The sequence below is a fragment of the Arvicanthis niloticus genome, chromosome 19, assembly GCF_011762505.2.
Source record: "Arvicanthis niloticus isolate mArvNil1 chromosome 19, mArvNil1.pat.X, whole genome shotgun sequence".
Taxonomy (NCBI): domain Eukaryota; kingdom Metazoa; phylum Chordata; class Mammalia; order Rodentia; family Muridae; genus Arvicanthis; species Arvicanthis niloticus.
In genome coordinates this window covers 52,760,946-53,049,303 of record NC_047676.1, presented here as the reverse complement: position 1 = coordinate 53,049,303, position 288,358 = coordinate 52,760,946, and the positions used below count along the sequence as shown (strand labels likewise).

The window sequence follows — 288,358 nt, the reverse complement described above, 5'->3', positions numbered from 1 at the left end:
GGTGGACAGTGAGGAGGTCGTCCCTATGGTGTACAGTGGGTGGACTTCCCTGTGGTAAACAGTGGGGAGGACGTCCCTGTGGTGGACTGTGAAAGGAGGTCCCTATGGTGGACAGTGGGGAGAACTTTGCTGTGGTTGACAGTGAGGAGGACATCCCTGTTGTGGACAGTGGGAAGACCAACCCTGTGGTGAACAGTAAGGAGAACATATCTATAGTAGACAGTGGGGAGGATTTCACTGAGGTGTTCTGTGGGGGGGACGTCCTTGTTGTAGACAGTGGGGAGGATCTCACTGTGGTGGTCCGTGGGGAGGATGTCCCTTTGGTGGACAGTGGGGAGGACATCTCTGTGCTAGACAGTGGAGAAGAAATCTCTGTTGTGGACAGTGTGGAGGATGTGCCTGTGGTGGACAGTGGGAAGGATGTACCTGTGGTGGACAGTGGGAAGGACATCTCTGTGGTGGACAGTGTGGAGGACGTACCTGTGGTGGTCAGTGGGAAGGATGCTCCTGTGGTAGACAGTGGAAAGGATGTCTCTGTGGTACACAGGAGGATGTCCCTGTGGTGGACATTGGGGAGGACATCTCTGTGGTGGATAATGTGGATGCATCTCTGTGGTGGTCATTGGGTAAGACACCCCTGTGGTGAACAGTGGGGAGGACATCCCTGTGGTTGACAGTGGGGAGGACGACTCTTTGGTGCACAGGAGGACGTCCCTGTGGTGAACAGTAAGGAGGACATTTCTGTGGTGGACAGTGGGAAGGATTTTGTTGTGGTGGACAGTGGGGAGGAAATCTCTGTGGTAGACAGTGTGGAGGACTTACCTGTGGTGGTCAGTGGGGAGGACGTCCTTGTGGTGGACAGTGGGGAGGATGTCCCTGTTGTGCACAGGAGGAAGTCCCTGTGTTGGACAGTGTAGAGTTCATCCCTGTGGTGGTCAATGGGGAGGATGCCCTTGTGGTGGACAGTGGGGAGGACGTCTATGTGGTACACAGGAGGACGTTTTTGTGGTAGACAGTGGGGAGGATGTCCCTGTGGTAGACAATGTGGAGGATATTTCTGTGGTGGACAGTGGAGAGGCCATCTGTGGGGGACAGTAGGGAGGACTTTGCTGTGGTGCACAGGAGGATGTTCCTCTGGTGGACAGTGGGGAGGATGTCAGTGTGGTGGACAGTGAGGAGGGCATCCCTGTGGTAGACTGTGGGGAGGACGTCTTTGTGGTGGACAGTGGGGAGGACGTCCATGTGGTGGACAGTGAGGAGGATGTTCCTGTGGTGCACAGGAGGACATCCCCGTGGTGGAGAGTGGGGAGGACTTCCCTGTGGTGAACATTGAGAAGGATGTCCCGGTGTTGAAGAGTGGGGAGGACATCCCTTTGGTGGACAGTTGGGAGGATGTCCCTGTGGTGGACAGTAGGGAGGACATCCCTGTGGTGGACAGTGGGGAGGATGTTCCTGTGGTGCACAGGAGGACATCCCTGTGCAGGACAATAAGGAGAATGTTCCTGTGGTGGATCGTGCAGAGGACATCTTTGTGTTGGACAGTGAGGAGGTCGTCCCTTTGGTGGACAGTGAGGAAAACTTCCCTGTGGTGGACAGTAAAGAGGACATCCCTATGGTGGACAATGGGGAGGACTTCCTGGTTGTGTACAGTGGGGAAAATTTCACTGTGGTGGACAGTGGGGAGGACTTTCCTGTTGTGGACAGTCAGGAGGACATCCCTGTGGTGCACGGGAGGACATTCCTGTGGTGGACAGTGGGGAGAACTTCTCTGTGGTGGACAGTTGGGAGGATATCCCTGTGGTGCACAGGAGGACATCCCTGTGGTAGAGAGTGTGGAGGATGTCCCTGTGATGGACATTGTTTAGGAAGTTTCTGTGGTACTCAATGTTGAGGACGCCCTTGTGGTGGACACTTGGGAAACATCCCTGTGCTGGGCTTTGGGGAGGACATCTCTGTGTGGCTCAGCATGGCAGAAGCAGAAGAGTAGGATCTTTGAGTTGGTTCCATGCTGTACCAGGAGGCGTTATGGGCACTGAACAGTGGGGAGAGTTCTCACTCAATCTAAAGTTTTGTGGGGTACAGAGTTCTTGGAAGGTGATTCCCTGGAGGTGACCAGAGACTGACTGGTCTCAAGCCCTCAGCCTCTCAGACCGCCAAGAGTTCACAGAAGGACCAAGACAAGGGGGCATGTGGGACCAGCTAGCCCACAGCTGAGAGAAATGAAAGGGAGGGGAGAAGAAAGAGGCTCTGGCAGCACTCCACAAAAGAAAGGTTACTGTACTTGCATGGGTGATCGAGTCCCATGTTGGTCGAGCCGTCTTTTGTCAGGGGTGGATGTCTCAAGGTAGCAGAGGCAGGCACAGGGCTCTCAGTGAGAATCTCTGTTCTGGGCCCCAGCTGTAGCGAGGTTGGGCGTGCAGCAGGACAAAGACTGTGGGGGCGTATGGCTATAGGTCCATGTGCCAAGATTGGCCATCATCTTGGGGTCTTTGGACACACAGCAGGATGGAGGCGGGGAGCACGCAGTGCGTGCTGTGAAAGGAGAGCTCTGGTACCAAGCCTCTCAGGAAGTATACCTGCTTAGCAGACTCAACCAGGACAATTCTTGTAGACTCGTGGGTGTTCATGCCCCACGTTAGGCACCAGCTGTAGGTAAAAAAGGCTGGGGAACCCAGGGTTTCTCACACCTCGATATGGGTAGTGGGCTGGGAACACTCTGGGTTCCTCCAGGCTGGAAGTTAGGCCTGGCTGCTCACTAAAGGCCTCTCCACGGTTCCTCATGGCAGGGTCCCAACACACAAGAAAGTCTTTGGATTTCCAAAACCTGTTTATTGGCATGACGGATGGTGGATGGATCTGGATGCACCCCCCCCCAAACTCAGGGAAGTCCTGAGTTAAATACGGAGGGTGAGAGGGGAGGGGCTGTGGAGAAATGCTTAATTGTCTCCACCCTATGGCCTTCAGGTACCTTATTAGTATGTAAATCTCTCTAGGGCCTGAGGCCTGTTTATCACACCCTCCACCTGTGACTGAAGAGTGCAGGTTAAACAGAGATTAGACCTCATGTCAGGAGACTGGGTTCTGGGGGCATGGCCAAACCCACAAACCAAAAACCAGGGTACCCTTCCATGGCCCAACACTAACCCTAATCCTAACATAACCCTAAATATAGCCCTAACCCTAACCTAACCCTAAATCTAACACTAAACTTAACTCTACCTTAATGTTGACCCTAAAACTAACCCTAACACTACTATAACCTTAACCCTAACACTTACCCTAACCCTAAACCTAACCTTCAAACTACCTTAACCCTAAAACTAACTCTAACACTACATTAACCTTAACCCAAACACTAACACGAACCTTAACCTTAATGCCTATCCCTAACACTAGCCCTAACACTAACAATCACACTAATTCTACCATAACCCTAACAATAAGCCTAACCCCAAACCTAACCCAAACCATAACACTAACAGTAACCGTAATGCTACAATTAACCTAATCCTAACCCTAACCCTAGACCTAAAACTAATCTTAACCTGAACCTAACAGTAACACTAACCCTAAACCTACCCTAACCCTACACCTAAGGCTAACCCTAATCTTAACCCTAACCCTAACCCAAACCTACACTAAACATAACACTAACCATAACCCTACAAAAACTCTAACATTAACACTAACACTAACCTAACCTCTGCTCCTAAACCTAAACCTAACCTTAACCCTAATGATAACCATAACCTTAACCATACCCCTGAGACTAAGCTTGAGCCTAATCATAACCCTAATACCAACACTAATCCCTAAACCCTAACTTAACTCAAACCCTATACCTAACCCTAACACCTATTCCTAACCCTAACACCTATTCCTAACCCTAACCTTAACCCTAACAGTAACCATAACCTAACCCTAACACTAACCCTAAACTTAACGCTACCTTTACCATGACCCTAAAAGTTACCCTAACACTACTATAACCTTAACTCTAACACTAACACTAACCTTAACCATGACCTATGCTAACCCTAACCTTAGCCATAACCTTCACCTTACCTTAAACATAATATTAAAACTAACCCTAACATTATATTAATCTTAACCGTAACATTAACACTAACACTAACCCTAATGACTATCCCTAACTCTAACCCTAACTCTAAATCTAACCCTAAACCTAACCCTACCCTAACACTAAACTACACCCTAACAGTAACTGTAACCATAACAATAACGATAACACTAACCCTAAAAGTAACCCTAACAATAACCATAACAGTACAATAAGCCTAACCCTATCCCTAACCCTAACCCTAACCAGAACTCTAACCTTAAACCTACACTTAAAACTAGCCCTAACACTAAAAGAAACACTAACCATAAACCCACCCTAACCCTACACCTAACACTAAACATAATGCTAACCCTAACCCTAACAGTATCACTAACCCTAAACCTACCCTAACACTACCCATAACGCTAACACAAATCTTAACCCTAACACTAATTTTAATTTTTTTAATCCTAACCCTACCCCTAACCATAACCCTAACACTAAACCTAAACCTAACCTTACCCTAACCCTAACTTAACCCTAACCCTAACACAAATCTTAACCATACCTTTACTCTAACCCTAACCCTAATCCTCCAATAACTCTAAACCGAAAACTAACCCTAACCCTAACCTAACCCTATCCCTAACCCTAATCCTAAACCTACCCTAACCATAACTCTTACCCTAAAGCTAACCCCACCACTAACCCTACCCCAAATCCTAAATCTAACCCTAATTATAAACCTAATCTCTAACCCTAAGAAGAACCCTAACCCTAAACCTAAACCTAAACCTAACCCTAACTCTAACACAAAACCATACACTAACCCTAACCCTAACCTCAATCCTATCACTAACCCTAACCCTGACCACCAGTCTAACACTACCATAACCTGAACCCCTAACCCTAAGCAGGACCCTAACCCTAAACCTATTATTGCCATAACCCTAACACTAAGCCTAACTCTAATTTTAATGCTAACTCTTTCCTAACACTAAACCTAGCAGTAAGTAACTCTACAATAACCCTAACCAAAATCCCAAAAACTAACCCTAAACCTAATCCTAACATTAACACTAAACCTAGCCCTAAGCATACCCCTAACCCTAACCCTAACCCTAACACTAACCCTAACCCCAACACTAACCTAACCCTAACACTGACCCTAACCCTTCAATAAACCTAACCCTAACAATTACCCTAATGCTAACCCCTATTGCTAACCCTAACCTTAAACCTAAACCTAATGCTACCCTAACCCTAATTTAACCCTAACGCTAACCGTAGTCCTAATTTAACTCTAACCCAACACCCTAATATTAACCCTAACCCTACCTTAACTCTAACCTTAATTCTAACACTAACCCTAACCCTATCCCTAACCCTAACCCTAATCCTAAACCTAAACCAAACACATACCCTAACCATAACTCTAATCCTAACCTTATTAACACTTACCCTATCCCTAAACATAAGGCTAACAATAACACTAACCCTAACAATAACCCTAACCTTATCCTAACCTAACCCTAAACCTAACCCTAAGCTTAATTCTAACCCTAAAACTATCTCTACACTAACCCTAACTCTAACCTTAACCATCACCCTATCCCTAAACATAAGCCTAACACTAACACTAACCCTAAAACTTAACCTAACTTGAACCCTAACCATAACCCTAACACTGTACCTAACACTAGCTGTACAATAACCCTAAACCTAACACTAACCCTAACATTAACCATAACCATAATCATAACTATAACCATACCCTAACCCTGACCATAACCTTAACCATATATGTAACCCTAACACTAGCCCTACCCAAATAGTCTCCCTAACCCTAAACCTAACCCTAAACCAAACACTAACACTAAATCCTACTTAACCTGAACTCTAACCCTAAAAGTTACCCTAAACCAAAACCTAACCATAACCCTAAACATAAACCTAACTCGAATGCTACACCACCCTTAAGCCTAAGTTCAAACCTAACACTAAACCTAAACCAAACTCAAAACCAAAACCTACCCTAACCCTAACACTACCTTTATCATAACCCTAACACTAAGCCTAACCCTAACCTTAACACTAACACTACCCCCACGCTAAAGCTAATCCTAATGCTAACTCTAACAATAACCCTATAATAAATCTAACCCAAAGCCCTAACCATAACCCTAAACCTAACTCTAACCCTATACCTAAACCTAATCCTAACCCAAACACTAATCCTAACCCTAACCCTAACCCAAACCCCTAACCATAACTCTAAACCTAACTCTAACCCTATACCTAAACCTAATCCTAACCCAAACACTAATCCTAACCCTAACCCTAATGCTAACCCTAACCCTATACCTACCCTAACTTTAACCCTAGGTTAAACATAACCCTAACAGTACCCCTAACACTTCAATAAACCTAAACATAACTCAAACCCTAACCCTGATCTTTATTTTTAACCCTAACCCTAAACCTAACCCTAACCTTAAACCTAACCCTAACCCAACACTAACCATAACTCTTCAATAAACCTAACCCTAACCCTAACCCTTATTCCTAACCATAATCCTAAACCTAACCATAACCATAACACTAAGCCTAACCGTAACCCTCACCTAAACCTAAGCCTAAGCCTAACCCTAAACCTAAATCTATTCCTAACACTAACCCTATACCTAACCTATCCCTAATTCTAATCCTAACATCTATCCTAACTATAACCCTAACCCTAACCCTTCAATAAACCTAACCTTACTCATAACCCTAACATTAAACTTTCGTTAACCCTGACCCTAAAACTAGCCTCAAACCTACAATAACCTTAACTCTAACAATAACACTAACACTGAATCTAAGACCTAACCCTAATATTAACTCTAACCCTAACCCTAACCCTAAACCTAATCCTAATGCTAAACCTAAAATTAACCTTATAATAACTCTAACCAAAACCCCTAATACTATTCCTAAACCTAACCCTAACCCTAAATCTAACACTAACCCTAATTTAACCATAACACTAACTCTAATCTTTCAATAAACCTAGCCCTAATCCTAACTTTAAACATACCCAAACCTAGGACAAACACTATACCCTAATCTTAACCCTAACCCTATTCGAAACACTAACTTTACCCTAACCTTAACCTATCCCTAATTTTAACCCTAACCCTAACACTAACACTAACCATAACCTAACCTAACACTAACCCTAAAACTTCAATAAACCTAACCCTAACCCAAACCATAACCCTTATTCCTAAACAAAACCTTAAAACTAACCCTAACTCTAACCATAAACCTCCACTATCGATAACCCTAACAAAACCCTATCCCTAACTCTAAACCTACCCTAACCCTAACTCTAACCCTAATCCTCACCCTAACCTTACCCTAACCCTAAGTGTAACCCTAGCTGTACACTAACCTAACCCTAACCCTAAACCTAACCCTACACCTAACCCTATCCCTAACCCTAAGCCTAAACCTAACCCTAAATATAACATTAACACTAAATCCTAACTTAACCTGAATCCTAACCCTAACCCTAAACTATCCCTAATTCTAACTCTAACCCTAACCCTATCTCTAACCCAAAGCCTAACCCTAAACATAACCCTAACACAAACACTAAATCCTGACTTAACCTAAACTCTAAATCTAATGCTAAATCAACCCCTAACGCTAACCCTACGCCTAAGCCTAACCCTAAACATAACACTAAAACTAAATCTAAATTAACCTGAACCCTAACCCTAACCTATCTCTAATTCTAACCCTAACACTAACCCTAAAACTAACACTAAATACTATCTAACCTGAATCCTAACACTAACCCTAAAACTGTTAGGAGCCGCGGTGAGCGTGACAGCATTCGCCATTACAAGATGGCGCGGGCATCCTGTGCTCCCACACGTAAACAACTAACTGCGCAGGTGCAAAAGGCAAAATCGCGCCAAAGTCACTGCCCATCCCAGGGCGTAATAGGGGGTGATGAGTGAACAGCCAATCAGAAGTGAACACACCACTCTAGGGTACATATAGCAGTGCCTTTCCCGGGCTTGGGGTCTTCCACTTCTGCTGATACAAGAATAAAGCCTCGTTGTAGTAACCACCCGAACACTGCCTCACATGTCTCTTTCGCGGGCGAAGGGGACTCGGAGGGGCGCGGAACAATCTGGTGCCGAAACCCAGGAATTTCAAGGCACGGCAGAGACCCCCCAAGATTCGGGGCGGGTTAAAAGACTACAGGATCAAGGTACGTCTCTGAGAGATATGTTTGGGGTGGAAGCCTTCGTTGCGAGCTGATTGTCACCCATTGTCACTGCTGCACTAGTTGGCCTCTTGCTTGTGTTGCTTTTGCCTTTAGCTTATTTGTGTTGTGGGGATCCAGCTCGCAGCACAGCTAGTAGTGCAGGTCAAGAGGTTTCAAGAGAGGTCCACTCCAGGGTATCAGAAACAGAGCGTGTTAGCCGGCATCAGGCCAAGGAGCCTGGGGAAAAAGATCAGGCCAAGGAGCCTGGGGGAAAAGATAAGGCCAAAGAGCCTGGAAAGGAGAAGCAGGCAAAAAAGCCTGGGCAACAGAGACAGGCCAAGGAGCCTGGTCAAAGAAAAGAGTACTCAAAAGGAACAGGGGCCACTGCAGGGCCTATTAAGGTTAAGGACCCTTCGCCGGCTGATGAAGAGAGAATGGAGGTCAAAAGGACCCCCCCTTATATCCCATTAAGGAGCTTGCCTCCATAGACCTTAGCAGCTCCGAAGAAGGAAGCCTAGAGGAAGAAGCAGCCGCCTATGCAAAAAATAACCATTCTGAGATAAGACTAAGAAAGACCTTGAGCCCCTCGGCCCCACCCTTGCCTCCGGCCTATGCCCCGGGCAGCATCTCGAATTCATGTCTCAGCCCAGGAGATTGGAGACAGCTACAGCTGGCATTTCCGGTCTTTGAAGGGGCAGAAGGCATCCATGTTCATGCCCCAGTAGAGTATAGGCATGTCAAAGAATTAGCTGAGGCAGTACACGCATAAGGAATTGGGGCTAATTTTACTGTATCCCAAGTGGAGAGATTAAGTACAGCTGCTATGACGCCAGGAGACTGGCAGGACACGGTGAAGGCGGTACTTAACAATATGGGCCAATACCTAGAGTGGAAGGCCTTGTGGCACGAGGCACTGCAAGCACAAGCCAGGATTAATGCAAACACTGAGGGACAACAATTATGGACTTTTGACATGCTGGCTGGAGTTGGTGTACACGTGAACGACCAGACCACTCATCCCGGGCAGGTCTACGCACAGATAGCATCAGCTGCAATAAAGGCATGGAAGTCTCTCCCTAGGAAGGAAGGCAGTAACCTTTATTTGTCCAAAATAACTCAGGGGACCAGTGAGTTATTCTCTGACTTTGTGGCCCACATGACTGAGGCAGCTGGCAGAATCTTTGGGGAACCAGAGCAGGCAATGCCATTGATAGAACAAATGGTCTTTTAAAATGCTACAGTGGAATGCTGCACAGTCATTGCCCCTCGTAGGAACAGAGGGTTACAAGACTGGTTAAGAATCTGTCACGGCTTGGGAGGTCCCCTCACTAATGCAGGACTTGCGGCAGCAAATTTAGAGATGGCTGCTGTCCTTCTCCAAGGTCAGGGATGCAATAGACCCCCACCATGGCCGGGGAGGGGAGCTGTCTGTGTTTTTCCACAGGGTGAAGACAATCCAATTTGGGTCCCCACGTGGCTGGTGTAGATCGTGAAGAATGAAGCTAGATTGCAAGATAATGGCTCTGATTCTCCTGATGCGGATGTTCGATTTGGGGATAAGTGTACCACTATGGGCCATAGTTAGATCTTGGCCTGTTCCCATGCCAGTACATTCAAATTCTGCAGTGCTGCCATTGTTTACAGCTACTGAGTGTTACATGGATGCCCCGTGCTCTCGGCACACCCACCAGCAGCCTGAGTTATATAATGCTACAAGTTTTCCATTAAATTTTACACTTTGTTTTGTGGCAGCAAGCAAGGATAATAGGACAAGTAAACTACATACACCTTATGTGATTCTTAAGAAAGCTACTCTTGCTAATTGGGTGGATCCTGTGACTTACAGTAAGGTGGAGACAGGAGTGCTAGGGGCTGTCTTGAATCAGATTAGTTCAGGACAGATGGAAGGACCGGGAAATATCGGTCTGAATTAATCAGCACCTATAAACATTACCATCACCATGATTAGAAGTAATGTTACTATAATTAAGAGGTCCAATTGGCATACCAATACTGCCACTTCGCAACAGATGATACCGTGGTGCTATCCAGATTTATCCTTTCCATTGGTGTTTTCATCTTGCCAGTCTAAGATTAAACCCAAAAAACAAATTGCCAGAGGATTTAATTTATCCCCTCCTCTCGATTTGGCTATAATGAATAATATAGGTAAGAGCACTGGCATAGAAAATATTTGGCCCTTTTATCATTGGGTGTTGAGTAATGAGGCTGGAGCTAGTGCCAGTGTATCTGCCTTTGCCTTGTTGAACGGTATATTTCATGAAGTATCTAATATCTCTAGCCATTTGAATAACATTAAAATTAATAAGGTGTTTAGGAATGCATCTGCACAACCGGTGTTGGTGTGTATGGACCCCCCATTTTTCTTTATGTTATCCAACTTTTAAAATAATTCTGATATCTTGGATTGTCAGAATGTTACATGCTTTTTAGCACAATGCTGGAATAGATCACTAGACCTAGCCTTGGTTGTGCACGTGCCTACCTTTGTGACCATCCCAGTAAAAGCCGATCCTGAAACTGTTCCTATTACATCATTAATAAGACATAAAAGAGACTTTGGCATTACTGCAGCCATTATCACTGCTACTATCATCTCTGCAGCTGCAGCTGTGACAGCCGGCATAGCCATGGCTAATCAAGTTACAGCAGCTACTGTTGTTAATCAAATTTCAGAAAAGACCTCTGAGGCTTTGACCACTCTACAGAAAGTGGATGCACACTTGGCATCAGACATTCTGTTGGTCAATCAGAGAGTTGATTTGCTCCAAGCCCATGTAGAACAACTCACAGATGTGGTTCAAATGAGCTGCATGTCAGCAACCCCACATCTATGTATTACACCTCTGAGATTTATGAATGATACATTTATTCAAAGCCATAATCTTTCTGCTTATTTACAAGGGAATTGGACTAGGCAGCTGGACCAGATGCAGCAGCAGTTGCAGATCCGGCTCTTGAGCCTTGATGGAACACGAGTGGACCCTGTTACCCCTGGCGATTTTACTTCTTGGCTTAGCTCTGCCTTTTCTTTCTTTCTTAAAGGGTGGGGATAGGCCTGTTTGGTGCAGCCCTATGTTGTGGATTAGTGTTCATGTTATGGTTAGTCTGCAAGCTCAGAGCCCAACAAAAACCTGACAAGGTCACTATCGCCCAAGCACTCGTAGCCTGGAGCAAGGATCTTCCCCTGAAATTTGGCTATCTATGCTAAGAAAGTAATTGATGACTGAGACCCTCAGTTGATGCACCCCAAGGGTTCAGCCCATTGCACTGGGTCAATGAGAGGTCTAAGTCTAGCCAGCCCTTGCCTGAATAACTGTGGTACCTGAATATTTAGAGGTGTTTGCGAGTGGGTACTTGACAGGGAATGTTCCACGAGTGTGGATAGATTTCCCGAAAGTATGCCTGATTGCACAAAGGTTTGATGTCAAAAACCTCCTCTCCTGGTGGTGCCCCAGGGAGGAGGCTCCCTTTCCCTGCCAAAAGGCATCGAGATGGGTATGGGAAGTATTACTCATTGCACGATGACAAGAGAAGAAACCCATTACAATATCTCATTTTGCACAGGGGATCAGGCCTCTGCTTTCCCTCACTGAGTTGGTGCTGCACTTGATAGGCAAAAGGCTGTTCCATTTTAATAAAATTGATAGGGGGAGATGTTAGGAGCCGCGGTGAGCATGACAGCATTCGACATTACAAGATGGCGCGGGCATCCTGTGCTCCCACACATAAACAACTAACTGTGCAGGTGCAAAAGGCAAAAGTGCGCCAAAGTCACTGCCCATCCTGGGGCGTAATAGGAGGTGATGAGTGAACAGCCAATCAGAAGTGAACACACCACTCTAGGATATATATAGCAGTGCCTTTCCTGGGCTTGGTGTCTTCCACTTCTGCTGATACAAGAATAAAGCCTCGCTGTAGTAACCACCCGAACACTGCCTCATGTGTCTCTTTCGCGGACGAAGGGGACTCGGAGGGGCGCAGAACATAAAACTAACCTATCTCTAATTCTAATCCTAACCCTAACCCTAACCTGTGCCCTTCCTCCAGGCCTGAACAGGCATGTGAGCCATTTACCACAATAGACCAAACAACAGTAGGACCTAGGAGGAGGCATTGCATTGCTGGCCTTGGCGCCCTGCAGTCTGCTACTGGAGCTAGAAGAATGGACCACCTGCTGAGCTTGCCTTGACACCTTCTAGCTACTATCTCCTAGCCCAGCCTCTGGGCTGAACCAAGAAGAGACTCTGGAGGATGGGGCTTACCCTTTATATGTGAAAGCAAAAATATTAAACTTTGGGCCTTGATTAGAATACATTGTCTTGGCTCCATGTTTTTCTCACCCTCCTCTCAGGTGAACCCAGTTCCTGTAGCCGCTGGCGGCTACAGAATGGCGCCCACCCATGGAGCCTGAGAATGGAAGACCAGCTGAGGAACACTGTCTTGGTGGAGCTCCATGGAAAATGGAAGAAAAAGCAGAATATCCAGAGCACTTGGTAAACAATGAACAGCACTGATGCTAGCTAAGTTATGGCTGTGTTTGCAGGAAGTGTGTTTAAGGTGGATACGGTTCTAGATTGAGTGAGCACTGGCCCAATGCAAGCTCATCTAGGAGATGACAGTGATTTGGGAATAGGAGAATATTTGGCATTCACCCGCAGCCCAAGAGCTGCCTCAGGCGAGAGGAGCAGGGTTAGAAAGAATTGGAAAATTAAAAAAGGCAGAGCAGTGAGTAGTATCCATAATTTTGTCTTCTTTGTTTGTCCTTGTCACACCAATGTCCATGTGTCTCAATTGTCTGTTTCTTGTTTCATTATCTGAATGACTGGTGTTCTATGTTTGATATTCAAAAGATTGTTAAAATTGCTTGATCCAACCCTTGGTCTAGTTTAACTTGGTTTTCAAAGGCAGTCTTAATATGCAGAGCAGAAGCTGATAAGTTTTCTTAACACCTGTAGCTAAGAGAGCTGAGCAGGAAAAGCCTTTCTAAAAGTCAATTGTCGGTATAAGCTGCTTTTAAAGGGACCAGCAGTTTTTCAGATTCTATAAGGAAGTTAAGAGTTGTTTTTCCTAGAAAAATCTCTGTGATAAGGTGCTTTTATCTTAAAATTACAGCTAGAAAAAGCAAGAAATTTTGTTTGGTCTAAATATATAAGATGTGTTGTCACTTCATTTTTATTTCTAATTGGCTTTAAAGGTATAAATATGTTTTACATGTCTTGATATAAGTTATTGGATATGATTTTAAAAATTACAACCTTGGTAACAAAAGGTTGACATAAGATTGGTAACTCAGGGTTAGAGTCATTCAGAAACCAGATGTATAAAGATAACATTTAAAAAACAATGTCTCTTTAGTGAGATATAAAAAGCTTACACTATCATACATTCATATATAAGAATTGACAGTAAAACTTTGTAACATAAAGCTAATCTACTTGGTATTGATTTTAGAAAAAATAGATTGCAGATTGCTTACATCGTTAAAAATTGGTTTTGTTTCTCAAAATTATGGTTATATTCTAATGTTACAAAAGAAGCTTAAAAACATTGTTAAACTGCCAATATTCCATTGGCTACAGTTGGCAGTTCAATCAAGAGTTTGAGATTTTTTGATTTGCCCATTTTTATAAAAAAAAAAAAAAGATACAGCACATAGAGTTAAAGTTTAAAAATATTAAAAAAAATAAAAACCTTGCAGCACAGTACAGACCTAGTCAGGCCTCAGAAAACAGGTGAGATTAAGAACATTTACATTTGGCTGAGTGGTAGTGGAGCATGCCTTTAATCCCAGCACTTGGGAGGCAGAGGCAGGTGGATTTCTAAGTTTGAGGCCAGCCTGGTCTACAGAGTGAGTTCCAGGACAGCCAGGGCTACACAGAGAAACCCTGTCTCAAAAAAAAAAGAACATTTACATTTGAATTAAGACATTGCAGACTGAGCTCAGCAGAAGCTTACATGCCAAATGTTCCTTTTGTCCTGGGTCTTCACTACCAGCTCCTAGAAAAGGTGTTTTCCGAAGTTTGTCTTTTGCCTTGCTTGTTTCTTGCAGGAGGAGGCGTAGACCCAAGGACATTCACAACAAAGAGTTTATGAGCCAGGAGTTATAACTGTACCAGCTGACAAAAAAAAAATTATTCAATTGTTTTGGTTCCTTTGCATCTATTCCTTCCAAGTTTGTTAAGAATGAGATGGCTTTGGTTCCTCTAATATATATTGGATTCAATCTATTGCTAGCAAGAGACCTAATCTTAAGTTATACAACAATTATTAAAGGACAAGATTGCCTTCAGCTTGGCTTTTATCCTATATTCTCACTCAGCTAAAAAAAAAAAAAAAGATTGGTTATTAAATTAATCCAAAAGAAAGTTAAAACTTAAGATTTATAAAACTAATGGGGCATTACAGCCTAACATGCCTACTCCAGCTGCCATTCCAGTAAATACATATAGAATTATTATAGATATAGAAGCTGTTTTATACCATTCCTTTACATTTCTGGTAAAGGTGAGAGGTTTGCATTCAGTAAATTTATTTGTAATTTTTGAGAACCCAAGGAGCGATATCATTACAAGTTTGTCTCAAAAATGGTTAATTGCTTTACATTATGTGTGTGTGTGGTGTGTGTGTGTGTGTGTGTGTGTGTGTGTATAATATTGTTACTTTGATACTAGAAATTAAGAGTTTGAATCTTTTAGTGTATATTATTCATTGTATGATATTTTATTAGCTGATTTCTCTGAAGGAGTTTTCTGCAAGCCTTTGCTCCAATATAATGAGCTTTAAAATTTTTGGAGTACTTGTTGCTCCAAAAAAGATTCAAAGGCAGTATCTTTTCAATATTTGAGACCTCAGTTATATCCTAAGCTGATTGTGACACAGAAAATTCTAATAAAAATAGATAGTTGGGGCTGGAGAGATGGCTCAGCTGTTAAAGGCTAGACTCATAACTAAAAGTATAAAAATTGAATTCCCAGCAACCACATGGTGGCTCACAACCATTTGTGGTGGGATCTAGTGCCCTCTTCTAGCTTGCAAGTGTACATGCAAAAAATGGTTTGCTTTTAATTTTGATTTGCATTTAATGATTTTCAAAAGTTGTTAAGCGATATTAATTGGCTAAAACCTCATTTTAAGCTTACCATAGGAAAATTTGAACCTCTGTTTGGTATTCCCAAGGGGATACAAGTCCTAATTCCCCTTGACAATTAACTATAAAGAAGAGATAGCTTTGCTAAAAATAGAGTAAGCTGTTAGTTATCATCAGATAAATTATATAGACTATAAAAAATTGTTGGCTGTTTGTGTTATTACTACTCATGTGCTCACAGCAGCCCTTTGACTAAAGAAACCATTAAGGTGGATTTGTCTTTCTTCATCTACAAGTAAGTTTAAACATCCTATTATAAAAAAAAATTATTATGTTAATACAAGATTATAAGATAGAATCGTAAAAGCATTTTGGATAAAAGATTTATTCCTTATTCCAGATAGCAATTAAATTGGTTATTAAAAATAATGACCTGTCTGCTCCGGACAGCTTCCTATATTGAATTCTAAGAAGAAATTGAGCATCCTTGGAGTTACTCCAGTTGTGGTGAGACAGCCACTAGGCAAGAATTGCCACTTTCCTTCTACAGACAAATTACTGTCCAGAAAAGGACACACTTACAGAATAGTCGACTGATTATATCTGCCTAGACAGAGTAATCAGCCCTTAATAATTCTGCAGCACTAAGGTCTGTCAGATGATCCTGGGCCAGAATGCAGAAGAACAGATGCTCCAACGTTTTGAAGTAAGCGAGTGTCCAGGTGTTCAGAGGTCTCTATAAATTGGCTAAGTTTTAGAAGCTATGCTTTGTGCTTCCCATAATTATAGTTAACTCAGTCATTCTGAATTTCTGACAGGGTTGAAAACTTATAGCTATTTACCTTGAGAGAAAAGACTTGAGTGGATGGTCGTCAGCTGACATTCATCCTAAAGCCAGGTTCAGAACTAAATGTTTTAGTTAGGATAGATGACAGAGGTGCTGGTTAGTCAACAAAAGGATGGACTGGGTAGTAGGACTATCTTGTACCTCACTGGTACAAATTGGCATAATTATGCTCTAATTGTATTTTGAGAGAAAAGTTTCATTTTAACAGGAAGGGTGATATGTAGGAGGAGCTAAGGTGGGAGGAATACTGAGAGGAAGAGAATGAGTAAGAAGAGGAGGAGAAGAAGGAGAGGAGAAGCTAGGTGATGTAAGAGAGAAAGAGGGGGAAGACAGGGAGGCAGATGTTCATGTATCTCCACCAGTCAAAGATAGTTGATATATCTAGGTTGGTCAGTGGGTTACACCTCTGATTGAACAATTCCAAACTTATAAAGCCCATGATTAACATTTTTTTAAAAATGTATATGTGCAAAAAGAAAGAGTGGGCAGGGGATAGGGATTTTCTAAGAGGGGGGATGGGGAAAGGGGATGGCATCTGAAGTGTAAATAAAATATCTAATAAAAAAAAATAATGATATTTGGCCTATTACATGACAAACTTTTTAGACAAATTTGATGATCATTATCCAAAAGACAAATTGTTACAGTTTTTCTCTATGCATGCTTTTATATTTCCTAAAATTTACTATGCATGCAGCCCATAGAAAAGATGTTCGCTATATTTACTATATTTACAGATACCTCATCTATTAAGAAGGTAATATATGTAATTAGACCACATGTTTATTTTCTTGAGTTTCCCCTGCTTCAACAAAAATAATTAAATTATGTGTTGTAGCCACTGTTTGAAATGCTAAAAAAATCAAACTTTCAATTTATATACTCATGGCCAGTATATGGCTCATGATTTATAATTGCTTAAAATTGTTCTTTACTTTAGATATAGCTAATTATCAAATTTTATTTATAAAAATACAGTTTAATTTAAGAAACATGTACTGTTTCTTAACTTTATAAAACATTTAAAAGCTCATTGGATTGCCTGAACCCCAGGGCAATGCCAGAGCAGATTTATATACTAGACATGTTATAGGCCTTTCAAAAATAATTGGCCATACAATCTTATTCTTTACAACATCAAAAGAATAATAGCTTAAGACAACAATTTGACATTTCTAAAAAGTGTGCAAGTTAAATTGCAAAAACTTGTTCTCAATATTTTCAATTTTTTCATAATGGTGTTAAGCCTTAAGGACTTATACATAATCAACTTTGACAAATAGATGTTACTCATTTTTTATTTTAAAAATTAAAATATGTACATGTGACTTGATGCCTTTTAGGCTTTCTAGTTGCAACTACTTTAACAAGAGAAGCAACTAAAAATATAATTAGTTATTGCCGATATTGTTTTCCTGTGCTTGGTGTTCCATATCAGACTAAGATAGGTAATGGAACTGGCTATTACAGTTATTTGACTACAGTCAAACATTTGAGATATTTCCTTATTATCCTCAAGGACAAGAAATTGTAAAAGGGAGATTATGAAAATTTAAAATAATATTTTCATAACTCTCTAAATATGGGGAAAGCAGCTAATGGTGCTTCTTCCCTAGTTTTACAATTCTAAAAAACTGGCTTTTTAGAAAGGGGGAATTATACCCCACAAGGTTACCAAAAGCACACCTTGCTTTTGTCTTATTTGTTTTAAATTTTCTGCAAACTGATGCTAAAGGTCAGTCTGCAGCCTATCACCACTGGCATGCAGTTACTTCCAACTCATTTGCCAAGGTCTTGTGGAAAGACGCCTTAACTAATACTTAGTGTGGTCCCGATCCTGTTTTAATTAGGGGTCGTGGGTCAGTCTACATTTTTCAGAAAAAGAGAATAGAGCCTGATGGCTACCTAAAAGACTGGTCCATCAAGTGGACACAGATCTTGAGAGCCTAATAATTATTATTCTAATGATAAAGATGGCTCAAAATCTTTATCAACCAGCTGATTTAACTTGGCATATAATCTCCACTCTTACTGGAGAGTGTTTTGTATCATTACTTAAAGCCACCAACTATATACCTGGTGGCTAGACTTGTGTCTGATCCCTGCTAATTAGCAGCTAGATTAGATACTGAAATACTTCCACTTCCAACCTTATTTTCTATATTCCTTGGATAATCATGTTGCTTTTAACCTTTGAACCTTGTATTTTAAACAGATTGATTGCCCTCACACAGGATCGCTCTCAGCAAGCTCAGCTATTCATCATGGCAGTTACACATCACTGTGAAAAATTACATCTAGTGCATGCCCACAGGTCCTTTGGTCTGAATGTGGTCTTGGTCTAAAGAGTGTGCCAATGATGGCTGGTTAGTCAATGACGGGTAAGAGTGTTTTGAGCTCCTATAAACCTAAGACAGAGGAATACAACAATATGCTATGTATGTTTTCCTCAATGATGGGTAATATAGGAGTAATATAAATGCCAACTTAAGCTAGGCACGGTTGTCCGGCCACTCTAGACCCTAGATGGGACGAAATATTGTGCCCCGTCCAGATATTGGCACTGTCATCTTAAAAAATTAAGGGAGGAACTGTGCCCTTCCTCCAGGCCTGAGCAGGCATTCAATCCATTTACTACAATAGACCAAACAACAGTAGGACCTAGGAGGAGGCATTGCATTGCTGGCCTTGGCGCCCTGCAGTCTGCTACTGGAGCTAGAAGAATGGACCACCTGCTGAGCTAGCCTTGACACCTTCTGGCTACTATCTCCTTGCCCAGCCCCTGGGCTGAACCAAGAAGAGACTCTGGAGGGTGGGGCTTGCCCTTTATATGTGAAAGCAAAATATTAAACTTTGGGCTTTGATCAGAATACGTTGTCTTGGCCCCATGTTTCTCTTGCCCTCTTTTCCCCTTTTATTCCCAGTCTTCCTCTCAGGTAAACCCGGTTGCCATAGCCGCTGGTGACTACACTAACCTAACCCTAACAATAACCCTAACACTTCAATAAACCTAACCCTAACCCTAACCCCTAACCTAACCTGAACCCTAACTCAAACCCTAACACTAAGCTTAACGGTAACCCTACAATAATCATAAACCTAACCCTAACACTAACACTAACCCTCACCCTAACCCTAACGTTAACGCTAACCCTAAACATAACACTAACACTAAATCCTAACTTAAACTGAATCATAACCCTAAACCTAACCCTAATCTATCCCTAATTCTAACCCAAAACCTAACCCTAAACCTAAATGGTATCTGTAAACATACCATTAACACTAAATCCTAATTTAACCTGAATCCTAACCTATCCCTAATTCTAACCCTAACCCTAACCTAACCCTAACACTAACCCTAACACTTCAGTAAACCTAATCCTAACCTTAAACCCTAAACCATAACCTAACCTGAACCCTAACTCTAACCCAAACCCTAACACTAAACCTAACCTTAACCCTATAATAAACCTAACCCTAATCCTAACCCTACCCTAAACCTAACCTTAAACTTAACCCTAAACCTAACACTAATACTAAATCCTAATATAACCAGAACCCCCCCTAAACCTAAACCAAACTCTAGCCCTAACCCTAAACATTAACCTAACTCTAACACTACCCCAAACCTAATCCTAACCTCAAAGCTAAAACTAACCATAAACCTTATTCAAAGCCAAACACTACCCTAACACTAACTCCTAACACTAAAGCAGAACCATAACCCTAATCCTAACCCAAACCCTATCCCTAACCCTAACACTACCATTATCATAACCCTAACATGAAGCTTAACCCTACCATTAATGCTAACTCTACCCCAAAACTAAACCTAATGCTAATGCTAACCCTAACAGTAACCCTATAATAACCCTAACACAACCCCCTAACCATAACCATAAACCTAATCCTAACACTAACTTTAACCCTAAACCTGACCCTACACTAAACTAACCCTAATCTATCCATAATTCTAACCCTAATCCTAACTATAACCTTAACCCTGACCCTTCAATAAACCTAACCATAATCCTAACCCTAACCTTAAACCTACCTTAACCCTGACCCTAAAACTAACCATAACATTACAATAAACTTAACACTAACACTAAGCCTAACCCTATCCATTTATCCTAATCTTAATAACCTTACCCTAACCCTAAACCTACTCCTAACACTAACCCTAAAAGTAACACTATAATAACCCTAACCAAAACCCCTATACCTATTCCTAAAACTAACACTAACCCTACACTAACCCTAACCCTAACCCTAACCCTAAACCCAATCCTAACCTAAACCTAACCCTAACCTATAACTAATTCTAACCATAACCATAACCTAACCCTAATTTTAACCTGTAACCTACCCACCCCTATCTATAACCCTAAACCCTAATTTTAACCCTAACCATAACCCTTATTTTTAACCCTAACCTTAAATCTAACCCTAAACCTAAACTTAACCATTGTCAGGCCTAACATGAGGTCTAATCTCCAGTCCATCTTCACCCTTCAGTCACTTACACAGGTGGAGGGCGTGATGAACAGGCCCTAGAGAGATTTACATACTAATGAGGTACCTGAAGGCCAGAGGTGGAGCCAATTAAACATTCCTCCCCAGCCCCTCCCCCCTCTTCCCCTCCCTATTTAACTCAGGTCTGCCCTGGGTTTTGTGGGGTGTGCATCCAGATCCATCCACCATGTCAATAAACCAGTTTTGGAAACCCAAGGACTTCCTCATGCGTTGGGGCTGTGCCGTGAGGAACCATGAGGAACCATGAGGAACCATGAGGAACCATGAGGAACCATGAGGAACCATGAGGAACCGTGAGGAACCGTGAGGAACCGTGAGGAACCGTGAGGAACCGTGAGGAACCATGAGGAACCGTGGAGAGGCCTTTAGTTAATGAGCAGCGGGGCCTAACTTCCAGCTAGAGGAACCCAGAGCGCTCCCAGCCGACTGACTACCCACAGCATGGTGGGAGGAACCCTGGGTTCCCCAGTCTATTTTTACCTACAAACCATCACCACAGATTGCCCACTGCTTCATTCCCCAGAACCAACAGCAAACTATGCTTCTGTTACAGATGTAATAGGTGCCCACATTTGTTTACTACATTAATTAAGCTTTCAGTGTTACCTGATCAATAATAAAAACTAAGTAAATTGAAGGGTTTTTTCAAAGTTTATTTATTTATATTCTATGTTTATTGCCTGAATGTATGTTGTGTATCATGTGCATGTAGTGCCCACAGAGGCCAGAAAGGGCATGAGATCCCCTGGAACTGAAGTTACAGACAAAATTTCAGATGGTGTGTGTGTGCTGGGAATTAAATTTGGGTTATCTGCTAAAGTAGCAAGTGCTTTTAACCACTGATCCAGCTCCTTGAATGGTTTATTACCACAGGTTTTACAGTGGCCCCTCCCATGATGGAAAGAAGTACATACTCCTGTTTGAAGAATTAAGTTTTTCAAACTTAGGAATTAAGTTTTTCAAAGGCAACTAGAGAGGAAGACAAGACTCAGTATCTGCCTCAACAGCAACAGCAGCAGCAACAAAAAGCCTCAAAAACAAGACTATTGCTCTGCTAATTAAGGACAAAACCTACCATTGTTTGGATAGCCTTCTGGGAATGGCCCAATATAGAGGACAATCTTTTCTAGCTGAGTACCTTTTCTAACCTTACACACACACACACACACAGAGAGAGAGAGAGAGAGAGGGAGGGAGAGGGAGAGGGAGGGGGAGGGGGAGGGGGAGGGGGAGGGGGGAGGGGGAGGGGGGGAGGGGGAGGGGGAGGGGGAGGGGGAGGGAGAGGGAGAGAGAGAGAGAGAGAGAGAGAGAGAGAGAGAGAGAGAGAGAGAGAGAGAGAAACACTTCTACATGCAGAATGTCATGTAGCCCTAGTTATTACAGGTTCAACTTCTTCCCCACACCCCTTCCCCATACCTCTGTAAAAACCCATTCAACTACCACCTGAGATTCCTGGCACAGCTTCTCCATGCTAATGAGGAATCTCGGTGCCTGAAGCCTTGAGTTAATGACTTTTGCCAACTCTGGATATATCTACCTCCCACCTCATTTCTAAAACTATATAATTCTTGAATCAACCCAAGTAAAGTTGATCTGTCTCCCAGCAGCTGGTCCTGCTGTCCTCATTAATGTAAGTACTCACAGGGCTTCTGAACGCCTAGTCCATCACTCTGCTCCATTTATCCTTGAGGACCAATAGTGGCCAAACAGTCCCTGGGAGCAGGGAGGGCCACCCAAGAACTCAGCTGGGTAGGTTACATTCATTCGGCTATAATCTCTGAAATACAGTTATGGTTTAGAATACCAAATTACAATGATACTAGGCAATATAGTAACTGACTACCACACAAAGCTATTTAAGTTTAAGCTAATTTGATGTAAATTTAACATCCAGTTCCTGCCTGCACTAGCATCACTCTAGGTGCTTGGCAACCACACAAGCATGTCAGCTGCCTCTTTAAAGGAGGAATAGGTAGACATCCCTGTGCTTGTAGAACCTTCTCCTATACAGTACTGAAGTCCATCAGACTGGGGCTAGCCTGGCAGAGTGGCTCCACCAATGGCCCCAGAAGCAGAATTCATGCATTGACTCCTGGAAGCCTCCCCTATCTCAGGACTTCCTAGAGATTCTCCCACCCCAACTCCCCATGCCCAGCAGCTGCAGATTCCCATTCTTCCTCCTGGTACTCTCGGCATCTCTCCTGTCTCTCTCCATAACTGGTCCTGCCTCTCCACCCAGTTTCCTCTCTTCCTCTGCCTCCTATGACTATTTTGTTCCCCCTCCTAAGTGTGACTCAAGCATTCTTGCTTGGGCCTTTCTTCTTATCTAACCTCTCTGGTTTACATACCTCTCCTTCAGTACCAGCTATGGCTTCTTTCATGTCTCCTCCATGTCTCCTTGCTGGTTTATGTCCATCATCATGGTCTGTCTCCCTACCAGTCTTCTCTTATTCTTGTGCTATTTACCAGAATCCTCACAGTGTCCTACCTCCTACTTCCTGCCCATTGGCCATCGGCTTTCTTATTGACAGGTGGTGCTTATTGGAGATTCACTCTACACCTACTTTGTTTCTAGGTTCTAACCTGATAAAGTCATAAGCATCTTTGTAAAAGGAAAGGAGAAAAAATAGAAGCTGTTATATGTTTCCAAAGATGAGATGTTTCAACAAAATAATTTTAAAGAGTAATAAAACAGATATTACACTTCTTTGCCTCTCAAAATCTATTTGAGGACGAGGGCTCCAGAATCAACCCAGCCCTTGTTAAGGACACTGATTGCCAGCTTTCACTCCAGATCAATTCTATGGGAGCCTGCACTTGAGCAAGTCTGCAGGTGCTTGCAGTGAAAGCAGCAGTAAAGAACCTCCAGGGAAATGCACATCACTGTGAAACTTGGTCATATAAATTGCAACTCCATCCAGTGCAGGATGCTGCAAATGTGAACTGCTTACAGGAACTATTATGATAGTAGCTGAGGAGTGATCAAATCTGAGTGTTTAGTACAAATCACATAGATGAGTGAAATTATGTGTAGGTGAAAATGTAATTTCTATGGTTAAACCAAGTTTCCTAGTGTCTAGGATTAGGAAATTGAAAGGTGATCAGTAATAGTTGCTAGGGGACAGTGTTAGCTTATGAAATTTGATGGAATCCTTTGCCAAGTGGCAAGTGAGCAGATAGCTACAATTTGGTACCAAGCTGAGATTCCTGTTGCTTTTTCAATGATGGCGATAAAGTGCTTGCTATCATTTTTGAAACTGCTGTGTCATGATAAAATATAAAAGGTAATCTCAATGTCTGGGTGAAAAATGGTGTTCTAAATGTCCATCTTTGTAACAGAATACTAACACTCTTCTGATACTTAGCTGATTTATGATAATATGAAATTTCCAGTTATGATGTACAATGTGAACACAACAAAACAATATTCTGCATAGAAAAAAATCATATAAAAATAACATGATTTTTAAAAGACTACTTACTGCTTAAAGTTCATATAAGTCTAATATCTATCTTTAATCTATTGTCTATCCAGTTATCTATGTACCTGTCTGTCTTCTATCAATCATCTATCTCTATGTCATCTATCTATCTATATAACTATCCATCTTCTATCTATCTATCTGTCCATATATCCATGTACTTATCTGTTTTCTATTTTTATCTGTCTATATGTCTGTCTATCTACATAATTATCACCTATCTGCTATTCTCTCATCTGTCATCAATTTAGCTGTCTGTCAGTATGTCTGTCATTTGTCATCTATCTCTGTATCATCTATCTATCTAATCATGGATGTCAACTTGATAATATTTAAAATCAACATGAAGACCTCTGAACAGTTTGTGAGAGTGTACCCAAAAGGGTTTAAGGAAGAATGTGCTTCCTGATTGTGGACAAAATGTTATCTATGAGCATTGAAATGAGTATCTTCTCTGCTATAAATGACTACTCCATCCAACTGTGACCCAGGAAAAAGATGTCCTTCCTTAAGCTGGGTTTGTGAGGTATTTTGCCAAGTCAAGGAGAGAGGTAACTGACACACTGTCTAGCACTGGAAGTCAAGATCTAACTCTAAGTAAAATGGATCCCCAATAGATCACAACTGTTGTACAAACAGTGTGTGACTAGTGGTTAAACGTAAGCAAGACAAAGGCTAGCAAACCCCTGAGTGCACTCAAATGAAAGAAATAGGAAAAGGGCTGAGTGCTTTTTTTCATTATGTTGAAGGTGTTATTCTTTAAAACACACACGTTTGTCCCAACAGTCTTTGGTGCTACTGCTGACAGTGTCCAATGAAGCAAAGTTTTTAATGCGGTTTTTGAGTATCCACACATTTTCGGATCTCTGAAGAATTATCTTGTCTGGCTTTCCTGAGATCTGGTGTGTGCTGTGTTCTAAAGGGAGATGACTGATTCCTGGATACAGTACTATCCCTCCAAAGCAGGAATCCATGTTTTGCTGTGACATCTCTTCATTCCTAATTTGTGTTTAAGCAGGAATCCATGTTTTGCTGTGACATCTCTTCATTCCTAATTTGTGTTTAAGAATTCCTACTTAAGTCAGACATGTTGCAAGAAGTTTTGCAATATGAATTCTTAAAAACATAAATTCTGTCCTTAAATTTTAGCTTGACATGTCTTTAGATCTCAATCTACCCTTATAAAATGCAATTCATAAACCTGAATGTCTATCAAAAATTACTTATTCTCTATATTTTATTGCCTTTTAGATATATTCATACATTTTGTCATATACTCTGCTATATATGTGTATATACACATATATATATGTATATATACACACACATATATATATCAGACACATTTTATGAAACTGAAAATTAAAACATACTCTATATCAAGGGCCACAGTGTTAATGGACTTTGAAACATGGTTTGTAGGGAGCCATGGGGTGCTGTGTCCTCATCAGCATGAGCTCATCTGGGGGTCCGCAGTCCTGCAGTATGGAAGACAAAACTTGTCCCTTAAAGCTTTGTGTGGAAGGAAGCCAGCAGTGAGTGCTCTGTTGGATTTGCTCTTTGTCAGACAGGTGACAAGGTAGCATTGGTCTCATGAACACCTCCATGCTGATGTCAGTGACCCCAGCAGAAGTCGGGATCTGCTGCTCCTCAGAAGCAAGTGTGGGTTCTCATAAGCTAAGCAATGCAGTTAGCAGTGGAAATGTTGGCACACTTTGCTGTCCTTCAGCTTTATTTAACAAGCCATGATTGATCTGCCCTGGTATTCTTTTGGCTTCGTTGTGTAGCACTTGCTTCTGCTTTCTGGGGCAGTTGTGATAGCGCACATACCATTGGGAGTCAGGAAATGAAAGCCATGAAAAAGTTACTGAGATGGTGACTACATCCATACTAAGGCTGGACCTTGCCTCATGCATGCTAGGCAAGTGCTCTACCACGGAGCCACCTCAGTCCTGTAAACCTGGCATGTGGTTTTTACCACTAGAATGTTTTTAGTGCTGGAATCTAAGCCAAAGCCTTAAATACTGTAAGCAAGTGCTCTACCAGTGCTCAACGAGGACTGAGGACAAACCTCTGGACAGTTTCTATGTCTGGTGTTCTAGGAACACACCAAGCCAGAAATCCTTTATCAATTCCAGCAATGAGAAGCCTTGTTCTAAGAAATATTTACTGCAGGCATGTTATGTGTTTGGAATTGCCATGGGTAGGTACTGTAGTGACTGAAGAGACAAGGTTCTTGCTCTTTACATCATCAAATATGGAAAGACAGTCAACAGCATCAGTACCACTTGTGATAAATGTTTTGTAGGAATGGCAGAGAACAAGGGTGAAGAGTGACTGCCCAAGGGCCAGGGGTGACAATTTTCATACAATAAACAGAAATTACTCTGGAAGATAACCCAGGATATGAACTTCAGAGGATGAATAGAAGGCCAATGGGTGTAGATCTGGACGAAGGCTGGGGAAACTAGAAACCTGAAGGGCAGGAAAGTATTCATCCTAAGCCCTTGCAGAAGCTTAATGAGACCACAGAAGCAGAGATCTGCGGAGACAGGGCTGAGAGGAGACAGGAGGAGGCATGGTGACCTGAAGATGCAGGTCCTCAGAGGCCAAGAAAAGATACTTTGTTTATCCTGCACAGAAGGGGTTCTGCCCGTATTACTACATTACTTTAATACCTTATCAAAAGCAGAGTAGTGAAAAAATTTAGTTTTTTGTTATTTTTAATTTGATGTTAGAGCACCTCCTTGTGGCTGGATGTGAACAAACAAAATGGATAACCCCCTCCCCCAAACACACACACAAAAAAAACCAAATGATTCCAACATTTGCAGAAAAATGATGGGCTAAGAATGTATACTATTGAGTTCGAGGCTAGCCTGGTCTACAGCATGAATTCCAGGACAGCCAGGACTACACAGAGAAACCCTGTCTCGAAAAACCAAAAAAAAAAAAAAACAAAAAAAAAAAGGAAGAAAGAAAGAAAAAGAACTAGAACATAGTACTGTTGATGATGTGATGGCTAAAATCACTGCGAAAGGCAATGAACCCTGGTACCTGACAGTGTAAAGAAGGAACTCCTACAAAGAATAAGAACATTCCTTGCTAAGCAAACCAGGTAATATAAGGGTGAATTAGAATGTGTTGTTCTGTGGATTTATTTCTGAAAGTAAAACTTGTCATAATTAGAAATTTATTTACTAAAATAAAGTCCATTTTTTGTATGATAGCATACAGTTTTCAGTTTAAAAGAAAAAAAAAAGAGAGAGAACATTTTGGAGCTGGGCAGATAGCTCAATGATCAAGAGCATTTGCTGCTCTTACCCAGGTCCTGGGTTCAGTCCCCGGCACTCACAACTGTGTTTAAACTCCACTCCCAGAAAATCTGATGTCCTCTTCTGACCCCTGTGGGTACCTACACTTAGGGTAAACATAAACTCATGTAGACACACAGGCATGTAAATAAAAATCTAAAATGAAAAAACTGAGATTATGACATCAGTTTAATCATTATAAGTAATTTATATATATACTAATGAGTTAGAATAAAAATGACTCAAAATAATAGAAAACAAAATTAAATCTTAATGCATATCAGTGATAGAATCCAAATTAAAATACTGTATTTTCATAGTTAAGTTCCTTAAATCAGATCTTCTTTCAAAGTGTTTTCATGTTTTAATTAGAGAATCAGTTTATTCAAAGAATCATTTTATTTACAGTTACAAGTTTTGTTTTGTTTTTAAACCCATTCAATATATTTGTTCTTCATGTTGGAATCAAATACCTGAAGGAGTTGGGATCTTATGAATACAGCCAGGACAACAGTGGAGAGAGTCATGAACAAAGACATCGCAGTCCACACAGAAAACATTTTGGCACACTGTGCAAACATAGACCTGCAATGGAAAGGAGAATGGCAAATAAACAAGAGTAGTTTCCAAAAAGTAAGAACAGCACAGCCAAAAGACTTGCCTTGCTCATTTGCCTTGCTCTCTATATTCTTCAATGTTTCCCTATCCTACACACCATATTAACCCCAACGTATTATTAAATCTAACACAATTTCCTCAAACCTCACACACTTTTCCCTCTTAAGTCAGACCTTAGGAGTAAGAAGTGGTTCTCAGAGAATGCCCTTTCAATTGCAATACATGGCAAACAGAGCTGAGAGAGTAAGCACACACCTATAATTCTAGCACTTGGGAAGTGGAGGCAGGAGGATCATAAATTCAAAGTCATCCTAGGCCACATATCAAGTTCCAGACCAGCTTGGGATACAAGACTATGGGGGTGGGGGTGGGAGGGTGGCAGAGAGTGGTTAAAAAAAAAAAACAAATACAATAATACGTCAAATGACACACATAAGGCATGCAAGAATTAAGAAAATATATCTTTCATTCCTACTCCTCTTTTGTGACTAGCTCTAATCATAGAGCTAGATTTTAGTATCATCATAATTTTCTTGGCTTGGTAAAGTTTGATATGGGTGGCGTAGCGTTGAGATCTGAACAGCACTTATCTTTTCTCTAACAAAAGTCACTAATCTATTTAATATACAAGGGCCTATAGTCAAGAGCAAAAGCAGGATTAAAAGGGGTCTAGGGAGGGAAGATATTAGAGTAGTTATCTACGGGGATCTGTCAAACCAATTTTCAAACCAATTGTGTTGAGTTTCTGTCCCTCCGTCATTGATCTAATCTCTTTAAATTTATTAACAGAGTCTCCAATCACCCCTGAATGGTCTATATAAAAACAACATTCTTCTCTAAGGGCAGTGTATAAACCACCTCCTTTAAAAAACAATAAATAGGTCAACATCTATGTCCGCTCGTAATTCATGGAAACAATGAGGAGTCTGTATTAGGGCCGCAGTGGCCGTTCTCACACCTGCAGACACTCCTAGTCTCAGTATGACAGCCAAGGTCAAGGAGATGGGCTCTCTGTGGAAGCCTCTTAGGCGCATCTCAAACTCATTTTCAAGGGTATCAGCGGGGTGATAATAAACCCGTGGGACCAGCTATATAAGTATACATTAATCTTTGGCCTCATCAAAGACAGAAGTAGATATATAAAGGGTTACTCATGAATGCAAGCTCACCATTTGTCAATCTCAGGCACTAAGCATCTGTTAGCGGGGTCCTCAGGCTCTATGTTATTGACTAGGGGCCTCAAAAAGTTTCTATTTCTTTCAAACACACTTCTAAAGTTGCCCTCTGACTTTTACATACATCTTGTGGCACACAGTTGTTTACATACACATACATTTACATACATAATAAAGTGAAATTGCAAAAGGAACAAATCTATATAACTCTAAATTCACATTTAGTTCTTATCCTTTTGTGGGTGATTTCAATCTTGGAATCACAAGCTGTCATCTAACTTTGGGTGTATGTACCCTAAGCCCCACCCTCTAAGGCTTCGTTAACACTGTGCCTCTAGGGTGGAGATATCTCAGGAGTCAAGGCCTGCTGCTCTTTGGCCTTGTAGAGCAGCAGGTGACCTTGAGCTTGAGGGGGTTGTTCAGGTGTCTGGCTGGTCTCCAGTGGGCATCAGGCACAGGTGTTGGTGAACGTCAACGGAGGTCAGATGGTCAACAATACCAGGAAGTCTCTTAGTAGCCTGAAAAGTCATTTCTCACACAAGAGGGGCATTCAGGGTTTGGAACAGGGACAAGGGACACCCTCCAGCCAGTGCCAGTTCCTGAGGGCAATTTAGTTAAGGTCTCTTTTTAGGGTTCTGTTTATTCTCTCTACCTGTCCTGAGTTCTGGAGACAGTACAATTGAGCTTCTAATTAGTCTCTAATAACTCTGACAATTTCTGACTTACTCTAGAAACAAAAGTAAGACTGTTATCTGATCTAATTATCTCAGACACTTGAAACCTCGGGAAGATCTCTATTAATATTTTCTTGGTTGTCTCTCTATATATACTCTAGGCTATTCTCGCCTAGGTATTTTCTTATTTACTCTAAGTCTCATAAGCCTTTGCTTGCTGGCATACCTTACACTGTCTTATTATTTCTCTGGCCCCAAACCTGAGGTCCATTATACACTTTAGATCTCTTGACTGCTTGGATGCACTTATATCTCAAGAGTCTGTCTGTGCATTTAGCCTAGTAAGTCTTTTGTTTTCTGGGGAGTATAGTTCTCCCTTTTTGTGTGCACCATTGCCTCTTTCTCTAGATAGTTGGCAGGATGGCTAGAAAGTTTTTATGACCCTTAGACCTGAGCAAAAGAATGCAGGTTCACTAGTTCCAAGAAAGCGGAAACTGAATGTAGGATTTTAGGCACTGCCCCAATACATTCTATATTCCGAGAGGGGTACATTATCCCTGAGTCAGAGGACACTTGCTGGATTAACATTCAAGAGAGAAAGGAAAGAGAACCCACCTGTGGGTGGGGAAGGCCCAAAGCAGGAAGACACATTCCTAACCACAAAGAAAGATGCAAGTCATCTGGGTGGTTCCAGGAACTAGCTGACTTTCCACTGTTTTTATATTATGTTTTGTTGGTTACCCCTTCACCCCCCTCCCTGTTTGTGGGTTCCTATATAAGACCGCCCCTGACCAGGCAGTCTTGTCAATTCCTCTGCCCCTTCGTGGGTTACAAATTGACCATCAGTCGACTGATCCCGAAATATACCTCTTGCTGTTGCATTAAAAAAAAAAAAAAAAGAATTAAAAAATACATTATTTAATCAGATGGGTCCTTGTGCTTTGGGCTAATATTCTAGAGCAATAACATACAGATTAAAAAGTGACTGCATTTCAAAAGTGTAAAAATGTACTCTTTACAGCTGACAAATGGAGCCTGCTCCTAACATCAAAGCTAGCACTCAGCAAACTACCTGAAAGCTTCCTCCCTATAGACGAGCGCTGATGGTACCAGAAGTATCCAGTCATGCTTCCAAGAAGGGAAGCACCCAACAGGCCTACCCAGCTATAACACCACAACAACGGCCAGCACGGCAGGACTCTGAGGCTGTACTAGTGGCACATATACTTTAGTGGTGATCAACAGCTCTCTGATTGGACTCAAGGGTCAGTGAACAGGAAGGAGTTCAAAACACTCGAAACCGAGCCAACTAGTTCACTAAAGTTTGTGAAGCCCTGGATCTTGGAGGAGAAACTATCTCCACCACTTTACTAAACCAGAAACACCAATAACTTCATTCTAAATATTGGTTCTTATACTCACAGAAAAGTATAATCCTCACCTTATCTAGGAAACTTCTCTTTGCAAAAGATAGAGACCATTACAGAAAACCACAATCAATCAAAATGCAGTTATGAATCCTAGTCCCAACTGATACATCTATAATTAAACTCCTGTACCTGAGGCTCAGGGATCATTGCAAAAGAGGGGAAGAAAGATTGTAAAAGCCAGAGAAACAGGGAGTATGTTGTGAGGCTGTGTCTCCTAGGAATGTTAGAGACACCCATCAAGTCTGATTTTGTGACTGCCTAAACATGAGCAAGGACATCAAACATACTAACATGGATATGGGGAAACCCTTGGGCCTCAGTCATACAGAGATCCACAAGCAACCATGGGACACTGACAGTGGGAGAAATAGTCTTCCCAATATCAATGGTCAGAGCTGAAAACATGGACACATAGCAATGCGCAGACAGAGCAGGTTTTGCTTATTTATTTATGGATAAAGGAAGGGGAAGAGGGGGAAGGGAGGTAAGAAGGGATAGATGGCTGAAGAGAGCTCAAAGGATAAAGTACTTTACCATGCAAACATGAAGTTTTATCCCCAAAATTCATATAAAAGTTGAAGGAGAAAACTAGCTTCCAAACCTTGTCCTCTGACATCCATGGGCTCTCACTCTGACATACACATCATACTCTCAAATACACTAATAATAATAAATTTTAATACTGCCAAATGATTTTCTAAAGTGGTTTGGTGAGGCTGAAGCTACTAATGACAAAAAAATGTAAAGTCCTTTTTTCAGCACAGCGACCCATACCCAGGGCTTCATGAACGTTAGGTAGGTGAGATACCTCACCAGTGCCAAGGCATATAAAATTTAATGAAAAGAAAAAAATTTTCTCTATTTACTTTATTGTTTGTTTGTTTGTTTGTTTGTTTGGAGAGATAGGACTACATTGTACAGACTGGTCCTGAATTTAAGATCCTCCTGCCTCAGTCTCCTTTACACCTGCTACTATACCTACCTTAATAAAAACAACTTTATTTGTAAGAACAAGCAGGGCACGGTAGCTCTAGCCTGTGATCTCATCACTGAACCCATGCTCAGCTCTGAAGTCTTGTCTTAAGATGAGAGCTCACTATGCTGTCCAGGATGGCCTTAAATTCCTAGGTTCACGTGTCTTCTTTGCCTATCATCCCAGTAGCTGAGATTATAGACGCAAGCCTCTACACCTGGCTCTGTCTTCAAAAAAAGTTTAAAATATTTTACTATTGACACAACTTTTCATTTGTGAAACCATGGCTAATTTCAAAATAAGTTATAATAGACTCTAAAGTATAATACTATGTTTTTAATATTTCTAAACTAATGCAATTTAACTTGAAAAACTGAAAAGTATTTAAAATCTCTCTATAGTAAAATAAGAATGAGAATGACAAAACTATTTAAATTATCTTGTTGCCATTTTACCTCTATCTCCTTACTGTCTTTATAGGGAACAAGCCTTTAACAATCAACTTACAACTTCTTCTGGTGTCACTGTTTCAATATTTCTTGTGTATTAATATTGAAAAAGCCAATAAACTTACATGTTGGTCTTTCAATTCTCCCTGACATCCATAACAAAACCTAAAAAAGAAAGTTCAGAATCATTTTTCTAGTTTTCACTCATTAAAATAATTCAGCAAAATCTTAGTACCTGGAATCGTTTAATAAATAATTGTATTTACATGTGACTTTTTGGGAGTTTTAGGAACTAATTAGGTTTTTTTAGTCTTTCAATATGAGTTACAGTACTCTTGTTATTGCCTAGTCTGTTGTCCTTTGCAGTATACACAATAACCCTGTTTATAACTCCTAAGAACAAGAAAAATTATACATTATGTCCCAGGTCATCACATAGCCCAAAATCTAGTTCTTATTTTCATTATATACATTCTTCCTAAACTAGAACTCTATGAGAATTTGATGCCTACAGAAAACTATCTGAAAACTACTTTTCAGTCATCCCCAATATGAAGCGTGTCCTCTATGAGTGCACCAAGGAAGCTGTTACACAGAAGGATACCTGCCGCCTTGTTTTTCAGGACTGGGGTGGGCATATACCATAGTAGTAGAATACAAGCTTGGCATGGATAAAGCCCTAAAATCAGGAACATCATCCCTGTCTACGAATTCTTACAACTTATTACAACAACAATCTTAGCCAAGTGGTGGTGAGCTCACACCTTTACTCCTGGCGGAGGCAGGCAGACCACTGAGTTTAAAGCCAGTTTGATCTACATAGTAAGTTCTAGGACAGCCAGGGCTACACAGAAAAACAACAAAAACCAAAACAAAAAATCCCCAGCAATCTTTTATTTTATTCTCTTCACTTCATTTCTACCTCCCCTGAAGTACCTTTAACATTATTTTATAGAGGGCAAAAAAAATGGCTCAGCAGTGACAAGCACATGATGCTATCCCCAGTACTCACATCAGATAGGGTTCCATGCCTCTAGCCTCTACCAGCACCTGGACTCACATCCATATGTCAATGCATACCCATAAGTGAAGATAACAAAATTGTTTTTTTTAAATTTAGCTGACACACTTATGAATGTGTAGTTTTATTTTTAAGTACTAGCTATGAACCATCAATTATGCAAGAATTTCTCTTTTAACCCTCTTGATCCAATAATGTATAGATTTTTTGTTGTTGTTTTGTTTTTTGGTTTTTTGAGACAGGGTTTTTCCGTGTAGCACTGGCTATCCTGGAACTTGCTCAATAGATCAGGGTAGATTTGAATTCATAGAGTGCCTGCCATGTGCCACCATTACCCAACTTTGGTATTTCTATATAATTAAATCATCAACTTATACAAAACAATATTCACTAATTTATTCCACATATAAATATTTCAGCTCTGACAAGAAATATAACTTTTTCTCTTTTTTTTTTTTATTTTGAGTATTTTCTTAGAACTTTTTTATTTATTTTATGTGTATGTGTACACTGTAGCTGTCTTCAGACACACCAGAAGGCGGCACTAGATCCCATTACAGATGGTTGTAAGCCACCATGTGGTTGCTGGGAATTGAATTCGGAACCTCTGGAAGAGCAGTCAGTGCTCTTAACGGCTGAGCCATCTCTCCAGCCCCACTTTTCCTCTTTCTTTGTATATATGTATGCAGGTTCATGTGTGTGATACAGATACGTGATGGTGCATGTGCAGGTACATGTGGAGGTCACAGGTCATTATCATGATGTCGTTATCACTCTCCATTTTATTTTTGTTTTACCCAATTCAGAGTTGTTTTTAAGATAATGTCTCTAATAGACCCTGGAGCTCACTGATTGGCTCCACTAGTTGGCCAACAAGCCCCAGTGTTCCCACCCCTGTGCTAAGGTACACTCTTATAAACTCAGCTTTTTCCCTGAGAGCTGGGGATCTAAACTCCAGACCTACTGTTTACACAGCAATATTGAACACCTGAACAAGCAGGCCCATTTCCTCAACCCCTAATTTTCTATTGATGATAATTAATTCCAAGCTTACTTTCCTACATAACTGGCACAATTTAGCTCTCGTCTTTCCCTGAACAGCCTGAACAATCTCTGAATAGATTTAACTCTCAGGAAATATATTGTTTTCATCCTCTCAAGCCACCTTTCTTGGAGAATTCTAACTTTCCAAGACAAGATTGACTATTCTCCCTGAAACAGACATTCTTATCTCCTCTTACCTAACACTTCCTTCGGCCCGTTCGCAGTTAGAGGCAGATCCTCAGATCCCATGTCCTCCTTCTCCATCCTACTTCCTCTAGAACTTCCCATAAAGTATCACTTTTTTGCTAAGCAATTTTTATTATAACATTTTATTTATTTATCTGTGTGTGTATGTGTAGCATATAGCACTTGGGTGCTATGGTGTACGTTGGGAACACAGAACAACTTGTGGATTCAATTCCTTCCTATCATGTGGGTCCTTGGGCTTGAACTCAGTTCATCAGGCTTGGTGGCAGGTGCCTTTATGTACTGGGCTAGCCCTCCCCAAGAAAGGTCTTTTTGAGACCTAGCAAGTCTGAAAGCATCTTTATGTTTTCATAGACACAAAGCGGACAACTTACCTGAAGATATAATTTAAGTCAGTTATACTTTTCCCTTGAAAATCTGAGGGTGGTGCCGGGCGGTGGTGGTGCATGCCTTTAATCCCAGCACTTGGGAGGCAGAGGCAGGCGGATTTCTGAGTTCGAGGCCAGCCTGCTCTACAGAGTGAGTTCCAGGACAACCAGGGCTACACAGAGAAACCCTGTCTCGAAAAACCAAAAAAAAAAAAAAAGAAAAAGAAAAAAAAAAAAGAAAATATGAGGGTGAATGCTCTGGATAGCACCTAGTGTGGCTAACAGTGTTAATGTTTTGCTTTGTATTTTGAACTTTCATAATTATGTTTTTTAAAAGTACTTCCTTGAACTATTGAATGATTTCCTACCCATTTATAATGTATCTTTATTTTTCACTGTTGACAATGGGCCTTCTATATAAATTCATCTGTTATGTCTTTAATTCTTTTATTTACACCTCATTAACACCTTTTTATCCTGCCATATTTCTTCAACTCTAAGTCCAACTAGTAGGCTTTTCATTAAGTTCACACTTACATGAAACCTGAAACAATGCAACTTTGGTTTTGAGTTGCCAGTTTGAACCAGTATTAAAAAAAAAAAAAATCATACTATCTAGTATCAGTGAAGTATAGATAAATAATAAATAAAGCCTCTTTAAAGGACAAATTTACAACATCTACCAAAACTCATAACTTTTGACTCAACAATTCTGACAATTTGTTCTATATATTCTTATACAAATATTTGGAGATAGAGACATGGGCATTACTTGTTAGAGGCAAAGAGATAATCTTAAATATTTAATACAAGGCAATTGGTTATATAAGTTACATAATACATCCATGAAAAATGATGCAAGACTGATCTAAACATGTTTATTTGAAATTACCTCTTTTACATATGTAGTGTAGGTGTGTGCATACATGTATAGGCCAGAGGTTGGCATAGGGTGTCTTCCTCAATCATTGTCTCCCTTGTTTTAAGAAACAAGGTCTTTCATTGATCCTGAAGCTCACTGAATGGCTAGGCTAGCTGGCCTAGTAAATCCCTGGAATCCTCCTGTCTCTGCTGAAATTACAAGAATGCGAGGCCACATCAAGCATTATTTCTGTGGCTGCTATAGGAATCCACACTCAAATCTTCATTCGTGCATAGTAAGTATCCTTAGCCACTGAGCCATCTCTTCATCTACATATTAAATTCCTTCCCCCCATCCTTAAGTGTGGAAATTGATGGATTATTATATATGAAAAATATAATTATTTTGTGATCAAAAGTTCCCAAATGCTGATGCTTTTAGAAAGAGTAAAGATTCATTTCCTAAAAATCTACAATCATCTGACCACTTCCACTTCAGCTTTTACTACTGAAAATGTCAGTAAGAAAACAATCACAGGTTCTTGATTATGCCCAGCTAGCTTCCTCTCTTCAGTAATGCTCAAGAAGGCCGGCTGTTAGGTGTTCATAAAGTTTGGAGGTAGTTGTTAAACTACTGAGATCTGAAAACTGGCCACTGGCAGGACCACTTTTAGGGCTCAGAAAATACAGGCATAGAATCTTCTAGGGCTGAAAGTGCAGGCAGCTGCACAGGTGCTAGGAACCCAACCTGGGTCATCTCTAAGAGCAGCGCATACTCCTAACCACTGAGCCATCTTTCTAACCCCCAATCCAGCTTCTACTCCCCACCAAACCAATATATCATTACTCTTAACTATAAATATGTGAGTTTAGGAAAATAAACAGATTGCTAGGCATACAGAGATATTAGAAATTTTATAAGTTAATGTGACCTTAAAGTGTTAACTGTTTCAATCATTACCATTGTGACATACAAATTAATCAAAATTCATATACCTTTCTCCTTTATATTCTTCTAGGGGAATTTCTTGAAAAGCATCCAAAGGAAATAAATGATGGTAAGATCTTGCCAAATGAGGTGCAGACACCAAAGTAAGACCTAATGCATAAAGACAGAAACACTAATAAATCTATCTTCATAAAAACAAAGGCTAAAAAGTCAAATGATATACTTAAGAAAAATACTTTTCAGTGTTTTCATTTCTATTTTTCTAGCTATGGGGATCAATTCCAGGGCCTCACACACACTAGAAAAGCTGCCACTAGACTAAATAGCTAGCACTCAAGGACTTTTATTTTTTAGCTGTGGCCATAAAAAGAGATTTCAGGATAGAACTCAATCTGTCACTAAATACATGACCCAAAGAGCCAAAAAATGCCCATTAAAATTATCATAGTGTGCTGGGCAGTGGTGGCGCACGCCTTTAATCCCAGGCAGAGGCAGGCGGATTTCTAAGTTCAGGCCAGCCGGGTCTACAGAGTGAGCTCCAGGACAGCCAGGGCTACACAGAAAAACCCTGTCTCAAAAAACAAAACAAAACAAAACAAAACAAATTATCATAGTGCTTTTAAAGAAAACATTTATCAGAAAGAGAATCAGGAAACTTCTGTAATGCTGTTTATTCTTAGAAATGAATTGCTGGGGCTTGAATGAAAAAAGCGATCTATTTTTCTTTGTACAAATTAAATACATAATAAGCAAGACTCAACAGTTATGTTTATTTCAGCAGTTATACAATTACAAATTTATTAAATGCTAATTTACTTCATAAGGAATAATAGGGCTCTTACCACATATTTTACATTCAACAGGAAGCTCACAGTACTTTGCTCGACACTGTGGGCAGAAATAGCCTCCCAATGTAAGCCCCGGCTCAGTGCTATTATTATCCAAATGCCTGTGGGTAGAAAAAGTTATTTTTAAAAGATGAAAAGAGTATGTTACTCAATCCCAGCAGTCAGGACACAGAGGCAGGTGGATTTCTGTAAGTTCAAGCCCAGCCTGATCTAATAGTAAGTTCCAGGCCAGCCAGGGCTACATAGTAATACTGTGTCTCAAAAGATAAAATAAAATAGATAAAATTGTATTGGAAAACATGTATGTCTTGTCAATCACTAATGCTGTTCTTTTTTTCTGTCTTCACTTTTATTTTAAAGGTTCTCTCACAGTTTTTGAGTTAGTTTTTCTTTCTTGATGACTGATCTGTTAGTTCTATCCAGTATGCTTTTTCTTTTCTAAGATTTAGTTTTAATTCTGTGTACGTGTATGTGTGTGTGTGTGTGTGTGTGACTGGGTATGTGTGCACGAGTACAGATGGTCTTAGAGACCAGAGCTGTTAGATCCCCTAAACCTGGAGTTCCAGGCAGTTGTGAGTTGCCCAGTGTAGGTGCTAGAAACCACACTTTAGTCCCATGGAGGAACATTATATGATCTTAACCACTGAACTATTTCTTCAGTCCCTCCAGTGCACTTTTCATCTCAGACATTATATTCTTCATTTTTAGAAGCTTGATTTGAGTTCTTTTTAAATATTTTCAGGTTCTCCTTCACTTAGAGACTAGAGAGTATACTTACACTGGCTATTTTAATACTGTCTTCTATGAACGTTAGCAAGTGTTTTCTGGCTATTTCTATTCTGTAATTTTTCTGTTATTCTCATTCTCTCATTTTCTCTCTACCCCCCATCTCCCATCCTCCTTCCCCCCCCCCATCTCCTTTCTTCCTCCCCTCTCCTTCCAGAGTTTCTATATAACCCAAGCCAGCCTTAACTCTGCCACGACCCTCCTTTCCTATGCCCAAGTGCTGGCATGCGATGATGTGCACCAGCAACACAGCTGGCAGCCTAACCACTTCTGCGTCCTGTGAGAGATTGTCATTTGTGTTGTTCTGGGTGCTAATTTTTTTCTCCATAAATATTTAGAGCTTTATTTTAGAATAAAGTAACTTAGGTACTTATTGATCTATTCAAAAAAAATTTAAGTACCATTAGTCTGGTCTAGTAGCTAGTAACTTAATCTAGTCTCATTATTATGGGCTCTCTCAAATGTCTTTTGTGCAACTGAGAATTGAACCTCAGCCTTACACAGAACGGTTAAGTAATTTGCCACTTAGCTCTACCCCAGCCCTTCTTTCCCTTTTTACTCTGAGAAGACTCTTACTAAGTTACTCAAGCACCCACCAGGGTAAACGTTTTGCTTTTTTGAACTTTCAATTCCATTATATTTTTTAGTCATTAGAATAAACAACTACTATGATACATATATATGTATTATATGTAAACATGTATATATAATATGTATTAGATACATATATATGTATCTTATACATATACATCTACTCATATCTATATTTTAAATGCAGATCTAAATATATACATCTACTCATATCTGCATTTTCATTTCATTTATTTATGGCTTTTACAAATATATTCTATACTTCAGAGTGACTCAACTATCACCTTGCCTTATTCTCCAGAATCCTAGAAATACAGATGATGTCAGCCAGCACCCACCTTTAATTTAGATGATTGGTAATATACTATACATGTGTACCTTGCCATTTTATTTAGTAATATACCCTGACGATCACAGCATATGTATACACAAAGAGGGCATTTCTTTTAATGGCTATATAGATGGTACTAGTTTATAAAAATCATTATAAATCAAGACCTTCTAACTTAAGAGAAATGAATTTTAAATGTTAAAGTGTTATCACTGTCTATAACTCCTGTTCCAGGTATCTGACACCCTCACACAGACATACATACACTTAGTATGTATATATGTAAGTATGTATGTATGTCAAATCACTAATATACATAAAATAAAAGTAAAATAAATTTAAAAAAGTTATCACTGACAACTGCTCTTTACTTACGCCATGCTGAAAGATGGTTTTGCATCCTGATCAGACAAAGAAGCAATGGTATGCTGAGGGAATCCTTAATAGGTTAAAAAAAAAATTAAAGCATTAATTTCTTTTATAGGCAAAAACCAGAATTTTATGAATATGAATCTAAAGATATTCTTACCAGAAAGTCAACAAAGTTGTATAGAAGTTCTTTCCTGCCTAAGAGATGGCTACATGCCTATCATAGTACAATGAAACTCTAATTCCAAGGTATAAGAAAAAGTAGAGGGAACGGAGGAACAATCTCTGTACATATGACCTAACATTCTAAATTTATATCTGTATCTTTAATTTAATAATACCACATTTAAAAAGAAATAGTTCATGTTTTATATAGTGCCTAATATAACTGAATATGCATTAAATGATAGTTTCTCTTTAAGCACATATAAAGGAGAACCAAAATCCTTTTAAATGCTAGGCATAATGACTCACACCTTTAACTGCAGCACTGAAAAGGCTGAAGGAGGTGGATCTCAGTGAGTTCGAGGCCAGGCTGGTCTGCAAGGTGAGTTCCAGGACAGCCAAAGCTACGTAATGAGACCTTGTCTCAAAAAAAGAAGATTATTTTCAATGACCATTTTTATGACCAGTCATTTCCTACTGCTTGAAAAATAATCACTGAGTAATTTGGCATGCTTTGCTGTAACTTTCTGTCTTTGCAGTTTGTATGACATACTTTGGTTATACAATAAAGATTTTGTACCTTATTTAAGAAATTTCTATCACAAAGATTTTTCATTAAATATTTTTTTATCTTTCTAGCTTAACAAGAAGACCAAAGTGTTGTCATACAACAAACAAGATGATGGGTAGCTTTAATTTCCCTTTTTATAAACATGTTTCAACAAGTATATTTTTTATTATAATGGATTCAAATAGGAAAACAATTCTTTTTGTTTGTTTTTCGAGACAATTCTTAAATGTGAAAATGATAACCTGCACAAATGAGAGCAAAGTGCCTAACTTGAAACAAAGGCACACATTAAAAGCAACACAGGAGAGACACATACCCATGCGAATGAGTGAGCACTCGGAGCTTGAGCTGGCAGGAGGAGGGCTCACATGGTGTGCTAACAGCTCCTTGTAATGGCTTTCATCTAAGATAACATGGTATGTTCCTGACCGGCAAAGGCAAGCACAACAGGTTAAAGACAAGTGCTTCTGTGTGAAATCTACCAAAGTTTCATTAAATGAAAATACATAGTTTCATAACCATTTTAAGTAAATTATCACTTAAAAGTAACTCTAGACATAACAGTTACTAAAATTAAAGCCAAGCTACACAATTTTTACAAAGTATGACATACAGTGAGGCTGCTAACTTTTTGAAAGTTATAACTCTAAAACACTGACCTACTGAGAATTCCTTGCATTTTCAATGGTTGCTTAAAAACTCAATTATATGTTTAAGATTACAGCTATATTTTGGACTACAGACATAAAATGGTTTAAGTTTAATGGTATAAAACATCCTACTTGATTAATAAATTATTTCTTACACAGTAATTTATAATTATTGAAGATAGCAGATACATACCACCGGTTTCACGAGCAAGCACAGTACAAACTCGAACCTCCGCAGATAATCCAATAACAGACACTCTAATTTTAGCTGTCTTCAGGGTCTTCATAAGATCCAAAAAACATGAAAGATTTCAGGAGGAAAAAAATATTAATGAGTAACTTAATGTTCTGAAAACTAGTGTGAAATTTACAACAGAATTTTCTTTAGAGTCTAATTTCAGTATGGATCCTACCTTGATGAGATCGTAAATATTAGATGGATCACAAGTTGTAAGGCTGCTGAAGACGATTAGCACTTCTCTACTTGTATGTCCAGGCATGTGTCTGTAAAGGTAAAGATACATTCCAATAGCTCAAGTTAATTACACTAGCTAAGCATTTATCAAAAAGGGATAGTAGACACGGTTTACTCATTTAAGCTACAAAGCGAGGTAATAAATGTTTTTACAAAGTTATAGCCAACTCATGATTATTAAATTCTAAATTTCAATCTCTCTCTCAACAAGATAGATGATTGATAGATGATTGATAGATAGATGAATGAATGAATGAATGAATGGGGCCTGGAGAGATGGCTCAGCACCCATTGTTGGGCAGTTCATAACTGTCTGTATAGCTCCAAGGGATCTGAGACTCTCTGGCTTGATGAATCCATTTACATTTACACATATACACACACAGAGACACATAACTAAAAAAAATAAATAAATACATTTTACAATACTAACTTTAGGGTTTGCATAGCCATGCTTAAAGAATTATAAAGCGATGGTTCTCCATGGCAGGTCATATCTACAGCTTTCTTCAAAGATGTTATGTGTTTCCTTGGGTTTCCTAAAGTAAAATGAAATAACTTTTAATAAAACACTATACATAAATATGGAAAAGCACATTGTTTCCAAACTGTGAAAATCTATGATTTTAAAGAACAGAATGCCTTCAATTTCTAATTTTTAATCAATTTGCATGTTTAGTAGAAAGTCTTATTTCCTTCTGTTTTGTTCATTGGTTTTGTTGGGACAGGATCTCCCTATATAGCTCTGGCTGTTCTGGAACTCACTATGTAGACTAGGCTGACCTCAAACTCACAGAGATCTGCCTGCCTCTGCCTCCTGAGTGCAGGGATTAAAGGTATGCATCACTACTGAGGCTCAAAACTCTCATTTCGTACTGGAAATCACAATTTTTTTTTTTTGCTAGATATAAAATCTGTATCCATTAATATACATTTAAAATGAATGTTAATCTAAAGTGAACAATTTTTATGCTTATAAAGTAAGATCAGTATTTTCATATTTTAACTTCTCTGAAATGGGAAGATACAGGTTCTAAGCCAACCTGAACTACATAGTGTCAAAACCCAAAAATAACAGTACAAAAAGTTCCTAGAAAGATTATTGATATAAAAAATTAATTTTATGTAGCTGAACAAAGATAAAAAGCAGTGAGGTTTACATTTCTATTAGTAAAGTAAATATTCATTAAAAATGTCATAATTCCCTATTTTTCTTGGGGGAAAAGACAAGGACTCACAAAGACCTAAAAAAGGAGGATTCCAACAAAGCAGCAGCTGTATCACTTTCATTAACATCTGAGAAGATTGGAAGACGATCTGAAGGGACTGCCTATGCCTGCTGATGCTTCTAGAACAGTTAACAGACATCACTACAACACTGCTATAAACAAGTCATAGGTAACTTCTAGGCTTTGCCACCTTCTATTTTGCTTTGCTGTGTTTGCGGGTCTAATAGACTGGATATTCCTGTACAGCTCAGGACAACCTCAAACTTAAGAGACCAGGGTGGCCTGGAACTTTCAATTCTCCTGCCTCAATAGTGCCAAAAATACAGATTTGCATAGCACCTGGTTTATTTGTTAAATAGTTTCTGGTCTTTTCTGGTATGAATTGTCTATTCCCATTTTCTAACAAATCCAAACAAGTGAAAGACACAGATCTAATGGTGGGAGGCTTACAGAATCTCTAAGAAACAGTTCATCTTTTCAACATATGAATTCACTAGCATCTATACAAAACTGCTTTGAATTTGAGGACAGGAGGGAAAGAGAACAGAGTTAATCACATGCTAGGCCTAGTCAATCTGTAGTACTGACTTTCCTCCATTCTGCTACTAGTCTGCTATGGGCACAGCATGTAATCCAAGCCAAAAAACAAAACAATTCATCTCCCTAGCCTCTCCAACAGCTGTTGGATTCACAGACCATGAGTATGTTCAACAGGAATCCTACTGAATTTATGATGAAGCTATGGACTATGGTAGCCATATAAACTTGGGGCTATTAAAAACGTTTTTCTTAAAAGAATGAAGTTAGATAAAAACCAAGATCCCTAGAAACAGCTACCTAAAAAAAATCAGTCCATCTCTAAACATATGCCAATTCCTTTTTGCAGTGAAATTATTTTGAGAGGTTTTGTATTTATGACTTTTGGTTTTTTTCACGTATACGGCTGTTAAGGCTGCATGTTGAACTGTGCACCATGTGTGTGCCTGGTGTCCCTAGAGACCAAAAGTCAGCATCACATCTGCTGGAAATGGGGTTAAAGATGGCTATGGGCTGATGTATGGACGCTAGCAAATGAACTCAGAGCCAGTGCTCTGAACTGCTAAGCCACCTCTCCAGCCCCAGGAGAGTTTAAGTACTGGTGATCAAACCCACGGCTTAATTAAGCTATATCCCTAACCTTCCCTAAGACTATTTGGGGGTTGTGGTAATTTGAATGTAATTGGCCCCCACAGGCCCACAGGGAGTGGCACTATTAGGAGGTATGGCCTTGTTGGAGTGAGTGTGGTCTTGTAGAAGAAAGTGTGCCACTGGGGAAGCAGGCTTTGAGGTCTTACATATGCTTAAGCCACACTCAGTGGGAAAGTCTCCTGCTGCCTGCAGTTCAAGATATAGAACTCTTGACTCCATCTCTAGCAACATACCAGCCTGTATGCTGCCATGCTTCCTGCCATGATGATACTGAAACTAAGCCAGCACTAATTAAATGTTGTCCTTTAGAAGAGTTGTTATGGTCATGGTGTCTCTTCACAACAAGAAATCCTGACTAGTGTTGACTAATTTCTTAGTATACTTTTTACAAATGTATATTTGATTCCTTATGGCCAGAGTCAAGAACTATTAGTGAACAAAGTATGTCATCTCCCTTATGTATATTAACAAAACAGTTTGAGAACCTAATTTAAGGAATAGTATATTTTACAAAAAAAGTGATAAAATTTTTAACAGCATATATATAATATATTTATTATAAAGGCAAAAAAATAATTTAATTAATTTATTTATTTACTTTATATGTATAACTCTTTTCCCTGCATGTATGTGGTCACAAAACAGGGTTAGATCCTCTGAAACTGGAGTAACACTCAGGAGCCCTGTGTGAGTGCTGAGAACCAAACTCAGGTCTTCTGCAAGAACAAATGCTCTAAATAATTCATAAATAGCCCAATTCAACTTTTATACTTTTTGCCTTTTAAATTAGACATTTTTAATTTGAATATTAAATTTTTTAAATAGTTACCAATTAGGCTAGCTTAATATTTTCAGGATAAGAATGTATATTTAAATAAACATATTTACTTCCAGTACAATATATTTAATACTTCAGACCTCAATTTGAAACAATAATAGCAGGTCCCAAGAATTCAACAGGGAGACAGTACTTGTTTCACCTACAAAGCACAGAGGAAAGTTTACAGAGTTAGGTAAGAAAAGTCCTTGACGCTGGGCAGTGGTGGCGCACGCCTTTAGTCCCAGCACTTAGGAGGCAGAGGCAGGCGGATTTCTGAGTTCAAGACCAACCTGGTCTACAGAGTGAGTTCCAGGACAGCCCGGGCTATACAGAGAAACCTGTCTTGAGAAACAAACAAACAAACAAACGAAGTCCTTGAGTCCTGTAAAGATACTTTTATGCATACCTGAGAGTTCCGTCAGTTTTTCAGCTCTTTTACTCTTAGTTACAATTATTCCAATCTCAAAATAAAAACAAACAAAAAGTATTTTAATATAAGAAATTATTTCCTCTTGATAAAAATACACGAACTATCAATTAGTAACTGCAAAAAAAAAGAACATAAATGAAACTTTTTCTCATGGTGTTTTTGACAAATCTTGCTATGAACTGTCTATACATTATTAAGATACAGTACATGTTTAACATTTAAGAGCTACTTTGCTCTTCATTATTAAGTATACCAAAAATAGGTACGTAATCTGGTTCCCTGAATATGCCCCACTTTAAAGAAATAAACTATATTTGGCAGCAAAATAGAGATCTAGTTCTGAATTCTATCATTCATCTACATACCTGACTGATAGGGTTTTGATCAAAATATTCTTCTACAAAGTATTCCAACAACTGTTGAAATAAAATGAAAAGGGAGCATTATATAAAGGCAAAGCGGCAACAGTAAGCACCACAGCACCACGTCAGTGCTCTGCAGAACCTATTTACCAAGCAGCACCTCTCAAGACTTTCTGGAGGAGACAAGGGTGTGAGCTGAGACAGTGTCTCACTATGCATTTCTGGCTAGCCTCACCTCACTCCCAGACCAAACTGACAATGAACTTTGCATAATGCTCCTCTCACTGCCTCCTCCTGGGCACTGGACTTTAAGTACATAACTCCACCACTCTCAGCTTGTCATAAACTGCAAACACATTGTGAAAATGTTGAATGATAGACGCAGCCCCATTTATGATGAGCTACATCAAGCACAGCACCAGGCACCTGCTATCCTGGCTACATGGGAATCTGAAACAGGAGAATCTCCTGAGGCAAGGAGTTTGAAGTCAGCTGGTTTCCCCAGCAAGATCTGATCTTGAAATTCAAAACAAAACAAACAAACAAACAAACAAAAAAGGTGGATCCAGCCGGGTGGTGGTGGCGCACGCTTTTAGTCCCAGCACTTGGGAGGCAGAGGCAGGTGGATTTCTGAGTTCGAGGCCAGCCTGGTCTACAGAGTGAGTTCCAGGACAGCCCCAGCTATACAGAGAAACCCTGTCTCAAGAAAACAAAACAAAACAAACAAACAAACAAAAAAGAAAGAAATGATCTGGTGTAAAGCATGTGAGCAGTGCCTCCAGACCAGCATAAGAACACAGGTGAGGAGTGTTCAAACCCCTGGAATCTCAGAGGACTGGGGCTGCTCCCTCCCTGCCTCTGATACCTGCTCTGGAACATGTAACCACGACCCTGAACTGAGGTGACCACAGGCACTCAGTCACACAACACAGCACCTAGAATGCCTCTCCATGCTAAAGAGGCATCTCAGCACCCTTCACCTTCAGCCAATGAGCTTCTTTTACTGAACACTCTTACTCCCTTCCCCCAAATTATACAATCCCTGGTTCACCCAGAATAAAGCATATGAATCCAAATCCACCCCCAATAAAGCAGTATGAACAAGCAAAGATCATCTCAGAGAGCAGCTTCACCACAGGAAAGACCTTCACCTAAAACAGCCACAAAACTAAGACTCCCGAAGACAGTCTCCTCTTTTCTCCCACCCCTTTGCACTCAGTACTCTGCACTAGCTCCCAACCAACCAGACCACTCCCAACCAGACTGGAATCTTGCTTGTCCCAGACCCTGATTTCCCCTTCCAGCCTGGCTCTGATGCCCCAAAGGGAGACCCAGACTTAGGACCTGCCAACCTGGACTTTGCCCAGCCCTCCTTGAGCTGATTTATCTGTGTTATCTATCAGCTGTGTCCAGATACAACCAGCAGAGAGGCAGAACACAGGACCACAGTCTGGCAGCATTTCTACTCAGTTAACATTTGTTACTAATTAGAAAAACAAAGCAAAACAAAATTTCTTGCATTCTTAAACTGTTACATAATATATATTTTTACTTATACATATGTATACAATCTTTCCCTACATTTGGCACAAACTTAGTGAGTCTACTGTACCTTTAAAGTACATGTCAGTCTATTGGGCTTCAAATCCTGATCTTCCATTGTTCTCGACCCATCCACCACCACATACAGGTGACGCATCTACCAAACACAAGGAGAGACATACAAGTACATTTTTGAGTAAGAAACAAAAATATTACTTACTATTCAAATATTCTAGACATAAATTTTAAATATATTCTTTTAAAAGGTGGTTGTTTTACTGTTTATTCTGTCAAGTCAGAATATTTCTCCGATCCAAACTAGTTCTGCACAACTAAAAAAAAAAATTCCTAACATACCATTCCAAGTCGAACTTGTCCATGGTGCTCAAACACTCTGTTAAAAATTATAAAAAACAGTTTAATTGAACATCATAGTTACAAAAACCTCAATAAAACAATCTGCATTTTTTAGTTAATTATTGAACTATAGGCATCATGGGTAGTCCCTGAAAACCACTTTTCTTGGGGGCCAGAGCTAGTTGCTAGCTCTTTACCCACAGTCAGAAATTTACGGCAAGCTTCTCTACGGACAAAGTTGAAAAGAAATGCTAAGGACAGCTGCAGAGGGACAGCGAGGCTTCCTCCTGTAACTCCTCCTCAAAAGCAGCTCATACCTCTTCCTCTTTGCCTTGAAGAGAATGTCTTCTATTGTAGCTTTAAGTGAGCCAGTTTCATCTTCTTTAAGAATTTCCCTGCAAGCAATATTTATTTGTTTGAAATAAGCTAAAAATACTAATCCAATAAAAATAAAATATACAAAGATCTGTAGATGTATGTTTGCAGCAGCACAATCCATAATAGCAAAAAAACTGGAAACTGATGAAAATATGTCAGATGCTGAACGGATACACAGAACGTAGCATCAGAGTCTAGAGATGCTCTCCAGCCACCACAAAGAAGCACATACAACATGAAGGAGCTTTGACATTTACATAAAATGAGCAAAAAGGGGAATCGACAGGTCATGACTGTGTTCGGGTGGTGGAAATGGATTCAGTACAAAGCAACAAACCGTCCTGGTTAAATGTTCAAAAAGTAGTTTATGGCAAGAGCTATACAAAACTGTACATATTATTCAAAATAATTCACTGGATTGTCAATTGAGATATATGAATTTTAACACATATAAAACACACTTTAATAAAGCTGAAGTTAAAAAGAAAGAGACAGTATCTACAGCATGGGCCGACTACAGCCTACTTACCAGGTTCTCTCATAGCCTCCTTCCCACCGCTTAGTTCTCTCAGGTTCTTCGTCCATGGTTTTTATAGTGATGTATATGCTTACTCAACACTGTAAAAAAACATTAAATCACCAACTAACCCAATCACTTGATAGTTAGGGACAAAGTTGAAAATATCAGGATGCAAGGTCATTTTATTCTTGCAGTTTATTCAGTAACTGTTCTATGAAAATACAAACTTCTCAGTTGGGCAGTGGTGGCACATACCAGCCTGGTCTACAGAGCGAGTTCCAGGACAACCATGGCTACACACAAAGTAAACTTCTCTCAGAAAAAAGAATTATTTTTCAAAAGATTTGAGACTAGTCCTAAGGGGCTTTTTATAAAACCTGTGACAATCTAATGTTAGTAATTAAATTCTGTATATTTCCCACTGAGTAAGAAGTCCCTATCATTTGTCTCAGAAAACTTGATAATATGTCTTTAAAAGGTAAAAATATCTCAGACTGGCAAATGCTTGCCAGAAACCTCCATGTCCAAGAATAACTGATAGCCCAGACAGTTCCTATCTGAAACCGAAGACAGAGAATTAAAACCAGAAAATTATGCACTGAGCCTCGCACCCTTGTGTATCCTTCCCTCTTCAAGCCCAAACTGGGTTACAAAATGAGACTCAAGCCCCTCAAGTCCCACGTGCCACAGTACCACAGTCTCCACTTCCGACACAGAGACTATGGCCCTCCTGTTTCTGAGTAAAAAAGCCAATCCTGCTTCTGGAGTCTTTTATCTTTTATTTCCACATCACCTCCATCAATTCCAATCTAACAGCCTAGCCATCTTGAAAAATAGTAATAATTTTACAACATGAGCTATTTCAACACTGTAACGATCTTGGTGCCATCTAGTAAGTGTACTAGGGTATTCAAGTCACAAAACTGAACATCCGACAAGTTGTTTTCTGCATTTACTGTGAACATAAAAATAAAATTCTGCCTGGACCTGGTGGAACTGATGGAGGTAACATGGAAATAAAAGATAAAAGACAGATATCTCCAGAAGCAGGATTGGCTTTTTTACTCAAAAACGGGAGCACAAAGGCAGGCGAATCTCTGAACTTGAGGCCAGCCTGGTCTACTGAGTCTAGGACAGCCAGGGCTCTGTTACACAGAGAAACTCTGTCTTGAAAAAAACAAAAAAGTAAAAAATTAAAAACTGCCAGGCGGTGGTGGCGCACGCCTTTAGTCCCAGCACTTGGGAGGCAGAGGCAGGCGGATTTCTGAGTTCGAGGCCAGCCTGGTCTACAGAGTGAGTTCCAGGACAGCCAGGGCTACAGAGAAACCCTGTCTCGAAAACCATAAATAAATAAATAAATAAATAAATAAATAAATAAATAAATAAATAAAAATAAAAACTATGAGCCTGTCTGGGGTGGAGCGCGTCTTTAATCCCAGCACTTCAGTGGCAGAGGCAGGCAGATCTCTTGAGTTCAAGGCCACCCTGGTCTACAGACTAAATTCCAGGGCAGACAACGCTAAATAAATAAGTTCAAGATGGGCATAGTGGAATACACCTGTGATCCCAGCACAAGTGTGTACGTGTGCAAATACAGTTCGCATACTAGTTTTAAACTTTTCAAATGTTGCTCCACCACATCAATATTTGCTTTATATTTTACTCTTCTATTACTGTCTTAAATTCAGAGAAAATGACAAGCAATGAGTACAATTTTTGGCTGAGTACTCGGGGCATCTTTATTTAAAAAGCTTACCATGGAGAATCCGACAGGGAAGAAGTTAAAACTCCCCAAGCTGCAGATAGACTATCCGATTCTTAGAATTTCGGTCCTCACACTCATCCATCCCCGAGAAGCTCAAAGTAAAGTCCTAGCCAGCTTCCCGTCAGACCTGGGAACGCAATCCGCAAACCCGAGAGCCGCAGCGCGCATGGCAACTGGGAGGCTCTGCCTCACCTTACCCTGCCGGGCACGAGGACGACTGACAAGGGTGATTGACTGTCCCTGTTTTTCAGAAATGGACAGCTCAGGTGCTGGAAACTTCGCTTCAGGTCACACAGCCAGAGAGTCAAGACAAACAGGAGTCCGGGTAGCGCGAACTAACTTTCCTCATCCTGCAGCGGGACTCGCAGGCGGAAGCTGCTGGGCTCCCTGCATACGCCCCTCCCTCCGTCTTCCAGGTCCCCCTCTGCTCCCCGAGGCCAACCCCGCCTCTGCACCTCGGTCCTCAGCTCCAGGCCCCTCCTGTCCTCGCCCCAGCCTCCACAGCCTCAGGATCACGCAGGTCTCCACCCATAGACCCACCGGCCACGAGTGGACGACCCTCACCGGAAGTGTTGTCGGGGCCCGCCGCCAGAATTCCTCCGCTGCGCACTGGAGCCACGCAAAAAATGTTCCGGGGGTAAGAGGGCAGTTGCTGCCAGAAGGGGGTGCTAGGGAGCAAATGGTGCCCTAGAGCGTTAACTGCCTTCCAGTTTATCAACTCTGAGAGAAAAATAAGATTAATCATGCTGGCAGATGCGGGAAAGCTCTCGCCGTAAAGAAAACCGCAAGTGCAGTCTCTAAGGCATACTGGTGTGGTTGAGGTAAGACCAAAGTGAGCATGGGGGCAGCTGAACTTGTGTAGACTGGGTCTGTGTATAAACAAATTAACGATGACTCCAATATTTCTACTGTGGAGTGCATTTCTGTAGGCCAAACAGCTAAAACTGCAAGTTCTGGTTATGTTATACATGAGTTTAGGGAGTATTTTTGTGTGGGGGGGGGGGGTTGTTTTGTTGGGTTTTTTTGTTTTTGTTTAGCATCTGGATGTTTTTGCCTGCATGCATGTCTGTGCACCATGTTCGTGCCTAGTTGGGGCGGGGGACGAAAGATGGCATCTGATCCCCTGGAGCTGAAGTTATAGAAGTTTGCTATCTGCCGTGTGGATGGTGGAAATCAAATCCGAACCCTCTGGAATAGCAACAAGTGCTCTTAACTGCTTAGCCAGAGCTCCAGCCGCTGCCCCACCACCCCACCCCTCGGCGCACCCCACACGCTCTTTAAAGCAAGAATGAAAGAGGATTCCTCCAATAGAATCAAATACATTTAAAGCATATTTATGAAGAAATATTCAAACTTTTCCCAGTCATAATTTTGGCTCTGTATAAATAATCTTAGAAATTAAGACTAAGCTAGGAAGATGAAGGGCACCAGACTCTGGCTTTTTTTTTTTTTTTTTTTTTAAACAATTTTCCTGCTAAGTCTGTAAGTTCTCTTGGAGTCAAGAAATGGCAAGACTGATCTGTAAACATCTTTATGACAAGGAACCAAGACTACTCCCAAGCAAAGAGCAAGCCTGGCAGCACACCTCGGTTACCTATGGTGGCGGCTGAAAGCTGGCACTGGAGTAACCACCTCACTGTAAACGGGCTGCCTCAGAGTGATGACATCATTAACAGGTTCTCCAGAAGCCCTTGCAAAACCAGGCCTTTACTGGCATAAGTGATCAGATCCATGCCTTGACCAGATCACCTGACCAGATCACAGGCTCTGTCATCTATGCAAACCACAAGCCCCTCCCATTCCCCTTTTCTATAAAATCTCAAAGTTCATCTCAGGCCCTGGAAGACAGACTTGGTATAAGCAAAGCCCTTTATCTGTTTTCTCATCATGGCTGCCTTAATAACTTCCCTCTGTCATTCATCATTACTTGTCTCTTGGGCAAACGGAGCTGGGTGGCCAGACAGAAGTCTGCTGGGACTCCTGGAACAGGGGCTTTTTACTCAAACTTCATTAACAAGGGTACTAATGTGCATGGAAATCATGGCAATCCCAGAATAATTATGACTAATATCCCAATCATGTATAAAGTAACAATAAAATTATCTTACCTAATGAAATAATGTTTCAGTCTGAAACAGAAGAACAACTGTTAAGAAAGAATTGAACAAAACCTGGATGTGGTGGTACATATCTCTTATCCTAGAACTAGGGAGGTGGCAGCAGGATTACAAGCCCAAGATTGGCCTGGGCTGTATCCTAAGTCTTCATCCCTCTATGTCCCTCTCCCTCTTTCTGAGTGTGTTTGTGTGTGTATATGTGTTTGCCCATGGCTGGATGGCACAATGCAGTTAGAAAATCTGTGATCAGCTTGGGTAGTGTAACTGAAATACAAAAAGCATTTAATTTGAAAGGCTGTGAGAAGTGAGCCCTTCCAACCCAACACCTTTTGTTTTGTTTTGTTTTGTTCTGTTGTTTGTTGTTTGGTTTACACAGGGTTTCTTTGCGTAGTCCTGGCTGTCCTAGAACTAGCTCTATAGACAAGGCTGGCCTTGAACTCAAGAGATTTGCCAACCCCTGCCTCTGCTACAATTAAAAAGATTTATTTAGCCAGGCGGTGGTGGCGCACGCCTTCAATCCCAGCACTTGGGAGGCAGAGGCAGGCGGATTTCTGAGTTCGAGGCCAGCCTGGTCTACAGAGTGAGTTCCAGGACAGCCAAGACTACACAGAGAAACCCTGTCTCGAAAAACCAAAAAAAAAAAAAAGATTTATTTATGCATACTCTAACTCTATATGCATGTACATCTGCATACAAGAAGAGAGCATTAGATTCCATTATAGATGTTCATGAGCCACCATGTGGGTGCTGGGAATTAAACTCAGGACATCTAGAAGAGCAGCCAGAGTTCTTAACCACTGAGTCATCTCTTCAGACCTCATCCCAACACCTCTAAGTTGAAACCAAATAATATAGCAAAATACTCATTTTAAATTTCTATGGCTAGGGTATATACAAGTATGAGACCTGGGTTTCATCCCCAGACCGCACCACACACACATGAAATGGAAACCTAAGGATTCTTTGGAAAATCAGTTGTGTTGGATGGCGTTTTGCTGGAGCAAACACATGAAGAAGTGTTTTCCTAAAGCAGACATATGAAGGAACGTTTCACTGATGAGAACACGAGTGAAAGGCTAAGGCAGACTCATAAAGGAACATTTCACTGAAGCAGACACAGGAGAGAGGATGTTCTACTAAAGCAAGCACGTGAAAGGACACGTGATAAAGGATTCTTTGCTAATGACACCCATGTATTAGTCTGCCTTACACTGCATAGTTGAGCTCCTTTTGTTGGGACTTCATAGAGAGACACCACAAAGAAACTTCTGGTGGTGTACTATGGCTTCTTACTGCTTCTGCAGACTCAGGCAGATTGGCAGAGTGATGTCAGCTAAGATTCACATGGAGTTTTGCTAAGTCAGACTCACATGCTGAGGCAAGACCATGGAGAACGTGTGATGTTTGGAGGGAATATAGGACTCAACGGACAGTGACAGAAGTGGGGCTTGGCTTGCTGGTACAGCTAGCTGTGCGATGCTTGTTCATCTTGAAGCTTCCCTGAGAGAGGCACAGCCAAGAACGTCTCCTGGTTTTTCCTGCTGATTTGTGCCAATTCAGCTGAGATCTGGCTGTTCCTGCTAGGTCATGCCACCACTGCTGCTACTTCAACACTACTGGACTGAACTGCTGGTATATCCATGAAGTGTTGGCAAGTGAAGAATTCCCATACACCAAGGGAAAGCAGCCTTCTGCCCTGGCCATTCTTGACCCTTTCGGGTCTTTACATATTCTTCAGATAAAGCATTTCACATTAATATAAAGTACTTCAAATGCATTCAAAACTAAAATAAGATACACTAGACAGAGCAGTCCTACATTACAGTATATCACTCAGCAGTCAGTACCCTACATTACACAATGTATCACTTAGCAGTCAGTACCCTACATTACACAGTATATCACTTAGCAATCAGTACCCCACATTACACAATGTATCACTTAGCAGTCAGTACCCTACATTACACAGTATATCACTTAGCAATCAGTACCCTACATTACACAATGCTTCTCTTAACAGTCAGTACCCCACATTACACAATGTATCACTTAGCAGTCAGTACCCCACATTACACAATGCATTATTTAGCAGTCAGTCTAGGATGGAAGAATAGATTTGCCAGTCCAAACGATCAAGATCCCACCTCTAGCTAAACTCAGTAGTATGTGATGGAGCCAGCTAACATACCAAAGCATTACTTTCCTTATCCATAAAATGAGAATGAGGAACAGCCACATGCCAAGAGGCTGTTATGAGAATTAAACGAGGTATCCTGTATGTCTGTATATGCAGTGTTAACTGCAAATAGTGGACTAGTATTTACTGTAAATGCTAGTCTTTATTTAAAAAATATAAAGCACATACAACTAAACAACATTGCCTTTCTGGGGGTAGGGGTTAGTTCATGTATGTTGATTATGTTTTCATTGAGTCTTACCTACTTATAATAAAACACACACACACTCAGCATCATTTAACACAGGGAGCTTCACAAGAAGGGTTATGTTTTCACGTAACTATTTCCCAGAATAGTTTTATTAGCAGAGAGAAGGTATGAAAACCGAAAACCATGGGTCAGAATGTAAAATGCCTCTAAAGTTTAATCTAGCCCTTATTTTACATGAAGAAACTTCCTGAACAGACTCTCTAGATTAGATCAGCTAGTTAATTTCTGCACCAATGGACACACCCTGGTACTGGCTTCAGGCCTGCAGTGTTAGCACCACATTGGAAAAGAATTATTTCTTTTATTCTTCCAATATCTAATTTTATGGCACAGTTTTATAATTCCCACCACTTCATTTTCTCCATCTAACAAAACAGACCTGTTTTGTGAGGACACTAGCAAGTTGGCTTCACTAAGTAGGAGCCAGGCATGGAGGAGAACCTCTCATCTCCCTGCCACCTAGGGAGTGGAGGCAGGATTGCAAATTTGAAGCCAGCCTGAAGTAATTCATTAGTTCAAGGCCAGCTTTAGCCACCTTGTAAAACCCTGTCTAAATCAAAACAAAACAACACAAAAGAACAAAGATTTCCAAGAGTGAAAAGTTAATTAACTAAAGACCAGTGAGCGATCTCCAAAACAGTCCTTTCTACTTGGTGTCAATCCAAAAGGTATGAAAATACTTTTTTGCGCTATGTTCAGCATATAGAAAATAAAATTTTTCTTCAATTTGGAAAAAACTGAACCAGTGTTACATAAAAACATTCTTTAAATTTTTACCATTGGAAAATAATTCAAAATTGTATAGACAAAAACATGTTCTTTGATGTCTGAATGGTATATAAAACATTTTCAGCTAAAACAGACCAAACTGGGCTGGATGGCAATTTAGATTATAAAGTACTATCAACTAATTTTATGCTACTAACAAGAATTTTAATTCTTAAAGAACATCATGGATTTACAGACACCGTTTAAGTCTTGTGCTGTCCTATGAACATTATCCGATTTCTAGACATATTTTGTCCACTGCCCAAGAACTGGGAAATCACCTGCTAGCACAGCACCCAAGATAGTTCACACACTGAAACTCTAGTATAGCTTTGCACAACTGAATATAGAAGTACTCATGACATCAAATAAGCACATTATAGAAAGAGAACATCAGGTTTAATACCTTATAAAATATGTACAAAACTTGAGCATTCCTGTGAAATACAATTCAAGTCATAATTATAAATGTAATTGGATACTCTGATACAATGGAAAGGTCTAGTGGGTTATCAACAAAAAAGCATGTAAACTATAAAAGAGTAAAAGCACTTTAACCCCAGATTTAAAATCATCTTTCAAATGTAAATATATATTTTTTACAATTCTTAAATTTCACATATTTGTTAATTTTACATGATCTTAAGTGTTAGGAAAAATGTAAAGCCAAAAATAATCCTATTCATTTGTTAAAGTCAATATAAGAAAAACAGCAGTAGGGAATGTATTATATTTCCCCTGAAATACAAAAGGCAGGAATGCTATAATTTGCAGAGTCATAAAACAGACTTAGCCAAAACTGCCTTTGTGAAGCAAGCAGTTTCAGTTTAGAGATGTCACCGCAGGGACCCAGTTTCCTTACAGAAAAAGTGATGATAATGGTACACGCCTTTAATCCCTGTACCCAGCACTCAGAGGAACTTTGTGAGTTCAAGGACAACCTGGTCTACAGAAGAAGTTGTAGGTCAGCCAGGGCTACACAGAGAAACCCCTTCTCAAAAACCACCTGATTATAAATAACAGTCACCTGAGGGCTGCTGCAAAGATTAATTAATGGTCCACCTGGAAGAACACACTTGGGATTAAGACATATCTCACTGTGTGGTGTGTGAATGTTCATATCACAGTTCACACCAGGACCTTTTTTTACATTTAAAAACTCAAACAACATTTCATTCTTAATACAAGAATCAATGTTGCAACTGTTAAATTCTTAATTGTCCAGTCAATTATCAAAAGCCATTTATAAAACGCTTTAATACTGGAGATATGAAACTGATGGTATTAAAGCTATAGAAACTTTGCAATGGTCACAAAGTTTTAACTTCCCAGATTAGAGTCCAAAGTCAGTGTGCCTCAGAGAGCAATGCAGAGACATCAGGCAGGCAGATGCACCTCTCGCTCCTCCAGCAATGGGCATCTGTCTAAGGTTTCCGTCTGTCGTAGTCTCCCACCATCCTCTTGATGTGTGATAATTTGCTCTTCAACTGCTTGCAGTAATTCCTCTTACTCTTATAATCTGCAGACTAAGGCAGAGAAAGTGAATCACATAAATGCAACAAACTAAAGAATAAGACTCCAGAAGTGTCACTGGATATATCAGCTACTCTCAGGACAGACTCGGTGCAAAACGCCATGGTTTTTTGTTTTGTTTGAGGTTTTTTGTTTGTTTTCTCTCTCTCTCTCTTTCTCTTTTTCTCTCTCTCTCTCTCTTTCTTTCTCTCTCTTGGTCTTACTGGTTTTTTGTTTGGTTCTGATTTTCCACTTTTTTAAAGAATTATTTATTTATTTTATGTATATGAGTACACTGCAGCTGTCTTCAGACACACTAGAAGAGGGCATTGGATTCCATCACAGATGGTTGTGAGCCACCATGTGGTTGCTGGGAATTGAACTCTGGACCTCTGGTAGAGCAGTCAGTGCTCTTAACCTCTGAGCTATTTCTCCAGCTCCTTCCTTTTTTCTAATGTTTGTTTTAGAGAGAGAGAGAGAGCACACCAAGTTGGGTAGGCAGATACAGGGGTAGGGAGGATCTAGGAGAAGTTGGAGAAAGGGTTAAACATCAAAATTATATGAGAAAAATTTAAATTAAAAAGATAGGTCTCCTGAGAAAGCAAGGATAAACAAAAAAAAGAAAAGAAAAAGAAAGAAAGACTGGCCATAAAGAACTAATGAGTATTAAATGAGTATGTTTAAGGTACTGAGCACTATCACTGACCACACAGGCAGATGTTGTAAGGTACTGAGCACTATCACTGACCACACAGGCCGATGGTGTAAGGTACTGAGCACTATCACTGACCACACAGGCCGATGGTGTAAGGTACTGAGCACTATCACTGACCACACAGGCAGACGGTGTAAGGTACTGAGCACTATCACTGACCACACAGGCAGACGGTGTAAGGTACTGAGCACTATCACTGACCACACAGGCAGACGGTGTAAGGTACTGAGCACTATCACTGACCACACAGGCAGATGGTGTAAGGTACTGAGCACTATCACTGACCACACAGGCAGACGGTGTAAGGTACTGAGCACTATCACTGACCACACAGGCAGACGGTGTAAGGTACTGAGCACTATCACTGACCACACAGGCAGACGGTGTAAGGTACTGAGCACTATCACTGACCACACAGGCAGACGGTGTAAGGTACTGAGCACTATCACTGACCACACAGGCAGACGGTGTAAGGTACTGAGCACTATCACTGACCACACAGGCAGACGGTGTAAGGTACTGAGCACTATCACTGACCACACAGGCAGATGGTGTAAGGTACTGAGCACTACCACTGACCACACAGGCCGATGGTGTAAGGTACTGAGCACTATCACTGACCACACAGGCAGATGTTGTAAGGTACTGAGCACTATCACTGACCACACAGGCAGATGGTTTAAGGTACTGAGCACTATCACTGACCACACAGGCAGATGGTTTAAGGTACTGAGCACTATCACTGACCACACAGGCAGATGGTTTAAGGTACTGAGCACTATCACTGACCACACAGGCAGATGGTGTAAGGTACTGAGCACTATCACTGACCACACAGGCCGATGGTGTAAGGTACTGAGCACTATCACTGACCACACAGGCCGATGGTGTAAGGTACTGAGCACTATCACTGACCACACAGGCAGATGGTTTAAGGTACTGAGCACTATCACTGACCACACAGGCAGATGGTGTAAGGTACTGAGCACTATCACTGACCACACAGGCAGATGGTTTAAGGTACTGAGCACTATCACTGACCACACAGGCAGATGGTGTAAGGTACTGAGCACTATCACTGACCACACAGGCAGATAGTTCTTTTTCTTCAATAATATATTTTAAACTAATTTTTACAAAGTATATGTTCATTTCTTTCTTTCTTTCTTTTTTTTTTTTTTTTTTTTTTTTTTTTTTTTTTGGTTTTTCAAGACAGGGCTTCTCTGTGTAGCCCTGGCTGTCCTGGAACTCACTCTGTAGACCAGGCTGGCCTCGAACTCAGAAATCCACCTGCCTCTGCCTCCCGAGGGCTGGGACTAAAGGCGTGAGCCACCACCGCCTGGCGTTCATTTCTAATAATATGTTAAGTCACCATGAAAATTCACTGACTGTTGTGTTTATAAATTATCTTTAAAAACAAATTCAGGGGCCAGTAAGATGTCTCAGATACATGCACTTGCTGCAGAGCTCTGTGATCTGGGTTCCATCCCCAGAATCCACATGGTGGAAAGGGAACTGACTCCTGCAAGTATCCTCTGAACTGCACCCATGTGCCATGGCACACACGCACTTCCACACGTACATACACATATGTAAACTGCATACATACACACAGTAAGTAAGTAGAGGGTACTGGCTCCCCTAGAGCCATTCCATATGGATCCTAGACAACAAACTCAGGGCCTCTGCCTTTATATACACTTTTAAATTCATTTAAGGGGTTGGGGAGGTGCTTTGAAGCTAAGTGCCTATTACTGAAAGCAAGAAGACTAAGTTTGCTATCTAGCACACACATAAGAAGCCAGGTGTGGAGCCTGGTACCTTTAATCCCAGCAGTGTGGGGAGAACTACTGGGGGGTGGGGGAGGTACAGGGGGAAGAAGCACGGGGGGAGGAGACAGGAGGATCCTGGGCCAGTCAATCTAACAAAAATAGTAAAGTAAGCTCCAAGTTCAACAGAAGACCCTATCTCAAAAAATAAGGTAGGGAAATACACACACACACACATACACACGCGCACACACACACACCTCATTATTCTCTTTAATTACAATAAAAACTTTTAGCATTAAGTCTTTTGCAAACAAACAAAAAAAAAGTGTTGCAAGTCAACAGTGCCTGGTAATATCAAGTGTAAGCAAGGACAAAGCAAGATGCTCACTGCAGAAGTGAACTAGTGTAAGCTCTTGGGAAGGCTGCATGACAGAATCTACTGAAGCTGCACGCACACAAGCCCAACGATCTTATAATTTACTAATTGCAGACCTCCCAGATGTGTGCAGTGCACACTGATGCTGTGAAAGCCTATTTGTGAAAGCCTAAAACTAAGGAATCAAATAATTGTTAAAAATAAGACAGATAGGCAGACGTAGCCACACATTCCTTTAATCACAGCACTTAGGAGGCAGAGGCAGACAGATCTCTGAGTTCGAGGCCAGCCTGGTCTACAAAGAGAGTTTCAGGACAGCCAGGGCTACACAGAGAAACCCTGTCTTGAAAATATAAAACAAAATAAAATAGATGATTAAATTCTATTGTAGTAAAAACATAACACTACATAATGATAAAAATAAATGAATAACAGTACATAAAAGCACAAATAAATCTTTGTTTTTCTTTCTCTCTCCAGGCCCATGATTTCTTTTTGTTCAAGTTATTTCAAGACAGGCAAGACTAATCTATAATTTTGAGAGAGGGTATAAGAACAGGAGAGGAGTAAAATTGAGGAATTACTAAGGTTACTAAAATGTATTTCTTTTTCTGGGTGCCAGGAATATAGGCGTGAGGTCACTTTGTGAAAACTTACCAACCACCCACAGTGACTTACACAGTTATTTACCGATAGACTTCAACTTTAAAGAAAGATTTTATGGCTGGTTATGGTAAAGCATTCATTTGGCCCCAGCACTTAAAAGACAAAGGCAGGTGGATCTCTGTGAGTTCAAGGCAAGCTTGATCTACAATGCTGAACTGTAGACTAGTCAGGGATAGCCGGTGAAACCCTGTCTCAAAAAAAGCATTTAGAAAACCAGTATAAACAAATAAATTAAAGTTCTGACTTCTCAGTTATAATGCTCATAGGTAAATTACAGGAACTTTGTCTATAAACAGTGTACATACATATGAAAGGTACAGTCATTATAAACATTAAATAAGAGTCTCAAAGTTGGATACTTACTCCCTTAACTTCCTTTAGTCTATTATATTCATCAGCAGCAGCCTAAGGATAAGAAACAAAAAGAAAGAAAATGGTTATGGAAGCATTTTCTCCCTCAAGAATAGTATTCTTTGGAGTGGGGAGAAGGCTTGCTTGTTGAGATTGGAGCCTTCCAAGTGCCTGAAAGGGCAAGTGTAAGCCACACACCCACTCTATACGATTCTAACAGTCACGGCTCAGTGACACCTCCCCTAAACTGTCGAGGCCTCTGACTGCCTTAATTCCCTCTCAGACAGTCCTTTCTACAGATAATGTGAACACTGCGTCAGTCATACTGTCTAAGCCATTCAGATGACAGGTTAGAATCTGAGTTCTCTGCAGATAAGGACATAAAGTTTTATCTTTCTAACCTTAGCATTTCTAAATAAAAAAAAATGATTAATAAATGTTGAATGAATTGAAAAATGTTTACCGAAATATCAGGTAGAGGCTATAAAACAATAGATAAATCAAGGTACAGTAGCAGCATATATTTCAGCCAAGAAGCAGATTGCCTCAACTGAAAACTGGTAAGTATTCAATGAGTATGAAGCTCCAGTGAGCATGTGAGGTGACAGGGAAAGTTTATTCACAGTCAAATGAGCCACCTAGCACATTACTGGGAAATATAGTTGGTATAATCCTGACGGGCAATTGAAATGTTTTAAACACATGCCCTCTGGATCAACAGTTTCATATTCTGGCATTTGTTCTACCTGCATAAAAACACACGAATGCAAAACTGAAAGGTTTGCTAGTGTCTTTTTTGTACTACAATATTTACAAAGATATATCCTTCAGTAAATTATGGCACAGTCATAAAATTAAAAAGTCTACAACAACAAACTTAAAAGCCCAGCACTAGTAGACAGAGGCTGGAGGACAAAGGGTTCAAGGTCAGCCTATGCCACAGAGCCAGGTCTTGAGTCACTAAAAATAGACTTTTATTATTGATACCATTTAGACTTTTATCATTGATACCAAACAATAACCACAAACCACTTCTGTGTAAAAGAGAAGGAAGTAAAGCTATGCCAGAGCACTGTGTTTAAGCAACAAGGGGGGGGGGGGGGGGGCTGGGGCGGGGGCGGGGGGGGGAGCTTGCCTAGCGTGTTGTCTATCTCTGCAAAAGAAGAAGGAAAAAAAATAAAGAAAAGCCAGGTGAGACAGCACATGCTACCAACTATGCAAGAGGACTTCAAGTCCACCTGTGCCACAGCAACATATGAGACCTTGTCTCATGGCTTTCAAAAAGAAAAGCAAACCCACAGGATGAAGGTAGCGGTACACAGAAAGTAACCAAAGGCATTCCTGTGGTCAAACTAGAACAATTTGAACCACTGTAATATGCATTATATTGGTAAATTGTCACATGCTGTTTGAGCTCACTGCGATGCTGGCTCTGGAAGCAGGGATGCCCATCCCCTTCACTCAAGCATGTTTGTGTCAAGGGTCCTCCAAAACCCCTTATCTGAGAATGGACTCACCCACCTCGTACTCTATGGCAGGGAGAGAACAGAAGAGCCCGAGTAACAAAGCTGTGTCCTTGCTAACTGCTAGAGATGAATCCAACAGAGGCTACCATTGTTTACCCCAAGACAGAAAAGTGTCAGCAGTGAGACCAGTTCAGCCATGGGAAGCTCCTGAGTGGAAAGAAAGCTCAGCTGGGAACAACAGCCTGAAAGAGGCTTCCCCAGTCAGTTTCTGCTGGACGTTTGCAAGCCCCTAACTTGATGATGTTACCTTCCTGCTGTTATTTCTTCTTACACTTGAAAACCGAACTCAAGAGGACACTCCGCTTCTTCAGGAACTCCAGCTTCCTGCCGTTAAAGGGACTTGCGCAGGCAAGTCAATCTTTGGTGACTAGTTTAAGTGCCAGTTTAATGATGCTTTCTCTCTCTCTTCCTTTCTTTTTTTCTTCCTTTCTTTTTATTTGTTTGTTCTTTGGTTTTTTTTTTTTTTTCAAAATTGGGTTTCCCTCTGTAACAGCCCTGGTTGTCCTGGAACTCTCTTTGTAGACCAGAATGAGCTCCAATTCAGAGATTCTCCTGCCTTGGCCTTCCAAGTGACAGGATTAAAAGCAAGGACTACTGTGCCCCAGCTTAATTTGAATTTTAATTCTACGAGTATGCCTGCAGGTAAGTCTTCACATCACTTGTGCCTGGTCTTTAAGAAGGGCAGAAGAGGGCATCATAGACCCTGGAACTGGGGTTGCGGACGATTGATTGGGTAGTGGCTCTTAGGAACTGAACTCCAGTCTGCTGGAAGACAAGCCAGTGTTCTTAATGTTCAAAACATGTCCTTATTGAAGACCGTGTCTGCCTACCTACACTTCTGGCATTCATGGTAACAAAGTTTTTCTGGGGCATGTGGTAGAAATTTAAGGAAGGAAATACCATGCACACACCCCTTCATATAACCCTGGTTATCTGTGGACTCAGTATGTAAACTAGAATGACTTCAAACTCACTTCATCCCTCCCAAGTGCTGAGTCCCACCCAAGAGATATACTTTTATGTGTCCGATTTTGAGTAGAAGTTTTTACAATAAAAATGAATTCTATTTTTATATATATATAAAATTAATGTGGTCATTTTCTTTTAAATAGGAATTGATACATTTATGTATTTAGATTATTGCTTTGTAACTTCTAAATTTTAGTGTGTTTGGGGGGGGGGGGGTGAAGGGTGGTACCTGCCTGTATTCCCAATATTTGGAAGTTTGGAAGCCAGACAAGGTGGCCCATGTCTGAAATGCCAGTACTTGGGAGATGGTGGCAAAAGTATCAGGAATTCAGTCATCCTTGGGTACTTTGTGAGTGCAAAGTCAGTAGGAGGCATGTGAGAACTGTCTTGAAAAACCAAGCACAAAATGGAAGAGACAGAGAAAGCAATCAGGTTTGAGCTCACCATGTACTCTTCACTCTCCTCTCTGTAGTCATCCAGTTCTCTGTCTAGACGAGAGAGCTCTTTATTGACCTCATCCAGTTCTGCCTGTAAACTCTTATACTCCTGTAATCCTGCATCAAAATTTTTCTTGTAGAGTTGACGTTGTTGATCTGAAGTGATAGGTGGATATTCCCTGAGAATCAGAAGAGAAAATGATTACATAAGTACCCTCTGCACATATTAAAAGCCAGTGGTTTCCCTCAAAGACAGCACACTGGTAAGGAATATAAATTTATATCCTCTTGTTTTCTGTTGTATCCTTGGAGGCAGGCGGGATGCCATTAATTTCTACTAAGAACTATTGCAGAAAACATAAGAGCACTCTGCCTATAACACGTCACCTACTAACTGTAGAGGGGCTCAGTCTGAAGTGGTTAAGTAGATATTCCCTTCCTCCCTCACCTCCAAACACAGCCCCACCAAAGCCAAATGCCTGTCAAAAAGGGTGTCCTGTGCTCCCTTACTAAAGCCTCTGGACAAGCTCTCTGGAATGATGTTAGACCTGAAAACATAGCTCAGTAGCAGACCATTTTCCCACAGTGTACAATCACGGTTCTGGGTTTAAACCATAGTAACTAACACACACACACACAGATACACACACACTCACACTGATGCTTTCTATATTACCATTCATATTACATAAATACTCCTCATATATTTACAAATAAAGGCAAACGTCAGGAAATTTAAAGGTTTTAATTAATGAGAATATATTGATTCTCACTACTGATACTACTGTGTGATAAAACACTTACGTTTAAAGTCCTAAAACAATGCTGAACACAAAGCCTGTTTTGATTACCTCAGAACAGCCGGCTGGGAGTGGCTGTTTCCTGTTACCACCTACTATCTTCAGAGGAGCTTATTTATTTATTTTTGGTCTTATTATTCCCAAGTGGAAAGAGCTTATCTTGTTCTTTCATTATGAAAGTATGCATTAAAAATGCACACACAGAGGCTGGAGGCGTAGCTCAGCACTGAAGTGCATATCTCGTGTGTGTAACACCCTAGGTTCAATATCCAGCATTAACACACACACACACACACACACACACACACACACACCCCTATAAAAACGAGTTCATTGCATAAATAAACTGGCAACTCATTAAAGTATGACAAACTAGCACTGGAATTCTGAGGCCATTATGATGAGCGGGCAAAAGAACTCTACTCCAAGCCTGAAGATGAGTTTGAATGACAGACTCCACAAGATACAAGGAGAGGAGTGACTCCATCAAATTGTCCCCTGACACCTCCCTCCCCCACACTCACACACAGATGCACACAAGCATTCGAACTCATACACATATGCAGTGCCCCCCCCTAAAGAAAATGTAATAAACAATCTGTGCTGGCTTCTGTATGTCTTAACGTGCCAGCTATTCCCTGAATATGAAGCTGACACATCAAAATGTCCACTGGGAAAAATTCTTGAAGCTATTTCACAGGACGATGAAGCTCCACAGAACATGGAACTTAAATTTTAACTCGTCAATAAAATGTCTTCATTTTACAGAGAGAAAAATTATATTTTTGTATTGAAAAGAAAACAAAAACTTAAGATTTCTCAGTATTCAGTTAAATGTTCCATTACACAAGTTAGACACATATCTCACAGATAGATGAGTTAGCCAGGCCAAAAAGATTCTTGTGGGTAAGGAAAACAAGGTATAAGAATCATAGGGGCTGAAGAGATAGTTCAGTGATTAAGAGCACTGACTACCCTTCCTAAGGTCCTAAGTTCAATTCCCAGCAACCACATGGTGGCTCACAACCATCTGTAATGGGATCTGATGCCCTCTTCTGGTGTGTCTGAAGACAGCTACAGTGTACTCATATATATATATATATATATATATATATATATATATATATATATAATAAGTAAATAAAATCTTAAAGAATCATATGTGGGATGCCAGTGGTGATGGTGCATGCCTTCAATCAAGGCCAGCCTGGTCTACAGAGCTAGTTCCAAGACAGCCAGGGCTACATAGAGAAACACTCTCTCAAAAAAAAAAATCATAAGTAAGGTATGTCGAGCTACTTATCCATGCCCCACCCACATCTTCTATCAACTTGAGAAAACAAGGTTTATAAACCACCATTCATGCTGCAAAAAAAGTTGATGAGCTGGGTGGTAGTGGTATATGCCTTTAGTCCCAGCACTTGGGAGGCAGAGGCAGGGGCATCCCCTCAGTTCAAGGCCATCCTGGTCTAGAGCTTGTTCCAGGATAGCCAGGACTACACAGAGAAACCTAGTCTCAAAAAGAAAAGAGAGAAGGAAGGAAGGAAAGAAAGGGAGGAAGGGAGGGAGGAAGGAAGGGAGGAAAGGGGAAAAGGAAAAGGGAAGGAAAAAAAGGAGAAATCTGGTGTGACGTGGTACCTGGCATGACAAGGCTACCCATCACACCCTGTATAGCTGGTGCTGGTAGACTCAGCCTTCAACACAAAGACCTTAACCATAACCTTGGCTGCAGCATTAAACCATTACCTCAACTGCTGACAAGACTGCTGCTTTAAGAGAATCTCTGGACTTACTATGAAAGTGGAACTTGAAGTATCTGCCACAGGAAAGTCTGTGTGCTTGGAAATTTTATAATCAGTCCAACACAATTCCCCTAAACTCATGTTTTATTTCTTAGAAAGCCTTTCTTGAGTGTCTATTGGTAGAAGAGCCACTTCAGGGAGAAGAGTGTGAGAGAGACACATGGTTACATCTAAACAGAGTCTTGCACTTGTGTTTTATAAAAGGGTACCAAAGGGCTCAACCCTCAAAACTGTCTCCAGGCATAGAGGGGGGGGGGGAAATGAGATGACAACATGACCCGTTTCCAAGGCAACAACCCCAAACCTGGCCTGTCACCAGGATGCTTAAGAGAAAAGCCTTACCGGACCCAGTCCTCCTCCAGCTCGTCGCAGGACTCGCCACCTGTTGTGTAGTCTGTTTCATAGTGGTCTGGGTCTGCCCTCTTCGTCTTTCCTGCTTTTGCCTTCGTGGGAGCCCTTTTCGAAGGTGTCTCTAGGTTACCATTGCTGCTGTACCGAGGCTGCCTGAAGTCATCCACAGACAAGGTCAGAGGAAGCTCCTGGGTCACTTCAGGCGCCCTAGTGAAAACACAGGCCACTGCTCAGAGACCGAGTACACTTTGAGTCTGCCACTACCTGCAACCAAAGGGCAGCAAGAACAGCGCTGACACCCCCAGTCAAGGCACTCATCTGAGGAGTTCATCTCCCACCCTGAGCATGTGCGTCATTCCTGCTTTCCATTTGGCACCAATTCAGACCCTTCTAACACACAAGTAGCTTTAAAGTTCTGATTCGGGGAGAGGGGGCTCATGTTTAAACTTCTAAGTAAAATGGATCTCACACTTCCTCTTAGGAAGTTCAGACTAAGCTATAAGAGGTGTTTATCTGCCCTGTGCCAGAGACTTACTCAACAAGACTTGTCAGGAAAATGATGAGGACAATTCTTTTCTACAGGTTCTTCCAGTCCCCCAGGAATGCTGGTCTGTGTGTGTGTGTGTGTGTGTGTGTGTGTGTGTGTGTGTGTCTGTCTGTCTGTCTGTCTGTCTGTCTGTCTTTCTGTCTGTCTCTCTGTGTGTATGTGTCTGTGTGTGTGTGCATACATTCGTGTGTGTGTGTGTGTGTGTGTGTGTGAAGATAGGCTCTTTGCAACAGTATTTTTATGTTACCTATATAGATTATCCATTCAAGATGAAAGTTTGAAAAATTATAAATTCAAGCTAAAAGGCTTCATGGTTTTGAGTAGAGTAACAAATGCCTGTCTTCCCAGCATTCAAGAGGTTAAAGCAAGAGACTCATTGTGCCATCTTGGGTGGGCTACACAGAGGGACCCTTTCTAAACACCACCCCTCAAAGGAGGGAGTTTATTAAGTGTTCTTTTAGCTCCTTCTGTGTTGAATTTAAGTCATGTAAAATCAACAAGAGGTTTAGCAGAATACTTGTTATGTTTCTAATATAATTATTTCACATTGCATCAGACGTTAAATTGCAGATAATGTTCCTGCCAGTGAGCATGAAAACAAAACCCAACACAGCAATCAAAAGGGTTGAGGTAGGCACACGCTCTTTCTGAGCAACAGAAACAGTTTTATTTTTGCTCTGTAAACAGTAAAGAACAGAAACGAACAAAAAAGAGTTGGAGACATTCTAAGTTATCAGTCTTTCTGTTCAGACCAACTATTAAAAGTAACTGAAGCTTTCCTCCCCTTTCTACTGCTTCCCACTTACAGAATCCAGAAGCTAAGTTTTAAGTCCGGATTTACTGTTTCCTCATCCTCACTATTGTCAGACCTTTAGCATCCTAACCACACTTAAGCTGAGAGAGAGAGAGAGAGAGAGAGAGAGAGAGAGAGAGAGAGAGAGAGAGAGTGAGTTTAAATTTTTAAAGAGATTAAATCTTTTAAAGAGTTATTTATTTTATGTATATGAGGACACTACTGCTCTCTTCAGACACACCAGAAGAGGGCATCAGATCCCATTACAGATGGTTGTGAGCCACCATGTGGTTGCTGGGAATTGAACTCAGGACCTCTGGAAGAGCAGTCAGTGCTGTTAACTGATGAGCCAAAGAGATTAAATCTTTTTTGTTGTTGTTTTGGTTTGGTTTTTGTTGTTGTTGTTGTTGCTTTGTTGTTGTTTTGTTTTTCAAGACAGGGTTTCTCTGTATAGCTCTGGCTGTCCTGGAACTCACTCTGTAGACCAGGCTGGCCTTGAACTCAGAAATCCACCTGCCTTTGCCTCCCAAGTGCTGGGATTAAAGGCGTGCACCACCTCTGCCTGGCGATTAAATCTTAAAGAACATTGGCACTGTCACTTCTCAGCCTTCTGACTAACAAGGATAAGGGAGAATAGTACAAAACAATAGGCCAATATTCATATTTAGACAAATGTTATCAAATTAAAGTGCTACTTACAGAGGCGTTGACTTATAGAAAGACTCTGGGTATGATCGCTTGCCATTCACTTTGCCATTGGAGGAGTAGGCCATCGGACTATCAACTCTTTCCACATAGTCAGATGGGGGTGGAGGCATGTCCTGTGTGCCTGCAGACACATTTTTAACCTTAAAAAAAAAAAAGAAGAAGAAGAAAAATCAATCCAGGAGACACTATCATTCCTTAATCATAATTGAAAAGGATAAATGTTACATTTCAAACCTGAGAGAAGTGAACCTGTCCTCCAGGTTCTCCCAGCATCCCTCAGTCCCTACCTATTACAGGGTATGGTCTTCATACCCCACCCTCTACCCTGAGCTATGCAGCCCCAAAGGCTCTTCCCCATGTAATGCAGACATCATGGTTACCTGCCCCTCCTTCTGTACCTTTGGCCTCCTGGGTGATCTACTTGGCTCCCCTCTGTCCCTTCCACTTCTCCTCTCTATACATGGTTTAGGGTCACAGCCACTCCAGATTCTTCCAGATTTGTCTGCCACTGGCTATGCTCTCCAATATAACAAACTTTCTCCTCCACCACACCTAGGAGCAGTCATATCTTTTCCTTTCTTACTTGTTTTTTATTCAGTAAAGAAGTGGGGGGAACGTTATCATATATAAAATATATAATAGTTATTTAGCTTAGAATATAAAATAATGTGAAATAATTAGCTACAGTAATTTTCTTACACTCACCCCTTCCTTATCAGAAGACTCAGCTCACTTTCTGATATGGATGAGGGGAACCAAGTGCGATGCCCAACACCCATGTCAAGCAGCTCACAACCATCTTTAACTCCAAAGGCTCGAACACTATCTTCTGTCGTCTGTGGGCATTTGCACGCATGTGTGCACACTTACACATACACACACACACTTACACACACGCACACAAATTAATCTTTAAAAAGAATAATGGCATCAGGCTCCTTAGATTTCTGCAGATTTCAGTGTCCCTGTCTGCATAAATTGAGGGCAATTACTTCATAAGAATGTTTGGATGATTAAAGGAAATGAAGTACCCTATGTACTACAACATCTTCTGAACACAGTAAAAAGCAAAACAAAACAAAAACCTCCTTCTATCCTGGATACAAGTAAATCCTTTAGATCCAATTGAGCTTCTTTTCCCCCTACAGAACTTGCAAGCTTGTAACTGGATGATTCTGCTATTTTATACTCTTAACAATTACTTTCTGCATCCATACATGGTGTGTCCTTACTATGGTGTGCCCTTATGATATGTGAGCCTTCCATCTTAGGTTCTCTGCTATGGGAGCATGCAGTGGTTTTGATTGTTTCACATTCAGGGTAGAATCATTTCCCTCTAAAAGTGGAATTCAGGGCCACTGCCAAACCAGCAGGTGGGTTTCCAGGGAGTGTACTTAGATTCCACCACAGGGGGCCCGGGTGGGAGCCATTCTTGGCTCCCACTGAATACTTTACAACAGAACACAACACCCTCTCAGCCAGATCCCTTGCCAAGTCTAAGGTCTGTTGGTATTCTAGAGCTCTCATCGGAACGATAAAAGGCTTCCTTTCCTTAAAAGCCTGTTTTACTTTTCTCCTGGATCCACTCCCCTTCCTTTTCCCTCCAGCAAGAACTTTAAGGGAGCCTAACTCTTTCTGGCTCTTTACTGCCTGGGATGCCCTTCCCCCTTTCCTTGTCTGCTAATCCTAGTTCAAGTGCACCCACCTTCTAGGGGCCTCTCACTCATCCCTGCAGGATAAGATACAAGCCTCTCTTATCTCCCCACAGCTATCCCTACACACCTCCAGCCAGACCTCCCACTCACTTACTCACAGCTATGGCTCACTCACTAACCTGTAACTTCTGGAGACAACGGACTGTTCACAAGCTACCAACCCAGACTGGGCTGCTAACAGTGCTCAACTGACAGAACATTTCCTAAGCACAATTTTACAGCCATGACACCTTTCTCAGAAATAAGGAAGCTATGGCTCAGGGCACTGGATAACCTTCCCAAGGTCCTAGACCTAATAAAAACTGGTGATGTGGAAAATCAGGTCAAAACCAGGTCAGTGTCTGCATAAGTCAGAAGCCCAGAGCTTGACCTTCAGGATGGCTCAACTTGCAAAAGGAATCTGACAACCTGAGCTCAATCTCTGGAACTTACATGGTAGAAGGAGAAAACCAAGTCCCACAGGTGTCCTCGGAGTCACACACATGTTATGGCACAAGTGCACCACCAACACACATATGCACGAATTCATAAATGTAATAAAAGAAGCCCAGATGGCTGGAGGGATGGCTCAGTGGTTAAGAGCACTGACTGCTCTTCCAGAGGTCCTAAGTTCAATTCCCAGCAACCACATGGTGGTTCATAACCATCTGTAATGGGATCTGATGCCCTCTTCTGGTGTGTCTGAAGATAGCTACAGTGTACTCATATATATAAAATAAATAAATATTTAAGAAGCAGCAGCAGCAGCCCAGAGCTTGCTGTAAAAAGATTTCCTGAGAAACTAGAGGCAAAAGAATATAAAGCAAAAACACAAATTAAGATCTGTCTTGGGGGAGCAGAGCAGTGGTGGTACACGCCTTTAATCCCAGCACTTGGGAGGCAGAGGCCAGCCTGGTCTACAGAGTGAGTTCCAGGACAGCCTGGGTTACACAGAGAAACCCTGAGGGGTGGGGGGGTGGGGGGATCTGTCTTGGGAGAAAAGCTCCACAGCCATCACTCCCAGGGCCACATGCTAGGCTAGCCACATGCTAGGCGGCCTCCAGTAAGACTTTGGCTGACTGAATCTCTACTCTGGTGTCTTCAAGCATGGAAAAAGAACTGATAGAAAAGGAAATGGAAATCCACACAGTGGAGTCCAGCCAAGAAATGCCTCAGACTTTTTTTTTTTTTTTTTTTTGAGATTAAATTCAAAACTTTATCTCAAAAACATACCTCACTCAAACAAGTTTAAAGAATAGAATAGTTAATTTTGGGGGGTACACAGGATACATGGATACTAAGGTACACATTCCAATTTAAAAAAAAAAAAAAAAAAAAAAAAGGTGGCGAGCAGCACAGAGGCAGGAGGATCTGTGAGTTCCAGGCCAGCCTGGTCTACACAGAGAAACCCTGTCTCAAAAAAAAAAAAAAAAAAAGCTTTGATGACAGCACTCTCCACTTCCTCTCTGCTCTGCCTTCATTACAAGTTCACATGCCCACAGTCAGGCCAGACCCACAAGCAGCCAGGCTAGCAATGTGACAGAAGTCACCAACGCTGAGAAGGGAGGGAAATGTCTACCGTCACGTGCCAAGCAGTCTACTGTTTATTTTAGCCCCACCCAGGTAGATAGGATTATCAGTATTTTCTGGTGAGGAAATTAATCTGCTCAAAGTAAAATAGAAGAAGAAATGGTTGGTGTGGAAGCTGGGCCTTGTCCCTCTCTCAACATGTTGTTCCTTCCCAATTCCACCCCAGCTTCCTGAGGTGTGCACTGTGTGTAGGTACATCATGTATCCCTGAAACAAAGAAAAGCATTCTTCTTGCCTTAAACTCACCACACTCTAAGATACAACATGCAATCTCTACTTGTCTAACTTCATATGAGCAGCAATTAACACAAAATTCAGTCACTAGCGATGCTTAGAATTCCGCATCGCCAGAAGGGCTTCTGCCTGCTCCATAAGCAAAGCAGAGAAACAGCCCTGCACAGAGAAAAGCAGCTAATCTCAAAGTGCATCTCTGTTTTACAGCCTGCCCAACCCACCTTCAGGAGCAAGTTCTCTACACTGAGAGGTCCAACTTGTTTTTCCTGTTTCCTGGTATTTTTATACCTGCAGATAGTCAACCCTGACAAAAGCTACAAATACCTTCTCAAAAGTTCTTTTTTTGGTTTTTGGTTTTGGTTTTGGTTTTTCAAGACAGGGTCTCTGTATAGCCCTGGCTGTCCTGGAACTCACTCTGTAGACCAGGCTGCCCTGGAACTCAGAGAGATCCGCCTGCCTCTGCTTCCCAAGTGCTGGGATTAAAGGCGATCGCCACCATTACCCCAATCCTTTTTTTTTTTTTTTTTTTTTTTTTTTTTTTTTTTTTTTTTTTTACACATGTGGACCAATCCTACAAACGAAGAGGCCATAGACTAAGTTGGAACAAGTGACTAGTTAAGCTGCTCAATGGCACTACGGCCTTTTAAGGCCTTTGTGTTCAGTTCAGCTGCATGCTCCCCTAAGAAACTGTGTATCAACAAAGACAAATTCTGTCAGAGATTTGGAAGCCAGTCAGGAGCTATTAAGAGGTCTGGGAGCAAGAGAGGTGGAGGACCTCACTCTCACTAAGTGAACCTTATCGGTTATCTAATCTTCAGCTTCTCGAAGAAACAGAAACCCCAGGGAAGGCTGTTCTTCAGTACACAGGTATTTCTGGCTACTGCTCCTCTAAAAGGCCAGAAATATCCCTGAGCCACCACCAGCTGTCCCAAACACCCCTCAGTTTACTAGCACCCTTCAGTGCCCTTCGGCTTACTAGGGTATGGTATGTCATGGAACAGAAAGGACTTTTACCTACAATTACTCAAAGGCTAAACAGGTCTGCCGTATAAAGCTGTGGCTAGACTTCAGGGAACAGGGGCTCTCAAACCATGTTCCCCAGAAGAGCACATACAAACCATCAGCTCCAAACCCACTAAATCAGAAACCAGGGGCAGAGCAGAGTAAACTGCTCTAAAGCTGCCTCCAGGGGATCCTGGTGGCAGCAATGGAGGAGAGCACTGATGTGGGCAGAATGCCCTGGGCTGCAGACAGCCATGCCCGGCTGAGATCATTACGCCTATCCACATGGCTGACTTCAGAAACATTAACTCTTGGTGCTAGAAATCTAGGAATTGCAGCTTTCAGAGAACCACAAAAAGCACCCTCCAGTTCTAACACAAACTCTTTCTCTTCCCACAGACCTCTCTAAAATACGCTCTGTTTGTTTGTCTGTCTGTCTGTTTCTTTCTGTCCTTCAGCCTCTCTCCACTCACAGTGGACCTGAAACAGTCAGGGCCTACTTACTGTACTCCTCTTCCTGGGTGGTACAGACAGTCAGTTAAGCAGCTGTTACTTCTACTACATTCTGTTCCATCAGAGACCACAGACAACCATGACATCTTCCCGATGGTGACAGTCCAGTGAACCAATGGTACAAACAAGAATGCTTACACTTGGGGAGAGTGGAGGGCTAACCGAGTCTCATCAGTTGTCTAAGGCTAGTAATCAAGATTGCCTGGTCACTCCAGCGGAGATGACACAGAAAGCCTTGAGGAAAACATGTTTTCACTGTAAGGCTGAAGCTCCGTAGACAGGAGTCAGTCACACTGTGATGGTACATTTACGTCCTTACATCTTGCATACTCTTACCCAAGCTGCAGACACTATCAGTTACCATTCTAACTGAACTGTATTGGGTGTAGATGTGCTCAATATATTTCTTTCTAACTTATCATGATCTCAATGAACAGCGATTTTATCAAGACATAATCCCCATATAAAGTCTAGGAGCATTGGTGCCTATGCACAGTTTATTGGCTACCAAATATATTTCTATAAAGCTTTTTTTTTTTAAATCATTGGGTCAGATTATACTGGTTGACCTTAAATTTTGACAGCCTAACTATGGACAAAATATTTTTCCTGTTTACAGACATTATTATTAACCTATTATATTAAAAACTTCATCAGAAGTCAAGGACACCAAACTCTATCCTGGAATGGTCACAAGTAACAAGGTCTGAGCTGCACAAATTCTGCTCTGACTCTATACTTTCATGGTTTGTTTGTTTGTAAATTTTTCTGTCAAAATTATGTTAGAAAGTTCAAACCCAAGTCATGGAATGCCCTGCACTGGAAAGAGTCTGAGTGACAGGGCCCAAGCCATGTCACTACAAACCACCATCTCATCTCTGAAGCCTGTCTGCCCCTCAGATCTTCATCCTCCTTCAAGAGAATAACAATCCCATCTCAGATTCTCTAACTACATCAGGAGAACCTGAAACTCGAGCTCTGAATTTTAATTGCCAATTGACCAGATAATGTAGTAATAAAAACTTGATCTCAAGGCCAGGCACAGTAGCACACACCTCAAAAAGTTTAAAAAAAAAAAAGAAAGTCTCAAGCACATGTTCACAATCAACTTTTAAATATTTACCATAGAGGTATAAACTTTCCCAAAGCCAGTCTTAGATTTATCTTAGAAAGTGAATATGCATTTTTCTATAGTTACATAGAAACTGCACACTTGGTAAAAGGATTCTGACCGAAAAGTTATTAGCATGAATAACTTTGTCTTTGTAGAATCAAGGTTGTTAGTCCTTCTCAACTCAGCCCTAACACTCATAGACGAATGGTTCCTGCTCTGTCATTCTCAGCTCCTTAGAGCATAGCGCTTGCTCTGTTCCAGGTCCTGTTCTATCAGGCAGAAAGGGATAGGAGTAACAGGGCAGCCTCGGTAAGAGAAGGCAGCAAATACATTCAAAACTACTCAGAAACTTACTGTAAGCTATTCAGATTATACCCTGAACTTATACCTAGTCAGATGACTCCATACATATAAACAACAGGGAAATTGCAATTGATTCAAGTAGCATATTATTTATAATGCATCCTGTCAGCATCTTTTCCCTAGACGCCCTCTCCTCACTCCACACAAATGCTACACCAAGTGGCCAGTCAGTGAGTGCAGGGAGGCCATCAGACCCAATTCAGGGCCCCTTTCTAGCCAGTTTGAGAAGCATTAGTATGAAATATTCAAGCTAAATTGGTAATACATATATCCCATTACTTGGGAAGTAGAAGCAGGAAGGTCAGAAGTTCAAGGTCATCCTCAGCTACCTGGGCTACATACAACCAAGAGGAAAAACAAAATCTCAAAAACTCCAAGTGTCTGCTTTCTGCCCTTGTTCTCAAGATGAAGTGAAGCTTGCCCAACCAGGAAGAACAAGGTTAGCATGCAAGTCCTAAGGACCTTTAGAAAGTCTCCGATTTTAGTTGTCACTGATAACATAACCTCACCACTATTCTCTGAAGCTAAGTTGTTTTAACCCTTTCTAAGGTTTCATGTGTTGCCACCCAATAGTCTTCTTTTTACCTAAGCAAATACATGTCATTTCTGTCATACCTTAACTAGGACATCAAAATTCTTCCCTGTGTAGTCAGCTGTTTTCCTTCCCTAAGGTTAGACACATATTTTAATCAGCTACATCTCACATTAGTCTTTAGAGTCAGACAAAATAACTGCACAAAGTGAGCACTGGAACCAGAGATGTTCACATGTATCCAGGTACTCTCTCCAACCAAATGTGGGTTAAAATATCAGAGTTCAGCCAGTGGTGGTACACACCTTTAATCCCAGCACTCTGAAGACACAGACGGGGATCTCTGTTTGAGTTTCAGGCTAGCCTGGTCTACATAGTGAGTTCCAGGACAACCAACAGCCAGGGCTATATAGAGAAACCCTGTGTCAAGAAACAAACAAACAGCCAGGCAGTGGTGGCGCTTGTCTTTAATTTCAATACTTGGGAGGCAGAGGCAGGCGGATTTCTGAGTTCGAGGCCAACCTGGTCTACAGAGTGAGTGAGTTCCAGGACAGCCAGGGCTACAAGGAGAACCCCTGTCTTGAAAAAAGAAACAAACAAACAAAAAGTAGGAAAGACAACATTACACATAAAGAATGGAGAAATGGGGGCCTAGGAGTCACGCCAGTCCATCTATCTAAGAACTGAAGCCCACAAGAAAGGGTTTGTTTGCCTCTTGATAATACAGACTCGCTAGAGCCTGGTTTTCTAGCTGGTAGGCCTGTGTGTGGCAAAATATTCACAGGTAATTGTGAAAAAATGCATTCAATACACAAGAACACTTGAGGGTTCCTTGCAGTTGTTGTCTTTGAGACAGGTCTCTCCATGTTGCTCAGATGGCCTTTATCTCCTAGATTCAAGCATTCTTCCCTCCTCGACTTCCACATTGACTTCCCAAACCCTGAAAAGCACCTCCATCATACAATCAAGACATTGGAACATAGAGAGGAAGCATATCCTCATGCTGACTGGACAATGGCACTTTTGATATCCACATTGCTTAGTCACTTATGCATGACACAAACACCAAGCAGGGCTTAGTCTATCTCATGCTTCATAAAGGTTGCCCTTTGCCCCCTATCAAAACTCACAAAAATCAAGATATCAGAGACACTGCTTGGGTTTTGCTACCTCAACAATCGGTGCAAAGTAGAAAGAACTACATTAAGCCAATGACCAAAACAATCTATATAGACAAGGGTTAACAGTGATGCACTTCTACTGTTGATAGACAGACAGTATAAAGTCTAACAGTACCAAGAGCCGTGGCTCAGATAATAAGTGGGCAAGCTTTGGAAAACAATTTGGCATTATTTTATAAAGAGGTATGCTCACGAACTCTTCACCCCAGGAGTTCCACACTTGGGTGTGGGTTGAAGAGAAATTTGCTCAAGTGTAGCTGAGTCAAAGAGGTTCATATTCCCCCTGGCACTGGACAAAGAGACACCTTGTTGGTGATGTTGGTTTTTTTATCAGTCAGAGGCAGAGAGGGTGGCAGACCTTTGTTCATCCTAGCTTGAGGCCTGGCTTGGTGGCCAAAGCTGTCTTATGTCTAGGACTCATAAAAATCAAATCAAATCCAGGCAATGCAGCATGGGAGGAGGAAGACAGACACAGACCTAAGGACTGCCATGCCACCCACAGATCTCCCCGTCAGCGCACAGCACAGGCAGGCTACAGACACCTGCTTGGGCTAGGTCACTCATGCCCTCAGGGTCAACTCTCCCCACTGCTGCAGGAGGGGAGGGAGGGCGGGGGGTGTTTCCCCTGCACCCACGCCATACCACCCAGCATGGATGGAGGATTCTGTCACCCAGGGGCCCACCAGGAACCATCACAGTGTGTGAGTATGTGGTGGTCAGGTGGGAGAGAAAGAGAAGCAGAGCGGCTTGAGCATTCTGAAGAGAGATGGGACTAGAGACTCAGGAGAGGAGTACCCTGTTGTGAGTGGCCAGCCAGCTCTAGGACCACAGTGAGGTCCCAACCCCAAGCTGCTGCTAAGGGCCATGACTGAGTCTATGGCTACACAGCAGCAGGAGTTGGTATAGATATCCATGGGGATGTCTCTGATTGGGGCAGTCACTGGGACCATTTGGATGTCCAGGGGCTGTGCAGAACTGCCCCCACCGCTCACTGAATGTGGCACTCTAGCAAGCTGGCTCCACCTCTCACCTATGGCAGCACTCAGGGAGCAGGCCCTGGCCTCAACCAGGCAGCAGCGCAATGAAGCTGCCCAGGTGGTAGGATGTGGGTAAGCATTCTCTGAGAATGTGAGTGTGGGAGAGCTGACCGGGCCTTATTTGTCATGGGGTGGCACCGGTGCAGAAGTACTACCTCAACCCTTGCCACATGCAGCAGTCAGGAGAACTGGTCGTGGGGTCATGAGGAGAAGTGAGCTGGCCCCACCCTCTGTAGGCTGGAGCACTTGGGAGAGCAGGTCTTGCACCCCATCTGTGCATCACAGAGCTAGCCCTGTTGAAGGAGGCACAGGTGAGCTCCCAGAGTGTGGGAGAACTATCCCTGCTCCCCTCTGCTGAGAGGTAGCCTGGGGGTGGGGAGATGACCTCTGCCCCCTTGCCCCTCACTACCTGAGGCAGTCGGGAGAGCCAACCCTGGGGTCATGAGAGCAGGTGAAGGGGCCTGTTCATCGCTGGCTGGACAGTACCATGGAGCTGGCTCTGGAGGTGTGGGTGCACATAGAAGGCCCTGAGGGCTTGAGAGCAGGCTGAGATCAGGGCTTTGAATTGGCTCGCCCCCAAATCTATGTCATCTGCTAACAGTTGGATGTGTGAAAGGCCAGTCCTGCTATTGCAAAGCTGCAGGATCTCCATGACACAGGGTAACAACAACATAACTGGGAGGAGTCCTGATAAGGATCCGATATTGATTTCATCACAGAAGTCAGAGATCTCAAACCAGACCAATGATTCACTGCAATGAACATTTGCAAGTGAAGATGTGTGGACACAGTGGGACACACTGGGACACGGTACAGCTTCTACAATGAGATGTTTTCTGTGCCTTGTTTGTTGTTGTTTGTGTTTTATTTTGGAGGGAAGGTTGCAAGGGTGACGGGCAGAAATGAGGGAACAGAGAGATGGGCAGGACTGGGGTGCAAGATGTGAAACTCACAAAGAGTCAATAGAAAGTTTTTTTTAGAAGGTTCATAAAAATAGCAATTGTGTTTCTGTTTTGCTTTGTGGCGATGCTATTGATCACACCCAAGACCTCCAGCACACTAGGCACACACTCTACAGCTGAGCTATACAGACCCAGTCTACCAACACTATTCAACAGCCCATCAACAGCACCTCGATGAACTCTCAGGGGAGTTCAATCCAAGATCATAAGATCAGGGGATTACACTGTTGTCACTAAATACAACAATGTACATGAAGCTCTTTAGCCTAATATTGAATCTAAAATCTCCCTCTCCACCCAACCTTCCCTCTCTCTGTCTCTTTGTCTCTGTCTGTCTCTGTCTCTTTCTCTGTCTCTGTCTCTGTCTCTCTCTGTCTGTGTCTCTCTCTCTCTCTCTCACACACACACACACACACACACACACACACACACATGGGGGTGGGAGTGATCCCAGGGCCTTGCACATGTAAGGCAAGTGCTCTCTACCACTGAGCTACGCCCTCAGTCCAACATTCTCTATGAAGCTAAAAAATGTTTTTAGACAAAACCTTGGCTAGGAATATGTGTTCATAAGTGTTCCTTATGAATCAAATGACAGTAACAAGAAATGTTATGCAAGCACCAAAGATAACAATGTAATGAATCAAGAATTGTGTTAATCTACTTGTATATGTCTTAAGTCCCTGTTAGAAACAAAACAAACCCAAGGAAGCCTGAGAGCGTGAAATACTCAGTTTCAAGCCAAGCTTTGCCACAAACTCTGTGACCTGATTTTTATGAATGAAAATGCTGTCTGCAGATGAAATTCAGGCTCAACACCAATCTTCATCCTCTAACACTTTGTAAACACACCATGAGAAAATAATTTGTTGGCCTTTTATATAATTGCTCTGGTCAAAATGTGTTCATAAAAGGAAAGAACAGAAGAAGTCAACCTTTACCAAAAAAACAAGGTGGCTTTTAGGAGATACAAGTTCAGTGTCAGTGCAAGGTCACATGGGGAAGTTAAGTTAGGACTTATTTCATACTGTAATTGAAAGTGAGTTTCACAGACTAGGGACTGGTTTGGTGTACAGTGCTTCTCTAGTACAAACTGGGTTCCAACCTCACAGAGCACAACAAGAACACAGTCTAGACCAGAGACAGAATAGAAACCACAAAGGAATGGACAGGAGAATCTAAGAACACAAAAACCTAGAGCTCTGTCAATCATACTTCAATGAAATGGCTGTAAAAGAACACTGAAGACAAAGGAGAGAGACCACGGGAATCTGGAAAATGTAACGAGTAATTGTAACACAGAAAGCTTTGTGAGAATGGCAGGAAGAGAAGACAGAACAATCCAAAAGAAAGCCAACCCGTTCTATTTAAGTGATAAGACAATATATGGCAGACAAACCTGCTTAATCACAAAATGTTTCTAGATGAAACTCCCAAATTTGACAGGAATTGAAGACTGATAATGTCCAGAACAGGAAAAGGTGTTGGAAAATAAGCAATTTCAAATGTAATCAATTAACAGATTATGCAGAGCTTTTAAAACCAAGGCAACTGGAAGGCAAGTTGCTTAGAGACAAATGCTGGCACAGATATAAAGAGAATCTTTGCACAGTCGCTGGGAAAGTAAACCAGTAGAGTCATAGAAAAGTCAACTCCTGAGAACCTTCCAAACAGAACCACGGTGTGATCCAGGAAACACACTAATGGGTTATTGAAAAAGGAACAGAGAGCCTGGGAGTGATGGCACATGACTTTTATCCTCACCCAGGAGGCAGAGGCAGAAGGATCTCTGAGTTCAAGGCCAGCCTAGTCTACAGAGCGAGTTCCAGGATCTATCTCGATAATAGTGAGATCCTGTCTCTGCACTTCCATGTTTCCTCCCCTGTTACAACACTCAAGAGACGCACATGAGACTGGAGAAACGGCTCAGCAGTTAAGCTGCTCTTCCTTAGGACCCAGGCCTCCCATTCCCCACAATGCACTATTTGCTAGGTGTCCAGGAATGGACACCCTTTCCTTGGTCCTGCAAGCCCTAGGCACTCATGTGGTCCATAGCTATACATGAAGGCAAAACACCCATACACACTCAAACTTATAATACATTTTAAAAAATAAATATAAATAACTATGGGTCCATCAACTAGAGAATAGATACAGCAGATGTGCTACAGGGGCTGCAGAGAGGGCTCAGCAGTTCTGAACACTTCCTGCTCGTCCCGGGGATCTGCGTTTCATACACACACACACACACACACACACACACACACACACACACACACATACACACACACACACACACACACACACACACACACACACACACACACACACACACACACACACACACACACACACGGAGGTTCTGATGCTAACCCTGTTCCCCAAACGGTTCTTGATTTGTCAATAAAGAAGCCCAAGAGCCAATTGCTGGGCAGGGGTACAGATGGGACTTCCAGGTTCCAGGAGGAAAAGGCAGACACAAGGAAGAAAAAGTGCTTTTCTGCCATGCTTTGAAGGAAGAAGGATGCAGCAATCACGTAAGGCCTGGGGGAGGGGTGGGAGGAGGAGTTGTGATGGGGGAGCTTGGGCCTGCGGCTTCCGCTACGGGTGGGTGGGTGACCAACGATGTTTGGCAGGGGCTAGGTGAAACAAGACACTAAGTTTAGTACTGGAGGAGAGACGGAAATAAAGGCAAGCCTTTGAGAAAGGAGTTATTCGGGCCCAGCAATTGTGCCTAGTAGGCAAGATATAAAGTAATAAAGTTGTCTGTGTGTCTTTTATCCTTGGATTCAAGAGTCTTGAGTGGGAGCTGGGTGGAACAAAAGGAAAGCGGCAGGGGCTGGTAGCGAGGCAGCTGAGGGGTGGGGGAGGCGGTAGCGATTCTTAAAACTTAAAACACGCAAAAGACACACACAGCACATTTGTTTGGTTTTGTTTTTTAGAAACATGGTCTCACTATGTAGCCCTGCTGTCCTGAAACACTTGTAGACCAGGTAGACATCATCCTGCCTCTGCCTCCCAAGTGCTAGGATTAAAAGGTATGTGCCACCATGCTTGCCAAAATGTTATTTTTATACTAAGAATTTCTTGCAAATTGTCACAAACAAAAGCCTATATTTAAAATTCCAAAGACTGACAAAAAACCTAATTGCCAAAAATAGAACCAGGTTTGACTTACTGGATGTCCACAAAAAGAATACTCCCTGTAAATGTGTAGGGATGGGGATAGACAGGAAGGACTGGAGAGAGAAAAGGGAAAGGGGAAAATTAGGTCATCTATATTTTAATATTTTAATATATTTTAATTTTTAAATGATTAATTAAAAACTAAAAAGAAAACAGTGTGTGGAAGTCCCATATGCCTTTAACAGTTGTACAGTGCACAAACAGTGCTGCTATAAATTCACATTTTCTTAATTATCTAATGGCTCCATGTGCATTCCCTTTAGCTTACTAACACTACTGTGGAGAATCCACCCTATAGAACTGAAGACATGTACACAAGAAATACAAAGTAGGTTTTTTTAGGGGTGTGTGTGTGTGTGTGTGTGTGTGTGTGTGTGTGTGTGTAGTGGTGGTGGTGGGAGTTAGGGGGTTGAGACAGAGTCTCAACTATGTATCCCTGGCTATCCTGGAACTCGTCTCCAGCCCAGAGATTTGCCTACCTCTGCCTCCCAAGTGCTGGGATTAAAGGCATGTGCCACCACCACCCAGCTAGGGTTTTTTTTTTTTTTTTTTTTTAATTGTTATCTCTGTATGCAATTCTAAATGGCAAATGTATCCATCAGCACACTGTGGCATAATCACATCAATCAGGTAACTGTGAAGAATGTAAGGTAGATTCATCAAGATACCTCATAATGTAAAACAGGCAAGATGAAGGGAGAGCGTTCTGATACAGCAGCTGGTGGGAGCCTTACAAAATAAGACAAATGTGGTGGTGCATATACCTGTAATCCTTGCTACTTGGAAGGTTAAGGCAGGTGTATTAAGAAAGTTAAAGGCCAGCCTGGGCTACACGAAGAGTTCAAAGCCAACCTCTACTAGATAACAAGACGCTATCTCAGGGGTGAAAAAGGATAAATTAAAACAGAGCAGTCAAGATGGTTCAGCAGGTAAGGGAGCTTAATCCCTGCAACTGAAAAGAACAGATAATGAAAATCGACTTTTGACCTCTACATTCATGCCATGCTACACATACACACAAACAAGCAAGCAAATAAAGTAAAATGATGAAATTAAAAAAAGCCATACGAAACTAGAGGACCTTAAGGAAACAAGAAATGGGAGAGGCCAAGCATGATGGCCTTTAATCCTAGCACTCTGGAGGTAGAGGCACGTATATCTCTGTGGGTCAGGGCTAGCATGGTCTACCTAGCATGGTCTAGGACAGCTAGGGTTACATAGAAAGACCTTGTATCAATAAACCAAAAAGATACCCAAGATAGCAAGGAATGATCTTCCTAAATGACCTTTTTGTTTTAATTCAGCCAAAGGCTTCTTAAAAGCAATCATGCAGAAATGCTTTTCTCACCAAACTACACAAATAACAAAGTATCAAGGTGAAAGATGCAACAATCCAAATGAATTTCTCCAACCTGACCTGGCAGACACAAGAGCCAGGTCGGCATCCTCTGCAGACTGACTAGGAGGCACAGGGAACCAGGACTCATGGAACCTTCTAACAAAAGACAGATGTTCTCTGTGACTGTTATGAGACAGATACTCATGTATAAAAACTGGAGTTTAATTTTTTTTCAAGAGACAGAGCTTCTCTGTGTGGCTCTGACTATCCTGGAACTCAATTTGTAGATCAAGCTGGCCTGGGACACAGAGATTTGTTTGCCTCTGCCTCCCAAATGCTGGAACTTAAAGGTGTGTGCCACCACCACCCAACTAAATTTTATACTTACTCTGAGTGTGGTGGTTTTTATAAGGATGGCCCCCATAGGCTCATATATTTTGATGCTCAGTCACTAGGGAGTGGAATTATTTGAAAGAATTAGAAGGATTAGGAGGTGTGGCCTTGTTGGAGTGGGTGTGGCCAGTTGGAAGAAATGGATCACTGGGGCTTTGAGGCTTCAAAAGCCCACACCAGGCCCAGTCTCACTCTCTCAGCCTCTCTAGATCAGGATGTAGCTCTCAGCTACTATCCCAGTGCCATGCCTACTGCCATGATGATAATCATCAATGCATTAAACCTCAGAAACATAAAGCTGCCCCCAATTAAATGCTTTCTTTTATAAGAGTTGCCTTGGTCATGGCATCCCTTCAAAGCAATAGAACAGTCACTAAGACACTTAGTATATGAATAGATATATATCATACTTTAATTTTAACAGTATCAAAAAACTTTCAAGCCATTTATCCCCACATTCAGGAGGTTAAGGCAGGTGGAGCCCTATGAATTCTAAGCTATCCTGATCTAGATAGCAAGCTGTAGGCCAGCCAAAGATACATAGTTATACCCTATCCCACCCACCCCTAAAACAGGAAATATGATTTTATTACATTTTTTATTTAGGTGTCTGTGTGTGGATGTGTGTGTACATGTATGCATGAGCACACAACTCATAGGAATTGGTTCTCTCCCTTAACCCTATAAATTAATATAGGGTTACCAGGGCTTTTTAAAAAAATGGATCAGTGATTTAGAGAACTGGCTGTTCTTACAAAGGACCTGGATCTAACTCCCAAATATAGATAGTAGTGCACAGCCATCTGTAACTCCAGTTTCATGGGATTCAACACCTTTTCTTGGTTTCTGTGGATATTAGGTATGTACATGTTCTGTAAGCAAAGCACCCATAGACGTAAAATAAAATTTGAAAGAATCTCTGTTATTAAAAAACAAAAGGTCATGAGGCTTGGCACCAAGTATCTTCATCCACAGAGCCATTTTGTTGGTCTCTAAAACTGGTTTTGAGAATGATTTAATGACATGATAAAATATCTATAATATTCAGTCAAAATAACAGGATTTTATACTTACATAAAGACCATGATTATACTTCTGACTTAGAATTAGGAAAAATGACAAAAGAAGCATATCAAACAGGTATGAAAAGAGAATATTCAAAATTCTTTCTGCTTAAAATCAGCTGATATACCCTCTTCTCCTTTAGTGTGTGTGTGTGGGGTGGGGGGAGTCGGGGTTCAACTCAGGGACACTCTCATGCTAAGCAAGCACTCTATCATTTAGCACCTCTAATGCCTCAAAATAAAATCAAATCTGTGATTTCAGGGAGTAACAACATAAAAGTCTATCTGGAATAAAAACATAAAGCTCTGTAGAAGAAGTAACTAAAAGAACACGTTATAGGGCTGGAGATGCAGCTTAATACAAAGTTGCTTTCTAGCTTACACAAAGTGCTGGGCTCCATTCCTAGAATTCCAGAAAACAAAATAAAACACTACAACAAGCCCTTCTGAACACTGGAGAACAGCCTGGTACCTACTCAATGACTATAAAGGACAAGGTAGGCAAAGGTAGGCTCACTTTACAAAGAACAACAAATCCAGAAAAGGTTGTCTTTTACTGTTTATTATAATGCTTAGTACTAGCCTCCAAGACTAGGAGTCTGCACGTAGTCTGAGGGACCCCAGTTAATTCTGATTGGTTACTATAGATGCCAGCAGCCAATAGCTGGGGGAGAAGAGACGTGGGTGGGCTTTAGGTTTCCAGGTTAGAGACCATGAGGAAGACAGGGAAGAAGGAGAGTGGCCACGGCATAGAAAAGCAAGGAGAACCAGCATTGCATAGATGAGGAGGTGGAGGAGGAGGAGGAGGAAGAAGAAGAGGAGAAAAAGAACCACCACGACCACCACAACAACAAGCAGGAGGAAGGAGAGCTGCCATGAAACAAGAGAAGCAAGAAGAGCCACTGCCCGGGCTAGGGGCCAAGAGAACATGGCCCAGAGGGCTGCCTGGCTGGAACTATGGGCAGCTCAGATGAAACACAGTAAGTAATAACTTGAGATATAGATAGGAAGTAGATTCTAACTTCATGGAGGACAGGCAGCTGACCAGCTATTGTGCTACTTAAGGCATGTTAAAATACAAAGGGTGTGTGTGTGTGTGTGTGTGTGTGTGTGTGTGTTTCATTCCAGGAACATAAATGGTCAAAGGCAGGAAGGAACACCGATGGGACTTATTAAATTACATTTAGTACAACCTCCCTCAAAACAACAACAACGCTCTCCCCCCCCCCCCCGCTCCCCCCAAATAAGGTAAAGAAACCACTTCCACAGGAGATGCAGCAGGACTGGGAACTTAAGAGTGTTGCAAATATTCTCATATAGATGCAAAAGGATCTAGGGAACGAGGAGTGATCCTAAAATCTAGACGTGGCAAGATTTAGTATTGTACTAAATTGTTAGACCTATCCCAACTTGTGAATGACACTCATCACTCTAGTCCCAGACTAGAGTTGGACTGAAATGTGTGACTGAGTTCAGCCTGGGTAAGCAAAGAAGAATAGAAGAAAAAATTGCTTGAAGCTAAAATATCCAAGTCACTTATCATAAGGTACTACATATGAAAATAATAATGTTTGTGGGTATATACTGGGTCAGAGGTTGAACCCAAGGCTTTCTACATGTTAGGGAAATACTCGACCTAGCTATGCCACTAGCCAAAAGGAACACCTTTTCTTTTTTTTGGTGGGGGGGGGGAGTATTATATTTACATTTCAGATTTTATCCCCTTACCCCACTTCCCACCACCACCCAGAAACCTCCTATCCCATCCCCCTCCTCATGCTTCTATGAGGCTGTGCCCCCACCTAACCCCCCACTCTCACCTGCCCACCGTCACATTCCCCCCCACTCAGTGTTCATCCTTCATGGGACCAAGAATCTCCTCTCCCACCTATGCCCAACAAGGTCATCCTCCCCTACATAAACAGCTGGAGCCAGGGGTCCCTCCCTATGTGCTCCCAGGCTGGTGGTTTAGACCCTCTGGTTGATTGGTATTGTTGCTCTCCTCATGGGGTCACAAACCCTTTCTGCTCCTTCAGTCTTCTCTCTAACTTCTCCATTGGGAAACCCTTGATCATATCAGTGGTTAGCTGTGAGCATCGTCCTCTGAATGTGTCAGCCTCTGGCAGACCTCTAAGGAGACGGCTATATCAGGCTCTTGTCAGCATGCACTTCCTACCATCCACATCAGTGTCTACATTTGGTGACTGTACCTGGGATGGATACCCAGGTGGAATGGTCTCCAGATGGCCCCTCCTTCAGTTTCTGTCCCACGTTTTGTTTCCATATGTGCTCCCTTGAGTATTTTTGTTATTCCTTCTAAGTAGGACTAAGGCATCCCCACTTGGTCTTCCTTCTTCATGAGCTTCATGTGGTCTGTGAGTTGGGTCTTCGATATTCCAAGCATTTGGGCTAACATCCGCTTATCAGTGAGTAAATACCATGTGTGTTCTTTTGTGAATGGGTTAACTCATTCAGGATGATAATTTCTAGAAGGAACGCCTTTTCTTTTTTCTTTCTTTTTTTTTTTGGATATTTTATTTACATTTCAGATGCCATCCCCTTTCCCCAATTCCCCTCCCTAGAAAACCCCTATCCCATGCCCCCTTTTCCTTTTTGCTTTTATACAATTTTTTTTAAATGTTAATCAAAGGCCTTATAAGTTTGGTAATGCTCAATCAGAAGTGTAACCCAATACCCAACCTAGATATATCAACTATCTTTGACTGGTGGAGACATGTGAACATCGGCCTCCATGTCCCCCACCCCCGTCTTTCTCTCTCTCTCATCACCTAGACTGAGTTAACTGAAATTATGAAAAGCACAAAGCATAGCTTCTAAAACTTAGCCAATTTATGGATACTACTGAACACCTGGACAGTCCCAATACTACAAAACATTGGAGCATGTGATCTTCAGCCTTCTGGCCCAGGATCATCTGACAGACTTTAGTGATGCAGAATTATTGAGGGTTGATTTTTCTGTCTAGGCAGACATAATCAGTTGACTGTTCTGCAAGTGTGTCCTTTTCTGGACATTAATTTGTCTGTAGATGGAAAGAGGCAATTCTTGCCTAGTGGCTGTCTCACTACAACTGGAGTAACTCCAAAGATGCTCAATTTCTTCTTAGAATCAAAGACAAGAAGCTGTCAGGAACAGACAGGTCTCTAATCAAAATGAACATTGATACAGAAATGTTTGTAATGTCAATTCTGTGGACTTCTGACGTTTTGAAAACCAACTATCCATGTAAGGTAATCTGGACTGTTGTCTGTTAACTCCTCTCAGCTATTTCTAAATAAAATATAGAAAACACCCTAGCAATAAACTCCAAGCCATGAATTTGCTATAGGCCCTTAACTCACACGCTAACCATCTCAAATTAGTTAAAGTTAAAGAAGGACTGGGTCTAAGCCTTGTATTCCTAAATGTGTTATACAGGCACAATGCCTATGAGAGTAACAATATTCATCTCACTTTTATATCAATAAGAAGCTCGTACCAGTGAAAACCTTAAATTTGAGATCAAAGTAAATTTTGTACCATTTAAGAAATTATAACTTCATCTTGATAACAATTATACAGATTTCTATCACTAGGTTATGGCTATGAAATAAATCCTAGCTAACCCTCCCTGTAAGGAATGCCTTTTCAAGAACGATCTTTCACTTCCTTGCCACTACCATGAGTTACTGCAAATATCTGTTGCCAAACTATCAAAAGCACTTATAACTGATTAAACCTTCTGGACAGTAAACCAGGTGAGAGGCTAAAGTTCACTGTGTCTCGAGTATCACTGGTGCTGGGCTCCCTAGAGCTGGTTTATTTATTTATTTTTTTAAAGCCTCTCGAAACTGTAAGTAAACAAATCCTGCCAGCCAGTGAAAACCTGACACACCCAGAAATTCTCAGCAAAACATTTACTCACAGTCCACAATGGACTCTCCTATTCTATCTATAGGCGGCCTCACCTGGAGCTAAAGTTCGAAAGAAAACACTCCCCCAAAGCTTCACAGAGGAAATGGCTTCCTACAGAAGGCAGGGAACAGCACCCACCACTTTTCAGCTGGCAAGCCACACCTTTTCTGGCTTTCTTTCTTTTCTTTTTTTTTTAAAAAGATTTATTTATTGTGTATATGAGTGCACCATTGCTGTCTTCAGACACACCAGAAGAGGGCATCAGGTCCCATTATAGATGGTTGTGAGCCACCATGTAGTTGCTGGGAATTGAACTCAGGACCTCTAGAAGAGCATATAGTGCTCTTAACCACTGAGACATCTCTCTAGCCCCCTTTCTGGCTTTCTTATTAACATGGCTTCTTTTTTTTCTTCACTAGCTAGAAGTTTCATCTAAGCTTGTAGATTTCCTAAAAACTCAGGCATTTTGAACATCAGAGCTAAAGGAGACTGTACTTTATCAATAGCCCTTTTGAAGCCCTCCTACACCCCAGTGCCAGTGTCCACATCGACCCTACCCTAGAGTCAGCCAGGGTCCAGTATTCCAATTAGTTTGCATGGCAAGAAATCAGTCTGGCTAGAACCAGGCAAAGTGGTAAAGGCCTGGGATCCTAGCTTACTTGGAGAATGAGTTCAGGTCCAGCCTGGGCAACTTAAGGAGATCCTATCTCAAAAAACAGGAAGTACAGGAGTGTGGTGAGATGGCTTAATGGGTCAAGCCCTTGTCTTGAAATTGTGAATATGTAAGTTCAGCTCCCCAGAACCTGGTAAAAGCCAGATGCAGTAGCAGGTCTGTAATCAGAGTTCTGGTAAGATGGAGGCAGACACAGAAGCATCCTAGGAAGCCCCCAGGGCCAGCTGGCATGGCAAGTGCACACACCTATACTTACAAGCAGGAATACACGCGTCCAAACACATCCCCCACACAATTTACTAAACACAAACTCACAAATATCAATAACAATTAGCCAGTACAAAAACCTAGAGACAGAACTCAGTGGCAGACAGCTTACCTAGCATGTGCACAAGGCCCTGGGTTCAGTACCAAGTACTGAAGAAAAAAAAGAAAGACAGGGAAGAAAAAAAAGAAACCAAGTGTTTTCACAGCATCCCAATAGAAACAAAGTCTCTTTCCACATACATCTAAAGGGTTGGGTAACATTCCTTGCTCAGGTGCTTTTGAAGAACGATTCCTAGGCTTTCAGAAAAAAAAAACACCACACAGGAAGCCTGGTAAGATTTACAGTGTGTTGCCCTCCCTCCTAAAACAGAAACTTCTGTAATCTCTGTCTTTGTCACACTCAGGTATTTGATAAGCTAAATGAGATACAAGTGAGTCACAGTGACTGGCCATGCTGCTATCAATTCGAAGGTTACCAACAGCCACCGTTTCCACAATGCTTCTGCCAATCTTGACCCCAGCTGACTCCACCCTATAGGCAACAGTGTTTTCCTCCAAACCGGAAAGAAGGAAAAGGGGGTGGGAAGGAGTCCTTCTTGCCTTCTGCAATGACCAAGCTTTCTTTGTGACTTTTTTAGGAGGTATTCCTTCCAGAGCCTCGATCTACTTCCTGAAAATAGGAATGATTTTACTTTAATAAAGCAATTTCTGCTGACCTACCTTTTAAATATTCTGAGCGAAACAAACAACTTGGCCCAGTGTGGCGGCTCATACCTTTAATCCCAGCACTCGGAGGCAGAGGCAGAAGGATATCTGTGAATTTGAGGCCAGCCTGGTCTACAGAACAAGTTCCAGGACAGCCAGGGCTGTTACACAGAGAAACTCTGTCTCAAAAACAAAAAAACAAACAACATACACAACCTACAAACACAATGATTGTAAGCATGAAGTTTAACAAAGTACAGAAAAGAAAAAACAGAACATAAGGTGAGAATTTAATAAAAGGTTCAAAGTGTTTTGCTTTGTTTAAACTTACCCACTCTTCAACATTGGGGGGCTGTTCATCATAAACGTGTTCCTTATCCCACAAAATATTGGACTTATCATACCTGTCCATCTTTCTTCGGGTTTTCACAGCAAAAAAGATGATTAAAGCAAAAGCCACAATAATCATGAACCCCAGGACAATGGCTATAGCCTAAAACAGGATAAAAGATATTAACAAAATTAATTTTGATTGCTTTAATTGAAATCTACCTTCTGGTAGCTAAAGCCCTTACCAAAGGGCCTGTGTACTTGTGGTTTAATGGGTATAAAACTAAAAGTAAATTGTCACAGATTAGTTCTATCATAAAACTAACCCACACCACCTGGACTAAAGCTAGCCAAACACATACAGACAGAGTGGGCCAGGTGCACATAAAAAAATGACATATTCCACATGACTCAGTACTCAAACCCTGCTTAGCTAGGAACTATTAGAACTCCCATTTCACAGCTACAGGAGTTTTGTCTGCATGTATGTCTCTGTGAGGGTGTCAGATGCCCTGGAACAGGAGTTACAGACAGGTATGAGTTGCCATGTGGATGCTGGGAATTGAACCCAGGTCCTCTGCAAGAGAAGCCACCACTGTGCTATCTCTCCAGCCCCCCCCCCTTTTTTTTCTAGACAGTGTCTCATGTAGCCCAGGCTAGCCTCAGAGTCTCCATACGTTGTTCAAGGTAATTTCAATCTATTATTAATCTTCCTACCTCTACCTCCCAGGTGCTAGGATTAGACAGCCTCAAACTCTTACTCTAAAGAGTTTAAAAACTGCTATTTTCAGAAGTAGTTTTAGATACTAAATCGTACCTACAACCCTGCCCATGACACATCCCTGGCAATTCTTTTTACACTGTTAAGTTTTGGTGCCATAGGGGAATCTATCTTAACATAAATGATAAAGATATGAATCTAACCAACTTATAAATTAGAGCAAATGGATGAATGATTCCTCTGATCTAGCAAGTCCATCTATTTTCAATGCCTTTGTTACAATGCCTTGTAACAATGAAGCCTCCTCCCCTTGATGGCTCACTTATTGTCAGGCAGATGCATTAGGTGGCACACTGGCCTGGGCACTTGAATTGGAGGCCAGTGCTGGTTACACAGTGGGGGGCAGGAGCTCCCCTTCCTGCTTTCTACCTCACAGTGACATCCTTTCTCAAAATATATAGGTTTCAAGTAGCCAGCGGATTAAGACAGACGGGCATGTAGTGAGTTTAGACACACAAATTCTGCCACTTCTCAGTGCCCACCACAGACAGGTCTGAACAGTAGCAGCAGGCACTCTGAAAACCTACACCAGCAAGCAAAACACTCCATCTTCAAAATAAAGGAAGGCAGTCAGTGGAGAAAGTCTAACCCAAAAGAGTGACTCATTCAGGAAAAAGAATGGGAATTCCTGAGTCAAGAGGAGGAAAAAAAAAAAAAAAAAAAAAAAAAAAAAACCAGCAGCAGTATTTGTGGTTTAACATAATTAAGATGAATCACAGTTTCCTAAGGTCAGGTTTTACTCCTGCAGCATGAGGAATCACCTGGACAAAAAGGTACTAACTCTCTGGAAACTACCAAATCCATTGAAGAAAACAGGAAGAGGCTCTCTGTTCATTGACTGGAAGATTTACAATTGCAAAGATGACAAGATTCCCCAAAACCAATCTACAGATTTGGGGCGACTCTTCAAAGTCCTAGCAAGAGGACGTGCAAAAACTAAAACTCATCCTACCATGCACAAGGTTATCCTAAAGGATAATACTAAAAACCATATGGAAATGCAAGAAATAATCTAGTCAAAATAATTTTGATCCAAGTTAGAGAATCCATACATCACAATATCAAAACTTACCATAATGCTAAAATAAGAGAGTATAGTATAGGTATAAGGACAGAAACATAGATTAATGGGATCAAATGACACTAAAAAAAACAAATGTTCATGTTTATGACCTGTCTGTGTGTGTGTGTGTGTGTGTGTGTGTGTGTGTGTGTGTGTGTGTTTGTACATGAGTGCAGTTCCATGTGTGTGCACATGGGTATGCTTGCCTATACACGTGTGTGCCTATCTATGGGAGGAGGTCAAAGGTCAGCAGCTGTCTTCTCTATCACTCTTCTTTTTTTTTTTTTTTTTTTTTTTTGGAGAAATAGTCTCTCAGTGGACCTAGAGCTTGTCATTTCAGCTAGATTGGTTGGCCAGGGAACCCCTAGGAGCTGCCTATCTCTGTCTCATCCACACTGGGGTTACATGTGCACACCCACCATGCTTGGGTTTTTTTCATGGGTTCTGGGGATCCACTCAAGTCCTCATGGATTGAGCACCCACTCTACCCACTGAACCATATCCAACCCCGAATATTTCTAACTCAGGGCCTCATATGTGATAAGCAAGCTTTCCACCAATGAGCTATATCCATCTTCCATACAGTCAACTCATTCTGGACACTGGCATGGAGAAAATTAAGTGGAGCAGGGAAGGCAGTTCATGTGCCTATAGTTACATCGCTCAAAAGGTCGATGCTATAGTAGGTTCTCAATTTTCAGGCCAATGTGGGCTATACAATAAGACCCTGACTCCAAAGACAATGAAATAATTAAAAAGAAAAAGCAACTTTTATAGAGAACACTTACTTTCTTTGATAAGACATCAAAAGCAAAAAAACATCAAAAGAAAAAACAAATGAGAGTCTATCAAAACTAAAGTTCTGTGTAAAGAATATGTTTTTAAAAAAACAAGTTAAAAAGAGAGCTAGCAAAATTAATATGGGCTAATCATTCATACGGACTTGTGTGTATATCATAAAGATTTAAAACAGGCCAATTTGAAAAGTAAAATTCTGAATATCCAATGATGACAGATGTCCAACACATACATTAAAGTAGGCTCAGTACCATTGGCTGTCAAGGAAAAACCAATCAAAGCACAAGTACGGCCAAGTAGCAGGCCTGCAATTCAGGTACTCTGGATGCTAAGGCAGGATTGCTGTGAGTTCAAGGACGGCCTGGGATACATAGAAAATCCTACTTTGAAAACAAGATTAGCCGGGCGATGGTGGCGCACGCCTTTAATCCCAGCACTTGGGAGGCAGAGGCAGGCGGATTTCTGAGTTCAAGGCCAGCCTGGTCTACTGAGTGAGTTCCAGGACAGCCAAGGCTATACAGAGAAACCTTGTCTCAAAAAACAAAACAAAAAAAAAAACAAAAAAACAAAAAAACAAAAAAAGAAAGGAAAAAAGAAAAAAAGAAAAGAAAACAAGATTATATCTGCCTAGACAGAGTAATCAGCCCTTAATAATTCTGCAGCACTAAGGTCTGTCAGAAGATCCTGGGCCAGAAGGCAGAAGATCAGATGCTCCAACGTTTTGAAGTAGAGCGAGTGTCCAGGTGTTCAGAGGTCTCTATAAATTGGCTAAGTTTTAGAAACTATGATTTGTACTTCCCACAATTATAGTTAACTCAGTCATTCTGGATTTCTGATGGGGTTGAAAACATATAGCTATTGACCTTAAGAGAAAAGATTTGAGTGGATGGTCGTCAGCTGACATCCATCCTAAAGCCAGGTTCAGAAGTACATGTTTTAGTTAGAATAGATGACAGAGGAGCTGGTTAGTCAACAAAAGGATGGACTGGGTATTAGGACTATCCTGTACCTCACTGGTACAAATTGGCATAATTATGCTCTAATTGTATTTTGAGAGAAAAGTTTCATTTTAACAGGAAGGGTGATGTGTAGGAGGAGCTAAGGTAGGAGGAGTACTGAGAAGAAGAAAAGGAGTAAGAAGAGGAGAAGAAGAAGGAAAGGAGAAGCTAGGTGATAAAAGAGAGAAAGAGGGGGGAGACAGGGAGCCAGATGTTCAAGTATCTCCACCAGTCAAAGATAGTTGTTATATCTAGGTCGGTCAGTGGGTTACACCTCTGATTGAACAATTCCAAACTTATAAAGCCCATGATTAACAATTTTTTTAAAAAAATGTATAAATGCAAAAAGGAAAAGGGGGCATGGGATAGGGGTTTCCTAAGGGGGGTGGGGGGGAATGGGGATAGGGGATGCCATCTGAAGTGTAAATAAAATATCTAATTAAAAAAAGAAAAAGAAAAAAGAAAAAAAAAAGAAAACACAGAAAAAGCCACCTAAAATAAAGGAACACTTCATAGCCATTAGCATGACCAGAATCAGACAGACTGACAGTCACAGGCTCTAGACAGGAACAGAAAGATTAGACCCTCACACATTTCTAGAGAGTCACCACGCGGCTCATCAACTACTCACAACTCAAGAGATGCTCAGAGCCATGCAAACACTTGTACATCAAAAATCATAATAACAGAAGTAAGAGAATAAGTGGAAGCACCCTTAATGTCCACAAACTGATGGGTCAGTAAAATGTGACATGTATTCTTAAATCATTCATCAATAAAAAGAAATAAAGGACTTAGCACACGATGAAAACACATGTAAACCCTTTTTAAAATTATGCTAAGTGAAAGAAGCCAACCATAAGAGACCATATCTTAAAAAAAAAAAAAAAAATCTATGAAATGCCAGAGAACAGGCAAACATAAATTGTAAATTGTGGCTGCCCAGAGCGGGTTACAAAAACATGAGCAACTACTAATGGACACAGAAGTTTCTTGGGAGAGACAGTAAAGACGTTCCACCACTGTAGCAATGTTACACAACAAATCACCAAGATATCCTTTAGATAGGTATTAATATATGGAATGTTAATCATGGCTTGATAATGACATCCAGTCCCTCCCCAACATTTTGGCATAATTTAAAGTAGGGCTTTGACATATTTTTTATAATGTTCCCATACTGACTGTTCTAGTCGAGTGTCTCTAATCTTATGGAGAGGAGATTGGGTGTGGGGAGAACAAAAAACTCCTCATACCTCCTGGGGATCCACCACACAGTAGTGATACAAATATTGATCCAAGTAGAGACCAGTGCCTCCCGGAGTATAAAACTGGCTGCAGATGGTATATATCTGTGACCCGTACATAGATCCAGAAGCCTGGGCAGTTGGGTTGACTCCCATTATGTACACGATCGTAGCAATGAACACCATTATGCCCAGGATAGCACTGACTATGATCACAATCAAGTAATATCTTCTCGTTCTGGACATTCCAGATCTTATAACACTGGTAACAAATATTACCAAGGAAGCAATGAAGCAAAAAGCTGCCATGGCCAACAGGAAACCTTTTGCTGCTCTTGGGTCTGTATACCCTCCATAGCCATAACCATAGCCATAACCATAGCCTCCATAGCCACCTCCATAGCCGAAGCCACTTCCATAAGGGAAGTTTAGGCTCCCTCCAAAGAGGCCCGTTCCATAGCCTCTGTCCCAAGCAAGTGTGGAAGCCACACAGGCAAATATGGCAATGCACATCACAATAATGAGCATGGACAGGATCCGAATCACTCCTGGAGGTGACGTCCACTTGTAGAAGTGAAGAATTTCATCTTCTGGGTAAAAGGAGTACGCAGGCTGAGAGAGCATCGGCCGAACGTGCATTTCTCCACCATACATGTCATTGCTTGGTGCATAATGATTGGGTTTGCTGAAAGGGACATAAAGAGACCTGAAGTTAAAAACTGTCTGGAATAAAATTAGCCTTGTAGGTGAAACTATTTTAAACCTGCTGTACAGTAAAGGGGTTGCTGATTCCGTAGGAGAACAAGTCAAAAGTGGATCAAGTTTCCAGCTGATGCAGACACTGCTGCTCTGGGAAACGTATTTGACTGTGACTGTTCCAATACATTTAAGGGCAAAGGACCTCCAAAATTTGCCCTGTGTAAGGATCGTCTGGAAATATGTAAAATGTCAGATATTGGGGCTGGTGATACTAACTCAATGACAGAGTATTGTCTGACAAACACAAGGTTTCTGAGTTCCATTCCCAGCACTGGGAGCAACCACCGTGCATGTGGATGGGACTCAGAGGGCTTTAGAACAACGTATCAAACACTTTTTCCCTTGTGGCACAAGCTAAGTGCATGTAAACACAATGCCCACGTCACCAGCCTATTCAGGGTCCTATACAATTCCTAGCCGCCTTACTCTTGAAGGCTGACTGCTGGAGGTGCCAGGCTGACCTATGTGGGCATTGTGCTTGGTAGTGAGGAGGCAAAAGTTAGAAAAGGAGGAAAAAAAAGTACCACCATACTGGATTTAGAGGGTTTTGTTTGTTCGTCTTGTTACTATTTTGAGAGAGGGTCTCATGTGGCACTGGCTGGCTTCAATCTCATTATATAGCTGACCTTCTGATTCTCCTGCCTCTGCCTCCCAAATGCTGGGATTAAGGCATGTTTCACCATGCCTGGCTTATGTGGTACTAGAGATCAAACCAGGGGGGGCAGCTTCATGCATGCTAGGCAAATAACTCTACTAACTGAGCCATGTCCCAAGCCATAAATGCTAGGTAGTGGTGGTGGGGGGTGAGGGTGGGGTTCAGAACTGGGGAAGGGTCTAGGGTTCTGATAGGCATCAGCCTTGCCCCCCGGCTTAATTTTTAAAAACAAATACTTAATGAATGGAAGTTGCTTTTACATGCAACAGACCCCATTAGAAAAGACAAAAGAGAGGCCTGGAGAGATGGCTCCACCATTAAACACTAGGCCTACAACCAAAATATATAAGAGAAAAGGAATCATTATTTACTTACAATTCATCAGGTCTGTAAGGAGGTGGACTTTCAAAAGGCCTCACAGACATGGCTGATGTCACTGGTCACGTGATCTCTATGATGAGCAAGACTTCGAGGCTCCCAAGATAAGCAGACCTAAGCAACAAAAGTGGGACATTGGAATTCCTGAGGCCAGAGGAGTTCACAGCAGACAAATGTAAGACCCCAGTCTCCAAGCGCCCGCTCACTCCACCACCATGTAACAACCAGTCAATTCCTCATGCACAAAAAATCTGGCATTTCTCATGGGACCAGTGCTGCAGTCTGTATGGCCCTGGCACACAGGTATCTTTCAATGTGTAACTCTGAGTTACAGTAATGACAACCTCACATCCTTTTATAACACAGAATGAATGAATGAATGAATGAATGAATGAATGAATAGCCAATACTAAGAACAAAAACACACAAAGAAAACAAAATAAATTCGGGGTTAGCATGAGATCTTGTCTCAAAAAGAAAAAAGAGAGAGAGGGAAGGATTTATTCATAAAATAACTATTTGGGGTCAGTGAAATGGCACAGTAGGGAGGGAGTCTGCCACCAAGTCTGATGACCTGAGTTCAATCCCTGGAATATAGAGACTGGGAAGAGAACCAACTCCTACTAGATGTTCTCTCAACTTCATGTGTGTGCCATGATACACACACACACACACAAACACACATGCATGTGTACACACACAGATGTTTACATTTTTAAACAACTTTTAAAATACTTTTATTTAGTTATCCATTTGTTTATTTTCTTGTTGTTTTTGGTTTGAGACAGGGTTTCTCTATGTAGCCCTGGCTTTGTAGACCAGGCTGGCCTTGACTTCATAGATCCATCTGCATCTGTTTCCCCAGTGCTGGAATTAAAGACATGAGCCAGTATCATGGGGGGAGGGAGAGACAATACAGATTAATGATTTATTTTTATTTTATGTTCAATGGTGGTTTTGCTTGAATGTGTGTATATGTGTGCATGCGCATGTCAATATGAAGGTGTCAGATCCCGTGGAACTGGAGTTACAGACAGTCGTGAGTCTGGCCTTTTGGGTGCTGGAGACTGAATCTGGGTCCTCTGAAAGAGCAGCCAGTGCTTTTAACTACTGAGCCATCTATCTCTCCAGCCCCTTAAAATTTTAAAATAAAGAAACAAAAAACAGAAAACAATCATTTCAATGCCAGCTACAATGACAAATTCCAGAAATCCCAGCTCCTCAGGAAGCTGGGGCAAAAGGATCTCAAACTGGAGACCAACCTGGGCAACACAGTAAGACCTTTCTCAAAAACAAAGCAAAAAGCTGACGACTGTAGCTCCGTAGTGGAGCACGTGCCTAGAATGTCCGGGGTCCTGGATTCAATCCCCAGAACTAAAAGAAGAAGAAACAATTTCCTATTACCTTTGAATGCTCAGGTACAATGAGAATACACTTGAGACTACAGACACAACAGTGTCTAGCACCTGTCAGTCCTTCAGAGTTAACTAAAGCATACTCTAATTTTTTTTTTCTTTCTTTCTTTTTTTTTTTTTTTTTTGGGGGGGTGGGTGGTTCGAGACAGGGTTTCTCTGTGTAGCCCTGGCTGTCCTGGAACTCACTCTGTAGACCAGGCTGGCCTCGAACTCATACAAATCCACCTGCCTCTGCTTCCCAAGTGCTGGGATTAAAGGTGTGTGCCACCGCTGCCCGGCTGCATACTCTAATTTAAACATATACCTTTATTAAAAGTGATTACAATCTGTAGATGTGGATGGTGTGATTGCAATCCATCTCATTCTCTTGTCCGGTTTTCCAATTCTACAAAAAAAAAAAAAAAAAAAAAAAAAAAAAAAGAGAGAGAGAGAGAGAGAGAGAGAGAGAGAGAGAGAGAAGAAAAACATGAAATACGTATCAAGGGTTCTTTCCTGAGAGAAAAGCAGAGTATTTCTGCTCTAGAATTCTCTGAATACCTAAAAGGCAATTTCACTCAGTCAACACATACTTATTAAAGAGACCGCTGCACAGAGGAGCCTGTGGAAGTATGTTACACACACACACACACACACACACACACACACACACACACTAGCAACTACGTGACCAAGAGTGGCAAGGGATAAGTCGGCAAGCCATGAAGACAAAGAGCATTAGGTAGCAGCGCCTTGGAAGGAAGGATGGGCATCCAGGCTGGTTAAGTGCTGATATGCACGGGGTTGGGGCTCATTTATGGGCCAGAGAGGAAGCCATATATGGACATGATAACCTATTAAAATAAAGACTTATCATGAGAGTACAAAGGGCTTTGAACATCTGGTAAGAGTTTCTCCTCTCACTCCAGTGAAAAACAGGAAACCAGTCTGATTCTCAGCAGTGGAAGTGTGATTGAGTAAGGACCAAGAAGACAGGCAAAAGAGGGCCCCCAGGAGCGTCAGGGGCTTTGCTGTATAGTGCATAGTATACAGTATATTAGTATATAGTATAGGCTGAGGAGAGGCAAGAGCACTCATGTGCCAGCTACTCCACAAAATTCCAGTTCAGACTCAAACTCACCTTCCTTATCTACTTTACAAACCCAAAAAGGACCAGAAAGACACAGGAAGTAACATGCTCAAAGCTAGTGAGTCACTGAGATGTAACCTGATCCACATCTCCTGTCCTCTCCACTCTCAGAGGTTTTAAGTGAATTTCATTTCATATACTAGCTTTCTTGCAGTGGACAACTGGTGTTAATGTCTACAAAGCATTGACTCTGAACATGAGCTGCCTCCATCCAAGGTGACTCCATGGCACCCAAAAGATCTTCTGGAAAAATACTAACCAGTGAGAACTAAAAGGTGGAGTTTATTCCAGAAAATCCAGTGTTAGAATAGCCAAGAAAGGGCCAATGACATGGCTCAGCAGGTAAAGGGACTTGCCACCAAGGATGAGGAACTGAGTTCAATCCCCAGGACCTACATGTAGAAAAGAGGGAAACAATGCCTGCAAGTTGTCCTCAGGCCTCCAAACATATGCTGTAGTGTACACACATGTGTGTACAGAAGATAAAAGAAAGAAGGAAGGAACAAAGGAATGGATGAATTAGCAAGTGAACAAACAAATGAACATACGTTCAGTCTTACAGCTTTGAGCACTTCCTGCCCCTCAGACGGTATATGCCAGCTATAGGAAGTTCTTTCCAGACAATAGTAGTAATTGATTATCGAGGAAGAGAACTTTAGATCCACTAGGTGAACTCCATGTGAACAGGAGTTTCTGCATGTTGTTCACTGATTAAAACAGCACCTGGCACAAGGTAGGTGTGCAAATATTTGCTGAACATTTACATGAATCAGATTGGACCTGGATACTGCCTGCAAAACCTCGTGTGCTTTCAGGTTGAAGGTAATGAAAAACTAGCAGGACAATCTAACAAAGTGTCACCTCCAAGAGACACTTGAGGAAGGTCCATGTTCTGAGTATATTAAAGCAAAATTTGTTTTCACTTTCAAATAAAGTCTGTCCAATTCTACACTACTCCATTAAGTCCGTTTAGGCTTTTACAACATGATGCATAAACTACATAGCAATTCTCTTCCACATCACTAAAGAGTTGATTCCAAATCCTAGAATGAAACTCTGTATATTAGATAAAATCTCAAAAATAAAAATCCAGGTAATACCAACACAAACACCAAGCAAAGAGAACTTCTCATTTTGTGGGTTTTGTTTGGTTGGTTGGTTTTTGAGACAGGATTTCTCTGTGTAGCACTGGCCAATTCATTCTGTCATCCAGGCTGGCCTGAAACTCTGCCTCCTGAGTGCTGGGATTAAAGACATGCTTCACCACATCTCAGCATTTTTTTTTTTTAAAAGACGCATGGTTTTTGGGATACACTGCAATATGGCAACAGGGCAGGAAACAACTAAGGTACTTCCTAGTGGTCATTTGTTTTTTTTTTAAACCACTTTACCGTTTAGAGAAAAAAAATCTTTCATATACTATAGGTTGCAGCACCTGTCAATAAAATGCTGATTGGCCTATAAGCAGGAAACAAAAGGTGGGACATCAAGTAAGGAGATGGAATGTTAGAGAGAGGCGGGGAAGAGCACAGGAACAAGGAGGAGAACAAAAGATGGGAGCTGAGCAGAGATAACCAACCACACGGCAGAACTTAGATTAGAATAAATCAGATATTAAGTTACGATCTAATCAGGAAACCAAGCAAAGATTACAGGCAAGGTGTTTGTAAATATATTTTGAGTCTCGAGAGTTGTTATTCTGGATGCGTGGGACCAGGAGTAAAAACTCGGTTTTTATTACCAATGCACAGTGAAGGCATAAATCCGTGTACACAGCCACAGAACTAGCACACTCAATTTCTTCATCTCATGTTGAAGCACAAACATGAGCGATTTTAAACCAAATGGGGCTTTGAGAGACAAAATCAAGATGGCTTCCTAAACGATGTTTGGAAAAGGAACATTAAGGAAAGACTGTAAACGTTATTGAATGTAAGACCTTATTTCTGAGACTGAGCATCGAACAGTGACAATACTGAACTGAATCTTAGACCTTCCATACCTACAACTCAGTCACTCAAGACTATTCCCAAAGCCAGTCACCATGGTGCACGCAACTCTCAAAGCCCAGCATTTGGCAGGCTTGAGCAGGAGGATTTCCGTGAGGTCAAGGCCGGTCTGGGCCACACAATGAGTTCTCCACTGGCCTGACACATGGAGATTGAGGCAGAAGGACAGCCTAGAGTTTGAGTCCAACTCAGACTTCAGCATTAAGATGGTATCTACAAACAGTGCAAGGGGCCGGAGGGATGGCTAAGCCATTTACAGTGCTTACTGCTCTTACAGAAGACTGGAGTTTGCTTCCCAGTCCCCACATCCAGACGCAAGTGCCAACAACTCTAGTTGCAGGGATCTGACAGTCTCTGGCTTCTTCAGGGACCTGCACACACATGGTGTATGTAAGCATATTTTGGTGCACACACCTACACGTTAGTACATCTTTTTTTTTTTTAATACAACAGGCAGACCAGGTGTGGTGGCTCACATCTTTAATCTCTGCACTCAGGAGGCAGAGGCAGGAGAATCTGAGTTTAAGGTTTGCCTGGTTCAGAATAATTTTTAGGACAGCTAAATTTACATAGTGAGACCCTGACTGAAAAAAGAAGAGGAGGAGGAGGCTGTTGATGTTGACTATCCCCTAATTCCAGGCTCAGAATCAGTTATTAAAAGCCAGATTAATTGAGTTTTAGGCTTTAGTCATCATAAATTCAAACAAAATCCCTTTTCTAAATGTTGTTTCCTAGAGGTGGAGTTTGGCTGTCATGTTTCCTCCCATAGCAGGGACTTCTAAATTATAAAACAATTTCAGAAAGCAGATTTAACAGCTCCTGCCACACTGCCGTTTCTCTTCTGAAGATGGTTACCAGGCAAGAACACAGAGAAGGAATCCAGGGAATCTGGAGGACAACTGAAGGATTGGGCAGATTCCCAAGAAGCCAAATAACAGAATCTAATTAGCACAAAGAATGGAGCACTGATGTTCATCTGGAGTGAGGTCTCTAGTGGTCACTGCAGACAAGGTTATCCAGATTTGCAGCTGACCAAACACTGGAAAGAATAACTAATAACCCAAAAGCAAGGAATCCCATCTAGAACAAGCAAGGTCTCTCTCTACAAGATCAAAATGAGTTTGAAGAAACGTGGTGGTTCCATCCACCCGTTTAGCTCATCCACCTTCTCACATTCTCTGGGTTTTGATGACTTAATGTCTCTGTCAAAAGGGGGAATGACCCCAACCTTGGCGGGGGTAAATAAAGCAGAGAAAAGAAGCAAATGCATTCATACCTGAAGTGGTTACCCAGAAGGTGAGTAAGGTAAGTGCTCAGGTGCTGAAGTGTTTGGAACCGTGAATGAGTCACTTAGAAATGCACAGCTCAGTGGCAGCCAGTCATAAGGGCCTGAGTTCAAAACCCAGAATCAAAAATAAAAAAATAAAATAAAATAAAGACAGTAAACCGGTTGCTGAAGCAGAGAGGTTTTGCCACCACCTGCTCTCTGAAAACTGAGGGACTAAGATTAGTGGGGAGAACCTGGAAGAATGAGTGAGCTGCTTAATTCATAGACGTCCATATGATTATACAGGATAAAGGGGATCCGGCTCTGCAGGCGTGCCTTAGGTGTTCTTAGAGCGCATTCCCCATCCCTGCAAAAAAGTACATTTCCTTTGGTAAGAATTTTAGCAAAGGGTATCCAAATCTTAGAGAGCACTCAGAAATACCGTTTATGTCTAGGGCTGCTGTAAATAAATACTGAGCTGTAGCTCAGTGGCCTTGGATTCCATCCCTAACACTGAAAAAGAAAACAAAACAAACAAAACCCTGAATGTGTACAGCAGGTTCCACCCTGGGTACAGATCCCAGAGACAGTAAGACAGTTCAGGATCTTAACAAAAACAAAACAAACAAACATGTCTTTAGAAAAAATAATTGCAAAACAAGAAATGCTTGTCCTGGAGAACTTGACCTGGAGAACTTGCCTTCTTTTAATGTCCTTTTAGACTACCCTAAAAAGCCCTGAAATAGTTTAAGAACGTCTTTGTAGTCCTAGAAATGGTTAAAAACAAAAACAAAACAAAACACCCAAAACCACAGGGTCAGTTTTCATCTCCAAGTTGGGAAGGTTCCCCTCCTCGGCACTGACTCCACCCCCCTCCAAGAATAACAAATAATCATTTGAGCTCCTGCTCCAGGCAGAAGTTACTTAGTATTTTAAGAGACTGTACTTCAAGGTCCCTAAGTCTAGGACAAGACTTCACTGGCAGCAGCTGGAGTAGGGCCCAGCAGCACTTGCCCAACCAAGGTGGAAATGAGGAGTGAAAAGACCTCTAGGGTTTGGCCTAAGGGGCCCACTGATCACTTTCATCAGCAGAACATAAAGATTAGCAGGGCTGGAAACACACAGCTATGTCAGTAGCTAAAGAAGGAAAGGCAGCTCCGACAGATCCTTACAGAACATGTTACACAGAAAACCTTGCATTTCTAGCCGTGTGTGTGTGTGTGTGTGTGTGTGTGTTTAAAGCTAAATATAGTTGCATACACCTTTAAGCCTTTAATCCCAGCACTTGGGAGCCAGAGGCAGGTGGATCTCTCTGCAAGTTAGAGACCAGCCCGGTCTTCATAGCAAGTTCCAGGACTACTGGAGCTACATAAACAGAGAGATCTTGTCTCAAAAACAAACAACAACAACAACAAAATCTAACATACATTAAGAATATCTCTCTAGGGACTGGAGAGATGGCTCCAAGGTTAAAATCATGTTCTTGCAGAAGATCAGGGTTCAATTCCCAGCACCCACATAGTGGCTCACAACCATAAGTAACCCTGGTTTCAGTGATCCGATAAAGGGCATAGATGTGCACTTACATATATGCACATAGGCAAAACATTCAGACACATAAAGTAAAATAAACAGATCTCTTTTAAAAAAATTCTCTCTAGAATGAAGAAACCCAGGTAGGATGGCCCCTCCCCCCCACGCCCACCAAGATTGATCCTAGGACATTGTGTGTGCTAATCAAGTACTCTGTCACTGAGCTTCCAAAGAGGACATTTTTATTTGTGTTAATTTGCACTCATGTCTCATGGTATGTGAGGAAGAGGACAATCCTTGGCATTCTTTTCCCTCCATGTGGGGCTCATCAAGTCATTGGGCCAACTAGTGAGTGCTTTACCCTAAGCTACCTTACAGTTATAGGGAGTTGTGAGCTGCTGGACACAGTTGCTGGGAATTGAACCCAGGTCCTCTAGAACCACTGAGCCATCGCTCCAAATTCCAAAATTTAGCTTTTCTTTTTGAGACAAGATCTCATTATGTAGCTCTAGCCGTTCTGGAACTCCCTTTGTAGACCAAGCTGATCTTGAACTCACAGAGATCCATATGTGAGCTCCTCTGCCTCCCAAGTTCTGGAACACTTTGCTCCACCCTCAAAGAAGATCTAGATGTTGTCAGTCACGTCCGCAAGTTCAGTTCACAGTTCAAATCTCAGGGATGCTCTCCAGACCACTCAGTAACTTTCTTTCATACCTGACCTCAGGCTTCACCATCTCCACCCAGGGGGAACACGAGAGCTCACAAACACTCATATATGTCTTGACCATCACCTTCCCTGGTCACTCTGCTGGTCCTTAGCGTCAGAGACCAGGTTAATAAGGCCGATGCCCCATGATGCTAATGAGTTGGGATTTTAGTCCGGTAGTGAAGATCTTAAACTACACAAATTAACAGTAAATGTATCAAATTGAGGCCAGCCAAAGTCTATGCTTTCTACCTTCTGAGATGGAAGGGGGGACGCCAACAACATAGGCATCACTTCTAGCTTCTTAGAAAAGCGGAATAAAAGACCCCATCCCAAACTACAAGACACAAGTACCCCAGGAAAAACAAAAACAAAAGAAAACAGATGAACAGAAAAGCTTAGGTGCTCCAAACATAGCCAAGAAAGACTAAAAACTAAGATACAAGTTTCCTGGGGTTGGGAGTGCATAGCTCAGTTGTAAGTACTCAGAGCACGGCCCTAAATTTTATTCCCCAATGTGCGGAAATTACCCAGTGTGCAAATGATACACAGTAATCTCCATCTTAAAAGTGGAAACGGTACAAATGCCTGGATTGATCATTGGCTCGGCTCTCTATAGTAGGTATTTTCTCTGAAATGCTCTACAGTTAACTACTCCTTATGGGTTGGCTTAAGTTTTCTGTATCCTGCCTACTGTGGATTTTTGAAGCTTTGCTGAGATTCCAACCTTAGGCTACTCCCCCCCCCCCCGCCCCCACCGCCCCAACCTTTAAAATAAGAGTTCTGGTAAGATTTGCCTTTAACAAAGATCCTCATACTTACTTCCTAAGTTGCCTGGAAGCTGCTGGAATGTGGACAGTGCTCCCTCCCCGCTTAAATCTAACTGGCTAACCTCATCATCCCATTGCCTAACAAAGGAAGGACTAACAACTAGACAAATCCAAAGGAAAAAATGAAAAGAAAACCAGCAACGGTGGAAATTTAAGATTTATACATATGGTGCAAAGGAACTACTGTTATACTCAGGGATATGTAGTTGAACAACACACGAACCACAGGAAGCATCACCAGAAAGCGCCTTACTGAGAAGCAGTCCTGTTTCCGGTGATCCCAGTAACACACCTGTTGTATTCGAGAGCCACGCACTGCTTACCTGCCTTGAAAGCTGCCTCCTCCCCGCCCCAGGTAATTCCCCTAGTGGCAGTTTGCCCGGTGAGCCCCGGGCAGGCCGGAGGATACCTCCGCTCCCGCTGGGGTTCAGTCACTCCACCTGGGACGAAAGGGGCTCAGAGTTGTTCCAGCGACAAGATGCAGAGGCCATTTTGGTCCCCACCCACTTTGTCCCAGCTTACTACCTCCGAGACAGGCCACTCGCCGCCAGACTCGCGGGGCCGACTTGGCCCGGGAGGTCTGCAAAGTGGACCGCCTATGCAGGCTGCCGGTCCCCGAGACCGTGCGCCCCACGGCAGCTCCGTGCTCGGAAGCAACACGGCCAGAGCAGGGCAGCAGAGCAGGCCCTGCCCCGGGGCAGGTCGCCGGCCCGCGGTCACGGATGAGAATCCACCGCGTGAGCAGCTTCCCTCGAAATCCAGCCTCACTCGAAAAGAACGCCGAGAGCTGAAATCAACAAGGGCGCACGCACCGAACCCTGTTCCAAACAGCCAGGGTAATACACGCCAAGACTCTGGGGACACTGCAGAGGTCCCCCGGCCTCCCCCTCTCCTGGGATGAATTATCCAAAGGGGCGGAAACCATGAGGGCCATAGGGATCTACGCCATCCTGCGTCGCTCAGCTCCAGCCCTAACTGGAGACCCTGAGTAGCCCACAGATCTCCAGCGCCCCAGTTGAGCGCGGGATCCGCCCCCGAGACTCCCGCCACGGTAGAAGCCGAAAGTTGTTCAGGCATTTCTGGTGGAAAAGGTTTTGCCCGCGGCTCCAAAAGAGAGAGAGAGAATCAGACCCCCAAATCCTCCCGCGCTGCGCTCGGGCACACGCGCGTCTCCGGTTTCCGTGAGAGCGGAGTCCAGGGCGAAACTGCCACCGAAACTAGCTCCGCGCGCCCTCCCCGCGCCTCGCCTCCCAGCCCCGGCGCGTGGCCCTGGGGGACCCCCAGCGCCGCCCCTGCCTCGTACCCACCCAGGGCGGCCGGAACCCCGGGGTGCTCACCTGGCCGGTGCACCTGCTGCCACCCGCGCTGCCACCCGCCGCTGCCAGCCGACAGCTCTAATGAGCCGGGAGGACGGTCCTCCGCCTCCCCCACCCCCTGCCCCCGGGCATGCGCACCAATTTCAGGCCGAACCCGCCCGGGGCGGCGCGCACTGGGGACCCACCTGCTGCGCCCCTAGCCGGTTGCTCCCTGCGCTGGACCGCTCTCCCGCAACTCCACCGCTGTCGCCTAAGGAAAGAGGGACCGGGAGGTGGGCCCTAGCGACGAGGTGTGGCGTGGCCGGCCTCCTCCCTCCGTGACCCATTCACCTGAAACTCCGATGGGAGGCGGAGGGAGCGGCGGAGGAGGCGGGAGGACCGGGCAGGGCTCACCACCAGGAGCAAGCAGAGTTAAAGGAACAGCACCGACGTTGCCTGGAGAGGAGCGGGAGCGTGCGGAGAAGGTGTCAGGATCTTGGAGGCAAGGGAGTAATCCCAGACCATGTTGGGGGTGCTCGGAGATCCGCCTGCTTCAGGGCCCCTGTGGGGTGTTGGTTCCGGGAGAAGGAGAGTCAAGTCAGGAGGGAGCTGTTCTGTTGTGTTACTCAGAAAGGGTCCAAGGGCGCCTGGAGGCTGATAAGAAAGACTGAGTCCTCTCCCTACTGAGTCCTGCTGCCAGGTTTTGATTAAATGCTTAGTTGGAAAGCCGTACCAGATGCTTGTTGCAGCGAAAGAGTGGACATTTTTCAGAAGTGCTCATTACTAGCGTCTTCCAAATCAGAGGACTCAGGAAAAGACTATTATCCTCTGGTCTGGTTAAAATGTAGGTTGGTAGGTCACGCAGAATCCCCAGGCCACAGGGTCCTCATCCACGCACGCACTAGATGTAACTACGGTGTGATTGAGGCTACTCTAAAGGGATTTAAAACCGTTTCGGTATTCTTTTTTGGCTTAAAACAAAACAAACAAAACCAGTCTGGTTGCTAAGGACTGTTTTTTTTTTTCACTCCGCCTATAACTGTTGTTACAGATTTGTGTTGTATTTCATATTAATTGTACTCTAGGATACAGAGATTTTAATTCTTGTTAGTTAGCTGTCTGCACCGAAGATGAGAATTTAAATTTCGTAAGCCCTGCTTCCTTTTGTGTCCCGATCCTGAATGTCTGCATTGCTACTACATTTCTGTCCTATCCCATGCTCCTTTCTGACTTTAAGTAACTACAGGTGTGGTTTCCTTTGCATTAAATCTTAAAGCACAATTCAGTACTTCCGGAAGTAAAAATTTTAAATGATGACAGCCTTAATAGATTGTTAATCTAATTAGTAATTTTTCATGAAGTCATTGACATAATTATTTCAATGTGACTGTAGTTTTTGATTGATGCAGATTAAATTGATATTAACCCTAAGGAAGTCAGGTTAATCCTCTTAATGTTAGCTGTCAGATTGCTAATATTTCCAAACATTCCAACTCAGATTATAATTACACAAGGAAACATTTTCATAAACACCTATCTATTATTTTGTCATGTATTTTGCCTGTTCTGAAGAGGATCTCATAGGAGGTTTGGTGGTGGTGGTTTTCCTATTTAAAAGTAAATAAATATAGATTGACTAGGTGTGCATCTTGCCCCCAGAACATCTGCCTGCCATGCTTGAAGCCCTCAGGTTCCATCCTTAGTTCACATACCAAAAATTTGTCCTTGCATAGTATACTCTTAGGGGCTGACAAGATGGCTAAACGTAGTGGCTGCTCTTCTACCAGCTTCTCTTCTCTTTGTTCAATTTCCAGCCCCACATGGTAGTTGATAAACTGTTGTAACTCCAGTTCTGGAGGGCGTGATACCTTCCAGCCTCCTTGGGCAGTAGACACACAGTAGTACATAGGCAATACATGCAAGCAAATTACCCATACACTTAAAATAAAAATTTTAATTAAAATATTTTATCCCAGCACTTGGGAGGCAGAGGCAGGCGGATTTCTGAGTTCGAGGCCAGCCTGGTCTACAGATTGAGTTCCAGGACAGCCAAGGCTATACAGAGAAACCCTGTCTTGAAAAACCAATATATATATATATTTTAAAATAAAGTGTGCATTTAATATTTTTAGTAGTCACAAGGTTGTATAACCATTGCCACCATGTTCTAATTCCAGAGCATTTTCAGCTGAAACCCAATACATATTAATAGTCATTTTCTGTTTCCAGCCCCTGACATTTTATTTTCTTTCTTTTTTATTGCTTCCCCCCCCCCCGCACCTCCCCCCAAATTTGTCTGTAACAGCCTTAGCTGTCCTGGAACTCACTTTGTAGACCAGGCTGGCCTCGAACTCACAGAAATCCATCTATCTGCTTCTGTCTCCCAAGTGCTAGGATTAAAGGCATGAACCACTACTGCCTGACTTAACTGGTATATTTTCTGTCTTTGTTGACTTTGATTTTATATGAATGGGTAATACCATCCATGAATTCAGTGCCTGGTTTTGTTTTGTTTTTTAAGATTTATTTATTTTATTTATGTGAGTACACTGTAGCTGTTCAGACACAGCAGAAAAGGGTATCCAATCCCATTACAGATGGTTGTGAGCCATCATGTGGTTGCTGGAAATTGAACTCAGGACCTCAGGAAGAACAGTTAGTGCTCTTAAACACTGAGCCATCTTTCCAGTCTCAGTGCCTGGTGCTTTCTTAGCACACTCTCTTCATGGTTCATCTGTCAGCCCATATTTTTAGTACCTTACTCTTTTTTATGACTAATATTTCATTGCATTGATGACTAAAATGTGCATACCACATTTTATTTATCCTTTTACCAGTTGTTGGGAATCGAGGTTGTTTCTCCTTTTGGATTATTATAAAGAATACTATTTGCAAAAGTTCATGCATAAGTTTTAGTGTGAGCATACATTTTCAAAACTCTTGAGTGAGCTTTCAAGTAAACATTTTTTGTCATTTCTAGATGATAATATACATATAATATTTTTTCCTATTCCCTTCCTAAACTTGGACAGAAAGGCACCTTACATCTGAAGGAAGGTTAGTTATTCTCACTTATTTACAATCCTCCTGCCTCAATCTCCCCAGTGCTGTTTTACAGCTGTACCACGCCCTCCTATTTCCTCATCCACATCAGTCTGTCAAGAAGATAGCTTCTTCCTCTTCGTCATCCTCTTTCCCTCCCTTTTCCTCCCTTCCTCGTTCTCTTTTTCCTCCTCCTCCCAGTTCTCCCAGTTCTGTGTCTTTCAGGGATGGGGATGGAACCCAGACCCTTGTACATTCTTAAGCCCATGCGTTGCCACTAAACTAAATTTCCAGCCAGTAACTATTTTTCTAGGTGCTTGCTCTGCTCAGAGCAGTGACAGAACCCCCATCGTAATAGAGACTTACCTTCTAGTGACTACTTACTATGAATGCGAAATTTAACAAAATAACTTGAGCTATATGAAATTGACGATAGGTGATCAATTTTCAGTGTGAAAATGTCAGCTTCCTATGTTTTCTGTTAAGATACTGCATACTGTTTTCATTTGATTCAGATTACTTTTCCAAACAGTATTATAATAGGGAAAGATCTAAACCTGTGTTTTCTCCCAGCTGCTAATGTTGTGCTGACTAGGTAGTGATTCAGAGTGTCTGGAGAGAAAGCCAGCCTTAAGCCCATCACTCGTCAATACTAAAACAAAGCAGGTTGGGTGCTCAAGGGTGCCATGTCAACTTACTCACTTATACAATCATAATTTGTAGCAAAGTAACTTTTTAACCAAATAATCCTTTTTGGCAACTCAAAATAGTTTTGTAGTATTATCCACTCTTGAACATTAAATAATGTTTAATTAAAATTCATTCTATCCAGAGACAAAGTAAATGTTTTTATTAAAGGATCTATAAGTAGATTTGTCTGTTCAACTCACTAAAATTTTTAAAACAAGGCTCAACAACAACAACAAAACTTGAGTGTTACGGTGCACAGCTCTAATCCCACCACTCCAGAGGCAGAGGCAGGCATATCTCTGTGAGTTCAAGGCTAACCTGGTCTACAAATCTTGTTCAGGACAGCCAGGACTACACAAAGAAACTCTGTCAGATCTCAGTGTTGCCCCTTAGTAGCTGGATCAGATGAAAGAAAAGTCAACTGTAAAAAACCTTTGCCGGGCAGTGGTGGCACATGCCTTTAATCCCAGCATTTAGGAGGCAGAGGCAGGTGGATATCTGAGTTCGAGGCCAGCCTGGTCTACAGAGTGAGTTCCAGGACAGCCAGGGCTACACAGAGAAACCCTGTCTCAAAAAACAAAATACAAAACAACAAATACAAAAAACCCTTCACCACACTGGAGTTATCATAAATAATACTTTCCTCAGCTGCTCCAGAGGCAAGATGATCACAAGTTCAAGGCCTGCCTAGGCAACCTAGTAAGCCTCTCTGTCAAAAAGTAAAAACAGAGATGGGAGAGGTGGCAGGGTTTCTTGGGGCTCGGGACAGCCTGAAACTTACTGTGTATCTGAGTTAAGGCACTTGCCACCAAACCTGACACCTAAGATGAAACCCGCGTGGTGAGAAGAGAGAGCCAATGCCCACAAGTGGACCTCTGACTTCCACACAAGCCTGAGCATGAGTGTGGGCATACACATACAGAGAAAAAATAAATAATTTAATTTGTAGAGAGTAAAATCAGAGCTAGGGAGATATCTCAGTGACATAAGGAGATACCTCAGTGACAGGATGCTCACCAGCCTTCATAAGGCCCTTTATGCTCAGCATTGCATGAAAAGTAAAAAAATAAATGAGTACCCTGTTATAATTTGGGAAAGCAAATTATATGTTTTAATATATAATTGTATATGTATAAATATATATACAATATATATAAATACATATATATAAATGTATGTTCCCTCATAACATACAGTATTCTGAGGCATCAAATAAGTCTCAATGAAGTGACAAGTCATTGCTGTCTACCATCTCCCTAAAACCATTCTAGTCACATACACATTCGTACATAGTTATGGAATAACACTTAATTGATATCCCCAAAGCCAAGGTGCCTCTGAGCACTGTGTCTATCTCTAACCTAGCCAACTGCCATTATGAAAGGAGCACATTCCTCTGCAAGGCTTAAAGCACTAGTACCAGGGGTTAGAGGGAAGAAAAGAAGGGGAGATTAAAATATTTCCACTCCACTGTGCCAGTCTAGTGAGTGAATTCAATGTCTGGTATTTATTTAAGGGCACTTCAGTTTGGAATGGCTGCCGGCCTGGCCTGAAAGACCTCTATCATGGCCAACTAGTAATAAGGAGGGAGGCACCCTGTCAGTGTGAGGCAGTTTCCTTGGGCACATTTATGGCAGAATCTGAGGGACAGTTTCTCAGAGGACACCTGTTGTAGGTGAGTAAGCCACAAGCTGCTCGGTGTTTGTGTATGAAGCAAGCTCCTCCTGGGAGGGACCCTGGTGAAACCGAGAGTTGTGTGTCAGCACCTGAGCTGGGGCTCAGCCAGAAGGATAATTAATAACAGCCGCCATCACCTGACACTGTACCTCCTGCGATGTGAGTTTTATAGTTCGGCAGTCACAGAACGTATGTGTTGCTGCTGTTTCCCTTTTAGGCATGAGAAGGCTAAGGCTTCATCCGAATGGCTTGTTCATTCTTTCCAGTTACTGCTAAGCCGGGACTCAGTCACAGGCCACCTGATTCTTGAGCTAATTAATGTTCTTAGCAGTCCTGCTGTGCTTTAGGACTACTTATTATCTCTAGGCAATATTCCATGGTTGATAAGCATTCTGGTTTTCCCCTTGGGTGTAGGCTTTTTTTTTTCCCTACATGGCTGTTTACCGTATAATCATTTATTAAATGGTATATTTCATACATTCCTGTGTAGGAATTTTCTATTTTGGGAGATCTTCTCTCTTCCACACTTCCACAGAGGTTTGCAGTATAGCCCAGGCCAGGTTTGATCTCACAGTCTTCCTGCTTCTGCCCGCCTGTGCTGGCAGTTCAGGCCTGTGCTCCCATGCCTGGCTGATAGGAAACGTTCACAGACTAGGACATAGAGACATTGTTAGAAGATGGCTGGAGACCTTGTGCAGGTGTGTTGGGAAGAACATTCCTCACCTACCCACAGAGAATGACTTTGATTGGAGTAAGTTGCAACCCTCTGAGGATGAAGTAAATGGTTTTGGTATAGGTAGGATACATATGAACAATGCAGGGGGGAAAAAAGACTCAAGTTGGACTTTTTTCTTAATTTCTTCTTAAGTACCAATTATCCATTGTAGTAGAAAATTGGCCTTCTAGCTCTGACTCCTCTTTTAAAAGATTCATTTTATTTTAACCTTTTATGCATATGAGTGCTTTGTATGTATGTGAACCATGCTTGTGCCTGGTGTCTGTGGAGACCAGAAGGTGTCAGATCCCCTAGAAGGCAGTTGTAGGCTCCCATGTGGGCTGGTGGGAATTGAACTCAGGTCTTCCACAAGACAAACAAGTAGTCTTAACCACTGAACTGTCTCTCTAGCCCTTCCTGAGACTTTTAGTTCAAAAGCGGTGAGACAATAAAATCAACACTAACCAAATACTGCAAATATTTTGTTCTCAAATCTAATTTTAACTTCATAGGGCTGTTAACCTTCTATGTCTCCAAACTTTAAGAAGTAATAATAATAAAAACTTTTATCATAAAAAATTCTAGTTCTAGGAATGCATATGGGTGGGTATAACATAGTGGTCATGGGGGACAGTTCTCAGTTTCATCATCAGAGCATCCCACAGGCAGACTGCCTACTTTTTGTTTTTGTTTTGTTTTGTTTTGTTTTGTTTTGTTTGAAGAGCTTCTGGAGCCTGCACAGGGAAGCTCACTGTGATTCTCACCAACAGGGCTTGATCCCACAGACACATAATGAGAGTTTTTATTACAGACACAGTATTGACTTAGAGAGCTGGGGAAAGAGCTCTGAGGTAGAGCCCCAAGTTTGATCCCCAGCACAGCAAAAGCAAACACATAACTAAGCAAATATGTCATATGTGCTGTAAATACCGTGAACTGAGTGTCTCCAGGATTTACAGCACATATGACAAATTTGTGGGGCTCCTTGATGAAGCATATACGGTAAGTAGGGAAGACATCCAACCCAAAGGACTGACCTGAAAACAAGTAAGGTCATTTCAGATCATCGATTTGAAGAAAGCAAACAGGCTAAGAGGATGTCTGAGGAACTCCCAAGCTGCCTGGGAGAGGGTGGCTCCAAGCAGCTACTCCAAGATGGAATGTTTGAACCGAAGCTTTAACAGTGAGAAAGAGGTAGCCATGCAGAGTTCTGGTTTGCAAACACCCTGAGGTTGAACGCAGAACCACGTGGGAGCGTCAAAGTGAGGCAGGATAGAAAGGCCGGGAAAATCTTAGTACTTAGGGGAATAGGGTGGAATCCAGATCTGCCTAAGGCCTTTTCTCTTCCTGGCCATGAACCTGCAGTTTTCTAGTAATCTCACCAGAAACCTTATTTACAGGGAAAAGACATGCACTGAAGGCCTTATGCAATACTAGTAGCATCTGGTTTTACCTTATCAGATCATAAATCCACCCAAGGCATCCTAGGAGCCACCTCAGGTATCTCTTTATCAAAAGGGAGAAGGAAGCTTCTTCACAACCAAAAGGGTATGTATGACTAATCTAGAGCAATGGCTTACTCCCTTTTTAGAAAAGTCTGTACCTACACTTGGGGATGTCTTCCTCTCTGCTACTCCCTCTGTGTCTTTGAGTGTCTCTCTTTCTCTTAACCCTCATGCTTATGCATATATTAAAATATACTTAATAAAATCACCAACTGTTTCTCAAACTGGCTGTCCTGAAATTCTTTTCAGTGTCAAAGCCAAGAATCCTGGTTTTGCCTGAGTTAAGGCCCCTGAAAGCTTATGATTTGAATTCTATGGAGCTTTGAACACCAACTAAGACAGTTTCCTATTTTTTTTAAATATATTTTTGATAAGCTTTTTTTTTTTTTTTTTTTTTTGGTTTTTCAAGACAGGGTTTCTCTGTGTAGCCCTGACTGTCCTGGAACTCACTCTGTAGACCAGGCTGGCCTCGAACTCAGAATTGATAAGCATTTTATCTCTAAGGTTTGTAGCTTCTTCATGGAAGAGATTGGCCTTGAGAAAGAGAGTGAAGATGATCTAAAACCTGTTGATAGCATTGAGAGAGAAGTGACCCATCAGTCATCCTACATGAATGTTAACTAGTGGAGCTGGCCTTGTGTGGGAGTGGCCAGAGACAGGCCTCAGGAAAGACAAGGAAGCTCTGTCCTAACCATCACAGACTTCTCTTAGTTCTGAAAACTAGAGGAAGAAAAGTTTTGTGTGTGTGTGTGTGTGTCTGTGTGTGTCTGTGTGTGTGTCTGCATGTGTCTGTATGTGTGTGTCTGTGTGTGTTTTGTTTACTAACTTACTATGTTGAAATTTTCACCCTAGAGAAGGTTGGGGTGTTGCTCAGTGGTGAGGTGTGCAGGCCCTGCACTCCATCCCCAACATCGGAAACAAGTAGGAGCTTCAAAAAGAAAATGAAAAGAAAGGTATGATGTAGAAAAGAAAATGGTATGATGGTATCTTTACCAAAACTCACCAACTGTCTATGGTGAAGTGTAACTGGGCCACATTTATATTCTTCCATATACATAGATCTGAGATTTATACATAGAATACTTTTTATGCCTAATTTTTTGTAAAAAATAAAATCACCAACTAACACATACATTTGGTCGTTTTTTAGGTGCTCTCTCTCTCTCTCTCTCTCTCTCTCTCTCTCAATCAACTCCAAGGACTTTTACATACCAAATATGCTCTACCACTAAGTTACATCCCTAGGCTCCAACAGTAACTTTAGATAGTGATACGCCACCCTAAGTACTTCAGCACGTCCAATTTTCTCTCAAGAAGGTCGCCATACTTGGCTGTACCATAACACACCTCCTAAAGGAAACATTGTTATAAAATCTTATCTCATCACACTGTTCTGATCACTCTAAAATCCAAAGACCATTCCTTGCATTTCTTTGTCATGACTCTTTAAGTCTTAACTGTCATGGCATGATCTGAAACATGACAGCATGTTCTAGTCATCTCATAGTTTTGATTAAAGCTATAGCAGCAACAACAGAAATGTGTGCAGATAGTGCCATGGACTTCCTAGGACACTATATCAGAAGGGCAGTCTGGATGAGAGATAAATTTGGATGCTCAGTTCAGGTGGCTCAGTTCAGCCTTCCAGATCTCTACCTTCTCTCTATGACTACTATGTGTTCTTTGGGACGATACACTGATGTAAAAGTATCTTTTATTCTCCTGATGTAATTGTTGTCGCCAAGACTTACTGCCTCCTTCTGCTATCCTAGGTCTAGACCAGGAAATTTCTGGCCTCTGTACAATCTAATCTTCGCCTAGAATGTTTTCAGCCTCTGAGACTTACTACTGAATAAGCTCACCCTTTCTAGTTCTTTCTGAACTCTCACTGGATGGTTCAACTCAGCTCTTCTGACTTAAAACTTCTCTTCATGCTAACTGATTTAATCTGGCTCCTCTAGGCTCCTCCTGAAATGCTTGGCTTATCTCTGTCAATCTGTTCTAATTTTCTGGTTCCTTTCACTCTCTGGCTCACTCTGTCTTCACCTGTGTCTGGCTGGTTCTCTGTCTGTACCACTGTCCCAGTAAAACTGCCTCCATTTTTTTCTCTCTGTGCTGCTTTCTCTTAAGTAGTCTCTTTTCCTCTCTCTCAAGAGCTGGCATCTTCTATTCTGTCAAATCTTTCTCTGATTTGTCACCTTATCTGCCACTCAAATTAGACATTACTCTCAAACACTCCCTTTTACCAACTAACTTTACCTTCATTGTTTGGGGTTAAAGGTGTGTGCTAAGGCTGAGCCACACCACTATAAAAACCAGCATTTAAAGAACACACACACACAATCTCAGGGTTCACAGTATGATCAAACATCCTGTAACACACTGATCTTCCTTCCTGATTTCTTTTGGATTCTGATATTTTACTGGTTGTGACAGTAATTATTTTCTAAAACTATACAATATTGTTATTAATAATATCCAATACTGCCAAGGAAAATAATTTTGTTGTGGTGGTTGTTTGGTTTTTGTTTTGCTTTTTTGAGCCAGGGTTTCTCTGTATAGCCCTGCTTCTCCTGGAACTCACAGGCAGAACTCACAGAGGCCTCTGCCTCCCAAATGCTAGTGTTAAAGGCCTGTGCCACCACTATCTGGAAAAAGAAAAAAGCTTAAAGGCAGGATCTCCTGGAGCTCAGGCTAGTTTAAGACTTGCTATGTATTCTTGTATAATCTTAAACTCCTGGTGAATGATCTTGAAGTCCAGATTCCCCTGCCTCTATCCCCCAGTTCTAGGATTATAGAAATGTACCACCATGCCTGGCCAAAAACCTGAGTGTGGTGCTGGTGCTAGTGGTGCTTGTGTGTGTGTGTGTGTGTGTGTGTGTGTGTGTGTGTGTGTGTGTGTGTCTGTCTGTGTGTGTGTGTTTGTGTGTGTGTCTGTCTGTGTGTGTGTGTCTATCTGTCTGTCTGTGTGTGTGTCTGTGTCTGTGTGTGTGTCTGTCTGTCTGTGTGTGTGTGTGTGTTTTTTACCACTTAAGTTCTTTCTGATGACTTATTTTCTATTTGCCTATAATGAACTAATCAGTCCCTTCCTCTATATAAGATATTTGTTACTTTGCTTACTTACTGTTGCTGTGATAAAACCAAATTGGTAAGAAAAAGATTTATTTGGCTTACAGTTAACAGTCCATTAGAGAAGCCAAGACAGGAACTAAGCAGAGACCATGGAGGGATGCTGCTTCCTGGCTTGCTTCCTGACTGGCAGTCTTAACCTGCTTTCTTATACAGCCCAGGACCACTGGCCCAGAGTTGGCAGTACACCCTCCTTCTTCAATTATTAATCAACAAAATGACCCACAGGGTAGCCCATAGGCCAGTCTGAGCCAATGGAAGCAATTCCTCAATTGAGAGTTCTTCTTCCCAGAGGACTCTAGTTTGTATCAAATGGATAATAACTAACCAGCATACTTGCTAAGGAGGGTAAGTGCCATGGGAAAAATATCAAAGCAGGTGTTTCTCTAAGGCAGACTTACAAAATGAAGCATACTGAGTAATAATAATAATAATGATAATGATAATAATAATAATAATGCTGAGTGGAAAGTGGTGCTAAGGACCTACAGACATCCTCTCATCTTGGTGGGCCCTCTTAGCTGCTGCATACATGCCCCTCTCTACGAGATGTCCTCTCTGCCCTTTGTTCTCATAATTTCCTCTACCTGGAGTGTTCTCCTTTCTCCTTTGTGTTCAGAGGTCTAAGACTAAGACAAGGGACTGACTCCTACTTTTTAAGCCTTCTTTGATTTCTCTTCTCAAAACACTGGCTTCTCTTAGTTCTCCACATATTCCCAAACTGATTGCAATCACTTAGCTGTCTTCCTATCTTACATTAGATGAGCAGGTGCAGGACCGTCCTCCTAGAAGGTATATTCTCTGAGCTCTGTCTGTCCTTGTGCTTTGCTCAGCTGTCACTTTAATTGAGTAATTAAATGGCTTTCTGGGTTCTAATGCTATCCTTAAGTATACCAGAGTTTATTTCTGCTGGTAAGACTTTGATGAGAAACTCTGCCCTTTCCTTCTGTTTATTTTTTCAAGCATGTTCCCTAGAGGAGGGGGTTAACCAGGAAGTTTCCTTTACTCCCTTCCCCCAGACAGAAGGAAAAAAATAACAGGAAACATACTCACAGAAAACAATGAAGATGCATATCAAATATTTGTTCCTTTCTGTGCAAGAGAAATTCAGCAAGGTATTAGGTCATCACGGTAGCACTTGAGAGAATCAGAGTTGCTTTGAGCTTTAAGAACTTCCAAAACCATTTGGCTATCTTTTTTTTTTTTTTTTTTTTTTTTAAATCTAGAGGCATTAAAACACAGCCTCTTAACCAATGTAATCAGTATTATGCCTACGACTGTCCTCTAGAAGCTGTTTGGACACTTGTGATCATTGGTCTGGTGACACAGGTAAATTGGTTACTTCCTCTTACAGGCTTGGACTCTGAGAGAAAATAAATAGAAGACACTGTTTATTGAGCACCCCAATGACACACAAATGTCTTCTAGAGTTACCATTTACAACATCCTAAGTTAGATGTCTTGTTTTGTGGACAGAGAAAGTGAGTTATGTATGTTGAAATCTTGTCCCAAACTTGACAGTTAGAAATGGGTAACACTGAGATTCAAAATCTTCTATCTCTCTGTCCCACAAAGTCCTGTGAGATAGCGCCGTGCTTCTAAGTAGCTGACTCCTATACCCTGAGCAGTCCCTGTGCCCACATTGCCTGCCCCAATACGTAGTGTATGAATATTGACTGTAATTGAATCTCTTCCTGGTTCCGATACCTTCAGGTTACCAAGTGGTAAAATTATGCTTATATTCATTTTCCCCAGGCAGCCCAGGAACAGTATGTATTGCCTACTGAGACCTAGTCCCCAAGTTGGTGTTCAGATCAGGAACTCCCACCTACACCAATCAGCATGAAAGTGAACACCCCTCCCAGGCTGCTGGTCTCCAACTACAGGAGAATCAATGTAAGCATCAAATCCATGGGGAGAGGAGACAAAGCCAGACAAACTTAAGAAAAAGGTGCAGAACCTGCTCTGTACATCCAGTTCTGTGCGTTCAGCTGTCTTAAGTCAGCCTTTTATTGTAGTAAACTGGCCTAATCTTGATATAGCAGTATCATATGTACTAAATGACCATTGAATAGTATTTCTTCTGTGCCAGGACTTTAAAAATATATATATATCCCAGGCTGATCTGAAACTCTCTATACAGCTGAGAATGATCTTGGATTTCTGATCCTCGGGCCTCTACCTCCCAAGAGCTGAGGTTACAGGTTATTCCACTACGCCACTTACTCTGCAGTGCTGGGAATGCAGGAGCTTTGAGTTTCTTGTGATGAGTATTGATTACTAACTTGATGGGGTCTAGGATCATCCAGGAGCTAAGCTTCCGGAATATCTGGAAAGGATTATCTAGATTAGTTTACCTGTGGGCATGCCTGTAAGGAAATTATCCACATTAGGTTAGTTGAGATGTGGGAAGACCCACCATAACTGAGGTGTGTGTGTGTGTGTGTGTGTTTGTGTGTGTGTGTGTGTGTGTGTGATAGCTGCCTTACAGCCCTGCCGCCATGTCTTCCCTGCCATGACAGCCTGTGCCCAGAGAAGTCAAACTAAATAAAGCCTGTCCTTACACTGCTTCTGTAAGGGTATTTTGTCGCAGCTACAAGAAAAGTAATTCACACAGCAGACGAGTGCTCTGCCAGCTGAGTTACAGCCTCAGCCCCAAGAAGTCCAGTCTTACACACAGGTTTACAGACGGCCTTTGCAAGGTGTGAATCATCATTTTACAAGTTTTACAAGTTAGGGAAATAAGTCTCCAGAAGTTGTGATCTCTCATCAGGCTGGTATATGCTGTATGTGTGTATAGTGTATGTAGTACATGTATGGTACATGTATATATGTATGGTATGTGTGTATATGTGTGTGTGGTATATGTGTGTATGTGATGTATGTGTGTCTGTGGTATGTGTGTATGATATATGTGTGTGGCTTGTGTATATGTCTCTGTGTGGTATGAGCGTGTGGTATATAAATGTGTACTGTATGTGTGTGCAGTATGTGCATGGCGGGTGTTCACACATGCATCTATGTTGGTGTGTGGGTCTGTGTGCACAGAGGACACAGAAGGACATCAGAGGGTCCTGCTCTATCACAATCCACTTTATTCCCTTGAGGCAGAGTTACTGAACCTGGAACTCACCATTGTTTAGCCAGGCTGGCAGTCTCAGAGATTCTCCTGTCTCTGCTCCCTCTGCTCCCAGCACTGGGGTTACAGCTAATCCTTTAAGTGTATGCTGGGGGTCTGAACCAAGTCCTTTTGCTTGTGTGGCGTGTGTATATGTCTCTGTGTGGTATGAGCGTGTGGTGTATAAATGTGTACAGTATGTGTGTGCAGTATGTGCGTGGCGGGTGTTCACACTTGCATCTGTGTAGGTGTGTGGGTCTGTGTGTACAGAGGACACAGAAGGACATCAGAGTGTTCTTATCTACCAAGCTAGCTTCCCAGCCCCTCAAAATAGGATAAACAACAACAACAACAAAAACTCTCCACATATCATACTAATGAGGAGTGAAGGTCCTTATGTTGTGACACTCTTCTTTAAAGAAAAACTCATACAAGTCAAAAAATCATGACATGTTGCTATGGTTCCCAAATCCATGTGTTGATGGCATGTGAGATGGGACCTTTGGGAGGTACGTAGGGTCAGGTGATGTAATGAGCATGGTACCCCTCATAATGGAAGTAGTGGTTTTGTAAGAAAAGAGCCAGGTGGTAGCACACATAATCCAGCACGTAAGAGGCTAGGGCAAAAGAATCTCAGCCAACCTGGGCTACTGTGGTGGTTTGAATAGGTATGGCCCCCATGGGCTCACATGTTTGAGTGCTTGGCCCACAGGGAGTGGCACTGTTAGGAGGTGTGGCCTTGTAGTAGGTGTGGTCTTGGAGAAAGGTTGTGGACTCAGGGCTTTGAAGTCTCCTACATTCAAGTTATACCCTGTGTGGCACACAGACTCCTTCTGCTGCCCGTAGATCAAGATACAGAACTCTCAGTTCCTTCTCCAGCACCATGTCTGCCTGCATGGTGCCATGTTTCTCACCATGATTATAATGGACTAAGTCTCTGAACCTGTAAGCCAACCCCAATGAAATGTTTTCCTTTGTGAGAGTTGCACTGAAACCCTAACTGAGGCAACGACATAGCAAGATCCTGTCTGTTCAGCACATATGCCTGCTGCCTGCTGCCTGCTGCCTGCTGCCTGCTGCCTGCTGCCTGCTGCCTGCTGCCTGCTGCCTGCTGCCTGCTGCCTGCTGCCTGCTGCCTGCTGCCTGCTGCCTGCTGCCTGCTGCTGTGCTCCTCACCATGATCCAGTTTCAAAAACAAAAACAAAAACAGGCCAACATGATGACACAAGCTTATGATCCCATCACTCAAGAGTTTGAGACCAGCCTGGGCTATATTATATGGCTATAATTCAGAGCAACATAGTGAGAGCCTATTTTTAATAAGCAAAAATAGATATGTATTGTTAAAATATCTCTTATTTGCCTGATGTAATTGCCATGTTGGAGGCTTACTACCTCTGTCTGCTAACCTAGGTCTCTGAGATAAGCCCACCCCTTCCTAGTTCTTTCTGATCTCTGACTGGCTGACTGATCAACTCAACTGTTCTGGCTCAAACTCATCTTCAAGCTGACTGATTTGATTTGGCTTCTCTCTCTTTTTCTTTTCTTTTTGGTTTTTCGAGACAGGGTTTCTCTGTGTAGTTCTGGCTGTCCTGGAACTCACTCTGTAGACCAGGCTGGCCTCGAACTCAGAAATAAGCCTGCCTCTGCCTCCCAAGTGCTGGGACTAAAGGGCTGTGCCACCACTGCCCAGCTTGGCTTCTCTCTCAACCTCTGATTTTTTTTTTCCCTCTGCTTGGCCTCAAACTAACTCTGGCAACCTATTCTAATTTTTTGGCTCATTCTCATTCTCTGGTTCATTCTGTCTTCACCTGTGTCTAAATTTTTTTTTCTGCATCCTGTGTCTGTACCACTATCTCAGTAAAACCACTCTCTCTTCTTTTCTGTCTGTGCTGCTTTCTCTTAAGTGGGCTTCTTTTCTCAGTGTTCTTATGAGAGTTGGGCATATCCTAATCTGTCAAATCATCTCTGATTCACTTTGACACTCAGATTAGACATCACTTTCAAACATAGGTGATTCCTTCTACAAACTAACTTTACCTTCATTGTTTGAGATTAATGGTGTTTACTAAGGGCGTGTCTGTATTCCATCCCAAGGAATTAAAGATATATGCAAAGGCTGAGCCACACCACAACTAGAAACATTCTTTTCCAGTAAACAGCACAATCTCAGGGTTCACAGTGTGATCAAACATCCTGCAACAATGTATTTTAAAAGCATTATTCAAATTTGGTGAAATACTCTAAGTGTGAACTAATATTTGCATTTTAAACTAATATATCTTATAATTTTGTTACACAGAAATGAAAAATCCCAGTAGCCATATAAAAATGGCATAGTTAACTTCTGCTTTGTCTTTATAGTTGCAGTTGGGTCCTGGGACATTTGGAACTTACTACTTAAACTCAGTAAAATGTACAGTCTAGAAACATAGACCTCCTTGTAAGTTTATTCTCTAGAAGAACATAATAGCTAAATCAGAAGGTGGCCATTGGGATAATTGTTCTCTGGATTACTGTCCATGTAAAACACTTACTAAGACCAACAAAAGCAATGTATTTTCCTTTAGAAGTATGACCATTATTAACATCCCCACCCACTGCAGCAATTACACAGACTTTAGATCACACTTCTATGTGCCTTATTCTGACCTTTTGTGGAGCTGCTGTGTATCAGTAATAAAAAGACAAGCCAGGGTTCAGTTTTATTCAGACATTGTACCCCCTAATTGCCTACCCTGAAGAGCACAACCTCCTACCCAGCCCTACTCCCCTACTTCCTAACATAGATGAAGGGCAAGGTCCACAGTGGAGAACCTGGAGAGTTGATTGCCTGGTGTAGCTATGCAGAAAGAGCTTTTGAAGGGAGCTGCACAGGGAGTCTGTCCTAAGACTAATGAACCTGACTGGGGGTAGGCAGAATGGTTGGAAGGAGTTTGTGGCCAAAGATCCATCACCATGGTTACTACTGTGGCTCACTTTCCTGTCCTGGGTCTCTGTGAGTAGGTCTTATAGACCGGCCCCACTTCCTGTCAGCTCTAGGTTTCCTGACTGCTAACACAGAGTCTCGGGATCCTGTAGCTATGCCTTCTGCTCTTGAAGGATATACTATTAACCTGTAAGAAAAACCCTTTTGTCTGAAGGTACTGGTTGGTCACACCAGCAAGAAAAGTAACTGATCTCCGGTAGCCTCTTGAACCTTGGTTCTGCTTCTGGTCTGGTCTATTTCAGTCTCACCTACTAACTTAGCAAGTGACCACTCCAGCCCTATATGTTGACTTCAAATGTTCTGCAGCCAAATATACTGCCTCTTCAGGACTCTCCCTCTCTGAAGTGCTGCTGTGTGTCACTGTTGATGCATGTCAATCTTGAGATAAGCCCTGTTGGTGAGCTTAAGAAAGACAGAACACATGAGATATAGCATCACCAGCACTGTTGTTTCAATCTAAGCAACCATTAGGGCCAAAGATGCCTTCCTTGAAAGCTGAAGAGCACTTCAGGAGTCTCCAGATGCCTTGGTCCTTGCAAGCTTTTAGGCATAGCTAAACACAGCTCTGCTTTTACTGAGTGGGGACCACTCCCATCTTTCTTGGAGGATAGCTGGCATCAACCTCTTTTTCTATCCTCTCTTCCCACTCCCTTAACACACCAAACACTCAGTTCTCAGAGGGGAGGGAGTCTCCCTCTTCCTTCTCTGGCTTACCTGGCTGGTCTGTGAGTGTGCCCCCCCCCCAAGGGATTCCCACAAACCCCCAACTGGAAGTTCTTTCCTTGGTTCCTAGAGACAAACACAGAAGTTCTAATGTTTTTTTTTTTTTCCTATCTTTTTTTTTTCTTTTCTTTTGTTCTGGTTTGGTTTTTTGAGACAGGGTTGCTTTGTATAGCCCTGGTTGTACTGGACCTCACTCTGTAGACTAGTCTAGCCTCAAACTCAGAGATCCGTCCGTCCCTGCCTCCCCAGTGCTGGAGCTAAAGATGTATGCCAGTGGCGCCCAGCAGCTTTATTTGCATGTGTGCTTGCTCACACAGAGGCATGGAATGTTTGTGGAGGTCAGAAGACAACCTGTAGGAGTCAGCTGTCAGGCTGTGACAACAGCGATCATAACCAGCTGAGCCCTTTCTTTTTTTTTTTTTTTTTAAAGATTTGTTTTATTTATATGAGTACACTGTAGCTGTCTTCAGACATACCCGAAGAAGCCATCAGATGTTATTACAGATGGTTGTGAGCATCCATGTGGTTGCTGGGAATTGAACTCAGGACCTCTGAAAGAGCAGTCGGTGCTCTTAACCACTGAGCCATTTCTCCAGCCCAACAATTTTTTTTTTTTTTTTTTTTTTTTTTTGATTTTTCGAGACAGGGTTTCTTTGTGTAGCCCTGGCTATCCTGGAACTCACTCTGTAGACCAGGCTGGCCTCGAACTCAGAAATCCGCCTGCCTCTGCCTCCCAAGTGCTGGGATTAAAGGCATGCACCACCACCACCCGGCTTGTGTTTTATTTTTGAGACAGAGTCTTACTATGTAGTCTTGGCTGGTCTGGAACTTGCTATGTAAAGCAGGTTAGCTTTGAACTCTGCCTCTGCCTCCACATTCAGTCACAACTGCCTTTGGCTTGCAGTGGGAAAGGGAAAACTCTAACGAATGGTCTAGAGACCATCTAGGTCAAAAGATTTCTAAAGAAACGAGATATATCTGGAGAGAATGCTGTAAGGCATGGGGATAAAATTAGGAGAGCAGGAGCTAAACCATAAGCACCAAAGAGAGATTAGGAAAGCAGATGGTGGAGACCACTCAGCAGGTAAACACTCTGGCTGCCCCTGCCTCACAACCTGAGTTCCACTGCCAGATCCCACAGGGTGGAAGGTGAAAAAACTCCAAAATTGCCCTCTGACCTCCACAAGCACACTGTGGCACACCTGTAAACACACACACACACACACACACACTCATGAGAGAAAAAGAGAGAACAAGCAAATAAATAATGAATGAACAACTGTAGTAAGAATGTAAAACTGTCATCTAAAGTGGGAAAAACCCCATTATGCTTTTCTCTCCATAGCTGATTTCAGCAATGGTTTCATAGACTATTGCGCTGGGCTAAGTTGTTTTAAGCAACTCCAAATATTAATTCCATGCTTTGCCTTGATGATAGTCCACCTTAACTAGGCCTTTAGGCCCAAGACAAGATACAAGCTTTGGATTTTTGAGATAGTAGTATTAGTGTACAAAAGCCCAAGGTCCGTGCTAAGAAAACTTTTCCTTTTGAAAACCAATAACCTAGATCTTGTAGATATATCTCTATCTATCTATCTATCTATCTATCTATCTATCTATCTATCTATCTATGTGTGTGTGGTGTATGTGTGTATGTGTGTATATATATATACACATATATGTATATGTATTCATACATATATATGCATACACGGTGGAAGGAGAAAATACTCCCCAAAGTTGCATATGTGTGTGTATCATATATATTTTTTTCTTACATGAAGTGATAGAGGCACATACCCATAGTCCCACCCACATGGGAGGCTGAAGGCAAGATGATAACTTGTGCCCAGAAGTACCAGACCAGTTGGAACATTACAGCTAGACTTGGTCTCAGACAACAACAAAACAAAGAGAAAGAAAGAAAGAAAGAAAGAAAGAAAGAAAGAAAGAAAGAAAGAAAGAAAGAGAGAAGAAAATAGCATGTATATTTTTTTTTCTCTTTTGGTTTGTTTGTTTTTTTATTCTATTTATTTATTTATTTATTTATTTATTTTTTTGGAGACAAAGTTTCTCTGTATAGCACTGCCTGTCCCAGAATTCACTCAGGAAGACCAGGCTGCCTTTGAACTCAGAGATCTGCCTGCCTCTGTCTCCTGAGTGCTGGGACTAAAGGTGTGCACCACCACACTGCCTGGCTGATATTTTTTCTTAAGCCTTGTTGGGAACTGCACTAGCCCCCACGTTCAGGCGGCCAAAAAATGTCGCGGCCCGAGCAAAATGTTGAGGCCTGGGCTGCCCCACATTTGGCGGCCACTGTTTCCCAGCCCAAGCTGCCGCTCTGGTCCTCGTGTCGGGGTTCAGCAAGAGAGAGTGAGGACGGACTCGAAGAATGGAGACCAGACAGAGTGTGATTCAATCCCGTTTATTCTTCAGTCTCTCTTCCTGGTCCAAGTCCCAAGTCTAGCTGTACTCTCTAAAGAGTCTCCCTAAAGAGTATATTTCTTCTGAGTGTCTGATTCTCTCCTCCTCTGTCTGATTCTCTAATCTCTCTTCTGTCTGCCTCTCGCCTTTATATGTCTCACTTCTAAGCCATGCCTTTTGGTCACACCTTTAATCATGCCCTTAGGTCTTGTCTCTAAATCTGATCTCTACACTTCTAAATTACACTCCTTTAATCTCACACACCTTTAATCTCACACACCCAAGGTATCTAAACCAAGATTATCGGAGTGTGCTCAGCTGCTGTAGGCTATTGTAATCCAAGTCTCATGTCAGGGTATATGGCTCAAAATGGCTGCAAAGCTGATAGCCGCTTTCTGCTAAAAGTCAGCCCCCAACAAAGCCTTGGCCTGAAGAGGCTAAGCGATGGAAGAAAGTTGGTAGGTGCATATTTCTGCCTCCGCTTTAAAAAGCCCACTGGACACTCCACTTTTCTGCCAGCCTTGAATGCTAGACTCTCCTTTCCACATGCTTGGGTTCCTGCAAATGAGAGGGCACAGCCAGCCAGTTCAAAAGGCCCCGACGGGTGTTCCTTCCTTTTCTTTACATGTTTAAAGAACTGTGCACAGCAATAACCAGTTCCCAAGGATAAGGGGCGGATATGAACTCTTACTGCCTTTGAGGCAGGAACAGAGAACTTAGAGATGCTTAAGTTCTTTATTATTTTTAATCCTGGAACAGGGAAGGGTGTCGACCCTGATCTGCAGCTCTGGATACCTAAGGACACAAATACTCAGGCACATTGCTTACCTTCTCTATGTGCTGACTGATAGATAGCACATAGAAGCAGAGTCTGCCCCCTCTTTCTAGCCTACTCTGGGGTGTCTTTTTCCAGTGTGATTATCTAAGCCCCTCTTAATACCAAGAGGAAAGTGCAGAGGTTGTACAAGCACATTACCCCCTTAACCTGAACAACTGAGGTGGCAGCCAAACACAGTGATGTGTGCATCTGGAGGCTAGAGGCAAGCTTGAGTCATGCATTCAGGCTGGGGGAGTATGCCCTTGGAGGGGGTACTGGGACCCGAGTCCTGCTTTCTTTCATTTGTAGTACTGGGGATAGAACTCAGGGCTCTCACATTAGGTTTGTTTGTTGAAATAGGACCTTTCTAAATTTCCCAGGCTAGTCTCAAACTAGAAACCTATTTACCTCAGCTCGAAGTAGTTGGGATTACAGGTGTGTGCTGGTATGCTCTGCTCCTTCTTCTCCTCCTCTCCCTCCTCCCTCTGTCCCTCCTCCCCCTATCCCTCTTCCCCTTCTCCCTCCTCCTCTTCCTCCTCCTTTCTCCTTCTCTCCCTCCTCCCCTTCCTCCTTCTCCTCCTCTCCCTCTGTCCCTCCTCCCCCTCCCCCCTCCCTCCTCCCCTTCCTCCTTCTCCTCCTCTCCCTCTGTCCCTCCTCCCCCTCCCCCTCTCCCTCCTCCCCTTCCTCCTCCTTCCTCCTTCTTCTCTCCCTCCTTCCTTTCCTCCTCCTTTCTCCTCTCCCTCCTCCCCTTCCTCCTTCTCCTCCTCTCCCTCTGTCCCTCCTCCCCCTCCCCTCTCCCTCCTCCCCTTCCTCCTCCTTTCTCCTTCTCTCCCTCCTTCCTTTCCTCCTCCTTTCTCCTTCTCTCCCTCCTCCCCTTCCTCCTCCTTTCTCCTTCTCTCCCTCCTTCCTTTCCTCCTCCTTTCTCCTCTCCCTCCTCCCCTTCCTCCTTCTCCTCCTCTCCCTCCTCCTTTCTACTTCTTCCCTTTCCTCCTCTTTGTCCTCCCCCTTCCCCGTGCTCTTCACCCATCCTTCTTTTTCCTTTCTGGTTGCTTTGTGGTGAGCAGCCTTGCACTGAACATGCTCCAAGTGTTAATCCAACCAGGTGAGAATAAGACCATCACCACAATTTTGAGCCAAGTTGGAAATAAATTTTATTAAGTACTTGCCGGGACACTGGACGATGGCCGGGTCCATACCCAGGATTCCTACAGTATGGCAGCGAATCATATTAGACAGGGGTTTATAGAGGCAAGACCCATGTGGCTACATACTTCCTATCTTTGTCCAATCAGGGGCAAGCATACATCCTGACATACTTCCTGCCTATGTGTGCTCAAGCACATCCTGTGTAGTTGGGGCAACCAAACTTGTTTACAGAATCGAAAATAGATGGCTTGTTATCTTACCTTCCAGTATTCCAGGAAGTTATCTGTCCTTGGGCAGTGTGACGTATAGGGTTTTTTTTTCTGTTTTATAGATCTCCTGAGCACAGTAATATAAACTTAAAATGTAATGTTAGCCCTCACTTTAGCTGTGCTTGCTCTTCCTCACCTCAGGCCCCAAAACAACTAAGCTGATCATTCATAGATTAAACTCTGGAATCTACAACAAATATATTGTCCTCCTTTTAAAAATGATTATCTAGGGGTTTTGGAATTTAGCTCAGTGGTGCAAGTACAGGGCCCTGGGCTCGGTCCTCAGCTCTGGAAAAAAAAATCTCATGCCAGGCAGTGGTGGCACATGCCTTTAATACCAGCACTTGAGAGGCAGAGGCAGGCAGATCTTTGAGTTTGAGGCTAGCTTGGTCTACAGAGTGACTTCCAAGACAGCCAGAGTTACACACACGCGCGCGCACACACACACACACACACACACACACACACTCACACACACACATTTGCCTTGAAAATCCAAAACTAACAATACCAAATAAATAAATAATGATTATCTTAAAGGCTGGAGAGATGGCTGAGTGGTTAAGAGCACCAAGTGCACTTATACATGAGTTCCAGAGAAGGTGTTGACCTCTTCTGACCTCTCCAGGTTCTAGGCATGCACACAGTGCACACTTGTGCACGTGGACAAAACTTCCATGTACACTAAATGAAAGAAGTCTAAAAAGTTTATCTCAGTTATTTTGTCACGGTGACAGAAAACTGTGGAACACCTACTCTGTGTAGTGGACACAAAAACAAACAAAACCTGCTGGAAATCTCAGTAGTGTTGCCAATCAGCTTGGTGCCTCCATTTTAAAACAAAGTGAACTAACTAGTCCAGCCTGGCCCCAACCACCTGACATGTTTTTCTGCTAACTCTCAACACATATATTTCTTCCTATTTTACAAATGAAGACACTGAAGGCCAAAATAATTACATACCATGTTCAAGATCATCTGTGATTGGGTAGAATCCTGTAAGAGTTCTTTATCACTCAAAACATATTGTCTATTTTAGGGCTGGAGAGACAGCTCAGAGGTTAACCTGTTGCTCTCACAGAGGACCAGGGCTTGTTTTTCAGCATGTACGTGACAGCTCACAACTGCCTGTAACTCCAGGAAACCCAACATCCTTTTCTGGCTTCCATGAGTACCAGATATACATATGGCACACATATATACAATTGCTCACACATGCACTTAAAGTAAAAATAAACAGGGGCTGGGTATGGTGGTACACACCTTCAATCCCAGTACTTGGAAGACAGGATGATCTGAGTTCAAGGCCAGTTTAATCTACAGGGGTTCCAGGCTAGTCAGAGTTGCACTGTGAAACCTTGTCTTATAACAATACAAAACATGGGCTGGAGTGTCGGACCCTGCTCCAGATGGGTCCCACAAAGTGTCCGGCTTGGCAGAGGATAGGGTGCAAATAGCCGTTGTCTCTGTTGCTGTCGCTGCCCCTGCCTGAGGGTGGTCCAGGGTAGAGTGTCAGCAGTGAAGGTCTGCTGCTGCCTGTCGTTCTCTCTGCAGCAGAGAGAGGAGAACCCGAAGGCGCTCCAGGAGAGCTGGCATCTTCTGGAGTGTTACAGCTCTTTGCAAAGCTAGGTAGCAGGGAAAGAGAGCAGATCTCTTGCCCAGTGTTAACAGCTCTGGAGCCAGTAAGAGGCCCCCTGGCTAGCTGGCGAAGAGGGGAGGGTCAGTGACAGAAGCTCTCAAACAACACAGGATAATTCTTGCCCGCCTTTACTTCTCAATTAAGCTCAATATATACAGTTTGGGATGGGTGAAGGTTTTAGCAGCAGGTGATCCTATTGGCTTGGTTTGAGGTTTTGGGGATCCTCATATGCATGAGAAAAGCCTGGGGCACTATTCCTACATGACCCTATGGCCATAAACCTCTCTCTGTGGGAGGGGCTGTGAAGGGCGGAAGCTGAGAGAGCCAGGGGCCCAGGAACAGAGCTGAATGCCTTCTGTCCCAAAGGGTCTCCGGGGTTCAAAAGCTCGTTTGACCAAGCACCTGGTTGTCTCTCATAGCTCAGTGCCCCACAATTCCCTCTCTTTTCTTTTATAAAGGAGAGGTGTCATTAGAATAAATGTCTCCTGTGTCGGAAACAGTTTGATACTGAACCAAGACCTGATGGGTAGTTACCTTTGCAATGTTACTCATCTGTTGTTTTAGAAACTGAATGAGGCAGGGTGCCAAGAGAAGCAAGGCTCCAATGGCTAGTATGGGGCCAGGGAGGGGGAGAATTCAAGCCATCAAGGGGTTAGAATACCAAGGGTTAGGGGTGTTGGGAGTATAGCGAGCCCGGAGGTTCCCTCGGAGCTCTTTGAGCATTTGTACATCTTGCTCTACCAGCCCAGATTCATTGACATAGAAGCAACATTCCTCCCCCAACAAAACACAGGTCTCTCCCCTCCCCCCCCCCATTCAGCAGTCAACAAGTCCAGGGCCCTCCAGTTTTGGAGAGCAACTCCTGCTAAAGAGGTTATTTGGTGTTGAAGTGATTTTCAAGGCTGTCTGTCGTAGAGGCCATTGCCTGGTCAAGCTTGTCCTGGAAGTCGCCAGCCAGATGCTGTGTTTGGGTAAGGGCTGCCCCAGCAGTTCCAGTAGCACCAAGTGAGACAGCAAGGCCTAGTCTGATGAGCAGAGGGATGAAGATCTCTCTCTTCTTTCAGCCTCCTCCCATCTGCAAGGCGAGCTCTTCAGGTTCGTAGAGATAAACCTGGGGAACAACAATCACGGGGGGGGGGGGGGCGCAGGAGCCCTGAAAATGAGGGTAGATACAGGCACCTGTAGTGCCCTTGCACCAGAGGAGGGCAGGAGGGTTAACACATACTGATTTGGTGATGGTGATGTCATGGGCACATGTGAGATGGGGTTTTGAGGAGGGCCCTACAAGGCAAAGAGGTGGGGTAGGTCAAAGAGAGGAATGTCCTTCCAGGAGATCCTGCTGCTCCTCTGGGCATGGTGTCTCCTTTGCCTTCTCCTCCTCGCCCTTGGTTCTTGATCTGTCAATGAGAGGCGGGCCATCTTCTTGGTTGGTGGCTTGGTGCCGGACATTTCTGGCAAGGACCCAGATAGGCTTGGGCTGGTCCTGTGGAAAAACACAAGCGAAACCCCTCCGGGTTGTGAGGAGGGGGTCTGGTCCCTTCCAAATTCCATCTAAAGGATCTCGCCATCGTACTAGGATAGGGGGAGCTAATTTTGGTGTGTGCCAATGAAGGGAGATAGGAGGGTGTTTGGAGGTTTTGTACATGTTGAATATGTTTAGGGTAGTCAGGGCCATCATTAATTGTATATTAGGGGGATAAGCGGTGGTTTGTTGGACACTGGAGAGATGGCTCAGTGTTTAAGAGCACTGGTTGCTCTTTCAGAGGTCCTGAGTTCAATCCCCAGCAGCTACATGGTGGCTCACAACCATCTATAACGAGATCTGATGCCCTCTTCTGGTGTGTCTGAAGACAGCAGTACACACACACTGAGTAAATACATCTTTAAAAAGTAACAAAACCACCAAATCTTTTTTTAAAATATTTTTTCTATTATATGAACAGAAAAAAGATCCTGCTGCTATGCAGACTATACTCTACTGAGAAACTCAGGAAGAGTAATTCAGACAATTTTGAATAACACAATAGCTACATAAACCAGGTAGCCAGGAAAGGCCATTTTTTACACTAAATCTTAGCCAAAAAGCCGAGAAGAGATGAAAGGCCACTTTTTTAAAGTTATATATTTTATGTGCATATTATGTGTTTTGCCTGCATTATGTCGGTGTACCACATATTATACCTGATGCTCACAGAGGCCAGAGAAAGCATCAGAACCCCAGAAAGTGGATTTCCAGATGGTTTTGAGTTGCCATGTGGGTGCTGGGAATCAAGCCCAGGTCCTCTGGAAAAGCAGCCAGTGCTCTTAACTACTGGACTGTCTTTCCATCCTGAGGCAGCCACTTTTTAAAAGCTATTTAGGGGGTTGGGGAGATGCCTCAGTGGGTAAAGTATGTGCTGAACAAGCATACGGATCTGAGTTTGCATCCCCAGCATGCAGAACGAGAACTGGCCACGGCAACACAGGTCTGTGACTCCAGAGTTGGTGCAGGAAGATGGTGTGGTAGCAGAGACAGGCAGAATCCAGGGGTCGATAGTCAAATGGTCTAGCTGAAGCACAGAGCTCAGTGTTCAGTGCAGAGACCTTGTCTCGGAAGATAAGGTGAAGAGATAGTTAAAGAGGACATCCCAACATCAACCTCTGGACTCCACACATCACTTCAGGGGTATGTTCATCTGCGCATGTGCATTCCCACGTATATACCACACACCAAATCAAGACTAAGTCAATATGTCCTCAACATCACAGTAAAAGAGTGCCACAATATAGAGTAGGGATGTAATAAGTGTGCTTTTTTCATAAACAATCTGAAGTGGGCATGTTGCATACACACATAATATACAATAATTTGGCATGCATTTGATAATAAAAGAATGACTTTATCACTGTGACTCTATACTATAAGAAACCATATAACTTAGAAGTGATAGTGATCGAAAAAAACAAAAAACAAAAATAAGTGATAGTGAAAATATACCATTAGATACAAGCATGTGATTCAGCATAAAGTATGCCCTATTTCAATATCAAACCTGCCAGAATTCAGGTAGCTGAGGCAAGGCCAGCCTGAGCTACATCTTGTTTGTTTGTTTGTTTTCGAGACAGGGTTTCTCTGTGTAGTCCTGGCTGTCCTGGAACTCATTCTGTAGACCAGGCTGGCCTCGAACTCAGAAATCCTCCTGTCTCTGCCTCCCAAGTGCTGGGATTAAAGGCATGCAACACCACGCCTGGCTCAACCTGAGCTACAAAATAAATTTTGCCCAACCTAGGCTATCGAGCAAATAAATACCAAACCACTGAACTGGTAGTATGGCTTGGTAGTAGAGCCTTTGCCTAGCACATATGAGAGCCTGAGTTCTATATCTAGCTCTAGAAATAGTGCCAAGAAAATAATAACAAACCATATCCTATTTAAAAGTCTAGTTCTTTGAAATTCACAGTTAATATCCTTCGAATGCAAATAAACTTCACAAAACTATATAGGAGGGACAATGAAAGGGCTCAGCTGGGCTGGTGAGATGGCTCAGCAGTTAAGAGCACTGACTGTTATTTCAGAGGTCCTGAGTTCAATTCCCAGCAATCACATGGTGGCTCACAACCATCTGTAACAGAATCCGATGGCTTCTTCTGGTGTGTCTAAAGACAGCTCCAGTGTACTTATATAAATAAGATAAATAGCCAGGCAGTGGTGGTGAACGCCTTTAATCCCAGGGGGAACTGCAGCGTTGTCTAATTATATTTTGACATAAGGGGTTGAGCAAGGGAGTTTTCATCAATCAGGATAGGAGTAGACTTCTAGGCCTGGGAATATGAACCTATTTGACCTTGACAGCAAGACAGACAAGTTGTCCTTGAGGGGTCTAGACTCAGACAACTGTCTCCTTACACATTGGTCATGAGATATCTGGACTCAGACAATAGTTTCCTTACAATAGAAGTTATTCAGCTACTGGGAAGTCCCCAGCTCTTCTAGGGCCTGGGACCTTGAGTTTAGTTTCTCCCTATGATTAAATGGAGTCTTAAAACAAAATGGTAGTACTTAGAACAAGTTTCTTTTGCTACCTTCCAACAACTTCTCTCCTTCCAACTTTATGTGAGTTCTGAGGATCAAGTTCAGATTGTCAGTCTTGTATCATTAAGAAGCAAGCCTTCACCCACCAAGTCATCTCAGGGGCCATAGTTTTGAGCTCTTATTTGATTTGTTTTTAATTTTTATGGCCTGCTGTCTGTAACTAACCTGGTGGGCATAACCAGTCATGCAGTAATACCTGCAGATCTAAGCATGCCACCAAGCTAGGGCAGGTTATATTATTTTTGCTTCTGAAGAGAATCTGACTGTGATTATCTTCTAGAGGCTACTGTCATATCTTCTGGTGAACGAAAAGATAGATGTAACCAAGTTCAAAACTTGGGTTGGGAATATAGTAAGCACTTACCTAACATAGCCAGGGCCCTAGCTGAGCTACCATCAACAGAGACAAACAAATGTATATATCTAAATCAAATATAGAAAGAATCTCTGTAACAAAAAACAGTCTAATTCAAAAGACACAAAGGACTTATATAGATATTTATTCAAAGAAAACAGATGAATGGCCAAGCTCCTTAGAAAAGATGCAATTCCATACAATGAAGATGAGTGTCACTAGAGGAGAGAAGGGGAGGGGAGGGGAGGGGAGGGGAGGGGAGGGGAGGGGAGGGGAGGGGAGGGGAGGGGAGGGGAGAGGAGAGGAGAGGAGGGGAGAGGAGAGGAGAGGAGAGGAGAGGAGAGGAGAGGAGAGGAGAGGAGAGGAGAAGAGGAGGAGTGTTGGTAAACATTTGGAGAAATGGCCAAGTGTTAGGGTGGCATGCTGGTAATCCTTGGTAACCCTAGCCCTCGGTGGCTGGAGCAGGAGGGTCAAAAGTTAAAGGTCATTTTTAGCTACACATCAACTTCAAGGTCAGCTCTGGCTACAGGAGACTCTGCCTCAAACAAACCAAAAATTAGATGTGGAGAAGTCGGAACCTTCATGAATTGCTGACTAGTGCCACAAAGAGAAAGAGTAGTTTCTGTTTTCTTTGTGTGTGTGTAAATGTGGCACATGCCTGTAGGCAAATGTACACACACGGGTACAGGTGTAGGCACTTGGTTTGTATACGTGTGGGGGACAGAGGAGAACATGGAGTACCTGTGTCGCTCTTCATCGTTTTCCTTGAGAAGCCAAAGGGAGTCCACCAGGGGAGGTTTCTGTGGTTATTTTGTCTCCATTTCCCTCTCCAGCCCCCAGTACTATGATCACAGGTGAGAACCTAAAGCCATGCTAGGCTTTTTCCATGGGTGCTGAGGATCCATTCTCAGGCCCTCATGTTCACACAACAAATACTCTTACCACTGAGCCATTCTGAGGCTCTTCCTTCCTTCCCTCCCTTCTCTCTCCCTCCCTCTTTCCCTCCCTTCTTCCTCCCTCTTCCATCCCTCCTTCTATCCTCTGTTCCTGTTTTAGGGATGGAGGATAGGCATACAAGGCAAATACTCTACCACTAAACTGTATCCCCAGCCCAGGAGCGGATCTTTTTTCAGTATACTTTAGTGCCAGCTTCTCATCCTGAGGCTAAGGCAGACTTCAAGAAATGACCTTCAGTGAAGCAGACAGCACAGTAGCCACTCATGACATATCGTCGCCAGTTGTCTGGAATGTTCCTGCAGTGTGTACGCAATCCCTCGTGTTCTCTGATTTCAAAGGCTAATCCAAAGTGTTTCTAAGAAAATCCTGGCTTCCACCAGTAGTTCTATGAACAGCAGCAGTTTCCATGTCCAGGTGGCATCTAGCGGCTGAGTCACCTGGCAGGCTTGGAGGTGGGGGTTCTGAAGAGCTTTTCCCATGGCTTAACTTGGGTTTGCCCTCTGGCAGTAAAAAATTCCCGGAGTCTCCTTGAATATTAATGACATTGGCAAGCTTTCAGGTCACAGGAGAAGTTTAAATAGAACTGAGCTGAGTATCTCACACTCTGTTAACAAACAGCATTTCTTCCGCTGTCACTCTCCTCTGCCTCCTGCCTCACACACAGGGAGGAATCATGTGTCAGTGTGTTAGGATAAATGTGTTAAAACAAATATAAACGATCGTCAGGTCCCTTCATTTCCTGGTGCTCTGCTCATTCAGAACTGCTCATGGGGACAACATTGTTGTAACCATGTTATTGTAACCTGCCCTCTCAGTCATGAGGTCGGGTTCAGAGTCTCATACACCCACACCCACACACACACACAACTGGGTGCAAATATGACTCATGAAACCAACAATTATAAGATTGTTGTGCTAACCTGCCACAACCCAGCAAATGTTCTCCTAAGATCACTAGACCGTAATGAAACTCATTATTTTGTATTCAAACTTAAAAAAAAATAGTAATTAAAAAATCATGAGAACACCAAAGGCAGCTTCCAGCTTATGAAACAATTATGTTTCTAAATTTACTTTGGACCTTTCTTTTTTTTTAAATTAGATTTATTTTTACTTTATCTGTCTGAAAGTTTTGCCTGCACATATGTATGTGTGCCATATGTTAGCACTCTGGAGGAAGAACAGGTAGATCTCTGAGTTCAAGGCCAGCCTGGTCTACAGAGTGAACTCCAGGACAGCCAGGGCTACACAGAGAAACCCAGTCTGGAAAAACCAAAACCAAAACCAAACAAAACAAAAAAACCCAGAAAAACCAAAATGAGACAAAAACCTGGTAACATGCTTTTCTTCGAATATATACAGTTGTTAAAAATGTAGGTATGCTGGGTGTGGTGGCGCACGCCTTTAATCCCAGCACTTGGGAGGCAGAGACACGCAGATGTCTGTGAGTTTGAGGCCAGCCTGATCTACAGAGTGAGTTCCAGGACAGTCAGGGTAACACAGCCAAATCATGTCTTGAAAAACTAAAAGTATAAATAATCTTTAAAAACTAAAATTAAGGTACAGAGCAGGGAGACAGCTCCATCAGTGAAGAGCTCGAAGAGCTCGCTGTGCAAACAGGAGGATGTGAGGCCAACCTCCAGAGCCTGTGAAAAGCCTTGGTGTGGGTCTCACCTACCCAGGGAGCTCCAGCCCATGAGAGACTGCTTAAAACAAGAGCACCAGCTGGGTGGTGGTGGCGCACACCTTTAATCTCAGCACTTGGGAGGCAGAGACAGGCGAATTTCTGAGTTCGAGGCCAGCCTGGTCTACAGAGTGAGTTCCAGGGCAGCCAGGGCTACACAGAGAAACCCTGTCTCGAAAAACCAAAAAAACAAAACAAAACAAAAAAAAAACAAAAAAACAAAAAAACAAAAAAAAAAAAAAAAAAACCCAAGAGCACCGCTCCCAAACAGTGGCCCCTATGGTTGACTTATGGCTTCCCTATGCACAAGCCTGCACAGATACAACATAAAAACACTTTAGTTGAGGTACAATCCATATACAGTAAGCAGCACTGATCTTAAATGTTTAGCTTAATGAATTTTTGAAAAAATATGTATATATATTCAAACCAAATCAGGGCATAGTATCCAGAAGTTTCCTTAATTCCGAAAATGCCTCTTCTCAGACAAAGCCTTCTCAGATAAAGCCCCTGTTCTGAAATTTGCACCACTGATTAAACAGGTTGTGTGGGGGGTGTTGAGGCAGGGTCTTGTGTAGCCCAGACTAGCTTTGAACTTAGTGTATAGCTGAGGATGAAGTTGAGCTCCTGATCCTCCAACCCCACCCCCAAGAGCTGCATCATCACCGGCTATAGCTTCATGCTCAGCACTTGCTGTTTTGTTGTTGTTGTTTTAAGTTATAAATTATTTATTTCTTAACCTTTTTGTTTTGTTTTGTTTTGTTTGTTTTTTGTTGTTGTTGTTGTTTGTTTTTTCAAGAGAGGGTTTCTCAGTTTAGCCCTGGCTGTCCTGGAACTCACTCTCTTACTCTGTAGACCAGGCTGGCCTCGAACTCAGAAATCTGCCTGCCTCTGCCTCCCAAGTGCTGGGATTAAAGGCGTGCGCCACCACTGCCCTGCTTCTGGACTTTCCTATTTCATTTTTTTAAATTTGTTCTTTGAGTTTCCTCATATATAACGTACTCTGATCATATCCCCTCATTATCCTTCTTTATCTCCTCCCTCCCTCCCTCCAAGCCCCCACTTCTTTCCAAAAGGTCCCCTCTTATTTTCATGGCTTTGTTTCATGTTCCTATTTTTATCCTTTCTCCTTTGCACTTCATTAGGGTAGGGTTTATTTGCTCCAGCAGGCGCAGTTTACCAGAGGCTATATTCCTGAAGAATGTGACTTCCTGACCCAGTTGCTATAACCACCTACAGCTTTAGAATTGTGTGTGCTGTTGCATTTGAATGCGTATGCATGTATGCACCTATAGGCCCCTGTATGGATAGGCATGCTTACATGTGAAGATCAGATTTGCATTCGTTGCACATTTGTTTTGGCAAACATCTATACTCACTTAAATAAAAAGTAAAGTTGTCAGAAATAGTGGTGTATGGCTTTAATACCAGCACTCCAGAGGCAGAGACAGGCCAGTCTTTATGAACTGGAGGACAGCCTGGTCTACATAGCCAAGTTCCAGGACTGCCAGGGCTAACCCTGACTTGAAAAAACAAACAATAATAATAATAATAATAACAATGAAACCCTGAATTTCTTTCTTTCTTTCTTTCTTTCTTTCTTTCTTTTTTTTTCTTTTTTTTTTTTTTTTTTTTTTTGGTTTTTCGAGACAGGGTTTCTCTGTGTAGCCCTGGCTGTCCAGACCAGGCTGACCTCGAACTCAGAAATCCGCCTGTCTCTGCCTCCCAAGTGCTGGGATTAAAGGTGTGCGTCACCACCGCCCGGCTGAATTTCTTTTAAATACAATTTAAGAGGGTTCCTGTATGCCTTTGCTTTCAGCCCTGGAGGGCTGGCTGGTCGTGATGGAAGAAATCACCCACTCCTTTCAGTGACTTCCATTGTGAGGTTGTCATGCACTCTGTGAAACACACATACACACCCATCAATCACTCAATCAATGTAATAATGATTTATAAAAAGAAGAGAAGTTCCTAACCAGTAAGACAGCCAGCATTCTGTTTTGATTTTCAGCATCCCACCACTCCATGCTTTGGGAGAGTTCCTCATTGAGATGGGTGTCAGCAAGAGCCTCCGCCCATCTACTGATGCTAAAAGGCCTAGCTACCCACATCCCTTGCACCAGGGCCTGGCGCAGGACCTGGACTATCAGTCCACATCTCGTCCTGCATCTGAGCTGTGCAGGAGTCCAGCACTGAGGAGGGCAGGGCTAACAGTGCACTTGACACAGGAGAGTGTTTCTTATCAGGTGGCTTGTAGACGTGACTTTGGATATTAATCCTCCTGTGTGGCCTTGACCTCAGTTCTCCACACCTCCTGCAGTTCTGTAAGATGTACAGTCAATGGTAATAAATTCTTCCCTTTAAGCCAGCCAGCTTTAGTTTCTGTAGATTAGAGCTACAAGCCTCCCCAGGTGTGGTGCTGCCTGTCTATAATCCAGGCTACTCGGACTTGGGAGTAAGGATCACTTGAGCCCGGAAGTTGGCAGCCAACCTGGGCAACATAATGAAATCTCATAAAATAATAAAAAATAAATAAATAAAAAGCTTTAAAGTCCTTGACTTATAAAAAAAAAATCCCCCTATAACTGATAATTACTGCAGTAATTGCTTCCATAAATGGTGCCTGGGGTAAAGAGTAATCTTGTGAAAATATTTCAACCCATCACAAGTCCAATACCTTGCAGTAACATAGTTTTGCCAAAGCATCTACAGGGCCAAGGAACTAAGTTTGAAAGTGCATACCTGGAGATGGGGTACCTGAAAACTCCTTACATCTGGGGGGCCCTTTGTCCTTGTTTATTTCAGCAAACTAGTGTTTATCGAATGTGCTTTGGGTAATAAAGAAGAGATTCACACAAACCTACACCTGTATCACTTGTGTTTGCATTTCAAGCACACTCTATGTACCAGAGCCTGTTTACAAGGATCTTCAGAGATAGAAGGAGGAAGTCTAAGGGCTAATTTTTAGGCCCTAAAATTATTTATTTTAGCTGGGCATGGTGATGCATGCCTTTAATCCCAACATTTGGGAGTCAGAGGCTAGCCTGGTCTAGCTGGTGAGGACCCTGTCTCTGTTTGTTTGTTTGTTTGTTTGTTTGTTTTTCGAGTGTCTCTCTTTTTTTAATTGGATATCTTATTTATAAAGAGCATCAACCCAGAGGACCCTGTCTTAAAAATATATATTATTACTAAATAAAGAAAAATGTATTCTTTAAGTTAGCGCACAAAATAATAGGTTTTGTGTGGTGTTTTCATACACGTTGCTTTACCGTGTTCTTCATCCTCCTCCCACACTGCCTCCCCATCTTTCCTGTTCCACTTTTCCCTCTCGTGTCAGCACACCCGGTGGGGTTCAGAGAATACCCTAGATTGCTGTCCTTCAGGCTTTCACTGTTTGCTTGAGACAGTCTCACTGGCCTGGAGCTTTACCAAGTACCTAAACCTACCGTGCCATTGTTGGGGCTGCAAGTAGACACCGCCATACCTGGCTTTTATGTGGGTTCTCAGATCCAGTCAGGTGCTCATGCAACCTCCACTGACAGCTAACCCATAGCCACCTTACTTCCTCCTAAAGAAGGAACTGAATCTTTCTCCTGTTAACCAGAAAGCGTCTCCTGTTTCCCAGTCTCCTGTCCCTCTTTAATGGTGACTAATACTTTGTGACTTCAGTCTTGGTGAGTTGCTTCTGTGTACGTGAAAGCCATTGTGGAGATAAAAGGCTGACCTGGTACACTCAGCCTCCAGAGCCCCGCCTTTATTAACAATGGACTATTCTTTGACTCAAGAAAATTTTTTACCAGTAACCTTACCAAGCAAAAGCTATACAACTCTGTGGCAAGATATTCAGACGGTTTACAACAGGTCTCTTGTACCCTCTGTCATCTGTATCATTGTTCAATCGGGTGGATTCGCTTGAGGTCACATGACTTAGACCTAATTCTCATCCCTTGTTCTATCACCTGGTATGAACATCAAAAGTCTTAATATAATGAAATTACATTAAAATGAAATAAGTAAGCACAAAGATGTTCATTTCAGAAAAATGACCTAATCTAGCTTTAGCCCAAAATAAAAGCAAAAATCACACAAATCTAGGTTGGTTTTGTATTTTGGTGTTTTGAGATGGTTGGAACCCACTCTGTAGACCAGGCTGGACTCAAACTCAGAGATCCCCCTGCCTCTGCCTCCCAAACTCTGGGGTTAAAAATGTGCACCACTACAGGTCAACTTTTTATCTTTTTTTCTTGTTTGTTTTTTTTTTTCAAGTTGGGGTGTCTCTGTGTAGTCCTGTCTGTCCACAAACTCACTCTGTACACCAGTTTGGCCTCAAACTCAGATCCGCCTGTGTCCGCCTCTTGAATGCTGGGATTAAAGGTGTGCACTACCACCGACCGGCCAGTTTTATATCGTTACTAATTTTTTCTTTGTGTGTGACAGTCTCCAACGGTCCCGGGTCTTGCCAAGTATACCGGGCTGGGATCTCCCTGTCTCCAGCTCTCCTAGCTTTAATGACCCAGTCTTCTGGGAACCCACCTTGAAGTACTTCCAATGACTCTCCTAACTCCTTTTGTTGTTGTTGTTGACTTTAGCCCTCATGAGCCTGCAACTTTCTAGAATCCTCCTACCTCTGACTGGGTCTGGGATCCTAAGTGCTGGGATCACAGGCATGCATACCCATGCCTGGTTTGCCATTAAATTCTTTCCAACAGGAGACGTCACATGAGCACTGTGACCTAGGGGTATATGTGACTTTCCAATTCTTTTCAGGAAAGCATTTATTAGCCTGGTGGCATTTATCTGCCTGTCTGCATGTCCACTCATATGCCTCGACCCCTTCCCAGGTCCTCACTCCTCTCCCTTCCCCCAATAAACTCTCTTTACAGCAGATATGTTGGATGGCGTAATTACTCAGGGGCATGCCTTGGCATGGGCCTGCCAGGTACCCCCCTCACTCTTATATTTCAAAACAGTGGGTGCTAGGAAGAGACCTCAGATTCTCAGCAAGAACAGTATGTGCTCTTAACCACTGTCTCTTCAGCCATCCAGTTTATTTTCTGATTAAGGAAAAGTATTCTCAAAACATTCTCAGCAAACAGAGTAATGTTTCAAAACCAGCCAATAAAGAGCACACACAAAACAGCATAACTGACATTTTAATACATCTTTATATTGATATATTAAAAAAATCAGTACTACAGCATCTGTCTTAAAAGATTAACATTTACAATTGTAGTAAAATAAAGTCTCACAAAGTTAAAAGTCTTTAACATTTCATTCTAATGCTAACCTAAACTTTGTAAATATACAAAATGGCAATATCTTACATTAAAAAGGGAGGGGAGGGTGCTTGCTCTGAAGCCCAGGCTGTCTTTGAACTTGACATCCTCCTGCCTCAGTTCTTGAGTGTTAGGATGGTGTGCACATGCCACCATATTTTTTTAATTAATTAATTAAGTAAGTAAGTAAGTATTTGTCCTCTCCTTCCTCCTTTCTTTATTAATTTTATTTTATTTGTTTTGTGTTCTGAGACAAGGTCTCACTACAAAAGTTAGTCTGCAAGAGTATCGCCAGTTTCACTGACAAAAAAATGAGCCAGGTCATCAGCAGCCAGAACTTTCCGGGCCTCTGCCTGCTCCATTTACTACTTTGGTTTCACTACTTTGTAAAACCGTGTGGACACTGACTGGTTAACTGTTCCAGAAACAGTAATTCCACACAGGGGAAATTACTGGATAGATTTTCCTGAATAGAAACCAAAGGCCATGCTGGGTTTTTTTTTCTTTTCTTTTTTTTTTTTCTTTTTTTTTTCTTTTTTTTTTGTTTGTTTTTTGTTTGTTTGCTTTCCTCATCTATGCCATGAAGGTGAATCTTCAACAGTCAAGTCTTAGCCTCAGCCCACCAACAATTTTCTTTTAAAAAATATTTCTTATAATTTTTTTTGTTTAAAAAAATAGCAAAACCATTTCTCATGGATAAAATTTTAGCCAAGATGATTCTTGGTAAGATGAAGTGTGCTAATGAATCCAGGAGGAAATCCAAGTAAACTGAAAGGCGACGCTCTCGAGTGCACAGGACATGGGCCTTGGGCCATGGGGTCTGTGCACAGTGACCCTGACTACAGACACGGAGGCTGTGAGGGGCCATAGCAGGTCACAGGCAACAGTGAAACACCCACTTGAGGCTACACGTGCTAAAGGTGAAAAGCACAAGGGAATTATGGGACATGCGCCTTTGGTTAGCTGTTGATGCTTGCTCACTAAGGACTACTTCTTGAGACTCATCCAGTGTAGCTCAGTCATTCCACCAACACACCCACAGCACTCCCCACACGAATGTGGTGCTTCTGTAGCGGCAGGCTCTGTTCCGGATGCTTGAGAAATAAAGATGAGCACACGTAGTCTCACAACTGCCCTGTGAGGTAGGTATCATTTTACAGAACAAACAGGCACAGAGGACTGATCAGCTTGCCCAAGATCACAGAGTGTGACAACTGATCATGGCTTCAAGTCCTTGTTAATAAGAAAACCATTAAACTGTGTACACGTCTGAATACACTGTCTCTCCCATCCCAGTAAAGGCCCTTGTGGGTTTGAAACTGTTTTGAAATGTTTGAGTAAAATCACACTGTTTTACCTAGGATATGTTTAAACCAAGCAGAAGATGACCTGGACGCGCCTGCTTCTCACTCAGGAGACCAACACACAAAGGCAGCGACTAAACGGGTGTCTAGGAATAACCTTGTGTATCCCAATTCATCACTTTATCATATTCTTGAATTCTTTGCTTTATGTGAGAAAGTTTGTTCTTGAGGTAATCACAGCGCTCCTTTTTTTCCAGAAATGAAGGGTCCTAGGAAAGAAACAGTCCTCATTCAGTACCGCTTTCCTCAGTGGTTAACACAAACACATCCTCAGAGAAAACAGCTGACACAGCAGGATGGCCCAGAGAAACAACCTGCACAATTAGAACAGCTGTGCGTTCTCCTTTCAATGCAAAACACCCTGTTTTAGGTTCACAGCAAAACCAAGGGGAATGCACAGAGTAGGGGTACCTTTAGGAGTCAAAATACATGAAAAGGTAAGCATAGGAAATGTGAATGAATGTCTCTCCCATGTTTTTTCCAACTCCACCCTTCACGGAATCTCAGGATCAGCAGGGACTCGAAGGAGAGACATTTAATAATTTTGCTTAAAAGAAACTGGAAGTCTATCAGTTATCACTGGTATACCAGGACAAGGACACATTGACCCAGAAAATTATTTTACTCACATTCTTTTTTTTCCTAAACTCTTCATGAATTCTTGAAATTCTCTCGTGTTCCTAAAAATAATATATCTTTATTAGTTAAAACATGTATTAATACTCAAATTATGTTTCAAAGCATACTGGGAATTGGAACAGAAAAATATTTTGCCAAGTATGGCAGCATCTGACTATAATTCTGGTATGGGGGTGGGGTGGGGTAGGCCCACCCCATAGAGCCGCCCCCCCCCCCCCCATGAATTCCCAATCTGTCTGGATTACAGAGAGAGAGATCCTGCCTCAAAAACAAAGCTTCCTATTTTTTGCCCAAAGCTAGACAGAAAATACTTGCACAAAAATATAATTCACTGGACAAATGTCTACACGTTAACTACCTACCAGGTGCTGGTCTCCGGAAGTGTGTGACAAGCAGCCATGTGACCCTGGGTTAGCCACTTGTCCTAGCATTCTTTTTCCCTGAAAATAATATCCACAACCACCTCCAATGGTCGACAGGAATCAGTCATTTGCAATGATTCTAATAGAGAGCGTGGTGCGTAAAGACCACGGCACTGGCTGTGACCACCTCCTCCATCGTCCTTATACGGCTTCTCCTTGTGAATCGGGTGTAAAGGGCTGGGCTATTCAATGCTCAGCTATTCCTGAGAACAGCTAATATAAGGCTCCTTCTAACTTTATTACAAATGTTATAATAAATAGAAGATGTGTGAAGAGGTTGACTCTCCAATAAGACAGATGTCTGTGGGAATCTTTCCATTTCTCCATGAATGCCCTGTTTTTCCTCACACGACTTCTTGTGAGACAAGATCTCATGCTGTTCCCTTGGCCTAGAACTCCTGGGCCCAGCAGCTTCTCCTGCTTAGTTCCCAGGCAGCTAGGAGTGCAGGCTTGTGCCACCACACGCGGCTCTTCTCGCACACCTCTGAAGACCTCTAAACTTGGCTACCCTTTTGGACCTGTGGATCTTAAGTGTTTTCCATACAGTGATATCTCAGTGTTAGCTGGATTTCTCCTGCTTCCTGGAATGGGTGTTTCTTAGTTAACACTATTCCGCTGCTTCAAGGTTTGGGAAATGTCATTACTATATACATATTTATCTTAGATAACTCATAATCAAGTGATTTAGATGTATATTATATATATGTAATAAAAAAAGACCCCCCAATTAATGTGGGTTCTCAGAAGAAAAATCTGTTTGTGTGTGTATTCAAATACATAAATTCTTGTAAACATTTTTAAAAATTCTGCATAAGGGACCAGCTAGGTGGTTCCACTGCTTTTGTTTGTTTTTGAGACAGGGTCTCACCATGTGTCCTCACTGGCCTGGAACTTGATATGTAGATCAAGCTGGCCAGCTCAGAGATCTGCCAGCCTCTGCTTCCTGAGTGCTGAGATTAAAGGCCTGTACCACCCATGTCTGGTCAGCCTGAATCATCTTTCTTTCTTTCTTTCTTTCTTTCTTTCTTTCTTCCTTCCTTCCTTCCTTCCTTCCTTCCTTCCTTCCTTTCTTTTTTTCTTTCTCTCTCTCTCTTTTTTTTTTTTTTTTTGTTTGGTTTTTTGAGGCAGGATTACTCTGTGTAGCCCTGGTTATCTTGTAACTTGCTCTGTATACCAGGCTGGCCGGGAACTCAAGAGATCCATCTGCCTCTACTTCCCCAGTGCTAGGATTAAAGGTGTGCACCTTCACTGCAAGGTTTTACTCCACCTCATCTTGAACAGAATGTTTCAGAGAAAACTTCCTCTCGTCCCCATAATTACTGTCCCCACTGCGGCTTTTCTCTTTGCTTTAGCCCTGGTGGTGACTCAGATGTGGCCACCAAGGGGCTTAGCTCTGCTCTAGGCCTTCCCCATAGAACTTTCCTCACTTTGGGACTGACATGGGTGGGACCTCACTGTCCCACAACCCCTCCTGGGGTTATTCTACTCTGAGTGGGCCATTTGTCTCCTTCAATACTCTGGCACTATATATCTTTGGCAAATCGTATTTGACCCAAATAAGAAAATAAAATGTTCAATAGCCAAAGGCTGTGCTGCGGATGAAAGTCTACCATACCAGAGACCTGAGTTTGATCCCCAGCACTAGGAAAAAAAGACAAAAAGATAGTAGTAATGTTAAAAAAACATTACATCATATAATTTGTTAGCTTTTCTTTTTTCTTCTTTTCTTTTCGTAGCTCTGGGATCAAGCCTAAGGCCTTCTGCATACACTGCTCTAACAGGAGTGGAGATGTCGCTTAGTTAGCTACCTCAAAGAGCCCAAACACACTCGTAGACAGCAGAGACAGGTGTTGGGGAATCCTGAGACCTCTCAGCAGCCGTGGACACTGACCTGGCGGTTTTCAGAATGATGTGGCAGCCTGCTCATCACCGCATCCAGATCGTCAAACTTCCTCAGGATGGCCTGCACTTCCGAAGACAGCTCTTTGTACTCTGAGAACTGGTCTTGGAACACAGCCTTATAGCGTTCTCGATCGTCATCTGTCTGAATCACAGGATATTTTCTGAGGGAAAAACCACAAACCAGAGTGACAACCTTACACTGCAGGAGGTCTGTAGTGAGCACAAGCATGCTCAGACCCTGGATTCTAGCCACAGAGTAGGAAAACACTGTAACTTTTACTAAAACAAGCTGAACAGGTAAAACTGGTCAGCTTACTGCTCCCTGACCAGACCTGGGTACCATTCTTATTTTCAAACGTGCTACCCTGGATAACAAACTCAAAGATAAATCCCAAAAGAGACAGACTCACGCCACGTAGTCAGGCATTACAATGGGCTTAGGAATGTGGCCAGGAGGGATGTGTCCACTCAGAAGCTCGGGAGTCATTTTTGTTGTTGTTCTCGACTCTTTGAAATTAACTTCTTGGTCTCTCTGTCGGTCACTGGTAGCCACTTCACACTGTAGGAGAAGAGAAAAAGAACTGGTGTAAACAAGAGGGCGGGAGAGAGTCCACCCTAGAGAGTAGAAGGAAATCAGAGGGAGCAAGAAGGAGAAAAAAAACAATGATCACTTAGATTTCTACACACACAAAGGCTGAGTCAGTCAGAAGCAGCCAGAAGGGGGAGGGGACGAGCCACACTGATGCATTATCAGAAAGGGAGAAAGCAAAGAATCCATGCTGAAAGCCGCTTTCTGCAAGGTGTGGTGGTACACGTCTGTCTCAGCACACGAGAGACTGGCTGGAGGATCAGTTGGAAGCTAGCCTAGGCTACATAGTAAGATCCTGTCTCATAAAATTTCAAATAAGACAACAAATACTCCAGCAAGAAAGCATTTCCAATGCCAGTCTTTTAAGAGGGGCTTGCACGGAGGACCAGTCAGAGGACAGGGAGGACTCGGGGCGTGAGGGTCCTCAAGCTGCAGCAGGGAGGACCAGTCAGAGGACAGGGAGGACTCGGGGCGTGAGGGTCCTCAAGCTGCAGGCTTGGGGTTCAGCAAAGCCTACAGGCATGAGGCTGGTGGACTACAGCCACACCCTTCAATAAAAATATTACATATTCAGGAAAAAAAGAAAGAAAATGGCTGGGATAGGCGTCAAACAAAGCCAGAAGAAGGGACAGAGGAATCTTCTAGAATAGGCAGTCAGTCAAAGGCAGGTCAGCATTCAATTACACTGTAGCCAGAACACAAGCCAAGGTTTGCAGATGCCAGAAGAAGGGTTCAGAGAAAGTAAAGTAAACCCTCAAAGGTCATATATCAAGTAACCAGAAAAAAACCCAATTAAACTGTAAGGATTTAATTTTTGTGATGCTGGAGACTGAACCCAGAGTTTCTGAACATGCCAGTGTCCAACCAATGTACTACATACACAGTAACACAAGTCCACTGATATTTTAAATTAGTGTACCTCACCCTGAGGGTCTTGATCCATTTGTGTGTGCGTGTGTGTGTGTGTGTCTATGTGCACTCGCACGTGAATGTGTGTGTGAATGACCTTTTTACAAGGCTCACCTAAGACCATCAGAAAACACAGATATTTACATTACAATTCATAACAGTGGCAAAGTTATAGTTATGAAGTAGCAACAAAGATAACTTTATAGTTGAGGGTCACACAAAATGAGGAACTGTATTAAAGGGTCAAAATATTAAAAAATTAAAAAGGGTCAAAAAATTAAAGGAAGGTTGAGAACGTTGCTTTAAATGAATAATATGCAGAAACCTGTTTACTTAAATGTATATTGTTCACGTGCTAAACTGCCCTGAAGTTCCAGAAGCATGCTAGAAACAAGCATGGTGAACAGGGCTGGTAGTGCCAACCACATCAGAGGAAACATGGCTGTTCTCTGATGCAGAAGCATCTTTCTCCTCTACTAGTCCCTTAAACCTACAAAAAAAGAACAACAACCAAAAAAAAAGTGCAGAAAGGCAGTGGTTTTGAACCTTGCCCTCTGTTGCTATGGCAACTTTTAAAACTCTTTTGTTTTCCCACTTCCCTGCTTTGGGACTGGTCTTTGAGGTTTGGTTTAACATTAGCTCACTGTCAAGGCCACCAGCTATTACCTCACCAGAGAGCATAGGCCTGGTTAGTGGGGGTTGTTAACTAGCCCAGAGAAAGGGATCTGGAAAGGAGAAGCTCCAGGCCAAGCTAGAGGGAGGAGATCACATCACAGCTAGTTAGCAAGGCAAGAAAACCCAAGTGGAGGCAGAATAAGGAAGCAGAGACGGATGTCTGGATGGCCCCACGGTTCATGTGTTTGAATACTTGGTCCCCAGTTTGATGGCACTGCCTGGGAAGGATGAGGAGGTGTGGCTTTGCTAGAGGAGGTGTGTCACTGGGGGTGGGCTTTGAGGCTTCAAGTGCCCATGTCATTCCCAGAGTTTCTTTCTCTCTGCCTTCTGCTTCCTGCCAGGCCTTTGCTCAGCTATCATGGACTCTAACTCTCTTGTGGAGAGTTAAATTTTTTCTTTACAAGTTGCCATGGTCACAAGTGTTTATCCCAGCAATTGAAAAGTAACTGAGACACTTGGGGAATTCGGTTGTTAAGGACCACAGTTATTCTGCTGTGCTTTCTGATATAAGCATGTTGTTCCTCATACCTCAACCCTGAACACGATTCCAGGGATTAAACAGTAGAGGAAGTTTGGTTTGGGGTGGGGTGTGATTGTTTGGGGTGGGGTGTGATTGTTTGGGGTGGGGTGTGATTGTTTGGAGATTTTTTTTTTTTTTTTTTTGCTTGTTTGCTTGTTTGTTTTCTGTTTTTCAAGATACCGTTGCTCTGTGTAGCCCTGATCATCCTAGACCTCAGAGCTCCACCTGGCTCTACTTCCTTAGTGCTGGAATTAGAGGTGAACGCCATCACCACCTGGCTTAGAGGAAGTATTCTGATTGGATAGTTGGATTTTGATTTCATGGTGCCTCTTTAGCACTGAACTACCTGACAGTCTTTGGTGTACCTGCTCAGAAAGGCTCTCCAGCATGGAATGTTCTGGAGCTTCCCAACAGCCCTTAGGCAAATAGTACCCATGTCCTGGTCAAAGGCCCAGGCAGACACACTGGATGGTAAAGTCCATAATTAATTACATTTCTAGGTTAAAAAAAAAAAGAATCTGGCAAATACTACTCATGTTATTTGTTTCCTTGTTTTAGAGACAGGGTTTCACTCTGTCTGGTCTGGAACTCACTGTGTAACCTGGAATGACCCCGAACTCACGACAATCCTCTTGCTTCAGCCTCCTGAATATGGAATTACAGGTTTGAGCCACCGTGCCTGCCTCAAGCACCAATCATTCTCATTACTTGCTCAGAGCTACTTCTCTGTTAATATGGGAAGAAAGCTTTAAGACAGCGTGGGGTTGGGCTCCAGCTGTGGGACAAGCCACACTTTCCTGGTTACAAGCACATATGAAAAAGACAGAAAGGCCACAGAGCCAAGGTTTAACATGGCCTCTTTCCTGTCTCTTAACTTGTTCTGGAGTTTATCTGAAACAAATACTGAAATACTCTGTTTGATCCAAGACAAAGGAATTAAACATGGAGACAGATAAGTGGCACTACGGAATTTACTATGCTTTTCAAACTCAAAGTGGGCTAGGTGGACTTCCTGTGGATTAGAAGCACAGAGAACTAACCTGTGCCTAGTGCATGTCTGTGCAAGTTCTGACGTTCCCTGAGTGTACACACAGGCCTGACCCAAAGCCACCCAAGCATCCTCAATTCCCAGATAGGATTCTGATTCCTACCGGCTCAGCTGTTAGATACGAAGATGCTTATGGCCTAGTACAGGCCTGCTAAATGTAAACGCCCTTACATTTTTAAAATTCCATTGGCTTATTTAGGGTGGAGGGGCACACGCACCACAACTTGCAGGAGTCAGTTCTTTCCTTCTACCTTGCAGTTCCTCGGACCAAACTCAAGTCCTCAGGAAAAGCAGTGAATGAGCCATCCAGGCCCAAGAAGGCCCATTTCAATACGCTAGCTAGCTGATGTGTTTGCATAATCAAGTTTGAGAACCCCGGGCTTAATGAACATTTGCACTGCTTATGGAATATAATCTCAGGGAAATTAATCTGCCCAATTAAAAAACAAAACCAAACACACACACACAGAAAAAACCTGGGCTGGAGAGATGGCTCAGTGGTTAAGAGCACTTCACTGACTGCTCTTCCGGAGGTCCTGAGTTCAATTCCCAGCGGCCACATGGTGGCTCACAACCATCTGTAATGGGATCTGATGCCTTCTTCTGGTATGTCTGAAGACAGCTACAATGTACTCATATAAATAAAATAAATAAATAAATCTTTTTTAAAAAACCTGCCCAGAGGTATGCCTTTATTAGAATTTATTGCTATAACTGATCTTATTTTATGTCTATATATCATTTTGTTAAAAAAAAAAAAATTATCTCAGGGCTAGAGAGATTGCTTAGTGTAGAAGAGCTCATCTTGTTCCCGCAGAGGAGCTGGATCCAGTTCCCAGCACCCATGTAAGGGGGCCGCCACCACCTGCCACTCCTCTTCCCCAAGATCTGACACCCCTCAAGGCCACAGAGAGAACTCTCAAACACATGGCACAGGCATGCGTGTGCCCCCACAAACACACATAAAAATAAATCTTGAGGCTGGAGAGATGGCCCGGAAGTTAAGAGCACTGACTGCCTTTTCAGAGAACGCAGCTTCCATTCCCAGCACCCACATGGCCGTTCACAACTGTCTCTAACTCCAGCTCTAGGGGATCTGACCCCCTTTTCTGTCACCCATGAGCATGTATGCATGCATGTGGAACACAGATAAATATGCAGGCAAAACACTCATCACATAAAACATCTTTTAAAAAAAATTTAGTCAGTTGTGATGGTGTACACTTTTAATCCCAGCATTAAGGAGGCAGGGACAAGTTGATCTCTGAGAGTTCAAGGCCAGCCAGGGATATACAGTAGTGAAACCCCATCTCCAAAAAAAAAAAAAAAGTACCTGCTCCTGCTTCTAAAAAATCATATTGTCAAAAAAAAAAAAATCATGATTCAAAAATTATAAGATAGAAACATAATAGGAACATAAGGTTCAGCCTACGATACAGCTCAGTTGATGGACAAGAAATGCAAGCTCAGAAAAGACAAGTAATTTCCACAGGATCAAAGGCAAGAAGGCAACTGCACTGATGTCATGATTCGGAGCAGTGTAATTGTATAGTTTACTTCTCAATGTATCACAGTCTCTCCCGAGCCACTCTGCCAAACCATACCACAAAAAGCTGGCGTTCTAGAACTTTCCATCAGGTTTCTCATTGGTTAAGTTCAATTAATTAATGGGAGTCTCTCTTAGAATATACCTAAGCTTTTTCTACAGTGATCCATCTCCAGGGAGAGGCCTTTAAAAGGGTGTGTTTTGGCTTCAGCTTCTGTATTTTAGAAGGTGTCAGGAAAACTGGAGATCAAGTAATTTCCAATGTAAGGATGGGCATTTCGGTCGGGCATGGAGGCATACACCTTTAGTCCTAGCACTTGGGAGGTAGAGGCAGGCAGTGTTCCAAGACAGCCAGGATACACAGAGAAACCCTGTGTGTTGGGGGTGGGGGATGGGGGGTGGAGAAGGAACAGAAAAAGATTGGGCAGTTTATATTCTACCATTATTCATATTCCAGGACCTCTCAAAATAAAGGACCTGGAAGTACAGCCTGGACATGCTGTCTGGTCAGTCTAACAGAGGTGCCCTAGAGCTCGCTAGTAAATCTTACTAGCACTGCCCCACCTGTATGCTCCATCAAGCAGGAAAGCTGACTGCCAGTCACCAGTTATCGGTCACTGAGGGCCACTTTCTCCAGCATCTTCCTGGCTTCTTAGATTGACTCTACTCCACATGAATTTTATTGGTAAATCTCACTGCCTCAGGGGGAGTTACCAGGAACCCATACATCCTACCCTGGGCAAGCATGACTGCTACCACTACAGCACTGCCCAGTAAGATGGCCCTATCCAGCCCAGTACTGAGAAATAAGCAGTTGCAAAGTGGACCCCTTAAAACAGAGATGACTTAAGCCAGAGATGACTGACAAGGACTGATACGTGAATGGATGGATTTCATTCATGGGGACTGAACCCAGGGCTTCACACACATTAGGCAGGCAAGCACTCTACCACTCTTACCACTGACCATCGACTACTTGAGGATATTTTGAACATACTTCCAAATGTTAGCATTCTGCATAATTTTGATTCTAGATTTTGATATTATCTGTTAATGAGTGTTACCATTTATAAAATTTATCTCCCATGTGAAATGGTGTGTGTGTGTGTGCGCGCATGCACACACACATTTAAGTTTCTGCTCTGACCTCTTCCTTCAATGGTGGCTGCGATGTGGATGTGCAAGTGAAACAAACCCTTCCCTCCCCAGCTTGCTGATGGTCATGGTGTCTAATCTCAGCAATAGAAACTCTAATTAAGATGATGACCTTGAACTTTGGATTCTCTGGCTTTTACCTTCCACATGCTGGGATTATAGCCACCAGCTGCCACACCCAGTTTGTGTATGAAGGGAATCCAGGGGTTTGTACATGCCAACAAGCACTGTACTAACTGAGCCACAGCCCACCCAGCCTCAGGAAGAATGACTTCCACTGAAGAAAATTAGCCAGGCATTGTTAGTAAGCCCAAAGTTCTGTACAGGAGGCAGAAGCAGGAGCAACGTGCATTAAAGGCCAACCTGGGCTACACAGCAAGAACTTATCTCAAATAAACAAGCATCCGAGGAAGACCAACGGTGTTCACTTACAAAAGAAATTCACTCCCAGCACTTGGGAGGCAGAGGCAGGCGGATTTCTGAGTTCGAGGCCAGCCTGGTCTACAGAGTGAGTTCCAGGACAGCCAGGGCTACACGGAGAAACCCTGTCTCGGGAAAACAAAACAAAACAAAAACAATAACAACAACAAAAAAAACCAAGCAAACAAACAAACAAAAAAAAAGAAATCCACATAAGAAAGTGAAAGGGGTTCTAGGGAAGACTGCCTAATTGGGTCCTTTTAGTACTGGAAAAAACCTGAAAGTCAGAGCTGGGGAGATGGCTCAGTGGTTAAGAGCATTGGTTGTTCTTTCAGACAGAGGACTGGGGTTCAAGTTTTAGCACCCACAAGGCAGCTCACAACAGCTCTAGAACTCCTGCTCCAGGGGACATGACATCCTCACACAGACATACTTGCAGGCAAAAATGCCAATGTACATAAAATAGCAATATAAAAAAAAAAAGCTGAAAGCCCTCATCCAAGCTCAAAATCATGCTCACACACATGGATGGTTCTATTATCAAATAAGTGTTTAGCAAATCTGCAGAGACAGCATAAGTTAATAGTGCTCTTACCATTCTCCTTTTTGATGGCAACGACGGGTCATTTATCTGGAATAACAACAGAAGAGTTAAAATGACTTCCCGGAGCTGAGGAGGTGGCTCGGCAGTCTGCAGTACTTAACTGCTTTTGTAGACAACTGCCTGTAACATCCACATCAGAAGAGCCTATGCCCTCTTCTGGCCACTTTGGGCACTGCACACAGAAGTACACACACAAGTATGCATTATATACACAGACAACACACATACATATAAGTAAAACTAGAAGCTACTTTGCAAAGGTTTCCATCCATTTGCACTCAAGCCCAATTGCAGTTCCCAGAGGTCCATCCTCTCCTGATGTTTGTGCTCCACACTCGTTTGCCCATACTTCTCTGGACCAGTGGGGAACCAAAGGACAGCAGGAACCAGAGAACAGTATTATAGGCTAATAATTACAATCATGTTACTGTAGTAGACCTTTGACATTTAAATAATTAAAAATTATTATTAAACTAGCATGAACATTATGAAGAATAGTAAACGTCTCTCTATTTTGGATCTCAGGTATTAGAATTTAAAATTCTTAGTAAGAATGGCAGCACACACCTGTAACAGCAAAATTTCAAAGGCCGAGGCAAAAGGATCATATAAATTCAAGGCCAAGTATCAGGCCAGCCAGGGTTACACAGCAAAATCTTTTCTCAAAAACCAAAACGAAGAGAAAACAACTTAAGATTCTTCAGTTTCTGCATAGACTTAGATTTATGAAATATGCCTGCAGTGCTGAGGTACATTTTTTAGAAGTAACTTGAGTATATATAGGTAGAATTCTAGAAAGACAAATGTATCTTGTGACAATAGAGCATGATTCTCACTAGAACATGAGACGTTTCTTGATTAACACATTGTTATAAAAAACCATCTGCAGGGCCAGGCGTGGTGAAGCACAACCATCATTCCAGCAGGGGCGGGGCAGGGGGCTCTCGATGAGGTCCTGCTCCACATAGTGAACTCTAGGCCTTCGGAGGCTACACAGTGCAAACAATGCACACTACAGCTGGGCTACGGTGGAATGGGAGGTCCTAGTGAACCTACTGGAAGGTAGTGAAATATTAACATATCAGAGCGTACTGAAAGCAGTGCAGCATGCCTAATGTTCACTACTGTCAAACTCATATATCATTTTACATGGGAATTTTTACATGATTAGTGTTTACATAATGGTAATGTTTAGGTCTTACTATCATTTTTCCTCTATATTATTCTCATTGCTTATTATTTTCACTGTTATTTTCAGCTAGCAAAATCCAAGAAGGAGAAACAAATGCAGTATTTTCTTTTTTTTTTTTTGGTTTTTCGAGACAGGGTTTCTCTGTGTAGCCCTGGCTGTCCTGGAGCTCACTCTGTAGACCAGGCTGGCCTCGAACTCAGAAATCCGCCTGCCTCTGCCTCCCAAGTGCTGGGATTAAAGGCGTGCGCCACCACGCCCGGCTGCAGTATTTTCTTATTTTGGAATTTACACCTCTCCAAAACGATGATGAACCGTCAGAGCCCGGCAAGCTTCATGCTCACCATGACTCAGTCACTTGATGTTTGGGTTTAATGCAAACACAGTCACCACATTCTTTCTGGTTTTGCTTTTTGAGACAGGTATCCCAGGCTGGCCTCAAACTACATGGCCCAGGCTGGACTTGAACTCATGATTTTCCTGCTTCATCTTCCCAAGGGCAGAGGTTACAGGTGTGAGCCACTATTCCCATTAGCCAAACTCCTTTGTACGTGTGTACGTGTGTCTGCATCTGTTGATGTTGGTTCGTAAGCCTCCACATTATACATGTGGAGGTCAGAGGGCAACCTAGGGTGTTAATTCTCAGGTGTCTTCTATTTTTTGTTTGGGGGGGCAGGGGCTCCACTGGCTAGCTTCAGGGCATCCTCCTGTCTCTCCACCTTGTATCTCCCAGCACTGGGAGTACAGGTGCATGCCAACTTTTTTACTTCTTAAAGAGACCTAATGACTTATTACTCAGGTTCTCACACTTGACTAAGCCATCCAGCTCCATAGTCTTACTTAGCATTATTTAAAGAAGAAAAAAATAAAATGTAGTACTTAAATGCATATGTCCCTCCTATAAGTGAAATATTTCATGGGATTTTATCTTAGGAAAGAATCAAAGCTGTTCCTGAACTTGCTTTGATGATGAGACACTTAATCTATGTTATTTGTGTTTTTATGTATTGTATATATTGTATATACATAAGATATATTATATAATTTATGTTACTATCATTCACGAAAACTCAGTGGCCATGTCCTTCTCTGCATCAGTCAGCCACCACAACGCACTTAGTTAACAAGCGTGGTGTCTCTGCAAAGCCAGGCAGACCAGCAGAGTGGCTTATTTCAAAGTGAGTCACTGAGAATTGAGAAAGGCCTTCTGAAATTCAGCTCATTTAAATACAGATATAGAATGACTCTGACAAAGCTTTGAGGATGATGTATTTTTTAGATGCATAGAAAAGGAAAGCAAAGCAAAACAAAGGTATTGAGAAGCCCCGTACCTCCTGCTGCTCCATGAACTCCCGATGTTTCCGAGCTGCTTCGTGTCTCCACAGCTTTAAGCAGACCAGGGCGCTGACGAGATAAACTATCATGGTGACAAACAGGAAGATCATTGCAGCTATCTGACCTCCTTCTACCCGGCAGAACATCGCATTCATTGGCGTATTAAATAACGGGTAGTAGCAGAGTCCACCTCGGTTGGTATCGTTCACATAGACTATGGCTGCAGCCATGTACAGGATAAACAACGCAACGTTAACCCCAAACTCAGTCAGGGGCCACCAGTTAGAGTCCAAAAGAATGGTGCGGTAATACATGGACATGCCAAGCACCAGAATAATGATAGTGGCAATCCAAGCCAATCCAGCCACCACGAGTACAAAAGGGGTCTTGGGGCCACTATAGTAATAACCCCCATACGTATTGCCGAGGCTGCCCAGACCTCCCATGCCATACGACTGTGTATAGCCAAACAAGTTGTACCATTCATTGTCCTTGTGGATGTAAGCTGTGACACACGCAAAGACGCCAGCCCCCAGAAGCAGTTCCACCACACCCAGAATTCTCAGCAGGCCTGCCCACGACTTCATGTAGGCGTACCGCAGATTGTATTCCTCTACCTTCTCACTGTATGTCCGCGCCGTCTGTGTGCGCCGCTCTAAGGATGCATAAGGGTCGTGGGGAAACATGGCATCTGCCTCTTGCTGGGAATTAAAGGTGCCTTGCGACCCTCTGGAAGGATCTTTGTAAGAGCTGGGTGGGTGGTGGTTTGTTCTTGCTGGAGAGGCTGGAGGTGAGCACTCCACGCCATCGGAGATGTATCTGATATCTGACACCGGCTTATCCCATTTTGGGTCCTTTCTCTTCCCTCTGAAGAAGTTCTTCCAGGAGTCGGGAACAAAACGTCTCACCGGCTTGAGGTCTGGTGCCACAGCAGGTTCCTCTGTGTCACTTGAGTAGAAGCTGGGGCCGAATGGTGGCTGTAATGGGAGAGGGGGAGGAGGCAGAGGATCTGCGCTCACAGCCAGCTCACTGCTGCGAAGAGACTGGAGGGTTCTTATGGTACCATCTGGACAAGGCGTGTCCCTTGGAACCTCACTATAGCCCCGGTCCCGAATCCTGGACCTTCCATCACTTGACGACATTTGTGATTTTCACACCTGTGGCCAAAATTGAAGGTATCGTTTGTACTTAGTTACTTTATCTTTCATAAATAAAATCCAGTTATTTTATTCACTTAGTTACAAAACGTGATTATATCCAGATTTTATTATATATAAAATGATATATATTTATCATATATATAATATATATAATGACCTTTTAAATGCATGTAACACTTAGATTATCCAGAAATATACTTACGTATTCTATGACATTTTAAGTGCAGTTTTAAATATTAGTTTTGGACTTTACATAATAAAGCATTTAAGTTTAATTTTTCTATGACTCCTATAGACAAAATATAAAAACAAACAAAACAAAAGCTTGAGCAATACAGAATGCTAATACAAGTACAGTCTTGTCATACCAAAATCTGACAGCTCAGCAAATACTCTGTATTTTCCTTAGCTCACTTTTTGCTTTGGAACGGCTAAGGGGCCGTTAAAGCAGGTCTTAAAACCCAACAAGCAGGAGGCCTTTCCCTTTCTAATCAAAAACCAGCTAAGGGATCACAACTCTGGGTCAAAGGTTAAGAGGCTGCTCTTCTTAAGGAACTGGGGTCGACTCTCGTTACCCACATGGGGGGCTCACAGGTGGCTATAACCTGAGTCCCCAAGGACCTGACGTCCTCCCCTGGCCTCTAGGGCACTGCATCTATGCGGTGCAAAACATTCATACACACAAAATAAAATAAAAAGTGTGGAGGGCTTGCTTCTTTCCTCCTAAAATATTAACAGCTGGCACTAGACTTAGAAACTGAGCTCTCAGAGGTAAAGACACATCACAGGCTGTGGTTCCCCAGAAACAGTGTAAAACCAGCAGCAGCACTAACTATGACTATCACTGCTCCCCGAGCAATTATCTAAAGGCAACTTGCTGTTGCCATGGACAACTAAAGCATCTTAGGATTAGAATAATTAGAATTTAATATACCTGAAAAAACTGTCAGAAATACACGTTGACTAAGTCTGTTGTCTTCCTTGATGAAAGCAATGACCTAAATATGTATACAACTAAAACAAACAAACAAACAAATGCCACTTGCTGATGTACCTCTAAGTCGGAAGCACACTGACTTTGACCCTTCAACTTGTTGATGACTTTTTACTGGATATTCAAGCAGACACACGGTACTCTACTTGAAATTAGGACAAATTTAAGGTCTTATGTGACTCATTTGGCATTCGATCTACCTTTAAGGTGATGAACAATTTGGAAATCCTAAGGCATAATTTTACTTGTAAGATGGAGACCCATTAGTCAACAAAGATTACCCACGAATCAGACACACTGAGGTTGTATTGAAGTTTCCTGCCTTTATGGAATTCGGATCCTACTATGGGTGGCAGGGGATGGAGAAGTAGAGTGCATAATGCCCCAAGGGTCAAAGTCTTAAAGCTGGGAAAGGAGGGCCCTGCAGGCAGTGTGGAGCAGCTTTAGCATGGCCAGGGAAGTCTTCATGGAGAGAGCGACAAATACAGAAATGAAGGTAAAGGCAGAAACCAAGGGGGGGGGAGTGCCGTAGGCAAACGGGACAGCTACAGTGCCTAACATGCTAAGGAAATACAGAATCAGAGAGCTCAGCAAGGAAGCAACGGACTGACACACAGTAGATCGAAGGCCAAATGAGTCACATAAGACCTTAAATCCACTGGCTATGAGTGGGTTGTAGAAGCCATCCGAGGACTGTGAGTTGAGGAGTGACCGGATCTTACTTGTATTAACAGGATCTCTTTGGATATGGTATTCAGGATTCAAACCAGAAGGTGAAGGCTGAGGTGAGGAGGCTGTTGATAGGTGACCCAAAGGATCCCGGGGAGAGCAATGGAGACAGCGAGGCCTTACATTCTAGATATAGGACATGTAAAATAAGTGGTCACTGAAGAATTTAAACATAATCAAAAGTGGGAAGTAGCATTCGGTCCCTCCGAGTCCCACAGAGCAGCTTTAGCAACTACTCCTCTAAGAGCAACCCCATTAGAGTTCACTATTCCTTCCCTGCCCTATTCCTCTACCAGATTACTTAGAAACAGGACCGGAGGGTGTGGAGAGATGGCTCAGTGGTTAAAGACAGCGGCTGCTCTTCCAAAGGCCCTGGGTTCAATTCCCAGCTCCCACATGGAGGCTCAACTGTAACTCCAGCTCCAAATGACTAACAAGCTCTTCATCATCCATGAGCACTGCAGACATACATGCATGCAAAACAGCCACATAAAACAAAAAATAAATGCTAGGTATCAATCTGATCACTTTATGGTAAATTCATTTCTCCATCCTCAGAGAATAGCAGATTTCCCAAGAGTTTCAGCAGCCCCTTAGGAAGCCGGGTGAAGATGCAGCCTGTCCAGAGAGTAGGTAATGCCACCAGATCAGACACAACCACCCAACAGATCAGTGGTTCTCAGCCTTCCTAATGCTTCTGTCCTTTAACACAGTTCATCAGGTTGTGGTGACCCCCCCCCAACCATAAAATTATTTTTGTCCTTACTTCATAACTGTGATTTTGCTACCATTATGAGTTAAAATGTAAATATCTGTGTTTTCCAATGTTCTTAGGTGATCCCTGTGAAAGGGTCATTGATCCCTTTGGGACCATGCCCCACAGGTTCAATCATTGCAATAGATGGAGCACAGAGGAAGGAGTCCAGGAAGAAATTTCAGGGTCCTCAAATGAGACACCGAAAGCCTGGAGGATTAACTACGATTACCCAGAAAGGTGTGCAATGCAAGCCAGAAGCTCTCTAAATGACAACTGTCTTAGTTAGGGTTTTTACTGCTATGATAAATATCATGAACTTGGGGAGAAAGCGTTTACTTTCACTTACAACACTCAAGTCACACTGCATTACTGAGAGAAGTCAGGGCAGGAACCTGGAGGCAGGAGCTCATGCAGAGGCCATGGAGGAGTGCTGCTACTGCTGGCTTGCTCTCCTCTTGGCTTGCTCAGTTTGTTTTCATATTGCATCTCCAGGACCACCAGCCCAGCAGCAGCACCATTCATAGCGAGCTGGGCCCTCCCACTTAAATCACCAATCAAGTAAATGCACCGTAGGCTTGCCTACAGGTCAATCTAGTGGGGGCATTTTCCCAACTGAGGCTCTAAGAGGACTGTAACTTGTGTCAAGTTGACATAAAACCAGCCAGCACAACAGCAATTATTTTTGCCTTTCTGTCTCTCTTTGTTGTTTAAAAAAGACAACATTTACATTCAACACGTGCCTAAGAATCTAGAAGCAAAAGCACAGCAAATAAAGCGAACAAGGTTTGAGGCTCTAGGGTATGTATATGGCTTGCACAGTACCCCGCTGGCTAACTTAACTCCTAAAAGTATGACTCACTGTAACGGATTCAACATATCTTCACTTGCCGGAAAACCGCTCATTTGAGTTACATCACTTTATCATTTAAATAAAACACACAAAAATGTATAGACTAGTAGAAGAGCAAACTGTGTTACCCAGGAAGGAATCTTCCAGCGGTATTTGACCACATCTTAAATATATCCATACCCCTGGCGTCTTACAGGATGCCCCTGAGCACCGCCCCCCCACCCCACCCCCCACCCCCATCTAGTTGGATCGCAGGTCTTTTGTTTGGAGCCAGGGACTTGGGAATGCCACAGCTGTGGCCAGAAAAATGGTTCCCTGAGCGTCCCAGGAATCAAGCCTGGTTACCTTTACACACGCTCAATCGCCCCTTTAGTTGCCTCTAAAGTTTTGTCGGCTCCAGAAAGTGGACTGCCTCAGATACTTGGGGTTTTGAGGTGGGGGAAGCAGCGGAGCCGCAGCCGCGAGCGGACCGACACCCAGCATCCCCGCCAGGCTCCCCCATCTAGCCTCCTAGCACGGCGACTATACCCACCCGATGCGTGTCCCGCCTTCGCCTTCTTCTCTGGAAAATCCACTGTGGCTTCCGCCCCAAGGTAGCCGTTGTCCCGGTCCGGCCAGCCGGGAAAGTGGCGAGGGCGGTGCCACTAGGCGCCCGGAAGGACCGCGGCGGTCCAGCCGGCCGCACCTGTCGCTGCAGCGAAACCCGCCCCCGCCGTCCCGAGCCCGGCGTCCCGAGCCCGGCGCGCCCGCGTGCTCCCGCTTCAGCCTGGCCGCGGGTGGGGGCGGCTCCGGGGATGTGTGCCCAGGGCGAAAGACCCACCCCGCGGGCCCGGCGTCCCGTCGCCGCACCGCGGCCCCACTCACCTGCGCGGCCGCCGGAAGAGCAGGCGCTCCCGCGGGCACCGAAACTGGGATCTGGCTCTTGGGGCGTGGCCGAGCCGCAGCGCCCACCCCACCCCCGCCCGGCCACCTCGCTGCGGCCAGGAGGCAGGCACTGCAGAGGTGCTAGCAGCCCCTTCGCATGTGAGAACATTTGCTCCACTTATGCCTGGACCCAAGGCAGACAGTGCACGGTAGGTAATGTTAAAGGATAGGAAGAACAAGATGAAATGCAACACTTTTAATTTTGATATAAATTATGTAAATACTTTGCAGAAGTATCTAAGATATTCCACTGTACAACATACCAAAACGGTATCCGAGAACTTGATGCAAACTGTGAATAAGGCACAAAGTTTATTTATACTCATAATTGCATCCTAAATTGTTTTATAAATCAAATTTACAACGCCCCATAAAGTCTGTATATTCCGATTACTCCTTCACATTTTGATATTTAGCACAACATTCATACACACTTCACACCGTGACCTCTCCTCCTCAAACCATACACAAGGCTAAATAAATACTAAGTACTGAGTACTTGAGACCTGCTTCACTTCAAGCTGACAGGCAGCAGCTGCTCTGATGAATCAACAGACTGCTTGTCCTTCAGACACACACGTCAATGCTGTTCGAGCACCACTCAACAGACTCAAGTCACTCTCAAGTAGCATCTGACCGGCAGGCTGTTCTATGTCTCATCGCTGTCATAGTCCTCTATTATTATATCCTCCTCTTCCTCCTCTTGTTCCTCCATGTCCACCTTGGAGGAAAAGGGCTGAGGCTGGCTGGCAGGCAGATCGCTCCCACTGTTCTGACTCAAAGGAAGAGACCAGGTTTCTGGGTCGGCCGTCTGAGCGGGTTCACCCTGAGCTTCCTGAGCAGGCTGTCCTCCACTGCGCAGGAGCTCAGCCCCGCTGTCAGGGTCTATCAGCCCGAGCTCTCGGTCAGTCAGGGCTTCCATTTTCAACCTGTCAGAATCACAGTGAAGACATCAATGGAAACCAAACAGGAGATTTCTTTAAATTATAACCTAAGTGGTCTTTCCACTCACATACACACAAAAAATACAAGGCGATGACCAACTGTGAATAAATCCTTTCTGCTTACAAGAGTGTTACTGTCTTCAGCAGAGTTCCTACTGACTAATATTCATATATACATTTAAAATGAGCATAAAACGGAAACCTCAGAAAACATGAATGGAACTACATAGACTGTCCAACGAAATACGTAATTTAAAATAGAAATTAAAGTTGGGCATGGTGCTCACACCTTTAACCCCAGCACTCAGGTGGCAAAGGCAGGCACTGGACCTCTGAGTTCAGGCCAGCCAAAACTACATAAAGAAACCCTGTCTCCAAAAGGAAACTGAAACAATCACTTCGTCCAGGTGTGACGGTACCCCTGTCATACTAACTCGTGGGAGGTTAAGGTAAGTTTGAGTTGAGCTTCCACCACCTAGTAAGATCTTGTCTCAAAACAACAAATCTATTATTACCTTCTTTTATATTATTTTTACTTCTTGTTGTTACCTTCTAAACTAGAAAAGCGCACTTTAGTTTTTTTATTTTTATATAATGTCTACAGTTAATCAGATGCCCTAGCCTGAGTTACAAGGCAGTTGTAACTACCACGCATGGGTGCTAGGAACCAAACTCAGGTTCTCTGCTCAGTGCTCAATCAGTGAGCCATCTCTTCAGCCCTAGTTCCTTTTAAAAATTTTGAATTAATCGACTGATTCGTTTTGAAGACAGGGCCTATCTACATAGCTGTGTCTGTCCTGTAAAACAGGCTGGCCTTGGGCTCACAGAGACCCACCTTCTGAGTGCTAGACATGAAGATCAGTGCCCGCTGTTTTGTGTTGTGGATGACATTTACTGGCTGTACGTAAGCGCACTCAGTAGACATTTGTACACGTTTTACAAGATGATCACCTTACCTTCCAAAGTTTCGCTTCAAAGGAAGTCTTCCAATATCTTGGATAAAAGAAATCTGAGCTGAAAAGACATTTTAACAAAGTTTTAAAAGCCATCATTTAAGAATGTATTCTTAGTTGACAAATTTAAACTATACATTTATGGGGACATGACATTTTCATGTGTGCATACCTTATAGAATAGCTACATCAAGCTATATAACATTTATGATACTACCTAATTTTTTTTTTTTGGTGAGAACACTTGAAATATACTCTTGGGTCACCAAGATGACTCAGCAAAGGTGCCTACCAGCAAGCCTGATGAACTGAGTTCAAGCCCCAGAACCCCCTAGATAGGAGAGAATTGATTTCAGTAGTATCCTTTGATATTCATGTGAATGTTGTGGCACACACACATGCATGTACACACATATACAATAAATAAATTAAATAACTCATATTTTTCAAATGCATATTAATATTAGCTACCATGATGAATAAGACTTTTACACTTATCTCTTTTGTCTAATGTTTTATGTCATTTGACTAACACCTCAGTTTCTTTACTTGATCTCTGGTAACCAAAAATTTACTATGAATTTGAGTTTCCTTTTCCTCATGCAAGAGAGATTATGCAGTATTTTTCTCTTTGTACCTGGGCTGATTTCATTCATTTAATGTCTTTAAAGTTCACACATGTTTTTGCAAAACAGAAGAAGGGGTTTTTTCCTAAATAAAATATGCAAATGGCCAATAAGCAACCACCACCATTATCCTCAATGCTGACCATCACTAATCCTTAGGGAAAGTGAGCGAGACACCACTGCACAGTCAATGGAACTGTTACTTTAAATTAGTAAGGCAAGTCTTCAAAAAATTAAGAATCAGCCGGGCAGTGGTAGAGCAGGCCTTTAATCCCAGTGCTTGGGAGGCAGAGGCAGGCGGATTTCTGAATTCAGGGCCAGCCTGGTCTACAGAGTGAGTTCCAGGACAGCCAGGGCTACACAGAGAAACCCTGTCTCGAAAAACCAAAAAAGAAAAACAGGCAGTATGACCTCCAGTCCCCACAAAACAATAATGACCACAACAAAAGGAGGTACAGATACGGAAAGGAAAAAGGCTGACATAAACCCTGTAGGGCTAGGCAGAAACCTATTCTATTGTGAACTTGTAACACACACACAAACCATTCTAGGTTTCTTCTCATGACAGAGCTTAGAAATGACACTGGGTTGCCAGAGATGACTCAGCTGTTAAGAATGCTTAAAGCATTGGAATCAAATTGGCTCTCAGCTGCCACATCAGCCAATGACAGACACCTGTCATCCCATCGCTAAAGGATGCAGCTCCCCTTCTGCCTCTGCTTGCATTTGCACCCATGTGCACATACACATAATAAAAAATAAGAAACAAAAACTCAGCTGAAGACAGTACCAACTAGTCAAATTTGAAGAATTTGAGATAAAAATAAACGATAGTAAGAAGTTACAACTGAAGAAGCAAGACTCTAGAGTCTTTATCAATACAGACCCAAAATTCAAACAAAGGAGAATCAAAACTACTTATAGTACAATTCACAGACAAAAACCTAGAAGGAAGGAAAACCAGCTGTCAGCCTCTGTAGATTAAAACATGTAACTTGGTGGCTGGAGAGATGGCTCAGTGGTTATGAGCACTGACTGATCTTCCAAAGGTCCTGAGTTCAATTCCCAGCAACCACATGGTGGCTCACAACCATCTGTAATGGGATCCAGTGCTCTCCTCAGGGGTGTCTGAAGACAGCTACAGTGCACCCATAAATACAACAAACAAACAAACAAACCCATGTAACTAACAGGTAGCGAGTGCTCTGCAGGAAAGGAAGCCTGTTACCTTTATTTCTCATCGGAATGGTCAGCAGAGCAAGATATGGCAAGAGCTGAGTCTGAAGACACAAAGCTGGTAGGCAGAAGTCAAGGAAGAGTGCTTTTGCTGCCAGGCAATTTTCCTGATACTGTGGAAAATAAAATCCAAAAGGCAGTTATATGCATATGCATGGTATTGTGGTACATTTTAATCCCAGCACTCAGGAGGCAGAGACAAGTAGATCTTTGTGAGTTTGAGGCCAGCCAGACCTATACAGTGAAATCCTGTTGGAAACAAATGCCAATTCTAACTGTATATAAGTTCATTAATACTTTGGGTTTGGTTAATTTTGGTTTGTGATATTTTTATTTATTAGTAAGTTTTTAAATAAAAGTTTATGAAATAAAAAATTAAAAAGCCAAACACCCAAGTAAAGCAAAAACAAAAAAAAATGGTTATGAATTCATAATTTATTATGCTACAAAGTCTGTGAATTTATGTACCATAAAGATACTTTTTTTTTTTTTAATGCAACCAGGCTGGCCTCCAACTTACAATCTTCTTGATTCTACCCTTTGAGTATATAAATATACTTAAAATGCTTATCTAGGACTGGTAGGATATAAAGGTGTTCATGGCCAAGCCTGTGACCTGAATTCAATCCCTGGGTCCCATATGGTGGGAGGAGACTCTCAATTTATCTTTTGATATCTTTATGTTCCTCTCCCCAACACACACATACACACACACACACACACACAAATAAATAGAATTTTTTAAAAAGTTGTTTAAGTAGTAATTCTTTTTTTTTAAGATTTATTTATTTTATGTCTGAGTACACTGTAGTTGTCTTCAGACACACCTGAAGAGAGCATCGGATTTCATTACAGATGGTTGTGAGCCACCATGTGGTTGCTGGGAATTGAACTCAGGACCTCTGGAAGATCATCCAGTGCTCTTAACTGCTGCTCTACCATTAGCTAACAATAGCATGCTACACTGGCAGCAGCCTCACACATCTGCATCCACCAGACGTTTCACAGTATGGATTCCTTTACTCAGTGTCTCACCTACACAATTTGACTTGTTTGATAAGAACACCTAGGATGATTATTACACAATGGTAAAAACTCAGTAAAGTTCTCAGGCTGTGTCTCCATCCCAAGTTATGTCTAACTACATTATGATTAACTAGTGCAACCACAGAGTAGTGCAACAAACCTTAAGCTCACTGCCTCTTACTGAAATTTGTATCCTAAGATTTAATATTTTAATTTATCTAATTTTAGGTTTTTGAAATAGGATCTCCTCATGTACCTCAGGCTGACCTCAAACTTGTAACCATTTTGCCTCAGCTTCTCTGAAAAGTGCTAAGATAACAGAAATAAGCTACCACACTGAATACTATGTTATTTCTGTTTTTGTTTTTAGATAGGGTCTCTCTATGTAGCCCTGGCTATCTCAGAATCCACTATGTAACCCAGGCTGGCCTTGAACTCACACAGGTGTTCAAGGTTCTGCCACTTGAGCTCTGGGATTGAAGGCATGAGCCACCACACCTATAAAAATCCTGGGTTTAGGAGCTAGCTTACTAGCAATGAATTATACTTTTCTTTCTAGTTAAAAAGGCATTAAGCTTAGCAAGGCAGCACAGGGTAGGAGGATCATAAGTTGTTTAGGAAGACCCAGGACAAGATGCTTAATTAAAAACCAAAAAACAAAAATCCAGCTTTGACACATAATACATACATGATGAAGTTAGTGTAGGGAGTCTCACTATGTAGTTAGCCCAGGTGAACTTGAACTCATCATCCTCTTACCTTGGCCAACAGTGCTAAGACTATAGCTCATCTCAATTATAGCTATAGATTATAGCTTATCTCAATACCCATTATATTAACCATTTAATTAATCTCAGGTAATTTCAACAATAATAAAAATACTTACAAGACTACCCAGCCACAACCATTAACCAAGTAGCACAACTACATATTGTTAACCCCTATTCCCCCTCTACCTCCATATCATCAATCTCATATGCCATTCGATCACATATATTATTAAAATAAAGTAACTCAATATCATCATAATTCATTACAACGTTACCTTTTTATGTATTAGAAACCACTGGGGTTTATGTAAGGGTCGAAAGCTTGATCCTCCTCCTTGGCAAGGAGCGAATCCCCGGGACTTATTGGAATGCATCACACCTCTTGTAGCTACAGATGTACTATATTCCCTGAGTAAAGAGCGTGTCTGGCAATGAGACAAGATGTAAAACATTTATGAAATACTATTGCTGTTATTACCAACACATAAATAAGAATGGCTTATATGTATTTTGCATATTTATTTTCTGACATCATCAAAGGCTTCTACAAAATTATTTAAAACAAACTCAACTGAGACAGAGATCGAATGCACTGGATGAACTTCTGAATAGGGTCTTTGGTGGAGTTGGTAAAGTCTTTAGTAGGGTTGGGAGAAACATTTTTAGGGCAACTAGAAAATAATAGTAAATTACTAAACTATTTTTGCCTTGTTGCTTTTTAAGACAAGGTCTCCTCTAAGTAGGCCAGGCCAGTGTTAACCTTGATGCTTCCTGCCTCACCATCCTGAGTATCGGAATCACAAGTGTGTACCATTATGCCCAACCTAAATCAATATTATCTAAATTAACAGCAACTTTATTAAGTGTGATAGTATTATTATGGCTTTAGTAGAATGGTCTTTATTCATGTATGTTTGCAATTATTTTCCCATTTTCCACCAAAAACTAGTATACAATATGTAAAAGATTAGGTAAATATAGCAAAGTAGAAAAAAAAATAGGTTAAAGGTATGTAGATTTTTCTTTTTCTTTTCTTTTCTTTTTTTTTTTTTGTTTTTTTTGTTTTTTTTTTTTTGTTTTTTTTTTTGTTTGTTTGTTTGTTTGTTTGTTTTTGTTTTTTTGAGACAGGGTTTCTCTGTGTAGCCCTGGCTGTCCTGGAACTCACTCTGTAGACCAGGCTGGCCTCGAACTCAGAAATCCGCCTGCCTCTGCCTCCCAAGTGCTGGGATTAAAGGCGTGCACTACCACCGCCCGGCTAGATTTTTCAATCTACTGTTTTACAATTTACCTATAAATTTGAAATTCTCGAAATAAAAAAGGAATTATGCTTAGACATGGTAAAACTTTAAGGTGATGGCTACGCCTATTACTACACTGATCACTATGCAATGTGTCCATGAATCTGACACCACACAGTATTTCCTGTATGTGAAAACATGTGGTAATTAAAAAGGGTTTTGTCAAAAACTAAATGAAGGGCCATGAGATAACCGTGCATGCCTTTAATTCCAGCACTCAGGAAGCAGAGGCAGGCAGATCTCTGAGTTGCTGGGATCAAGGATTGTTGTGAGCTAGCCTGGGATCCAGGAGTGAGTTCCAGGACAGCCAAGATTACACAGGAAAACCCTGTCTCAGAAAGAAAACAAAAACAAAAAACACAACAACAACTAAGTGAAGGAAAACTGAGTAACTATAAATGCTAATGATTGTTTATAACTATAAATGTAATGATTGTTGTGTTTTGTTTCTGGTTGTCCTGGAACTTGCTCTGTACATCAGGCTTGCACTCAACTCAGAGATCCACCTGTTTCTGCTTCCCAAGTGCTGGGATTAAAGGTGTGCACCACCACTGCCTGGCTTTTAACTTTAATTATGATTGCTAATGACATATTTATAACCAGAAAAATATTAATATAGCAGAGCAGTGCTGTCCAGCTGAACTTCTTACCATGATGGAAATGTCTTATAGATGAGCTGTACGTAAATATTAGCCACACGAGACCACCAACTGCTGCAAAGCAGTTGGGTGACTGAGACACTGAATTTTAAATTAAAATTAAGTAGCTATTATACTGGTCAGAATAGTATTAAGATATTATGAAAAATAGCCGGGCGGTGGTGGCACACGCCTTTTATCCCAGCACTTGGGAGGCAGAGGCAGGCGGATTTCTGAATTCGAGGCCAGCCTGGTCTACAGAGTGAGTTCCAGGACAGCCAGGGCTACACAGAGAAACCCTGTCTCGAAAAAAACAAAAACAACAACAACAACAACAACAACAAAACAAACAGATATTATGAAAAATATCTAAGGAATTTTGGCACAGGCTCATTGGCATACCTGTTGCTTGAGATACTAGGTGCGTGGGGGCGGGGGGGTAGTAAAAGGATCACTTGAGTTCTAGAGTTCAAGACCAACCTGAGCAACACAGCCACCAATGTCCTATCTCATAAACCCAAGAGGGAAAGAGGGATGGGGAGACAGCTCAGCAGGAGAGAGCACTTGTCAAGAGAGCTTAATAACTTTGAGTTGACTCCTGGAATCTACATAAAAGTGGAAAGAGATCCTCAACTGCCCAGAGTTGTCCTTGACACCCACCTGCTGCCATGTTAATTAGGAAGAAAGTAAAAACAGATCCCTGGTTTTGGTCCAGGTAAGCCCAGGGCATTGTGTATCCTAAGCATGTGCTTTAACATTGGGTCACATTTCCAGCCAATGCATATTTTATAGTAATTTCAAAAACCTAAAAAATTTATTTTAATTTTTAGTGACTGCCAAATTTTCTAAGTACAGGCCTGGAGAGAAGTCTCAGCACTTAAGGGCGCTTGCTGCTTTTCCTCCAGAGGACCTGAGTTTGATTCTCAGCAACCTGGGTCAGGCAGTTCAGAAGTGTCTATAACTCCAGTGTACACATATACATATGCAGACACACCAATACATAATAAAAAGTAAATCTTTTAAAGATGTCTTGAGAATGTGTTAACTTTAAAATTAGAAAATACAGGCTGGAGATATGGCTCAGTGGTTGAGAGCAACTGTTGCTCATGAGGAAGAACCAGGTTTGATTCCTAACACCCAACAACCTCTTCTGACCTTATGGTGTACAAGCCTATACACAGTCATGCATACTAAACAAACAAACATATAAACAAGTAAGATTTGAAAAGAACATTAGAAAAAATTAGTGCCTTATATCATCTAAAAAAATCAGATACCCTGAGATTTATTATAAACACTGACTTGAATAATTAGATTTAGGACACTAAATGAGAAGTCAAAATATGTGAAATAGGGTAAAGCCCAACATTTTCCTGAGAAAAACAAACATAAAAATACTTAAGTCAAATGATCTTACATTCCAGTCACCACCGAGGATATCTGCAAAACTCAGAAACTCACTGGCTCTCACAAGATCATCTACTTCGGCGAAGAAATCTATGTAGTTTTGGTGAAGGTATAAATTAAAAAAGTCTCCTGGCATGTGTGACATTTCTACTATTTCCTATAAAAAGAGGCATACATAAATTGTGCTGTAAATGCAATGAGCAGACATTTACATATATTTACGTATATAATACATATTCAGCAAAATCCAAAACATTACGAAATTACCTCAGGCTGAACAAGTAAAGTATCCCGGTCATGCTCTGACAGGTGAGCAGGCAAGCGAGGTGAGTCTAATTCTGTTAAAGGTGCTCCTATAAAAAGAATATCCTAGATTACTAATCTTTATAATTATGGAGCTTTCATATGCTGAGTTTTAATACTTTAAGCATATTAATGTCAAAATACTAAGGAAGCTATTAAAATTTAAAAGCCAAAACACCAAAACGAGTATGACTACTTTACACTACTACCAAGGACAAATTCAGAATTCTAATTTTTGTATTATGTTTTTTCTAAATTTAAAATCTGACATGTCTCAAACTATTTCCCATTTAATTTGTCAGCTCTGGGTTGTTTTCTCCCTTTGCCTTGTCTTAGTTCAGATGCCTGAAGTGCTGTATTTACTATCTGGGAAGAGGTTGTTCTACCTTCAGAAGCAGGAAAGCTCCCTGCAGTGCAGAGATCAGAAATGGCAGGAGAGAGGGATGAGGTGAAAATGGACACAAGGCTGGAAGGAGAGCTGTCCCAGGGACACTGAGGCTGGAAGGAGAGCTGTCCCGGGGACACTGAGGCTGGAAGGTGAACTGTCGCAGGGACACTGAGGCTGGAAGAAGAGCTGTCCCAGGGACACCGAGGCTGGAAGGAGAGCTGTCCCGGGGACACTGAGGCTGGAAGGAGAGCTGTCCCGGGGACACTGAGGCTGGAAGGAGAGCTGTCCCGGGGACACTGAGGCTGGAAGGAGAGCTGTCCCAGGGACACTGAGGCTGGAAGGAGAGCTGTCCCAGGGACACTGAGGCTGGAAGGAGAGCTGTCCCAGAGGCAGATGAGTACTTTCAGTACCACCTAACTGGCCACTTCACTTTCCTTACATGGCATTTCCATTTTGAAAGCCCAGTCTTTTCTGACAGAATCATAGTGGTATTTACTATATAAAGAACAGAAGTCTGGGATTTACTGAAAGGAGGGAGAATTTGGGAGGGGACAGGTAGAAAAGCAGTTGGAACAAGCAACACAGAAGGCAGATGAGCACAGTGGACATCTGTGGTTATAAGGACAGCAACTTAGTAAAGAGGAGCAAAAGAAACCTGAAGCTATTTGGCACCTGGCCTAGGACCAAGTGTCGGCAGCTGAGTATTACTCAGTTGATAGCTTTGGGCTATCAACCCTTCCCACTCAAAGTCTAGAGCAGTGCTTCTCAGCCTTCCTAATTCTGAGACCCTTTAATACAGTTCGTCATGTTGTGGTGACCCCAACCATACAATTATTTCATTGGTACTTCATAACTATAATTTGGCTACTGCTATAAATCATAATGTAAGTAACCTCCAAAGTGGTCAGAAGCCGTGGGTCTAGCACTGCTGGTCTAGATGAACTGATACCCTCAGGAAACTATACTTTATAGACATGAATATGGCTTGCAGTAGTGGTTTATGTTTAATCCAGTTAGAAATGCTCCGATAGGTGAAAACATTCCCCGGCTACATTTTAGCATTAGTTATGCAGTATCTGGTGGGGCTCCTAGCTCCTTCTTGTAACAAAACAAAACACAAGGCATTGCAAAACACATAGTATCTTGTTTCTGTAGTAAGAGTTATAAACATCAAAGATAAAATTGCAGAAAAGTTTCTTACTTTTACAGTACAAAATTTTCCCCAAAGCTCTGAAGAGAAAAAGAGAAACATCCTTTCCACCAATAGCTTGAATCTCTTGATTTTCCAAAGTACTATTATGTTTCTTTTTTTGCTTTGATTTTGATATCACAGCATCCGATTTCAATGGCATTCTTTTCTTCTTTGACCATGAACTGTTCTCTCCTAAATAAAAAAAATCAAAATACAAAAACTAAAAGAATATTTCAAATACTTATACCGAAGTATTCCTTTTTCTAACAAGCAGTAACTTAATGTGACCTTAGTGAAGAATCTTCTCTGTTGCTAACTATTAAAAAGTAATAAAATGTCACTAGGCAGTGGTGGTGCACGCCTTAATCCCATTACTTGGGAAGCAGAGAGAGGCAGATCAGTGAGTTAAGGCCAGTCTGGTCTACAGAATGAGTGTCAAGATGGTCAGGGCTACACAGAGAAAAACAAAACAAACAAAAAAAAGTAATAAAATGTCATTATTTTGAATTGTTTTAGAAGCTGGAGAATGGCTCAGCAGTTAAGATCACTTGCTGCTCTTCCAGGGGATCCAGGTTTGAGTCCTGGCATTCACAGGGCAGCTCACAACATAGGTAACTCTAGATCCAGGAAATATGATGCCCTCTTCTGGCATCTGTGGGAACATGTGGTACACAGACATACACGCAGGTAAAACCACCCATATACGTAAAATACAAATTTTAAAAATAACACTAAAAAGTAAGATAAACTGTGTAATAATCCCCAACACCATAAAAATAGCATCTCATGGCAACACAAATTTCCACAGACACAATGACACAGTAATGTTATCGCCGTGTCTTTAGCAATTATGTGAAAGGAACTGTTTTTGATGGATGCTACAAAATAAATACTTTCATTCTCACAGAAATTCTATGAATGTAGGAGACACTTATTACAGGTAAAGAATTGGTCTGGAGAGATGGCTCAGCAGTTAAGAGCACTGACTGCTCTGCCAGAGGTCCTGGAGTTCAATTCCCAGCAACCACCTGGTGACTCACAGGTAAAGAACTGAGACAGGTCAGTGAGATAGCTCAGAAGGTAGACGTGCCAGACAAGCAAGCCTATTACCCAAGTTTGACTCTAGGCACCCACATGGAAAGGGAGAACTAACCCTTCAAATTGTCCACTGATGTTCACTCACACATCAGGGCATGGATGTGCCAACATATATACATATACAAATAAATAAGTGTAATAAAAATAAGTGATTTTTATAATTGTTCTTATAAATCTTGGTGAACATTAACATTTCTGAGTTCAGAACAATAATGTGTTAATGTGCCAGGAGTCCAGACTGCCTCACTTTAGAGTTCCAACTCCTAATTCCTGTACTAACTCTAAGCACTTTTATATTTGCACAGAAATAAGTACCATACAGACTGCTTTTAGTTGTGTTAGGGTACCATTTTTTATGTACACACACACACACACACACACACACACACACTAGACTTGTTACAACTGTGAATTAGAACACCAGGATTTCAGATGGATTGAGCGATCAACAGATAACTTTTTTTCCAAGGTCAGTTCTTCAATGTAAACAATTTGTTAAATGCTTACTGGTAAGTATTATGCAGTATTGCTTTACTATGTCATGCATATGGATCCCTTTTGTTTCTATTGGGGGAAATAAATCTATTAAACATACAAATTATTAAAAAGTTCTAAAGTAATTATAATTAGGTACAATACTTTATATGTACCAAGCACCATAATAAAAATTCTACATCTATCATCGCATTAATCCTTAACACAACTCATGTAAAAGGCAAGAAGATGAAAGCACAGAAAGACAGAATTGTTTACACATGCAAGGTTAAGACTTTCCTTAGCTATGTTACAAATAACTAAGAGAACTAAAGTACCAAACCTCTAAGTAGATGAATCCTGTATTGTCTCAAGTGGCTTTTTTTTTTTTTTTAACAAATATGTCTATGCCTGCCTCTGGGGGTTGGGGTGGGGGAGGGGTACATGTCCACATCATAGTCAGCATGTAGAAGGTACGATCTAACCACCTGTAGCTACAGTTCCAGGATCTAGGCTCCACAGGTACTGCACTCAAGTGCACATACCCACAGAGAGAGATACACATAATTAAATTACCTATATTCTGTAGGGTTGGCCAGGCTAGGGGTTGAGGCAAAAAAGAAAAAGAAAAAAATTACAAGGTGAAAACCAACCCAGAAAGTTGTCCTGACCTATACCATACACACAGACATAGACACAGAGACAGATAGACAGACACACAGATGTCAAAGATGATTTGTTTCCCAGGATGGCCTAGCAGGTTTTATTTACTTACTTACTTATTTATTTTTGGCACAGGGTCTCTACATATATCCCTGGCTGTCTTGGAACTTTCAAGGTAGACTGTTCTGGCCTTGAACTCAGAGATCCACCTGCCTATGCCTCCAGAGTGCTAAAACTACAGGCATGTGTCACCAGACCTTATCAGTACTCAGTGAAATGTAAGATTTAAAAGTTATGAATTGTTTTACTTCTAGAATATTCTATAAAAAATTTCAGGCAGTGCTGACTGCAAGTAGTTAAACCATAGATAAAGAGGGACGACTTCATGTCTAGTTTGGGCTGACAATAGATACTTCAGTAGTAAAATACCTGTCCACCATATGGAAGACCCTGGGCTTGATCCCTAGGCATCCCATGAAAAAGGTTTAATGTGATTTACTTCATGACTGTTTAAAAGCAAGTGCCTATCAGTGCTCTATGAGTGTGTCTTCTCTAGTTGGTTACCTTTTGAAGAAGAAAACTGGAGGCTATTTATTGCACTTCTGATGTCACCAGAACATCCTTGACAGAGCAACTCCAGACAAGTTTTATTAGGAACAGTAATTTTTTCTCCATTCTAAAGAATGAAAATAATGTTTTGTTAAAACACAAATGCAAACACACAAACTAAAACTCATTCTGAGAACATTATATATATAAACTAGATTTTTTTTTTCAAATTTGAATGTCTTAAAAACTTCCACAGGAGCCGGGCAGTGGTGGCACACGCCTTTAATCCCAGCACTTGGGAGGCAGAGGCAGGCGGATTTCTGAGTTCGAGGCCAGCCTGGTCTACAGAGTGCGTTCCAGGACAGCCAGGGCTATACAGAGAAACCCTGTCTCAAAAAACCAAACCAAACCAAACCAAACCAAACCAAACCAAACCAAACCAAACCAAACAAAACAAAAAAACCCTTCCACAGGTATGGTAGAACATGGCTATTGTCACCAGTTTATGGGAAGCTGGGAAAAGTAATCCTAAATTCTAACCTAGGGTTACCTAGGGAGATCCTTTATCAAAAACAAACAAACAAACAAACAAACAAACAAAAAAACCCCTCAATGTTAGACACCTTTCTGTCTATGAATGGTGTGTCAACGACTTAGCATAAGGTATAATTCTGAGTATTAAAAACCATTTACCTTTGTAATTAGACTAGCTGAACTTTTAAGTTTCTATTTTCTTTCTTAATATATATAAATGCACATATACAAGCAAGGCCATCTTATACATGTTTAAGACCAATGCTTACATTCTAAGGATGTGTAAGTTCACATATATAACATATAGTCCACCAACTTAGCATGCTATTTGTATTGTAAGACAAATTATCTGCCTCTATCTCTTCATAAAGCCTTAGTTTACTGACAAAATATATTCAGGTTGACTACTCATAGTCTATCCCACATCAGATCTTATAAAAACCAATCATCACAGAAAAACAGAACTATACTATAATCCTTTTACTTACATATTTACTTTATCTTTATTAACCAAAGGTGTTTCAAAAACTATTTTTTCAAAGGGTTATTTTTTTAATTTGATGTGTATGTATGCACATGTGTGCCTAGTGCTCTCAGCTGTCATCAGAAGATGGCATCGGATCCTTTGAAACTGGAGTTACAAACAGTTGTTAGTTTCCATGTAAGTACTAGAAACTGAATCCAGGTTTTCTGAAAAAGCAGCCAGTGCTCTTAAACACTGAGACATCCCTTCAGCCCTCAGAAATTCCTTATAAAAGTTATCTTCCCAAACCAAACTTTGTCATATAAATAACACATAGTATCTTTCCAGACATTCTATTTGCATGTATCTATAAATATATTCAGTATCTCTAAGTGTATGTAAACATTCAGAGTCAATGTTTTTAGATAAAATTACAGTATTTGTTTTCTGTAAGTTTCTTACCTAATACCATCTGAAATCATGCTTCTCTGTAGCTTTTAATCTATTTCATCTTTTAAAATGTTACTTATTGAGGGTCTGGTAAGATGGGTCAGTATGTAAAGAGACTTGCTGCCAAGCCTGACGACCTCAGTTCCACCGAGGACCCACATGGTGGAAGAAGAAGAGAGTTAACTCCTGCAAGCTGTCTTCGGACTTTCATGTGTCCTTAGACACACCCACGCTCTTCATGCACAAATATACATGAGTACAAAACAGCAAAAGTGTAATAACACTTTAAATAGTGTCATTGATGTCCTTTAACAAATATTTTCCCCAATAAGGAAAAATTACATTAATGTCATGGTTTTTGTATATAACTTTTAGCTTTTTGTCAGGGCTAGGGACTGAAACCAGAGCCTTTCACAAGCTAGACAAAGATTACACCATGCAGGTACAGACTGACTGCTTCTAGCTTTACACACACACACACACACACACACAGACACAGACACAGACACAGACACACACACACACACACACACACACAGAGAGAGAGAGAGAGAGAGAGAGAGAGAGAGAACACTAAGATATGTATTTCTATAGCAGTACAATGTCCTCTGAAGTGTAATCCATCAACTATTTCCCCAAGTTACATACTATAAAAATTGTACTTTCCATAGCTACAAATTAAGTCTTAAATTAGACTCACCTTACTAGCTTCTATAGTCAAAATTCGATTAAGAAATTTCATCATAATTGTTGGTGCTACAGGGTTGAAACTGTAAGAACAAAAGATGCTTAAATGATTAATTTAAAAATAGTCTGTGAACATTAAAAGCAAATTTCTTAGCTGGGCAGTGGTAATGCATGCCTTTAATTCTAGCACCCTATAGGCAGAGGCAGGTGGATTTCTGTGAGTTCAAGTCCAACCTGCTTTATAGTGTGAGTTCCAGGACAGCTAGGGCTACAGAGAAACCCTATCTCAGAAAACAACTAAAATAAACAAACAAAAAATTTCTTACCTAATGTTTGAAACAGAAAACTCTTCTTGAATGCTTTTGGGAAAGAGTAACCACTGGTTATTATCTCCACTGACACTGTCAGAGACTATAAATACAAGAGGACACCGGCCAATCTGCACATACTTCCTAAAATAAAATAATGTTGAAATTCAAGCAATTTAGCATGTTCATGCTAGGCAAATGTACTACCAGTTAGAACCCCACCCCTAATGTGGAGTTTTAGAATACTAGGCTTCACTGACACCTACCTTAGAATTTCATGTAAAGCATTAGAGTCTCGATAAAACTGGTTAGGTAAATCCTGTGGAACATATGGACAAATATTAGCTCAGTGATATTTTATCAAATATTTAAACTTATATTTGTCAAGGAAAAACAGTTTTATCCAATGTATCTTGACCAGAATTTTCAGAGAAATTTAAGGGAATTTATAGTCATTGAGGAAGTTAACTTTCCACAGAGTTCCTCTGCTTTTCTATACAGACATCATTGCAGTGGAAAGCTATGCTGTCATAGAGCTACTTGGCTTTGTCTATGCTATTCTATTTATGTTTACTGAAAAAGCCTTCAGGTCTCTGCTGTCAAGACTACTAGTACTGCATCTCACAACTGCTTACACAACAGCTCTAGCGAGATTTTACAAGGTATCCTTACTTCAACCAGAATTATCTTCTTATCAGTTGTCAGATCATCTCCAAGCATCTGTAGTTTGCTATACTTGGTGGCTCTTAACAGAAAGTCATTGAAGATTGCTATCTGAGATTGGTATGGAACTATAGAGAAGTTTGAGTCTGAAAGAAAGAAAGTATATTTATCACTTAATTTTCAAATCATATTCATTAATATTATACATACATATAACAAATTCACTTATGTGATACAACTTACAATACTGAAGACTATCTTAAAATTATTTGAAGTGGTTTTAATGTAAAATAAAATATCATTTCAAGCCGGGTGGTGGTGGTGCATGCCTTTAATCCCAGTACTTGGGAGGCAGAGGCAGGTGGATCTCTGAGTTAGAGGCCAGCCTGGTCTACAGAGTGAGTTCCAGGACAGCCAGGGCTACACAGAGAAACCCTGTCTCGAAAACCAAAAAAAAAAAAAACCAAATAACCAAAAACAAAACAAAACAAAACAAAAAAACAAAAAAAACAACAACAAAAAAGCTAGTAATTGCTTTGGTCACAGGACACAGGGACATCAAACAGAAACCAAGATATGTTTCCTTCCTGCTGACTAGCTTGCATAATAATGCCAGAAGTTACTATGCAGGGTACTGTGGGAGAGCTATCATCAAGGCTTATTCAGTTATGGACCCTATGTGCTATACGACTTAGGCAAAAAGTGTTCACTAGTATAATAGCAGTGAAGTCTGTGATAGGGCCACTAACTGCTTCATAGCTGGATTTGTGATCTACTGCACATAAAAGAATACAAGTAATTCAAAGTATTAATTATTTATCACAATAATACAAAGCAATATAAACCTAGCCAAAAGCCTATTGCTCTGGAAAGTCATAGCCCACAGTGGAGAAGCCACAGCTATTGTTTGCTAAAGGGCTATGATATGTCCATCAAATTATACTCTAAATAATTATGTTTATACCTACAGATTAGTACAGCCACCAGCTTGTTGGAGAAGCCCTCGGAATGCAGTGGAACTAGAGTCTCACACCTGGTTAAAGTGACTAAAAGAGATCCTTGAATGTGCAGCTATAAATGGCTCATTCTTATCACCCCCTCCAAGGCTCAGGGAGCATCATGGAAGATGGGAGGAAGGAATGGAGGTGGAATGCTATCTTCAGATTAGGATATGGCTACTGAATTTTTGTTTTGCTTTAAGAGACTATTTATGTTTCTCTACATAGCCCTGGTTGTCCTGGAATTTACTATGTAGATCAAGCTGGCCTCAAACCAGGAAAGATCCTCCTGCCTCTGCTTCCTTAGCCCTGTGATTAAAGGTGTGTCCAACCACACCCAACTTCACTACAGGATTTAAAATTTTTGTTTGGATTTTTTGTTTTTTTTTTTAGAGAAAGGATCTCACTATGTAGCCCTACTTGGCTTATAACTAACTATATAAACCAAGCTGGCCTTGAGCTTACTGAGGTCTCCTGCCTCTGCCTCAGTGATATGTTGTCAGTAACCCTCATAAATGCCAGAAAATTTAAGGAGTAGTTAACATTAAAATAAAAATTGTCCTTCTACATAGCTCTTTTCTATTGTAAGCAGCTTAGGAGGTTTGGCCACTCCCAGTTTAGACACCCACAGTATTAGTGAAGAATGAAAGCTAAGATGACAGAATTAAAATATATAAGCCTATGTGTAAAGCTGTAGTGCAGAAACTTGTTACTACCAAGTTTAAATGTTTAAAGCTCCCTCCAAATTCCAAAGACTCTTTCCCTTATGTTTCTGACTTGTTCTTGGTTTATTTGTTTCTTTGTTTGTTTGGGGGGCATATGTTAATATTTGAGACAGGGTCTTACTATGTAGATGTAGCTGCTCTGAACTACCTAGACTATTCTGGCCTAGAACTCAAGAGACCTGTCTCCTAAGTGCTAGGATAAAGAAATGCCACCGTGTTCTGAAGTGATTTTATTCTAACAAGTATTTAATGGTATAAGCTACTTTATTGAGAGGTAAAGCTTGATTTACACTGAAACTTAAGACCTCACAGTGTAAAACTCCCATACATAATGAAAACCTGAGATCCTATAACCTGGTGTGGTACCACAGACCTATCTATAGTCCTGGTACTTGGGAGGCGAAAACAGAAGGATCACAGGTTTGGGACAACACTAGTTACATAAGTCTCAAAACAGCAAACACAGGCAGATGAGATGGCTCAGAGGGTAAAATACTGACTTCTATCCCCAAAACGTACAGTGGAAGGAAAACTGACTTCCACATGTAAGCCATGGCATGTGCATGTTGTGCATATATACGTGTGCATACATACACACAGACACATATCAATCAGTAAATTTTAAAAAAATCAGCTTTTATTTAAAAAAAAAAAAAAGATTTCAAGTTTAACTTTCTAAGAATTCCATTCTCCTCTCTATCTGGGTATCTTTCCCTTACTTGTCAAACTGACAAGTATGGGGCAAATGTGCTCTCATCACGTGACCTGGAAGTGTCATTAAATGAAGCTTCCCTTGTATCCTCCAGCATCTTTGAAGCAAACCTTACCTAGATTAAGTAACTCCTTGTACTCATCGTTTTGGAAGTCTGGTGGAATGGGGTTAACCCATTCTTGTACTTGAATCCCAAGCTCCTTTGACAGTAGCTTTATAGTAGCTGTCTTTCCACATCCTGGGGGACCTGTTAGTAATAAAATAGACCCGCCCTAAAACCAAATAAAAACATTAATTAAAACAATTATTAGAATGCTATACAATTTTCAAATTTTTCTTAGTACTTATTATTTCTACAAAGGCCTATTAAATATCTTACATAAATTCCAAACCTAAACTTTATAAGAATTGATAAAATTGTTTTCTTCTGAAAATTTAAGTCCTATATTGTATATTTCTCAAAGACAACTTAATAACTAAATTAAAACAATTGAACTTTAGCTAAACAAAAGGCACAAGATTTGAAACAAAATTCTTAGAAGTTATCTCAATTCATAAAATTCAATGGCAGGAGCTGGAGATATGGCTCCATCAGAAAAATGTTTGCTGCATAAGCTTGATCCTGAGTTAGATTCCTGGCACCCATCCTGGGGCTGGGTGTGACGCTTACTGGCAGATGCCTGGTTAGACTGTGCAATACCCTGGTTCCATTCCCCTCATCCAAAATCCCACAAGAGCAGAAAATGGGCTGACAAAAATATTCTGACAGGAGGCTTACAGAAATGTACTCCTGTATTTTTAATAGGCCAATAGGTCATGTTTTCTAACTGAGCAACTTTATAAAGCATAGCTAGCATGAGAAATGATTACTTTCAAACAGACCAATTAAAAAGGAAGCTCGTGTGTGGGAGATACATGTTTTTCTCATAAGATATAGTTGGGGTCTATTTTCTAAAACAATAAGCAGAACCACATTCTAAAACTTTTGTTTCCAGTAAGAGAATCAGAAAGTTACTTTCTGGGGTGCTGGAGAGATGACTCAGCGGTTAAGAACACTGACTGCTCTTCTAAAGGTCCTGAGTTCAATTCCCAGCAACCACATGGTGGCTCACAACCATCTGTAATGGGATCTGATGCCCTCTTCTAGTGTGTATGACAGCCACAGTTTACTCATATACATTAAATAAATAATAATTTTTAAAAATTAAAAAAAAAAAGAAAGTCAATTTCTCCCCAGAATCTCAAACCTGAGCATTAACTACTTCATCATCTAATTGTAACACAGTTTTACCATTTTCCCTTTTGGGTTCGGTTAAGACAAGTTCTCACTGTAGTCCTGGCTGGCCTCAAACAGAGACCTGGGATTAAAGGCCTGTGCCACCATATATGGTTGCTCTGCCATATTTTGAAGTAAAGACAGCATGAAAAATTAAAATCTAGTCAGTTGGTGGTAGCACCCACCTTTAATGCCAACACTCAGAAGGCAGAGGCAAGATTTCTCAGTTCAAGGGCAACCTGGTCTACAGAGTGAGTTCCAAGACAGCCAGGGCTACACAGAACACCCTGTCTCAAATTCCACCCCTCAAAAAAATTCCCACAAAGAAGGAAAAATTAAAATCAGAAATTTGGAGAACATTATAACAAGATTTTTTTTTCCCCAAGATTTTAAATGTCACAAGTCTAAGGGCCCAGAGAGGCCAGAAGAGGGCACTGGATCCCTTGGAACTGGAATTACTGGCAGTTTGTGAAGTGCTTGATTTGAGTGCTGGCAACCAAACTTGGGTCTTCTGAAAGAGTAACAAGTGCAATTAAACACTAAGCAATCTCTCTCCAGGCCCTTGTCAAAATTTTACAGTAATTTAAGTTTAATCATAATAAATCTAGAAATTACCAATTTTTTTTTTTTAACTTTTTTAAAAGAATGTCTTGCAATTACTAGTGTCATTGAAACTTTTATCAAACACATGCACAAGGCCTTTGGTTCAATACCCAACACTATTATAAAAATGAATAAAATACTTCTCATACTTAAATAGAAGGTATTAAGGGTGCACTCTAGGGCTGTAGAGATGGCTCAGTGGTCAAAACCACTGGCTGCTTTTCCAGAGAACCTGGGTTCAATTTCCAACACCCAAATGGAAACTCACAGCTGTCTGTAACTCCAGGATCTGACAACCTCACACTGACATACATGCAGGCAAAACACCAATGCACATAAAGTAAAAATAAACAAAAATATATTAAAAAAAAAAAAAAAAAGTATACTCTAGCCAGCTGTGTAGCAGCACACACCTTCTTATCTAGCTAACCTAATCCTAACCCTAACCTAAAACCCTTGGAAGGCAGAGGCAGGCTGATTTCTAAGTTCAAGGCCAGCCACATCTACGGACAAGTTTCAGCCCTTCTTAGAAGGAGTAACAAAATACTCATGAGAGCAAATATGGAGACAAAGCGTGGGACAGAAACTGAAGGAGGGGCCGTCCAGAGACTGTTCCATCTGGGTATCCATCCCTTGTGCAGTCACCAAAGGTAGACGCTGATGTGGATGCCAGAAAGTGCATGCTGACAGGAGCCTGATATAGCTGTCTCCTTAGAGGTCTGCCAGAGTCTGACATATTCAGAGGCAGATGCTCACAGCTAACCATTGAACTGATCAAGGGGTTCCCAATGGAGGAGTTAGAGAGAAGACTGAAGGAGCTGAAAGGGTTTGCAGGCCCCATGGGGAGAGCAACAGTACCAATCAACCAGAGCTCCCAGGGTCTAAACCACCAGCCTGGGAGCACATAGGGAGGGACTCATGGTCCCAGCTGTATATGTAGGAGAGGATGGCCTTGTTGGGCATAGGTGGGAGAGGAGATCCTTGGTCCAGTGAAGGCTGGACACCCCAGTGTGGGGGAAATTGTGGGTGGGGAGGTGGGAGTGGGTGGGAGCACATCCTCATAGAAGCAGGAGGAGGAGGGACAGGATAGGGAGTTCCTGGATGGTGGGGGGAATGGGAAAAGGGGATTACATATGAAATATAAATAAAATATCCAATAAAAAAATTTTAAAATCCTATCTCAAAAAAACAAAAACAAGGCAGAGGCAGGCGGATTTCTGAGTTCGAGGCCAGCCTGGTCTACAGAGTGAGCTCCAGGACAGCCAGGGCTACACAGAAAAACCCTGTCTCGAAAAATGGAAACAAACAAACAAAAACAAAACAAAAAAAAAAAAAAAAAAAAAAAAAAAAGGGCATGGGGAGGTGCACTCTAGTAACAAGAGAATCCTAAGTGAGAAGATAAAGTGGACTCTGAACAATCTAAACTAATAGCTGTGGTTAGGAAGATAAACAAAACCAAACCTTACAGGCCTTTAATACATCAAAGCCAGGAGTGGTTTGCTCTTACCTATAATCCAATAGCTAGGAAGGCTGATGTGGAAGAACAGCTGTGAGTTCAAGGCCAGTCTGAAAACTACATAGCTCCAGGCAAGCACAGGCTACAAGGTGACACCATGCCTCAAACTTTAAAGTGGGCACGAGGAGTCTCTAGGATCAAGCCCTTGTACAGTACCACAAGCAAAAATAAGGAGAATCTGTTCCTTTCAAAACAACTAAAACATCAACCTTTTCACTCTGAAGTTGAGAACTGAAAGGAAGCCCTAATGTAAACAAGGTTGTCACTTGTTAAAGACAGGTCAATGGAAGTTCATCAACATTAATACTAACAAGTGTTCCACTCAGTGGGGAATGTAATAGAGGACAGGGTACAGGAAGCTCTGAAGTTTGCTATGAGCTTACAGTGTCTTTAAAAGTCTATTTAAAAGCATAAATAGGCTGGAGAGATGTCTCAGTGGTTAAAAGCACTCAACTGTCTTCCAGAGGACCTCTCTAACTACAGGTAACAACGGTCCACACCCTTCAGTTCCTGATGACTGATGCCCCCCTCTGGCCTCTGTGGCTACCCTAGCACACATACAATTCACACATATACAATCAGGTGAAACAGTAATGCACATAAAATAAAAATAAATTTTTATTTAAAAAATTAAAGGGTAAGATTTTAAATTTGTCCTGATTTTCCAACTGGAACTCTATTTTAAAGTAACTAAACAGCATTCGCTAGTGATAGCAGACGTTTATAGAACACCATCTGCCAATAATTGTAGAAATAACAAAATATTTTGAAAGTAGCCATTTTATAACCCCAATTAGTGATTCAGGAAAGGTCTGAAAATGAACTCTAAAACATGTAGGATCACTATTGCAGGATATCTGGTCACACTGTGAACACTGAGATTATGTTGTTTACTGAGAAAACCTGTTTCTAACTATGGTATAGCTCAGCCCTAGCTTTAATCCAAGAGCTTTCTGCTGATTGTAAACAGAATTGAATAAAGTCAATCACAGGTCAAGAGGAACCATGGAGAGTGGGAGGAAGTCAGGAGGACAGATAAAACATATGCACAGGAAGGAAGAGAAGAGGGACATTCAGTTTGACGGCTTTTTAGACAGCCTGGAGAGCTTTCTTTTCCTTTTGAGATGTCAGCTGAGGAGGAAGTTCAGCAGGTTGCTTTCTCTGCCTCTCTGAGTAGCAGACTTTCACCCCAGCATCTGACTCCTGAGTCTTTATTGGTTAAATTGAACAATTGAGATTCTGTTTAAAACAACAGATTGCTGAGGAAACTGAGCATTCAGATGCTACCAAAGCATCTCCCAAAGGTTATGTGAAAGGTGAAAGAGGAAGGTCATCTACAGTGAATGTGTTAGACTATTTTTTCCCTACTGTCACCAATGCAGATATCAAACAGAGCAGGAGAAGCTTGGTGCTAGGCTCACGGCTGCAGAACAGCACTCAGGAGTCTGAGGTACTGAGATTCATGAGCCCAGGAATTCAAGCCTCACCTGGGGAATACAATGAAATCCCAACTCCAGCAATCACAAAGCTCTGAGGATGTAGCTCAGTGCTGATTTTAACATGGCAAAGAAAAAACAAAAAGCAAAACCATTTGCTTTCTAATACATCATAATATAAAACATCCATCATGGCACAAACTCATAATGAAATATTCTATCTGAATCTAATCATACCTGGCTACTCAGGAGGCTTAAGTGAGAATATTTAAGCCCAGGAGTTTGATTCTAGCCTGGGTAATAGAATGAGATCATCTCTCAAACAGGAAAAAAAAAGTTTGGAAAATACAAATGCAGGACACACTGTCAGAGAAAACAAGCCAACATATACAAATCTAAGTACAAGGCTCTTGCCGTCAACAGGCCTGGTCTCTTCAATTAAGTCAATGTCTTATACTGAGAGAAAAACTAAAAGACACAGATTGTTACAAGATTAAGAAAAGGCAACAAAGATTAAGAGACACAACAATCAAATGCAATGCCTTGTTCCTGTTTAGATTCTAGCTGAAACATATCAGCTGCAGAAAGCATTTTGAGGACAAGTAACACTGCACACACACACATATATTACATATGAAATAAAAGTTTAGAGTAAGGCCCAGAGCACGCAAAAAAAAAAAAAAAAAAAAAAAAAAAAAAAAAAAAAAAAAAAAAAAGTTACAGTGAGATGTAACACACAGTCTCAAGTCTGGCTAAAATGTCAGGGTTTCTGTTGTCATGGCTAGCCTTGAACCCAAGAGATTCACCTTGACTGACTCATTACTGGCATTAAAGGTGTGTACTAACTCACCTGGCTGAAATGTCAGGATTTTGTTTTGCTTCCATACATGTTATAGCATATATCAATTCTCTCTCATTCTCTCATATTTTTTTTTCTCTCTCTCTTTCTCTCTCTCTCTCTCTCTCTCTCTCTCTCTCTCTCTCTCTCTCTCTCTCTCTTTCTCTCTCCTGGCACTTGCTCTGTAGACCAGATCGGTCTTAAACTCACAGGGATCCTCCTGACTCTGCCTCATGACTGCTGAGATTAAAGATCCGTGCCACCACACCACCCAGAGTCAGTTTTAATTTAATATAAAGGACTTACAAAAAAAGGAGGGCTATATTGTAGAGATACGAATGCTTCTACTTTTCCTGTGTGTTTAAAGACTCTAAAGAGGGAGAGAAAACGTTCTACCCTTTAAGGAGCGCCTAAGAATAACTATAGAATAAGGAAGTGAGACAAAACATCAAGTTAACGTCAATGAGGACTATTTCCAGATATAGTTTTTTTTTAACTATTATGTAAATTGACTGCTTGCTTTACTGTGAAATAAGGAGATATACTAAAAACACTAGCACTCCATTAGCTTACCATATGCCCTAGGCTGACGTTGGGACGTAAGAGGGAAAGGGAAAAAAATAAGGGGTAAAATTTCAAGTCTTGAAGTTTGTTAAAACAAAGCAAACAAATACATTCATTTAGTTATTCAGTGTGAGGAGGCATGAGTGTGGCACAAGATGATGTCAAAGGACAACTGTGGGAACTGGTTCTGACCTGCTAACATGTGGTACCAGGATTGAACTCAAGTTGTCCAACTCTCTGAACCATCTCCTAGCCCCTCTAGGAGGCTTTTAGAGAGGTTGGAAATAACACATCAAAAAGCTTTTATTGAAGGTAATATGAAGATGTATAAACAAAGTGGTCATAAGATTAACTTCTTGCCAGGCATGGCGGTTCATGTTTATAATCCCAAAGCTTGGATGAGGCAGAAGGACCATCATAAACTGAAGATCACCCCAGGGTACACAATCAATTCCAAGGACGCCTGGGCTATATAATGAGCGTTATCTTTAACCCCAGCATTCTGAAGACAGAAGCAGGCAGACCTCTAAAGACAGAAGCAGGTAGATCTCTTATTAGTTTGAGGCCATCCTGGCCAGCCAGGGTTACATAATAAGACTTTGTCTCAAAAAAGAAGAAAAGTAAGATTAACACCTTCTAAGTCAGAGACTAATGATGCTAAATATTTTAAATGCATTGCTTACCTGTTTCTGCTTCACTTCTAAGACTTGAGCTTTTAACCAGGTTTCAACCTCTTCAATTTTCTTTTTATGCACAGCAAGTTCATGCTAAGATAAAAACTTGGGGTTAAAAACATTTTAAAACATTTTTAGCCTGTCAGCAGCTTTTAATATGAACATTTTAGTGAAAAACAGGTTGCAAAACAGGTTGAAGAGATAGCTCAACACTTAAAAGCACTTGCTGCTGTTCCAAAGGACCTAGTTGACTTCCTGTAACAACATGGTGATTCACAGCCATCTTTAAATCTAGTTCCAGGGGATCCAATATTCTCCACCTCTGTGGGCACCAGTACACAAGAGATGTACATACATACACACAGGCAAACACTCACACATTAAAAAAAGAATAAATTAAAAAATGTTTGCAAGGGCTGGAGAAATGGCTCAGCAGTTAAGAGCACTGGCTGTTCTTCCAGAGGTCCTGAGTTCAATTCCCAGCAACCACATTGTGGCTAAAAACCATCTGTAATAGGATCCTGATGCCCTCTTCTGGTGTGTGTGAAGACAGCTACAGTGGACTCATATAAATAAATAAATAAATAAATCTTTTTTTTTAAAAGTTTGCAAAATAGTAATGTGCTATAATAGACCCTTTTGATTATACTTAAAATTTTTATTTATTTATGCTTATTTAATAAGCTTTTGATGCTTATTTATATTTTATACTTTATTATATTTTATGCTTATTAATTTGTTTTGAGGGGGTTGCCAACAACTTGTAGACGTCTGTTCTTTCCTTCCATTATGTACCTGCCTGTGCCCTTCTCAACCACCTCATCAGTTCAATACTCCTATATTATTCATTTTATATGAATAGGTGCTTTGCCCGCATTTTTATGTCAATGCACTCTGCCTGGCACACTCAGAGGGCATCTGATCCTCTGGAACTGTAGTTATGGATGGTTGTAAGCTATCCTGTAGGTGCTTAGAATGGGACCTGGGTCCTCTGGAAAAGCAGCCAGTGCTCTTAAATGCTGAGGCATCTCCCCAGCCCCTTAATTTTCATACTATTATGGAAAATCCCTATTCTCATGCTGCTACACTGCATGGCAATTTTTTATACTTCTGCTTATTGTGAAATGTCTAAAAAATGCAACAATATATTTTGGGGGAGAAACAGAAAAGGGTACTGCATTTGTAAATTCTAGTCTAGGGTTAAATTAAACACAGAGAAAAGATGCTACAACTACAGAATAACTCGGTGGTATCACAGCCTTTAAATGTTAAAAAAAAAATACAAAACAGTGTTTTTCTTCTCTTCTACATTTTACTTACTAATTTTGTGTCTGGGTCTCTCTATATACCCCTGGCTTTCCTGGAACTTGCTATGTAGATAATGCTGGTATTAAACTCACTAGGTTGACCAGCCTCCTGAGTGATGGAATTAAATTTGTGGGCTACCCACCAAGCTAAAAAAGATTCTTAACAATAAAACTCCGAAAATGTCTTCTTTGTTATCCATGCTCATCCATCCTTAAAAAAAAAAAAAATCGCAGACATGTTTGTATGATATTCAGTGCATACCTGAGTTTCTGGTTTATATTTATCCACCCATGGCTCATTGTCAGATAGATGTTCTTTTGAAGTTTCTAGACCATATGTCTGTTCTAAAGACAGCCTTCCTCTTTTTCTAGTGGACAATCTGTTACTTTCTACTGTGGAGGGCAAATATTTTCTTCTGTGACTGGAGTTATTCAAACTTAAAGATGAAGCAGAGACGGTGGTGACAGCAGTGTTCGATGAGAAGTCATCAAATGCTGGATCGACCCAGTGTGACACCTGAGAAGCAATGAGACTATAGTTACTACAGTGTTTACACCTATTCCCTCTGCAACTGAACTACTTTAGAATATGACTGTAACACTGAAGGGTCTGCAAATTATTTATCCACCTATCTATGATTTTTGAAATGGGGTCATGCTCAAGCTGACCTGGAAGGCACTATGTAGCCAAAGATAGCCTTAAATTGCAGCTGCTCCTGTCGCAGCCTCCCAAGTACTAGAATTATAGGCATGATGCTACCACACTCAGCACTTTGATTTTTACTTTCTTTTTTTGGACAGTCTTGCTGTGTCATCTATGATGGCCTAAAACTTGAGAACCTTCTGTCTCTACCTCTCAAGTGCAGGCAATAAATTAGTTCTTCAAATAAAACTGTTTCTATGAATTACTAGTTTTCTGTTTAGAATAAGTGTTAAATTTTGCATAATTGCATACTGAGTCATGGTAATGATGGTTGCCATAAAATAAGAACAGAAACTTAATTCTTTTTTATTAACTAGGCTTTCCTAGGTAAAATAGAGGACTTTATTCTTTTATGAAATAGTGGGGCACATTTTCTAGGTTAACCTTGCTTCCGCCTCCTGCTTCCACCCCTCAAATGCTAGAATTACAGGCATGTTCCAACACACCAACTAAAGATAGAATGTTTCTATTTTTGAAACAGGGTCTCACTGTGTAGCCTCCAAAGAGTTTATTACATATTTAGTTTATTGATTATGTGTGTGCACATGCATGTAACACAACACACATGTAGAGACAAAAGACAAACTGAGGGAGTTGATTCTCTATCAGTGTGTATTCCTGAAACTGAACTAAGGCTGTCAGGCTTGGCAACAAGCACCTTTGTCCACTGAACCATGTCACCAACCTAATTTTTAAGTTATTTGCTTTATTTGTATGTGTCACACTGTGCATATGGAGGTCAGAAAACAATCTATATAAGTCAGCTCTCTTCTTCTACCATGCTAGCCCTGGAGATCAAATTCAGTCATCTTGCTGTCCAGAACTTTGTTTTAAATTTCTTGGTACAGCTAAAACATAAATACTGGGCTGGAGATGGCTCAGCAGTTCAAAGCACTTGCTGCACTTTCAGGGGATCCCACTTTGATTCCTAGCACCCACATGTCAGCTCATAATCCTCTATCTATAATCTCAGGTCTAGGGGCTCCACTACCCTCTTCTTGCCTCTGTGGGCACAGACACACATGTGGTCCACATATAGACATGCAGCCAAAACAGCCATACACATAAAATAATAGAATTTTAAAAATATTAACAGTGCTTAGTTTTAAAAAGCAGAAAGAGCAAGATATGGCTAAGCAGTATAGCACTTACCTATTATTGCCAATCCTTCACCATGGAAAAAACAGATCCTATTTTACATTCACAAACTGGGCTGGGGAGACAGTAGCACTTCCACAATGACTTCAATTTGACCTTTAAGCACCCATGTAAAAATGCATGTGTGGCTACATATGCATGTGATACCAGTATAGGGAAGCAGAAATATGAAGATTCCTGGAGCCTGATAACCAGCCAGTCTAGTCCGGGATCAACTCCCGGTTCAGTGAGAAACCTGGAAGACACTCAGTGATGACCTCTGGCCTGCACATTCACATTACATACCTATGCATGCACACAGACAGACAGACAGACAGACAGACACACACACACACACACACACACACACACACACAAATATTTGCAAACAAACTAAGAGCCATTTCATATATTTAAACAACCCATATAAAAAAAAATTTTTTTTTTGAAGCAGTGTTTCTCTGTATAGCCCTGGCTGTCCTGGAACTCGCTTTGTAGACCAGGCTAGCCTCCACAAAGTCAGCAATGCTACCTCTGCCTCCGATTAAAGACATGTGCCACCATACCCCTGTATTTATCTTAAGACTTTGTAAAAATAAAGGTGAAGAATCCTGATGCTGAACCTGGTGGTTATGACTGTACTGTATTTCTTTTCAGTACATGAAGCAATCAGCACTTTAGAAAGTGAGACAGGCTTTCTGGGGAAGGTGATGTCTTCTTTATGGAGCTGTCTAGGAAAGAATATTGGATCCACCAGAACAGGAAAGTTTCTATATTCTAGTCCATAGAAACTGCTAACCCCACCATATCTCCCTCAGTTACTTCCTTTTCCTTAAAAACCTCAGTAAAAGCCTGGTGGTGGTGGGACCTGGGAGGGAGAGGCAGGGGTAAATCTCTGAGTTCAAGGCCAGCCTTGTCTACAAAGCAAGTTCTAGAAGAGCCAGGGCTACAGAAAAATCCTGTCTCAAAAAAAAAAAAAATGAATAAATAAAAATAAAAACCTTCATAAATGTATATAAAATGGTGAATTGAGCAATTTTAACCTAAAATAACAGACCTAAAAAGGTATTCCAGGTAATGAAATATTCTCGACATGGCAGCAGCAGCTTCTAAGTCCAGCATTTAAGAGATAGAGACGAGGACAGCAGCAGGTTTGAGAATAGCCTGTTCTACATAAGGAGAACCTGCCTCAAAAACTTAAAATCAAACAAACAAAAGTTTAAAAGTGGATTTTTTTTATGTGCATTGGTGTTCTGCCTGCATGTATGTCTACATGAAGGTGTCAGACCCAATGGTACTAGACTTACAGACAGTTGTGAGTTGCCAGGTGGATGCTAGGAATTGAAACCCAGTCCTCTGGAAGAGCTCTTAACTGCTGAACCATCATCTCCCAGTACCCCAAAAGTGGATTTTAATACTCTATTATAGATCTAGAAAAATCTAATGTGTCACCTGGCTTTCAAATTTTCCTGCCTGACTAATGATGAAGCAAGAATACACTTTCTTCAAAGATCGTCTGCTTAGGTCAGCAACGAGGTTTAACAATAGAATGTTCACCTGACATCACTAGGACCTGGCTTTAGTCTTGACGTCTGAGGGAGCGGGACATCAGCAAAGAAGGGGACTTAACTACAGTTGTCAACTCCTTGTTAGATAATGTTCCTCTCAGAGATACACTCCAAACTGAAAGTCAAAATAAGGTTTATGGGAAGAAATGTGGGCTGATAACTATTCTATCAATGCTAATTTACATTTCACCCTTTGGTCAGAGGGTCAGAAATATCATCAGAAGTAGAAGAAAAAAGATATACAGGAAAAAAATGTTGTCATAGCCACCTGACTCATTTTTTCTTTGTCAAAGGATTAGCAATGTTACTATAATTATTTCTTTCTTATATTTAAAAGTACATAAAAGCTTGCAATGGTTGCGCACGCCTTTAATCCCAGCACTTGGGAGGCAGAGGCAGGCGGATTTCTGAGGTCAGCCTGGTCTACAGAGTGAGTTCCAGGACAGCCAGGGCCACACAGAGAAACCCTGTCTCGAAAAAACAAACAAACAAAAAAGGTACATAAAAATAGTTTTATACTAAACCTTCTGAAGACAATATTGATTTGTATGTTATTTATACATTCTGTAGTTTTATTTCTTACTTCCATCTACCATGAGAAAGAAAAGCAGCAAAGTTATATTATTCATTTAAAATGAGAAAAAAATTAGAGTCACCTTAGGAAACAAACAGCTCCCTGCTCTCTTGCATGAGTCTAGACTTGTTGGGGGCCGACTTTTAGCAGAAAGCGGCTATCAGCTTTGCAGCCATCTTGAGCCATATACCCTGACATGAGATTTAAATTACAATAGCCTACAACAGCTGAGAACACTCGGATAATCTTGGTTTAGATACCTTGAGATTAAAGGTGTGTGAGATTAAAGGTGTGTGACTTAATAGTATACTTAGAAGTATAGAGATCAGTTAGAGACAAGACCTAAGGGCATGATTAAAGGTGTAACTTAGAGGCGTGGCTTAGAAGTGAGACATATAAAAGGCAGAGACAGAACAGATTAGAAATGAGAGATAGAAGACAGAACCAGAGATCAGAGAATATAGACTGAGATCAGAGACTATAGAGGGATCATCAGAGAAAAATCAGACATTAGGGAGACACAGCAGAGAGAAGACAGAGAAACAGTACAACTTGGAGGAAAACAGATTACCAGACATTAGGGAGACACAGCAGAGAGAAGACATCAGACGAGAGAGATTCATACACATCAGACATTAGGTAAAATCTGGCCTCACCACTCGCTCTTGCTGAACCCCGGACCTGAAGACCAGAGCGGCAGCTTGGGCCGGGATACAGTGGCTGCCCAAACATGGGTTGGCCCGGGCCTCAACATTTTGCCTGGGCTGCAACATTTATTTTGGCCGCCCCAACTTGGGGCTAGTGCGGTCCCCAACATAGACTCACCTCACAATTCTTTTCTTACTGAAAAAAATGACACACTGAAACAAACAGCTCCCTGCTCTCTTGTATGAGTCTAGACTCACCTCACAATTCTTTTCTTACTGAAAAAAATGACACACTGAATGTCATGACTTTTAAGAGGTAGAGCCTATGGTTAAGCTAACCAACAACCACATACATATCCTTTGTAACTGGCATTACAAATGTCTTTTTAAAAGCTGGGCATAGTGGTTCAAGCCCTTATTCCCAGCACTCAGGAAGCAGAGATTGGCTTGATCTTGAGTGAGTTCCAAGATATCCAGGTCTGCACAGAGAAACCCTGTTTTGAAAATGAAAAACAAGCTGGCCAGTGGTGGCGCACACCTGTAATCCCAGCACTTGGGAGGCAGAGGCAGGCGGATTTCTGAGTTCGAGGCCAGCCTGGTCTACGGAGTGAGTTCCAGGACAGCCAGGGCTATATAGAGAAGCCCTGTCTCGAAAAACAAAACAAACAAACAACCCCAAAAAAAAACGAAACAAAAAAATTAAAAAAGAAAGAAAAGAACAAAAGGAGACTTTTTATAATTATGGTTATAGTTGTTTTGCAGCTTACCAGAATGCAGATCACTAATTACAACAAACACTGGACCATCAATACTTTGATAGGCATAAGGCACTGAGAACAAACAAACTTCTCTCATTCTCTTTAGGCAATTACTCCATGGCCATTTTATACATCTTACCTTCGCAGAAGACACCTTTGGTCTAAGGAAAGTTTCTGACATTATAAACTTTAACAGTTCCCATCAGTAGCATACAATTTAGAGTATGTTGAAGTATAATTCACCTTGGGAAAAAGAAAAAACCTCGAATTAGAAAAAAACTGTAAATACAGGGTTAATAGTAATCAATATCAAAACACATAATCAACCATGAAATGGGGGCTCAAATAAAGATGTTAAAACCCTAAGGTAAATTTTAAATGATTACAATTTTATCAGATGATCTATTTGTGGTGGGTTGGTGTAACATAAATAAAAAGCTTTTCATATACACTCAATGATGAATGAAACAAAAAACCACACATCTGTGCACTTACCTTTTGTTATTAAAAAAAACTAATCCCATGAGCATTTTTTGGGCCGAAATTCTTATTTCATATCAGTCCCTTTGGATAAACATATATACTGGATGGTGCACGGGTCTCTTTTAGAGTTGTAGGTACACACAAACCCACACGATGAAAACTTCCCCACCTAATAAAACAAATCCTCTTCCCCTCTATAATTTAGGATTAGGGTCTGACGTTTCAAAAGGACACAAAAACGTCTGCTTAAGAAACTATACTTGTCGAAATAAAAGACGCTCAATGGTCAGGGCTCTTTTAACAACAAGATTGACAATCACATCTTTCGATAAACAAACAACTGTCTTTGATGATACCAGGCTCGTGAAATAAGCTGGAGACAAACGAGAACTTCAAGACTACCCCTAGCCGATCCACCTCCACCTCACACACTGCACAGGGGACAGGGACACAAAGCTCACACATCAGTCCTAGGTGTTTCTGCAATCAACAGTGAGCAGAGCTGACACCTTGCCCCATGGCTCCAGGCCAGGGCTCCTAACCTACATCCTACACCAGTCCATATTGGAGGGCGGGTCGGGAGGACAGCCCAGGTAGGCGTAAGACGAAGCTGGCCTCCGGCCTCTAGGACATTAATAAGTAAAGCGGAAGCGGGGGCGTCCTTACTTTCTGGGAGCTGCGTCCCCTCGCGGGCGGAAAGAAGTGAAGGAACCCAGGCTGTACGGTGGAAGAGTAGCCGCCCAGCCCTCCCAGCTCAGCCGCAGGCGTCTAGGAGGGCCCGCCTCCTGGGGACCTTCCTGACTGACGGCGCTTCCGCGACGCAGCCAGAGGGGAGGGGCCGGCAAGCGAGCGAGTGACGTAGGCGTCCAGCGTACTGCCTGACCCGAAGCGCGGGTCGGACTTGGGGCCCAGCTTCCCACCACTCGATGGGAGAGTAGCGCCCGAGGCCGGGGAGTCATTGGTTCGTGCCAAGGGGGGGGGGGGGGGTCCTAAGTGCGTGCGAGCACCGCGGAGGGCCTCGAGGGAACCTAGCTGCGGGCGCACGCGACCGCCGCCCTTTCCGGCTCCTCCCTGGAGAGCGCGTCGGGCGAGCGCGTGAGCCGAGGCGCTGGCTGCGTGTGAAGGCGGACTATGAAGCTTCCGAACATCCTGCTCACCGGTTAGGGCGCGCGGCGGGGCCGGGCCGGGCCGGGCCGGGCTGGGGTTTGCCGAGTGCTGTGAGGTCCCGGGGCGCTGAGTGTTCGGCCTCGGGGGCTCCTCAGCCCGCGCGGCGTGCGGTGTTGCTGTCGCGTCAGGGCCCCGCGCTCCCGACCGTTGGAGGGGGCGGGGATGCGGGCGGGGGGAGCGGGGGCGGCGGTGGGTCGGTTAGCCAGACGCGCCGCGCCGAGGAGGAGAGCGGCGGTGCGGTCCCGCTCCGCTGCCCCGCCGGACACTCGGTCTTTGTCAGTCTGGTATCTTTGCCTGGAGAACGGGCTGCTGATCCTTTATCGCGGTCGGGCTTGGGATTTTTAAAATCGAGGTACCGTGAGGCAGTTTTTAGCCGTTAGGAGATGCGGTAATGGTGGGCGCCCCAGTCCTCGGGCCTTCCTGGTCGTCATCTTTTTTTTTTTTTTTTCTTTTTTTTTTTTTTTTTTAAATACCCCTTTGCTTCCGAGAAACGCTTCGCAAAAGGTTTCAGTAGATGATTTTGGGATGCCTGTGAAGAGACGTGACTAATTAGCTGTTACTTAGTTCACTTCGCGCTACAGGCTTTGTTGTTGTTTCAAGTGTTAAAGGTTTCTGGGCATTTGTAGACCTTTGTGGACGTTTGTTTGTGGTGATCTGGAGCTGATCGTGGGTGGGGCGTTTCGGAGCTTTAATTAGAAATATTTGTAGCATTTAGTAGCATCATAGGTCAGTTGTACCAAAGCGGAATTGATATGGATGCTGCCCCTTTATTGAAAAAAAAAAATTAAGCTGCTGCTTGTGAAAGCAAAGTTTTTGACAGGTAAAGAATCGTAAGGTTGTCGTCTGTCTCGGCTCTACAGACTTTGGCTTTTAAGATTCCTTAGGAGGAACATTTTATAATACCTGATTTGCATGGTCACACAGTGTCTTGGGGGTTTAAGATTCTGAAGCCCAGTAGGCTACAGAGGGAGACCCTGGTGATGTAAATCAGTTGACAGAGTACTTATTATTACTAATAGGCAGGAGGCCCCTTGTTGGATCCCCAGAACTACATAGAGTAGATGGGGTGGCATATGTCTGTTAATTCCAGTACTAAGGAGGATGGGAAGTCAGAGGATGCATAGCAGGACCCTATTGGGGGTGAGGGAGGAAACAAAACAAGAGCTACTTAAGACTCTGTAGATCTGAATAGAATGAGAGTGTTGAATACAGAGTTCACACATACTGAGTCAAGGGTTGAGATTGGTGTATCAGTACAGTGAAAATATATTTTAATGAATATAGAAACATGATTTTTCAGGACTACTTATAATGTTCAAATTGGCTTCAGTAATTTTGAGTTTGGACATTATGTGTTTGATTGTCTTATAAGGGTGTTAGCTATAAAAAGCAAAGAACAATGTATAGTGTCATTTATGCAAAAGGGTGTTGATGTCGTGTGTGGATATATGCAGTGTGTATGTGCACACATATTTAAATGCATACCAAGTATCCCTTAGATATACACAAGCACATAGAAGGTTAAGTAAGAAACTGGTTTACAGTAGTTCCCTCTGGGGAGGTTAGGGATAGATGGTAATGGTATTTCTCATACTACTTACATTTTTTCCATTGAATGTTTTTTAGCTTTTATTAATGCAACAAATGATGGTAGTGTATTTGAGGTGCCTAATTTTATGCTGGGAATTTTATGTTATTGGCAGGTAGAATTGGCATCAAAATTGCTGGAGTCCTATCCCTGGAGATTAGGATATAGACATTGATACCCGGTAATTTCTGGAGAATTTTTTGGTTGTTTGGTTTGGTTTTGAGACAGGGTCTGCCCCTGGCTGTCCTGAAACTATGTACCCTAGTCTGGTCTTGAAGTCACAAGAGATTATTACCTTCCTCTGCCCCAAGTGCTGGAATAAAAGGCATATACCGCCGTACCAGCCTTTCTGGGGAATTTTTATTAGTTTACGGTATATATTATATGATTACTAATTAAGAAAATATTTACATCAGTTAAGAACCTTAAGGGCAGAAGATGGCTGACATCTAATAAGTAGTATTTGAACAGTATTTTTTCTGTTGCTTTTCTTACAGGTACACCAGGGGTTGGAAAAACCACACTAGGCAAAGAACTTGCATCAAGATCAGGCCTGAAGTACGTTAATGTGGGAGATCTAGCTCGAGAAGGTGAGGGTCACTTTGATGCTGCATTTTTTGTTTTTTTTGTTTGTTTGTTTGTTTGTTTGTTTTGTTTTTAAGTCAGGTAGTAGAGTATTAGTACAGTTAAGTGTTGCTAGAGGGTCCAGAAAGCAGAAAGATCCTGGTAATAAGCAATTTATGTTCTGCTAGGGACCTGAGAAAGAAAAGGTGTCACGTGTATAGTAAATAGTAGTATTACATAGTTATTCTGGACATTTTCCCTTCCCTAACCCAAAATAACTAGCATTGTTGTGAATAGTAGTGATTGAGAGTTTCTGTTAGGATAGATAAGATCTGAATATGAAGAAGAGGGAAAATGTTGGGTTCATCAGACACACAGGTTTGCGTGATGTTAAATGTATGTCTGAGACATTATATTGATCTCTCGGGAAGGACAGATTACTGTGAACGCAAACCATTAGTCTATGGCTATATTATATTATTTTTTAAAAATCACTTTGACAGTTGCATGCCCAGACTCACTGCATATGCTCTAAAGTGGTAATTTTACTTGTTTTCCCCTAATCTTTTATTATTTAACTTGTTTGTGTCATCCTTTTTATAGTCCACATTCAGAGAAGGAATTCCATATTTAAGCAAAGGGAAGTTTAAATATGCTTAATTAAAAGGATTGATGTTTTGTATTTTAAATATATTTTTAAAAGTTTTAACACATTTGAAAATTTAAAATTACTAGCAGTTGCTACTAAAGTAACTTTCGGTTTGATCTAATTTCCATATTTTTTTTAAATGACCTAAAGTCTGATCACCGGATATCATGGAGTCTGGCAAGATGGCGTCTCCCAAGAGCATGCCGAAAGATGCACAGATGATGGCACAAATCCTGAAGGATATGGGGATTACAGAGTATGAGCCAAGAGTTATAAATCAGATGCTGGAGTTTGCCTTCCGCTATGTGACCACAATTCTAGATGATGCTAAAATCTATTCAAGCCATGCTAAGAAAACTACTGTTGATGCAGACGATGTACGATTGGCAATCCAATGCCGTGCTGACCAGTCTTTCACTTCTCCTCCCCCAAGAGATTTTTTATTAGATATTGCAAGACAAAGAAATCAAACCCCTTTGCCGCTGATCAAGCCCTATTCAGGTCCTAGATTGCCACCTGATAGATACTGCTTAACTGCTCCAAACTATAGGCTTAAGTCTTTACAAAAAAAGGCACCTGCTCCTGCAGGAAGAATAACAGTTCCAAGGTTAAGTGTTGGTTCAGTTTCTAGTAGGCCAAGTACTCCCACACTAGGTACACCAACTCCACAAACCATGTCTGTCTCAACTAAAGTAGGCACTCCAATGTCCCTCACGGGACAGAGGTTTACAGTACAGATGCCTGCTTCTCAGTCCCCTGCTGTAAAAGCTTCCATTCCTGCAACATCAGCAGTTCAGAATGTTCTTATTAATCCATCATTAATTGGGTCCAAAAATATTCTTATTACCACTAATATGGTGTCACAAAATACAGCCAATGAGTCAGCAAATACGATGAAAAGAAAGCGTGAAGATGATGATGATGACGATGACGATGATGATGATGACTATGATAATTTGTAATCTAGCCTTGATGCATGTAACCTTGGTCTTGGACCCATTGTACTAAAGTTTAAAGAGCATGTTAGATGTTTTAAAGCTGTACCTTTAGAAAGTGGTATTTAATAAGTATACTTACTGTGCTTTTTTGATTGAAATGTTCAGTTTTACTAGAACTAGTAATGGCTTTTCATCAACCTATATGCATAAAAAATAAAATTGTCATTTGTCAGTTTGATTCTTGGTACTTTGGCAGTTATGTTTTCAAAAACAGTTTCTCCCTCAGCGTGAAGTTTTTACAGCCTTTGTATTACATCTACTGTGCTGCTTTCCTCTGTCTTCAGATGCTTATTGATTTTTGAGGCAGGGTCTTTTTGTCTGGAGTACTGGATATCCTGGAACTATGTTGGCCTGGCCTTGAACTCACAGATCCTCCTTCCTCTGTTTCCTGAGTGCAGGGATTAAAGGTGTTCACCACCACACCCAGCCAGACATTTTAGAGTCTCCTGTGTGTAAGTCACTCTTGGGATATTTTCTCTAATTTATATAACTATGACACACGTATTTGGAGGAACTACTTGGTCAAGATTTCTTCATATAACTAAATTATATTTATTTCAGTTATATGCTTAGATTTAACTTCCTCAAGTTAAACATGTGGCCTAGTTTCACAGTTCCTTTTCTAAATGGCATTTCTTTGGTCATATTTGGGTATATGAAGACATTTTTTGCAGTGTTTTATGTATATGGGTGTTTTTCTGTGAGTACATACGCTGCTCTCTGCCCTGTGTGCTGGTGCCCGTGGAGGCCTGACAAGGGCTTCAGATCCCTTGGAACTGATTCACAAATGGTTGAAGACACCAGGTGAATGCTGGGAATTGAGCCCAGCTCCTCTTGAAGAACAGCCAGGACTCTCAGCGCCTGGTCTTTTCTCTAGACCCCTGTCTCACTTTTTAAAGTTGAAATGTGTTTTCTAACTTTGGTTCAAATGGTTTTCCTGACTGAGCACCTCAGTAGCATGGGTAAAATGCTTATCCTGTGTCCCCTGTCTTGGATTACTCTCCACTTTGTGTTCTTTCTCGTGTACAATTAATTGTTTTAGTGTTATTAGCATCCTCAATTTTCCTACCCTTAGTTTAATAGCCTTTAGCCCAATAACGGCTAACTCCAGGGTACACGTAGTTCTGGTTAGAATAATACAGGGGTATTGCATTCATTTAAAATAGAACCAGGTATATGCTATTATTAAATCAAATACTCTACCACGGAGTACTTGCACAGTAATTAGATCTTAACTCAGGGGTTGGCACGCTTCTGTTGTGTATTTACCTTACTTAGCTAAGGAATAACCCTGCAAAACCTCAAGTATTTACTGAAACTAAGGTGATTCCTCTGATTCCATAGCAGCTGTCTTGGAATTCTTTCCCTCCTGCTCATAATCCCATTTACTCCAGACTAATCACCTTCAAGCTGGTGACTCATGTTTGTAATTTTGGAAGCTTAATTTCTAGATGCTTGCCATACATGTCCAAACTTTGCAAACACATACCTCTCCAAATTATTGTAATTAAAAAGCATGCCTCGAAATCGTCCTTGAGTCTGCTTACCACTTCCTGATTCTAACTTCCCACACATATACTCTATGTCACTATACTTGGTCTCTAGCTCCTGATTCTAACTTCCCCCCCCCCCCACACACACACACACACACATACACACACTCACATATATACTCTATGTCACTATACTTGGTCTCTAACATCTGTTTCTTTAAAAAAAAAAAAAAAAAAAAAAACTATACAGTACTCTTCAGACACACCAGAAGAGGGCATCAGATCTTATTACAAATGGTTGTGAGCCACCATGTGGTTGCTGGAAATTGAACTCAGGACATCTGGAAGAGCAGCCAGTGTTCTTTCTTAACCTCTGAGCCATCTCTCTAGCCCCAGTATTCCTTATCTTTTTGGCATGAAGACTCTGCCTAGAACTATTGGGGTTTTTTTTTTTTTTAAGATTTTACTTTTTTTTATGTATATGAGTACACTGTAGATGTCTTCAGACACACCAGAAGATAGCATCAGATTCCATTACAGATGGTTGTGAGCCACCATGCGATTGCTGGGATTTGAACTCAGGACATCTGGAAGAGCAGTCAGTGCTCTTAACCACTGAGCCATCTCTCCAGACCCCTAGAATTATTTTTAATACTACTTATTTTACATATATATATACATATACATATATATATAATGTATATATGTGTGTGTGTCTGTCTGTCTGTCTGTCTTGGTCTGAACTCTCCATGGCACATGTGGAGTTCACCACACAACTTACAGGAGCCAGCTCTCACCTTGTGGATCCTGGGCATCAAACTGAAATGGTAAGGTAGCAAATACCTTTACTTGTTGAGCCATTTCTAAGTGTTTACTCTGACATCTAGTTTATTTGGTCCTGGGGCTCAAACTAGGGCTTTGGTACATGGTAAGTAAGTATCTGCCACCTGAGACGCCAGCCTTGTGTGAGAAGCCTGCTCAGTCTCCAGTATCTGTCACCTCTCTTGGTACTGTTCATTGACATTAGAAAAGTATGAGAAAAGAGAATGCAAGGTTGGTCTGGAACATTAGTGGAAGCCTTTTAGGAAGGAGAGTCTATGTGGTTCTAGCTTGCTTAAAACCAGGCCTACTCCGAAACTTGAGATGCTTTTTGCTTGGCCTCTTCTAAGTGCTGGGCTTATAGGCGTATATCACCCAGTTCAGATTTTGTACTTAGATCTCTTATAATCTGTTCTTCAGCTTTCCTTGTAGCCGTTCTTTTCCCTACTTCCCCATTCAGTGAACCCACAGTGTACTTCTCTCACACTGGGGATTTTGTGTATCTTTACAGTTTCCTCGAATTATAAAACTTAGCTTAGGGAATTGTTTTAATGTTTCGAACTTTCAGTCATCTGATCAAATGAAGCTTTTTGATCTTTGCTGTATTAAGATCGTGTGTATGAAAAAAAAGATCATGTGTATGCCGGGCAGTGGTGGCGCACACCTTTAACCCCAGCACTTGGGAGGCAGAGGCAGGCAGATTTCTGAGTTCAAGACCAGCCTGGTCTACAGAGTGAGTTCCAGGACAGCCAGGGCCACACAGAGAAACCCTGTCTCAAAAAACAAAAACAAACAAAAAAAGAGACCATGTGTATGAACAGCTCCAGAATATAGCTTCCTCTTAATAGTCTAAAGTGTATACATTCTCTTGAAATTTGAAGTGAACTTTTGGTTTTGGTTTTTTTTTTTTTTTGGTTTTTGGTTTTGTTTTGTTTTTGTTTTTGTTTTTCGAGACAGGGTTTCTCTGTGTAGTCCTGTCTGTCCTGGAACTCACTCTGTAGACCAGACTGGTCTCGAACTCAGAAATCCACCTGCCTCGGCCTCCCAAGGGCTGGGATTAAAGGCTTGCGCCACCACTGCCCGGCTGAAGTGAACTTTTTTTTTTTTTTTTTTTTTTTTTTTTTTGATTTTTCGAGACAGGATTTCTCTGTGTATGAAGTGAACTTTTAAATGTATCTCTAGTATCACAACCCTGCGTGCAGGCTGTAGACACTGGTCACCAAGAATTCTGACATCACGGTGACCAGGGATCCCCAGAGCTTCATATTTGGCTCCTCCAATTCACTATCTGCCCAGAAATCAAAAGGAGAAGTAAATCACTTTATTTCATGATTAATATACTTTAGTGACTTTCCTCTCCTTAATCTAAATTCTTTATGCAGTCTTTCACATTTATTTATTTATTTATTTATTTAATATATATGAGTACACTGAAGCCATCTTAGGACACACCAGAAGAGGGCATTGAATCCCATTACAGATGGTTGAGAGACAACATGTGGTTGCTGGGAATTGAATTCAGGACCTCTGGAAGAGCAGTCAGTGTTCCTAACCGCTGAGCCATCTCTTCAGCCCCATTTAAGCAGTCTTGCCTTTTTGATCTGACTTCAGCTTACTTAGGCCCTTACAACTATTTGCTAATTCTCAACACTCTCCACCCCGAATCCCTAGTCTCTGTCTCTGACTATCTTGCTTACTTTGGTTAAAATAGTCTCTGCAGTTCTCTCTGCCCCTTCTCTAGCTACTTCTAATCTCTGCCTAGAAATGACTTCCTCTCGAGGAGATAGCTCTGTAGGTAAGAACCCTTACTCTGCAACTACAAGGTAAACAGCAGGGTATTGCTGTATGCACCTCACTGTTGGTAGCTGGAGACAAAAAGATTCTGAGAGCTTGCTGGGCAGCCAACGTATCCCTGGAAACAGTGAGCTTCATTTAGTAAGAAACCGTGACTTGAGGAAGTAAGTAAGGCTAAGAGCAATAGAGAAAGGTACCCAGTGTCCTGATCTCTGCACTGATGCTCATACCCACAGATTCCTATGCATGTACCACACACACAGAGATACACACAACGCTACTTCTTTTAAGCCTCCCCTCACATCTTGAGGTTATGCTAGGTACCCATCCATTTTCTCCCCTAGCAGGGCACCAATTTCCAGACTTACTGCCATCTCCAGTTTACTATATATTTGAGGGGAAGAACTTTCTATATTCTGTTCACTAGTGTGTCCTTATTGTTCCTTCAATAACTAGTACATGTTGTTTGAAAAAAGTGTTTTTGAAACAAGTATTTCCAAGTTTATATTATACTGCTTCATTAAAATATGTTGGCATGATTGAAAATATCCTTCATTAGCCGGGTGGTAGTGGTGTACACTTTTAATCCCAGCACTCGGAAGCAGAAGCTGGTGGATCTGAGTTCAAGGCCTTCCTAGTCTACAAAGTAAGTTCCGGGACAGGCCGGGCTAGTCGGAGAAACCCTGTCTTGGAGGAGGAAGAAGAAAAAAAACAAAAAACTCTCTGTCAGTATATTTTATTTATATTTTGAAGACCAAAGAGATGTCTCAGCAGAAAAAAAATCACACAAGTGTGATGTGTTTTGATCTCTACATATTCTCCTATACGTACCATTTACAGACAATTTAAAAAACAAATAGGGGCTGGGAAGAGCTCAGTGGTTAAGAGCACTGACTGTTCTTCCAGAGGTCCTGAGTTCAATTCCCAGCAACCACATGGTGGCTCACAACCATCTGTAATGGGATCCAATGCCATCTTCTGGTGTGTCTGAAGACAGTGACAGTATACTTATATACACTAAATAAATCTTTTTTAAAAATTAGAACCTTCATTTCTACATCAAAGGAGGCTGGAGAGATGGCTCAGCAGTTAAGAGCACTGTCTGGTCTTCCTAAGGACCCAGGTTTAGTTCTCAGACTCACACACAGCTCATAACTGTTTGTAACTCCAGTTCCAGAGGATTCATTGCCCCCTTCTGGCTTCTGGACACCAGGGATACATGTGGTTCACAGTTACATAGAGACAAACATAAATACACATTAAATAAACCTTTAAAGAAAAGAATAAGTAAAACATTGCAATAAATTAGATTCTAATTCTAAAGGTTAATTTTACTACATTTATCTAATTTTTTGACAGCATATAATTTTTTTAAGTAAAAATGCTTATGTGTATGGGTGTTTTGTCTGTATGCTAGGATTGAAGGGGTTTTACTTCATACTTGGCTGTTTGAGATTTAAAATAGTGGGGGCGGGGGCTGGAGAGATAACTTAGTGGTTGGGAACATTGGCTGCTCTTCCAGAAATCTTAAGTTCGTTCAATTCCCAGCAACCACATGAGTTTTGATGCTGTCTCCTGGCATGCAGGTGTGCATACAGATGGAGTACACACAGATAAAATAAGTCTTTAAGAAATGGCAATGCAGATTTGTTTTCATTTTTATAAATTATGTGTATGTGTGTGTATCTATGTACTTGTGAGTATCCACAGAGGCCAGAGGTATATGGCCCCCGAAGTTGGAGTTTCAGGCAGTTGTAAGCTGCCCCTGTGGGTGCTAAAAACAATTCTGGTCTCCAGGAGTCGTACATGGTCTTAACCAATATGCCTTCTCTTCAGCCCCATAGACTTACGCTCCATACAGTGACACTGAGACTGTGAAAGTTTCAGGGGTTGGGGCCTGGCTGGCCAAGGTGCTGGGGGCTCTCCTTAATGGTTATTGCCTCCCCTCTGCTTCCTGCTGCTCACCATGTGAAGCAGTGGCAGCTACAAGCTCCTCTACCCCAGACTGCCTCACTTTCCCTGCCTCCAAGAGGGCAGACATCTGAAAGCATGAGTCAGGTATTGTCAGTATGTTTACCCACATGTATGCCTGATGTCAACAGAAGCTACAAGAGGGTGTCAGACCCCTTGGAACTGGAGTTACAGACAGTTAGGAGTCACCATGTGAGCTCTGGGAACTGAACCCACGTCCTCTGAAAGAACAGCAAATGCCTTTAACTGATGAACTCTCAGGCCTCTGCCTTTTTAAAATAAAGCTCTTTACTTTTTGTTTGTTTGTTTTAATTTGGCTATATATGAGATTGGACTCAGAGGCTTGTGAGTGCTAGGCAAATGCTCTACCACTCAGCTATATCCTCAAGTCCAAGACCATCTAGCTTTTGAGAGGAAGGACCTCCCGGGCAGTGATGGCACACGCCTTTAATCCCAGCACTTGGGAGGCAGAGGCAGGCCTGGTCTACAGAGTGAGTTCCAGGACAGCCAAAGCTATACAGAGAGAGAGAGAAAGAGAGAGAGAGAGGACTTGAGAAATCCAGATATTGACTCTACTATATGAAAGTATGAGTTCAGGAAGTGGGATTTACTTTCAGAAGCAAGAACCTGAGATTGCTTGGAGTGTGTGTGTGTTAAAAACTTATGTATACGAGTGATCTATCTGCATGCACACCTGCATGCCAGAAGAGGCCATCAGAGCTCATTACAGATGTGAGCCACCATGTGGTTGCTGGGAATTAAATTTAGGACCTCTGGAAGGACAGCCAGTGCTCTTAACCACTGTTCCACCCTATAGCCCCCAAGTTTGTGTGTGTGTGTGTGTGTGTGTGTGTGTGTGTGTGTGTGTGTGTGTGTGTGTAAATTAAGATTTATTTATACAAGTACACTATAGCTGTCTTCAGACACACCAGAAGAGGGCATCAGATCCCATTACAGATGGTTGTGAGCCACCATGTGGTTGCTGGGAATTGAACTCAGGACCTCTGGAAGAGCAGTCAGTGCTCTTAACCACTGAGCCATCTCTCCGGCCCCCAAGTTTATTTTCTTGACCTTAATTTGGGGCCCAATCTTGTTTTTGTTGTTGTTGTTGTTGTTTAGTTTTTGTGGCTTTATTTTGTTTTGTTTTGTTTTGTTTTGTTTGTTGTTGTTGTTTTGAAACAGGGTTTCTCTGTGTAGTCCTGGCTGTCCTGGACTTACTGTGTGGACCAGGCTGGCTTGAAACTCACAGAGATCTGCCTGCCTCTGCCTCCAGCATGCTGGGATTGAAACCTAATTGCAGTATGTGTGAGAGTGTTTATATTTGTCTGTCCGTGTGTTCTCTTTTCCTACCAATCAATAACAGTTACAAAACAATGTTATTTTCTTCCACTAATAGCTCTGATATTGGCTATCCCCTCCCCTGTTCTTTAAAGACTTTGATATTTAAATTTTTAGAGAAAGACTAGAGAGATGACTCTAAGAATGCATACTGCTCTTGCAGAGAACAAAGTTCAGTTCCTAGCACTCACAGGTGGCTCACAACTGTGTGACTCCAGTTCCAGGGAGACCTAATGGTTCTGGCTTCTACAGGCACACACACTCATAGGCACACAACTACACATGGACATATACATAACTAAAAATAAAGTAAATCTTTTAGCTAAGTGGTGTGGCTCAGGCCTTTAATCCCAGTATTCAAGAGGATTGGGTAGGTGGATCTCTTGAGCTCAAGGCCAGCCAGAGATATAGTGAGACCCTTTCTTAAAGAAGGATGGCAGTAAACCTTTTTATTAAAAGAAATTATTTGGGGCAGACAGTGGTGGGTCATGCCTTTAATCCAGTACTTAGTAGGTAGATAGGCAGAGGCAGGCAGATTTCTGAATTCCAGGACAGCTAATAAAACCTTTACTTTTTTATTTTTTGCTTTTTTGAGACAAGGTTTCTCTGTGTAGCCTTGGCTGTCCTGGAACTCACTCTGTAGACCAGGCTGGCCTTGGATTCATAGAGATCTGCCTCCTGAGTGCTGGGATTAAAGGCACATGCCACCTCCTCCAGGCATTTTTTTTTTTTTTAATGTAAACATTTGATATGAGCTAGGCATGGTGGCACATCCTGTAATCTAGTTCTCCAGAGGTAAAGATCAGAGGATTCCTAGTTCAAAGCCAGGTTGGTCTGCGTGGAGAGGCCCTGACTCAAGCACAAAGCAAACAAAGTTTGAGCTATGTTGCCACCCAGGTTTCCTGCTAGGTAATATCCAGTTTTCACTGTGACCCTTGATGTTTGTTGACTATGCCTCAGTCATTGCATCAGTGCCCTGTCTTGATCTGAAGAAAGCATCATCAAGGGTTTCTTCAAATCTAGAATTAAGTCAGTGAAGGTGTCTGAGGAACTACTGACGAGCTCGTGTAAACCTCTTGCAGGGCAGTTATACGACGGCTACGATGAGGAATACGGCTGTCCTATCCTAGACGAGGATAGGGTAAGTACCACTGAGTGCACGTTTATCAGGCACATGGACAAATTCACTGCCGTCTTCTTAGGAACACTCATCCTTTGTATTTGTGTGTGTTCGTCACAGGTTGTCGATGAGTTAGAGCATCAGATGCAGGAGGGCGGAGTGATTGTTGATTACCACGGCTGTGACTTCTTTCCTGAGCGCTGGTTTCACATAGTGTTTGTGTTGAGAACAGATAATGGTATATTGTACAAACGACTTGAAACAAGGTAAGGGAAAGAAGAAACTGATCTTGTTCTTTAATAAATTTTATTCGGGTTTATGAGGTTGGCTGATACTACCATAGAAGACTCTGAAAAGTAGCTGCTTCATTTGCTCCCTGTAAACTGAATATGGTTATACTGAGCCAGAGACATTTTTAAGGCCCAGGTAAGCACTATCTGAGTAACAGAATACCTCAACTAATATTTTTCCCCCAAGACTGTGTAGTCCTGGCTTTCTTGTAACTCACTCTGTAGACCAAGCTGGCCTTGAACTCAGAGATCGCCTGCCTCGCCTCCTGTTTGCTGAGAATAAAGGCGTGCACCAACACTGGCAAGCTTCAACTGAAAATTTGATTTAGTAAATATAACAAATAGAACCCCCACGCTATCATGTTTCGTCCTCTATACAAGCCTTTTCTAAGAAAGGGACCGAACACTAACATTCCATGCTTAAACACTGATCATTCAAATGATCCCCATACCAACAGTGAGAAAGCTTATGAAAATTAACAAGATCTGTGCTGGCATGACACACACCTTTGATCCCAGCTCAAAATGGCTTCCAGGAACAAAATGGAGTCAGGCTGGTTCTTGAAGTACCCTTATCAAACTCTTATTCCTGTCAAAGTCTCCAAATGGCCTTGATAGCTTTTCAACAGACGGATACCATGTAGTGGTCCTCTGGCCCTTAACTTTTAACTGGCTATTTAGTTGGTTTATATAGGTTTATATACTGCCTAAACATTATGTAACTTACTTTTGTTACCTTTGAGACTGGTAAAATATAGATAATATTTTTATGATGAATTATCCAATTGTTGTATGGTATTCCACACTATCTTCTTACGTGTACTGTCTGTCTTTATCATAAATCCTTGCCATGGATCTTTTTATTCGTGTCATAGCCAAGAATCTGGCTTGAGGTAGGGACTTGATTACTGGCTGGTTGATTAGTAATTATTTGAGCAGCCAATAAATTAGCACTTGATCTAGATAAACCTAAATGCCAGTCTCATAATTCTCAGTTTCATCCTCATGTCAAAGAAGTCTCTCATAGCTGTTAGTCTGTTTCCTCTGGGGGAAGGGAGCATGAGAGGTATTTTTTGTGTAAATTTTGATATATTCAAAAGTGTGCAGTTCCTAGGTTGTTCCCGAAGCTATCGTTAATGCTATTATGTTTGCTTAGCCTCTCTTTGCCTTCCAGGGGTTATAATGAGAAGAAACTACAAGACAATATTCAGTGTGAGATTTTTCAAGTTCTTTATGAAGAAGCCATAGCATCTTACAAAGAAGAAATTGTGCATCAGCTGCCCAGTAATGAACCAGAACAGCTAGAGGACAATATCAACCAAATCTCAAAATGGATTGAGCAGTGGGTCAAAGATCATAACCCTTAACTTAGAGACTGGGTGGCCAGGCACCACCGCGGTACACACCTTTAGTCCCAGATCTTAGGAGGCAGCAGCTGGTCTACCTAGTGAGTTCTAGGCCAGCCAGGGCTGCATAGTAAGACTCTTGTTTCAATGAAGACAAAGGAAAAAAGCCTGGCTACAGTCACTCAGTCCAAGGGTGAGCTAAAGATAACTTGTGTTACAGCTCTATCTGTTGCCTGGATTTCTTTTTTTTCCATGGAAAGCTTAAACAATCTCAGATATGAATATAACTTATTAAAGATTGAAAATTGTCTCCAAATTGAACTGATAACAAATCTGATCAATGGGTACATATCTCTTACATTTAATCAGTAAAATGTAGGTGATCTCTTAAAATAAAAATGGAAAATTAAAGACACATCGGTATTGCTTTATTTTGAGAAAATTGGGGGTGGGGAGCTGCTGAGATGGCTGAGTAAGCAAGAGAACTGACTAAGACTGGGGCTGAGACCCACACAAGGGAGGAGAGAACCAGCTCCCACAGGTGATCATTGTCTGACTTCCGAATGCACACTGGCATGTGCCCTCACACACACACACACACACACACACACACACACACACAGAGGGAGAGAGAGAGAGAGAACATGAAGCTTAAGTCATTTAAGGGCTGGAGAGACGGTACAGTGGATAAAATGCTTACTGCACAAGCATGAAGGGTCAGGAACAGTCCCTGGGACAAGCTGGCTAACTAGACCAGTTTGTTGCGGTAAATCTCTCGCCCATGGGAAGTCCATAGAAGAAAAGACACAAGTCAATAAGTATCAAATGAATGCTGCATGCCTAGATTGGGCAGATTTACCATTAAACTACACTATTCCCCAGCTATGAGAGCTCTTAACAACTTGTGGTTTCCTAGGTCAAGGCCTTCTTCGTCTTCTCTTTCTCCACCAACTGCCCTCTGCTTCGACCAACTGCCAACTCTGCCGCTTCTCCCTCCCTGGTCTTTCTCTTTTCCTGCCTCTGGCTCCTCCCACTCCTCTTCTACTGCCCAATCACTGGCTGTAGCCTTTATTTAACAAATTTGATTGGACAGAAGGTTTACAAGATTCACTCCTCCGCAGCCCCTCCCAGGAGTGGAGTTACCATGACAACAAGAGGCTAGGGCTATCCACCACATTTCCCCCTTTTTGTCCAATAATAAAAAAAATTTTTTTTCTTTTCACATATTAAGTGAACACTAACTATATTACCATGTTGTGATTGTTAATGTACAAGATAAACCTAACACCCAGTCCATCATTTTTGCTAACTAAATAGAACCTTTGCCATCTCTCTCAATTAAAAAACTTAGTTCTGAACCTGGCTTATGTCCTGTCTTCAGAATGAATAGCATCTGAAAACCATCCTCTCAAAGTAAATAGCCTGGGTTGGCTGTGAGATTATAAATCCTCAACCCCGTCAGAAATCCAGAATGACTCAGTTAAATAAAGATATGGGAAGCACAAAGCATGGCTTCTAAAACTCAACCAATTGAAATGGACCACTGAACATCTAGACAATTCCTTATTTCAAAACGTTGGAGCATCTGGTCTTCAGCCTTCTGGCCCAGGAATCATCTGACAGACCTAGTAATGCAGAATTACTAAGGGCTGATTACTCTGTCTTAGCAGATATAATCAGTCAACTATTCTGCAAGTGTGTTTCTTTTTTGCACACTATTTCGTCTGTAGATGAAAAGAGGCATTCTTGCCTAGTGGCTGTCATACCACAACTGGTGTAACTCCAAAGATGCTCAATTTCTTCTTAGAATCCAAGACTGGGAAGCTGTCAGGATCAGATAGGTCTCCAATAAAATAAATGTTTATATAAGAATGTTTGTAATGTCAATTCTATGGATTTCTGACGTTTTTGAAAATCAACTATGTAAGGCAATCTGAACAGTTGTCTGTTAATTCCTTTCCACTAATTTTTTTTTTTTTTGATTAAAAAGGACTGGGTCTAAACCTTGTATTTCTAAATAAGATATATAGGTACAATGCCTACATGAGAGTAATGTATTAATCCCACTTTTGTATTAATAAGAAACTTATGCCAGTGAAAACCCTAAATTTGTATGAAATAAATTCCATATCAATGTAAGAGATTATAATTTCAACCTTGTAACTATCATAAAGATTTCTTACCAATGTAAGATATACCTTTTTTTTAAAACTGGGTCTAAGCTTTGTATTTCTAAATGAGTTACACAGGCACAATGCCTATATAAGAGTAAAATATTAATCCCACTTAATTCCTGAGATTTAGCTCTCTAATTCCCTTCCTGTCGGAAGCTACATTTGTAAAGTATTCCTTAAATTACAACACATGTATAATTTACAAAGTAACCAGAACCATCCACCCCAACATAAGGAACTGGGGCGATGATCTCCTTTTGTCTGCTTCCAGCTGAATTGGGGCGAAGAATTCCCATCTGGGGGCCCAAAGGGAAACAGGAAAATTGGCTTAGTCAAAGGAGAGCTAGCTGGCATCATTTGCCTTGAAGTCACTGTGTACTGAGAAAGTTCATAGCAAAGCTGACACCATAACTGTTACAGTCAGAAAGGCTGGACAGGCAAGCTAGCTGTTCTGGAAAGTCCATAGAAGAAAAGACACAAGTCAATAAGTATCAAATAAATGCTGCATGCCTAGACCAGTTGGAACTGGCTAGCTTTGGATTTAGCAAAGGACTGCTTGAGTAAGACTAGTCAAGAAAGACAGCTGACACCACATACAGAACATAACACTAGGGTTTTTTTCCTTTTGGACTAATAGTTGTGGGGAGCCAAGGAAGATCCCAGTGAATAGAGTCTGAGTGGATGTGGACCAGACATGGGCACAGCCATGTCATGGACCCCATAGCCTCAGACCCATAGAAGAGCCTTCATCCCACGGCGGAGGCTCAGAGGGATGTCAAGCCTTTCTGTGGTTAATGTGGATGCTGACCATGTAGAAATGTCCCCGTAATGTTCTCCCCTGGGTATTTGCAGCATAGAGACTGTTCTGAGATTAGCTAAATCTGTCTCCTGGATCCAGTTGTATATCATAAACACTGCCTCCTTTCTTGTCTGTGGTAACTCCACCTCTGTTCAGCTGTGTGCAGTAGCTTGCCTCCCAACAAGGTAAGCTACAGGGTGCTAAGGTTTCTCCATCACAGACCCAGTCCACCTAATACCCCGCTTTTCTGTCTGTCTTCATTCCCTTGCCACTCTTAGTCAGATCTGTCCCTGGAGCTACACTGGACACAGCAAATGATACTTGTTCTGTATGCAGAATTTATAATGTTATATATAAATGTTATACTAGCCTTCTAGCCCAACTCTCTCCCAGGTCACTTCCCTCTAGGAAATAATGTTTCTGGTTTCCTGTATATTCTTGCAGAGATTTGATGCCTATAAAATGTATGTATATACACTTTTTTTGTTTGTTTGTTTTGTTTTTCGAGACAGGGTTTCTCTGTGTAGCTCTGGCTGTCCTGGAACTCACTCTGTACACCAGGCTGGCCTTGAACTCAGAAATCCACCTGCCTCTGCCTCCCAAGTGCTGGGATTAAAGGTGTGCGACACCACTGCCCGGCACACTTTAAAAAAAAAAAAAAAAAAAAAAAAAAAGTAATAGAACTGAGAAAATGGCTATCAGTAAAGTGTTTGCAAGGACAAGAGTTTGATTCCCAGAACCAACCTTTTTAAAAAGATGGGTTTGGTGGCAGGCACTTGCTTGTAACCTGAGTGCTTGAGAGGTGGAGATGGCTGGCTCTCTAGGACTCTGGGGCTAACTTAGCCTAGTTCATGAGTTCCAGGCTAAAGTCTTAAAAGTTTTAAAATATTTTGTGTCTTATTTTAAAATGTCTTATTATTTTAAAAATAACTGCCTTAAAAATAAGATGAAAGGGGCCTAAGGAATGATCAATCCCCAACGTCCTCTGGCCTCCATATGCATACACATACTCTGTGGTTTAATTTATGTGAGGATTGTATTATCTCAGAAAATATAGACCTCTCAATTATGTTTTAGGTAAATTTTTACCATCTTAAAATTCAGATTTAATAGCCCAGCGTTGGTGGCATATGCCTTTAATCCTAGCACTAGGGAGGCAGAGGCAGATGAATCTCTGAACTTGAGGCCAGCCTAATTACAAAGCAAGTCCCAGGCCAGCCAGGATAGAGAAACCCTGTCACAGAAGAAAGGAAAAGCTGATTTAAAATTTGGTGACTTAAATGTACAGTCTGGGGATGTGACTCAGTTATAGCAAATGTTTAGATGTACAACGTCTGGCTTAGTCACGCACTGTTCTACTGCTATGAAGACACACCATAACCAAGGCAACTTATAAAAGAAAGCATCTGATTGGGGGCTTGCTTACAGTTTCAGAGGATGAGCCCATGACCATCATGGTAGGGAGGCAGCTCTGAATCAGTAGCTAAGAGCTTACATCTGATCCACAAGCAGAAGGAAGAAAGATACTGGACCTCCTCCAATAATGTCACACCTCCTAATTGTTCCCAAATCTAGTAGTTTCACCAGTCAGGGACTAAGCATTCAAAGCTTATAGGGGCCATTCTCATCCAAACCGTAATAAGAATCACCAGCACCCCCCAAAAAGATAAAGTGTACAGCCCACAATTGTTAAGAGTAGTGCGTGCTGGGTATTTGTAGAATAGACGCATGCAAGTGCATGTGTGCATGTGTTAATGGAGGCTAGCGGTTCACACCAGGTGTGTTCTTTCCTCCCCCTCTCCTGTGTTCCAGGACTCCTGAATTCTTAGTTTGCGTTCATCAATTCTCTGGTGGACATACGTTTGCAGATTTTTACTATCACAAACACATGAGTGATAACATATATTACTATGCCAGGCCTTCCGAAACATGTTTGGTTTTTTTGTTTGTTTTTTAATGAGCTCTGAATTCACACAGCCACCCCTAGTAGTTCACTCGTTTCAATACAGGTATAGAATCAAGTACAGAAGCTAGGTGATTACGAAGGGTTTATGAGAAAGACTCCACGCAACTCATGATAGAGGCCGTACATCTCCCAAGATGAATTCCATTCTAAGTCGGATTTCCTCTTGTCTAAGTAACTAAGGACAATACAGACTGGCTCTGGAGAAGAATTACTAAGATCATTACAAGAGAAGGATCTGATGTCTGTTTCTACCAGAGTCATCTTTAAGCCTGAGGAAGTGTTTGACAGTAACAATGCCTTCAGTTATTACAAGGTGTTGGCACAGAGAATTAGTACACAATCATTTCAGCAAGGTAAAGAAGTTGATCCAGGGCGGATGGGTTAGTGCGAGGTAGCCCCTGTGATAGGAAATGAACAGTCGGTCTAGCCACCGGCCCTCTCCAGGCTTCCCCTCCTGCCCTGCCTGTGCTTCAGCGCTCCCTCTGGCCCAGGCTGCCTTCAGGGTTTCTAACTGGGCTTTCTAATGCCGAGAGCCTGTGTTCCAAGATAAACCTCTCCGGTGAACCTCTCCTGGGGCGGGCGCATTCTTCTTCTAGGGGGTTCCTGAAGTCCCGAGATTGGGACTCTTTAATTTTCCGTGTATTGACGCTCACCTTGCCCTAGTCTGTTCTAAACCTCAGGCTTTTATTTGTACGTCGGTTGTCCATCCGGCTTTGGAGCTGAAGTTGGAGGAGGGCAGCTAACATCCGGTTGCACGGAGGCACCGATACTGAGCTCAGGAGAGCTGGCGCGCCGCTGGCCCACCCGGACCTGGCGGTCCTTTCGGGTCCCCGGCGGTGGTCGTGCAGTCACGTGGCCCGAGGACGCGTGGCGGAGTGGGGTGAACCACTGAAGGGGCGCGCGGGTTACGCGGCGGAAGGTTCGATCTTTGGGACGGATGCGCAGAGCGCCAGCGTCAGGCCAGGACACCGGGAACCCTCGGTGTGTGTGGTGGGGGGGGTCAGGAGCCGGGCTGCTCAGGAGTGGAAACTGCAAGTGGTGGTCAGATTAGCAAACGGGCTTCTTCCCCCGACAGAGAGCCAGCCATTAATGGCCTCGTCTGACACCTGAGAATACTGATTGCAAAAACTCTGTTTCTGTCTCTTCTTGCTATTATTTACCTATTAGTTTTGAGCCATAAAGCTGTAACGCATCAAGTGCTATGCAATATCCTGGTTTCAGTATCCTGAAACAAAAGAGGATGAAGAAAAGCCCTCGAGAAAAATAGGAAGTCCACAGAAGTGTGTGGTTTAGTTTAACCTGTGCCGGTGTTTTTGTCTCAGTTTTAAATGTACTCTGATGCTAACTTTAAAGGAATTTAAGTGACAGGCGTATAGGTCTAAATCTTTGCAACTTACTCTAAATCTAAAATTATTCTAAAGCTAAAAGTTAATATATATACAGCCCACAGCAAAGAGAAGCGGGTCATGGTTCACTAAGGAGGGTTTATGTTCCCTTCTCTCTTTTCCCCCCTCCCCCTCCCCAGCCCGACAGGACAGGAAGTAGGTAGCTGTTGTTTGATCAACTTGTTTGCTAAAGCAAAGTTGTCAGGCTAGTGGGGATAGATCCTGCTGCCCAAGTTTTTCCTGTTGGAATTTGTCCTCTCTCGATTCTCTTCAACAAAGATCTTGGAGAATCTGTTAGATGTGAGCAAATGAGACATATCCTTGAACCAATGTGGGCCATGAAATGTCTGAGGGCAAGAGAAGGACATCCTTAGATCTGTTTTAAAAAGTACTGACTCAGCACGATGTGTAGGGTGGCTTTATTGGTCTAAGCCAGTAGCTATCAGAAATTCTACTAGAAAATTAAAGTGCACAGGATATGATTTGGGGAGATATTTGTGAGACTTAAAGACTTAGGGATTGAAGAAGGCATGTGAGGATCAAAGAGAAAAGAGGGGAAATTGATTCCAAAGTGTTTCACTTGTTGGCTATGGAACATAGACGATGAATTCGAGAAAATAGAGAACTCCAGAAGAGTTTGGGGGTGGGGGGAATAATGAACTTGGTTTCGGTTGTGTTTGCATTACAGGCAGAATGTCCAGCTGGAAATGTGTGTTTAACAGTGGTCAAAGTGGAAGGCAGCCTATCCAGTAGGAGCCAGAAGAGAGAGAGCCTTGGAAGGCAGAGAGGTGGCCCTCCTGACAAAAGAGCAAGAGCTGCTTTGTCGCTTAGTTGAGAAGCCCTGGTATCCCAGGGACCAGAGGTGGGAAGTTCAAGTGTCATAACTCCTACAGACATACAGAGGCTTTGGGGTGGAGCTAAATCTTGGAGTTAGCAGTTAGTGAAAGGTCCGGGACTCCCCAGAAAGGAGGTCCACTTAAGTCACAGGATAACACGCACCCAAAGGACACACGAGAGACTGTCTTGCTGTAAAACACATGAGGTGGTTTATTAAATCAGAGCTCTGGGCCAGCCCATATCCCCATATCTCACATAGGGGATAGAGGGACTGACCTCGTGGCTCAGGGGTCTAGCGCTTATATATGGGCGGGGTGGGGAAAAAGCGAACTTTCGCGCGGGTGCACAGGATTGGTTGTTTTACTTTTTTTGAACACTAGTAGGCTGTACCATGGGGGCAGGGTGTAGTTCCTCCCTTGGCCAGTCAGTTTCTGGGATGTTCTTAACAGGCCTTTGTCTTGTAACTCCCCCTCCTCTGTAACTAATTAGATGGGCCCAAACCTGCTGGCAGGTGCTTTTCTGCCCAAGGTCTAAAGCGAAAAATTTACACATATTTCATAAAATGGCCTTTATAATTTTTCACTCTACATTAGCAGGTCACTATTTTTCAGTTATTTTAGTGAAAAATAGGAAGATTGCTGGCAGTCTATTTATGCTTGTCCTTCCCCAAGCAAGTGTCCAGAGGACCAGACAAGGGCTGGTATGATGTCTAGTCCTGGCTATACTGACTGGCTACCTGTGTTATTTGGGCAAGTCATGTATCCTTGGAATAGGAAAAACATCTCTCAACAAAATCAAAAGAACCCTTTCATTTCTAGAAATATTAATAGGGTGGAGAAATATTCCGTGGAATATGCTTTAGAAAATGCTAATACAGAAGCAGAAGTTTAATATTCTAAACGATTTTTTTAAATTTATATGTTATAATCTCACTCAATAAGTAGATAAATTGGTACACAAATTCTTCTTTTCCTTGGGGGATGCAGTCTTACTCTATTGCCCAGGTTGGTCTCAACTGCCACTCTTCTTCCTCTGCCTCTCAAGTGCCTGTTCATATATACCACCAAGTCTGCTTAATACTCAAATTCAAATCATTTATTTGATTGCTGTAGCTGAGAATGAGAAGAAGCCAGATTAGAACAAATTGCCAGAGTTAGTTTGAGGCTAAGTGGAGCAATTCAGTGAGAAGCTGAGAGAAGCCAGGTTGAATCAGTCGGTTTGGAGAGGAGTTTGAGCCAGAACAGCTGGCTGGATCAGTCGGACAGAGTTCAGAAAGAACTAGAAAAGGTGATCTTAATCAGCAGTGAGCCTCCAAGATGACAGTTACATCTGCCGAATGAAAGACACGTTTACATCTGGCACCTTACCCATGGCTCGCAAACGACACTGTCAGCATTTTGAGCCAATGACTCATATCAGGATAGAGATCAGACGTTATGAAGTCTGAGCTCAGACTCCTGAGACAGCACTTTCTCTGTTCTACAACCTGCTGTTTCCCTGATTAATATCAGACCTATTAAACTCACCGGGAGGTTTGTGATTCTAAGAAGTAATGTGTCCTAAAAGTAAAGTTTGATTCTTACCATCACATATGAATATTACACAGCTAATGCCCATCAAAGTTAGATTTTTAAAAAATTAGACCTGGCCAGTGATGGTGCATGCTTTTAATCCTAGCATCAGGAGACAGAAGCAAGTAGATCTCAGAGTTCAAGGCCAGCCTTGTCTATATAGTGAGCTTCAGGACAGCCAAGGCTACATAGAGATATCCTGTCTTCAAAAAAATTGAAGAGGGAAATTGTACTTACTCTTCATGTACAAGGCTTTAGGTTAAATTTCAAAAACAAAACCAACAGAGTACCAGAGTGTAGGAAAAGTCATTCTTTATATTCAGCACCGAATATATGGTGTTGAATATATGAATATATGTGGCACATTAACAGATGTTCCTGAGCTGGGCTTGGTGGTACTTGCCTATAATCCCCAACTCAAAAGGCAGAGCTAGGAGTTTTGCCAAAAGTTTAAGGCCATCTGAGCTACACAGTACCCAGGCCAGGCAGAGCTACATAGGATAGACTCTGTTAAAAAAAGAAAAGAATCTTGTGGGATATGGCAACACATGATTGTTATCCCAGCATGAGAGAGAGAGAGAGAGAGAGAGAGAGAGAGAGAGAGAGAGAGAGAAGAAGAAGAAGAAGAAGAAGAAGAGGAGGAGGAGGAGGAGGAGGAGGAGGAGGAGGAGGAGAAGGAAGAGGAGGAGGAGGAGGAAAAAAGAGGAGGAGGAGGAAAAGAAGAGGAAGAGGAGGAGGAGGAGGAGGAAGAAGAAGAAGGAAGAGGAAGAGGAGGAAGGGGAGGAGGAAGAAGAGGAAGGGGAGGAGGAGGAAGGGGGAGGAGGAGGAAGAAGAGGAGGAGGAAGAGGGGAGGAGGAGGAGACCACCTGGGCCACGTAGTGCTTCAGAGCATCCTGGGTTCAGAAGCAAAAACCGCAACAAATTCTTAAACTGATTTCGAATGCAGCACCTAGGAGGTAGAGTCAGGAAGGAAGACTGCATGCAGGTTTGAGGCCAGTCTGTACTACAGTGACTGAAGTCAGCCTTGACTGTATAACATGATCCTCTTCTCAGAAAACAAAACAATCTTGACTAACTCTATGATTAGCCACACCTTCCTCTCAGAAACCTTCTTTCCCTTTTTCATTGACCAGTTCTGTCTTCTTTGTTGCTGAACATCTAGACTTGACTTTTTTTCTTCCTGTTTTTGGTCTCTGGAGGTTGAACCCAGGGCTTCATATATTCTAGGCAAATATTCTGTCAGTGGACTTCATTCTTAGTGAAGGCCTAAGATTGCATTTATCAAGCAGAATGCTATAGTAGAGGTAACTGTAGTCTCCCAGGGCATTATTTCTTGGTTCCATAAATAATTCCCTATCTACCATGACAAGTAAGTTAGAATAGACTAAAAACAAACAAGGTTTCATGTATTTCAGGCTATATCATGTATCTCCAGATTGTGTGTGGCAGAAGATGACCTTGAACTTCTACTCCTCCTGCCTCTACTTCTTGAATGGCATGTACTGCCACGCCAGGTTCACGGAGTTCTGGGATTCCAACACAGGGCCTTCTGCATGCTTTGCAAACAGTCTGCCAACTGAGCCACATTCCCCACCCTAGAAATGCTATTACAGGAAATGCCATGCCTTTTAAAACGGGGTGTCACATAATACAAATTGAAATAGGATGTAGTCCCTGCTTCCCATGTTTCTCTACATAGCTGCTTTAAACTTTTCTTTTCAGTTCTGTAAGGTCTGGGAACTCTGTATACTGTGATCTACAACAGTGGAAGTTTGGCAATCTGTCCCCAGGCATGAGGCTCCCAAGGCCCATCCCCACCTCTTGTCAGCTGTTAATGACAATAGTGTTGTCTTGAAGCAAGCTGTTTGTAAGGACTAAACGGAATCTGAGTAAAGATTTACCAGAGACTCAGGAGTGAATGCTGCTCTGATGACATCATGTTTTTAAAAATCGCTCTCAGACTTGGTGACGTATGTTAGTAATCCTAGCATTTGAGAGGCTGAGGCAGGAGTATCTAGATTTTAAGACCATACTGGGCTGTATAATAGGCCCAGGATTTTTTTTCTAGGGCAGCCTAACTAATTGGCACATATCTCTATATCACAGTCCTATTTTTCTTGTATATTTTATGTTTTTTGGTTTGGTTTGGTTTTTTTTGGCTTTTTTTGTTTTTTTGGTTTTTTGTTTGTTTGCTTGCTTTTTTGGGTTTTGTTGTTGTTGTTGTTTTTTGGTTTTTCGAGACAGGGTTTCTCTGTGTAGCCTTGGCTATCCTGGAACTCACTCTGTAGACCAGGCTGGCCTCGAACTCAGGAATCCGCCTGCCTCTGCCTCCCAAGTGCTGGGATTAAAGGCATGCGCCACCACTGCCCAGCATATATTTTATGTTTTAAGGTGTAGGATATAACTTAAATAAAGTTTACAATTATGTAATAAAGCATGTCACTTTAAGTATACAATTTGGGGGCTAGAGAGATGATGGTTCAGTAGTTAATTCCCAGCTCCCACATGGCAGCTCACAACTGTCCCATCCCAGGGATCCAACACTCTCACACAGACATATATTGTAGGCAAAACATCAAATAAAAAATACGATAAAATAAGAAGTACAAAAACCCAGTATACAATTTGTTGGAGTTTGACAAATTACCACTCTGGTTAAAATATAGGACAATTCAGGCTGGGTATGGTAGTGTACACCTTTAATCCCAGCACTTGGGAGGCTGAAGCAGGTGGATCTCTGTGAGTTCAAGGCCAGTGTGGTCTACATAGTGAGGTGTTCCAGGACAGCCAGAGTTGTGTATTAGAGAGATTCTGTCTCAGAAAAAGAGAAGTACTGTTCCATATCCACCCCAAATTTCCTAGTCATCTTTGAAATAGACCTTCCCATTCCAGGCAACTATTAATCTCTGGGCTGTCACTGACCTACATAAACAGCTCATACTGGAAGATTCAGAGTGAACCAGTTACTATGGTCACTGATCATGTGACCAACACATTTTTTGCTTGTATACTGATTGCTGACCCCGGGGCCATGTGCATGCTAGGCAAGAGCTCACCACTGAGCCACCCCAGCCCCCGCTCACTGTCACTGGACACTCGTTAGCGTAACATCTGACTTTCACCCTATAAAGTTCCTGTTGTGTTGTATTTGGGGTTTTGGTTGTTTAGTTGATTTTGGGAGATGGGATTATGCATTTAACCCAAGCTATGCTGGATCTCACTATGTAGCCCACGCTTGTATCACATTTGTGATCTCTTCTCGTTGGCTTCCCCGGCACTGGGACTGACCACAGGCTGTGCACCTCAGACGCTGCTGTGCTTCTTACTCCTCATTGCTGTTTAGAAGAAGCCTTGCAGTGTAGTCCAAGAGATCTTCAAATTTATGATTCCCCTGCCTCTACGCCTGCGTGCTGGGAGTACAAGTGTTCCCCACTGTACCTGGATATTGGATTAAATTCATTGCTGAATATTCAGTCAGTCCTGGAGGTGGACACTTGGATTGTTTCTAGTTTTTTGAAGAGTTGCTCTCTTTATGTATCCCTGTGTGTGTGAATATGCCTGTGTGGAAGAGCATATGTATGCAGGCACACAGGCTTGTGCAACTGTGGAGTCTAGAACTGGGTATCAGATCCTCAGAACTGGAGTTACGGGTGTTTGAAGGAAACCTGGCTTGTTAAGTGAGTGCTGGGCTTCGAGCCTCAGACCTCATGATTGCGTAGCAATCGTAACTGCTGAGTTATCACTGCAGCCCTGTCTTCTAGGCTTTCACTGATCTGAACATTCATGCTCCCATTTTGTTCCAACACATAGGTTCATTGTCTCTTAGGTAGATACTGAAGAATGCAGTTACTAGTCCTCATACTTATACGAGGTCATTGAAGCTGGGCGGTGGTGGCGCACACCTTTGATGCTAGTACTCAGTAGGCAGAGGCAGTTGGATCTCTGAGTTCGAGGCCAGCCTGGTCTACAGAGCAAGTTCCAGGACAGCCAAGGCTACACTGAAAAACATTGTCTTGAAATCCCAGAAAAAGAAGTCGTTGAGCCATTTTCCATAGAATTATACGGTTTTATACTCCCACTCACAGTGCATGAGTCTGAGTCGCCTCGTGGCCTTGGCAGCACTTACATCCACCAGGGATCGCTGATGAAATTTGGCATGGTTTCATTTTGAGTCACCTAATGAGTAATGTTGAAATATAGGGTACTTGGAAGCTAAAAACAGCAGAAAAATTTCATACATGAGATTTATATGGTATCTGAATGTTTTGTTTGTTTCTTTCTTTACTTTTTGAGATACTGTTTCTTTGTGCAGCCCTGGCTGTCCTGGAACTTGCTCTGTAAACCAGGCTGTCCTTGAGAACTCAGAAATCCAACTGCCTCTGCCTCCCGAGTGCTGGGGTTAAAGGTGTGTCCCACCACTGCCAGCATATGGTTTTAAAAGTGAAAAATATGAGACTTATCTCAGCAAAAAGCCCAAGACTGGTTCAGTTTCTTTGAAAATCCCAGTCAGCATCTCTCTCTTTTTTTTTTTTTTTTTTTTTTTTTTTTTTGGTTTTTCGAGACAGGGTTTCTCTGTGTAGCCCTGGCTGTCCTGGAACTCACTCTGTAGACCAGGCTGGCCTTGAACTCAGAAATCCGCCTGCCTCTGCCTCCCAAGTGCTGGGATTAAAGGTGTGCACCACCACCGCCTGGCAGTCAGCATCTTCTTAGGCAGCAGGATATTTATATTTTCAGTCTCATCTGCCTACGAATTGATACTGTGATTCTATTGTTGTTGTTGTTGTTTATATTTTATTCTCATTGAATTGAAGCTTAACATTAGATTTTTTTAACTCACAGTTTAAAAAAAAAAAAAAAAAAAAAAAAAAAGTAAAACATTTCTACACAGTTGCAGCAAAGGCACTGTTTTGAAATGCCCAGTGTCGAAAGCGTGAGATCGCTGCTCTCCATTCTGAAGGGAGGAGGCTGAGCTTCCTGTCCAAGCAGCACTTGCTCCCTGTGACCAAGTAAGTGGCCCCCATGGGCTGGGGACGGGAGGGTTCAGGGATGGTGCATTCTCTAAGATGTTTTCTCCCGGGAGAGAGGGCAAGTCCTGTGGTGCCTACTATGGAGCCTTGCTGCTGTGACCGTTGTGTGTCCTCATCCTAGAGGCAAGTGTTTATATTTGTACATTTTCTTCTTCTTTTTATTTGTTTAGTAAATGAATCTTTATTGAGCAACAGCTATGTTTTAGGAACTGAGTTAAGTTCTAGAGTACTGTGGTGGGCCAGACAGGAATACCTGTTGGCCTTCCATTCTGTGTGAGGGTGTTTGGAGCAGGTTTGGGCTGTGGCAGAGGAGAATGTGCAGGTGACTGACCTAGCCTGGTGATGGGAGACATGGATGGAAAGCTGGGCCCTTGGCCATTGGACAGTGTAATTTAAGAAGGAAAGAAAAGGAGAAAACTGAGAGGGATGCCTTCTTCGACGATTTACTATGTGCCAGTCACACAGAGTCAAAGGTGCCCTTAACCCTGCAGTAATGGGCAAAGGCAGGAGGCAGAGTCTTCCTGTAACAGTGTAGTCAGGGGAGGTCTCGTTCACACTTGTTCGAATCTTGGACCACTCTCAGACTTGTAGAAACAGAACTGTTCCCTTCATAAGCTTGCATTTGAAGTGTCTGTCACCTCAGTTGACTGATTGGTGTACTCTTCCCTGATCACTAGGGTTCTGTATTCAAATTCCAGCCTTCCTAGCCTCACTATGGTTCACCTCAGTCTTCCAAGTAAGAGCTGGAACCCTTTCCATGGAAAAGACCTGAGATGTTAAGTACTTCTAGTTAGGATATTGAAAGGGGCATTTGTGTATTAGGTTTCTGTTTTAATTTGAACATGTATTTACATGTATGTGTGTACTTGTTTGTCTGTGTATCACCTGTGTGCAGATGCTCTTGGAGGCCACAAGAGGATATAGGATCCCTGCAGCTGGAGTTAAAGGCAGTTATGAGTGAGCTACCTGATGTAGGTGCTGGGAATTGAACTCAGGTCCTCTGCAAGCAGCAAGTGCTCCTAACTGCTGAGCCATCTCTTCAGCCCCTATTTTTCTTTTTTCAACGATGAATAATATCCTTTCTGTGTGTGCACACACCACATTTTCTTTATCCATAACTTGGAATTTATAAGTTAGTGACAGTGAGCATGGCAGTCGCTCATGACAGTGAGTGTGGGCATCGCTTTGACATAACTGTTTTCATGTCTTTTGGGGGGCAAACCCAGAAGAGGCATTGCTGCATCTGTGGACTGCTTTTTTTTTTTTTTTTTTTTTTAATTTATTTATGTATATGAGTACACTGTAGCTGTCTTCAGACACGCCAGAAGAGGGCATCGATCCCATTACAGATGGTTGTGAGCCACCATGTGGTTGCTTGGAATTGAACTCAGGACCTCTGGAAGAGCAGTTAATGCTCTTAACTACTGAGCCATCTTTTCAGCCCTCTTCTTCCTCCTCCTCCTTCCTCTTCTTCTTTCTTTTCCTTCTCCTCTTCCTTCTCTTCCTCCTCCTTCTCTTCCTCCAACTTCTTTTTTTTGTTGTTGTTGTTTTTTTTGTTGTTGTTGTTTTGGTTTGGTTTTGGTTTTTCAAGACAGGGTTTCTCTGTGTAGCCCTGGCTGTCCTGGAACTCACTCTGTAGACCAGGCTGGCCTACGAACTCAGAAATCTGCCTGCCTCTGCCTCTCTGCCTCTCTGCCTCTCTGCCTCTCTGCCTCTCTGCCTCTCTGCCTCTCTGCCTCTCTGCCTCTCTGCCTCTCTGCCTCTCTGCCTCTCTGCCTCTCTGCCTCTCTGCCTCTCTGCCTCTCTGCCTCTCTGCCTCTCTGCCTCTCTGCCTCTCTGCCTCTCTGCCTCTCTGCCTCTCTGCCTCTCTGCCTCTCTGCCTCTCTGCCTCTCTGCCTCTCTGCCTCTCTGCCTCTCTGCCTCTCTGCCTCTCTGCCTCTCTGCCTCTCTGCCTCTCTGCCTCTCTGCCTCTCTGCCTCTCTGCCTCTCTGCCTCTCTGCCTCTCTGCCTCTCTGCCTCTCTGCCTCTCTGCCTCTCTGCCTCTCTGCCTCTCTGCCTCTCTGCCTCTCTGCCTCTCTGCCTCTCCTCTGCCTCCCAAGTGCTGGGATTAAAGACATGCGCCACCACCGCCCGGCTTGCTGACTGATTTTAAACCACTGCTTTCCCTAACTGTTTTCCCTTATGACAGAAACAGCATTTGGCTAATGAGCAAAGTGTCGAGGTCATCGAGTGTGGCAGAGGACATCTGGGAAACAGAAGATGATGACATGACCGAAGGTGACCTAGGGTATGGCCTCGGAAGAAAACCCGGTGGTATTTATGAAGTTCCGTGTTCGATTACATTTAAGAAAAGGTCAGATGGAAAGAGCCCCAGCCCACCTCCGTTTCCAAAAAAGGGGGAAGAAAGAAGTGAAACTGTTTTCCAGTATTCCAGGAATAAGGGCTTTCAGGATACATGCGCTCACAGATGCAGAGCATCTGGCTACAGACGACAGAGCAGCACTGGTAAGACCACTGGGCTTTCTGCCCTCCCCTCCCCTCCCCTGTGGATATATATAATCAGAGCTCTTATGCTCTCAGCACAGAAAAATCAATAACAGCAGTAGATTTTCATCTTTATCTCCTTAAGATTTTTTTTAGATGAAATTTGTTTATGTGAGGGGTGCAATGGGCGATGCAAGCACATGCCAAGGCATGCTACAACTCGAACAAAGGAGCCAATTCTTACTCTCTACTATGTGGGTACCAGGGCTAGAACTTAAGTCGTTGGACTTGGCAGCAGGCACCTTTACTTGCTGAGCCACCTCAGTGGCCCACATCTTATTCCCTTGAAATAATTTGTGGAATTCAAAAGTAATTGGTGTTTTATTAACAAATATTGCAGCAGGCACAAGGCACAATAGCTATGTCTGCTCTAATACCATATGCCTGTGAGTCTGGCAGCTGCTTACCACAGTTCCCTGTTTGGTTTTGCAGTTTTATGCCCGCCCCACCCCCACCCCAGTCAACAGTTATTGGGTCCACTAGGTGCCAAGTGCAGGTCTAGGTTCTGGGAATAATAATGAATAAAACATGCAATTAAGGTGACAGAGACATCCATTTGGTCATTGTTCTTGGAAAGAAGTTAAAGTTTAGTTCCTAGGTGTTACTATTACCACACGACTTAAACTTAAGCTAACTACTAAAACCCACTTATTTGACTTAGAACATTCATGTCTTTCTACACATTTGCATAGTAATTAGTCGATTCTTTAACATATGTTTCATATCATGATTCTTTGCAAGCTGTTTTTCCCCCCTCAAAACCACATATCTTTTAACTTGTGGACATTTAAGGGTTCATATTTTTATCAGGTTATAATAATTTTTTCATTTTGCAATTTAGGGAAGAAATTAGTTTTTATAAATAAATGCCCTGTATTTTGCCAGGGCGGGGCACATTTGAGACAGGTTCTCTCTATATAGCCTTGGCTGTCCTGGAATGTGCTTATGTAGACCAACCTGGCCTCATACTCACAGATATCCACCTGCCTGTGCCTCCAAGTGTCAGAATTTAAGGAGCATGGTACCATGCCCAGGTAAATAACTGGTATTTAACTAAAGAAAGTATTCATTTTTTTTTCTCCAATAGATTCTAATTCAGAATTGTCAGATGAACAATTAAGGCGACGTCTTCATGAAGCTTTAGAGGTATGTCCTCGAGGTACTGAGTGAACACTGTCCCTGTCTCTTCTGACAGACTCCTCCTTCCCTTCATCTCTTGAGTTCTTACTTTACAGCAGGCCTTCTGTTTCTTATTTTCTGTCTCTGTGTGTGTGTCTCTCTCTTTGTGTCTCTCTGTATGTGTTTCTCTCTCTGACTCTATGTATGTTTCTCTCTCTCTGACTCTCTGTCACTCTGTGTGCATATGTGTGTTTCTCTCTCTCTCTCTCTCTCTCTCTCTCTCTCTCTCTCTGACTCTCTCTCTCTCTCTCTCTCTTTCTGTGTGTATGTGTGTGTGTTTCTCTCTTTCTCTGACTCTCTCTGTCTCTCACTTCTTGGTTTGTGTATGTATTGCCACAGCACACATGTGGATATCAGAGAAAACTTGCTGGAGTTAGTTCTCTTGTTCCATCCTGTGAGTATCAGGGATTGAACTTAGGTGGTGAGACTTGGAGGCAAGCTCCTTACCCTGCTGAGCCATCTTGCTGGCCCCTCTTTAAAAGCCCTCTGATGTAAGCATGCCCAACCCTTCAGGCTTATCCACCACTTCTCCGTCCGGCTTCTCTAACACTATCTATCCATCTAAACTTCTGGGAAAGTTGGTGTTGATTCCTTATAGATGCCTTTCCTCTATGTGGAGCTCGAAAAAAAAAAAATCTGTCTTAATGTAATGTCCTTGAAGTCAGAAGACCAGAGAATTATTAGAGATTAGGAAAGAGAGGCCATGTTGATGATGTGTCTTGAAGGGAGAGACCCTTCAATTCCAGATAATAAAGGGAGTTTCCAAGTCATAAGTTTTCAGGGGCTTGGGGAGGCTCCACGCCACATGACCTAGCCTGGACTAGCCTACATGCCAAGAGACATTGACACAGGTGCTCAGTAGGATCTAGACTTATCCTGAAATATGGGTGGGGAGGGGGGAGGATACAAGGCCCCACCACAGCTTCTCATCAACTCTATATGGAGGGGGAAGAGACTGCAGGGTCAAGGTGTGATTGACAGCTTGAGGGTCAGTAACCTGGGTGGTCCGAGGAGCACCACCTGAGCCCCGCCCCTATGGGCATGGCAGCTTTGAGTAGCTTGCCACCTTTCTAGGAAACAACCCTGCTTCCTAAGGTTAGATAACTGGGACTACAGAGGCAAATACCACAGCTGGAGGCATGAACAGAAACCTGCTGTCTCTAAGCCCCAGAGGGAAGAACTCTGAAATCAAGGTTTTAGAATGCCCATGGTGTTGCTAGATGGTAGCATCTAGTCTCTGCCCCAGCCTCTCATGCATGGCCTTGTCCCCATGTCCTGTCCCCCATGCCGCTCTCACCCCCTACCCTCCCTTCCCAGACTGCATCCAAGGGGCCTCTTATTTCACAGGTGCACTTGCCTTTGGATTGGTGCCCACCTTAATCCAATACAACATCATTGCAACCGGATTATATCCTTAAACTAAATATCACAGTAGGTAAACACATGGCAAGCATCACTTAGGCGTGTATTTCTGTAAGTGCTGCATTCCCACAATGCAAGTGATGTTCTCCAGCTGCTTCACCTTGGAAGGCTTTTAAGAAGTGGTCCTGGCTTAGATAGACTGTTAATCTATTGCCTAAAGCTGGAAGTATTTTTGGTTTGATTTGGTTTGTTTTTTTTTAATTTATCTGTTAAGCCTCCCTTTTCAGATAAGTTCATGATACTTGTTGGGGGTCCAAGAGTCACCCCACAAATCACACAAACACCCATCTCAGTTAGACAGGGAAGGATTTATTGAATGCACAACGTGATATTGAGAGATCAGAACTGTAGCTCAGAATTAAGGGGCTGAGCCATGGCCACAAACATCTTTCTCCATTATCTTATCAAGGAAAAGCCCACAAACCCACACTGAGTTCATAGGCAGGTGCAGGATGGGCTGCCTCATGCCATTTTAGATACAGCAGTTCATATTGACCTTCAGTTTGATGGGTCCTACGTAAAGCTCTGTGGAGTTTAAGATTAACAAGCCTCAGAGGCAGGCAGATTTCTGAGTTGGAGGCCAGCCTGGTCTACAGAGTAAGTTCCAGGACAGCCAGAGCTACACAGAGAAACCTTGTCTCAAAAAAACAAAACAACAACAATAACAACAACAAAAAAAAAGAAAGAAAGAAAGAAAGAAAGAAAGAAAGAAAGAAAGAAAGAAAGAAAAAGATTAACAAACCTCATACAGAACATAACAGGATATGTGATCAGCATGACCTTGCTCTGAGTCAAGTCATTTCTCTGTGTCAATGACTGGCAGGCATGTTACAACAACAATATGAAATAGCTGGCAGGCAGGGAACAAAATGGCTACAGCTTTCTGGAGGTAGAGGCAGACCTCAACCATGCTGAACATAGCAGGAGGCAGGTGTCAAAATTTAAACCATAGTAGTCACTACAGTTGTATAGATGACCATGTGCTTATTTTATGTGGTCTAAAGAATTGTCTTTTGATATGTGTGTGGCAGAGCACATCTGTTACCCCAGCACTTGGGAGGTAGGGGCAGGTGGACAGCTGTTCAAAGCCATCCTTCACTATGTAAGAAGTCTGAGGTAGGCATGTGCCTACGAGGGCAGGAGCAAGAGGCAGGCTTTTGTTTCAACCGGAGCTTGGTAGTGAGTTCTGTTCACTCCAGCATCAGCAGGAGCTCACAGCCTTGCTTAAGGGTAAATGTGGACTAGCCACCTGGTCAGTTACAGGGGCTACACGCCTTGCAAACATTGAGGCTTACCATATCTCTGTCCTCAGGAAGTAGAGCTTTTAAAAACGGAACTCGAAGCATCTCAAAGACAACTTGAAGGTAAAGAGGAAGCGTTGAAAATTCTTCAAAGCATGGTAAGAATTTATTTCTGAAAATTCATCACTTAGCATATTCTAATAATAAGTGCCATTGTAATCCCTGCACGCAGGTGACAGTGGCAGGAGAACCGAGAGTTCAAGACCAGGCTACATCCTGAGACGCTGTTTTGGAAACAGACACACACACACACACACACACACACACATACACACACACCAACACACTCCAAAACCAGCAACGACCAGTGATCAGTGATGTTTCTACCTTGTAAAACAGAAATATCAGTGCTTAATATTGCTGGGTTTTTGAGATACAGATATTTTAATAGCATAATTTCCTGATCTTTTTGGTTGATTTGTTTGCTTATTTTTATTTTGTTTTTCAAGACAAGGTTTCTATATGTAGCCTTGGCTGTCCTGGAACTCCCTCTGCAGACCAGGCTGGCCTCGAACTCAAGAGATCTGCCTGTGTCTACATCCTGAGCTGAGATTAAAGGAGTGCACCACCACCACCACCCAGCCCTGATATTTAAATATACAGTTAATTTTTTTAAAAAGATTTATTTGTTATGTATATAGCACTCTGGCTGCATGTATGCCTGCAGGCCAGGAGATTATTATAGATGCTATTACATATCTCATTACAGATGGTTGTGAGCCACCATGTGGTTGCTGGAAATTGAACTCAGAACCTCTGGAAAAACAGCCAGTGCTCTTAACCTCTGAGCCATTTCTCCAACCCCTTACAGTTAATTTTTACTAATGTCTGAATCTAATTTTAGAGCACATGTTAGCAGTTCTTCTGACCACAGTCCCTGACTCTTGGTACCCATCTATACACTCTCACCCTTTTTTTTTTTTTTTTTTTTTTTTTTTTTTAGTTGTTTCGAGACAAGGTTTTCCTTTGTAGCCCTGGTACTCACTCTGTAGACCAGGCTGAACTCAAACTCAAGAGATCTACCGGCCTTTGCCTCCTGAGTCCGGGGATTAAAGGCGTGAGCCACCACCACAGCTAGCAGTACTTTCTTCTTTTTATTGCTACTAGTCTATTATTTAGCCATATATGTTTTATTTATCCTTCACCTACCAGCTGATGTATATCTCAATTACTCTTTCTGACTATGATGAATACTGCTGCTGCTATGTGTGTCTGCCCACTAAGGAGAGTCATTCATTCAACAACGTTAGGAGGGAAAGAGCCAAAGATCTTCTGAATTTTAAACTATTAGTCTTCACACACACACACACGTTTATGTGACTTCTCATCTTGCTAATAAGGTGTTATCTTAAATTAAGTGGGCTGGAGAGATGGCTCAGCAGTTAGCAGTACTCACTGCTTTTGCATAGGGCCCAAGTTTGGTTCCCAGCACTCATGTCAGGCATCTGTGACTCCTGCTCCAGGAGATCTGACATCCCCTTCTGTCTTCCTCAGATGCCTACACACACATGCACACAGACACACAGAAGTACACATATTGAAAATAAAATAAATCTTTAAAAAATAAAATGTGCATTTGGGTACATGTGCATAGATATTACCATATGCAAATAGGAATGTTTAATTAAAATTAAAACTTAATTTTAGCTGGGTGGTGGTGGCACACGCCTTTAGTCTCAGCATTTGAGAGGAAGGTAGGCGGATCTCTTGAATTTGAGGCACACATAAACTCTGTCTCAAAACAGACAAACAACAACAACAAACAAACCCCTTAATTTTACTGATACTGTTTTTATTTTTTCATAGGCAATGCTTGGCAAAGCCACAAGCCACACACAGACTATGCTTCAAAAAACTATAGAACACAAGAGATCTTTGGAGAAGGTATTTGCAACTGTTAGCATTGAAGTGCTCATTCTGATAATATTTAACCAGTCCTTAGGCTCACCACCGCAATGGGTGTGTTGTCCACAGTGCTCTCCATAAGGAGTACTGGAGTCTTTGATGTTTTTCCTTTGGACACTTACATTTTAAATCAGATTGTTGCTGGGGTAAAATATGGTTTCTTTATTTCCCTTTTCTGGTAGCAAAAGGTCTGCCAACTTGGCACTTCTCATTTTCTCTTTTTCTTCCTCTGCCTCAGGCAGGGTTAGCATGTTTCTGAACATCTCACTGTATATGAAATTAGGATCATTGTAAATGTCTCTTTCTTTTTTCTCTTCTTTCTTTCTTTTATTTTTTTAAATTAATTAATTTATTTTTTATTTATCATGTATACTGTGTTCTGCCTCCATGCCAGAAGAGGGTATCCCATTACAGATGGTTGTGAGCCACCATGTGGCTGCTGGGAATTGAACTCAGGACCTCTGGAAGAGCAGCCAGTGTTCTTAACCACTGAGCCATCTCTCTAGCTCTAATGTCTCTTTCTTATGTCAATTTTATCATCCCTTGATGGAGCCATTTGGGCAAAGTGTAAATTTAGTTTCTGGTCTCTGTATGGGCAGAGGTGGGCACTAAGAAATCTGGACTCAGTACAGCGATTTGTTTTTAAAGATTTTTTTATTTATGTATTTTGTGTATGTGGATATTTTGTCTGCATGTACAACTGCACACCAGAAGAGCACATTGTATCTCCTTGGATTACAGATAGTTGTGAACCACCATGTGGGTGCTGGGGATTGAATTTAGGACCTCTGGAAAAGGAGTCACTGCTCTTAACCACTGAGCCATCTCTCCAGCCCCCTTTTTGTTTTTGTTTTTTTGTTTTTTTGTTTTGTTTTTTGTTTTGTTTTTGTTTTTTGTTTGTTTTTTTTTTTTGTTGTTGTTGTTTTTTGACAGGGTTTCTCTGTGTAGCCCTGGCTGTCCTGGAACTCACTTTGTAGACCAGGCTGGCCTCGAACTCAGAAATCCGCCTGCCTCTGCCTCCCAAGTGCTGGGATTAAAGGCGTGAGCCATCACAGCCTGGCCTTTGTTTTTTATTTGTTGGTTTGTTTTGGGGACAGGGTTTCTCCGTGTAGCCCTGGCTGTACTGGAACTTGCTCTGTAGACCAGGCTGGTCTCAAACTCAGAGAACCCCCTACCTCTGCCTCCTGAGCATTGGGATTAAAGGTGTGCACCAAATAGCTGATTTTGAGCCCAGTTTGAAATTTCTTGCTGTGTTCAGTGTCTCTGAGTGCTAACGTCCACTCAGTGTACAGAGGCCCTTCTGAGAGGCCTTCTGCTCTTGTAACTGTTGTATCATTAAATGACTTGCTTTACCGTTCAGTGTCTCTAAATGAGTTATACTGATAATTTTCCACGAACTGCCCCCCTTTCTAAAATTGAGAGGTAACATTTCTCTTTCTATAGGAAATAAATGCCTTGCATTGGGAAATGGAATTTGAACAGGATAGATTTAAAAATATAGAAGAATCTTGGATCCAAAAATATGACAGGTTTGTATATTTATGGCATTGAGAATGAAATGTAGGGCCTCATGCGTGTTGCACAGTCGTACTACAACTGAGGGGGTGTTTTTAAAAAAAGAGATTTACTGTTATTATTTTTAATTATACACATATATGTCTAAGTGTGGATATGTGTACATGAGTGCAGAGCCCACAGAAGCTGGAGGAGGACACTGGCTCCCCTGGTGCTGGAGTTACATACAAGTAACATAACTCCATCTGCCTGACCTGAGTCCTGGGACCTGAACTCCAGTCCTTTGCATGTGCAGTGTGTGTTTTGACCCCTGAGCCATACCTCTAGCCCTTGGGTTTCTGGCTTTAACCAGATTTATTTCTCCTGTTAATCTTCTGACGCTGGATAATAAAGGACATTTTGTAATTAATTTCATTTGTATTCAATACACACAGTGTCCTATTATTTTTTTTTTTTTTTAACAGTACTGCAGGTCAAACCTGGGGCTCAGGTAGACAAATGCTCCATCACCGAGCTGCATCACCAGTGGCCCCCGCCTTTGTGTTTTTTTAGTTAAGTGAACTCTAATATAAGTTTTACCACCTTGACCATTTTAAAATGTATAGTCCAGCCAGGCAGTGGTAATTCGTTCCTTCAGTTCCAGCACTCTGGAGGCAGAGGCAGGTGGATCTCTGTGAGTTCGATGCCAGCTGTGCTACACAGAGAAACCCTGTCATATTAAAAAAAAAAAAAAAAAAGTATAGTTCAGTGTTATTAAGTCCCACATAGGATTGCATGCTTGTAAGACCAATACTCAAGAGTCTAAGGCAGGAGAACAGCTGTGAATTTGAGGTCAACCCAGGACTGCAGTGGTGTATCAGTACAGCGAGGGCTGCTCTTCAAGATCCAATCTCCAAAAACAAATAACATAATCACATTAAACCAGGAATGGTGGCACAAGCCTGTAATAACACTAAGAAGGTTTAAGCAGGGGGATTAGGTCAGCTTAAGCTATACAACAAGACTCTGGCCCAGAGCAAATAAGCATGGAATGATGGTACACACATGTAATGTCAGTGCTTGACTGAGGGATGGCAAGTTCAAGATCATCCTCAGCTGCATAGAGAGTTCAAGGTCAGCTCAAGCTACACGAGACAAAAACCCACAGAGAGAAGCCCATTTTCCAACCATCACTATCACTCATCCAGAGAGCCCCATCAGACGGCAACTCTTCATCAGTGCATCCCGAGACCACTGACAACTGACTTTCATTCTCTTGCTTGTCTCTGTGAATCTGACACCTCTGAGTGCTTCATACAGAATCATACAGTATGTGTCCTTTTCAACTGTCCTGCAGGGTTTCTCCATGTTGTGGCATGTTTTAGAATTTCTTTCTGAGATATCTAGTTTCTTTCAAGAAGATTCTGATATTGGTGTGTGTTTGTGTGTGTGTGTTGCTTCTGCCTTACAACTATTTTGAGTGATGATCCTAGGAACATGGGTATGTATTCTCTTGCCCCATCTCCCAGTGAAGGACTTTTGAGTTGCCTTTTTTCTTTTAACTTAAAGAATTAAAGTGGGCTGGAGACATGGCTCAGCAGTTAAAAGCACTGACCGAGGTTCTGAGTTCATTTTCCAGCAACCACATGGTGGCTCGCAACCATCTGTAAGAATTAGAGCAACACTGGGCAGGAGATATAGCAATGTTCCATATGCTCTCCCCTGTGCATCCCTCCCATCATCAGCATCCAGCCAGCTTAGTCCACTGGTTCTAATCCACAGACCTACAAATGGTTATTAAGTTGAATTAAAACTGTATCAGTGTGACTGAGAATATGAATGAATACAAATTCTGGTTCTGCTTCTTTCTCAACTTGTTTATAAAAGCTTTAAGCATGGAAGTTGAAGGTGAGATTGCTCAGTAGATAAACATACTTATCACCAAGCCCAGCACCCTGAGTTTGATCCAAAGACCCACGTGGTAGGAGAGAACCCACTCCCACAAAGTACCCTTTGACTATATGTGCACTTTTGTGCCTCCTATGAAAAATGTAATAAAGTGTAGAAATAAGAATATTTTTGCTCGGTGAGGAGGTGTTACAATTTTAATTATTCAGTTAGGCTTTTTTCCTCCACAGGCTAAACTGTGACAATGGAGTCCTCAGAGAGAATCTGAAGTTGAGAACAGAAGAGATAAAGATGCTCAAGTCAGAAAATGCTGGTGAGTACTGCATCCTAATGGTTCTCTGGGTCAGCATGTATAAAATACACTGTACCAAAGGCACCCTGGTCAGTACAGACTAAGTATTATTATATACGTGTATATATATTATTATGTATATATTGAAGTAACATCATTTAAGGAAAATAAAAAAAAAAGAAGTGCATCATTGAGAACTTTTATTTGCTTTAGTGTTTTCTTTTTTATTTCCTAAATAAGACTATGGAGGGGCTGGAGAGATGGCTCAGCAGTTAAGAGCACTGCCTGTTTTTCCAGAGGTTCTGAGTTCAATTCCCAGTAACCACATGGTGGCTCACAACCATCTGTAATGGGATCTGATGCCCTCTTCTGGTGTGTCTGAAGAGAGAGAGAGTGTGTGTGTGTGTGTGTATAAAGTCTTTTAGAAAAAAAAGACTATGGAGGTGAAATCCATACAAAATAAACTTAATCATTTGAAAATAAACAGGTGGGCCAGCCATGGCAATGTTCACCCTTAATTCCAGCATTCATGGGACAGAGGCTGGTAGATCTCTATGAGTTTGATGCTGTCCTCGGCCATAGAAAGAGTTTGATATCAGCTAAAGGCTGTGTGGGGAGACCTTGTCTCAAGAAAAGAAACTACCGCTGGGCCGTGGTGGCGCACGCCTTTAATCCCAGCACTTGGGAGGCAAGGCAGGTGAATTTCTGAGTTCGAGGCCAGCCTGGTCTACAGAGTGAGTTCCAGGACAGCCAGGGCTACACAGAGAAACCCTGTCTTGAAAAAACAAAAAACAAAAACAACCCTCCCCCCCCCCAAAAAAAAAAGAAAAGAAACTACCAGCCAGCAGCAGTTGGGAGGCGCTGGTAGAGGGAGTGGGAGGTGTGTGTGATCCAGTACATCATGTACATGTATGAAATTTTCAAAAAGTATAAAAATATCTTTAAGCTGGGTGGTGGTGGCACACACCTTTCATCCCAGCACTTGGGAGGCAGAGGCAGGTGGATAGATCTGTGAGTTCAAGGCCAGCTGAGTCTACATTGAGTTCCAGGTCAGGGCTACATGGAGAAACCCTGTCTTGAAATAAATTTAAACAAGTAAAAGTGCTTAGCCCAGTGGTGTTGACGTACTGTGCAGTTACAGCCTCAGCTATTTCCACAATTTTCTGATATTCCAAAGTAAAGGCTATGTTCATGGACCAGATTCTTTCTAGCGTCCCTTTTGACCTAGTTTTAATATAAGTGCTAGGAAAGTGGTGCAGCCTGTAAGCCCATCATCTGAGAGGCTGAGGCAAGAGGATTGCCATGAGTTTGAGAATTGTCTGAGCTCCACAGTAAATTTTAGGCCAATCAGGACTACAGAGTAAGAACCTCTCTCTGAAAAGCAAAATAAACTGTCAGAACATGCTGCTAAGGAAGCTGAGTGTGTGGGGGTGTGTTTGGTGTGTACACATGCGTGTGTACTGACATGTGCAAACTCTGTGTTACAAATCCCTTGTGTCACGAATCACGTTATGAACGCTGAGAAGAGCCATGGTGGCACTAATTTTCTTACAGATTTTTAAGAAAAGATGCTAATCTCCTCTCTTCAGTGGAGACTAAGTGGTGGTTTGAAAGGAACAAAGCCAACCCTGAGTCAGACCTTGTGGCTCTTTGAGGTCATGCAGCTCTCATGAGATCTGGATGCAGATGTGCCTGAGCCTGCAGCAATTACCGGTGCTACAGTAGCTTAGGGCAGAAGCTGCTCAAATTACAAGCCCTCTCTCCCTCTCCTTTGACACTCTGGATGGAGAGGGAGAGATTGTGTGTTTGCTTCTTGATTAGATAGTAGAAGAATCCCTTCTTTGTGTTGTGGTCAGAGAGCCTCCTAGGAAAACTTGTTTGTTTTTATTTATTTATTTATTTTATGTTTATGAATGCTCTATCTGCATATATACTTGCATGCCAAAGAGGGCATCGGATATCCCATTACAGATGGTTGTGAGCCACCATGTGGTTGCTGGGAATTGAACTCAGGACCTCTGGAAGAGCAGCCAGTGCTCTTAACCACTAAGCCATCTCTCCAGCTCCCTTGTTTTTGTTTTTTTTAACTTGAGACAGGGTTTCTCTCTGTAGCCCTGGCTGCCCTGGACGTCAGTCTGTAGACCAGGCTGGCCTTGAACTCAGAGATCTGCCTGCTTCTGCCTCCTGAATGTTGGAATTAAAACTGTGTCACTACCCTGACTTGAGAGTTCTTAAACGAAAAGATCTGATGGAATTTGGGTAACGGGCACATTTGATATGAAAACAATAGAGATCTCACTATGTAGTCCCCTCATTGTCTGAAATAGGAAAAGTTTTTAACATAGTGCTTTATTGATCTATTTACTGATTTAAAGCATGGCTTAGCCTGCCTGTTTGGCAGACATTACTTCTCTGGCTGCCTGAACAGAATGGCCTGGAGGAAGATCTGAAACAATGGGCTGTTGCCCTTAACAACCTGCCACCTTGTGGGCTGCTGTCAAATCTCGCTTTTGCATGCTTGCCCTCTGCCCCACATTGTGGTTTTAGAGTATAAAATGAGAATACAAACTAGACCGGCATCGATGCCTTTCAGGAACTGTCCTGGCTTTGATCCACAGGTGACTTCTCATCCCTTCCAGTCCTATTGGTATTGGAATGCTTCTTCTAAAAAGATTCCCAGGGCAGTCTTCAGAGACTCAAAATAATTTATGTGTTGACTTAAAAACATTTTTTTTTTTTTGATGAGTGGTGGTGGTGCATGTCTTTAATCCCAGCACTCAGAGGGTGGATCTCTGTGAGTGCCAGGCCAGCCTGGTTATGAAATGAGTTCTAGAATTGCCAGGGCTACACAGAGAAACCCTGTCTCGAAATCCCTACTCACTCACCCAAAAAATCTACAAACTTCCTTAGAGGAAACTAACAGCAGATCTCAGTGGCAAAATTAAGAGGCTTCCCCATCAGAAGTAGCCATTACAGAGCTGGACAGATGGCTCACACAGTTAAGAGCACTGGCTGCTCTTCCAGAGGACCTGGTTCAATACTCAGCAACCACATGGCAGCTCACAACGGTGTGTAACTCCAGTTCCAGGGGATCAGACACCCTCACGCATAAAAACAAAAATTCTAGCTGGGCAGTGGTGGCGCACTTGGGAGGCAGAGGCAGGCAGATTTCTGAGTTCGAGTCCAGCCTGGTCTACAGAGTGAGTTCCAGGACAGTTAGGACTAAACAGAGAAACCCTGTCTCAAAAAACAAACAAACAAACAAAAACAAACAAACAAACAAAAATTCCTTTCTCCCATCATACCTATTTCATCAAATACGATTTTCTGGATGGAGCCCAATCTTGTGGGTAATGTCTGATGTGTGTTGCTTAGAAGAAATGAGTGTATTGGTGTACTGTATACAGTCCTGGCCTCAGAACTAACACTGTTGTATGTGGCCCTTCCTAGCTTTGAATCAGCGGTACTTGGAAGCCCTCGCCATGCTTGATATCAAACAGCAGCAGATGGCTCAGGAGAACATGGGTCAGGAGGAGCGTGGCTTTACAGAGGTATCAGGTCTCGAGGTACATGTGCACCCAGGAAAGGGGGGGGGAGGCATCATCTGCTTTCCCTGCTGCCTGTTCTAGGACAGCAACATACTTAGCTCCTCAGCTTAGGGTGCAAGAGGCCCACAGGATTGCCAGGTTGCTTCTTGCCAACTCTTTCTACCATGCCTGAGAGACACAATGGTTGGACTCTGGAGAATGTGCTGGCTGTCTCCTACCCCACTCACTTCTTAAGTCACAGCACATGCTGTTTGAGCCGTGCCTCACTGCCGGGTAGAGCAGGCTCTTTCCAAGGACTTACATTCTCCTCACTGAAGGGCTGCAAAGGTGTGTCACCCAAGTAAGGCTAGGTAGGTTAGGTTATCTTCCCACGGTGACAAGGGAACCTATGGCTTACATATAGATCTGCTGATGTGTTGTCTGTATCTTACAGTGAGGAAGTTTAGCTAGTGAGGGAAAAGGACTTTGGGATTTATAAGCATCATGGCTTCCCCTCACTGGAGAACCCAGGGAAAAAAAGCAACTGTTACCAAGAACAAGCATTGCAGTGTCCTTAGTGTCTAAGAACATGACACATTTAACCCTTACATTCTGGCTCAAGCTCTACATCACATGAGGTGAGAGAGAAATGAGGGGGTGTCATCTTCTGTCATATGGCTAGTAGTTCACACGTAGGCAGACTGGATTTAGATAATTTTATATTAAGTTCCTGATGAAACTTTAAAATACACAGACGATCTCTGTAAAATTAGTAAGTGTGCCTAGCTGCTAAAATGATTGAAAAATACAAGGTTCTTGCTGTTCTTTGAATTACAATGGTCAACCAAGAATGACCCTGTTTCTTCACTGTGAGCCTTAGTCAAGTTTTGAGGGGGCAGGGCTACAGGAAACTTCACCACAGTCAATCCCCAAGAAATATTTTAAAATATAGAGCATGACTGCAGAGCCATTATTTTTTAAGAGTGGAAGGATGGTTGCTTTCCCCAGGGGCAAAATAACATGCCCTGTTCATTCTGAGCACGGTCTTGTTGGAAGGAGGGGGACACAGTGAATGCTGGCTCTACAGGCTGTGTGTTACAGGACACACACACAGTTACTATTAACTGCTTGGTTAGGCGAGATTCCTGCTGCACATTCAGAACTACTGGAGATGGACACCAGGATTAAAGGTTTTGAGAATGAAAAGGAAGGAAGGAAGAATTCTTGGAAATCTTTGTAGGTAGTAATGATGTCTCAATTGTGGTTATTTCCACTCAGACCATGAACTCATCTCAACTTTCTTTAAAAATATATATTATTTACATCATTTATAATCTGTATTTATTATGATTAAATATAAAGTACACATACACTTTCCACTTTTTTTTTGGCTCAGAGACATGAGTTGCATGTGGAGGATTATTTATATGTGGTTAAGACAATGTGACACTTGGTAGCACTTGGTAACAGGTGATCCTCCTGGTTTCAAGCTTGCAGTCCTTGGAGCCTGTCTGTGTCGTGGTCCTGGAGGGAATCCCTGTTCTTGTGCCAAAATGGCAGCATCCACTCGGAAACTGGTCCTTCAGCTCAGACACGAGGTACGTACCACATCAGCATGACGGCAGAGGCTCTGCCTCAGTTTCCTTATTTGCAGTAGAATAAATGGCAGGATTTGAGAGAATGAACTTCATCTTGGGAGTTACTGGCTGTGCAATGTAGTCTTGGTTTTATGTGATGGCATTAACTGGTGTGCTAGATTTCCTTTATCTGGTTCCAAAATACACATGCTACATTGCATGAAATCTGAAGCCATCTGAAGTTGTTTGACCACCTGTGCTCAAAGTCATACTTTCTCATTTAAACATGGTCCCCACATCACTGTAGAGAGTGAAAGGTGTGTTTACCTCTAAATCAGTAGAGTTATCACTGGGTAGTGGGGAGACAAACAAGGAATGGTTCTGCGCTGGACTAGCTGCACACGGTAGCGCTTTAGTGCCATCCATGGGTTGCTGTCTGTGTGGCTTTGGGCCGAATTAGCTTCAGTTCTCTCATAGGTTAGGAGGATGATAACCACCGTGGAGGACGTGTTTAGCATCAATAGGCCAGGCATTTAATCAACTGATAGGTGCCCTTATAATTGGACTTTAATTATTAATGTTTACAAGCCAAATGTATGATTTAGCATAATTCTAAGAAGTTTTACTTTTTTTCTTTTTGGCTTTCCAAGACAGTTTCTCTGTGTAGCTCTGGCTATGCTACAGACTAGGCTGGTCTCAAACTCAGAGATCTCTCTCCTTCTGCCTCCCCAGTGCTGGGATTAAAGTCATGCACCACTATGCCCAGGCCAGTTTTGGCTTTTTATAAGATGTGGAATTTAAAGCCTTTAGACCACACAAGAAGGCTAACTGCCAAACATTAGCTAGCCCTTAAGTACAGCACATGATCACATAGATCAGACTTTGAGGTTCAGCTAGGGGAGGCATTAGAAAGTGTCCTTCCTCCAGGATTTGGGCAGGACGGACAGACACGGGGCCAAGCCTGGGTAATGAGTTTCAGGAGTTGGATTGTCAGGGAGTAGAGTCACCCGGCCTGAGTGCTGGCAGAATGGGCAAACGCTGATTTAAGCAGACAACCTAGATGGGATAGAGGTGAGGAATACAGAGATTAACACGAAAACCTGACTCCAGCTTCACCTCTGATGGCTCCCCGATGCTCTTTTAGTTGGAAACTCTGCAGAAGAGTAAGGAGGAGGCGCACATAACGGCAGATGCATTCAGAATTGCTTTTGAGCAACAATTAACGAGAAAAAATGACCAGGCACTGAGACTGGTGCGAGGAGATACACATAGAAGAGTGGCAACGTGGATCAACAGGCAACACCGGGCAGAGGATGATGGTACCTGGGGTGCACGTGGCGAGAAGGGGGATTTTTAGTTGCTTTAGGATCTAATAACGTTTAGTGGAGCAAAGGAGAGAAATGATTGAGATTTTTCATGTAGTTGTTATTCATTTAAAGTTAGCAGTAGGTAACGGTGCACTTCTGTCAGGCCTGTGTGGTGCTGGGTAATGGGTGTAGGGTAGCGACAGACGTTTAAAACTGGGAACTCTCGAATGCAGACCTGGATTTCTGCTGCTCCTGAAGACAGATGACGTGGGGCCTGAGCAACAAGTTTCTAGCAGCAGCATGCCTTCCACCCCCAACCCCACCCTGAAATCCACATTGCTCCATCATAATGTACCACCTGCAACAGTAGCCCTTGTGGTTTTGGGAGAATCACCTCTGGACTGACTTAGGAGTTACCCAGCCTTGGCTCGCAGATATTGCTTTTACTGCTGTCAGTGAGTGTATTTTTCTCAGCTGGATTCCTCATTGATGCTTAGGATATCCTGCACAAAGGAGGAAGAAGACCTTAGGACAAAGACTGTTGGGGATCCTCCCTTCAGAAAACAGTTCCAAGGCTGCTGAAGACCAAGACAATCCTCAAGAGGTCTTTAAGATGCTGATAGATTTGGTTAGTACTGGATCTCTGCTTGCTTTTAGTTAGGGGCTGCAGTTGTGATAAGCTAATCCATGCAGCTCCTATCCTAAGCCATGCTTGCCTCTGAAGCTCCCTTCTCTACTGGGTACCACTCTCCATCTCCCTACCAACTGTTTCCACTTCCATGAGACCTTCTGTGCAGGTTTAAAGTTCCACATCTGAGGGCAGTTCAGCTGCCTGCATTCATGTGTAGCTCTGGGCACACATGTATTCTAGGCAGCCTGTCACATACCCTTAAATCATTAACACGGCCCGGAATCATCCCTTCCACAGCCAGCTGCTAAACTAAGACACTGACTCAAGAACTTCGAGCAAAGACACTTTAACTCTGATGGCACATTTATTTGTATATAAATATATAAAAACGGTTTTAGATACAGCTTTAAATATTCCTACAGAAATAAGTACATGCTGGGATTACATACACAGTTTTCCTCATCTCTAGGTAATTTACAGGACTACACAGACGTGTAACACTTGTTGAGTTGTTAAACATTTATTGTCCTTGTATGTATGAAGTATGCGTGGGCATGCATGCCACGGCACATGGAGTCAGAGGACAACTCTGTGGATCAGGTCTCTTCTTCCACTTTTAAGTGAGTTCCAAGGACTGGACTCTACACCTAGCTTGCCTGGCGAGTACTTTGACTTGATGAACTTTCTTATTACTGCCCCCAATCATACCCTCTACCACCTTTAAGAAAAGTCCTGGGGCATGGCTCCTTACTTAAGAGCACTTACTTCTCTTCTACAAGACCTGAGTTCCCAGCATTGGTATTACGTGGCTCATAGCCACCTGTAAATAGTTTGGGAGATCTGATACCTACCCTCTTCTGGCCTTCTTGGATACCTACACATGCATGCACACACACACAAATTTAAAATAAAGAACAGCACAAGCCAGGCAGTGGTAGCACAAGCTTTTAATCCCAGCACTCAGGAGACGAATGAAGCAGACTAAGGCCAGCCTAGTCTACAAACTGAGTTTCAGAATAGCCAGGCTGTTACACCAAGAAACCCTAACCTGGGGGAAGGGAAAGCACAGTTCAGCCAGTGAGATGGCTTAATAGGTAAAGGAGCCTGCTGCCAAGCCAGACAACTTGAATTCGATCCCAGGACCCACCCGGTAGAAGGAAAGAACTGACTTCAGCAAGTTGTTTGACAATCCTAACACGTATTCCAAGGCACTCACATATATAAACAGGAATACAAAGTCGATTTTAAAATTTAACTTAAATCCCCCAGCATTTGATTCAAGATTATTCTAAAATACTTTAAATCTAACATTTAGGATGCAGTATTTTGATAAGATGTAATACTGTTTTCTTCATCTATCCCATGGCTTACTAACTGGTCCATTTCTTTCTAACTTTTGTGTTTACAGTTGAATGATAAAGAAGAAGCACTTGCTCATCAAAGAAAGGTTAGCTACATGCTTGCTCGGGCACTGGAAGACAAAGACACTGCCTCAAAAAAGAATAAAGAAAGCATTCCCATGAGCCAGACTTTCCCATTCAAAACTGCCTGGCAGGATGCTTCGGCCCTCTGTGGCCTGCGTGATCTGGTACATTCAAATGTCCACGTTTCTGAACCTGTGGGTTGCATCTGTTCAATACAGCATCCTCAAAAAGCTTCAGGCTGCTCAAGAACTCTTAAAAGATCCTGTTCTTTGCCATCAAATATATTTTACAAATATACCACTTGAAATTAGAATTAACAATGCTAAAATTCAGATTTTGGAGCTGGAAATGGAGCTCGGAGGTAGAGATTTGGTCAGCGTGCATACGGCCTTGGTTCAGCGCATGGTGGTACATGTCTTTAACCTGGTACTGAGGAGGCAGAGGCAGGGAAGATCTCTGACTTTAAGGCCAGCCTGGTCTACAGAGCAAGTTCTGGAACAAATGCTTCATAAGGAAACCCTGTCTTGAAGAACAAAACAAAACAGGCCTTGGGTTTGATGTTCAGCATTGCAAAGATTGTCTGGAGGCTCATGCCTGTAAATCCAAGCACTTGGGAGGCTGAGGCAGGAGGACCACTGTGAGTCTGAGGAGTAACTAGATCACATTGAGACTATTGCCAAAACAGAAAAACTATGTAAATGTCAATATTAAGAAGCTGTATGCTTTCAAGATGTTTTAAAATTTTATTAGCATAGTAATTTACAAAGTAGTAAGTTTCATTATATCTTAATACACGTATTAATGTGTTTTGATCACATTCCTCCCTTTGAATTTTAAGATGCAGCTTAAGCAAACCCTTAACACACGTCTTATAAGAAATGTATTAGTATTTGTGTTGACATTTTTTATAAACCAATTGCCACATTTTATGACAATTTCAATGTCTATATCTTATAAACAAATATTCAACTTTGGGAAAAATTTAAAAATCTCTATGGAGCTGGGTAGACAGCTCAGTTGGTAAAGTGTTTGCCATGCAAGCATGAGGCAGAGTTTGGTCCTCAGCAGCCACATGAAAAGCCAGGTATAGCTGAAGCATGTTTGTAACATGATTGCTGGAGATGCAGAGGCAGCTGGATCCCTGTGGCTTCCAGGGCAGCCAGCCTAGACTAAGAGGAGAGCCCTCGACCCCACTGAAAGAGACCCTGATGACCCCGACTCAATTACAATAAAGTAGAGACCATCTAAAGCTATCTTCTGGTATACATGTGTACACACACACACACACACACACACACACACTTACAAAGTAATCTTCCTGTTGTGTGTGGTGTCACAGCCAACACTCAGGGTACTTCAGGGTTGCAAGTCTTAGGACAGCCTGGATGCTACCTAGCAAAAAATTGTCTCAAAACACAAAGCTAGAGCTGGTGGCATGGTTCAGTGGTGACCTGAGTTTCATCCCCAGCATCTACAAGGTGGAAGGGGAGAACCAGCTCCCAAGAGTCGTCCTCTGACCTCCACACTTCACTGTGGTTTGCTCCTACATAAAGCTGGGTGTGGCGGTATGTGATTATTTATCTGGTCCTCATTCTATTTGGGTTATTAAATAAAAAATAATCACACAAAGGCCAGACTACTGTTTGCACAGGTAAGACATAAGAAGAGTATACCCTGGCCTGCCACTGGAGGGTTAGAACAGGAAGGCACACCCATGAAACCTACGAGCTGTGGGAATAATGAAGCACACTACACAGACCTCCCAGGATGGGCTCCACATGTGGGAAATGTCATTTTTATTCAGGGAAGACATTAACGCGTTAACATATCAAGCACACATGTGTACAACAGGAAATCACTAAGACTGTGCACTCACGTTCCAGGGTAGGGAATGTAACTCTGAAACAGTCACTGTCGAACATCAACTGAAAAACTCAACAGATTAAAGAAAAACAATTATAAACACAAAAGGCATCTGTGTTTTATAGTTTAGGTTTTTGTTTTTTTGTTTTTTTTTTTTTTTTAAGGTTTAAAAAAATCTGCAAAGCACTGGGCAGTGGTGGCACATGCCTTTAATCCCAGCACTTGGTAGGCAGAGGCAGGTGGATTTCTAAGTTCGAGGCCAGCCTGGTCTACAGAGTGAGTTCCAGGACAGCCAGGACTACACCCTGTCTTGAAAAACAACAACAACAACAAAAACTGCAAAGCTCAAATCTGATCCAGCTAGGATCTTACCGTGCACACAGGAACTGCACACAGATGTGTTAAGGCCAGTACAGGTATCTTAAGTGTTCTCAAGGCTCTAAGCAATATAAAACCCCACTAGTAGCCTGGCGTGGTAGCGCATGCCTGTAACCCCACTTGGGAGGCAGAGTTTGAGGCCACCGTGGACTATATATTGTAGAGACCCTGTTTCAAAACCAGAATGTATTAAAAACTAAGTTTGCAGAGATGGCTCAGCTGGTTAAGGTGCTTGCTGTCAAGCATGACTACCTGAGTTTGGTCCTTCTACTACACATAATGAAAGAGAACCAGTGTCTACAAGCTCTCCTCTGACCCTCACATGCTATAGTATGTGTGCACATATAAGCAAATAACCAGAAATTAAAAGTAGCGTTTTAGTATAACCATATAACGGGCTATGTATTGTACAGTGTAATCCCTAGAACAGCAAGGAAGAAGCCATGCATGGTGGCATGCATCTGTAATCCTAGCTCATAGGAAACAGGATCATAAGTTTTAGAGCAGCCTAGGCAACATAGGACAACCATGCCTGAAAACATACAACAGAGAATCTGTTAGCCACATTTAAGAGTCACGGGTTCTTTTGGCACCGTCATCTCAGCTTTTAGCAGTGTGGAACCCCATCAACCACTCACTCTCCACTAAGGGGATGTTTGCATCTTTGTTGGGGCTCTCAACCAGCTCAGCTGGTTGGAGCCAGCCCAGTCCAGTTCCTGCTATTTTAAGAGTTGGGCAACTTGGTTTCTGAATGTCTATAAAAAGGATAGATGTTTTCTTTTTCTCTTTGTTTTTTTTTGAGATAGGGTTTTTTGATGCAATCAATACATCCAAGAAAGTCAAATGCTGTGAAATTTAACCATATGAACCCAACATGGATGTGACTTCCCCGTAGCTGTGTAGATGGAATCCCCTCCTCTTGTCTCCTACTTTAAAATAATCTGCCCCCTCCCATAGACCCTAAGGCCACAAGCAATTAGGGTTAAAACTGGGTCCCAAGGAGGTTAAAAAAAAATCACTTTTTTCTTCCAGACTGTCTGAAGGCATAATTCTCTATCTGGTGTGGGATGTAACAAATTAATAATACCAATACCAATACTTAATGTAAAATGCATATACTTTATAGCCTACAGATATTAAGTATGCACATTAGATAAATTACACATACAATCCTGGTACTGGTGTGAAGAGACTTTTAAAATGGAGTTATAACATCCTATATGAACACACCACTAACCGGTCAGAAACTTTTTTTGTTTTTACTTTTAAAGATTTATTATTGGGGGAGGAGGGGGGTGCTGAAGAGATGGCTCAGCAGTTTAGAGCACTGACTTCTCTTTCAGAGGTCCTGAGTTCAATTCCCAGCAACCACATGATGGCTTATAACCACCTATAATGAGATCTTCTGCCATGCAGGCATACATGCAGGCATACATGCAGGCATAATGTTATATACATAATAAATGAATAAATCTTAAAAAAAAAAAAAGAAAGGAAAAAAGATAGGTAAAAGTAGGTAGGTCTCTCATGGCACGTTATGTTACAGTGAAAACTTAAGTAAAAATAACAATGGTTTGTTTTTGTGTGGGTGCAGATCCCTGAGGAGGCCAGATGAGGGCAGCAGATTCCCTGGAGCTGCCCGAAGTCAGTACTGGGAACTAAACTCCAGTTTTCTTTAGGAGCAGCAAGCATGTCTACCTGAGCCTGACCTCCATTCTCCTCTACGCCAAACCACCGTCTTCTATACTACAGCTGGGCTTGCCTGTGCACCTTTCCTCTGGGAAGGTGGGGACGGGGAGGGTCATGTGACCTTCAAGTGAATATCCAGCCACCAGTCCCTATCAGTTAGATTCAGTCCTGCCCTAATTGCTTAGGGTCTGTGGAAGGGACAGATTATTTTTAAGTAGGTGTCAAGAGGAGGGGACTCCATCTACACAGCTCTGAGGGAGTCACATCCATGTTGGGTGCAGACTTTCTGCTGTGACTACTTTAAGGTTACCCATGCTCCTGCTTGTAAACTCTCACCCACTGCTTTGTAAAGAACCCTTATTAGTAAGCTTACTGGGTTCCCCGGTGTGAACTCTGGAATCTCACTCTGGTTTGTCCCTTGAACTGAGGGTACACATTGTTTCTATCTCCACAACCAAAGGCATTTTAGCAACAGTGGCCCATGAGAAAAGTCAGACTTGAAAATCATACTTACTGCTAATTTCTGCAAAGTGAGCTTCACAGTAAAAGAAATGTTAGCTACATTAAAAAAACAAAACAAGAGTTAAGCCAGGCAGTAGTGGCATACGCCTTTAATCCCAGCACTCAGATCTCTGAGTTCGAGGACAGCCTCATCTACAAAGTTCTAGGATGGCCAAAGCTACACAGAGAAACCCTGTCTTAAAAAAATGAAAACAAACAACAAAACCAGCATTAGAGTAATGGAGTATGCCTGTCATACTAACTGTTCTGGAGGCTGAAGTCCTTAGGAGGATAAGTTCAAGGCTAGCCTGAGATAACCTGCTTAAGCATGTAGGGAAGAAGGAAAGAAAAAGTAAGCTGAGAGATAACAGCACCAAAAGCCAGGGCAACAGGGCACTGTATTAAGACTAAGAACTGGGACTCAGGCCATGGCTCTGTGTGCATCAATTATGTCTGCAACCCTAGGCTTGATCCCAGCACCAAACAAGTTCCAAGAACTACAAGGCCAGTGTGGTGGTGCACACCTTTAATCCCATCACTTGAAAGGAGAGGGAGGCCATCTCTGAGTTCAAGGCCAGCCTGGTCTGAATTCCAGGACACCCGCCCAAAATTACACTTTGTGAGCTTGGTGGCAGATTCTTCCTAAAACCTTTGTTGTGGTTTGAATATGAAATGCTCCCCACAGGCTCAAGTCTCACTGGGTCACTGGGTAAGCTTGGAGGCTGGGTAAGCTTGGAGCTCCACCTGACTTCTGTTCATTCTCTGCATCCGAGTATATATACACTGCAACCAGCCAGCCCCCTGCTCCTGCAAACATGCTTTCCCTGCCTGCTGCAGAGTCTCCTCTACCATGATGGACTAAATTCCCATGGAATCCTAAGGCAAAAATGAGGCTTTTCTCCTTTTACGTGCTTTTGCCAGGGAACTGTATCACAGCAACAGAACAGCTCTGAAGTTAAACATACACAGCTCTGCCATGACACTCCAAAACCAGTGAGCAGAAAAAGACTCCTTCCTGCGGAGAAGATGGCTTTAACACACTTGCCACCAAAGCCTGAGAACTGGAGTTTGAAACCTAAAAACCCAAACAAAGCTAGGAGCAATAACATATATCTGCAGTCCCGGGGCTCTACAGTAAGGTCAAAGGGTCTCTGGAAGCTCATGGGCCAGCAAGCTGGGAACACAGAGTGGCTTGACATATTGCCTCAAAAATGGTAGCAGATAAAAATGAGACAAGGTTGTCCATCGACTTCTATACATGCTGTGGCCTGAGTGCACACATGCATGCTTATCAGACACAAAGAGATAAAAGAACACTGATGTGTTGTTCTTAAAAAGCATGAGATGATGGGCAGAGAGATGGCTCATTGTGGCTCTCCCAGATGACCCAGGTTTACCTAAAACCTACACAGCAGAACACAATTACATAACTGGAGTTTTAGGAGACTATGCTGTCTTCTGGCCTCACGGTACCAGCACACACGTGACACAGATACAAGCAGGCAAAGCACTCACCCACATAAAATTTTTTAAAAACCCTCTTTCCTTTCTACCACCGCCATGCCATCCCGACTGAGGAAGACCCGGAAACTCCGGGACCACGTGAGCCACGGCCATGGTCGCTTTGGTAAGCACCGCAAGCACCCAGGAGGCCGAGGGAAGGCTGGAGGCAGCACCACCACAGGATCAACTTTGACAGATATCATCCAGGTTACTTTGGGAAAGTTGGTATGAGGCATTACCACTTGAAGAGGAACCAGAGCTTCTGCCCAGCTGTCAACCTGGATAAATTATGGAGGTTGGTCAGTGACGGGTCAACACAGCCAAAACCAAGACTGGAGCTGCTCCCATCACTGATGTCGTTCCATCAGGCTACTACAAAGTTCTGGGCAAGGGAAAGCTCCCTAGGCAACCTGTCATTGTGAAGGCCAGATTCTTCAGCAGAAGAGCTGAAGAGAAGATTAAGGGTGTTGGAGGTGCCTGTGTGCTGGTGGCTTAAAAGCCACTCCAGGTGTTAATTAAATGCTAACATTTTCCATGTGGTCTGAGTAGGTTCTTTGCATCCCTCTTTGTCTGCATGTTGGGAATCTGCCTAACATTCTAGGAAGATAAATAAGGTAATAAATGAGGTAATAAATGTAGCCCACAATTATAAATTCCTACAAAAAAATTTTTTTTAAAAAAGAAAAAATTTTTCTGTGGGGAGAGAAAGATGTATCTTCAGCACCAAGGACAAGAATGCGGATGAAATTTGCATAACCAGCAATGGACCAAGCCATTCCAACTTGGACTTTTTTTTTTTCTTACTATTCTTTTTCCAATACAGTAAATAAGTAGCTGGCTTTATTCATGAGACAGAGTCTCATGATATATCCCTGGCAGACCAGGATATCCTCAAACTTACAGATATCTATCTATACCTGCCTCCCTCCACCTAGCACACCCAGCTAAGTGGCTGACTCTTAACTGGTTATCTGTGTCTTTGTGAGGCTCCATGCCAAAAACTTTATTTAGATGGGTGGGCTCTTGCAGACTGACATTAGAACTATTTGCAAGTAGGCTGGCCTTAAATCTGGGGCAATCATGACTCAGCCCAACAAATGTGGAATTACAGGCACGAGCAGCCTAACCTGGCCCCATATAAACAGGTATTACATACATTTATAAAGTTTTTCTTCTATAAATTTTATATCAGTCATAATTTTTGAATCCCCATGAGACTCAAGGAGAATGCAGAATAGGAGTGAGGTTTTGCTCTCCCAAAGGTTCCATTCAGAAAGATCATGTGGGGCAGGAGAGATGACTCAGTGACTAGGCACTGGCTGATCTTCCAGAGGACCTGGGTTCAATATCCAGCACCCTCATGGTGGATTACAAGCATCCATTAATTCCAGTTTCAGGGGATCCAATGCCATTTTCTGGCTTCCATGAGCACCAGGAATACTCATGTGACCAACACTTTGCCACCTTGTTTCAGGCTTGTTTGACACTAGTAAAGGAGTCAAGCCATACTACTTAGTTATCGCACCTTTAATGCTCTGAAGTCTAGGTTTGCTTTTGAACTTATAGAGATCCATCTGCCTCTCCCTCCGAAATCTGGGGATTACAGGGACAAACCACCACTGTGCTTGGCAATTCGTGCTAGTTTTATAAATTTCATACAGAAATAGAAAAATAATAGTCCATAAACAAAGCACAGGTAAGTAACATTTACATGTATTATCATAATGTAATTAAGTCAACTAGATTCATATCTATTGATAAACAAGAAACAGAAACAACAGTATAGTATGAGATGTTGTAAGTTGTTTGTTTACTTATGCTTTTTGAGAGAAGACCTTACTATGTAGCCCTTAGCTGGCCTGGAGCTCAGTATGTAGACCAGGCTGTCCTAAAACTCTTAGAGATCCACTTGCCCACACATGCTAGGATCAAAGGCATGGGCTGCCATAAGGTGACATGGAGCTCTTTGAAGGTAACAGTACAAAAGCATGAAAAGCCACACACAAAGCTCCCCGAAGCCTCTTCCTTGGGGAGGGTAAAAAGGAAGGGAATGAACAGTGTCGGGGCCCTGGCTGTGCATGCAGGAAAAGCACAGTAAGGTCAAGCTGGAGGACATCAAGAGAGGTGTCAGTGTAGCTTTTCAAGGCTAGTCTGGGTAGTAAGTAGGGTTAAGTACTTGCCAAACTGCTAACAGCATTTTTCGTTTTCAGTATTATATCTAATGATCTTAAAGTGGCATATCATCCAGTGCATATCATCAGTAATTGCATGTAAAGTCTCTCCTAATGCACTCTGAGTTACATCTTAGAGAACTAAAGTTATTCTTGTACTCTAATCATAATCATAAATCACAAATATTTTATTTTAAAATACATTTAATAAAAATAACCCATAGTTTTACATATTTTACATCTGTAAAATATTTACAAATTCTCTTCTGTAGCATTTAATATTCCCTATTTTTTTTCCATTATTTGCCTTTGGATCATTTCTTTCAGCAGTGAAACTGTCCATTGTTCGCTGTAACTAAAAAATTAGCTTCTTGGGCAATATTCCTGAAAGTGAAACAAAAAGGTGGTTCACTCACTGCACTCCAGCGCACTGTCTGACACTCACTGCACTCCAGCGCACTGTCTGACACTCACTGCACTCCAGCGCACTGACACTCACTGCACTCCAGCGCACTGTCTGACACTCACTGCACTCCAGAGCACTGTCTGACACTCACTGCACTCCAGAGCACTGTCTGACACTCACTGCACTCCAGCGCACTGACACTCACTGCACTCCAGCGCACTGTCTGACACTCACTGCACTCCAGCGCACTGTCTGACACTCACTGCACTCCAGCGCACTGTCTGACACTCACTGCACTCCAGTGCACTGTCTGACACTCACTGCACTCCAGCGCACTGTCTGACTCACAGCACTGTTAACCATTAACACAGAGCAAGAACTGCTGGGCAGTTAAGAGCTCTCCCAGAGGACCTGGGTTCAATTGCCAACAACCACACAACATGAAGCATCTGTAACTCCAGTCCCAGGATCAGATGCCCTCTTCTGGCCTTCACAGGGACTGCACACATGTGGTACAGACACACATGCAAATAAAATACCCATACACATAAAAGTAAGTAACAAAAAATTTAGAAATAACAAAGTTAAAAACAAAGCCAATGGGTGTGCTGAATATATATTTAATTCTAGCACTCAAGAGTCAAAGTTCAAAGAGGCCAGATTCATCTAACTAGTGAGTTCCAGGCCAGTCAGGGATGATACACAATGAGACCCAGTGGGGTGGGGGCACAGAAAGAGGACTAGAAAGTTGGCTCAGTGATGAAGAGGACTTCTGCTCTTCCAGAGAAGCCAAGTGTGGTTCCTAGATGAATGTCCCTGACAGCCACCTGCAGTGCAGCTCCGGAGATCTGAAGCCCTCTTCTGGCCTCCACATACACACGGCACATATTCACACACAGCCACATGTTCACACACGGCCACATATTCACACACAGCCACATGTTCATACAGGGCCACATATTCACACACGGCCACATGTTCACACACGGCCACATGTTCACACACGGCCACATGTTCACACACGGCCACATGTTCACACATGGCCACATGTTCACACACGGCCACATGTTCACACACGGCACATATTCACACACAGCCACATGTTCACACATGGGCACATATTCACACACGGCCACATGTTCACACACAGCCACATGTTCACACACAGCCACATGTTCACACACGGGCACATATTCACACACAGCCACATATTCACACACAGCCACATGTTCACACACGGCACATATTCACACACGGCCACATGTTCACACACAGCCACAGGTTCACACACAGCCACATGTTCATACACGGCCACATATTCACACACGGCCACATATTCACACACAGCCACATGTTCATACAGGGCCACATATTCACACACGGCCACATGTTCATACAGGGCCACATATTCACACACGGCCACATATTCACACACAGTCACATGTTCACACATGGCCACATGTTCACACACGGCCACATATTCACACACGGCACATATTCACACATGGTCACATATTCACACACAGCCACACAAAGTTTATTTGGAAAAAAATGAACGAGTTGGTGGGAGTGCAGAGCAGAAGGCACACATGGACAGCTCTCAACTCTTAGGCACACTCGAAAATGCCTCCAGTGTCCTCAGCTAAAGAGGACAGGAGCACACTCCATTTCATAAGGTTTAAACAGCTCCATGGCTCCATTTTCTTAACTGGCTCCCAGTTGCTAGCTCTACATGGCCATTTAGAGCTTTCTGGTGTCATTTCATTTCTGTTTGCTTTTTACCAATAGGGATCTTTACCTTGTTCTAAGGCCTCTGTCCTTTTCCGTTTTGTTGTCATGGTTGGATTCGACTGTTCCTTTAAGGCTTCTGCTGGACAGTTTGGTCTTGGAAGCTGGCATCCAGGTGTTGGCCCTGGACGATTACTGAAGTACTTGGTCTTCAGTGCCTTTTAAAGGGAAAAAAAAACAGGAAGTAAGGTTTTATTCTTTTGTTTTTATTTTTACTTTGAGACAAGGTCTAACTGTGTGGCACTGGCTGGTTTATAACTTGTTTGAGTGCTGGCATTGTAGGCATGTACCACTATGCCCAGCTCAAAAGGAATACTTTAATTGTGTGTAAGAAAATCTACCCCCAAATTGTTGACAGCATTAAAAATAGTATGTAAACACCCTTATAGCCCCAAACAAAAAGCATCAAGTATTTGGATACAATACACAAATAAAGATCCAGTATTCTACAACTGGCTGATGCTGTTACTGAAGGCATTAGGGGGAGTGGCACCCAAAGCCCACACTGGGACTAATGAATTACAAATTCAATAATCTACTGTGATTGGGTGAAAATTTGTTTGGGCCTATGCAAGACTTCTATTAACCACTAGAGTAAAATATTGTAGAATTTACAATTTTATATAAAAGTGTTTTCCTCTCAAATAACAAGTTTGTCAACTAATACCTTTTTGTAATATACCAGTACTGTTGAACAGCTGCAGGAGTTTATTCTAGACTATCTCTCCAAGAGTCAAGATGATCAGGGTATTTTTATTTATAAAATTTTTTGAAGTATAATATATTTTGATTATATTCTTCCCCCTTCCACAACTCCTCCCAGTTCCTCTGCACCCACCCATCTTCATATTCTTTCTCTCAGAAGCAAGCAAACAAACAAACCAAAACCAAAAGCAGCCCAGCAATGGTAGGACACACCTTTAATCTTAGTATTCAGAAGGCAGAGGCAGGTGAGCTTAGTCTACAAAGTGAGTTCTGGTATAGCCAGGGCTATAAAGGAGAAACAAACACTATCTCTAAAAACCAACCAACCAACCAACCAACCAACCAACCAAACAAACAAATAAACCCAAAAAGCAAAACAAAACAAAAAATTTACAAAAACCTAAACCTGACAAACTGGGCAGAGAGGGTATGTCAGGTGGTAGTGGCTCACACTTTAAGCACTTGGGAGGCCAGGGCAGGCATATCTCTTGAGTTCCGGGCCGACCTGGTCTATAGAGTGACTTCAAGGACAGGCAGGACTACACAGAGAAACCCTGCCTCACCGACCACCCTCCACTCCCTATCCCCAAAAGAAAGAAAGGTAGGTAGGTACCATTTTCAACTACATACTGAAGTCAAGGCCAGCTTGGGCTACAGAAGGTCCTGACTCAAAAATAAGAGTTCAAATGAAGCAGGCTGGAGAGAGGGCTCAGCAGTTTGGAGCAATGGCTGCTCCTTCACAAGACCTAGGTTTGGTTCCCAACACCCATCCTTCAACCTTCTGTTACTCCAAGTCCAGGGGATTTGATGTCTTCTTCTGGCCTCTATGGACACTGTACATACATGGTGTAAAAACACACATGCAGCCTATACAGATTTGATGTCTTCTTCTTTCTGGCCTCTATGGACACTGTATATACACGGTATAAAAACACGCATACAGCCTATACATCCATACACATAAATTAAAAAGAAAAATCATCTGAAATATATCAGTGGAGTGAAAGTACACATACCCCTAAACAAGTGTAAACTCTATGTAATGTGTATGCATAACAAAATTTAATACAAGCCAAGACAGTGTTTATAGCTTCAGGAAAGGACACAAATATACACACAAAAGATATCCCTATCTTCCTGGTATTTAAAGGATATTAAACATTTTAGAAACTTGGGTTTTGTTTTATCAGTGCTAAGAGGATGATCCTTATGTGTTCTAGAAGTACCTGTGAGGCCGTAATCCTAGTGCACGGGTTAAACAGGAACAAGCCTTGGATGAGATCCAGCAGGTCGTCTCCAGCTGCTATAAAGATGTGCTGCAGTGGGATCCCAGGGAAACTCTTAAACGTCACATAATCTGGAAGACTACACATGTCCTGAAGAGAATTATGATTCAAATTTAAGTAAAGTATCCAAAGACACAGAAATGGAATAAAGAAACAAAATGTGGCCTGTTCAGACAGTCTGTGTAAAAAATCCTAAGAAAACTACGTATAGAGTAAGACAAATTAGAACTTGTAATATGTAAAGGATATAGGATATAACATACATATATTTAATAATCATCGTTTTACATATGCACAACAAACACGTGAATACAAGAACAGAAAAGATAATACTTAATACTTAATAATAATGCTCAAAGAAAAATCCATAGTTGAGAAGTCTAACAAGATATGTAGAGAGGCTCACGGACTGAAAGCTATAAATACACACATCTCTGTAAAGTACGAGAAACAGGCTCATGCTCTGAAATAGTCAACACAGGAACTGATTCTCCCAGAAGCGGAGTTAAAACCTGACACACTGCACATGCAAACAAATTATTCTGAATCTTATAAGAGAGGTAAAGGTCTAGTTAGTTGAAAATTTTTGAAAAGAAAAAAAGTGCTATTTCTTATATATACATATTTTAAGACCTAACAGAGCCGGGCGGTGGTGGCGCACGCCTTTAATCCCAGCACTTGGGAGGCAGAGGCAGAGGCAGGCGGATTTCTGAGTTCGAGGCCAGCCTGGTCTACAGAGTGAGTTACAGGACAGCCAGGGCTACACAGAGAAACCCTGTCTTGAAAAACCAAAAAAAGAAAAAAAGAAAAAAGAAAAAAAAAAAAAAGACCTAACAGAGCAAACGTTAATTCATACTGTGTGATAGTAATGGAGACAGAGAGGATCAAAGGAGCACCGAGAACCCAGAGGTCCATAGGTCTGAAAAGGCAGGAAGGAGTTCTGTCAAGTCTTACCAAACCCCAAAGGAACCAAAACCAAAACTTCCATTTAGGAAATTGAGAAATGACACAAAAGAAATTCCTTAGATACTAACTTTAGCTTCAGATATTTTTGTTATAGTTTTAACAAGAAGATAAAAATCCTGCTTAAAATGTCCACTTTCGTTCTTACTTTTTTGGTGAGAGGGAGGGAAGAACGTGTGTGGTGTATGTGTGCCTATGTGTCTGACTGAACACAGAGTCAGGCTGTGCCCACAGCAGTGGAGTTAAGCATGCTATACTTTTTGGTTGCTGAATATTTGGATTCAGGCCCTTATGCTTGGGCAGTAAGCACTCCTAACTACTAAGCCATGACTACAGGCACCCAGAATTCATTTTCTTCACATTTACTTGCTCCTTAGAACTTGGGGGCTACAATGGGAATAAAAAGCCAAAAGCTTTTCAACTTTAAGAATCTGAGGAGCCGGGCAGTGGTGGCACACGCCTTTAATTCCAGCACTTGGGAGCTTGGGAGGCAGAGGCAGGCGGATTTCTGAGTTCGAGGCCAGCCTGGTCTACAGAATGAGTTCCAGGACAGCCAGGACTACACAGAGAAACCCTGTCTCAAAAAACAACAACAACAACAACAAAAAATACTCATACATAAAATAAATAAATCTTAAAAAACAAACAAGCAAACAAAACAAGTAAGTAATAGCAGATTGTTGTTGTTGCTGTTGAAAGCCAAGCCAATCCAGGCTTTCTTAGAGGCCCGGATGAAAAGACAGAGAGTTCTGCATCCTTGCCCGGGGCAGACATCAATTCTGGGGCTGGAGCATGAGCCTTGAAGACGTCAAGGTTTCTCAGACCCTCACTTTCACCGTGAGGAAACTGGCTACTGAGCACCTGGTCTGGGACACACTTGCGACTCCTATGTTCTATTCGTGCAGCACTGCTGGATTACTCTCCTGCTAACTTTGTCCCACTGCATGACTCTGACTCTGTCCCGCTTCTGCTGACTCTGTCCAATTCTTCCGATGCAAACCTGCTTGCATGAGCCATCAGCTTGTGCAGGGCCTCCTGATCCCAAATTTTGCTATCTTCTTTATTTCTCATCCCCTGGTACTTTCAAGAACCTGTCACTGAGAAACATCCTGCTGGCTTAAGCCTGTTCTTCCCCTGACAGTCTCTGTATGTAGTCCTGGCTGTCCTGCAGCTTGTTATATAGACAAGGCTGGCCTCAAACTCACTGGGATCCTCCTGCCTCTGCTAACATCAAAAGACGTGTGCCTCCACACAGACTGATAACAGATTATTAATCTTTTTTTTTTTTTTTTTTTAAAGAGACGTGTCTGCCCAGGCATGCTTAAAACTCTTGAGCCAAGCCGTCCTTGTGCCTCACTTTCTTAGTAGCTGTCTCAAAAAAACCAAACACACACACACACACTTTATCTAGATATTAGTTAATTAACATAAATATCCATAAATGAGAGTTTCATTCAGTTGGTGGTGGTGGCTCACACTTTTAATCACAACACTGAAGACAGAGGCAGGCAGGTCTCTGAATTCAATAGGTCAGCCTAGTCTACAAAGAGTTCAGCACAGTCAGACTACCAAGAGAAACCCTATCTCAAACAAATAAAAAAACCAAGAGAGAGAGAGTATGTATTTTTGAGCCATTAAAAACAATGACCAGTACAGCACAGTGGCACACAGTTTTAATCCCAGCACTAGAGAACCAGAGGTAGATGGATCTCTGTAGTATCTGTAGGAAGTCCCAGGCTAGCCAGTGCTATATAGTAAAAACTGCCTCAATTAATTAAAAAAATTAAAAAAAAAAAAAAAAAAAAAAAAAAAAAAAGCCAGGTGATGGTGTCTTGGAGAAAAACAAAAACAAAAACAAAAATTTGCAGTTGGTAGAAACAAAAGATTAAAGAACAACCCTGCTATGCTACTGTTTCTCTCAGGCTTTAGTGAGCCGGGGCACTGAGCATTTAACAGTAAACACTCTTCCTCTGAGCTACATCCCAGCCCTCCATTTTTTAGTACAGAATGAATGAAAGAAGATGTAACATATCTGAGTGCACACTGACAGCTTTGCATCACCAGAGACAGACACTGGAGTTGTGGAAGGACTATACATACAGAAGCTAATGAATGAAGGCTACAATTTTAATGTTTTCCTTTGTACATTTCCCCCTTTTATCATCTGTAGTAATAAAGATAATTTATGTTTATTTATTATTTACTCTTTTGAGATAGGATATCAGTACATAGCTCAGGCTGGCCTGAAACTCACTATGTTAACCAGGCTAGCCTCAAATGCAGAGATTTTCCTGCCTCCCAATGAAAAGTATATGCCACCATAGTTCTTACATCAGTTAGGTGGCAGACCACTTGTCCACCATGAGAAAGGTCTTGGCCTAATCTCTAGCACTGCAAAGTTAATTAACTTCTTCAGTGCACATACAGCTGCACTCAGATATAACAAAATAACATTATAGAATCTTAAGTACATTTCAAAGAAAATGCATAAGGCTTACAGGCCACTGTTCTTCAGTTGGTGTACCCAAAGTCTCAAATATTCTTGTTAGCTGATCAAGGTCTGAATCTCCAGGCAAAAAAGGAACCTAAAATAAATAAAAAGGAACCAGGCAAAAAATAAGAAACAGACATTTCAAGATTATTAGAGTGATTACACAAAAAATGCTATAAACTTTGTAATAAACAAACAAACAAACCTTAAACTCTGGAACAATGAAAACTTACTCCAGCAGAGCTAGAGGCAGCTCACGCTCACAGACAGCTTTACCTTTAATAGCTGTTAAAGCACTGATTGCCATTATCAACTGAGTGCTTTTCCACTCCAAATCCACCTTTTCTATACAATGCAGATCTGGGCAGTTTTTACAAGGTGCTTCCATACATACACTTTTTGAATAGTTTTGCTCAGTACCCTAGAGATTTCCAACATATTCCAAGCAGCAGACTTTTAAAATTAATTTTATTACTTTATTATTTCATATGTATGAGCACGTGCTTACATGCATGTCTGTGCTCCGTGTCTGTGCCATCATCTAGCTTGAAAACTAGAAAAGGGCATCAAATCCCCTGGCTGTGGTTACAGGTAGTTGTGAGCCACCACATACCAGGTGTTAGCAATTGAACCTGGGTCCTCTTAAGTGCTGAGTCAGCAGTCCAGCCCCCCAAAAGCAGATTTTTGGCAAGTTAACCAGAAGAGATATTCAACCCTCAGATGTCTCTTTCAACAGAATCTAGATGTCAGCCCTGGGATTTTTTTCCTTGGATGTCTCAAGCAGTGGGCAATGGTGTCGGCTGCTTATCTTTCAACACTAATTCACTTATTAGCCGGTCCTTCATTATTCCTATCCCACTGCAGCTCAGAGTGTGGGAAGAACGTGGGGAATTAGGTGGAGCGTTGTGATTACTCTGCAGGTCGGGCAAACTTCAAATTATCTAGGTGATTCTCTCTGCCTCAGGCTCCCAAATGCTAGGATTACAGGTGTAAGCTACCACCCCTTGCATTATTCTTAAATGTTCCTGAACAAATTACGTATGGTTTGTTTTCTAACTGGACCCCACTTGGTACAAGCTCTAACAGAAAGAATTCAGAAATGTCTCATGCTTGTGCAGAAAGCATTGTATCGACTGAGTTAGTTATCTTTCCAGCCTCTGTGATGCTTAATCTTGTCAGCCTGATGTAATTTAGAGTCAATCACCAAGGAAACAAATCTCTGAGCATAAGTGTTAGGCAGTTTCTAAACTGTGGTACTTGAAGAGAGAGGATGTACCCTAATATGGTAGAACCATTATCGGGGCTGAGGCCCTGGACTAAACAGTGAGCAGTGCACCAGCATTCACTCTGCTCCCCGACTGAAGACTGGATGTGACAGAGAGCTGAGCCTCAAGCTCCTGTTGCCATGGCTTCTCTGCCATATGGGCTTACTCTCAGGATGTGAGACAAAAGAACCCACCCTCCCTTAATGTGATTCGCTGGGCATTTTGTCATAACAATGTGGAAATAACCACACAATTTGCCTCAAACTCTTAAATTAACTTTTCTGCTTCTTCCTCCCTGAGTGAGGCTGTTTCTGTTTTGTGAGATACAGTTTTACTATGTATGTAGTCTTTAGCTCAGTGATCTTCCTGCCTCAGTCTCCCACATGCCAGGATTGTGTATCATCATACCTGTTGAAACTTTCATTTAACAAACTGACTTTGCTTGTCAATTTTTTTTTTTTGCTATAGGGATTATGATAAAAAGATGACTCCTAGACAATTATAAGAACTATATCAACAAGACTTCAAAGGTATACATGCATTTAGGACTTACCCTTAGAAGCAGTTCTGCTAATATACAACCAACAGCCCACATGTCCACTCCCACACCATACATCCTAGCTCCAAACAATAACTCAGGGGCCCGGTACCATCTGAGAACAAAAATAAATAATGTCATATGATTTTTGTTTTTCAAGACAGGGTTTCTGTTGATCAGGGTTACAAGCAATCACACTGTAAACTCCAAGATTTGTGTTGTTTACTAGGAAAAACTGTTTCTAGTTGTGGTGTGGCTCAGCCTTAATACACACCTTTAATCCCAAACAATGAAGGTACAGTCAGTTTGTAAAAGGAAGCAGCCATGTTTGAAAGGTGCCATTCACTTCTCCAGTTCTCCTTGGTCAAGACACCTTGCTTTATGGAAGAACTTTGTCTGTTGTTCTCATCACTGATTCAGACTTCATGACCCTTCTACTCTTCATCCAGAACATCAACAGCTACGTCTGTGGCCATGTGCTTCTCCCAGCAAGTATGACTTTTCCTTTATCATCCACTTCAACAAGTTTCCAACAAATGGCTAGGAAAGCGGTATTTGGCTTCATCTTGACACAGTCAATTGCAAAGAAGATACCACAAAAAGAGCCCCATGACCTTTAAAGTCTGGGAGTTTATCCCTACCATGCTATTTTTGTCAGCTTCATCAATAATGTCCACTCTGATAACCCACTGTCAAAATCTTCCCAGAGCTCATATCCTCTCTTCTTACCCAAGGTTTAGGCAACTGATACTTATAAAATTTATTTGGAAAAAGGTGGCAAAATAACGTATAGGAGAATCTGAAATTTTTCTCAGATCCTTGAAAATTTTAGGAATTAACAAATACAGGTCAGGGCTGGTGGTGCACAACTTTAGTTCCAGTGCCTGGGAGGCAGAGGCAGAGGCAGAGGCAGAGGCAGGCAGATCTCTGAGTTTGAGGCCGGTCTGGTCTACAGAGTGAATTCTCGGACAGTCAAGGCTACACAGAGAAACCCTGTCTCAAAAAAAACAAGCAAACAACCAAAAACAGCAAATGCAAGCTAGATGACTGAACCATCTGTCAATCCAATATGGAGCAGAAATGGACAGGAAGTTCAAACTCATCCTTAGAAATATACACAGAGAGTATGAGCCAGCCTAGGTTATATGAGACACCATTTCAAAAGATAAAAAGAAAAACAGAGTCACCGTGATAATTATAAAATCTGAACAAAACCCACAACATTTTATAATACAAAATGCAACTATTAATGCTTTGGATAGAGAATTTACATCCGTACGCTATAGGATCAGTACTGATAAATGTAATAGATAAGGCCAATAAATAAAGTTGAAATAGAAGTTGTAGCTTAAATAAAATGTAAAAGCAAAATAAATTACTTATTCTCAAAACTTACTGTGTATGTGGCTAAGCCGTAGAGCACTTTTGGGAGTGGATAAGATGGCTCAGTTAGATTTCACCACATATCCCAAATTAGCATGAAGGCCTGAGGTTAATCCCAGCACCCAAGGCTGGAGAAGTAGAGACAGGAGGATCCCTAGGATTCACTGGCCAGCAAGCCTGGCCTATCATCTAGCTCCAGATCTCAATGAGATACTATCTCAAAAACCAAGGTGGAGGGCTGGGAGGATGGCCCAGTGTGTGAAGTGCTTGATGTATAAGCATCCAGACAGGCGTTTGGATTCCCAGCACTCATGTAAATGCCAGGCTATCTTGGTAGCTCACCTATGCTCAGGGAAACAGGGATGCCCAGAGTAAGTTAAACTGACTGAAGTTAAACTGACTGAATCAGCAAGCTTCGGGTCTGTGAGAGGCTCAATATGTAAGATAGAGAGCGATAGAACACACTTGATCACAACCCTCAGCCACCAAACGTAAGCACCCATGTACTCGAACATACATACATATCCCCCCTCATACACACACACACACACACACACAAAATGTAGACAGCTCCCAAGGAACTACACTTAGTTGTCCTTTGGCCTCCATATACACAAGTGGCCCCACTCCCATATACACAAAAGAAATAAAACATTTGCCTAGCAAGCCCAAGACCCCATGTTATATCCTGAGTTAGATATATCATCCAGTCTACCTGTACATATTGGTTTTTCAAGACAGGTTTTTTTCTGTGTAACAGCCCTGGCTGTCCTGGAACTCATGCTGTAGACCTGACTGACATCGAACTCAGAAGATCCGCCTGTCTCTGCCTCCCGAGTGCTGGGATTAAAGGAACTCAAAACCATGCCCAGTTTACAATAATTTTTTGAATTAAAAAAAAAAAGTTACTGGGAGACTCAATACTTAGCTCAGTAAAAATCCAGTTGAAGGGACTGAGTTAGATTCTGTTTAAAAGAGCTGTGTGTTTTTTACTGTGGTAAAGTAGACATACTATAAAAAGGGCTGTATTCTGAGAACATACCAACGGTGACTCACTCCCGAGTTCTGAAAAGAAGACTGCTCATTTCTGTGTTCTTACCTGGTCACAACTTGATGTGTGTAAGCCCTATTCGGGCTCCCAAATGATTTGGCCAGGCCAAAATCTGCCAGTTTCAGAACTCCATTCTCATCTAACAACAAGTTGTTTGGTTTTAGATCCTGTATCAAGCAGTTAACAACACAAACAAAATTAAGCAGGATTAGAGGAAAATAACACAGGGATACATTTAGTTAGCTTGCCTTCCTTATCTAGTTAGGTACTTGAGACAGAGTAGCCCAGTCTGGCTTTGAATTCACTATGTCCTCAAAAAGGATGACCTTGAACTTCTGAAGATGCTTCTGCCTCTACCCTAGAGTGCTGGGATTAAGGGTTTACCAAATGTGGTGTTGAGGATTGAACACAGGGCTTCATATATGTTGGGCATCCATTTTACCAACTGAGCTTATGGCCCAGCACCAGTTAACTTTAAAACCCAGAGAGCAAAGCTGGGTGTAATGCATGCCTTTAATCCCAGCACTTGGGAGGCAGAGCTAGCTTGGTCCACAGATTGAGTTCTATCTTTAAAACCAAAGGGTGTTAGGGGACCTTAGACAACAATGAGAGATCAAAATGGCTATGATGGCATGCACCAGTAATCAGCATGAGCACAGAGCCAGCCGAGGGTACAGGGGAAGGTGCTATAGTCAAAAGAAAAACAAGCAACTGACTGGCAAGGTGGCTCATCAGTTAGAGCCATTTGCAGTAAATGTAATGACCTTAATTTGATTCATAAACCCACACAGTGGCAGGAGAGAATTGACTCCTGGGAGTTGTCATCTGACTTCCACAATGTACTGTGGCACCTGCATTCACACACACACACACAGACACACACACTTAAAATACATAAAACAAAACCCCAACTGACCACTGACAAAAAGTTTAAGCAAACTAAAGCAGGAACATTAAAAGTCAGATGTAGTGAAACATGCCTACAACTTTTTGGTCTTCAGGAGTCACAGTAGAAGAATCATGAATGTGAGGCCAACTGGGCTGCAAGGCGAATTCCAGGCCACCCTGGAACACAATGCAGGGTCTCTCAGACCATCCCTTAGACTCTTACCCTGTGTAGAATCCAATGCTGATGTAAATATTCTAAGCCCTGAAGAGTCATCAACATGTAGGCTTTAATGTGGGATGGTGTCAACACAAGACTGCTATCCTTTATTATAACCTATAGAGTAGACAAGAAATACACAGTTATGTTTCATTATTCCAAATGAACTCTAGCAAATAACTTACAGATTTAAAATTAATATATTCATACGCAAGAATTTCTATGGTAGATGATCCAACTCTCCTTTAAAAGACATTGTATGAATTTCCAGAATTAAGTGGTTAAAAAAAGAGTATCACTGGTTTGGGGAGTAAGCAATACTGTGAACCCTACAACTCTGGCTTAGAAGTATCAAGTATCAGGCTGGAGAGATGGCTCAGCAGTCAAGAGCACTGACTGCTCTTCCAGAGGTCCTGAGTTCAATTCCCAGCAACCACATGGTGGCTCATGACCATTTGTAATGGGATCTGATGCCCTCTTCTGGTGTGTCCGAAGACAGCAACAGCAATGGTGTACTTATATATATAAATAAATGAATCTTTAAAAAAAAAAAAAAAAAAAAGAATTATCGAGTATCTGTGGGTTTTACTTGCCCCTTTTAACAAATGCATACTTTGGGAAACCACCCCAGCTCAGTTCATGGTAAAAGAAAGATTGACCTGATCTCTACCTGAGCTCCACAGAATTGGCAGGAGAAAGTCTGCTTAAGATCAGACACATGACTTATGACCTAAAACCTAACACTGTGGGGCCGTGTAGAAATGGTTTGGTCTCCCCAGTAGAGCACTGGGTTTGAGATAGCTGGAGACCCAACAGGTGACCCCTGTGAGGAACGGCATATATCTCCCCACGCCCCCAGATTCCAGACTCCTCCATGCGGTCCACGTCTTTCATTAACCTGTGCCTTGCAGACACCTTTGGCTCAGTAGCTCCTCTCAGAGGTTTTATGTCACCATCTATGGCTACAGGTAGAGGGCATGACTACCAGGCCTCAGCCTTGAGATTTCCATATTCATGAGTTATCTAAAGGGGGTGTGTGTGACTCAATTAAGTTCCTCCTCTTTCCTCCTCCCTATTTAAGCCAGCTCCCCCCTGGCTTTTACTGGAGGAGGGGAGGGGCACACACCATCCAGATCCAACTACTCCACAATGGCAATAAACTTTGGAACTCTTGGGACTCCACGTGTCTTCCTTCTAGGGCCAGTCCACAGCTGCGCAGTTTGACCAACATAATACCAATCAGGAAACCCAAGTAATGCTGGGTGGTGGTGCACACATTGAATCCCAGCACTTGGGAGGCAGAGGCAGGCGGATTTCTGAGTTCGAGGTCAGCCTGGTCTACAGAGTGAGTTCCAGGACAGACAGGACTACACAGAGAAACCCTGTCTCAAAAAAATAAAAAGGAAGAAAGAAGGGAAGGAGGGAAGAAGGAAGGGAGGGAGGGAGCCAGCCAAGCAATTGTGGTAGAATTAAAGGAGACTAAGCATTTCCTTTCAGGGGTAATTAGATTAGACTATGTCTTGAACTTGCCTGAGAAAGTAGAGTGAAAATGTATGCTCATGACTGAAGGCAACAGAAGGAAAGAGGACTGAATCCAATGAGATGATCTGTAAGCTCTGCCAGCCAGTTTTAGACTTGTTGGTTCCTTTTTAGTACTTTCTTGTATAGGTGACTGTTTATACATCCTCTCGGTGTATAAACACATTGTAGCTGTTTCTAGTTTTAGTGAACACCCATACACCAAGTGTTCTTCTCTTGGATAAATACCAAACAGTTATTGCTAGAGCACGTGACTGTTACTAGTGACTGTAGTATTACTGGTATCATTACACACACGACAGTGCTGGTGAATTAGAGGTACTGATGCGGGGACCTAGATAGTAAGATATAACACTATTACTGGTCTATATTTAGTGCATTCCTTTGACTGCTTGATGCTGCCATAAACATCCCTTTTACCTTTAATCTGACAGTAAACATGTCTTTAATTTTATAACAAACTATATATACTACTTTCCAAAGTGACAATAGAATTTGGACTCAAAACAGCAATGTATAAGAATTTTAGCTTTAAATCCTTGGACTATTAGTGCTTTAGAGATTTAATTAATAAAAAGCCCACAACTTTTACAAAGAAACTTGATTTTCTAAAAGACATTAACCTTTGATAATAATGGGGATAAATGTAAAATTGTCAAGTCTAATGTGCAAAAAAATGTCAATAAGTTAAAGGGAATTTGGTAAAATGCCAATAAAATCTAAATCTCTGTACTTAATAGTAGAAATACAATAAATATAAAGAAATAAGAGGTCTCTTTGACTTCTGCAAAATTAAACACTTTTTTTGTGAATCAGTATTTTCTTAAAGCAGAATAAACATGCAGGTTTCTCTTTCACTCGGTAGAGGAGTGAGTCTCCAGGAATCCTATCTTACCTCTAGGTCAGTTTCCATAAAATCAAAGACAAGGCTAATGTTAGATTTATGTCCAAATGCATCAAGGAGCTGCAAAGAAAAAAAAATCAAGTTAAATTGTTATTCTCTACTTAATAATATTGGAATCTATTGTTGGTGAAGTAATTTTTAAAAACTATGTTTGCTTTTCCCACACACACTACTAGTAAATCCAGGGCCTTCAGCATGTTAGGCAAGTGTTCTACCACTAAGATGCACCTACCAGTCCTTGGATTTTGAGATAAGATATCACTATACGTCCTGTTGACCTAGAACTTGCTATATAGTCCAGGCTGGCCTTGAACTCAATCCTCCTGCCTCTGCCTCCACCTCTCATGTGATTATAAATAAATAATACAAATTTGCACTGCTTGGCTTAAATTTTTAAACTGCTGGCAACTTCCTGTGAACCTGAGACTCTTTTATTAAATTTAACATCTGCCCTTTAACAGGAATTAGTATTCTCAGGTGCAAAACTATTAACCCATTTAACAAACTCACTAAAAACTTAAAAACTCCTCTCCCTAAAATCTGAAAGTTAGAATAAACAAATTAATGAAAATTTCACAGCTCTGGCAGTGATGACACATGCCTGTAATCCCAGCACTTGGGAGGCAAAGGCAGGAGGATCTCTGAGTCTGAGGCCAGCCTGATCTACAGAGTGAGTTCAAGGACAGCCAAGGCTACACAGAGAAACCCTGTCTCAAAAAACAAAATAAAGAAGAAAAGAAAGTTTCCCCTTGGTTTCTAGTTGAGAACAATTCCTGGGACTGGGGACATGGCTCCGCAGTAACAGCCCTGCTGTACAAATTTAAGTACTAAACCAAAGTTCATGTTTCAGGAATCATGTAAATGCCAACTAGGAAAAGTGCTGTGTCTGTAATCCAGCCGTGGACAGTAAAGACAGGAGTTCTCTAGAGCAAGTTACCTTAAAAAAAAAAAAGAAAAAAAAAGTCCGTATCACTGAGCTCTGGGGTTGACTGAGACCCTGCCTCAATGAATAAGATGGAAAAGTAATAGAAAATGATATTTTATATGAACTTCCGGCCTCCAAATACACATGCATAGACAAAATGTATAAGCAAACATGCATGCCACACACTGGAAATTTGAGAAAAAAACGTTTTAATGTTTAAAAAAAAAATTCTTGTCATGCATGGTGGCACACGCCTCTGACCCCAGCACCCAGCACTTGGGAGGCAGAAACAAACAAATCCTTGAATTCGAAGCCACCTGGGTCTACAGAGTGAGTTCCCTGGGTTTTTTTCTTTTTGGTTTTTTTGTTGTTGTTGTTGTTGTTTTTCCAGACAGAGTTTCTCTGTGTAAGCCTGGCTGTCCTGGAACTCACCCTGTAGACCAGGCTGGCCTCAGAAAACTCAGAACTCAGAAATCCGCCTGCCTCTGCCTACCAAGTGCTGGGATTAAAGGTGTGTGCCACCACTGCCCAGCTGAGAAACCCTGTCTTGAAAAAACAAAATCAAACAAAAATTCCTAAGCAAAATTGGTAAGAAACGGCTTGCCAGGTACAGGATACATACTTGCATTTCCAGTACACAAATTATAGTAACTTAACTGAAACACTCCAGCCCTCACACAGGCAAAAAGTTTCTAATTTAAATGTAAGCTGCTACTTTCAACTACTGGATTCAAAATCTTTTCTGACAAAATTAGCCTGTATGGAAACATTTGACTCCTTTCCTCTAAAGACACTACTCACAGCAAAAGTAGGATAGAAAATACACTTCAAGCTAGTCAACCTTCAATTGTCTGCAAGGTTATCTGCATCAGTCCCCCATACTAAGCCTCTGATCAATACCATCATATTCAGAATATGGAAGATCCAAAAGGGCAAACAGCTTAGACCATACTCACACCAATTATATTTGGATGACTTAGTTCCTGTAAGAGTTTTATTTCCCTTAAGGCTGTTCTATTTATACCTATAGAAAAAAAATGTAAAAAATTCTGAACAAAAATACCGAAATCTCAAACTTTTTTACAGGTGTATTTTATTTTAAAAGGTCATTCAGAAAAATTAACATTTTACATATACAGAGAGTAACTGTAACTATTTTTATGAGAAGGTTTTTTTCACATTATTTTATGGTAGCTTATCACAGTATATGAAAAATGGCACGAAGTACTTATCTCTCTAGCATATCATTCTGAAATTATTACAATAGCATGTACAGACATGTAACAAATATGGTAACAGGGCCTTTTCTCTTGTCCTACAAACTTAGAGGAAGACTATGTGTACTAACAGCAAACTAGCACTAATGATACGTTTTTTCAATACAAGTGATAGAAATCAAAATTACAACAGTGTTGGCACTTTCACAGATGACTTTTCCATAATAACTATTACTTGATGGCTAAAAAGGACCTAACATTCTAAGAGGCTTGAGAATAAGAAATAAACATTTCCCAATGTGTCCATTCTACAGGAACTTTGTGTTCTTCTAGGAATTTTTCAAAGCAAGTAGAACACCAGAAATGCAAAACAGCAATGATCTACAACCCTCACAGCAGTAGTGAGGGCACCTGGACAAGGCACTGATACCCTTATTGGCCCCCACTCACATAATCTGAGTGTGCAATGCTTATACACTGTGTGTAACTGAACTCACTTTATTCTCTAGTGCACTGGTTCTCAGCCTAATGCTGAGACCCTTTAATATTGTTTCTCATGCTGTGATGACTCCAACCATAAAATTATTTTCATTGCTACTTCACAACTGTAATTTGCTACTCTCATGAGTTGTAATGTAAATATCTGTTTACATTGCAAAGGGGTTGTGACTCACAGGTTGAGAACCATTGCTCTAGAGACACCACACTAACTCTATTGAACTATTATTAACTCTCACTGACATTTTCCTCACTGATCACATCAGAACATCTTCTGTTTGATCAAATTACATATAATACTTACCATCTTTAGCTTCTGACCTGTGTCCAAGTTTGATCTGGGAGAGAAAGAGGGAGAAAAAAGTCAAGACACATATATTAATAACATGAAGAGGGATGGAAATGAAGGATTGAGAACACTGACTACTTCCAAAGGATCTATGTTCATTTCTTAGCATCCACACAGCAGCTCACAACTGGCAGTTTAGTGGGAACCAATGCCCACTTCTGATCTTGGATAGCACCAGGCACACAAGTGGTGCAGACATACATGGAAGCAAAACACTGACACACATAAACTAATAAAAGTTATAAAAAACAAAAACAAAAAAAAACAACCAAAAACTCGCAATGTGTGAAATTAATGCATAATCTAAATGCACAAAAACTTAGCTACAAGTAGAACTGACATGGTAGTGCATGTCTATAGTCTCAATACCTGGGAAACAAAGCCCAGGCTATATATATATAGCAAGATTTTGTATGAAATAAATCAAAACAGCTGGGGACTGCTAGTACATTCCTTTATCTCAACTCTTATAATCAGGAACGCAGATCTCTTGAGTTTGAGGTTACCCAGGGTTTACATATTGAGTTCTAGACCCTGTCTTAAAAAATATATAACAAAAAAAACAAATTAGCCGTAGTAAAAACATGTAGCAATATGTAGCTCATGAGGACAACCAGAAATCCAAAGGAGCACAGGGAGTGAAAACATGGTCAGCCCAGTGTGTGCAGCAGCACAGCAAGACAGAAGAATCAAGTTTCTACCCTAAGTTCCTGAACTACACATGCAAACAACTGAATTTACCAACCGTAATTATCTTGGACCTGAAAGATGGCTCAACTGATAAACCAACTTGAGGCCAAACTCTACAATCTGAAATTAATCCCCTGGACCCACAATTTGGAATTAAAAACTCCTACAAGTTAACTCTCTGACCTTCAGAGTAGGCTGCAGTACATGTATCTGCACAAAATAATTGTCTCCTTTACATCCCCTACCCCCAACCACCACTTGTTTTTCGAGACCCATGATGGTTTGTATATGCTTGGCCCAGGGAGCAGACCAGGGAGAGAAGGTGTGGCCTTGTTGGAGTGGGTGTCCCTGTGAGTGTGGGCTTTAAGACCCTCATCCTAGTTGACTGCAAGTGAGTTTCCTACTAGTAGCCTTCAGAAGATGTAGAACTCTAAGCTACCCCTGCACCATGCCTGTCTTGATGCTACCATGTTCCCACCTTGATGATAATGGACTGAACCTCTGAACCTATAAGCCAGTCTCAATTAAATGTTGTCCTTTGTAAGACTGGCTTGATCATCATGGTGTCTGTTCACAGCAGTAGACGACTAAGACAGAAATTGGTACTAGGAGTGGGATATTACTGTGATACACTTGACCATGCTTTGTTTGGGAAAATGTAGATTTGGAAAGCAGTGGAATGCTTTAAATGGGGTTTAATGGGCCATACTAATAGGAATATGGAAGACTTTGTTACGGAGAGTAATTTGAACTGTGCTGACCTGGTCCAAGTCATTTCAGAGGAGAATTTCAGTATGTAGCATAAAGACTGTTTTTGTGGTATTTTGGTGAAGAATGTGGCTACTTTTTGCCCTTGTCTAAAGAGTCTAAGGTGAAGAGACACAGATTAATTGCACTGACAAAAGAAGTCTCAGAAACTCCCATCATAAACTTTGTTCTCCGGTTAAGTCTCATGAAGAACATTTTAGACAAGCTTAGCAAGCTGAGAAAGGAAAAACAAAATATATTGTTCGAGTATTAAAGGGGTACCAGGAAGTAAAATGGAGCTGAATCCTGTGTTGAAGAAGATAACAAATTAAAGGAGTGGGACTTTGGGGCAAGATTCTACCCAGCTAAATTTAGATCCAGGCATGATGGCACCTTTAATTCCAGGAGATAAAGCCAAGCAGATCTCTGAGTTCAAGGCCAGCCTGAGACAGCAAGTTCTAGGTGAAGAAAAGCTTAAATCCAGGCATGGTGGTATACACCTCTTGTCCCAGGACACAGTCATGCAGATCTCATGATCTCACAGTCAATCTACAGAGCAAGATCCAGGACAGCCAAGCTTAAGGCAGTGAAAAAGTTGGAAAACAGAAAACTGGTGATAAAGTAATAGATCAAGGGGGCCGTGTTCCAGCTCTTGCAAGCAGCTGAACTCGGCAGCTTCAGCCATGTGACTCTGACTTTATAGTCAAGAGAAGGACACTACTGGGACAATTGATGCTGGTTTGCTGGAGCTAAGAAATTTGTGGTGATTAAGTGACCAGCATCACTGAGGTGAAATCTTCTGGGAAGTATTTTCTGACAGCACAAAGAAGCTGTGTTCCAGAGATAGGCAAGGTTGTACCTCGTGCTGTAGCTGGACTTGATGATGTGTAAGAGTCACCCAAGTGGTACTGGTTTTGGAGGCATGAAGGAGTCATGAACAAGAAGAGCTGAGGCTCAGCACTTGTGAGAGGCCATGGAAGGCCACAGCCTCAGCTGCAGTTGATGGCCCAGGACTAAAGGGGTCATGCAAAGGATTTGAGGCTTGGCACCATGAAGAGAGCCTACGAGAGGCTATTGGTGAAGCCCAGTTGCAGCGGAAGAGCCCAGTGTATTGGAGATGCCAGTACCATGGAATGATCACCACCAAGAACAGCAGCATCAGTGGAGTGGATCAACCTGAGCTTAGAGTGCTATAGAGGGCAGAGCTGGAGAAGTGAGAGCAGCCCTCTGGAGGAGCCCAGAAGATCCTACGTAGATCCTAGACACTGAAACAAGAAGCTGTGACATTAAAATTGCCTTGGAGAGCCCAAGATGTTCAAGATGCCAGAGCCATGGGCTATCTGCTGAGGAAAGCTTCTAACAGAGAGTGGAACCAGCCCAGGTCAAAGAATTTCACTGCAGTCAACAAAGATGAAAAAGGGGTTGGAGATCTGAAGGCTGCCTTGACATCAGCCATGGAGATGCAGAGTTTGGAGTTTGCCCAGCTGGTTTCCTGTCTTGCTTTGGGGATTACAGTTAAGTGATTGGATGAATCTCAGAAGAGACTTTGAATTTTGGACTTTTAACATTGTTGAGACTGCTATAGACTATAAGGGCTCTGGAAGTTGGACTAAATGTATTTTTTATTATGCTATGTTTAGGTACGCCCCCTCCCCCAACTCATATGTTTGAACAAGCATGAGTGGGGGCAGGGAGTAAAATAAGATGGTTTGTATATGCTCAGCCCAGGGAGTTGGACTTAATATATTGTTTATCATGCTATGTTTAGGTATGGCCCAATAGACTCATATGTTTGAACAAGCCTATGGGGGCCAAGGAGTAGAGTGGAATATGATGGTTTGTGTATGCTTAGTCCTGGAAGTGGCACTATTAGGAAGTGGCCCTGGTAAGAGTAGTGTGGCCTTGTTGGAGATATATCCCTGTGTGGGCTTTAAGACCCTCATGTTGATAATCCTACATTTTTCACAAAGCAAACTTATAAAATGTGATAGCTATAAAAAGCAGTAGTACTGAATAAGTACTATAAACTACCTACACACAGCAATGACCATGGCAAAGACCAGTATGTTCCTTATACTTTACACAAGGCTGTCAATTACTGAAAAAGATCACCTCTGGAAAACTATTCTTCCTTAAGAAATTCTAACTGTATACTACAAAAAGAACTTCTATTTAAAAGTAGGCCATGTGTTACAGCACAAAATATAAGACACTGACAAACTGATTATGAAATTTACATGGGAAAGAACTCAAAGTAGACACACAATAAAAGTAGAATCCCATGAATTCCTTTATCATATAGATTTAAGTGATTACTATTTTGTCATGCTTACATCAGCTAACATATTTTTAAGAACACCACCAAGACTTCTTCCTTCCATTTACCCTAATACCCACAAGCTGTCCTCTAGTATCCACAAGCAGACAGTGGTCTGTGCTCCCACCCACACAGACACAAGTACTTTAAATACTTAAACATTTCAAATCAAAACACAATAATATAGAATAGGGATGTAGCTCAATGAGAAAGCACTTGCCTAAAATGCTCAAAGCCCTGGGTTCAATCTACACATGTACTCATGCAGGCACACATGCATACACATAAATAAAATAATAAGAGAGATGGGGGTTGTGGGAAAGTGGCACAGTAGTAACTCTGGCTCTGCAAACGTAAGAACCTGACTCAAATCCCCAATACCCACGTAAAAGACCAGCCATGGCCATAACTACCTAAAGTCCCATCACTGGAGGATTGGGACAGAAAGATCCAGAATAGCAAGCATACGGTTTTATTGAGACCTTGTCTCAAAGGCAATTAAGTGGAAGAGATGTGCAATGTCTTACTCCAGCTAGTACAAGACACACTAATACACACACACCCAAGGCAGACTGGATGAACAAGTTAGGAAACAAAGAAAGCTAAGAAATCCTGTATGATTTTTTTTAAACAGTATTTATTTTCTGTGTATGGGTGTTCTGCCTGCATGATGTCTATGGACCACATGCAGGCCTTGTGCCTGCAAAGGGCCTATGTTGGAACACCTGGAACAAACAGTTATTAGCCACCACATGAGTTCTATGAACCAAACTTGGGTTTCTATAAAAGCAATTACTGCTCTTAACTACGAAATTACATCAGGCATACTTTAAGAAGTCCAAGTTATAATAAACGCAAAAGCAGTTTAATGCCTCTTCTTGTCAAATTAAAGAGGGTGTTAACAAGTGAGTATTGGTAGGGATTATGAGCATTGGAGACGGAAGCACCAAATCCTCAAATGTTCACAGAACAAAGTACAAATGATGTCAAAGTTGGGAGACAGAAGTCCCACAAACCAGCCACTCCAAACGTCCTAGACATAAATTCAGTTAAAGAAACTGAAAAGCCAAAACAAGAGAAAATATAACATAGCTTTTGATTCATTAGTAATTTTTAAAACCACAAAAATGAATTTGAAATAAAATGCAAAAATATCTACATCACCTTCAAGGAGGAAACATTTTCTCGTGACATAAGATACCTACCTAGCACATGGGAGATAGATGCAGGAGTTTAAGGTCATTCTCTACTACATAGGAACTTTGGAGTCAGGTCAGAGAGCTTTAAAAAAGGAGAAACAGGCTGAATTCTGAATCCTAATGAATGTTAAAATCAAGCAAGAAACCTCACTTGGATCTACAATTACAAAACCCAATATGTCAACAATATGAAAAGACTGTATCAGCCAACTCAAGGTTTTCTTGATCCAGAGTGTACTATGTTTTTTTCCAGGCTGGTCTCAACTTCTAGACTCAGATGGCCCTCCTACCTGTCTCTGAGAATATACTCTACTGTATCCAGCTAAGTCAGGACAAGTGAGACAGCTCAATGGTTAAGAGCACACTGACTGCTCTTCCAGAGGATCTAGGTTTGATTCCCAGTGCTCATATGACAGCTCACAACTATCTGTAACACCCGTCCCAGGGGATAAAACACTCTTTTGGCCTCTATATACATAGCTGTACATGTAGGCAGAACACTCACACACATAATAAACAAACAAATAAATGTCTACAGATGTGCTCATCACAGCCCCGGGTATAATGTTAGTAGATTCTTGTGGGTATGAACTCAGATGGAAGGATGTCAGAGTCTGGCAGTGGCATGGAGTTGATACAGAGTGAAGAGCTGCAGACAACAGGGAAGCAACGGGAAACACTTGTCTATAGGTGGAGCAGACATCTGAGTGAAACATAATTCAACCACACCACATTCTAGAGAGAAAACACGGCAACCAAAAGAAAAAGAAAACACAATGATCCTGGGACTAGGACAAACCTAACATGGTCAAGGAATACCAAGGTTAGTGTGGCTGGGATTGTAAACCAGAAGCAGTGACAAAGACAGCAGCAGGGCTAAGAGGGGGAGGACAGGAGCGGCTCACGCCAGGAATACAATCACTTGAAGGCTGGAGCAGGAAGACTGATAGGAGTTTGCCTGGGCTACATAGTGCGTTCCAGGCCAATCTAGTTCCTGTCTCAAGAAAAAGGAAAAAAAAGGAAATTTAAGACTTTCTGTTGTTTTATTGGTTCTTCTGGTGTTTTGATGCTGTTCTGGTGCTTCTTTCCATAACAACGGGCTTCACATATACAGGCAAACGCTCCACCACCGAGCCTAGGCCTCATTCTTACTTTCTATTTTGAGACAGGGTCTTACTAAGTTGCCCATGCTAGCCTTGAAACTTAACTCTTTTGCCCAAGAATGTCCTATACTTTGTGAGTATGTCTTTAAGGGTGCACAAATGTAGGTGTGTGTGTGTGTGTGTGTGTGTGTGTGCGCGCGCAGGAATGTGTACAGGCTAGAGGACAGCTCAGATGTCCTTCCTCAGACACTGTCCACCTTGTTTTTTGTGAGAAAGTATCTCTCACAGGCATTCACCACGTAGGATACGCTGCGCAGAGGCAGCCTCTGGGATTTCCTACCTCCACCTCTCCAGTGCTGGGAAATGCTGCCTTTTGATTCTCTTACCTCAGCCTTTGGAGTAGCTGGGATTACAGAAATAAGCCACGCCCAGTCAAGAGAATTATGAGTTTGACAAAAGAGTGAGATATGTTAGTAGATGACAAAGTACAAGCTAGAAAACAAGAATCTGAGAAGTGAAAAAATAAAACAGGGGCCAGCAAGATGGCTTACTGGGTGAAGGCACTTTTCACCAAGTCAGAGCTCAATCCCTGGAACCTACAAAGCAGAGAGAGAACGAGCAGAGGTCCTGGATCCTACACACGCACTTGTGGCACACAAGCGCCACCACCTGAAAATATTGATACAAAAAATAATTCTGTAAAATAAAACAAAGATAATATCAGAAACCCCTGAAAAGACAGCCTGAAATGAATGAAAAGGAGTACTTGGGAGGCTGCCAGATGCACGCGCAATAGCCACACTTCAAAGGGGTTATATTACAAAGGAAATAACAGATACAAAGTAGCATAGGAATACAGAGTCGCCATGAGCTGGCTATAGATTTCAGCAGAGGAAGAAAGAACAGCCAACAGCTCTGTTCTAACGCCTCTGCATTACTAGCTGTGCGATCTTGAAGTCATCTGGTTCAGCCCGAGTTCCATCTTGAAACACAAGACACTAATAAATACTACTGTTTATAGAGTTCTTGTAACTCCCATAGAGTGTGACTGTAGGTAACAAAATGAAGCCAAAGGTATCCCATGTCTGTAATCCCCAGCACCCGGGAGGCAGAGGCAGGAGGGTTTCCACGAGTTGGAGGCCAATCTGGTCTACATAGCAAGACTGTCTCACTGACAGATAGCCATCAATCAACTGTTAATGCACGGGTATTTTCTCTAAGAGTTGCCTGGCGTGGGGGAGCAAGCCTGCAAACTCCCAAACCCAAAAAACAGAAAACAGACGGGTTAAGGCTCGAAGCAAGTTCTAAGACAGCCGGGTCTAAATAGCGAGCTCCGCGCCAGCAAGACACAAAGACTGGAGAGAAAACAACATAAAAAGGTAACTCACTTTCTTAATGGCGACGATCTGGTTGGTGTTCTTATCTCTGGCCTTATAGACCGTAGCAAACTAGAAAGGAAAACAGTAACAAATTCAGGAGAGGTCTTTACCTGGTGGTTGGCTTGGGGTCCGCGCCCTCCCCCACCACCCTTTTTAAGAACAAAGAAACCGTGATTCTGGAGGGGACTCGCAAGGGCCTGCTACATGGTCTGGAGGCCTCTTCTCCAGGAGGGAGGAAGCTCAAGGATGGTGACAAGGGGCACCAGCCGGTGGTGGCCAGGCTGTGCCTGCGCGAGAACGGCCTCACCTGTCCCTCCCCGAGGAAGTCCAGTTTCTCATAGCGCTTCGCTCGAGACTTCACGTCCACAGCCATGCGAGTGTGGCGCCAGACTCCAGCAACTAAGCTAAGCCCTCCACCCCGCAGGAATTTAAAGCGTCTGAAAGCTCCCAACAGCTACTTCCGTCCAGTGGACGCACGTAACCTACTGCCTCCGCCCGCACTTCCGCTGTGGGCGGGGCCGGCCCTACGGAAGCCGAGCTGGGCTGTGAATTGTACCCGCCCCCGCTGCCACGTGCACACCCTAGCCGGAAGCTATGAGTTCTCCTGGACTATTGTCGCCTGTCCATTTGTTACTGGTTTTGTCTCCTACGAGGGTTTTCTTCGTTTCCAAGGATAGGTCAGCGTTCTGACATGGTGTTTCTGAGTTCGGAACGTAGCTATGGACACCAAACCACTCCTAAAGAGACCCATTTGTTTCTGTTTTCTTTTTGTGCATGTTTTTTGTTTTTGTTTTCCCACTAATTTATTGACTTAATCACTTTACATCCCGATCGATCGCTGCCCCACTGCCTCCCTGTTCCCCTCTCACACAGTCTGATCCCCCCCCCTCCCCGTCCCACCCTCAAGTTCTTAAAGCTGATTTATGAAGAAACAGGCCCAGGGAAGCAAAACCAAGTCCTACCGAATGCTACGGAATAAGCCTTTGGTCTAAAGATTGGAAACTAATGAATTAAGACAAACATACAGAGCCTTTAGACATAGTGTCGAGAGCACAGCCTGTTATCTGTTGTGAGCAGGTTGTGATAATGTTTTAGGGTCCCTGTGGGAAGAGGAGCGACAGGAATCGTATACAGGATTGACTGTGAGATGGTCAGTTCCCCAAGAGGGGAGAGAGTACGCCAGAGACAGAGGTTTGATATTTAATTGCTCTTTAATAATGCACAGCAAACATTATAACCAATGCTAAAGCTATTGTAACAAGGAGGTATTGCCATATTTCCTATGCATTGACTCTATCAATACAATAAACACAAATAATAAATCGCTAATTACCAAGGAAATTAGCATAGCAATAAATACATCATTATTCATGAGTTATACGACCTGAGTCCTTATAACTGTAGTTTCCAGCAGCTTAGGTCCAGAGAGTGCTTGACCATGAAGATGGGGGTGTTCTGCAGCTTCCAGCAGCTCAGGTCCGGAGAGTGCTTGACCACGAAGTTGGAGGCTCCAGTCTGGTCTCTCCTCTGTCTCTTTGATGATCAGATGCAGAGTGTTCAGTCTCTTGGTTGCTGTTTTGATGATCCATGTTGTAGAGTGTTCAGTCTCTTGGCTGCAGAGGAGGCCTGAACCGAGGATCATGCTAGGTAACCATAGCTACCAGTGTGATGAAGTGCTACGGCCAAGGGCTCCTTTTTTATGCTTGAATTAGGGTTACTTCTGAAGTACACCAGTATGGTTATCTGTGGGGCTATGACTTCATTACAGCTGGTTATCACATTTATTCAAAATAACTTATTTTAATGCACAAAAATTTTGATTCATAAGGTTTTCAAAACAACTTTTGATTATCAAAACAACTTCTGGTTATCACAGCACTTCAAAACAACTTCACTTCAAACTTGTTTTTTTTTCCTATTACAAATATGGAGTTGGTCCTGTTAAGGGCCTGCTCCTTACACATAGGAACAGTGATTGTGAAAGAAAAATTTGAGTGGAAATCCCCCTTTAAATTTTTTCAATTGCAATGTAATTAGTGATTACACTTTAAGCCTAGCTGTCAACTACTGGCTCCAGCAATGGTTTCCTCTTGAGTCATATTTTGTTTTCATGACGCTCCAGTTTGCAAGGTAGAGGGTGGTTTGGTTGAGGTCTCAATTCGCTGGTGGATTTAAGAATTGATCTTGACATTGTTCAGCTTTTTTCTCACAAGGAAACAAATGATGAAACCAAAATTGAACAAAGCAAGGAACAGTTTTATTACCTTTGCTTTAAAATTTATTTTTCGCCGGGTGGTGGTGGCGCACGCCTTTAATCCCAGTACTTGGGAGGCAGAGGCAGGCGGATTTCTGAGTTCAAAGCCAGCCTGGTCTACAGAATGAGTTCCAGGACAGCCAGGACTACACAGAGAAACCCTGTCTCGAAAAACAAAAAACAAAAACAAAAAAAACAAAAAAAATTAATTTTATGTGGATGTTTTGCTTACATGTATGTTTGTGTGTGTGTGCAGTGCTCGTGGGGGTCATGAGAGGACATTGGATCCTAGTAACTGTAATGAGGGCTGTGAGGCACCGTGGGTCCTGGGAACTGAACCTGGAAGAGCAGCAAGTGCTCTTAGGAGTTGAGCCAGGGGCTAGAGAGCATATAAGAGCACAGACTGCATATTCGAGAGGTCCTGAGTTAATTCCCGGCAACCATGTGGTGGCTTATAAGATCTGATGTCCTCTTCTGCCATGCAGGCATACATGCAAATAGAGCACTCATATACACAAATAAATGTTATGTTTTTTAAAAAAATGCTGAGCCATCTCCAAGCCCCTTAATACCTTTGTTAATAAAACTTAAGAGATCCACACAAGAGCCGGGCAGTGGTGGCGCACGCCTATAGTTCCAGCACTGGGGAGGCAGAGGCAGGCAGATTTCTGAGTTCAAGGCCAGCCTGGTCTATAGAGTGAGTTCCAGGACAGCCAGGGCTACACAGAGAAACCCTGTCTTAAAAAAAGCAAAAACAAAAAAACAAAACAAAACAAAAAAAAAAACCTTCTTGCCTTTAATCCCAGCACTAGGGAGGCACAGCCCAGATCTCAGTGAGCTCAAGGCCAGTCTGATCTCCAGTAAACTCCAGGCCTGGCCAGTCAGGGATACAGAAACAGAGACCTTGTCTCAAAACAACTAAAAAAAATTTTAACGAATATGTATTGCTTTCTATGTGCCAAACACTATTGTAAGTCTGAAAATATCATTTAACAAAACATCTCATTGTAGTAGAAGATTAAAAAAAAAAAAATTGTCCAGACCATGTAAGTCTACATAGTGAGATCCTGTCTCAAAACAGTTAAACATGAAGCATGATGGTAACTCTAGGTTACCACGGAGATGCTGTTTTGCAGTTTTAGATAGGCCAGTGCAAGAAAGATGTCACTGGAAGTTCATCGAATGTTAACAATAGAAGGTCTGCTTTGGCTGCTAAGAGACCACACTATAGACAGAAAGAAGGCCTGTTGGTACTGTGGTAAAATAAATGGCTTCATCAAAGTGTTACCAATTTCAACCCCTAGCACACAAAAATCCACTAACAGGCTGACCCCAAAGTTCTGAGTTGGAGCAGCTGTCAATATGGCTATTTTTTCTCTTTGCAATTGATGATTCTAAAAATTGGAAATCTTAAGAGATGTGTTGGAGATAGCAACAGGACTAATACAAGGACTAATTATTAAGATGCTATTAAGATGCTAGTATAGGATGGAGAGATGTCTCAGAAGTTAAAAGCATTGCCTATTCTCCCAGACATTCTCAGTTCAATTTCCAGCAACCACATGGTGGCTCAGAACCATCTATAATGGGATCTGATGCCTTGCAGATAGAGTACTGATATATATATATAAAATAAATAAATCTTAAAAGAAAAAAGATACTAGTATAATCTAGTAGCGGCCTGCTTTTGAATGCTGGCCAACCAGTATTCAATTACTAGATGAATGACTTAAACTTATTTCTATCTGCGCATATTTCCTCCCTCTATGATAGGACCTACCCAAACACTGCTTGAAGACGTAAGCAACTTTGGAGGGGTAAAGCCAATGTCTGGAAAGTGGTTAGCTAGCTATTATTGCCACAGCCCTTTGTCATTGCCTAGGACAGCCATAGACAAGTACAACAGCCATAGCCAGAAATCCATCTTTCTGTTTTGAAGCCATAGGACTGAATCCAGAGCCTTGTACATGCTAGGCAAGAGCTCCCTGAGCTATATCCTCAGCCTCAAGTAATTTGTGAATGTTTTTGTGTCATGTATGTTTAGGGTACGTATGCAGAAGCAGAGGTCAGTCAGTGTTGGGTGTCTTCTTCAATCTCTCCATCTGGTTTTCCAAGACGGTCTCTTACTATGCTTTCCAACTCAGCTAGGCTGGCTGGCAAGACTGCTCCAGGATCCTGCCTCTACCTTCCCAGCAGTAAAATTATAAGTACATAACTGCTCCCAGCTTTTTACATGGGTTCTGAGAATCCAGCTTTGGCCCTCAGGACTGCTTGGGAAGCACACTACTTACAAAGCCGTGTCTTCACCCCCAAATAACCTTCTTTGGAAAAAAAAAAAAATGCATCATAGCTAGACATGAAGTGTGTGGCTTTGATCCTAGCCCTGCAGAGGCAGAAACAGGGACCTCTATGAGTTTGAAGCCACCCTGGTCTATGCAGCAACTTCTAGGCAAACCAAACTATATAGTAAGACCCTGGTGCGTATGTACGCGCGCACACACACGCGCACGCACACACACACACACACACACACACACACACACAAAAGATGAATTATGTATTTTTCATTCATTACCAGAATAGCTTACTATTAAAATCAAGTGTAAACCCATTCATAGCACAGAATTTATATGAAAAATAAACTCTTGAATGATAAGAAAAAAAACCAAGATTAGCTCATGGGCAACTGAACAAAAATAAAAGTAAACAATCCTAGTGTCTACTGGTTATGGGTTACTCATCATTAAGGATGACTTCTTTAAAAGGTATATTCCATAAGTCATTACAAGTGTGAATTTAGTCAGCTTTTTGAAGATTACTGTAAGGAGAACCCATTGTAGTGTCATTGATTGCCCAGTAAGTTAGACTTGGAAGTTAATTATCAGGATTTGCAAACAGGATCACAACCCAACAGTAAGATGAACGAGAACCTTCCCAAACATAGTAAGTAGCAATTTCTAGTGAAATATTGGATCCTATGCTATATTCATCTTCTTATTGTTTTCTACTTTATTCATTGCCAGGACCCACAGGGCTGGGTTTCTGGAATGACACACATACAGTGAAGCTGGGATCATAGGGTTCTCCTGCTACACCCAGAACCTCAGCCTGCTTTGCAGCCACAAGCACAGGGAGGCATTAGCTAGTCTTCATAGGTCTCTGTAGAACAGCAATCTCAGGCTGGAAAAACATCATAGTGAAAGAAGCTGCAGTCGCTAGTCTCAGTGTGCACGGATCAATCACTAATAAACACTTTGCTCACATAAGGCTGCCTGCTCCCTGCAGTACAGATACTTTTTCAGAACATAGGTACAAATAACCTTTTATAGTTAGAAACTATAACTAATCTTCAGTCTTAATCCCATGGCCAGCTTTTATTTAAATTGCATTTTTATTACTTAGAATAGGTATGGTCACATCAGTTATATTCAGATAACCTTGTAAATGAAAAAAAAAAATCAGAGAATTAACAATAGAAATATCTCACTGATCCTCATCTAATTTCAGGGGAAACACTTCCTTATAGCAGTAATTATCTTCATAAATTATCTTTACATCTAAACAAACAGAAAAGGGGACTTTATTAGCTACTATGTGCTTTTAATAGCTCATCACTGGGAACACTTCATAATCAAGAGTAAGTTAACAGGCTAGCATTTAAAAATGTAGACTTTAATAAGTGTACAGGTCAGCTTGTGGGGAAGCTGACCAAGATACATAACGTAGGAGATACAAGTGACCACCTGGAGTTTCTATACTTCATCCTGCTTACAGAATATTTATTAAGGTTGTTTAATATATGACTTTTCATTTAACATTGTGGAAGTCCTTTATTGTAAAGCTAATCCTTCTGTCTGTTGACAAGCAGCAGCCACGACGATCACTCTGGACCCCCACGCTGAAAAAAAAAAGGCATAAAGCAATGAGGTCATACGAAACTGGCCATTGTTTGCACAATAAAAAGTGACCTCCCAGTTCTGGCTGTTTGAGACAGGTCTCACTCTAACCGAGCCTGGCCTCTGGGAAATCATGGCAATCCTCCTGCCTGAGTTAAGATTACAATTGCGAGCCACCAATCCCAAACAGCTTTTGATTCTTTTAAACTGATTATGATTCTTTAATAATTTATTTAATTTTACTTTTATATGTATAAAATAACAGATAAGAGGGGAGCAGATGCCCTGGAATTAGAATTACAGACAGTTGTGAGCTCTCATGTTGGTGCTGGGAACAGAACCCAGGTCCTCTGGAAGAGAAAACAATGCTCTTAAGCACTGAGTCATCTATCTCTCCAGCTCCTGATTTAAAAAAAGAAGAAGAAGAAGAAGCCAGGTAGTGGTGGCTCACACTTCTTAATTCCACTTCCAGCACTAGGGAGGCAGAGGCAGGTGAAATCTCCAAGTTTGAGGCCAGCCTGGTCTACAGAGCAAATTTCAGGATAGCCAAGGCTACACAGAAAAACCCTGTCTCAGCGGGGGCGGGGGAACTAGAACTAGATTTAACATACTTTGGAGGCACTTATGGTAACTGTTATAAATTCAGATCTAGAAAGGACTCAATATTGATGGCAAAGCTGGGTGTAGTGGTGACTTTTTAATCCTAGCATGTGGCACGGGGAGGCAGGCAGATCTCTGATGACTTTGAGGCCAGCCTGGTCTTAGCACCTTCCATGACAACTAGAGCTGTATAGAGAGACCCAGTGTCAAAAAAAAAAAAAAAAAAAAAAAGATGATTGATGACATCAGTTACCCTCAAATTTATCCATGGTCTCAGAAGCCTTTTATACTTTGAAAACTTACTAATCTCTCACCCAAAGGGCTTTTTTTCATATGGTTTTATGTTTTGTGGGGACTGAACCCAGGGTTTGGCACATGTTAGGCAGGAGTTCTACTAATGAGCTACATCTCAAACCTCTGTATGGTTTTGTTTCTTCATGTCCTCTGTATGGTTTGTATGTGCTTGGGCCAGGAGTGGCCACTATTAGGAGGTGTGGCCTTGTTGAAGTTGGTGTATCTCTGTGGGTGTGGGCTTAAGACTGTCATCCTAGCTGCCTGGAAGTCAGTATTCTGTTAGCAGCCTTCAGATGAAGATGTAGAACTCTCAGCTCCTCCTGTACCACGACTGTCTGGATGCTGCCATGCTCCCGCCTTGATGATGATGGACTGAACCTCTGAACTTGTAAGCCAGCCTCAATTAAATGTTGTCCTTTATAAGACTTGC

At 42.1% G+C, this 288,358-nt stretch overlaps 9 protein-coding genes, 1 non-coding gene and 1 pseudogene across 36 annotated transcripts in view; 5 read left to right on the top strand and 6 right to left on the bottom strand.

The window, feature by feature from the left end:
* Positions 1-27,974: 27,974 nt before the first annotated feature.
* Positions 27,975-51,381, bottom strand: Gtf2h2c (GTF2H2 family member C). 6 transcript variants are annotated; one of them, XR_013105105.1, is made up of 17 exons: positions 51,222-51,358; positions 49,011-49,099; positions 48,421-48,498; positions 48,104-48,140; positions 47,817-47,903; positions 46,208-46,258; positions 45,819-45,873; positions 42,609-42,714; positions 42,114-42,204; positions 41,894-41,981; positions 41,367-41,474; positions 40,321-40,384; positions 38,232-38,338; positions 37,437-37,539; positions 35,586-35,767; positions 33,065-33,104; positions 28,104-28,205 (listed from the first exon to the last, which is right to left on the bottom strand). XR_013105105.1 is itself a non-coding variant. In XM_034523611.2 (16 exons), the coding sequence occupies exons 2-16, from the start codon at positions 49,064-49,066 to the stop codon at positions 28,086-28,088; spliced, it is 1,191 nt and encodes a 396-aa protein (XP_034379502.1). In that variant the 5' UTR covers positions 49,067-49,099; positions 51,331-51,381; the 3' UTR covers positions 27,975-28,085. The 6 variants fall into 6 exon arrangements, 5 of the variants coding, with proteins under 5 accessions (XP_034379502.1, XP_034379499.1, XP_034379498.1 ...); XM_034523611.2 differs by lacking the exon at positions 35,586-35,767 and having other exon boundaries at positions 27,975-28,205; positions 51,331-51,381; XM_034523608.2 differs by lacking the exon at positions 35,586-35,767 and having other exon boundaries at positions 27,975-28,205; positions 51,222-51,377.
* Positions 51,382-56,475: 5,094 nt separating this feature from the next.
* Ocln (occludin) lies at positions 56,476-108,758 on the bottom strand. 4 transcript variants are annotated; one of them, XM_076916292.1, is made up of 10 exons: positions 108,420-108,511; positions 99,916-99,996; positions 98,194-98,310; positions 96,414-97,089; positions 91,519-91,680; positions 69,415-69,563; positions 67,367-67,582; positions 64,430-64,601; positions 61,503-61,544; positions 56,476-57,624 (listed from the first exon to the last, which is right to left on the bottom strand). In XM_076916292.1, the coding sequence occupies exons 3-10, from the start codon at positions 98,241-98,243 to the stop codon at positions 57,523-57,525; spliced, it is 1,569 nt and encodes a 522-aa protein (XP_076772407.1). In that variant the 5' UTR covers positions 98,244-98,310; positions 99,916-99,996; positions 108,420-108,511; the 3' UTR covers positions 56,476-57,522. The 4 variants fall into 4 exon arrangements, with proteins under 4 accessions (XP_076772407.1, XP_034379567.1, XP_034379569.1 ...); XM_034523676.2 differs by lacking the exons at positions 99,916-99,996; positions 108,420-108,511 and adding an exon at positions 108,584-108,739; XM_034523678.2 differs by lacking the exon at positions 99,916-99,996 and having other exon boundaries at positions 108,420-108,537.
* On the top strand, positions 77,925-78,069 carry LOC117724079 (small nucleolar RNA SNORA48). The gene has a single exon (XR_004608767.1). It is a non-coding gene; the product is annotated as a small nucleolar RNA SNORA48 (small nucleolar RNA).
* Positions 108,759-145,558: 36,800 nt separating the features above from the next.
* On the bottom strand, positions 145,559-164,330 carry Marveld2 (MARVEL domain containing 2). 3 transcript variants are annotated; one of them, XM_076916290.1, is made up of 7 exons: positions 163,944-164,116; positions 158,918-160,078; positions 156,389-156,424; positions 149,342-149,490; positions 148,921-149,092; positions 146,598-146,648; positions 145,559-146,177 (listed from the first exon to the last, which is right to left on the bottom strand). In XM_076916290.1, the coding sequence occupies exons 2-7, from the start codon at positions 160,061-160,063 to the stop codon at positions 146,055-146,057; spliced, it is 1,677 nt and encodes a 558-aa protein (XP_076772405.1). In that variant the 5' UTR covers positions 160,064-160,078; positions 163,944-164,116; the 3' UTR covers positions 145,559-146,054. The 3 variants fall into 3 exon arrangements, with proteins under 3 accessions (XP_076772405.1, XP_076772406.1, XP_034379183.1); XM_076916291.1 differs by lacking the exon at positions 163,944-164,116 and adding an exon at positions 164,276-164,330 and having other exon boundaries at positions 145,912-146,177; XM_034523292.2 differs by lacking the exon at positions 163,944-164,116 and adding an exon at positions 161,798-161,930 and having other exon boundaries at positions 145,912-146,177.
* A 186-nt stretch (positions 164,331-164,516) lies between these two features.
* Rad17 (RAD17 checkpoint clamp loader component) lies at positions 164,517-198,852 on the bottom strand. Of its 2 annotated transcripts, none has more exons than XM_034523287.1 (17): positions 198,682-198,852; positions 197,181-197,284; positions 191,917-192,171; positions 190,357-190,440; positions 183,556-183,712; positions 181,015-181,151; positions 180,609-180,661; positions 180,361-180,486; positions 180,048-180,117; positions 177,916-178,027; positions 175,126-175,308; positions 173,501-173,586; positions 173,244-173,390; positions 170,166-170,315; positions 168,087-168,207; positions 166,236-166,293; positions 164,517-165,264 (listed from the first exon to the last, which is right to left on the bottom strand). In XM_034523287.1, exons 2-17 carry the CDS (start codon positions 197,220-197,222, stop codon positions 164,985-164,987), a joined length of 2,061 nt encoding a protein of 686 aa, XP_034379178.1. In that variant the 5' UTR covers positions 197,223-197,284; positions 198,682-198,852; the 3' UTR covers positions 164,517-164,984. The 2 variants fall into 2 exon arrangements, with proteins under 2 accessions (XP_034379178.1, XP_034379177.1); XM_034523286.1 differs by lacking the exon at positions 198,682-198,852 and adding an exon at positions 198,191-198,350.
* On the top strand, positions 198,541-213,076 carry Ak6 (adenylate kinase 6). The gene is made up of 5 exons (XM_034523290.2): positions 198,541-198,683; positions 200,777-200,869; positions 210,988-211,046; positions 211,146-211,291; positions 212,490-213,076. The coding sequence occupies exons 1-5, from the start codon at positions 198,656-198,658 to the stop codon at positions 212,680-212,682; spliced, it is 519 nt and encodes a 172-aa protein (XP_034379181.1). The 5' UTR covers positions 198,541-198,655; the 3' UTR covers positions 212,683-213,076.
* On the top strand, positions 198,622-202,668 carry Taf9 (TATA-box binding protein associated factor 9). Its single transcript, XM_034523288.2, has 3 exons — positions 198,622-198,683; positions 200,777-200,869; positions 201,643-202,668. Exon 3 carries the CDS (start codon positions 201,660-201,662, stop codon positions 202,452-202,454), a length of 795 nt encoding a protein of 264 aa, XP_034379179.1. The 5' UTR covers positions 198,622-198,683; positions 200,777-200,869; positions 201,643-201,659; the 3' UTR covers positions 202,455-202,668.
* Positions 213,077-218,090: 5,014 nt separating the features above from the next.
* Ccdc125 (coiled-coil domain containing 125) lies at positions 218,091-247,866 on the top strand. Of its 9 annotated transcripts, XM_076916282.1 has the most exons (15): positions 218,097-218,581; positions 219,674-219,847; positions 226,282-226,399; positions 226,474-226,543; positions 228,609-228,925; positions 230,052-230,110; positions 232,878-232,964; positions 234,673-234,750; positions 236,215-236,300; positions 238,404-238,486; positions 241,916-242,031; positions 243,483-243,590; positions 244,714-244,888; positions 245,374-245,504; positions 246,916-247,866. In XM_076916282.1, the coding sequence occupies exons 5-15, from the start codon at positions 228,625-228,627 to the stop codon at positions 247,234-247,236; spliced, it is 1,545 nt and encodes a 514-aa protein (XP_076772397.1). In that variant the 5' UTR covers positions 218,097-218,581; positions 219,674-219,847; positions 226,282-226,399; positions 226,474-226,543; positions 228,609-228,624; the 3' UTR covers positions 247,237-247,866. The 9 variants fall into 9 exon arrangements, with proteins under 9 accessions (XP_076772402.1, XP_076772401.1, XP_076772397.1 ...); XM_076916285.1 differs by lacking the exon at positions 219,674-219,847 and having other exon boundaries at positions 218,097-218,519; XM_076916283.1 differs by lacking the exon at positions 226,474-226,543 and having other exon boundaries at positions 218,097-218,519.
* Positions 247,867-248,925: 1,059 nt separating this feature from the next.
* Cdk7 (cyclin dependent kinase 7) lies at positions 248,926-281,398 on the bottom strand. Of its 3 annotated transcripts, XM_034523657.2 has the most exons (12): positions 281,192-281,398; positions 280,894-280,953; positions 273,405-273,438; positions 272,342-272,409; positions 270,452-270,520; positions 268,024-268,134; positions 266,961-267,079; positions 264,494-264,593; positions 262,683-262,769; positions 259,162-259,311; positions 257,241-257,388; positions 248,926-255,420 (listed from the first exon to the last, which is right to left on the bottom strand). In XM_034523657.2, the coding sequence occupies exons 1-12, from the start codon at positions 281,255-281,257 to the stop codon at positions 255,392-255,394; spliced, it is 1,041 nt and encodes a 346-aa protein (XP_034379548.1). In that variant the 5' UTR covers positions 281,258-281,398; the 3' UTR covers positions 248,926-255,391. The 3 variants fall into 3 exon arrangements, with proteins under 3 accessions (XP_034379548.1, XP_076772403.1, XP_076772404.1); XM_076916288.1 differs by lacking the exon at positions 272,342-272,409 and having other exon boundaries at positions 281,192-281,368; XM_076916289.1 differs by lacking the exons at positions 280,894-280,953; positions 281,192-281,398 and having other exon boundaries at positions 272,344-272,409.
* LOC143435104 (large ribosomal subunit protein uL15 pseudogene) lies at positions 252,923-253,413 on the top strand (annotated as a pseudogene).
* Positions 281,399-286,497: 5,099 nt separating the features above from the next.
* The window catches only part of Kgd4 (alpha-ketoglutarate dehydrogenase subunit 4), an 8,242-nt gene continuing 6,381 nt past the window's right edge, over positions 286,498-288,358 (bottom strand). For 5 of the 6 annotated variants that reach the window (XM_034523681.2, XM_034523682.2, XM_076916279.1 and 2 more), the window contains one exon: positions 286,790-287,036. In XM_034523681.2, the coding sequence (XP_034379572.1) occupies positions 287,019-287,036 (18 nt within the window). In that variant the 3' untranslated portion in view covers positions 286,790-287,018. Of the gene's footprint in view, positions 287,037-288,358 lie in introns of all 6 variants that reach the window. The other variant, XM_076916277.1, reaches the window with a different exon arrangement.

Excerpts from the sequence above, each read along its gene's own strand:
- Gtf2h2c (XM_034523611.2), bottom strand. The coding sequence starts at position 49,066 with ATGGACGAAGAACCTGAGAGAACTAAGCGGTGGGAAGGAGGCTATGAG. Across the intron at positions 47,904-48,103 it reads GACAAGTTCGACTTGGAATG|ATGCGTCACCTGTATGTGGT; the intron begins GTATGTTAGGAA and ends TGTGTTTGGTAG. Across the intron at positions 33,105-37,436 it reads GAAGAATATAAAGGAGAAAG|GTTTTGTTATGGATGTCAGG; the intron begins GTATATGAATTT and ends TTTCTTTTTTAG.
- Ocln (XM_034523676.2), bottom strand. The coding sequence starts at position 98,243 with ATGTCTGTGAGGCCTTTTGAAAGTCCACCTCCTTACAGACCTGATGAA. Across the intron at positions 69,564-91,518 it reads CCCCCAATGTTGAAGAGTGG|GTTAAAAATGTGTCTGCAGG; the intron begins GTAAGTTTAAAC and ends TTTTTTTTTAAG. Across the intron at positions 57,625-61,502 it reads GACTAAAGGAAGTTAAGGGA|TCTGCAGATTATAAGAGTAA; the intron begins GTAAGTATCCAA and ends TCTCTGCCTTAG.
- Marveld2 (XM_076916291.1), bottom strand. The coding sequence starts at position 160,063 with ATGTCGTCAAGTGATGGAAGGTCCAGGATTCGGGACCGGGGCTATAGT. Across the intron at positions 156,425-158,917 it reads AGTTCATGGAGCAGCAGGAG|ATAAATGACCCGTCGTTGCC; the intron begins GTACGGGGCTTC and ends TTGTTATTCCAG. Across the intron at positions 149,093-149,341 it reads GTAATGCCTGACTACGTGGC|AAAATATCCTGTGATTCAGA; the intron begins GTGAGTCTGTCT and ends TTTTTCCCTCAG.
- Rad17 (XM_034523287.1), bottom strand. The coding sequence starts at position 197,222 with ATGTCAGAAACTTTCCTTAGACCAAAGGTGTCTTCTGCGAAG. Across the intron at positions 180,487-180,608 it reads GCTTTACATGAAATTCTAAG|GAAGTATGTGCAGATTGGCC; the intron begins GTAGGTGTCAGT and ends ATTTTATTTTAG. Across the intron at positions 173,391-173,500 it reads CTTTACTTGTTCAGCCTGAG|GAAATAGTAGAAATGTCACA; the intron begins GTAATTTCGTAA and ends CTCTTTTTATAG.
- Ak6 (XM_034523290.2), top strand. The coding sequence starts at position 198,656 with ATGAAGCTTCCGAACATCCTGCTCACCG. Across the intron at positions 198,684-200,776 it reads TCCGAACATCCTGCTCACCG|GTACACCAGGGGTTGGAAAA; the intron begins GTTAGGGCGCGC and ends CTTTTCTTACAG. Across the intron at positions 211,047-211,145 it reads CTATCCTAGACGAGGATAGG|GTTGTCGATGAGTTAGAGCA; the intron begins GTAAGTACCACT and ends TGTTCGTCACAG.
- Taf9 (XM_034523288.2), top strand. The coding sequence starts at position 201,660 with ATGGAGTCTGGCAAGATGGCGTCTCCCAAGAGCATGCCGAAAGATGCA.
- Ccdc125 (XM_076916284.1), top strand. The coding sequence starts at position 228,625 with ATGAGCAAAGTGTCGAGGTCATCGAGTGTGGCAGAGGACATCTGGGAA. Across the intron at positions 232,965-234,672 it reads TGAAAATTCTTCAAAGCATG|GCAATGCTTGGCAAAGCCAC; the intron begins GTAAGAATTTAT and ends ATTTTTTCATAG. Across the intron at positions 238,487-241,915 it reads GCTCAAGTCAGAAAATGCTG|CTTTGAATCAGCGGTACTTG; the intron begins GTGAGTACTGCA and ends GGCCCTTCCTAG.
- Cdk7 (XM_034523657.2), bottom strand. The coding sequence starts at position 281,257 with ATGGCTGTGGACGTGAAGTCTCGAGCGAAGCGCTATGAGAAACTGGAC. Across the intron at positions 280,954-281,191 it reads ACTTCCTCGGGGAGGGACAG|TTTGCTACGGTCTATAAGGC; the intron begins GTGAGGCCGTTC and ends TTTCCTTTCTAG. Across the intron at positions 272,410-273,404 it reads CAGGTCAGAAGCTAAAGATG|GTATAAATAGAACAGCCTTA; the intron begins GTAAGTATTATA and ends TTTTTTCTATAG.